This window comes from Aythya ferina, assembly GCF_964211825.1.
Source record: "Aythya ferina genome assembly, chromosome: 2".
Classification (NCBI taxonomy): domain Eukaryota; kingdom Metazoa; phylum Chordata; class Aves; order Anseriformes; family Anatidae; genus Aythya; species Aythya ferina.
In genome coordinates this window covers 161,243,677-161,509,698 of record NC_140297.1, presented here as the reverse complement: position 1 = coordinate 161,509,698, position 266,022 = coordinate 161,243,677, and the positions used below count along the sequence as shown (strand labels likewise).

The 266,022-nt window shown below is 45.9% G+C and overlaps 3 protein-coding genes and 26 long non-coding RNA genes across 42 annotated transcripts; 3 read left to right on the top strand and 26 right to left on the bottom strand.

The window, feature by feature from the left end:
* Positions 1-6,396: 6,396 nt before the first annotated feature.
* Positions 6,397-10,863, bottom strand: LOC311431712. The gene is made up of 3 exons (XR_014689596.1): positions 9,450-10,863; positions 8,945-9,418; positions 6,397-6,482 (listed from the first exon to the last, which is right to left on the bottom strand). It is a non-coding gene; the product is annotated as an uncharacterized lncRNA (long non-coding RNA).
* Positions 10,864-11,461: 598 nt separating this feature from the next.
* LOC311431721 lies at positions 11,462-11,909 on the bottom strand. Its single transcript, XR_014689605.1, has 3 exons — positions 11,843-11,909; positions 11,631-11,678; positions 11,462-11,531 (listed from the first exon to the last, which is right to left on the bottom strand). It is a non-coding gene; the product is annotated as an uncharacterized lncRNA (long non-coding RNA).
* A 1,911-nt stretch (positions 11,910-13,820) lies between these two features.
* Positions 13,821-18,594, bottom strand: LOC311431716. Its single transcript, XR_014689600.1, has 4 exons — positions 17,856-18,594; positions 14,220-14,280; positions 14,009-14,059; positions 13,821-13,877 (listed from the first exon to the last, which is right to left on the bottom strand). It is a non-coding gene; the product is annotated as an uncharacterized lncRNA (long non-coding RNA).
* A 1,426-nt stretch (positions 18,595-20,020) lies between these two features.
* Positions 20,021-23,233, bottom strand: LOC311431727. Its single transcript, XR_014689611.1, has 2 exons — positions 23,154-23,233; positions 20,021-20,070 (listed from the first exon to the last, which is right to left on the bottom strand). It is a non-coding gene; the product is annotated as an uncharacterized lncRNA (long non-coding RNA).
* LOC311431719 lies at positions 20,812-21,279 on the bottom strand. The gene is made up of 3 exons (XR_014689603.1): positions 21,193-21,279; positions 20,981-21,028; positions 20,812-20,881 (listed from the first exon to the last, which is right to left on the bottom strand). It is a non-coding gene; the product is annotated as an uncharacterized lncRNA (long non-coding RNA).
* A 942-nt stretch (positions 23,234-24,175) lies between the features above and the next one.
* On the bottom strand, positions 24,176-25,037 carry LOC311431725. Its single transcript, XR_014689609.1, has 2 exons — positions 24,915-25,037; positions 24,176-24,213 (listed from the first exon to the last, which is right to left on the bottom strand). It is a non-coding gene; the product is annotated as an uncharacterized lncRNA (long non-coding RNA).
* Positions 25,038-26,434: 1,397 nt separating this feature from the next.
* Positions 26,435-29,650, bottom strand: LOC311431726. Its single transcript, XR_014689610.1, has 2 exons — positions 29,571-29,650; positions 26,435-26,484 (listed from the first exon to the last, which is right to left on the bottom strand). It is a non-coding gene; the product is annotated as an uncharacterized lncRNA (long non-coding RNA).
* LOC311431720 lies at positions 27,226-27,693 on the bottom strand. The gene is made up of 3 exons (XR_014689604.1): positions 27,607-27,693; positions 27,395-27,442; positions 27,226-27,295 (listed from the first exon to the last, which is right to left on the bottom strand). It is a non-coding gene; the product is annotated as an uncharacterized lncRNA (long non-coding RNA).
* A 942-nt stretch (positions 29,651-30,592) lies between the features above and the next one.
* On the bottom strand, positions 30,593-31,454 carry LOC311431724. The gene is made up of 2 exons (XR_014689608.1): positions 31,332-31,454; positions 30,593-30,630 (listed from the first exon to the last, which is right to left on the bottom strand). It is a non-coding gene; the product is annotated as an uncharacterized lncRNA (long non-coding RNA).
* Positions 31,455-35,622: 4,168 nt separating this feature from the next.
* LOC311431723 lies at positions 35,623-36,511 on the bottom strand. Its single transcript, XR_014689607.1, has 3 exons — positions 36,444-36,511; positions 35,856-35,909; positions 35,623-35,755 (listed from the first exon to the last, which is right to left on the bottom strand). It is a non-coding gene; the product is annotated as an uncharacterized lncRNA (long non-coding RNA).
* Positions 36,512-40,040: 3,529 nt separating this feature from the next.
* LOC311431717 lies at positions 40,041-40,476 on the bottom strand. Its single transcript, XR_014689601.1, has 3 exons — positions 40,367-40,476; positions 40,198-40,247; positions 40,041-40,098 (listed from the first exon to the last, which is right to left on the bottom strand). It is a non-coding gene; the product is annotated as an uncharacterized lncRNA (long non-coding RNA).
* Positions 40,477-41,867: 1,391 nt separating this feature from the next.
* LOC311431722 lies at positions 41,868-43,202 on the bottom strand. The gene is made up of 3 exons (XR_014689606.1): positions 42,754-43,202; positions 42,425-42,478; positions 41,868-42,324 (listed from the first exon to the last, which is right to left on the bottom strand). It is a non-coding gene; the product is annotated as an uncharacterized lncRNA (long non-coding RNA).
* A 14,221-nt stretch (positions 43,203-57,423) lies between these two features.
* On the bottom strand, positions 57,424-66,323 carry LOC311431715. The gene is made up of 4 exons (XR_014689599.1): positions 66,205-66,323; positions 66,034-66,083; positions 65,555-65,648; positions 57,424-59,327 (listed from the first exon to the last, which is right to left on the bottom strand). It is a non-coding gene; the product is annotated as an uncharacterized lncRNA (long non-coding RNA).
* A 588-nt stretch (positions 66,324-66,911) lies between these two features.
* On the bottom strand, positions 66,912-68,958 carry LOC311431711. Of its 2 annotated transcripts, none has more exons than XR_014689594.1 (3): positions 68,511-68,958; positions 68,187-68,240; positions 66,912-68,112 (listed from the first exon to the last, which is right to left on the bottom strand). It is a non-coding gene; the product is annotated as an uncharacterized lncRNA (long non-coding RNA). The 2 variants fall into 2 exon arrangements; XR_014689595.1 differs by having other exon boundaries at positions 66,912-68,086.
* Positions 68,959-75,759: 6,801 nt separating this feature from the next.
* Positions 75,760-109,422, bottom strand: LOC311431705. The gene is made up of 6 exons (XR_014689587.1): positions 108,573-109,422; positions 108,324-108,425; positions 107,534-107,632; positions 106,745-106,818; positions 77,232-77,377; positions 75,760-76,157 (listed from the first exon to the last, which is right to left on the bottom strand). It is a non-coding gene; the product is annotated as an uncharacterized lncRNA (long non-coding RNA).
* On the bottom strand, positions 81,592-94,611 carry LOC311431708. Its single transcript, XR_014689590.1, has 8 exons — positions 93,790-94,611; positions 93,464-93,517; positions 91,482-93,363; positions 91,311-91,360; positions 90,832-90,925; positions 90,587-90,722; positions 82,003-82,132; positions 81,592-81,816 (listed from the first exon to the last, which is right to left on the bottom strand). It is a non-coding gene; the product is annotated as an uncharacterized lncRNA (long non-coding RNA).
* A 1,056-nt stretch (positions 109,423-110,478) lies between the features above and the next one.
* On the bottom strand, positions 110,479-113,455 carry LOC311431710. Its single transcript, XR_014689593.1, has 5 exons — positions 112,659-113,455; positions 112,488-112,537; positions 112,009-112,102; positions 110,919-111,048; positions 110,479-110,732 (listed from the first exon to the last, which is right to left on the bottom strand). It is a non-coding gene; the product is annotated as an uncharacterized lncRNA (long non-coding RNA).
* A 4,994-nt stretch (positions 113,456-118,449) lies between these two features.
* On the bottom strand, positions 118,450-126,555 carry LOC311432725. The gene is made up of 8 exons (XR_014690264.1): positions 125,706-126,555; positions 125,457-125,558; positions 124,672-124,770; positions 123,883-123,956; positions 123,307-123,452; positions 121,835-122,232; positions 120,242-121,040; positions 118,450-119,769 (listed from the first exon to the last, which is right to left on the bottom strand). It is a non-coding gene; the product is annotated as an uncharacterized lncRNA (long non-coding RNA).
* A 1,041-nt stretch (positions 126,556-127,596) lies between these two features.
* LOC311432726 lies at positions 127,597-130,583 on the bottom strand. 2 transcript variants are annotated; one of them, XR_014690265.1, is made up of 5 exons: positions 129,792-130,583; positions 129,621-129,670; positions 129,142-129,235; positions 128,052-128,181; positions 127,597-127,865 (listed from the first exon to the last, which is right to left on the bottom strand). It is a non-coding gene; the product is annotated as an uncharacterized lncRNA (long non-coding RNA). The 2 variants fall into 2 exon arrangements; XR_014690266.1 differs by having other exon boundaries at positions 128,052-129,032; positions 129,792-130,579.
* Positions 130,584-135,582: 4,999 nt separating this feature from the next.
* Positions 135,583-143,687, bottom strand: LOC311431704. The gene is made up of 8 exons (XR_014689586.1): positions 142,839-143,687; positions 142,590-142,691; positions 141,805-141,903; positions 141,016-141,089; positions 140,440-140,585; positions 138,968-139,365; positions 137,375-138,173; positions 135,583-136,902 (listed from the first exon to the last, which is right to left on the bottom strand). It is a non-coding gene; the product is annotated as an uncharacterized lncRNA (long non-coding RNA).
* A 1,042-nt stretch (positions 143,688-144,729) lies between these two features.
* Positions 144,730-148,778, bottom strand: LOC311431709. Of its 2 annotated transcripts, none has more exons than XR_014689591.1 (7): positions 148,662-148,778; positions 148,336-148,389; positions 146,925-147,037; positions 146,754-146,803; positions 146,275-146,368; positions 145,185-146,165; positions 144,730-144,998 (listed from the first exon to the last, which is right to left on the bottom strand). It is a non-coding gene; the product is annotated as an uncharacterized lncRNA (long non-coding RNA). The 2 variants fall into 2 exon arrangements; XR_014689592.1 differs by having other exon boundaries at positions 145,185-145,314; positions 146,935-147,037.
* Positions 148,779-152,716: 3,938 nt separating this feature from the next.
* On the bottom strand, positions 152,717-160,826 carry LOC311431578. Its single transcript, XR_014689536.1, has 8 exons — positions 159,977-160,826; positions 159,728-159,829; positions 158,938-159,036; positions 158,149-158,222; positions 157,573-157,718; positions 156,102-156,499; positions 154,509-155,307; positions 152,717-154,036 (listed from the first exon to the last, which is right to left on the bottom strand). It is a non-coding gene; the product is annotated as an uncharacterized lncRNA (long non-coding RNA).
* A 1,056-nt stretch (positions 160,827-161,882) lies between these two features.
* Positions 161,883-165,916, bottom strand: LOC311431579. Its single transcript, XR_014689537.1, has 7 exons — positions 165,800-165,916; positions 165,474-165,527; positions 164,073-164,175; positions 163,892-163,941; positions 163,413-163,506; positions 162,323-162,452; positions 161,883-162,136 (listed from the first exon to the last, which is right to left on the bottom strand). It is a non-coding gene; the product is annotated as an uncharacterized lncRNA (long non-coding RNA).
* Positions 165,917-169,854: 3,938 nt separating this feature from the next.
* On the bottom strand, positions 169,855-172,330 carry LOC311431576. The gene is made up of 2 exons (XR_014689533.1): positions 170,459-172,330; positions 169,855-170,355 (listed from the first exon to the last, which is right to left on the bottom strand). It is a non-coding gene; the product is annotated as an uncharacterized lncRNA (long non-coding RNA).
* A 21-nt stretch (positions 172,331-172,351) lies between these two features.
* Positions 172,352-174,855, bottom strand: LOC311431577. Of its 2 annotated transcripts, XR_014689534.1 has the most exons (3): positions 174,711-174,855; positions 173,240-173,637; positions 172,352-172,445 (listed from the first exon to the last, which is right to left on the bottom strand). It is a non-coding gene; the product is annotated as an uncharacterized lncRNA (long non-coding RNA). The 2 variants fall into 2 exon arrangements; XR_014689535.1 differs by lacking the exon at positions 172,352-172,445 and having other exon boundaries at positions 172,948-173,637.
* A 3,187-nt stretch (positions 174,856-178,042) lies between these two features.
* Positions 178,043-183,288, top strand: CCDC166 (coiled-coil domain containing 166). Its single transcript, XM_084507526.1, has 2 exons — positions 178,043-179,501; positions 182,038-183,288. Exon 2 carries the CDS (start codon positions 182,069-182,071, stop codon positions 182,993-182,995), a length of 927 nt encoding a protein of 308 aa, XP_084363652.1. The 5' UTR covers positions 178,043-179,501; positions 182,038-182,068; the 3' UTR covers positions 182,996-183,288.
* Positions 183,289-186,005: 2,717 nt separating this feature from the next.
* MAPK15 (mitogen-activated protein kinase 15) lies at positions 186,006-211,702 on the top strand. 6 transcript variants are annotated; one of them, XM_084509220.1, is made up of 13 exons: positions 186,011-186,162; positions 189,523-189,621; positions 190,065-190,094; positions 192,447-192,537; positions 194,036-194,166; positions 194,325-194,488; positions 197,458-197,597; positions 199,643-199,700; positions 201,593-201,730; positions 202,594-202,699; positions 205,736-206,036; positions 206,504-206,655; positions 210,807-211,702. In XM_084509220.1, the coding sequence occupies exons 1-13, from the start codon at positions 186,094-186,096 to the stop codon at positions 211,008-211,010; spliced, it is 1,683 nt and encodes a 560-aa protein (XP_084365346.1). In that variant the 5' UTR covers positions 186,011-186,093; the 3' UTR covers positions 211,011-211,702. The 6 variants fall into 6 exon arrangements, with proteins under 6 accessions (XP_084365351.1, XP_084365346.1, XP_084365348.1 ...); XM_084509221.1 differs by lacking the exon at positions 186,011-186,162 and adding an exon at positions 189,082-189,207; XM_084509225.1 differs by lacking the exon at positions 194,036-194,166 and having other exon boundaries at positions 186,006-186,162.
* Positions 211,703-215,263: 3,561 nt separating this feature from the next.
* FAM83H (family with sequence similarity 83 member H) lies at positions 215,264-245,824 on the bottom strand. Of its 3 annotated transcripts, XM_084509219.1 has the most exons (6): positions 244,983-245,824; positions 230,757-230,898; positions 222,208-222,668; positions 220,557-220,721; positions 220,084-220,208; positions 215,264-218,182 (listed from the first exon to the last, which is right to left on the bottom strand). In XM_084509219.1, exons 3-6 carry the CDS (start codon positions 222,652-222,654, stop codon positions 215,521-215,523), a joined length of 3,399 nt encoding a protein of 1,132 aa, XP_084365345.1. In that variant the 5' UTR covers positions 222,655-222,668; positions 230,757-230,898; positions 244,983-245,824; the 3' UTR covers positions 215,264-215,520. The 3 variants fall into 3 exon arrangements, with proteins under 3 accessions (XP_084365345.1, XP_084365344.1, XP_084365343.1); XM_084509218.1 differs by lacking the exon at positions 230,757-230,898 and having other exon boundaries at positions 244,983-245,823; XM_084509217.1 differs by lacking the exons at positions 230,757-230,898; positions 244,983-245,824 and adding an exon at positions 240,700-240,910.
* A 309-nt stretch (positions 245,825-246,133) lies between these two features.
* Positions 246,134-249,385, top strand: LOC311432909. Of its 3 annotated transcripts, XR_014690417.1 has the most exons (3): positions 246,146-246,912; positions 247,706-247,771; positions 247,961-249,385. It is a non-coding gene; the product is annotated as an uncharacterized lncRNA (long non-coding RNA). The 3 variants fall into 3 exon arrangements; XR_014690416.1 differs by having other exon boundaries at positions 246,134-246,912; positions 247,706-249,385; XR_014690418.1 differs by lacking the exon at positions 247,706-247,771 and having other exon boundaries at positions 246,134-246,912; positions 247,961-248,944.
* Positions 249,386-266,022: the final 16,637 nt, after the last annotated feature.

Sequence of the window (266,022 nt, the reverse complement as noted above, 5' to 3'; positions counted from 1 at the left end):
CTAACGACCCTTACCCTCACCCTAACCACTAACACTAACCCTAACCCTAGTTCCCGAGAACTTCATTTCCCGGTATGCTCTGGGCACCTAACATGGCCTCCCGGAAGTCCAGAGTCCGAGAACTACATTTCCCGGTATGCTCTGGGCACCCAACATGGCCTCCCGGAAGTCCAGAGTCCGAGAACTACATTTCCCGGTATGCTCTGGGCACCCAACATGGCCTCCCGGAAGTCCAGAGTCCGAGAACTACATTTCCCGGTATGCTCTGGGCACCCAACATGGCCTCCCGGAAGTCCAGAGTCCGAGAACTACATTTCCCGGTATGCTCTGGGCACCCAACATGGCCTCCCGGAAGTCCGGAGTCCGAGAACTTCATTTCCCGGTATGCTCTGGGACCCAAACATGGCCTCCCGGAAGTTCAGAGTCCAAAAACTACACCTCCCACCATGCTTTGGGCACTCAACATGGCCTCCCGGAAGTCCAGAGCCCGAGAACTACATCTCCCGGCATACTCTGGGCAAATAACATGGCCTCCCGGAAGCCCGGTGCCGGAAAACTACGCCTACCGGCATTCCCCAGGCAGCTGGCTTGACCAATCACAGGCCGAGTGTTCGAGAAATACATTTACCGGCACTCACTGTAACCCAAGCACTTACCGGCCTTTCAAAAAAGCCTCAACCCGTAACACTAAAAAACTTTGAAACCCCTACAGGCCTAACCCAAACTATTTACCACACTAAACCCCTGAAGTACTATGCCTAAAAGCCCTAACCCAAACACTTAAGACGCTCAAAACCCAAACCCAAAACATTAGGATTCTCAAAGCCCTAAACAACAAAATTAGAACGCTTGAAGCCTTAACCCCAAAATTAAGATGCACAAAACCCAAAGCCACCCCAAAACAGTAGGATGCTCAAAACCGTAACTCTAAACATTAGGACGCTCAAAACACAAACCAAAACCCAAAACTTTAGGACGCTCTAAGCACAAACTGAAAACATGAAGACACACAAAACTCTAACCCAAAAATTAGGATGCTTAAAACCCAAAGCCCTAACACAAAACATTAGGATGCTCAACACCATAACCCAAAAAACTAGGATGCTCAAAACCCTAACCCTGGAGAACCTAACCTGAAAAAAAAAAAAAAAAAAAAAAAAAAAGGATCTTAACACACTAACCCTAAGTAACGGACCAAAAATAAAACCCTAGGACCCTAACCCTAAAAAACATAGCAACACTCCATCCCAAGAAAAAAAAAAAAAAAACAAACACCAACAAAAAAAAACCCTCTAAAACACTAACACGCTAACCCTGAAACCATTAAAGCCCTGTTAAAACTCCAACCCAGTTATACACCAGTTACCTCCCTTAAGGGATATAGAGGAGCTCTCTCAGATATGGCAGTACTACTTCTCATGCATGCAGCCGGTGGTCGGTCTCATTCTCGTGCTGATGGTGTTGAAAGCTGGGGCAATGGTGGTACTGCTGGAGATACCACAGCCACCGGAGGTGGATTGTTAGGATATGGAGATGGTAGGTTATCCAACGGCTCCCGTTTATTATCTTTTCCTTTTTCCTGTTCTTGTTCTTCTTCAAATTTCTTATCTGCTTTTAGTGTAAATATTGAGGCTGGAAAAGGACGTGAAGTCCTCCTGATCCATAATCCTGCATAATCACTTTCTTCCCAGCAAAAAGGTTCCCTCGAATTAACATGTGTATTTAAGGCCTGACAAATACAGTCTTCAAAGGATCCAAAAGCAGGCTGAAAGATATGTGGTGTTAAAGGCTCCTTTGGCCATTCTATCACACAATACTGGACCGGTTTTTATTTACTTTTTCCTTTTCTGGGGCCCCTCTCATTCCAATTTCTAACCGTTATTCCTAATGGACTTTCTGGTGGTATGTCTGGTAATTTGCTCCCTTTCTTCTGGTCCCTGGTCTTCGATTTTGTCTGACCCATCTAGGAATGTTACTGTGCCAATTCCCACAGCCCTTGGTTACCTTAATAAGAGTGTCTTACAGAGGATTTAAGATCTATCACCCACCCACAAATCCTATAGGAATCCCTTCGTTCCTTCACTGGCCAAGTCCCTCGTGGGAGATTGGAACCGTGGTTAGAAGACCTCCGCAATCGCTTCGGAACTGAATTCCGTCTCAGTCACACTCTTACACACACAGGCAACCGAAACCCACCCAACAGAACAGTATACGCTTTAAACGCTTATGACTCCATTGTCTTCATTCAGATCTTCACACGCAGAATTACGGGCAAAATATAGTGCTGCAGCCAGCAAGGGAACTGAAAAAAAAATCAAAACCTTTGCTTACCTTTATTCAGGTTCAAGATGCCATTAGTCCCGACCTGACTCGAACAGCAGCCACCAAATGGTGGGGCGCCTCTCCTAGATAAAGTAAGAATTCAGGAACCAAAGCCCTCCCGGACAAGCCCCCAGTTGTCATACATGACTGGGTCCCAAATTGGATTGCAATTAAATTTTACAATTTATTAAATGAATAGAGGTAAACAAGCAGTTGTGCGCAAACAGATATACTGTGACAGCTGCCCTTCAGCACGTGCCCAGAGGCAGACTGGATGTCTTTGCCAAAACAGTCCGGACAATGTATTAGTACACCCATGCACTGCCACGTTAGCTGTCATTGCTAACTGCCAGGCAGGACAGCTCCAGACCAAACACATACACACACAGGCACGCCACAAACACTAAAACAAAACACACAACACAAGGCACAAGAAAAAGTGACCCCCCAGAGGGAAGCCCTATGGCAACAGCAAGTCAGAACAGGTGCTCTGCAGCAGACCCAAGGAGAGACTCAACAATCAGTCGCATCGCACCCGAAGGCTGCCGCACACTCTGAGAAACCAAACCTACCAGTCCTGAGCAGCTCCCCACCTCCTCCTGCCAACCACGCTCAGCACACACACTATTTGCCCCTCAAAAAAACAAAACCTTAGAACATACACACACAAAAAAAAAAAAAAAAAAACATCTGAGATCCATAAATGCCAAAAAGACGTGCACGCACAGCAGCCCCTGCAGAGGTAATCACAGACTTACCCTTTGCAGAGGAAAGAGCAGACTCTGATACAACCCTGCTCAGGCTCTTGGTAATGCTGCATCTAAACTGCCAAGCCACATGTAGCATGAAATGAAGCTGGTTTTAGTCCTCTGGAAAATTACACAAGTAGGCTTGTACATCTAGAGATTAAAATATAGCTCAAAAAACAGAAGCGTATCCCACCATCGCAAAGAACAGTGAGCCAGCAACCTCTACTAAATATCCCTCTGTTAAGTGAATTCCAAGCACTTAGAAATCCAGAAATCCATAGACTCCAGCCTGCCTAGAGAACCCTGCAACTGACTGAAGGAAAACAAAACACTTACCTCAAAGAGCAGCCCAGGCAGAAGGAGCTCTCTGATGTCATGCCTGGGGCTCATATACCATTTGGCCCTGCCCAGCACCCAAACCCAATCACATTGTAAAGGGGAGGGACAAAGCACAAGAAAGTAGGAGCAGAGCAGGAGCAGCAGATTTTCATTTTCTTTTTTTTTTTTTTTTTTAAATCTGCTTTACCTGAACAACATGCAGAGGACAAGAGACCTGGGGTGTTTCTAGAAGCAACAATCCCCATGCTTTTGCTGCAGCTTTTAATATTAAAAGGACAACACAACCAGTCAAGTAACTGGAACTTTTTCAAATGGAATTACGTCAAACAGGTTCATCATCACTTGCAAAAACAGAGAACCAGCATTCACTAGCATGCCAGAGCTAATACCCACCTCCTGCACAACGCTCACTACTACTAATGCAACATATCATTGTGCAATACCTCTCTGTTCCCGGTTCCTTTAACTCACCTGCTCAGTAGCTCCAACTGAGAAATGTGCCCGGGCAGCGCTGCGCTGAAATGGGCCCGAACAGACTTATTCTTCAGTGATGAAGAAGGTGACCCTGCTCAGTCTCTTGGCAGTACTGCACTTATGCGGTCAAGAAACCGTACCCCACGGTTTCCCAAAAACAACGTACCTGGCAACCCCTCATAAACATACCTCAAATATGTGAATTCCATGCACATAAAGCCTAGAAGGCTTTATGGTCTAACGACTCGACAGACAGCAAACACACAGGCAAAAGCTCCAGAAATATAACAAACCGCCCCTAACCCTGAGAAAGACCACTGCTTATATGCCCACTGCTGCCATTTTCAGATACACGCTCACACAGGGAGCTTCAATGATACATTTCTCCTAAACCCTGCTCCATCACTTTGCCACCAAGGTTGTGACTTTGATAAGATTTGACATATAGGCAAAGACTCACAAAAAGCCCTGTAATTCTGCAAAAATCATAAGGGACCCAGAAACACAAAGCAAACACACAAAATAACATCGCCATACTATCCGTAAAACTGCTGTAATAACTACTCACCTGAGGAAGAGCTGCATGCAATACAGGCACCTACTACTTAGATTGCTTTACTATGACAGATCCTACCAGTTGCCACCTCAAAAAGATATGCGTACCGGTTTCTACTTGAAAATGCATCAGTCCATACACTCTGACCCACCTAAAGAACCCTGCAACTGACTGAAGGAAAAACAAAGCACTTACCCCAAAGAGCAGCCCAGGCAGAAGAAGCTCTCTCATGGCACACCTGCAACTCAGTTACTATTAGGTCCCACCTGGAACCTGAAGCCAATCACATGGGAAAGTGCAGGGGGAAAGCACAAAAAAAGCAGAAAGAACAGGAACAGCAGCTGTGGTTTTATTACCTTATTTATATGGCTTAGCTCAACAGCATGCAGAGTGCAGACATGAGAACTGGGGTGTTTCTAGAAGTTACAATCTGTTGTCGACGGAAGGAAGACACAGACGCTCAATATGAGTGAACAGTGAACTTCAACTTTAATGGATAGCTCAGTCGCCTTTTATCTAGTTCGAACATAATCAACTCATACATATTGCAAAAACTAAGCTCAGGATTGACTAACACTTTCCTATCTTGTCAGTTAGTTCCTCCCTGTTTTAGCTACCGTCCCGCCTTAGGGACTTTCCCAACCACACAAGGGCATCGTGTCCTTGGGCCTGATTGGTTCTCAACCGGCTGCGCACGTGCCCAGGCTCATATGAGTTGAGTACGGTACCTCCCCTAGCCCATGACCTCCTAACTGCTCAACATCCACGTGTCCTACCTCACTTAACCATTCCTCCACAATTCCCCCATTTTTATTTTGTGATACAAATACCTTCTCTGTGAGTTGCTCTAGTTTCTTAGTTAGGCAGTTAAAGGTTACATATGCAGAAATTATAATCAATATAATTATAAGTAGAAAGCAAAGTCCCTCTTTAACTAACAAAACCCGTCCACCCATGTTCCCCAAAACAGATTTAAGCCAACCTTCAAACCAACTATCTTGTACTACAATTTTTTGTGTATGATCCCTTAACCATTTCAACTGGTCGTGAATTGACTGACCATGGTCGGAAAGATTAAAGCAACACATTCCTTCTACATCTTCACACCCATGTCCCTGAGCCAAGAACAAGAAATCAATAGCGGCCCTATTTTGCAGCACAGCGTGCCTTAGGCTTTCCGTGTCTTGCGACATTTCAGAAAGAACTTGGGTGGTTACATTTGACTGTTTAACAGCCCAACAAGCAAGCTTATTTATGCTAGCCAAAGCGTGTGCAGTTCCTACAGTCAGAAAAAGATCCATTAAGCAGAGTAATACGGGCAGAGTATGGTGCTAACATTTCACTCAGTTCCTTTGGATCCCCTATCGGGACCCCAAACAAGCATGTTCTGAAAGGGTACATAACATAACACAACTTAACCCTAATAACACTACAATTACTGTAAGCACTTAACGGTAACACAATTAATAGTAAGTAACACAACTTAGTAGTAACACACTTAAACCTAATCACTTGATGGTGATCAAAGGCTGTTCTTGATAGTCGTCGAGGTGTCACAGCCCACGTCATTGTCAGAATGATTATCAGGAACCTCTTCCTGGTCGTCTTCGGCGTGTGCAGATTCTAAAGCTGCTTCAGTCCACTTTGCAGTGATCCACTGGGTACCTGTTTCTGGCACCACTTCAAAATCTCTATAACATTTTATAACATTTTTGCAAGTAACTCTTTAACCACATTTATCACAATACTACATGCAATGATGATTGACACCACAGTGAACAAAATCCTTAATCCCTCTTTGATTAATCCCAGTAACTATCTATGCATTGTTTCAATTATATCAGTGAACCATTGATTGAAAGGATTGATACCATATTGACTCTTTCTCACGTGCTCTTTCAAGAAAGTAATGGATTTGTGAATTGACTCATTACGATCAAAAAGTTTTAAACAGTACGTTCCCTTAAGTTTCTCCAAGTGGCTACTTCGCACAATGACTCCATACTTGTGAAACATGATTTTGCTCGACCAGTACTAATTTCCTATTGTAGTGGGTTTACGTGGCAAGGTTTTGGTAGCAGGGAGCCATAGGGGTGGTTTCTGTGAGAAAGATCTAGAAGCTGCCCCATGTTTGGGAAGGGCCCCATTGTTTTCCAGATCCGAGCCAATAAGCGATGTTGTTTTGCGCCTCTGTGAGAGCATATTTAAGACAGGGAAAAAACGCTGCGCCACACAGCAGCCGGGAGAGTCAAGGGAGTGGGAGAACAGCCTTGCACCAAGGTCAGTGTGGAAGGAGGGGGAGAGGTGCTCCAGGCGCCGGAGCAGAAGTCCCCTGCAGCCTGTGGTGAGGACCATGGTGAAGCAGGATGTCCCCCTGCAGCCCATGGAGTACCACGGTGGAGCAGGGTTCCACGCTGCAGCCCGTGGAGGAGACCACGGTGGAGCAGGTGGCCCTGCACTGATGGAGGCTGCCGCCTGTGGAAGACCCCTGCCGGAGCAGATTCCGGGCCGGACCTGTAGCCCGTGGAGAGGAGCCCACGCAGGAGCAGGTGATCTGGCAGGAGCTGCTGCCCGTAGGGGAGCCAGGTTGGAGCAGTTTTCTCCTGAGGGATGGACCCCGTGGTACGGACCCATATCTGGAGCAGTTCTGGAAGAGCTGCTGCCTGTGGGAAGCCCACGCCGGATCAGTTCATCAAGGACTGCATCCCGTGGGTGGGACCCCACAGCACAGGGGACGAGAGTGACCGAGAAGGAGCGGCAGAGAAGAAGTGCTGTAGACTGACCATAACCCCCATTCCCCGTTCCCCTGCGCCGCTCGGGGGGAGGAGGTGGAAGAGGGTGGATGGGGGGGAAGGTGCTTTTGGTTTTTTTTTCCTTTGTTTTCTCACTTCTCTCGCTTGTTAGTTGTAGGCAATAAATCTTACTATCTCCTTATGCCGAGTCTGTTTTGCCCGTTACAATAATTATTGCGTGATTTTCTCGTCCTTATCTCAATCCTTGAGCCCTTTTCACATATTTTCTCCCCATTCCTCTTTGAGGAGGGGGAGTGAGAGAGCGGCTGTGGTGGAGCTCGGCTGCCCACTCGAGCGGAACCACGACAGTCTTTTTTGGCGCCCAACGTGGGGCTCAAGGAATTTGAGATAAGGATGATAGTTAGTAGAAGTAACGGGCAAAAATATGTGCAGGACGATTGTTAGGAATGTACAAGTTGTGAAGAATTTAAGAAAGCAGTAACTGTGAGATGTTAGTGTGGTGAAGGGACGAGGGGTGGTGTGTGTGTAAAATGTCCACCTTGTCGGTGCTGTGATGATGTTATGTTTATTTTGGTGTGGTGAATTCTTTTTCGTTTTGATTTAAGTGAATTTTGTGAAGGTTGTTGTGATAATTGTAAAGTGAGAGTATGTTGTGAGTAGTCTTAAATATGCTTTTAACAGAGGCGAGGGGTGGAATGTAGTGGGTTTACGTGGCAAGGTTTTGGTAGCAGGGAGCCATAGGGGTGGTTTCTGTGAGAAAGATCTAGAAGCTGCCCCATGTTTGGGAAGGGCCCCATTGTTTTCCAGATCCGAGCCAATAAGCGATGTTGTTTTGCGCCTCTGTGAGAGCATATTTAAGACAGGGAAAAAACGCTGCGCCACACAGCAGCCGGGAGAGTCAAGGGAGTGGGAGAACAGCCTTGCACCAAGGTCAGTGTGGAAGGAGGGGGAGAGGTGCTCCAGGCGCCGGAGCAGAAGTCCCCTGCAGCCTGTGGTGAGGACCATGGTGAAGCAGGATGTCCCCCTGCAGCCCATGGAGTACCACGGTGGAGCAGGGTTCCACGCTGCAGCCCGTGGAGGAGACCACGGTGGAGCAGGTGGCCCTGCACTGATGGAGGCTGCCGCCTGTGGAAGACCCCTGCCGGAGCAGATTCCGGGCCGGACCTGTAGCCCGTGGAGAGGAGCCCACGCAGGAGCAGGTGATCTGGCAGGAGCTGCTGCCCGTAGGGGAGCCAGGTTGGAGCAGTTTTCTCCTGAGGGATGGACCCCGTGGTACGGACCCATATCTGGAGCAGTTCTGGAAGAGCTGCTGCCTGTGGGAAGCCCACGCCGGATCAGTTCATCAAGGACTGCATCCCGTGGGTGGGACCCCACAGCACAGGGGACGAGAGTGACCGAGAAGGAGCGGCAGAGAAGAAGTGCTGTAGACTGACCATAACCCCCATTCCCCGTTCCCCTGCGCCGCTCGGGGGGAGGAGGTGGAAGAGGGTGGATGGGGGGGAAGGTGCTTTTGGTTTTTTTTTCCTTTGTTTTCTCACTTCTCTCGCTTGTTAGTTGTAGGCAATAAATCTTACTATCTCCTTATGCCGAGTCTGTTTTGCCCGTTACAATAATTATTGCGTGATTTTCTCGTCCTTATCTCAATCCTTGAGCCCTTTTCACATATTTTCTCCCCATTCCTCTTTGAGGAGGGGGAGTGAGAGAGCGGCTGTGGTGGAGCTCGGCTGCCCACTCGAGCGGAACCACGACACCTATGATTTCAGCCTGCACTATGGCAATAAATGCGCTCTCACTAACACAGTACACAGCACACTCACACACCCAGAGGCCTCTGGCACATCTCACTCTCAATCATACCACAACCTCAATCATACCACACGAATATAATTTAGAATGATAAGCAAACAAACAAGTATTGCCTCTCATTGTGTTCCTCATGAAGTGACTTGCAACACTTTGTTTTAAAACCTTACCCTTACACAAATACTTTCAACACAAAATACCTGGACATTTAAAAATAACACATACAATTAATAACACTCCAGTTAGTATCCCTTTTTCATTGCAAGGTAAACCTCTTATAAAAAGAATGCCAGAGAGAAGCAGCACAGCCGCCGCTGCTTCCATGGTTACATCAGACAGGCTGCAGGGTCCTGATGTCCGTCCCTCTGCTCTGTGCCGACTCGCCACATGGTGAGGGTCAGCTGCCGTTCGATTCCGCGGAACTCCGAGCGCAGCACTGCTCGTGGCCGTGACTGAGGGGGGGGGGAGGCTCCCACTGCCCCGTAGCCCCCTGAGGCAGCGTTATCGTTCTCACTGAAGGCAGCAGTGGGCAATCCCCAGCTCCAACACTTCCCGGCAATCCCAGTCGCTCTGTAGCGGCAGTAGCGACTCTCTGCTCAGCCTGATGTATAACTAAGGCGTTAGTGACTGCTCTCCAAGGCTTCAATAATTTTTTAGCAGCCTTATTTTCATTAATAACTTCATCAAACAATTTGTCCCCAAATTTACGCCACTCTGTTTGTTCAAAAACTGTATCAGGATTGATAAAACAACCCTGCATTACTCCATATGCTAATAATCCTGGTAAATCCTTTTTGCAGTCTATATCTGAAGTGCTCCGCTTTTCTAAAAAGCATTCGAGCAAAGCATACGCCGATGTCTCTCCATACCTTTATATACGTCGGTTGCAGCCTTTGCAAAGACCTCGGCGGCGCTTCTCCGGCGGGACCCTTTATAGGCTCATCCCGGGTGCGGGGACTCCCTTCCACCTTCCGAGCTGCGGGTGCGGGGACTCCAAGTTTTCGTCCCTTTCACCTTTCAGACCTCGGCGACGCGTGACCGGCGGGATCCTCTCCCGGGTGCGGGGACTCCACGTCCCTTTCACCTTCCCGACACGGGTGAGGGGATTCTTGTCCCTTCCACCTCCTGGGCTGCGTTGCAGGACCGGTTCCTCCCTTATTCCGTCCAACCGTGGCCCAGGATCACCGCCAGCAGTATCCAAATCCCGTTCAGATCGGTCCCTGTTCGGGCGCTATTTGTTGTCGATGGAAGGAAGACAGACACTCAATATGAGTGAACAGTGAACTTCAACTTTAATGGATAGCTCAGTCGCCTTTTATCTAGTTCGAACATAATCAACTCATACATATTGCAAAAACTAAGCTCAGGATTGGCTAACACTTTCCTATCTTGTCAGTTAGTTCCTCCCTCTTTTAGCTACTGTCCCGCCTTAAAGACTTTCCCAACCACACAAGGGCATCGTGTCCTTGGGCCTGATTGGTTCTCAACCGGCTGCGCACGTGCCCAGGCTCATATGAGTTGAGTACGGTACCTCCCTAGCCCATGACCTCCTAACTGCTCAACATCCACGTGTCCTACCTCACTTAACCATTCCTCCACAACAATCCCCATGCTTTTGCTACAGCTTTGAATATTAAAAGGACAAAATGACCAAGCAAATAGCTGATTTTTTTTTTTTTTCATCTGGAATTAGCTCAAGCTTTTATTTACATAGAAAGAAAAGTCTAGGAGCAGAACTGATTACATGCCAAAAAAGAATTCAATTCCATTCCACTCACAGGAAAAATCACTTACTTCAGTAAGCTGAGAACCAAAAGGCTATGCTGATGTGTTAAAACACATTACAGGACACTGGGTCCAGGCCCTCCGCTGCACCCACTTAAAATCCATCCCTACACTCACCAAGGTGCAACCCCAACCCAAACACAAACGCAGCATTTCAGCTTCAACACAGTTTTGGGATCTGGTAGAAAGGACACCTCATCCTCAGCAAGGTGTGCTCAGGCTACACAGTACAGGGCTTTGGGCACCTCTTTGCCTACCAAAGAAGACAGCCATCAGCACCTGCTTTGTTCCGATCCTAAAGGCTAACATCACAGCCCACGTCGCCTGGGACACCTGATAAACAGAAGAGAAAGCAGCCATACTGTTTTCAAGCCGTCCCTGCAGGTATCGCTCCTCGATGATCTGCAACCTCTTCCCAAATCCTCAACCGCTTCTGTGGAGAGCCTGCCATGGCACCTGCAAAGCAAGATGGATACCCTTCGCAGTCACCTTGTGCTACTTGGCAGTTCTGCTCCAATCCAGCTCACAAACAGCCCGCCCTTCCCGTGCTGCTCTTCAGAGTGCAGCTTGGCCCCACTCAGCCTGTGCAACACACCTGCAAAAGAAAAAGAAAAGCATAGGCTGAAGCAGCATCCAAAGACACAGCACAGCTAGGACAGTTACTCTCATCTGCTCCCTTACCTCTGCTCCCTCACCTGCCCTCGAGGCAGGTGCTTCCATCTGCTCTCTTAGGCCAGCTACAACACACCCCTGAAATATAAACAGGATTTTTACTGTACTTTGTGCAGTTAAGTAACTGCAGTGACAACTGCACCCCTAAAGTACCTGCTACATCTGTTCATCGCTCACCTTGCCGAAAGCAGCTATGCTCAAGTCCCGCGTTGTACACTGTTTCACCTTAAACAAATGAGAATAGTCACAAGATAATCATTCAGCGGCCAGCATTAGCACCCATCCCTCAACAACACAAGGAACCCCATTTACAATATTATAATTTCTAAACAGAAGCCCCTTGCCTCAGCACCTCAGAAGTAGATCAAGCCAGTCACCGAGCTGCCTACCAAGTGCTGGACAGTTCCAGAAGGAGCTCTTTTCTATGACAGGTTCCTCCTAAGTTTTACGCTGTACCGGGGGACAGGATAGAAATAAAAATAAAAATTTCAAAACCCCTTATCTGTAAGCTTTCAATATTCAACAGACCTCCTCAAGCACACCATTCAAGCACTATGCGAGCAGCTGCTCACAAGCAGATATACTCTCCCCCCACACACACATCTGCCAAACACCACAGAGATGACTTTGCCAGCTGCCCTTCAGTACGTGCCCAGAGGTAGACCGGATGCCTTTGCCAAAACACTCCCGACAATGTATTAGTACACCCATGCACTACCACGTTAGCTGTCATCACTAACTGCCAGGCAGGACAGCTCCAGACCAAACACATACACACACAGCCACGCCACAAACACTACAAACAAAACACACAACACAAGGCGCAAGAAAAAGTGACCCCCGGAGGGAAGCCCTATGGCAACAGCAAGTCAGAACAGGTGCTCTGCACCAGACCCTAGAGGAGACTCAAATGTCACGACACGCGACTGGAAGCAACTGCCAGAACTGGGATGATGGAGGCCGAAAAAGCCTGCCTTCAAGACAAGAGACCAGAAGGATGGGGACTGAAAACCCCATAAGACGACGCTTAGGAAATCAATTCCCAACAAGAGCTCCTGATGCGGCCCAGATGACTTCTGCAAGAGTGAGGATGGAAACAGATGCGATCTCAAACCGAATATGATGCACAAGACCTGAAACAGACCTGCTCTTTAAGCAGTGACTGCAAGACAAGAAGTGCTCTGATCAGAGTCATGATGACAAAACATGCATTGAGGCCCTTCAGCACCGCTACCAAGTCCCCTGTCTGGTCAGTCCAGTGTCAAAAGCTAGGAGGATATCAAGACCCGAGAAGCACAGAACAGACATCGCAGAAGCAACACAAGACAGACGAACAGAAGGAAACTGTCCTGCCTGGCGCATGCACTCACGCTACAAAATAATCCCGCTTCTTCTATTAGCCTGGTGACCCAGCCACAAGCAGCCTGAACGTGACCCAGCCTGAACCACCCTCACCGTGGAACCAAGTCTAGTCAGCCAGCTGGCTCCATGCTGCTCTGACTCCCAGCTCCCATTAGCCACCCCAGATATGCAAATACCAGGTGCCCCCCAGCTTAGCTCTCAGGTTGCTGCATGGTAAAGTCCCTCCGCTTCAAGAAACGCACAGGCACTGATTGTCATCTTAGTCAATTGCCAGGCTCATCATCAGCTGCAAAAACAGAGTACCAGCATTCACTAGGACGCCAGCCCCATTGCTCACCTTCTCCACAATGCTGACCACTACTGATGCAACATACGATTGTGCTCACGTGTTCCTCTCCGAGTCCAAGCACCAACAGTGCAGCCAGTGTCATCCACACCACCTGGGAAAACAAAGGGATTAAATGATCGTTGCGTTCACAACACGTCACCCAATGGTGGTTTTTTTTTGTTATTGTTGGTTTTTTGTGTGTGTGTGTGTGTTTCCTTTATTTATTTATTTTTTTTGGTCTGCTTTAGCTCAACAGCATGCAGAGTGCAAACAAGAAAACTGGGGTGTTTCTAGAAGCAACAATCCCCATGCTTTTGCTGTAGCTTTGAATATTAAAAGGACAATACGACCCAGCAAGTAACTGGAACTTTCTTACCTGGAATTAGCTCAAACTTTTCTTCACATTGAAAGAAAAATCTAGGAGCAGAACACATTATACACCAACAAAATTAATTCCATTTCATCCCCAGAAAAAAAAAAAATCACATACTCTCATCCCCTCCTGTACCTCAGCCGCTTGCCTACCCCACGTGGCACACGCTTCCATCTGTTCTCTTTACCCACTTATAGCACCTCTAAAAGACAAACTGGAATTTTACTCTATTGGCTGTAGGAAAATAACTGCAGTGACAACCGCGCCCCAAAAACAACAGTTACCTCTGCTCACCACGCACCAGAGTCACTGCAGAGGCAGCTCGGGTCAAGACGTCCTGCACTGCGCACTGCGTTTCAGCCTGAACAAAAGGAAAAACACAGGCAGAAGATAAACATTCAGCTGACAGCAGTAGCACCCATCCCTCAACAACAAAAGGGACCCCATCTTTAGTTTTATCCTTTCAAAACAGCAGGCCACTTGCCTCTGTACCTGCAAATTAGGTCCAAGCTTGAAAGGAGCGGCCAGCATCACCCACGCCACCTGGGAACACAAAAGGACAAAATGACCACTGTGCTTGCAAGCAACCACCTGCCACACTGCTCCTCTATCCCACACAGCCTCACCTCGGACCCTCACAGGGAAACACCTGAGCGTCTTCCCTGCGCTTCGGATAAGGGATGACCAGGCTGACAACACTCACCTTCCCTCAGTGCTTCGTGACATGAGGATTTCCCTTCCCTGTCCACGACTGCACAAAGCACCTGTAGAGGCGAGAGAAACGCACACTCTGAGGTACTTCAGAGCTACAGCATACCTGCTGCAATACCTCTCTCTTCCCAGCTCCTGTACTTCAGCTGCTCACCAGCTCTAACTCAGATTCTTCGCTCACAGTGCCACAGCAAACTCTGCCTGGGCCACACAACACACACTACACAAGCTACAATGGCTAAGACACACAAACTGGAACATTCCCACCCAATAATCAATCGCGTCGCATAGGAAGGCTGCCGCACACTCTGAGAAACCAAACCTACCGGTCCTGAGCAGCTCCCCACCTCCTCCTGCCAACCACGCTCAGCACACACACTATTTGCCCCTCAAAAAATAAAAGCTTAGAATATACACACACACAAAAAAAAACACTGAGATCCATAAATGCCAAAAAGACGTGCACGCACAGCAGCCCCTGCAGAGGTAATCACAGACTTACCCTTTGCAGAGGAAAGAGCAGACTCTGATACAACCCTGCTCAAGCTCTTGGTAATGCTGCATCTAAACTGCCAAGCCACATGTAGCATGAAATGAAGCTGGTTTTAGTCCTCTGGAAAATTACACAAGTAGGTTTATACATCTAGAGATTAAAATATAGCTCAAAAAAAGAAGAGCATCCCACCATCAAAAAAAAAAAAAAAAAAAAAAAGAGCCAGCAACCTCTACTAAATATTCCTCTGTTAAGTGAATTCCAAGCACTTAGAAATCCGGAAATCCGTAGACTCCAGCCTGCCTAGAGAACCCTGCAACTGACTGAAGGAAAACAAAACACTTACCCCAAAGAGCAGCCCAGGCAGAAGGAGCTCTCTGATGTCATGCCTGGGGCTCATATACCATTTGGCCCCGCCCAATATCCAAACCCTACCACCTGGAAAAGGGGAGGGACAAAGCACAAGGAAGTAGGAGCAGAGCAGGAGGAGCAGTAGCTGTTTTTTTTTGTTGTTTGTTTTGTTTGTTTATTTGTGTTTTTTTTTTTTTTTTTTAATCTGCTTTACCTGAACATCATGCAGAGAACAGACAAGAGACCTGGGGTGTTTCTAGAAGCAACAATCCCCATGCTTTTGCTGCAGCTTTTAATATTAAAAGGACAACACGACCAGTCAAGTAACTGGAACTTTTTCAAATGGAATTACGTCAAACACGTTCATTATCACTTGCAAAAACAGAGAACCAGCAATCACTAGCATGCCAGAGTGTTGTTGACGGAAGGAAGACAGGGACACTCAATATGAGTGATATGATCAGCAAGCTTCGATTTATTGGATAGCTCAGACGCCTTTTATTCCTTAACATATAATTAGCTCATACATATTACAAAAGTTAAGCTCATGATTGGTCCCCCTACGTCCTTATCGTATCAGCTTCTTCCTCATCCTTTCGACCGAAATAACACAGTCGGTACTTTCCCAAACCGCCAACGGATATTGCGTCCTTGTGTCTGATTGGCTCAGACAAGTTGTGTGCGATGTTTGTCCAACCCGTAAAGATTCAGCTGTTTTATGTCTACGTGACCTATCTCAGTTAACCATCCCTCTACAATTCCCCCGTTTTTATTTTGGACTACTAATACCTTTTCTGTGACTTGTTCAAGCTTCTTAGTTAAGCAACCAAAAATTATTTGCGCAGCTATTTTTATCAATATAACTATAAGCAGAAAGCGAAATCCCTCTTTGATTAGACTCACTAACCAGTTAGACAGACCCCCAAAGATGGACTGCAACCAATTGTCAAGCCAACTAGGTTGTACTGTAATTTTCTTTGTGTGCTGCATCAACCATTTCAACTGGTCATGAATCGATTGACCATGATCTGAAAGATTGAAACAACACATTCCTTCAAAATCTTCACATCCATATCCTTGCGCTAAAAGCAAAAAATCAATTGCAGCCCTATTTTGTAACACAACATGCCTAAGACTATCCATATCTTGTGCCATTTCAGTAATAATTTCAGTTGTTACATTTGATTGCTTAACAGCCCAACAAGCAAGCTTATTAATGCTAGCCAAAACATGTGCAGTTCCCACTGCTGGAACTAATGAAGCAAATATTCTCTCAGCAGCGCCCCATAATTCTACACCATCATCACAGTCAGAACCTAAAGTCTTAAGAGCTCGTTTGGATCTCTGCGACAAGCTCTGGTTCCGGAGACTGTATAAGTCCGGGGCGAACAATGTGAGTCGCCCTAGATAACATGGACCCCCAAACGCGTTGGCAGGTATTCCTTGCCATGCACGATCCCCGCAAATCAAAAACATGCCAGGTGGCAGAGCCTTTGCAGTGTCATTATTCCACATCGGATTGTTATTAGATTTTGCTTCAGCTCCCAAAGCCCCCAGTCCTTGACTCCATACTTGTGAAATATGATTTTGCTCGACCGATCGCAACTAGTCCTGCTAGTTGCTTACAATCGACTCCCCATTTTTCTAAAAAGCACTGTAATGAATCTAGGGCTACGTCGTCCTTCATTTTCCTATGATTTTTTTGCCGGCACTAATTTCCTATGATTTCAGCCTACACTATGGCAACCTGCACTATGGCAACCTGCACTATGGCAATAAGCACGCTCTCACTAACACAGTACATAGCACACTCGCACACACACAGCACAATTGCACACCCAGAGGCCTCTGGCACATCTCAATCTCAATCATACCACAACCTCAATCATACCACGAGAATATAATTTAGAATGATAAGCAAACAATACGTGCGGCCAATATAATTTAGAATCATAACCCAACAAATAAGTATTGTCTCTCATTGTGTTCCTCGTGAAGTGACTTGCAACACTTTGTTTTAAAACCTTACCCTTACACAAATACTTTCAACACAAAATACCTGGACATTTAAGAATAACACATACAATTATTAACACTTCAGTTAGTATTCCTCCAACAGCTGAAAACATACTGTTTGTCTGCAGCTTCAGGAGATCTTTGCTCCTGTGGTGAGCAGCTGAGAGTGGAGTCCCCTCCGAGCAAAAACGCTCAGGGTGCACCTAGGGGCGTCCACGCTGCAGCCGATCCCCGCAGCCGAGCAGTGTCTCCTCAAGTCTGCCGGTGGTCATTTGGCAGTGTAATCTGCATCTCTGCACTCCTGCCCCGCAATAGAGTTAAGTCGTCATTACTAATCCATAGAATGTGGCAACCCCACGGAATCTTATCCAGAAACATAGTTATAACACCGATCTGGGGACGAATAGTCTTTTTTGCATTGCAAGATAAACCTCTTATAAAATGAATGCCAGAGAGAAGCAGCACAGCCGCCGCTGCTTCCATGGTTACATCTGACAGTCTGCAGGGTCCTGATGTCCACCCCTCTGCTCTGTGCCGACTCACCACACAGTGAGGGTCAGCTGCCGTTGTCCACTGATGCCTCTGGTCTACTGTAGCAACTCGATCTCGGATATCCCGCATCGCACCGCGATTACTTCAATTTCCCGCGTCCCTCCGCAATTCCTTTTTCCGCGTCCCTCCGCAATTCCTTTTTACAGTCTATACCCTGCGTGCTCTGCTTTTCTAAAAAGCACTTGAGCAGATCATACGTCGCTTGTCTCTCCATACCTTTGTTTACGTCAGCGCTGTTGCAGCCTTTGCAAGACCTCGGCGACGCGTAGCCGGCGGGACCCTCTATAGGTGCTCCCGGGTGCGAGGATTCAGCATTTTCGTCCCTTCCACCTCCTGAGCTGCATTGCAGGACCTGTTTCCTTCCCTTATTCCGTCGATCCGTGGCTCGCAGGTTCACCGCCAGCGGGGTCCCTGTTCAGGCGCCATTTGTTGTCGACAGAAGGAAGACAGGGACACTCACTATGAGTGATCAGCAAGCTTCGATTTATTGGATAGCTCAGACGCCTTTTATTCCTTAACATATAATTAGCTCATACATATTACAAAAGTTAAGCTCATGATTGGTCCCCCTACGTCCTTATCGTATCAGCTTCTTCCTCATCCTTTCGACCGAAATAACACAGTCGGTACTTTCCCAAACCGCCGACGGATATTGTGTCCTTGTGTCTGATTGGCTCAGACAAGTTGTGTGCGATGTTTGTCCAACTCGTGAAGATTCAGCTGTTTTATGTCTACGTGACCTATCTCAGTTAACCATCCCTCTACACCAGATCTAATACCCACCTCCTGCACAACACTCGCTACTACTGATGCAACATACAGTTGTGCAATACCTCTCTGTTCCCAACTCCTTTATCTCACCTGCTCAGTAGCTCCACCTGAGAAATGGGCCCGGGCGGCGCCGCGCCGAAATGGGCCCGGGCGGCGCCGCGCCGAAATGGGCCCGGGCGGCGCCGCGCCGAAATGGGCCCGGGCGGCGCCGCGCCGAAATGGGCCCGGGCGGCGCCGCGCCGAAATGGGCCCGGGCGGCGCCGCGCCGAAATGGGCCCGGGCGGCGCCGCGCCGAAATGGGCCCGGGCGGCGCCGCGCCGAAATGGGCCCGGGCGGCGCCGCGCCGAAATGGGCCCGGGCGGCGCCGCGCCGAAATGGGCCCGGGCGGCGCCGCGCCGAAATGGGCCCGGGCGGCGCCGCGCCGAAATGGGCCCGGGCGGCGCCGCGCCGAAATGGGCCCGGGCGGCGCCGCGCCGAAATGGGCCCGGGCGGCGCCGCGCCGAAATGGGCCCGGGCGGCGCCGCGCCGAAATGGGCCCGGGCGGCGCCGCGCCGAAATGGGCCCGGGCGGCGCCGCGCCGAAATGGGCCCGGGCGGCGCCGCGCCGAAATGGGCCCGAACAGACTTATTCTTCAGTGATGAAGAAGGTGACCCTGCTCAGTCTCTTGGCAGTACTGCACTTACGCGGTCAAGAAACCGTACCCCACGGTTTCCCAAAAACAACGTACCTGGCAACCCCTCATAAACATACCTCAAATATGTGAATTCCATGCACATAAAGCCTAGAAGGCTTTATGGTCTAACGACTCGACAGACAGCAAACACACAGGCAAAAGCTCCAGAAATGTAACAAACTGTCCCTAAACCTGAAACAGAATACCCCTTACATGCCCACTGCTGCCATTTTCAGATACATGCTCACACAAGGAGCCTCCATGATACATTTCTCCTAAACCATTCTCCATCACTTTGCCACCAAGGTTGTGACTTTGATAAGATTTGACATAAAGGCAAAGACTCACAAAAAGCCCTGTAATTCTGCAAAAATCATAAGGGAACCCAGAACCACAAAGCAAACACACAAAGTAACATCGCCATACTATCCGTAACACTGCTATAACAATTACTCACCTGAGGAAGAGCTGCATGCAATACAGGCACCTACTACTAGATTGCTTTACAATGACAGATCCTGCCAGTTACCACCTCAAAAAAGATATGCGTACCGGTTTCTACTTGAAAATGCATTAATCCATAGACTCTGACCCACCTAAAGAACCCTGCAACTGACTGAAGGAAAAACAAAGCACTTACCCCAAAGAGCAGCCTAGGCAGAAGGAGCTCTCTGATGGCATACCTGCAACTCAGTTACTATTAGGTCCCACCTGGAACCTGAAGCCAATCACCTGGGAAAGTGCAGGGGGAAAGCACAAAAAAAGCAGAAAGAGGAGGAGCAGCAGCTGTGGTTTATTTACTTATTTATAAGGCTTAGCTCAACAGCATGCAGAGTGCAGACAGGAGAACTGGGGTGTTTCTAGAAGCAACAATCCCCATGCTTTCGCTGCAGCTTTGAATGTTAGAAGGACATTACCACCAAGCAAGTAACTGAAGTTTTTCCTGCTGGAATTAGCTCAAACTTTTATTTACGCAGAAAGAAAAATCTAGGAGCAGAACTGATTACACACCAAAAAAAAAGTCAATTCCATTCCACTCGCAGGAGAAATCACTTACTTCAGTAGGCTAAGAACTAAAAGGCTATGCTGATGGGTCAAAACACACTACAGGACACTGGGGCCGGGCCCTCCGCTGCACCCACTTAAAACCCATCCCTACACTCACCAAGGTGCAACCCCAACCAAAACACAGACACAGCATTTCAGCTTCAACACAGTTTTGGGATCTGGTAGAAAGGACACCTCATCCTCAGGGAGGCATGCTCAAGCTACACAGGACAGGGCTTCAGGCAACTCTTTGCCTACCGAAGAAGACCACCATCAGCACCTGCTTTGTTCAGATTCTAAAGACTAACATCACAGCCCACGTTGCCTGGGACACCTGATAAACAGAAGAGAAAGCAGCCATACTGTTTTCAAGCCGTCCCTGCAGGTATCGCTCCTCGATGATCTGCAACCTCTTCTCAAATCCTCAACCACTTCTGTGGAGAGCCTGCCATGGCACCTGCAAAGCAAGATGGATACCCTTCGCAGTCACCTTGTGCTACTTGGCAGTTCTGCTCCAATCCAGCTCACAAACAGCCCGCCCTTCTCGTGCTGCTCTTCAGAGTGCAGCTTGGCCCCACTCAGCCTGTGCAACACACCTGCAAAAGAAAAAGAAAAGCATAGGCTGAAGCAGCATCCAAAGACACAGCACAGCTAGGACAGTTACTCTCATCTGCTCCCTTACCTCTGCTCCCTCACCTGCCCTCGAGGCAGGTGCTTCCATCTGCTCTCTTAGGCCAGCTACAACACACCCCTGAAATATAAACAGGATTTTTACTGTACTTTGTGCAGTTAAGTAACTGCAGTGACAACTGCACCCCTAAAGTACCTGCTACATCTGTTCATCGCTCACCTTGCCGAAAGCAGCTATGCTCAAGTCCCGCGTTGTACACTGTTTCACCTTAAACAAATGAGAACAGTCACAAGATAATCATTCAGCGGCCAGCATTAGCACCCATCCCTCAACAACACAAGGAACCCCATTTACAATATTATAATTTCTAAACAGAAGCCCCTTGCCTCAGCACCTCAGAAGTAGATCAAGCCAGTCACCGAGCTGCCTACCAAGTGCTGGACAGTTCCAGAAGGAGCTCTTTTCTATGACAGGTTCCTCCTAAGTTTTACGCTGTACCGGGGGACAGGATAGAAATAAAAATAAAAATTTCAAAACCCCTTATCTGTAAGCTTTCAATATTCAACAGACCTCCTCAAGCACACCGTTCAAGCACTATGCGAGCAGCTGCTCACAAGCAGATATACTCTCCCCCCCCACACACATCTGCCAAACACCACAGAGGTGACTTTGCCAGCTGCCCTTCAGTACGTGCCCAGAGGTAGACCGGATGCCTTTGCCAAAACACTCCCGACAATGTATTAGCACACCCATGCACTACCACGTTAGCTGTCATCACTAACTGCCAGGCAGGACAGCTCCAGACCAAACACATACACACACAGCCACGCCACAAACACTACAAACAAAACACACAACACAAGGCGCAAGAAAAAGTGACCCCCGGAGGGAAGCCCTATGGCAACAGCAAGTCACAACAGGTGCTCTGCACCAGACCCTAGAGGAGACTCAAATGTCACGACACGCGACTGGAAGCAACTGCCAGAACTGGGATGATGGAGGCCGAAAAAGCCTGCCTTCAAGACAAGAGACCAGAAGGATGGGGACTGAAAACCCCATAAGACGATGCTTAGGAAATCAATTCCCAACAAGAGCTCCTGATGCGGCCCAGATGACTTCTGCAAGAGTGAGGATGGAAACAGACGCGATCTCAAACCGAATAGGATGCACGAGACCTGAAACAGAACTGCATTTCAAGCAGCGACTGCAAGACAAGAAGTGCTCGGATCAGAGCCACGATGACAAAACAAGCACTGAGGCCCTTCAGCACCGCTACCAAGTCCCCTGTCTGGTCAGTCCAGTGTCAAAAGCTAGGAGGATATCAAGACCCGAGAAGCACAGAACAGACGCTGCAGAAGCAACACTACAAGACAGACGAACAGAAGGAAACTGTCCTGCCTGGCGCACGCACTCACGCTACAAAATAATCCCGCTGCTTCTATTAGCCTGGTGACCCGGCCACAAGCAGCCTGAACGTGACCCAGCCTGAACCACCCTCGCAGTGGCACCAAGTATTTTCAGCCAGCTGGCTCCACGCTGCTCTGGCTCCCAGCTCTCATTAGCCACCCCAGATATGCAAATACCAGGTGCCCCCCAACTTAGCTCTCAGGTTGCTGCATGGTATAGTCCCTCCACCTCAAGAAATGCACAGGCACTGGTCATCATCTTAGTCAATTGCCAGGCTCATCATCAGCTGCAAAAACAGAGTACCAGCATTCACTAGCATGCCGGTCATGATGCCCACCTTCTCCACAATGCTGACTACTGCTGATGCAACATACAACTATGCTCACCTGTTCCTCTCCAAATCCAAGCTCCAACAGTGCAACCAGTGTCATCCACACCACCTGGGAAAACAAAGGGATTAAATGATCGTTGCGTTCACAACACGTCACCCAATGGTGGTGTTTTTTTTGTTATTGTTGGTTTTTTGTGTGTGTGTGTGTGTGTGTTTCCTTTATTTTTTTTTTTTTTTGGTCTGCTTTAGCTCAACAGCATGCAGAGTGCAAACAAGAAAACTGGGGTGTTTCTAGAAGCAACAATCCCCATGCTTTTGCTGCAGTTTTGAATATTAAAAGGACAATACGACCCAGCAAGTAACTGGAACTTTCTTACCTGGAATTAGCTCAAACTTTTCTTCACATTGAAAGAAAAATCTAGGAGCAGAACACATTATACACCAACAAAATTAATTCCATTTCATCCCCAGAAAAAAAATCACATACTCTCATCCCCTCCTGTACCTCAGCCGCTTGCCTACCCCACGTGGCACACGCTTCCATCTGTTCTCTTTACCCACTTATAGCACCTCTAAAAGACAAACTGGAATTTTACTCTATTGGCTGTAGGAAAATAACTGCAGTGACAACCGCGCCCCAAAAACAACAGTTACCTCTGCTCACCACGCACCAGAGTCACTGCAGAGGCAGCTCGGGTCAAGACGTCCTGCACTGCGCACTGCGTTTCAGCCTGAACAAAAGGAAAAACACAGGCAGAAGATAAACATTCAGCTGACAGCAGTAGCACCCATCCCTCAACAACAAAAGGGACCCCATCTTTAGTTTTATCCTTTCAAAACAGCAGGCCACTTGCCTCTGTACCTGCAAATTAGGTCCAAGCTTGCAAGGAACGGCCAGCATCACCCACGCCACCTGGGAACACAAAAGGACACAATGACCACTGTGCTTGCAAGCAACCACCTGCCACACTGCTCCTCTATCCCACACAGCCTCACCTCGGACCCTCACAGGGAAACACCTGAGCGTCTTCCCTTCGCTTCGGATAAGGGATGACCAGGCTGACAACACTCACCTTCCCTCAGTGCTTCGTGACATGAGGATTTCCCTTCCCTGTCCACAACTGCACAAAGCACCTGTAGAGGCGAGAGAAAAGCACACTCTGAGGCACCTCACAACCACAGCGTACCTGCTGCAATACCTCTCTCTTCCCAGTTCCTTTACTTCAGTTGCTCAACAGCTCTAACTCAGATTCTTCGCTCACAGCACCACAGCAAATTCTGCCCGGGCCACACAACATACGCTACACAAGCTACATTGCTTAGGACACACAAGCTGGAACGTTCCCGCCCAACAATCAGTCGCATCGCACAGGATGGATGCCGCATACTCCTAGAAACCAAACCTTCCAGTCCTGAGCAGCTCCCAACCTCCACCTGCCTACCACGTTCAGCACACTAACTGTTTACCCCTCAGAAAACCAGAAACTTAGAACATACACACACACAAACAAAAAAAAAAAAAAAAAACCACAACTCCACAAATGCCAAAAAGACATGCACACACAGCAACCCCGGCAGCAGTAATCACAGACTTACCCTTTGCAGATGAAAAAGGTGACTCTGATACAACCCTGCTCAGGCTCTTGGTAATGCTGCATCTACACTGCCAAGCCACATGTAGCATGTAATCAAGCTGGTGTAACTCTCCAGGGGACTAAAACAAGTGGTTTTAAACATGCAGAGATTAAAATACATCTCAAAAACAGGAGAATATGCGGCCATCCTAAAAAAAAGTGAGCCAGCAGCCTCTACTAAATATCCCTCTAATTCAAGCACTTAGAGATCTAGAATTCCAACCACTTAGAAATCCAGAAATCCATAGACTCCAGACTGCCTAGAGAACCCTGCAACTGACTGAAGGAAACACAAAGCACTTACCCCCAAAGAGCAGCCCAGGCAGAAGGAGCACTCTGATGCCATGCCTGGGGCTCATATACCTTTTGGCCCCGCCCAGCACCCAAACCAAATCACCTGGGAAAGGGGAGGGGCAAAGCACAAGAAAGTAGAAATAGAGCAAGAGAAGTAGCTGTTTTTCTTTTTGTTTCTTTTTTTAAATAAACTTTATCTCAAAAGCATGCAGAGAGCACACCAAATATTTGCAGTGATTCTAGAAGCAAAAACCGCCTTTGGCTTTTTCTGCAGGTTTTAATATTGAATTGACAATATCACCAAGCTAATAACTGAAACTTTTTGAACTGGAATTAGTTTAAACAGGCTCATCCCCATCTGTAAACACAGAGAACCAGCATTCACTACCGTGCAAGCCCTAATACCCATGTCCTGCACAACGCACACTACAACTAATGCAACATACCATTGTGCAATACTTCTCTGTTCCCGGTTCCTTTACCTCACCTGCTCAGTAGCTCCACCTGAGTAATGGGCCCGGGCGGCGCCGCGCCGAAATGGGCCCGGGCGGCGCCGCGCCGAAATGGGCCCGGGCGGCGCCGCGCCGAAATGGGCCCGGGCGGCGCCGCGCCGAAATGGGCCCGGGCGGCGCCGCGCCGAAATGGGCCCGGGCGGCGCCGCGCCGAAATGGGCCCGGGCGGCGCCGCGCCGAAATGGGCCCGGGCGGCGCCGCGCCGAAATGGGCCCGGGCGGCGCCGCGCCGAAATGGGCCCGGGCGGCGCCGCGCCGAAATGGGCCCGGGCGGCGCCGCGCCGAAATGGGCCCGGGCGGCGCCGCGCCGAAATGGGCCCGGGCGGCGCCGCGCCGAAATGGGCCCGGGCGGCGCCGCGCCGAAATGGGCCCGGGCGGCGCCGCGCCGAAATGGGCCCGGGCGGCGCCGCGCCGAAATGGGCCCGGGCGGCGCCGCGCCGAAATGGGCCCGGGCGGCGCCGCGCCGAAATGGGCCCGGGCGGCGCCGCGCCGAAATGGGCCCGAACAGACTTATTCTTCAGTGATGAAGAAGGTGACCCTGCTCAGTCTCTTGGCAGTACTGCACTTACGCGGTCAAGAAACCGTACCCCACGGTTTCCCAAAAACAACGTACCTGGCAACCCCTCATAAACATACCTCAAATATGTGAATTCCATGCACATAAAGCCTAGAAGGCTTTATGGTCTAACGACTCGACAGACAGCAAACACACAGGCAAAAGCTCCAGAAATGTAACAAACTGTCCCTAAACCTGAAACAGAATACCCCTTACATGCCCACTGCTGCCATTTTCAGATACATGCTCACACAAGGAGCCTCCATGATACATTTCTCCTAAACCATTCTCCATCACTTTGCCACCAAGGTTGTGACTTTGATAAGATTTGACATAAAGGCAAAGACTCACAAAAAGCCCTGTAATTCTGCAAAAATCATAAGGGAACCCAGAACCACAAAGCAAACACACAAAGTAACATCGCCATACTATCCGTAACACTGCTATAACAATTACTCACCTGAGGAAGAGCTGCATGCAATACAGGCACCTACTACTAGATTGCTTTACAATGACAGATCCTGCCAGTTACCACCTCAAAAAAGATATGCGTACCGGTTTCTACTTGAAAATGCATTAATCCATAGACTCTGACCCACCTAAAGAACCCTGCAACTGACTGAAGGAAAAACAAAGCACTTACCCCAAAGAGCAGCCTAGGCAGAAGGAGCTCTCTGATGGCATACCTGCAACTCAGTTACTATTAGGTCCCACCTGGAACCTGAAGCCAATCACCTGGGAAAGTGCAGGGGGAAAGCACAAAAAAAGCAGAAAGAGGAGGAGCAGCAGCTGTGGTTTATTTACTTATTTATAAGGCTTAGCTCAACAGCATGCAGAGTGCAGACAGGAGAACTGGGGTGTTTCTAGAAGCAACAATCCCCATGCTTTCGCTGCAGCTTTGAATGTTAGAAGGACATTACCACCAAGCAAGTAACTGAAGTTTTTCCTGCTGGAATTAGCTCAAACTTTTATTTACGCAGAAAGAAAAATCTAGGAGCAGAACTGATTACACACCAAAAAAAAAGTCAATTCCATTCCACTCGCAGGAGAAATCACTTACTTCAGTAGGCTAAGAACTAAAAGGCTATGCTGATGGGTCAAAACACACTACAGGACACTGGGGCCGGGCCCTCCGCTGCACCCACTTAAAACCCATCCCTACACTCACCAAGGTGCAACCCCAACCAAAACACAGACACAGCATTTCAGCTTCAACACAGTTTTGGGATCTGGTAGAAAGGACACCTCATCCTCAGGGAGGCATGCTCAAGCTACACAGGACAGGGCTTCAGGCAACTCTTTGCCTACCGAAGAAGACCACCATCAGCACCTGCTTTGTTCAGATTCTAAAGACTAACATCACAGCCCACGTTGCCTGGGACACCTGATAAACAGAAGAGAAAGCAGCCATACTGTTTTCAAGCCGTCCCTGCAGGTATCGCTCCTCGATGATCTGCAACCTCTTCTCAAATCCTCAACCACTTCTGTGGAGAGCCTGCCATGGCACCTGCAAAGCAAGATGGATACCCTTCGCAGTCACCTTGTGCTACTTGGCAGTTCTGCTCCAATCCAGCTCACAAACAGCCCGCCCTTCTCGTGCTGCTCTTCAGAGTGCAGCTTGGCCCCACTCAGCCTGTGCAACACACCTGCAAAAGAAAAAGAAAAGCATAGGCTGAAGCAGCATCCAAAGACACAGCACAGCTAGGACAGTTACTCTCATCTGCTCCCTTACCTCTGCTCCCTCACCTGCCCTCGAGGCAGGTGCTTCCATCTGCTCTCTTAGGCCAGCTACAACACACCCCTGAAATATAAACAGGATTTTTACTGTACTTTGTGCAGTTAAGTAACTGCAGTGACAACTGCACCCCTAAAGTACCTGCTACATCTGTTCATCGCTCACCTTGCCGAAAGCAGCTATGCTCAAGTCCCGCGTTGTACACTGTTTCACCTTAAACAAATGAGAACAGTCACAAGATAATCATTCAGCGGCCAGCATTAGCACCCATCCCTCAACAACACAAGGAACCCCATTTACAATATTATAATTTCTAAACAGAAGCCCCTTGCCTCAGCACCTCAGAAGTAGATCAAGCCAGTCACCGAGCTGCCTACCAAGTGCTGGACAGTTCCAGAAGGAGCTCTTTTCTATGACAGGTTCCTCCTAAGTTTTACGCTGTACCGGGGGACAGGATAGAAATAAAAATAAAAATTTCAAAACCCCTTATCTGTAAGCTTTCAATATTCAACAGACCTCCTCAAGCACACCGTTCAAGCACTATGCGAGCAGCTGCTCACAAGCAGATATACTCTCCCCCCCCACACACATCTGCCAAACACCACAGAGGTGACTTTGCCAGCTGCCCTTCAGTACGTGCCCAGAGGTAGACCGGATGCCTTTGCCAAAACACTCCCGACAATGTATTAGCACACCCATGCACTACCACGTTAGCTGTCATCACTAACTGCCAGGCAGGACAGCTCCAGACCAAACACATACACACACAGCCACGCCACAAACACTACAAACAAAACACACAACACAAGGCGCAAGAAAAAGTGACCCCCGGAGGGAAGCCCTATGGCAACAGCAAGTCACAACAGGTGCTCTGCACCAGACCCTAGAGGAGACTCAAATGTCACGACACGCGACTGGAAGACACTGCCAGAACTGGGGTGATGGAGGCCGAAAAAGCCTGCCTTCAAGACAAGAGACCAGAAGGATGGGGACTGAAAACCCCATAAGACGATGCTTAGGAAATCAATTCCCAACAAGAGCTCCTGATGCGGCCCAGATGACTTCTGCAAGAGTGAGGATGGAAACAGACGCGATCTCAAACCGAATAGGATGCACGAGACCTGAAACAGAACTGCATTTCAAGCAGCGACTGCAAGACAAGAAGTGCTCGGATCAGAGCCACGATGACAAAACAAGCACTGAGGCCCTTCAGCACCGCTACCAAGTCCCCTGTCTGGTCAGTCCAGTGTCAAAAGCTAGGAGGATATCAAGACCCGAGAAGCACAGAACAGACGCTGCAGAAGCAACACTACAAGACAGACGAACAGAAGGAAACTGTCCTGCCTGGCGCACGCACTCACGCTACAAAATAATCCCGCTGCTTCTATTAGCCTGGTGACCCGGCCACAAGCAGCCTGAACGTGACCCAGCCTGAACCACCCTCGCAGTGGCACCAAGTATTTTCAGCCAGCTGGCTCCACGCTGCTCTGGCTCCCAGCTCTCATTAGCCACCCCAGATATGCAAATACCAGGTGCCCCCCAACTTAGCTCTCAGGTTGCTGCATGGTATAGTCCCTCCACCTCAAGAAATGCACAGGCACTGGTCATCATCTTAGTCAATTGCCAGGCTCATCATCAGCTGCAAAAACAGAGTACCAGCATTCACTAGCATGCCGGTCATGATGCCCACCTTCTCCACAATGCTGACTACTGCTGATGCAACATACAACTATGCTCACCTGTTCCTCTCCAAATCCAAGCTCCAACAGTGCAACCAGTGTCATCCACACCACCTGGGAAAACAAAGGGATTAAATGATCGTTGCGTTCACAACACGTCACCCAATGGTGGTGTTTTTTTTGTTATTGTTGGTTTTTTGTGTGTGTGTGTGTGTGTGTTTCCTTTATTTTTTTTTTTTTTTTTTGGTCTGCTTTAGCTCAACAGCATGCAGAGTGCAAACAAGAAAACTGGGGTGTTTCTAGAAGCAACAATCCCCATGCTTTTGCTGCAGTTTTGAATATTAAAAGGACAATACGACCCAGCAAGTAACTGGAACTTTCTTACCTGGAATTAGCTCAAACTTTTCTTCACATTGAAAGAAAAATCTAGGAGCAGAACACATTATACACCAACAAAATTAATTCCATTTCATCCCCAGAAAAAAAATCACATACTCTCATCCCCTCCTGTACCTCAGCCGCTTGCCTACCCCACGTGGCACACGCTTCCATCTGTTCTCTTTACCCACTTATAGCACCTCTAAAAGACAAACTGGAATTTTACTCTATTGGCTGTAGGAAAATAACTGCAGTGACAACCGCGCCCCAAAAACAACAGTTACCTCTGCTCACCACGCACCAGAGTCACTGCAGAGGCAGCTCGGGTCAAGACGTCCTGCACTGCGCACTGCGTTTCAGCCTGAACAAAAGGAAAAACACAGGCAGAAGATAAACATTCAGCTGACAGCAGTAGCACCCATCCCTCAACAACAAAAGGGACCCCATCTTTAGTTTTATCCTTTCAAAACAGCAGGCCACTTGCCTCTGTACCTGCAAATTAGGTCCAAGCTTGCAAGGAACGGCCAGCATCACCCACGCCACCTGGGAACACAAAAGGACACAATGACCACTGTGCTTGCAAGCAACCACCTGCCACACTGCTCCTCTATCCCACACAGCCTCACCTCGGACCCTCACAGGGAAACACCTGAGCGTCTTCCCTTCGCTTCGGATAAGGGATGACCAGGCTGACAACACTCACCTTCCCTCAGTGCTTCGTGACATGAGGATTTCCCTTCCCTGTCCACAACTGCACAAAGCACCTGTAGAGGCGAGAGAAAAGCACACTCTGAGGCACCTCACAACCACAGCGTACCTGCTGCAATACCTCTCTCTTCCCAGTTCCTTTACTTCAGTTGCTCAACAGCTCTAACTCAGATTCTTCGCTCACAGCGCCACAGCAAATTCTGCCCGGGCCACGCAACATACGCTACACAAGCTACATTGCTTAGGACACACAAGCTGGAACGTTCCCGCCCAACAATCAGTCGCATCGCACAGGATGGATGCCGCATACTCCTAGAAACCAAACCTTCCAGTCCTGAGCAGCTCCCAACCTCCACCTGCCTACCACGTTCAGCACACTAACTGTTTACCCCTCAGAAAACCAGAAACTTAGAACATACACACACACAAACAAAAAAAAAAAAAAAAAAACACAACTCCACAAACGCCAAAAAGACATGCACACACAGCAACCCCGGCAGCAGTAATCACAGACTTACCCTTTGCAGATGAAAAAGGGGACTCTGATACAACCCTGCTCAGGCTCTTGGTAATGCTGCATCTACACTGCCAAGCCACATGTAGCATGTAATCAAGCTGGTGTAACTCTCCAGGGGACTAAAACAAGTGGTTTTAAACATGCAGAGATTAAAATACATCTCAAAAACAGGAGAATATGCGGCCATCCTAAAAAAAAGTGAGCCAGCAGCCTCTACTAAATATCCCTCTAATTCAAGCACTTAGAGATCTAGAATTCCAACCACTTAGAAATCCAGAAATCCATAGACTCCAGACTGCCTAGAGAACCCTGCAACTGACTGAAGGAAACACAAAGCACTTACCCCCAAAGAGCAGCCCAGGCAGAAGGAGCACTCTGATGCCATGCCTGGGGCTCATATACCTTTTGGCCCCGCCCAGCACCCAAACCAAATCACCTGGGAAAGGGGAGGGGCAAAGCACAAGAAAGTAGAAATAGAGCAAGAGAAGTAGCTGTTTTTCTTTTTGTTTCTTTTTTTAAATAAACTTTATCTCAAAAGCATGCAGAGAGCAGACCAAATATTTGCAGTGATTCTAGAAGCAAAAACCGCCTTTGGCTTTTTCTGCAGGTTTTAATATTGAATTGACAATATCACCAAGCTAATAACTGAAACTTTTTGAACTGGAATTAGTTTAAACAGGCTCATCCCCATCTGTAAACACAGAGAACCAGCATTCACTACCGTGCAAGCCCTAATACCCATGTCCTGCACAACGCACACTACAACTAATGCAACATACCATTGTGCAATACTTCTCTGTTCCCGGTTCCTTTACCTCACCTGCTCAGTAGCTCCACCTGAGTAATGGGCCCGGGCGGCGCCGCGCCGAAATGGGCCCGGGCGGCGCCGCGCCGAAATGGGCCCGGGCGGCGCCGCGCCGAAATGGGCCCGGGCGGCGCCGCGCCGAAATGGGCCCGGGCGGCGCCGCGCCGAAATGGGCCCGGGCGGCGCCGCGCCGAAATGGGCCCGGGCGGCGCCGCGCCGAAATGGGCCCGGGCGGCGCCGCGCCGAAATGGGCCCGGGCGGCGCCGCGCCGAAATGGGCCCGGGCGGCGCCGCGCCGAAATGGGCCCGGGCGGCGCCGCGCCGAAATGGGCCCGGGCGGCGCCGCGCCGAAATGGGCCCGGGCGGCGCCGCGCCGAAATGGGCCCGGGCGGCGCCGCGCCGAAATGGGCCCGGGCGGCGCCGCGCCGAAATGGGCCCGGGCGGCGCCGCGCCGAAATGGGCCCGGGCGGCGCCGCGCCGAAATGGGCCCGGGCGGCGCCGCGCCGAAATGGGCCCGGGCGGCGCCGCGCCGAAATGGGCCCGGGCGGCGCCGCGCCGAAATGGGCCCGGGCGGCGCCGCGCCGAAATGGGCCCGGGCGGCGCCGCGCCGAAATGGGCCCGGGCGGCGCCGCGCCGAAATGGGCCCGGGCGGCGCCGCGCCGAAATGGGCCCGGGCGGCGCCGCGCCGAAATGGGCCCGGGCGGCGCCGCGCCGAAATGGGCCCGGGCGGCGCCGCGCCGAAATGGGCCCGGGCGGCGCCGCGCCGAAATGGGCCCGGGCGGCGCCGCGCCGAAATGGGCCCGGGCGGCGCCGCGCCGAAATGGGCCCGGGCGGCGCCGCGCCGAAATGGGCCCGGGCGGCGCCGCGCCGAAATGGGCCCGGGCGGCGCCGCGCCGAAATGGGCCCGGGCGGCGCCGCGCCGAAATGGGCCCGGGCGGCGCCGCGCCGAAATGGGCCCGGGCGGCGCCGCGCCGAAATGGGCCCGGGCGGCGCCGCGCCGAAATGGGCCCGAACAGACTTATTCTTTAGACATGAAGCAGGTGACCCTGCTCAGTCTCTAGGCACTACTGCAATTATGCGGTCAAGAAACATTACCACACGGTTTCCCAAAAACAACGTACCTGGCAACCCCTCATAAACATACCTCAAATATGTGAATTCCATGCACATAAAGCCTAGAAGGCTTTATGGTCTAAAGACTCGACAGACAGCAAACACACAGGCAAAAGCTCCAGAAATATAACAAACTGTCCCTAAACCTGAAACAGAATACCCCTTACATGCCCAATGCTGCCATTTTCAGATACATGCTCACACAGAGAGCCTCCATGATACATTTCTCCTTAACCATGCTCCATCACTTTGCCACCAAGGTTGTGACTTTGATATGATTTGACATATAGGCAAAGTCTCACAAAAAGCCCCGTAATTCTGCAAAAATCATAAGGGACCCAGAACCACAAAACAAACACACAAAGTAACCTCACCATACTATCCATAAAACTGATATAACAACTACTCACCTGAGGAAGAGCTGCATGCAATACAGGCACCTACTACTAGATTGCTTTACAATGACAGATCCTACCAGTTGCCACCTTAAAAATATAGGAGTACTGGTTTCTACTTGAAAATGCATCAGTCCATAGACTCTGACCCACCTAAAGAACCCTCCAAACAACTGAAGGAAAACCAAAGCACTTACCCCAAAGTGCAGCCCAAGCAGAAGGAGCTCTCTGTTGGTATACCTGCAACTCAGTTACTATTAGGTCCAACCTGGAACCTGAAGCCAATCACCTGGGAAAGGGGAGGGGCAAAGCACAAAAAAAGCAGAAAGAGGAGGAGCAGCAGCTGTGGTTTTATTAACTTACTTATAAGGCTTAGCTCAACAGCATGCAGAGGGCAGACAGGAGAACTGGGGTGTTTCTAGAAGCAACAATCCCCATGCTTTCGCTGCAGCTTTGAATGTTGGAAGGACATTACCACCAAGCAAGTAACTGAAGCTTTTCCTGCTGGAATTAACTCAAACTTTTATTTATGTAGAAAGAAAAATCTAGGAGCAGAATAGATTACACGCCAAAAAAAAGTCAATTCCATTCCACTCACAGGAAAAATCACTTACATCAGCAGGCTATCTGAGAACTAAAAGGCTATGCTGATGGGTCAAAACACACTACAGGACACTGGGGCTGGGACCTCCGCTGCACCCACTTAAAACCCATCCCTACACTCACCAAGGTGCAACCCCAACCAAAACACAGACGCAGCATTTCAGCCTCAACACAGTTTTGGGAACTGATAGAAAGGACGCCTCATCCTCAGGGAGGCATGCTCAACCTACACAGGATAGGGCTTCGGGCAACTCTTTGCCTACCAAAGACGACCGCCATCAGCACCTGCTTTGTTCAGATTCTAAAGACTAACATCACAGCCCACATTGCCTGGGATACCTGATAAACAGAAGAGAAAGCGACCATACCATTTTCAAGCCATCCCTGCACATGTCACTCCTCAATGATCTGCAACTTCTCAAATCCTCAACTGCTTCTGTGGAGAGCCTGCCATGGCACCTGCAAAGCAAGATGGATACCCTTCGCAGTCACCTCGTGCTACTTGGCAGTTCTGCTCCAATCCAGCTCACAAACAGCCCGCCCTTCTCGTGCTGCTCTTCAGAGTGCAACTTGGCCCCACTCAGCCTGTGCGACACACCTGTGAAACAAAAAGAAAAGCATAGGCTGAAGCAGCATCCAAAGCCACAGCACAGCTAGGACAGTTACTCTCATCTGCTCCCTTACTGCTTCCCCCTCACCTGCCCTCGACGAAGATGCTTCCATCTGCTCTCTTAAGCCAGCTACAACACACCTCTAAAATATAAACAGGATTTTTACTGTACTTTGTGCAGTTAAGTAACTGCAGTGACAACTGCACCTGTAAAGTAACTGCTAGATCTGCTCATCGCTCACCTTGCTAAAAGAAGCTGTGGTCAAGACCCGTGTTGTACACTGTGTTTCAGCTTTAAGAACTGAAAACAGTCACAAGATAATCATTCAGCTGCCAGCATTAGCACCCATCCCTCAACAACACAAAGAACCCCATTTACAATATTATAATTTCTAAACAGCAGCCCCCTTGCCTCAGCACCTCAGAAGTAGATCAAGCCAGTCACCGAGCTGCCTACGGAGCGCTGAACAGTTCCGGAAGGAGCTCTTTCCTGCGACAGGTTCCTCCAAAGGTTTACACTCTACTGGGGACAGGAGAGAAATAAAAATAAAACTTTCAAAAACCCCATATCTGTAAGCTTTCAAGATTCGACAGACCTCCTCAAGCACACCATTCAAGCACTATGCAAACAGCTGCTCACAAGCAGATATACTCTCCCCCCCCCCAACATGTGACAAACAACACTGAGATGACTGTGCCTGCTGCCCTTCAGTACGTGCCCAGAGGCAGACCGGATGTCTTTGCCAAAACAGTCCAGACAATGTATTAGTACACCCATGCACTGCCACGTTAGCTGTCATCACTAACTGCCAGGCAGGACAGCTCCAGACCAAACACATATACACACAGCCACGCCACAAACACTACAAATAAAACACACAACACAAGGCGCAAGAAAAAGTGACCCCCGGAGGGAAGCCCTATGGCAACAGCAAGTCACAACAGGTGCTCTGCACCAGACCCTAGAGGAGACTCAAATGTCACGACACGCGACTGGAAGCAACTGCCAGAACTGGGATGATGGAGGCCTAAAAAGCCTGCCTTCAAGACAAGAGACCAGAAGGATGGGGACTGAAAACCCCATAAGATGACGCTTAGGAATTCAATTCCCAAGCAAGAGCTCCTGATGCGGCCCAGATGACTTCTGCAAGAGTGAGGATGGAAACAGACGCCATCTCAAACCGAATATGATGCACAAGACCTGAAACAGAACTGCACTTCAAGCAGTGACTGCAACACAAGAAGTGCTCTGATCAGAGTCATGATGACAAAACAAGCACTGAGGCCCTTCAGCACCGCTACCAAGTCGCCTGTCTGGTCAGTCCAGTGTCAAAAGCTAGGAGGATATCAAGACCTAAGAAGCACAGAACAGACATTGCAGAAGCAGCACTACAAGACAGACGAACAGAAGGAAACTGTCCTGCCTGGCGCACGCACTCACGCTACAAAATAATCCCACTGCTTCTATTAGCCTGGTGACCCAGCCACAAGCAGCCTGAACGTGACCCAGCCTGAACCACCCTCACCGTGGAACCAAGTCTAGTCAGCCAGCAGGCACCATGCTCCTCTGGCTCCCAGCGCCCATTAGCCACCCCAGATACGCAAATACCAGGTGACCCCCAACTTAGCTCTCAGGCTGTTGCATGGTATAGTCCCTCCACCTCAAGAAATGCACAGGCACTGATCGTCATCTTAGGCAATGGCCAGGCTCATCATCAGCTGCAAAAACAAAGTAACAGCATTCACTAGCACGCTGGCCCCATTGCTCACCTTCTCCACAATGCTGACTACTGCTGATGCAACATACGGTTCTGCTCACCTGTTCCTCTCCAAATCCAAGCTCCAACAGTGCAACCAGTATCATCCACACCACCTGGGAAAACAAAGGGATTAAATGATCGTTGCGTTCACAACACATCACGCAATTGTGTTTTTTTTTTGTTATTGTTGTTTTTTTGTGTGTGTGTGTTTCCTTTATTTATTTATTTTTTAGTCTGCTTTAGCTCAACAGCATGCAGAGTGCAGACAAGAAAACCGGGGTGTTTCTAGAAACAACAATCCCCATGCTTTTGCTGCAGCTTTGAATATTAAAAGGACAATACGACCCAGCAAGTAACTGGAACTTTCTTAACTGGAATTAGCTCAAACTTTTCTTCACATTGAAAGAAAAATCTAGGAGCAGAACACATTATACACCAACAAAATTGATTCCATTTCATCCCCAGAAAAAAATCACATACTCTCATCCCCTCCTGTACCTCAGCCACTTGCCTATCCCACGTGGCACATGCTTCCATCTGTTCTCTTTACCCACTTATAGCACCTCTAAAAGGCAAACTGGAATTTTACTCTATTGGATGTAGGAAAATAACTGCAGTGAGAACTGCGCCCCAAAAACAACAGTCACCTCTGCTCATCGCGCACCAGAGTCACTGCAGAGGCAGCTCGGGTCAAGACGTCCTGCACTGCGCACTGCGTTTCAGCCTGAACAAAGGCAAAACACAGGCAGAAGATAAACATTCAGCTGACAGCAGTAGCACCCATCCCTCAACAACAAAAGGGACCCCATCTTTAGTTTTATCCTTTCAAAACAGCAGGCCACTTGCCTCTGTACCTGCAAATTAGGTCCAAGCTTGCAAGGAACAGCCAGCATCACCCACGCCACCTGGGAACACAAAAGGACAAAATGACCACTGTGCTTGCAAGCAACCACCTGCCACACTGCTCCTCTATCCCACACAGCCTCACCTCGGACCCTCACAGGGAAACACCTGAGCGTCTTCCCTTCGCTTCGGATAAGGGATGACCAGGCTGACAACACTCACCTTCCCTCAGTGTTTCGTGACATGAGGATTTCCCTTTCCTGTCCACGACTGCACAAAGCACCTGTAGAGACAAGAAAAAAACACACTCTGAGGCACCTCGCAACCAAAGTGTACCTGCTGCAATACCTCTCTCTTCCCAGCTCCTGTAGTTCAGCTGCTCAACAGCTCTAACTCAGATTCTTCGCTCACAGCACCACAGGAAACTCTGCCCGGGCCACACAATACACGCTACACAAGCTACATTGCTTAGGACACACAAGCTGGAACGTTCCCGCCCAACAATCAGTCACATCGCACAGGATGGATGCCGCATACTCCTAGAAACCAAACCTACCAGTCCTGAGCAGCTCCCATCCTCCTCCTGCCTACCACGTTCAGGACACTGTTTACCCCTCAGAAAACCAGAAACATAGAACATACACACACACAAACAAAACAAAAAGAACAGAGCTCCACAAATGCCAAAAAGACACGCACACACAGCAACCCCGGCAGCAGTAATCACAGACTTACCCTTTGCAGATGAAAAAGGGGACTCTGAAACAACCCTGCTCAGTCTCTTGGTAATGCTGCATCTACGCTGCCAAGCCACATATTGCATGTAATCAAGCTGGTGTAACTCTCCAGGGGACTAAAACAAGTGGTTTTAAACATGTAGAGTTTAAAATATAGGTCAAAAACAGGAGAATATGCGGCCATCCCAAAAAAAAGTGAGCCAGCAGCCTCTACTAAATATCCCTCTATTTCAAGCACTTAGAGATCTAGAATTCCAACCACTTAGAAATCCAGAAATCCATAGACTCCAGACTGCCTAGAGAACCCTGCAACTGACTGAAGGAAACACAAAGCACTGACCCCAAAGAGCAGCCCAGGCAGAAGGAGCACTCTGATGCCATGCCTGGGGCTCATATACCTTTTGGCCCCGCCCAGCACCCAAACCAAATCACCTGGGAAATGGGAGGGGCAAAGCACAAGAAAGTAGAAATAGAGCAAGAGAAGTGGCTGTTTTTCTTTTTCTTTCTTTTTTAAAAACAACTTTATCTCAAAAGCATGCAGAGAGCAGACCAAATATTTGCAGTGATTTTAGAAGCAAAAATCGCCTTTGGCTTTTTCTGCAGGTTTTAATTTTGAATTGACAATATCACCAAGCTAATAACTGAAACTTTTTGAACTGGAATTACTTTAAACAGGCTCATCCCCATCTGTAAACGCAGAGAACCAGCATTCATTACCATGCAAGCCCTAAAAACCACCTCCTGCACAAAGCACACTACAACTAATGCAACATACAGTTGTGCAATACCACTCTGTTCCCAACTCCTTTATCTCACCTGCTCAGTAGCTCCACCTGAGTAATGGGCCCAGGCAGCGCCGCACCGAAACGGGCCCCAACAGACTTATTCTTTAGACATGAAGCAGGTGACCCTGCTCAGTCTCTTGGCAGTACTGCACTTACGCGGTCAAGGAACCATGCTCAACTGTTTCCTAAATACAACTACCTAGCAACACCTCATAAACATACTTCTAATATGTCAATTCAAGGACATCAAGACTAGAAGGCTGCAAGGTCTAAAGACTCAACTGACAGCAAAACCACAGGCAAAAGCTCCAGAAATACAATAAACTGTCCCTAAACCTGAAACAGAATACCCCTTACATGCCCACTGCTGCCATTTTCAGATACATGCTCACACAGGGAGCTTCAATGATACATTTCTCCTAAACCATGCTCCATCACTTTGCCACCAAGGTTGTGACTTTGATATGATTTGACATAAAGGCAAAGACTCACAGAAAACCCCGTAATTCTGCAAAAATCATAAGGGACCCAGAACCACAAAGCAAACACACAAAGTAACATCACCATACTATCCGTAACACTGCTATAACTACTACTCACCTGAGGAAGAGCTCCATGCAATACAGGCACCTACTACTAGATTGCTTTACAATGACAGATCCTGCCAGTTGCCACCTCAAAAAGATAGGAGTACTGGTTTCTACTTGAAAACGCATCAGTCCATAGACTGACCCACCTAAAGAACCCTCCAAACAACTGAAGGAAAACCAAAGCACTTACCCCAAAGTGCAGCCCAGGCAGAAGGAGCTCTCTCATGGCATACCTGCAACTCAGTTACCATTAGGTCCCACCTGGAACCTGAAGCCAATCACCTGGGAAAGTGCAGGGGGAAAGCACAAAAAAGCAGAAAGAGGAGGAGCAGCAGCTGTGGTTTTATTAACTTCTTTATATGGCTTAGCTCAACAGCATGCAGAGCGCAGACAAGAGAACTGGGGTGTTTCTAGAAACAAAAATCCCCATGCTTTTGCTGCAGCTTTGAATATTGAAAGGAAAATACAAACAAGCAAGTAACTCTTTTTTTTTTTTCCACCTGGAATTACCTCAATCTTTCATTTACAAAGAAAAATCTAGGAGCAGAACAGATTACATGCCAAAAGAAGTATTCAATTCCATTCCACTCGCAGGAGAAATCACTTACTTCAGTAGGCTATCTGAGAACCAAAAGGCTATGCTGATGTGTTAAAACACACTACAGGACACTGGGGCCAGGCCCTCCGCTGCACCCACTTAAAACCCATCCCTACACTCACCAAGGTGCAACCCCAACCCAAACACAGACACAGCATTTCAGCCTCAACACAGTTTTGAGAACTGCTGGAAAGCAAGCTTCATACTCAGCGAGGAGTACCCAGGCTACACAGGACAGGGCTTCGGGCACCTCTTTGCCTACCAAAGAAGACCGCCATCAGCACCTGCTTTGTTCAGATTCTAAAGACTAACATCACAGCCCACGTTGCCTGGGACACCTGATAAACAGAAGAGAAAGCAGCCATACCGTTTTCAAGCTGTCCCTGCACGTGTCGCTCCTCGATGATCTGCAACTTCTTCTCAAATCCTCAACCACTTCTGTGGAGAGCCTGCCATGGCACCTGCAAAGGAAGACCCTTCGCAGTCACCTCGTGCTACTTGGCAGTTCTGCTCCAATCCAGCTCACAAACAGCCCGCCCTTCCCGTGCTGATCTTCAGAGTGCAACTTGGCCCCACTCAGCCTGTGCGACACACCTGTGAAACAAAAAGAAAAGCATAGGCTGAAGCAGCATCCAAAGACACAGCACAGCTAGGACAGTTACTCTCATCTGCTCCCTTACCTCTGCCTCCTCACCTGCCCTCGAGGAAGATGCTTCCATCTGCTCTCTTAGGCCAGCTACAACACACCTCTGAAATATAAACAGGATTTTTACTGTACTTTGTGCAGTTAAGTAACTGCAGTGACAACTGCACCACTAAAGTAACTGCTAGATCTGCTCATCGCTCACCTTGCTAAAAGAAGCTGTGGTCAAGTCCTGTGTTGTACACTGTGTTTCAGCTTTAGCAAATGAAAACGGTCACAAGATAATCATTCAGCGGCCAGCATTAGCACCCATCCCTCAACAACAGAAGGGACCCCATTTACAAATTATTGTTTCAAAACAGCAGCCCCCTTACCTCAGCACCTCAGAAGTAGATCAAGCCAGTCACCGAGCTGCCTACCGAGTGCTGGACAGTTCCAGAAGGAGCTCTTTCCTGTGAGCAGTTCCTACTAAGGTACACACTCTGCTGGGGACAGGAAAGATATAAAAATAAAAGTTTCAAAACCCCGTATCTGTAAGCTTTCATGATTCAACAGTGCACTGTTCAAGCATTATGGGAGCAGCTGCTCGCAAGCAGCTCAACTCTGCCAAATCCACATCTACCAACCTCCAGAGATGACTGTGCCAGCTGCCCATCAGTACGCGCCCAGAGGCAGACCGGATGTCTTTGCCAATACAGTCCGGACAATGTATTAGTACACCCATGCACTGCCACGTTAGCTGTCATCACTAACTGCCAGGCAGGACAGCTTCAGTACTTTGTGCAGTTAAGTAACTGCAGTGACAACTGCACCTGTAAAGTAACTGCTAGATCTGCTCATCGCTCACCTTGCTAAAAGAAGCTGTGGTCAAGTCCTGTGTTGTACACTGTGTTTCAGCTTTAGCAAATGAAAACGGTCACAAGATAATCGTTCAGCTGCCAGCATTAGCACCCATCCCTCAACAACACAAAGGGACCCCATTTACAATATTACCATTTCTAAACAGAAGCCCCCATACCTCAGCACACCTCAGAAGTAGACCAAGCCAGTCACCGAGCTGCCTACAGAGCACTGAACAGTTCCGGAAGGAGCTCTTTCCTGTGACAGGTTCCTCCAAAGGTTTACACTCTACTGGGGACAGGAGAAAAATAAAAATAAAAGTTTCAAAAACCCCTTATCTGTAAGCTTTCAAGATTCCACAGACCTCCTCCTCAAGCACACCGTTCAAGCACTATGCGAGCAGCTGCTCACAAGCAGCTCAACTCTCCCCCCCACACACACATCTGACAAACACCACAGAGATGACTGTGCCTGCTGCCCTTCAGTACGTGCCCAGAGGCAGACAAGATGTCTTCGCCAACACAGTCCGGACAATGTATTAGCACACCCATGCACTGCCACGTTAGCTGTCATCACTAACTGCCAGGCAGGACAGCTCCAGACCAAACACATATACACACAGCCACGCCACAAACACTACAAATAAAACACACAACACAAGGCGCAAGAAAAAGTGACCCCCGGAGGGAAGCCCTATGGCAACAGCAAGTCACAACAGGTGCTCTGCACCAGACCCTAGAGGAGACTCAAATGTCACGACACGTGACTGGAAGACACTGCCAGAACTGGGGTGATGGAGGCCTAAAAAGCCTGCCTTCAAGACAAGAGACCAGAAGGATGGGGACTGAAAACCCCATAAGACGACGCTTAGGAAATCAATTCCCAAGCAGGAGCTCCTGATGCGGCCCAGATGACTTCTGCAAGAGTGAGGATGGAAACAGACGCCATCTCAAACCGAATATGATGCACAAGACCTGAAACAGAACTGCATTTCAAGCAGCGACTGCAACACAAGAAGTGCTCGGATCAGAGCCACGATGACAAAACAAGAACTGAGACCCTTCAGCACCGCTACCAAGTCGCCTGTCTGGTCAGTCCAGTGTCAAAAGCTAGAAGGATATCAAGACCCGAGAAGCACAGAACAGACATTGCAGAAGCAACACTACAGGACAGACGAACAGAAGGAAACTGTCATGCCTGGCGCACGCACTCACGCTACAAAATAATCCCGCTGCTTCTATTAGCCTGGTGACCCTGCCACAAGCAGCCTGAACGTGACCCAGCCTGAACCACCCTCACCGTGGAACCAAGTCTAGTCAGCCAGCTGGCTCCACGCTGCTCTGGCTCCCAGCTCCCATTAGCCACCCCAGATATGCAAATACCAGGTGACCCCCAACTTAGCTCTCAGGTTGCTGCATGGTAAATTCCCTCCGCCTCAAGAAATACACAGGCACTGATTGTCATCTTAGTCAATTGCCAGGCTCATCATCAGCTGCAAAAACAGAGTAACAGCATTCACTAGCATGCCGGTCATGATGCCCACCTTCTCCACAACGCTGACTACTGCTGATGCAACATACAACTATGCTCACCTGTTCCTCTCCAAATCCAAGCTCCAACAGTGCAACCAGTATCATCCACACCACCTGGGAAAACAAAGGGATTAAATGATCGTTGCGTTCACAACACATCACCCAATGGTGTTTTTTTTTCTGTGTGTGTGTGTGTGTGTGTGTTTTTGTTATTGTTTTTGTGTGTGTGTTTCCTGTATTTATTTTTTTAGTCTGCTTTAGCTCAACGGCATGCAGAGTGCAGACAAGAAAACTGGGGTGTTTCTAGAAGCAACAATCCCCACGCTTTTGCTGTAGCTTTGAATATTAAAAGGACAATACGACCCAGCAAGTAACTGGAACTTTCTTACCTGGAATTAGCTCAAACTTTTCTTCACATTGAAAGAAAAATCTAGGAGCAGAACACATTATACACCAACAAAATTGAGTCCATTTCATCCCCAGAAAAAAAAAATCACATACTCTCATCCCCTCCTGTACCTCAGCCGCTTGCCTACCCCACGTGGCACACGCTTCCATCTGTTCTCTTTACCCACTTATAGCACCTCTAAAAGGCAAACTGGAATTTTACTCTATTGGCTGTAGGAAAATAACTGCAGTGACAACCGCGCCCCAAACTGAGCCAGCAGCCCCTACTAAACATCCCTCTACTAAGTGAATTCCAAGCACTTAAAATCCAGAAATCCATAGACTCCAGCCTGCCTAAACAACCCTGCAACGGACAGAAGGAAGAACAAAGCACTGCCCCCAAAGAGCAGCCCAGGCAGAAGGAGCTCTCTGATGGCATGCCTGGGGCTCATATAGCATTTAGCCCCGCCCAGCACCCAAACCCGATCACCTGGGAAAGGGGAGGGGCAAAGCACATGAAAGTAGGAAGAGAGCAAAAGGAGCAGCTGTGTTTTGTTTTGTTTTGTTTTCCTTTCCTTTCCTTTGTTTTTTAAAATCTGTTTTATCTCAAAAACATTCAGAGAGCAGACAAGAGACCTGTGGTGTTTCTAGAAGCAAAAATCCCCTTTTGCTTTTGCTGCAGCTTTTAATGTTGAACTGATAACGGCACCAAGCAAGTAACTGAAACTTCTTCAACTGGAATTAGTTTAAACACGCTCACCGTCATCTGCAAACACAGAGAACCAGCATTCACTAGCCCTAACCCTAACCCCAACCCTCACCCTAAACTCTAACCCTAGCCCCAGCCCTAGTCCCTAAGCCCAACCCTGGTTCCCGAGAACTTCATTTCCAGGCATGCTCTGGGCGCTCAACATGGCCTCCCGGAGGTCCGGAGGCCCAGAACTACATTGCCCGGCATGCTCCGGGCACCCAACATGGCCTCCCGGAAGTTCGGAGTCCCAGAACTACATCTCCCGGCATGCTCCGGGCAGTCAACACGGCCTACCGGAAGCCTGGTGCCGGAAAACTACACCTACCAGAATTCCCTGGACAGCCAGCACGGCCAATCAGAGGCCGAGTTTTCGAGAACTACATTTAACAGCGCTCACTGTAACCCTAGCCCTTCCCGCCCTTACACAAAAAAGCCTCAAGCCCTATCCCTAAACATCCTCGAAACCCCTACGGACCTAACCCAAACTATTTACCACACTAAACCCCTGAAGTCCTATGCCTAAAACCCCTAACCCAATAAATTAAGACGCTCAAATCCCAAACCCGCAAAATTGAGATGCTCAAATCCCAAACCCCCTTCCAAAAAAGAAAAAGAAAAATCAAGAAAAAAAAAAATCAAACAAAACAAAAACAACAAAAGGGGTAGATCTGGTGGCATCTGCCCTGTAACCCTGCAAAAATCACGAGGGACCTAGAACAACAAAGCAAACGCACAAAATAACATTGACATCCTATCCATAAATGTGCTATAACAATTAATCACCTCCAAAGAGCTTCAAGCAATAAATGCACATACTACTAGATCGGTTTCCTCTAAAAGATCGTACCAGACCCTGACCCACCAAAAGAACCCTGCATGTAGCTAACAGAAGCATCAACAAAGCACTGACCCCAAAGAGCAGCCCGGGCAGAAGGAGCTCTCTGATGCCGTGCCTGGGGCTCCTATACCATTTGGCCCCGCCCAGCACCCAAACCCAATCACCTGGGAAAGAGGAGGGGGCAAACCACAAGAAAGAGAGCAGGAGCAGCAGCAGCTGTGTTCTTTTATTTATTTATTTATTTGGTTTTTTTTGTGCCTATCCCTAGTTTACAGCATGCAGAGTGCAGACAAAAGAACTGGGGTGTTTCTAGAAGCAAAATTTACCGTATTTATGCCTCAGCTTTGAACATAGAAAGGACAATACAACCAAGAAAGTAAATGAAATATTTTCCACGGGAATTAGCTCAAACGTTAGTGTTAGGTCAGAGGTTGGACTCAATGATCTTGAGGTCTCTTCCAACCTAGAAGATCTGTGATTCTGTGTGATTTACATATGAAGAAAAATCTAGGAGCGTAGGAAATTACACATCAAAAAAAACAACGACGTAATAAGCAACGCGCATGCACGGCCCCGCGGCCGCCTGCAGTACTCGTTTTCCACCAGCAGGAGGCGGCAGAGGGCGCCCCCGGGCCCCACCGCGCATGCGCCCCCCTCGGCCGCCTGCAGTACTCGTTTTCCACCAGCAGGAGGCGGCAGAGGGCACCCCCGGGCCTCACCGCGCATGCGCCCCGCTCGGCCGCCTGCAGTACTAGTTCTCCAACAGCAGGTGGCGGCAGAGGGCGCCCCCGGGGCCCCACCGCGCATGCGCGCCCCCCGGCCGCCTGCAATACCCGATTAAAACCAGCAGGTGGCGGCAGAGGGCGCCCGCGGGCGTCACTGCGCATGCGCGCCCCCCGGCCGCCTGCAGTACTCGCTTCCCACCAGCAGGTGGCGGTAGAGGGCGCAAGCGGGCATCACTGCGCATGCGCGCCCCCCGGCCGCCTGCAGTACCCCTTTCCCACCAGCAGGTGGCGGCAGAGGGCGCCCGCGGGTGCCAACGCACATGCGCGTCCCCCGGACGCCTGCAGTACCCGATTAAAACCAGCAGGTGGCGGCAGAGGGCGCCCGCGGGCGTCACCGCGCATGCGCGGCCCCCGGCCGCCTGCAGTACCCGATTAAAACCAGCAGGTGGCGGCAGAGGGCGCCCGCGGGCATCACCGCGCATGCGCGCCCCTCGGCCGCCTGCAGTACCCGATTAAAACCAGCAGGTGGCGGCAGAGGGCGCCCGCGGGCGTCACTGCGCATGCGCGCCCCCCGGCCGCCTGCAGTACTCGCTTCCCACCAGCAGGTGGCGGCAGAGGGCGCCCCCGGGCCCCACCGCGCATGCGCCCCCCTCGGCCGCCTGCAGTACTCGTTTTCCACCAGCAGGAGGCGGCAGAGGGCGCCCCCGGGCCTCACCGCGCATGCGCCCCCCTCGGCCGCCTGCAGTACTAGTTCTCCACCAGCAGGTGGCGGCAGAGGGCGCCCCCGGGGCCCCACCGCGCATGCGCGCCCCCCGGACGCCTGCAATACCCGATTAAAACCAGCAGGTGGCGGCAGAGGGCGCCCGCGGGCGTCACCGCGCATGCGCACCCCTCGGCCGCCTGCAGTACCCGATTAAAACCAGCAGGTGGCGGCAGAGGGCGCCCCCGGGGCCCCACCGCGCATGCGCGCCCCCCGGCCGCCTGCAATACCCGATTAAAACCAGCAGGTGGCGGCAGAGGGCGCACGCGGACGTCACTGCGCATGCGCGCCCCCCGGCCGCCTGCAGTACTCGCTTCCCACCAGCAGGTGGCGGCAGAGGGCGCGCGCGGGCGTCTCCGCACATGCGCGCCCCCCGGCCGCCTGCAGTACTCGCTTTCCACCAGCAGGTGGCGGCAGAGGGCGCCCGCGGGCGTCACCACGCATGCGCGCCCCTTGGCCGCCTGCAGTACCCGATTAAAACCAGCAGGTGGCGGCAGAGGGCGCCCGCGGGCGTAACCGCGCATGCGCGCCCCTCGGCAGCCTGCAGTACCCGATTAAAACCAGCAGGTGGCGGCAGAGGGCGCCCGCGGGAGGCCTTGTCGGGCGGATCACAGCTCGCCTACTGTGCCATTCGGAGCTTGTGGCTGTATTTTTTCCAACGTATTTGCTACCCACACCCCGCGGGGCAGCTTGTCTTACAAAGAATTCTCTCTGTTAATATTCTCTTTAAGGCGGGCACGAAGCATCCACTGCTCTTCTAAGCAAGCAACCTTCCTTCTGTGCTCCCTTCGGGATGCAGGACTATGTGCACTCAGATTTATTCCACTCATTTTTCTTCCCCTTTTCATTGGCACAGTCTCCAAGGACGCCTGGCTTTCTTCTCACAGACTCGCGTCCGTTTCAGTGTAAGGCATCTTTTCCCTCCGCTGCTCTAATCCAAATTCAAATTATCCAGATAAAACAATAGCGAGGTAAGAGAGAACTGTCTGAGTTAAAGTCACCATCTTTCTGTAACTAATTTAGCAGACAGCTGTACCACATCAGAGGAGGAGGTTTAGATGCTAACCAGGTCAGGCACATCACGGTCAAGTGAGCGCCCCCGGAATCACTAAAGAAACTTAAGGAAGAATCTACTAGAAGAAAGCTGTCTCCTCTTACCACCACCTATTTAAAAGATAGTGTAGTACAGGCAGTTCTACGTGCATAAAACCACATACACACAGTATACCTGACCCAAGTAAATTCCCTCTGAGAAGTCCACCATTAAGCAAAAGAGGTGTATTGTGGTGACATACAGCTGCCGTGTAATGATCCTGAAGGGATGAATCGCCCTATGTATTCCAAGGTACTCCTGTGGTTCGTTTGTTTTTTTTTTCAAGTACGTTCCCGCTAAGAAAAGAGTTCAGAATTGTTTATAACGAGTTCGTTCCAAGTGTCACTTTCTCACTTAACGTAGTAATAAAGATACGCTGCTGCTTTTGGATTTTATTTCCTTCTTGAATCTCACTGGTGTAATTCCAATGGTCAAACAACCTCTTCCAGAAAGACCAGCCCACTGCTTCACAGGAGAAGGAAAAGATGTCTCACACACGCTGGCTAGTACTAAAAAGAGTAATAGGAAGAGAAGTTCAGGCCATCAATGTAAGTATGTTTCCCTGCCTCTTCTGCTGGCTGGTCAAGTGGAATCCTCAGGACAGCCCCAGTACCTTGTGAAGAGCTTCTTAACGCCAGCACAACTTCAACCTGTCTTTTAAAAGAAAGCTGTTAAAGGAGCAGGAGACTGTTTTTAAATGAGAACAACCGAAAATAAAATTATCTGAAGAGCCACTTACTACTGGCATATTACCGTTTAAAAGGAAAATATTAATTACGTGCAGGTGCTCCAGTCTTCGTTGCATTTTCTGTGATTCACAACATTACCTTTGAACAAAAGAGTAAGAGGAACGGAAGGGAGGATATTAACTCGGGTAACCAAGGATTTGGTAAGCTGGAACTTGGTGTCTTTAACACTTTAGCCTTGGAGCAAAAATGTACACCCTGTACAGGCTGAGCTGACTGATGAGGCAGGTGCTCCAGGGTACGTGCTACCGGGAGGTAAGTAACAAACACATTCCGCAGCTATTACCAGAAGTGGGGTTTCAGGATATGCAGACTGGTTTCACAAAAAATATTAGCGGTCTGTTGGTGACAGACAATTTGAGGAATTCAGCGCTGCCCATTACAGACTCCTCAGATCAGCACTTAACGAGAATTAATAAAACGGTTTATTTTTTTTTTTATATATATATATATATATATATATACACACACATATACACACACACACACACACACACACACCTATGTTCAAAAAAATGCATACAGTTAAAATATCAAATTAGTGATCCGGTAACAACACTGTTCAAAACCAATCTCTTTTGTATGAACATTAAAATAAATGCACACTTTTAAAAGCATTTCTTTTTAGTGCTTCCAAAGCACAGCGTGTGCCAAGGCAAGGCCACCTGAAGAATCTCCGTCCTCCTCACGGGATGAAAGAGAACTGAAGTCAGGGACCTGGGAAGCCTCAGGTGCGCTTTCATAATGTCTGCAGATAAAAACAGAAGAGAGTCTGAGGTAGATTGTTTAGTAACCACCAAGTGGTAACAGTCACAGGGCTGTCTTTAGCTTTCATTAACACAACAGCAGTTTCTTTACTCTCGATCTATGCTGAATCTCAAGTTTAAAGGCATGGCTAGCAGTTCTCGGGAACAAGGCCCTCGTCTCTGTGCTGGCAACATGCAATATTACCAGTGCAGGTGTTTCTGGGAGTTTTGGTTGGTTGGTTGTTTTTTTATTGGGGGGGGGGGGGGGGGGAGGGGGGGACACAACAGATGGGATCTCTCCACAATGCAGACACTGTGTGCATTTGACAGTGCCCCATTTTAGTGCGATCCACTGCCTATTGCACGTAAAACGGCTAATGACAGTATTCAAGTGAGTAAATTCTCACCACCTGCAGGAGGGGCAGCAATGGTTATTTTTTTCAGCCTGTTGAGCAAAGAGCACCCTCCACAGGAAAAAAGCCACACCTTTCGTAGCACGTCCTTAAGGTTACAGCCCAGCTTCTGCCGATAGAGGTTCGTAAAGTTAAAGCTCTGCTGCTTCTTCTCGGACTCTGACAGTAAGATCACTTGACCGCCAGGATGGCGAGGGCAACAGCTACGTCCTCTTCCACTCTTCTGCGGCACAGCAAACTCATTCCCGGTCCGTATTCCTCTGGCTGGTACACTATTATCTACCGTTCACCTGATTAACTCTGTTGGGTAGGCTGTTGAACTCTAGCTCCTCTAGCGTTCTCTCTAAGTGCTGTATTAAGACACGATTTTTAAACCTAGGGAAGTAATTTCATTTCTTCTTCCAAAAACAGCAGTTAAATAACTCAGTATTATTTGGCCACGACAAACAGTATTAGCGGAGGCTCTCTGTTTCCAGCATGGAAGAGCTTCCCTCATTTCTGACATCAGAATGGCAAATTTAATTTGATACAGCCATCTTTCCCCAACCCACGCAAATTCTGGGTCTTTCTTCCATAACCACCCGTATCTTTCTATTTCACACTTCAGCTCTAGGTAACGACCATTTACTTCAGAAAATACAACGGCAGTTTGACCGCTGAAACTGTAATAATTTAAGTATGTCAAAACAAAACACTTGTTTTGGAAAAGACTGAGATTTGCTATCATGAACAACGTTAGCGTTTAACTCCGAATCATTCGTATCTATACAAACCTTGCTCCTTCCCTTATAGCAAATTCAATGAAATACTTCTGAGTTTCCATCCGTCCTTGTACGTACCTCCTCAAGAAGAGAGAAGATTTTTTTCACGATCTTAAAGAAGAGATCCAAACAGATATTAGAAACAGATCTTGTAAATGCATTTTCAGTAAATCTCAACAGCCAAAGGAAAAACAACAAAGCCTAGAGTTTCCCATTTCTGCATACAGTAATGCACGTAAGAAAAAAAAGCCAGCATACCAATAATTTGAAGTGATATCGATTAGCTGATATTCAAATGTAACGCTGAATTTTGTTCTCTTAAAAGAGCAGTATCTAGAAACACCTGCCCTTGGAAAATGCAGACTAGGTTTAATCAGCAGAGAAGCCTTGTATCTCCACGAACACGCTGCCATGATCAGCAGTTAATAGAAACAAAGGGATACCGAGCCATGTTTCAACCTAGAGCTGTCATTTTTGAAAGCAGAGGTTTAAGATAACTACTCTTTACAAGATGACCGATCTATGTGGAGCATGAGCACGATTGTCTCGTATAAAGTTTAACAAAAAAAAAAAAAAGTAGCGCAAAAGAATGAACCGGACACCTTAGATGTGAAACAACAGTATTTTTTCATTGGTTTCTGTGTTTTCTTCTCTGAAGCAACTATGAAAACACGAATGGTGCTGTGACTAAGCCTGCTTAAGAGTGCTGCAGTAAGGACGGTGAGGATATAAAGTTGGACCGCGAATACATGTACTTACTTTCTTGTTCTTCCACTACTTGTACACGAGTAATCAAAAATCATTCCAAATCTGAGGTTTTATTTTCAAAATAGATCCTCATTTCAAGAAAAAGTCTTCTGTACCCCTAGCCTATTTTTAATACACTAATAAAGAACTTACTTCTTCCACGTTTGCGAACCTCTTTCACCACTCTGATTTTAATACCAGCATCGCTTCCCTCCAACATTGTAGGTGTTATTTTAAATCAATTTGGCACAGATTCAGAAGTAGACTCCATCACTCGTTTTTGGTCATCTCCAGCCACGCTGTAATTTAGAGGCCCTCGAACAAGTGCATTGGTACCAGGTTTACGATCCAAGCCATCTTTGCATCATTTAAGCAATTGAACTCATCATGTAGAGAGTCTAAGTCACCAGGTGACATTTCATCCTCTCCCTTAACAGCTGGAACCGAAGAAGCCATTTGCACAGACAAGCCATCAATTTGCTCTTCCAGCAACTGACAGTTTTCTGCTTTCTTCTCTCCATTACCATCTTGGACAGTACTGATACCAGTGTCTGAAAATTAAGAAGGAGCTTAGTAGTGCATATAACTGCAGGATCAAAAAACACAGAAGGACATTATTCTGCATCCCTTCTTGTTGAAAGTACTGTGGAGAGAGTTACTCAGCACTGTCAGATCACTTCAGTAGTTTTATTCACCCTTTGACGCAACCACAGGAATACCTCCTTTTGGGCTGCTACCGTCTCATATGACTGTCGTGAAGTTATTTGCTGTATTCCCATTTCAGTGACTAAAGCAAACTAAAGTTTCCCCTCCTTCCCCCAGTTCCAGCAAATTTTTCTTTCGACTCTGCTGCAACAGGTGGGTAAATTACTATTTGTGAGAAATTTAAAAATTTATTTATTTTTTTTTTTTTACACACTTTCCTTCCCCACTTCTCCCTTCCCCACTATAGAATACACAAATGAGAATTAAAAGCTGAAATGAAATCCTTGCTACCGCCAAACCATCGTGGTGAAAGGTTTCAGCACTTTTTAGAAACAGTTCCAAATTATTGCTCATTCAGGACTTCGTTACCTATAGCAACAGCCTGTTTGTCTAAGCCGACCAAAGAAATTCAGTCCCAATTAACTCTAAAACTTACGTGTCCTTTTGAATTAACACGGAAAGCACGGAGACCTTTTTTTTTTTTTCCTGCACACTATGTCCATTTATGACCACACAAGTTCCTGTACTACAACAACTCCAACACACCTTTATTTGTTGGCATGCCTTTGAGGTTCAGATATGGTGACGGAGATCCAGCAGCACAGGGTGGCCCTTTCCCACCAACATGGTTTGTCACAACAGTGATTGTGGCCGTCGCAATAGCGGCGACGTGCTACGCCTTCTCTCTTTAGTGATGCTGGAGTATTGGGCTCTCCAGGACGCTTGATCTTATTCTGAGGCCCAGCAACAAATTTATCTGCTTCATCTATCATCGTACCCTGAAAAGACTTTTTTTTTTTTTTTTTTAATATAAGTAAAAAACAATTGCTTCGTCAATTCACTACCAGAGTATTTGCCTCCGTGTTACAATTCAGTTACTTTTCAAATAATGATACAGCAGATAGCAAGACTTCTCCTACCTTCTCATCCTGTTTGAACAGACTGCCAAGTGTATGAAGAAGCCTTTTTGGTTGATCTGGATCAATCTCCCGAAGGGGTGAAGGCATCATTTTCAACTACTCCTGATGATTTCCCCTTTGAGCAACAGGAACGCCGTGAAGGCAGTCTGCAGCAGAACAAGGTATCTAAATTTAGTCTACCTTAAGACTAAGGAAATACAAGCCTCGCATGCTTCCATTTCCAGTGTTAGCATTTAAGATCTAGAAATCACTATTTCCTCCCTCTACAAAACAAAGGAAAAGCAAAAGGCAAATAAAGCCCCTCTTTCCTTTCACCATCACTATAAGAACATCTACTGCATCCTGTTGCACAGGAAAGCTCACCCATGAAACTGAATTTTCAAATTCCAAGCACGCACAACGTGTTTTGTGACAGAAGGCAGAAATTTCATTCTTTTCCTTCGGAATCTAGGGAAGGACGACTGACCCAAGAAACGATGCAAAGTCTACTTCCTCTCCCACACCGAGGACAGAAACACTACTTAGGTGAATTAAATAGCTGTACCAGAATATTAATAAATAATTGTGTCCATTTACCTTCATCCTGCCCCACGATATCCCTGTGTGTTTTCAGAAGATTGGTTCTCATTCCGGTTAGCTGATCTAGAAGATTGTGACAAGACATATCATATGCATTTCTGAATGCCCGTGGCTTCAAATCCTAGTTTTATAATAAAACAAGTAACTTTCAGTTAACCCGCGAGTTCTCACGCACAAAGAAATTGCTCTGTGGGCTGTACTACCGTTAACTACTAAAAAAAAAAACAAAACAAAAAAAAATTCCAAAACAACTTCAGACATTCTGAACGTATTCTGAAACAACTTTCTTTCCATCTCTCCGGAAAGAGCTTTCCTCCTATCTGTGACAAAGGAAAAAAAAAAAAAAAAAAGTTGTGATCGCGGGAGTCGTTACACAAAGCCACACTCTGTGAATTCACTACTACAGTTAAGATCATTTTTAGTCAAAAATACCTCGGCAGCAATGCTATCACTGCAAACATAGCGTTGCCAAAAAAAAAAAAAAAAAAAAATTCAACTCAAGATATAGGAGAGGGCGAGCTAAAAGCACAAATAACATGACCGATGGAGGCTGCAACAACCACCTGGTAGATGGTTGTCCACAGCCCTCGGATTGCACGGTCGTCTTTCCTGACAAACGAATACTGGAAGAACAGAAAAGATACACCGTGTGTCCGCAAAAGCCTTCGGGGAGACTACTGAAAGGAAAACCAAACCAAAAAACTAGGAACAGCAAGTGGCGTATACGTCAGTTTTGTTAACAGAGCACCACTAATGTACCAGGAATTTCCACATTCTTCGCCCCTCCTCTACCTTGAAAATGTCACCCAATTCTGTCAGTGTCTTCACCATCAGCATTTATTTATTTATTTCGTTTTTCACGTGGACATCCGAGGAAAACATTGAGTACCCTGTCATCGAGGAAGAAGAGGAGAGGGGGGAAAAAAAAAAAAAAAAAAAGAGAGAGATGAGGGGGGAAGAAGCACTGCCATTCCTTTCCTCGGTAACGCGAGCAAAAAGCTCAGGCGCTCAGCAACAACGTGCTTTGAAAGATAAAACACAGAAGAAACTGCACGTTATTTAGTCTCAGCTACAGAGTCACGTGTATTTGTACCTGCTCATTTATTCATCTGCCAGTGTATTTTAGTACAAACGCTACAGAACATAGAAACCGCAAGGTTACTACTACCTTTTGTGACCGACGCGATCTTTGGCAGGAACAGCTATCGAAAAAGAACCAACAAAATCCCCTTCGTCGACAGCCATCCGAACCTTTATCGTCTAACAGCAGTCCTACAAACATCCCCTGGGATGCTCAACTCCTGAAACTTTCTGTTCAACTTGAGGCAGAACAAGCCCTTACCCTGGGCACCTTCACCCAGCTCTCCACTGCTAGCAGAGTAGCACCCTGATACTGTCCAGGACGCGCTGCAGCAGCCTACTCGCTTACGCGTATTTACTGCAGCCTGGTTCGAGACGCGCACAGAGGGACCCACGAAAAATCCACCCTTTCCTTCAGAGAAGTAAATACATACATACATACGGACGACACGGTAAGGAAGAAAAGCTGAACACACAGCATGCGGTCCTTTACCGTGGGGCAGATCCAGCATCAGCACAAGGAGCTTTGGGGCACGTGAGCGATCATCTACACCGGCCATCGCGACAAGCCAAACTCACGCACACGAGCCTCGACCTAAAAACACAGAACACATTAAGTTCCTTTATAGCTTATGGAAGTAACAACCAGCATCTTAGATGCAGTTGGATAGTTGGATTGCATCAGCTTAGGGACTGCCTCCTTCAAAACGCACAGGGGGGTGGGGAAACCAGTCTTGGAAACCTGTTGCCTAACAGGAAGGAGGCTGTTGTCTTCTCCTCCATAGGTGACGTTCTTCCAAGCATCGTCCTGCTCCTGGATTTTACCAGCCGCGACGGGATGGTCCTACCGGCGTGAGTCGGGAACGCTTCCCACGGGGTTTCTGTGACACTGAAGTAAGTTTTCCGCAGGTACAAGTAACGCAGCACGAGACGGCAAGGAAGCTAAGGCACCGTCTGCAGCACAGCACGTGTGCGATATTGGGCCTGAGGGGACCAGTCAAAGCCTGCAGTAATCGCTGAACAGGTGGGCAAGCAGGGAGCCCTACGGGAAACAAAGCTCACGTTCTGCAAAGCTCTTTTCCCGTCAAGAAGACGGCCTTTTCTATTCAGCGCATTTACTGAACTTTAGGCTACTTCCCATTCGCTTTGGCAAGTTAGCCTTTGCGTAAGCCAAGAGGTTTTAAACTGCCAAGCACCACTGATGGTTCTTGTTCTCCAACAACAGGGAATTTCAATCAGGGCACTCGTTAACAGGAAAGCCTGGCTCTGTTTCACACAAATCACGTACCTAAACCACGGAGACAGGAGTCTGCAGGAAGAACTCTTTAAAAGGTGAACTTAAAGAGAAGGATACTACTCATTTTTCCACAACTTCTGCAAGGACTGCGGCAAAAAAAGGCTGAACCAGGGACGTCTCTATCATCATCCCCTCTAGAATTCAGCAACTCCATACAGTTATGGGGCAAATACCACAGCTGCAGCGCAAGACAAACAAAGACCTCGAAGGTCACGTTTCTGCCTGCGTACCGAGTTCCGCTGGGAAGACCCCCCACCTCTGGAAAGACCCCCAGCCGCTCAACTCCCAAGCAACGTTGCCACGGCCAGTGCTTACGCAGAGTTTTGCTCTCTCTCGCTGCTCAGTACAGGCCCAAGGCCTCCTTTATTGCACACAGTTCAAGCAAAACTCTTGGGACATAACCAAGAGACAGACAGACAGACAGACAGACAGAAATTGCCTCTCACGTCTGTCCTCACTGACCGCAACCAGCGTCCTGGAAAGCCCCGCAAGCACCGGTCTATTCCTAGGACAACTCCGAAAGCTGAGGCGGGACAAAGTTTAGCCTCTCGTACCAAAGACTGAGCAACAGACAGAGCCTGACAGGCCAGTTCATTCTAGGTCTAAGAGGCTACTACGACTCGGCAGGCACTACGTGCCTTCCTTCCCTTTGCGCTTCCCAGCGCCGAGCAGCTCGCGCTTCCGCAAATTCAATGAAGCCTTTGAGCCGGGGCTGCAGGAAGCTTACGAGCACGCCTTGATTCCACCCCGAGGTCGCTGCGACTTACCTGGGCAGTCGGGACGGACGGGCTGCTCTCTCTCCTGAGAACCCTGCGACCGCAGCACGCCAGCTGCGGCTTTCCTCGCTTTACCCGGTGCGCCACCTTCGCTCGGCAACAAACCCCGCACGGGTCCTAGCGGCGGGGAGCTGCTTCTGCCCCGGTGAACCGCAGCACAAGGAGAGAGCCGGCTGTCAGGACGCAGGGAGAGGAAAGCCTCCGAGGCGCGGCGCGGCGCAGCCCAACGATCAAGCGCAGCGAGGACCCGCGCCCGGCCTCAACACCCCCCGCCCCTCCCGGCCCGACGCTCCGAGGAGGCACCCCCGGAGGCTCTCGCTCGCCTCACCGCCGGCAACCGCGCTCGCCGCCAGCGGCAACCTGCGCCTCCCGGCGCGCACGGCCCGGCCCCGGCCCGGCCCCGGCCCGGCCGCGCAGCCCGGAGCCCACGTGGCCGCCCGGCAGCGCAGAACTACAGCTCCCAGCATGCCTCGGGACGGAGCACTCCAGCCAATCCAGAGGGGCGTCGGCCACGCGCACGCAACGGCACCTCCTCCTGCTGCCCTCTCTGCCCCCCCCCGCCGCCGCAGCCGCCCCCCTCTCCCCTGTCACCTCTCCCCCAGCCCCCCGAAGCCGCCCCAGCTCCTCTCGTGCTCCGAGCATCTCCAGCATTTCAGGAACTGGAACCCTGGAACCGCTGACGTCTGGCACGTGTCAGAAACGTGGCAGGAGACGTACTCTGCTGTCGCAAGGCACTTGCAAAGCCGGCCCGACAGCTGAAGCAGACTCACACAGTCCACCGAGCAACTCGGGGCCCCCACTGCTGTCCACTCACCCTCATGCTTCGTTCAAGCTTCCGTGCCTACGCCCTGAGCTACAAGAAACAAAGAGAGAAGGTCACATCCACAATGGATACGCAAACAGTGCGGCACATGCAGAGGACTCAAACACAGAGACCAGAGCCAGACAAATAAAACAAACAAACAAACAAACTGAAGTCCACAAATGCCACAAGGCCATGAATGCATAGCAGCCCCGGCAGGGGTAATGGCAGACATACCCTTTGCAGATGAAAAAGGTGACCCCGCTCAGTCTCTTGGTAATACTGCACCAACACGGTCAAGCCTCTTGTAGCATGTCATCAAGCTGGTTTTAGTCCTCTGGAGAGTTACACAAGTGGGTTGATTCATCTAGAGATTAAAATACAGATCAAACACAGGAGCGTATCCCACCATCCCAAAAAAAAAGTGAGCCAGCAACCTCTGCTACATATCCCTCTATGAAGTGAATTCCAAGCCCTTAGAATTCCAGAAATCCATAGACTCCAGCCTGCCTAGAGAACCCGGCAACTGACTGAAGGAAAAACAAAGCACTTACCCCCAAAGAGCAGCCCAGGCAGAAGGAGCTCTCTGACGGCATACTTGGGGCTCATATACCTTTTGGTCCCACCCAGCACCCAAACCCAATCACCTGGGAAAGGGGAGGGGCAAAGCACATGAAAGTAGAAAGAGGAGGAGCAGCAGCTGTGGTTTATTTACTTATTTATAAGGCTTAGCTCAACAGCATGCAGAGGGCAGACAGGAGAACTGGGGTGTTTCTAGAAGCAACAATCCCCATGCTTTCGCTGCAGCTTTGAATATTGAAAGGACAACACAACCAAGCAAGTAACTGAAGCTTTTTCAGCTCGAATTAGCTCAAACTTTTATTTACGCAGTGATTCAAAGATCGAAGCCGAAATTCCTTTAAGTGGTATATTCTTTATTGCAGCGCTGGATGCACGGGGGATCTCTCCACCTATCGTGCATACCCAAAGCAAAAAGCAGTCTTGAATTTATACAATCAATCTATCAATATTCTACAAGCACCTATACATATGCATTACCTATCCCCGCCTTCCCTCGCTTCTCATGCTAATTAGCCTTTTGGCACCTTGCGCCTGCGTAGAGCCTTCCAAGAATTGTGGGCAGGGGTCTTTGGGACGTGGGCAGGGGTCTTTGGGAGGAAGACCCCGAGTCTTCCTCACAGTGTACTTTTCACCTTTGGTCAGGAATCTGCTGAATTGGCATGTTTCTTAATTGCGAGAGCTGGTTGTTGCCAATTCTTCCGTTTGTTGTATCTTTATAATGAATTCCAATGTCCAGTTTTGAGATTTATAGTCCTTACGTTTGTTTCTCTGTCCGTCTGCCGCTTCCTTATCATGAGTTTCAGTGTCTTGTTTCGAGATATACAGTCCATGTCTGGGGATTGTCCTTGCCTCCCCAATGCCTCCCCAATACCTCCTTAATCAATCCCCCCTTTTCTTTTCCCATGCAAATTCTTTTGCATCAGATACTTTCATTATTTACAGTAACACAACAAAGCAGGCATCTAAACAACATGCACACAAATATTCCTAACACTACTAATGCGATTAGAGCAATGAACACTTGTTTCAACCATTGAAAATTGGGCAACCAGGAGGTTAACTTATTCCATATTTCACTAAAACTCCACGAAAGATCATCTTTACTGATATCATGTAGGACCCTTGTCTGCTTCCATATTTCTTCCAGGTCGGTAGAGATCCTTCCACTCTGATCTACACACACACAACAACTTGTGTTTATTACTGTACAGACTCCCCCTTGAGCGGCCAGTAACAAGTCTAGGGCCATCCGATTTTGTAATACTACCTGTGATAAACTAGATATCTCTTCTTGTTGAGCCTTTATAGCATCCAGAGTTTTGTTTTCTAACTTCTCTATAATTGCAGAAATATTAACTATTGCCTTTTCCAATTCACTCACTCCTAACCATGGGATAAACCATCAAACAAAACTATGAAAAGGGGTGTGTCTCTCTATCAATGGATTGTTAATTTTTCGTCTGATTCTCCGCATATGATTTCTCAAGTAGGCTCGAGGCACTACATCATGTACTGTCATATTGGGGACTACCGCTCCAAGAGTGCAAGTTCCCTTCCAATTCTCGGGCAAGACCTTACAGGCTGTATCATTGCATAGCCAATACCACCCTTTTCCTTCTGGAACCGTCCAGCTGGTTGAATTTACCCAGCCGCTAGTCATACTAATATCAATTGTTCAATTACAAGATGTCTGATTTCCCACATAAGTAGTATCCGTATTTATACAATGCTGTTTTCCTATACCCTTAGGCGGGTTACACCTTTGTACACATACATAATAGGATTCTAACGGCATGAAGCTACTCACTTCTAGTTCCAAAACTTCTTAATATTTTCGACCCCAAGATGTGTCTTCCCACAAATTAGTCCAAGATAAGTTTGCAGGCAAGGGAATCCCGATTAACGATACACCCTTATTCCCATGCTGTGGCAGATGGGTGCATACCCAACAGTTCGTCTTATTAGTTACTTGAGAAATTGTTTGTATTAAGGTCAGGTGTAAGTTCTCATCCCAAGTTGCCCACCCCGAATCCGAGAACCGCACCCCTGCAATCATTAGGATCTGGAAAACCGTAATTTTGTTGGTCCAATTGGAGTGGTGGTCTATATCCTCGCCGGGACCTTCTTCACCCTTGAATTGTGGATCCAAGCTGCTTGCTTCTTAATCTTAATGGCGGTGTGTGTTGTCAGTAATACTTGGTATGGTCCCATCCACTTTCCTTCCATTTTTCCTGTAGGGGTTGTCCTGAAAAAGTCTATATATATATATATATATATAATTCCCGAGCTTAAAGGGGTGGATTGGTTGATCCAACCCTCTAGCCCTGGTCCCTAAAACAAATTTATGTACTTTATTTAATTGTTTAAGCATATAAATATTCTGATCCTAACTGTGTTAGGTCCTCTCCACTAAATAGAAATTGCTATGGCCTTCCATATAAGATTTTGAAGGGACTCAAATTCCCTTTTATTCTAGGTTTAACTCTAATTCCAAGTAATGCTAAAGGGAGGGATTGAGGCCATGACAAATTAGCTTCTTATCCAATTTTAGCTATTTATTGTTTAATTAAATGGTTCATTTTTTCTACCTGTCCACTTGCCTGTGGTCTATAAGGAGTATGCAGTTGCCAATCTATCTTTAGAATCTTACTTATCTGTTCTACCACTTGTGCACAAAAATGTGAAACTCTATCAGAAGACATTGCTACTAGAATCCCAAAGCATGGTATTATTTCATTTAACAAGACTTTAACCACTTCTCTTGCTTTGTTTGTTCGACAGGGAAAGGCTTCAGGCCTTCCTGAAAACGTGTCAGTCAGAACCAGTAATAATGATATCCCCCTTTTCTAGGGAGTTCTGAAAAATCAATTTGCCACTGTTGCCCCGAATAATTTCCTTTACCGATTATTCCAAATTTTATTCTATTCTTGGTATTGGGGTTATTGTGTAAGCAAATGCTACATTGTTGAGTTACTTGTTTTATCATATCGTCCCACTAATGTCTGACTCAGGCTCTTATGCAGTGTGCCAGCTCCCCAATGCGTTTTATTGTGTTCTGTAAGAACTATGGGCCATGTCAAACTAGAGGGTATTACTATGTGGTTATCTTTTAAATATACTCATCCATCTGGTTTCATTTTACCTTTCAAATCTTCAATTAATTTTAAGTCTTCTTTTGTATAATTTGGATATAGTTTGGATTTTACCGTCTGGTATCAAAGACAATGCCTTCACCTCAGTTATTTCAGCTGCCTGCTTAGCCTCTGCCAATTGATTTCCAATTTCAAAATCGGTGTTCCCCTTTTGGTGTCCCTGACAATGCATGATAGCTACCTTTTCTGGTTGTTTTACAGCCTCTAACAATTTTAAAATTTCTTCAGCATACTTTGTGTTTTCACTGAGCGGTCAGCAATCCATGTTCTTTCCAAATTGCTCCATGAGCATGTACCACGCCGAATGTATATTTAGAATCTGTCCAAATATTTACCCTTTTTCCCGCTGCCAGTTCCAATGCTCCCATGAGAGCAACTATCTCCGCCTTTTGAGCTGATGTTCCAGGGGGTAAAGGCTTAGACTCGATTACCTGCTGAGTAGTTGTTATAGCATATCCAGCTTTACGTTGTCTTTGCATAACAAAACTGCTCCCATCCGTGAACCAAGTTTCTTCCGCATCTTCCATGGGCTCCTCCTTAAGGTCTGGTCGGCTGGAATACACAGTCTCTATAGTTTCTAAACAATCGTGAATCACAGGTTGTGCTGGAGCATCACTAAGAAAAGAGGCTAGATTCACAATATTAGTTATCACAATTTCCACGTTGTCCTGTTCTACCAATATTGCTTGATATTTCAAAATCATCAATTCTTGTTTAAGTTGTTTAAAGACTTTTTGTGCTTCTCCAGTCCAGACTAACTTTGACTGGTTAATCTTTATCAATTCACATAGAGGCTTTACCAATAGTCCATAATTATAAATCCAAAGGCGACACCAACCTGTCATTCCTAAAAAGCTTTGTAGCTCCTTTACCATTTGAGGTTCTGGAGTCTGGCAAATGACTTCCTTATGTTCAGTTCCTAGTTCTCGTTGTCCTTTCGAAATTTCAAATCCCAGATAGGTCACACTTTGTTGAGCCAGCTGGACTTTCTGTCAAGAGACTTGATATCCATTTAAACCCAGAAAATTAAGACGACTTATAGTCCATTGAATACAACTCCCTTTAGTCTCAGTAGCTATTAAGAGATCATCTACATATTGTAACAAAGCACCTTCAGTGTCCGGAGGCATCCATGTTTCGAGTTCCCTTGCTAATTGGTTTCCAAAAATAGTGGGGCTATTCTTGAATCCTTGAGGTAGTAATGTCCACGTAAGCTGCGTCTTTCTGCCTGAATCGGGATTTTCCCATTCAAAGGCGAATAGGTTTTGGCTTTCTGTGGCTAAGCCTAGGCAGAAGAAGGCATCTTTTAAATCCAGTACGGTAAACCAGACTTGACTATTCTTTAACTTAGTCATCAAAGTATAAGGGTTTGCCACTACTGGATGTATTTCCTCAGTGATTTTATTTATGGCCCTCAAATCCTGAACTAGCCTATAGCTTTTTCATCTGCCTTTTTAATTGGCAATATGGGTGCATTGTATTCTGATTCGCATTCAATCAATAATCTATACTGTAAAAATTTATTAATTATCTCTTTAATTCCTTTCCTATATTCTATCCTCAAAGGATATTACTTAACCTTAATGGGTTTCTCTCCTGGCTTTAATTTAATAATTATTAAGGTCACATTTTTAGCTCTTTCAGGGGTTTCAGTAGCCCATACTCCTGGACATACTTTATCTGTGATCTCTAAAGGTATTTCACTTTTAGGGTCAGTTTGTATTAGTGCCAAGCTTAACACATTTGTTAGTTGTTCTTCTCCTATACTTAATTCCATTTTCCCTTTTTCAAAGACAATTTCTGCTCCTACTTGCTCTAATAAATCTCTACCTAAGAGTGCCCATGAGGAGCTAGGCATATATAAAAATCTGTGTATGCCCCATTGTTTCCCTAACTTGTACTTCAAAGGTTCACAAAAATAAGCCTTTTCGGTTACACCTTGTCCTGGTTTCAGTTAGAACAGAGTTAATTTTCTTCCTAGTAGCTGGTAGAATGCTATGTTTTGGCTTAGGATGAGAAGAGTGCTGATAACACCCTGATGTTTTAATTGTTGCAGAGCAGTGCTTATACCAAGCCAAGGACATCTCAGCTTCTTGCTCTGTCCTGCCAGTGGGCAGGCTGAGGGTGCAGTAAGAGCTGAGAGGGGACAGACCCAGGACAGCTGACCCAAACTAGCCAAAGGGGTATTCCATACCATCTGACGTCATGCTAAACAATATATAGGGGTGGCTAGCCGGGGGCCGGACTGCTCGGGGTTAGGCTGGGCATCGGTCAGCGGGTGGTGAGCAATTGCATTGTGCATCACTTGTTTGTACACATTATTAGTAGTAGTACTATTATCATCATCATCATCATATTATTATTATTATTATTATTATTTTGTCTTATTAAACTGTCTTTATCTCAACTCACAGGCTTCACTTTCCATTTCTCTCCCCCGTCCCAGAGAGGGAGGGGGAGGGTGAGCGAACAGCTGCGTGGTGTCCAGCTGCCGGCCGGGTTAAACCAGAACACACCTTTTACCCTAACATAATAATTCTGTGAAGGCATTAATGCTTGATTTAGAACTGAATACATTGCCCCATATCAATATGAAATTTCACTTCCATTCCTCCCCTAGCTTCATTATAACCAGTGGAGGATCCGCTAGGGTAGATTCCCCAGGTCCCCATTATTCCTGTTGAAATCAGGGGTCAATTACCCTAGGAAAAGGCTAGTCAATTTGTCCTCCGAAGCCAGGTCCAAACCGTTTTGTTTTATTTATTTATTTATTTATTTATTTTCATTACATTTCAGAGTTGGTCCAAAAATTCCATAGGGGTTTCTTTTAGACCTTGTTGGAAGCATATTCTCAATTCCCAATTCATCCAGGTTTTAGTATTTACTTAACCGTTCATAATTTTCAGGATGATTCGGGTCTTAGTGGGGGTCGGTCAGGGGAATGCAATTGTCCACAGTTCCCTGAGCGGGTCCCATCGGCAATCTGAGCTCGCACATGAACTCAGGTTGTTTTAAGAGTTAACCGCTTTTCTCTCGGACCGATCATGGTCCCTTTGCCCTAAAGGGCTAACACCCATGATTTTAAGATCTCTGCCTCGGGCAGAGGCAGAACTATTAACATTCCTACATCCTCTTTCCCTGCTCATTCAACTTCAAACACCTTTAACACTTTCAACAACCCTTTTAACACTTCCTTTATCTTTCTCCAGCCTGTACTTCTCTAATGCCAACATCAAAGGCTCAGTCAGGGGCCAACTTAATTCTGTACCTTTTCCCACCAAGATGCTGAAACATCAGTATACAACATTTCATCCTGTTCTGCTTCTCAAAAAACCAACATTAACTGTAACAAAATATTATAGTTTAAAGTTCCATTTAGGGGCCACTTTTCTCCACATTCCAGCTTATAAAGCGGCCACCACTGATTACAATATTTCATCAATGTTTTCCTGTTCACACTTCCACCGGCAGATCCTCCAATATCCTTCCAGTGACTTAAAACACATCCTAACACACTTTTCTTTAAAATTTCACTGCTTGTTTGCCCCCCCATTTTCCAGTTTACAGTTTCAGAATACACATGTTACTTGCAAAAGCGTATCACAAAACGTATCACTCACAAAAATACGGGCACGCATTATCTTTCAGTAGCGATGTCACAAAACTACTATTACCAGCAATATTGCCAACATCACAATAACAATAGTCAGAGTCAAATTCCACATGCGATAAGTCAGAAAACCGAACTGTGTAACACCGTAACGATATCTCTCTTATAACAATGCCACGAACCTACTATTACCACCAGAAAAATAGCCAAAATCACAGTAACAATAACCAAAGTTAAATACCATACTCCATGAGTCAGAAAACCGAAATAGACAACACAATTCCAGATGGACCTTAAAGCGAGCTCTTTCCTTAAGGTCCCCAAATATACTTATGGTGCTTACCACAAAGTATATACCAAACACTGCCTCGCAGAAGATCACCTTCTGACTTACAGACAGTTCCAGATACAGATGGACCCCAAGGTCCCCAGATATACTTGTGGTACTAACCACAAAGTATATACCAAATACTGTCCTGCAGAAGTCACCTTCCGACTTACTGGACAGTCCCAGATGACCGGTCTACCAGAAAACCAAACCAGAATAAAGAATATACTCACTTACAATGATGGGGTCCTTGTCTGCCTCCGCAGTGATCCGGTGAGTCGAGGAGTCCCTCCGGGAAATCCCGGGGGTACCCTAGGGAGTCCTGTCCCCAGCGGGTCCTGCGGTCCGGCAGAGAGGTCGTCCCCGTACGGGCCACCAGATTGATTCAAAGATCGAAGCCGAAATTCCTTTAAGTGGTATATTCTTTATTGCAGCGCTGGATGCACGGGGGATCTCTCCACCTATCGTGCATACCCAAAGCAAAAAGCAGTCTTGAATTTATACAATCAATCTATCAATATTCTACAAGCACCTATACATATGCATTACCTATCCCCGCCTTCCCTCGCTTCTCATGCTAATTAGCCTTTTGGCACCTTGCGCCTGCGTAGAGCCTTCCAAGAATTGTGGGCAGGGGTCTTTGGGACGTGGGCAGGGGTCTTTGGGAGGAAGACCCCGAGTCTTCCTCACAGTGTACTTTTCACCTTTGGTCAGGAATCTGCTGAATTGGCATGTTTCTTAATTGCGAGAGCTGGTTGTTGCCAATTCTTCCGTTTGTTGTATCTTTATAATGAATTCCAATGTCCAGTTTTGAGATTTATAGTCCTTACGTTTGTTTCTCTGTCCGTCTGCCGCTTCCTTATCATGAGTTTCAGTGTCTTGTTTCAAGATATACAGTCCATGTCTGGGGATTGTCCTTGCCTCCCCAATGCCTCCCCAATACCTCCTTAATCAGCAGAAAGAAAAATCTAGGAGCAGAACAGATTATACGCCAACAAAATCAATTCCGTTCCACTCGCAGCAAAAATCACTTCCTTCAGCAGGCTATCTGAGAACCAAAAGGCTATGCTGATGGGTCAAAACACACTACAGGACACTGGGGCCGGGCCCTCCGCTGCACCCACTTAAAACCCATCCCTACACTCACCAAGGTGCAACCCCAACCCGAACACAGACGCAGCATTTCAGCCTCAACACAGTTTCCAGAACTGCTGGAAAGCAAGCTTCATCCTCAGCGAGGCGTGCTCAGGCTGCACAGGAGGGGGCTTCGGGCACCTCTTTGCCTACCGAAGAAGACCGCCATCAGCACCTGCTTTGTTCCGATCCTAAAGGCTAACATCACAGCCCACGTCGCCTGGGACACCTGATAAACAGAAGAAAAAGCAGCCATACCGTTTTCAAGCCGTCCCTGCACGTGTCGCTCCTCGATGATCTGCAACCTCCTCTCAAATCCTCAACCGCTTCTGTGGAGAGCCTGCCATGGCACCTGCAAAGCAAGACCCTTCGCAGTCACCTCGTGCTACTTGGCAGTTCTGCTCCAATCCAGCTCACAAACAGCCCGCCCTTCCCGTGCTGCTCTTCAGAGTGCAGCTTGGCCCCTCTGAGCCTGTGCGACACACCTGTGAAACAAAAAGAAAAGCATAGGCTGAAGCAGCATCCAAAGCCACAGCACAGCTGGGACAGTTACTCTCATCTGCTCCCTAACCTCTGCTCCCTCACCTGCCCTCGAGGCAGATGCTTCCATCTGCTCTCTTAGGCCAGCTACAACACCCCTGAAATATCAACAGGATTTTTACTGTACTTTGTGCAGTTAAGTAACTGCAGTGACAACTGCACCCCTAAAGTACCTGCTACATCTGTTCATCGCTCACCTTGCCAAAAGCAGCTCCGGTCAAGTCCCGCGTTGTACACTGTGTTTCAGCTTTAGCAAATGAAAACGGTCACAAGATAATCATTCAGCTGCCAGCATTAGCACCCATCCCTCAACAACACAAAGGGACCCCGTTTACAATATTATCATTTCAAAACAGCAGCCCCCATACCTCAGCACACCTCAGAAGTAGACCAAGCCAGTCACCGAGCTGCCTACGGAGCGCTGAACAGTTCCGGAAGGAGCTCTTTCCTGTGACAGGTTCCTCCAAAGGTTTACGCTCTACTGGGGACAGGAGAGAAATAAAAATAAAAGTTTCAAAAACCCCTTATCTGTAAGCTTTCAAGATTCCACAGACCTCCTCCTCAAGCACACCGTTCAAGCACTATGCGAGCAGCTGCTCACAAGCAGCTCAACTCTTCCCCCCCACACGCACATCTGACAAACACCACAGAGATGACTGTGCCTGCTGCCCTTCAGTACGTGCGCAGAGGCAGACCAGATGTCTTCGCCAACACAGTCCGGACAATGTATTAGCACACCCATGCACTGCCACGTTAGCTGTCATCACTAACTGCCAGGCAGGACAGCTCCAGACCAAACACATACACACACAGCCACGCCACAAACACTACAAACAAAACACACAACACAAGGCGCAAGAAAAAGTGACCCCCGGAGGGAAGCCCTATGGCAACAGCAAGTCACAACAGGTGCTCTGCACCAGACCCAAGGAGAGACTCAAATGTCACGACACGCGACTGGAAGACACTGCCAGAACTGGGGTGATGGAGGCCTAAAAAGCCTTCCTTCAAGACAAGAGACCAGAAGGATGGGGACTGAAAACCCCATATGATTCAAAGATTGAAGCCGAAATTCCTTTAAGCGGTATATTCTTTATTGCAGCGCTGGATGCACGGGGGGATCTCTCCACCTATCGTGCATACCCAAAGCAGAAAGCAGTCTTGAATTTATACGATCAATCTATCAATATTCTACCGGCGCCTATACATATTCATTGCCTACCCCCGCCTTCCCTCGCTTCTCATGCTAATTAGCCTTTTGGCACCTTGCGCCTGAGTAGAGCCTCCCAAGAACTGTGGGCAGGGGCCTTTGGGACGTGGGCAGGGGTCTTTGGGAGGAAGACCCCGAGTCTTCCTCACAGTGTACTTTTCACCTTTGGTCAGGAATCCGCTGAGTTGGCATGTTTCTTAATCGCAAGAGCTGGCTGTTGCTAATTCTTCCCTTTGTTGTGTCTTTATAATGAATTCCAACGTCCAGTTTTGAGATTTATAGTCCTTACATTTGTTTCTCTGTCCGTCTGCCGCTTCCTTATCGTGAGTTCCGGTGTCTTGTTTCGAGATATACAGTCCTTGTCTGGGGACTGTCCTTGCCTCCCCAATACCTCCTTAATCACATAAGACGACGCTTAGGAAATCAATTCCCAAGCGAGAGCTCCTGATGCGGCCCAGATGACTTCCACAAGAGCGAGGATGGAAACAGATGCGATCTCAAACCGAATATGATGCACGAGACCTGAAACAGAACTGCACTTCAAGCAGCGACTGCAAGACAAGAAGTGCTCGGATCAGAGCCACGATGACAAAACAAGCACTGAGGCCCTTCAGCACCGCTACCAAGTCGCCTGTCTGGTCTGTCCAGTGTAAAAAGCTAGAAGGATATCAAGACCCGAGAAGCACAGAACAGACATTGCAGAAGCAACACTACAGGACAGACGAACAGAAGGAAACTGTCCTGCCTGGCGCACGCACTCACGCTACAAAATAATCCCGCTGCTTCTATTAGCCTGGTGACCCAGCCACAAGCAGCCTGAACGTGACCCAGCCTGAACCACCCTCGCAGCGGCACCAAGTATTTTCAGCCAGCTGGCTCCACGCTGCTCTGGCTCCCAGCTCCCATTAGCCACCCCAGATATGCAGATACCAGGTGCCCCCCAACTTAGCTCTCAGGTTGCTGCATGGTAAATTCCCTCCGCCTCAAGAAATACACAGGCACTGGTCGTCATCTTAGTCAATTGCCAGGCTCATCATCAGCTGCAAAAACAGAGTACCAGCATTCACTAGCATGCCGGTCATGATGCCCACCTTCTCCACAACGCTGACTACTGCTGACGCAACATACAACTATGCTCACCTGTTCCTCTCCAAATCCAAGCTCCAACAGTGCAACCAGTATCATCCACACCACCTGGGAAAACAAAGGGATTAAATGATCGTTGCGTTCACAACACATCACCCAATGGTGTGTTTTTTTTGTTGTTGTTGTTTTTGTTATTGTTGGTTTTTGTGTGTGTGTTTCCTGTATTTATTTATTTTTTAGTCTGCTTTAGCTCAACGGCATGCAGAGTGCAGACAAGAAAACTGGGGTGTTTCTAGAAGCAACAATCCCCACGCTTTTGCTGTAGCTTTGAATATTAAAAGGACAATACGACCCAGCAAGTAACTGGAACTTTCTTACCTGGAATTAGCTCAAACTTTTCTTCACATTGAAAGAAAAATCTAGGAGCAGAACAGATTATACACCAACAAAATTGAGTCCATTTCATCCCCAGAAAAAAAATCACATGCTCTCATCCCCTCCTGTACCTCAGCCGCTTGCCTACCCCACGTGGCACACGCTTCCATCTGTTCTCTTTAGCCACTTATAGCACCTCTAAAAGGCAAACTGGAATTTTACTCTATTGGCTGTAGGAAAATAACTGCAGTGACAACCGCGCCCCAAACTGAGCCAGCAGCCCCTACTAAACATCCCTCTACTAAGTGAATTCCAAGCACTTAAAATCCAGAAATCCATAGACTCCAGCCTGCCTAAACAACCCTGCAACGGACAGAAGGAAAAACAAAGCACTGTCCCCAAAAGAGCAGCCCAGGCAGAAGGAGCTCTCTGATGGCATGCCTGGGGCTCATATAGCATTTAGCCCCGCCCAGCACCCAAACCCAATCACCTGGGAAAGGGGAGGGGCAAAGCACATGAAAGTAGGAAGAGAGCAAAAGGAGCAGCTGTGTTTTGTTTTGTTTTCCTTTCCTTTCCTTTCCTTTGTTTTTTTAAAATCTGTTTTATCTCAAAAACATTCAGAGAGCAGACAAGAGACCTGTGGTGTTTCTAGAAGCAAAAATCCCCTTTTGCTTTTGCTGCAGCTTTTAATGTTGAACTGATAACGGCACCAAGCAAGTAACTGAAACTTCTTCAACTGGAATTAGTTTAAACACGCTCACCGTCATCTGCAAACACAGAGAACCAGCATTCACTAGCCCTAACCCTAACCCCAACCCTCACCCTAAACTCTAACCCTAGCCCCAGCCCTAGTCCCTAAGCCCAACCCTGGTTCCCGAGAACTTCATTTCCAGGCATGCTCTGGGCGCTCAACATGGCCTCCCGGAGGTCCGGAGGCCCAGAACTACATTGCCCGGCATGCTCCGGGCACCCAACATGGCCTCCCGGAAGTTCGGAGTCCCAGAACTACATCTCCCGGCATGCTCCGGGCAGTCAACACGGCCTACCGGAAGCCTGGTGCCGGAAAACTACACCTACCAGAATTCCCTGGACAGCCAGCACGGCCAATCAGAGGCCGAGTTTTCGAGAACTACATTTAACAGCGCTCACTGTAACCCTAGCCCTTCCCGCCCTTACACAAAAAAGCCTCAAGCCCTATCCCTAAACATCCTCGAAACCCCTACGGACCTAACCCAAACTATTTACCACACTAAACCCCTGAAGTCCTATGCCTAAAACCCCTAACCCAATAAATTAAGACGCTCAAATCCCAAACCCGCAAAATTGAGATGCTCAAATCCCAAACCCCCTTCCAAAAAAGAAAAAGAAAAATCAAGAAAAAAAAAAAATCAAACAAAACAAAAACAACAAAAGGGGTAGATCTGGTGGCATCTGCCCTGTAACCCTGCAAAAATCACGAGGGACCTAGAACAACAAAGCAAACGCACAAAATAACATTGACATCCTATCCATAAATGTGCTATAACAATTAATCACCTCCAAAGAGCTTCAAGCAATAAATGCACATACTACTAGATCGGTTTCCTCTAAAAGATCGTACCAGACCCTGACCCACCAAAAGAACCCTGCATGTAGCTAACAGAAGCATCAACAAAGCACTGACCCCAAAGAGCAGCCCGGGCAGAAGGAGCTCTCTGATGCCGTGCCTGGGGCTCCTATACCATTTGGCCCCGCCCAGCACCCAAACCCAATCACCTGGGAAAGAGGAGGGGGCAAACCACAAGAAAGAGAGCAGGAGCAGCAGCAGCTGTGTTCTTTTATTTATTTATTTATTTGGTTTTTTTTGTGCCTATCCCTAGTTTACAGCATGCAGAGTGCAGACAAAAGAACTGGGGTGTTTCTAGAAGCAAAATTTACCGTATTTATGCCTCAGCTTTGAACATAGAAAGGACAATACAACCAAGAAAGTAAATGAAATATTTTCCACGGGAATTAGCTCAAACGTTAGTGTTAGGTCAGAGGTTGGACTCAATGATCTTGAGGTCTCTTCCAACCTAGAAGATCTGTGATTCTGTGTGATTTACATATGAAGAAAAATCTAGGAGCGTAGGAAATTACACAGCAAAAAAAACGACGACGTAATAAGCAACGCGCATGCACGGCCCCACGGCCGCCTGCAGTACTCGTTTTCCACCAGCAGGAGGCGGCAGAGGGCGCCCCCGGGCCCCACCGCGCATGCGCCCCCCTCGGCCGCCTGCAGTACTCGTTTTCCACCAGCAGGAGGCGGCAGAGGGCGCCCCCGGGCCTCACCGCGCATGCGCCCCCCTCGGCCGCCTGCAGTACTAGTTCTCCACCAGCAGGTGGCGGCAGAGGGCGCCCCCGGGGCCCCACCGCGCATGCGCGCCCCCCGGCCGCCTGCAATACCCGATTAAAACCAGCAGGTGGCGGCAGAGGGCGCCCGCGGGCGTCACCGCGCATGCGCGCCCCTCGGCCGCCTGCAGTACCCGATTAAAACCAGCAGGTGGCGGCAGAGGGCGCCCCCGGGGCCCCACCGCGCATGCGCGCCCCCCGGCCGCCTGCAATACCCGATAAAAACCAGCAGGTGGCGGCAGAGGGCGCCCGCGGGCGTCACTGCGCATGCGCGCCCCCCGGCCGCCTGCAGTACTCGCTTCCCACCAGCAGGTGGCGGTACAGGGCGCACGCGGGCGTCACCGCGCATGCGCGCCCACCGGCCGCCTGCAGTACCCCTTTCCCACCAGCAGGTGGCGGCAGAGGGCGCCCGCGGGTGCCAACGCGCATGCGCGTCCCCCGGCCGCCTGCAGTATTCGTTTTGCACCAGCAGGTGGCGGCAGAGGGCGCCACCGGACCCCACGGCGCATGCGCGTCCCCCGGCCGCCTGCAGTACTTGCTTCCCACCAGCAGGTGGCGGCAGAGTGCGCCCGCGGGCGTCACCGCGCGTTGCGCGCCCCCCGGCCGCCTGCAGTACTCGTTTTCCACCAGCAGGTGGCGGCAGAGGGCGCCCGCGGGAGTCACCGCGCTATGCGCGCCCCTCGGCCGCCTGCAGTACCCGAATAACAGCAGCAGGTGGCGGCAGAGGGCGCCCGCCGGTGCCACCGCGCATGCGCGCCCCTCGGCCGCCTGCAGTACCCCTTTCCCACCAGCAGGTGGCGGCAGAGGGCGCCCGCGGGAGGCCTTGTCGGGCGGATCACAGCTCGCCTACTGTGCCATTCGGAGCTTGTGGCTGTATTTTTTCCAACGTATTTGCTACCCACACCCCGCGGGGCAGCTTGTCTTACAAAGAATTCTCTCTGTTAATATTCTCTTTAAGGCGGGCACGAAGCATCCACTGCTCTTCTAAGCAAGCAACCTTCCTTCTGTGCTCCCTTCGGGATGCAGGACTATGTGCACTCAGATTTATTCCACTCATTTTTCTTCGCCTTTTCATTGGCACAGTCTCCAAGGACGCCTGGCTTTCTTCTCACAGACTCGCGTCCGTTTCAGTGTAAGGCATCTTTTCCCTCCGCTGCTCTAATCCAAATTCAAATTATCCAGATAAAACAATAGCGAGGTAAGAGAGAACTGTCTGAGTTAAAGTCACCATCTTTCTGTAACTAATTTAGCAGACAGCTGTACCACATCAGAGGAGGAGGTTTAGATGCTAACCAGGTCAGGCACATCACGGTCAAGTGAGCGCCCCCGGAATCACTAAAGAAACTTAAGGAAGAATCTACTAGAAGAAAGCTGTCTCCTCTTACCACCACCTATTTAAAAGATAGTGTAGTACAGGCAGTTCTACGTGCATAAAACCACATACACACAGTATACCTGACCCAAGTAAATTCCCTCTGAGAAGTCCACCATTAAGCAAAAGAGGTGTATTGTGGTGACATACAGCTGCCGTGTAATGATCCTGAAGGGATGAATCGCCCTATGTATTCCAAGGTACTCCTGTGGTTCGTTTGTTTTTTTTTTCAAGTACGTTCCCGCTAAGAAAAGAGTTCAGAATTGTTTATAACGAGTTCGTTCCAAGTGTCACTTTCTCACTTAACGTAGTAATAAAGATACGCTGCTGCTTTTGGATTTTATTTCCTTCTTGAATCTCACTGGTGTAATTCCAATGGTCAAACAACCTCTTCCAGAAAGACCAGCCCACTGCTTCACAGGAGAAGGAAAAGATGTCTCACACACGCTGGCTAGTACTAAAAAGAGTAATAGGAAGAGAAGTTCAGGCCATCAATGTAAGTATGTTTCCCTGCCTCTTCTGCTGGCTGGTCAAGTGGAATCCTCAGGACAGCCCCAGTACCTTGTGAAGAGCTTCTTAACGCCAGCACAACTTCAACCTGTCTTTTAAAAGAAAGCTGTTAAAGGAGCAGGAGACTGTTTTTAAATGAGAACAACCGAAAATAAAATTATCTGAAGAGCCACTTACTACTGGCATATTACCGTTTAAAAGGAAAATATTAATTACGTGCAGGTGCTCCAGTCTTCGTTGCATTTTCTGTGATTCACAACATTACCTTTGAACAAAAGAGTAAGAGGAACGGAAGGGAGGATATTAACTCGGGTAACCAAGGATTTGGTAAGCTGGAACTTGGTGTCTTTAACACTTTAGCCTTGGAGCAAAAATGTACACCCTGTACAGGCTGAGCTGACTGATGAGGCAGGTGCTCCAGGGTACGTGCTACCGGGAGGTAAGTAACAAACACATTCCGCAGCTATTACCAGAAGTGGGGTTTCAGGATATGCAGACTGGTTTCACAAAAAATATTAGCGGTCTGTTGGTGACAGACAATTTGAGGAATTCAGCGCTGCCCATTACAGACTCCTCAGATCAGCACTTAACGAGAATTAATAAAACGGTTTATTTTTTTTATATATATATATATATATATATATATATATACACACACATATACACACACACACACCTATGTTCAAAAAAATGCATACAGTTAAAATATCAAATTAGTGATCCGGTAACAACACTGTTCAAAACCAATCTCTTTTGTATGAACATTAAAATAAATGCACACTTTTAAAAGCATTTCTTTTTAGTGCTTCCAAAGCACAGCGTGTGCCAAGGCAAGGCCACCTGAAGAATCTCCATCCTCCTCACGGGATGAAAGAGAACTGAAGTCAGGGACCTGGGAAGCCTCAGGTGCGCTTTCATAATGTCTGCAGATAAAAACAGAAGAGAGTCTGAGGTAGATTGTTTAGTAACCACCAAGTGGTAACAGTCACAGGGCTGTCTTTAGCTTTCATTAACACAACAGCAGTTTCTTTACTCTCGATCTATGCTGAATCTCAAGTTTAAAGGCATGGCTAGCAGTTCTCGGGAACAAGGCCCTCGTCTCTGTGCTGGCAACATGCAATATTACCAGTGCAGGTGTTTCTGGGAGTTTTGTTTGTTTGTTTGTTTTTTTATTGGGGGGAGGGGGGGGGGGGGGGGGGGACACAACAGATGGGATCTCTCCACAATGCAGACACTGTGTGCATTTGACAGTGCCCCATTTTAGTGCGATCCACTGCCTATTGCACGTAAAACGGCTAATGACAGTATTCAAGTGAGTAAATTCTCACCACCTGCAGGAGGGGCAGCAATGGTTATTTTTTTCAGCCTGTTGAGCAAAGAGCACCCTCCACAGGAAAAAAGCCACACCTTTCATAGCACGTCCTTAAGGTTACAGCCCAGCTTCTGCCGATAGAGGTTCGTAAAGTTAAAGCTCTGCTGCTTCTTCTCGGACTCTGACAGTAAGATCACTTGACCGCCAGGATGGCGAGGGCAACAGCTACGTCCTCTTCCACTCTTCTGCGGCACAGCAAACTCATTCCCGGTCCGTATTCCTCTGGCTGGTACACTATTATCTACCGTTCACCTGATTAACTCTGTTGGGTAGGCTGTTGAACTCTAGCTCCTCTAGCGTTCTCTCTAAGTGCTGTATTAAGACACGATTTTTAAACCTAGGGAAGTAATTTCATTTCTTCTTCCAAAAACAGCAGTTAAATAACTCAGTATTATTTGGCCACGACAAACAGTATTAGCGGAGGCTCTCTGTTTCCAGCATGGAAGAGCTTCCCTCATTTCTGACATCAGAATGGCAAATTTAATTTGATACAGCCATCTTTCCCCAACCCACGCAAATTCTGGGTCTTTCTTCCATAACCACCCGTATCTTTCTATTTCACACTTCAGCTCTAGGTAACGACCATTTACTTCAGAAAAATACAACGGCAGTTTGACCGCTGAAACTGTAATAATTTAAGTATGTCAAAACAAAACACTTGTTTTGGAAAAGACTGAGATTTGCTATCATGAACAACGTTAGCGTTTAACTCCGAATCATTCGTATCTATACAAACCTTGCTCCTTCCCTTATAGCAAATTCAATGAAATACTTCTGAGTTTCCATCCGTCCTTGTACGTACCTCCTCAAGAAGAGAGAAGATTTTTTTCACGATCTTAAAGAAGAGATCCAAACAGATATTAGAAACAGATCTTGTAAATGCATTTTCAGTAAATCTCAACAGCCAAAGGAAAAACAACAAAGCCTAGAGTTTCCCATTTCTGCATACAGTAATGCACGTAAGAAAAAAAAGCCAGCATACCAATAATTTGAAGTGATATCGATTAGCTGATATTCAAATGTAACGCTGAATTTTGTTCTCTTAAAAGAGCAGTATCTAGAAACACCTGCCCTTGGAAAATGCAGACTAGGTTTAATCAGCAGAGAAGCCTTGTATCTCCACGAACACGCTGCCATGATCAGCAGTTAATAGAAACAAAGGGATACCGAGCCATGTTTCAACCTAGAGCTGTCATTTTTGAAAGCAGAGGTTTAAGATAACTACTCTTTACAAGATGACCGATCTATGTGGAGCATGAGCACGATTGTCTCGTATAAAGTTTAACAACAACAACAAAAAAAAAGTAGCGCAAAAGAATGAACCGGACACCTTAGATGTGAAACAACAGTATTTTTTCATTGGTTTCTGTGTTTTCTTCTCTGAAGCAACTATGAAAACACGAATGGTGCTGTGACTAAGCCTGCTTAAGAGTGCTGCAGTAAGGACGGTGAGGATATAAAGTTGGACTGTGAATACATGTACTTACTTTCTTGTTCTTCCACTACTTGTACACGAGTAATCAAAAATCATTCCAAATCTGAGGTTTTATTTTCAAAATAGATCCTCATTTCAAGAAAAAGTCTTCTGTACCCCTAGCCTATTTTTAATACACTAATAAAGAACTTACTTCTTCCACGTTTGCGAACCTCTTTCACCACTCTGATTTTAATACCAGCATCGCTTCCCTCCAACATTGTAGGTGTTATTTTAAATCAATTTGGCACAGATTCAGAAGTAGACTCCATCACTCGTTTTTGGTCATCTCCAGCCACGCTGTAATTTAGAGGCCCTCGAACAAGTGCATTGGTACCAGGTTTACGATCCAAGCCATCTTTGCATCATTTAAGCAATTGAACTCATCATGTAGAGAGTCTAAGTCACCAGGTGACATTTCATCCTCTCCCTTAACAGCTGGAACCGAAGAAGCCATTTGCACAGACAAGCCATCAATTTGCTCTTCCAGCAACTGACAGTTTTCTGCTTTCTTCTCTCCATTACCATCTTGGACAGTACTGATACCAGTGTCTGAAAATTAAGAAGGAGCTTAGTAGTGCATATAACTGCAGGATCAAAAAACACAGAAGGACATTATTCTGCATCCCTTCTTGTTGAAAGTACTGTGGAGAGAGTTACTCAGCACTGTCAGATCACTTCAGTAGTTTTATTCACCCTTTGACGCAACCACAGGAATACCTCCTTTTGGGCTGCTACCGTCTCATATGACTGTCGTGAAGTTATTTGCTGTATTCCCATTTCAGTGACTAAAGCAAACTAAAGTTTCCCCTCCTTCCCCCAGTTCCAGCAAATTTTTCTTTCGACTCTGCTGCAACAGGTGGGTAAATTACTATTTGTGAGAAATTTAAAAATTTATTTTTTTTTTTTTTTTACACACTTTCCTTCCCCACTTCTCCCTTCCCCACTATAGAATACACAAATGAGAATTAAAAGCTGAAATGAAATCCTTGCTACCGCCAAACCATCGTGGTGAAAGGTTTCAGCACTTTTTAGAAACAGTTCCAAATTATTGCTCATTCAGGACTTCGTTACCTATAGCAACAGCCTGTTTGTCTAAGCCGACCAAAGAAATTCAGTCCCAATTAACTCTAAAACTTACGTGTCCTTTTGAATTAACACAGAAAGCACGGAGACCTTTTTTTTTTTTTTCCTGCACACTATGTCCATTTATGACCACACAAGTTCCTGTACTACAACAACTCCAACACACCTTTATTTGTTGGCATGCCTTTGAGGTTCAGATATGGTGACGGAGATCCAGCAGCACAGGGTGGCCCTTTCCCACCAACATGGTTTGTCACAACAGTGACTGTGGCCGTCGCAATAGCGGCGACGTGCTACGCCTTCTCTCTTTAGTGATGCTGGAGTATTGGGCTCTCCAGGACGCTTGATCTTATTCTGAGGCCCAGCAACAAATTTATCTGCTTCATCTATCATCGTACCCTGAAAAGACTTTTTTTTTTTTTTTTTTAATATAAGTAAAAAACAATTGCTTCGTCAATTCACTACCAGAGTATTTGCCTCCGTGTTACAATTCAGTTACTTTTCAAATAATGATACAGCAGATAGCAAGACTTCTCCTACCTTCTCATCCTGTTTGAACAGACTGCCAAGTGTATGAAGAAGCCTTTTTGGTTGATCTGGATCAATCTCCCGAAGGGGTGAAGGCATCATTTTCAACTACTCCTGATGATTTCCCCTTTGAGCAACAGGAACGCCGTGAAGGCAGTCTGCAGCAGAACAAGGTATCTAAATTTAGTCTACCTTAAGACTAAGGAAATACAAGCCTCGCATGCTTCCATTTCCAGTGTTAGCATTTAAGATCTAGAAATCACTATTTCCTCCCTCTACAAAACAAAGGAAAAGCAAAAGGCAAATAAAGCCCCTCTTTCCTTTCACCATCACTATAAGAACATCTACTGCATCCTGTTGCACAGGAAAGCTCACCCATGAAACTGAATTTTCAAATTCCAAGCACGCACAACGTGTTTTGTGACAGAAGGCAGAAATTTCATTCTTTTCCTTCGGAATCTAGGGAAGGACGACTGACCCAAGAAACGATGCAAAGTCTACTTCCTCTCCCACACCGAGGACAGAAACACTACTTAGGTGAATTAAATAGCTGTACCAGAATATTAATAAATAATTGTGTCCATTTACCTTCATCCTGCCCCACGATATCCCTGTGTGTTTTCAGAAGATTGGTTCTCATTCCGGTTAGCTGATCTAGAAGATTGTGACAAGACATATCATATGCATTTCTGAATGCCCGTGGCTTCAAATCCTAGTTTTATAATAAAACAAGTAACTTTCAGTTAACCCGCGAGTTCTCACGCACAAAGAAATTGCTCTGTGGGCTGTACTACCGTTAACTACTAAAAAAAAAAACAAAACAAAAAAAAATTCCAAAACAACTTCAGACATTCTGAACGTATTCTGAAACAACTTTCTTTCCATCTCTCCGGAAAGAGCTTTCCTCCTATCTGTGACAAAGGAAAAAAAAAAAAAAAAAAAAAGTTGTGATCGCGGGAGTCGTTACACAAAGCCACACTCTGTGAATTCACTACTACAGTTAAGATCATTTTTAGTCAAAAATACCTCGGCAGCAATGCTATCACTGCAAACATAGCGTTGCCAAAAAAAAAAAAAAAAAAAGAAATTCAACTCAAGATATAGGAGAGGGCGAGCTAAAAGCACAAATAACATGACCGATGGAGGCTGCAACAACCACCTGGTAGATGGTTGTCCACAGCCCTCGGATTGCACGGTCGTCTTTCCTGACAAACGAATACTGGAAGAACAGAAAAGATACACCGTGTGTCCGCAAAAGCCTTCGGGGAGACTACTGAAAGGAAAACCAAACCAAAAAACTAGGAACAGCAAGTGGCGTATACGTCAGTTTTGTTAACAGAGCACCACTAATGTACCAGGAATTTCCACATTCTTCGCCCCTCCTCTACCTTGAAAATGTCACCCAATTCTGTCAGTGTCTTCACCATCAGCATTTATTTATTTATTTCGTTTTTCACGTGGACATCCGAGGAAAACATTGAGTACCCTGTCATCGAGGAAGAAGAGGAGAGGGGGGGAAAAAAAAAAAAAAAAAAAAAGAGAGATGAGGGGGGAAGAAGCACTGCCATTCCTTTCCTCGGTAACGCGAGCAAAAAGCTCAGGCGCTCAGCAACAACGTGCTTTGAAAGATAAAACACAGAAGAAACTGCACGTTATTTAGTCTCAGCTACAGAGTCACGTGTATTTGTACCTGCTCATTTGTTCATCTGCCAGTGTATTTTAGTACAAACGCTACAGAACATAGAAACCGCAAGGTTACTACTACCTTTTGTGACCGACGCGATCTTTGGCAGGAACAGCTATCGAAAAAGAACCAACAAAATCCCCTTCGTCGACAGCCATCCGAACCTTTATCGTCTAACAGCAGTCCTACAAACATCCCCTGGGATGCTCAACTCCTGAAACTTTCTGTTCAACTTGAGGCAGAACAAGCCCTTACCCTGGGCACCTTCACCCAGCTCTCCACTGCTAGCAGAGTAGCACCCTGATACTGTCCAGGACGCGCTGCAGCAGCCTACTCGCTTACGCGTATTTACTGCAGCCTGGTTCGAGACGCGCACAGAGGGACCCACGAAAAATCCACCCTTTCCTTCAGAGAAGTAAATACATACATACATACGGACGACACGGTAAGGAAGAAAAGCTGAACACACAGCATGCGGTCCTTTACCGTGGGGCAGATCCAGCATCAGCACAAGGAGCTTTGGGGCACGTGAGCGATCATCTACACCGGCCATCGCGACAAGCCAAACTCACGCACACGAGCCTCGACCTAAAAACACAGAACACATTAAGTTCCTTTATAGCTTATGGAAGTAACAACCAGCATCTTAGATGCAGTTGGATAGTTGGATTGCATCAGCTTAGGGACTGCCTCCTTCAAAACGCACAGGGGGGTGGGGAAACCAGTCTTGGAAACCTGTTGCCTAACAGGAAGGAGGCTGTTGTCTTCTCCTCCATAGGTGACGTTCTTCCAAGCATCGTCCTGCTCCTGGATTTTACCAGCCGCGACGGGATGGTCCTACCGGCGTGAGTCGGGAACGCTTCCCACGGGGTTTCTGTGACACTGAAGTAAGTTTTCCGCAGGTACAAGTAACGCAGCACGAGACGGCAAGGAAGCTAAGGCACCGTCTGCAGCACAGCACGTGTGCGATATTGGGCCTGAGGGGACCAGTCAAAGCCTGCAGTAATCGCTGAACAGGTGGGCAAGCAGGGAGCCCTACGGGAAACAAAGCTCACGTTCTGCAAAGCTCTTTTCCCGTCAAGAAGACGGCCTTTTCTATTCAGCGCATTTACTGAACTTTAGGCTACTTCCCATTCGCTTTGGCAAGTTAGCCTTTGCGTAAGCCAAGAGGTTTTAAACTGCCAAGCACCACTGATGGTTCTTGTTCTCCAACAACAGGGAATTTCAATCAGGGCACTCGTTAACAGGAAAGCCTGGCTCTGTTTCACACAAATCACGTACCTAAACCACGGAGACAGGAGTCTGCAGGAAGAACTCTTTAAAAGGTGAACTTAAAGAGAAGGATACTACTCATTTTTCCACAACTTCTGCAAGGACTGCGGCAAAAAAAGGCTGAACCAGGGACGTCTCTATCATCATCCCCTCTAGAATTCAGCAACTCCATACAGTTATGGGGCAAATACCACAGCTGCAGCGCAAGACAAACAAAGACCTCGAAGGTCACGTTTCTGCCTGCGTACCGAGTTCCGCTGGGAAGACCCCCCACCTCTGGAAAGACCCCCAGCCGCTCAACTCCCAAGCGACGTTGCCATGGCCAGTGCTTACGCAGAGTTTTGCTCTCTCGCTGCTCAGTACAGGCCCAAGGCCTCCTTTGTTGCACACAGTTCAAGCAAAACTCTTGGGACATAACCAAGAGACAGACAGACAGACAGACAGAAATTGCCTCTCACGTCTGTCCTCACTGACCGCAACCAGCGTCCTGGAAAGCCCCGCAAGCACCGGTCTATTCCTAGGACAACTCCGAAAGCTGAGGCGGGACAAAGTTTAGCCTCTCGTACCAAAGACTGAGCAACAGACAGAGCCTGACAGGCCAGTTCATTCTAGGTCTAAGAGGCTACTACGACTCGGCAGGCACTACGTGCCTTCCTTCCCTTTGCGCTTCCCAGCGCCGAGCAGCTCGCGCTTCCGCAAATTCAATGAAGCCTTTGAGCCGGGGCTGCAGGAAGCTTACGAGCACGCCTTGATTCCACCCCGAGGTCGCTGCGACTTACCTGGGCAGTCGGGACGGACGGGCTGCTCTCTCTCCTGAGAACCCTGCGACCGCAGCACGCCAGCTGCGGCTTTCCTCGCTTTACCCGGTGCGCCACCTTCGCTCGGCAACAAACCCCGCACGGGTCCTAGCGGCGGGGAGCTGCTTCTGCCCCGGTGAACCGCAGCACAAGGAGAGAGCCGGCTGTCAGGACGCAGGGAGAGGAAAGCCTCCGAGGCGCGGCGCGGCGCAGCCCAACGATCAAGCGCAGCGAGGACCCGCGCCCGGCCTCAACACCCCCCGCCCCTCCCGGCCCGACGCTCCGAGGAGGCACCCCCGGAGGCTCTCGCTCGCCTCACCGCCGGCAACCGCGCTCGCCGCCAGCGGCAACCTGCGCCTCCCGGCGCGCACGGCCCGGCCCCGGCCCGGCCCCGGCCCGGCCGCGCAGCCCGGAGCCCACGTGGCCGCCCGGCAGCGCAGAACTACAGCTCCCAGCATGCCTCGGGACGGAGCACTCCAGCCAATCCAGAGGGGCGTCGGCCACGCGCACGCAACGGCACCTCCTCCTGCTGCCCTCTCTGCCCCCCCCCGCCGCCGCAGCCGCCCCCCTCTCCCCTGTCCCCTCTCCCCCAGCCCCCCGAAGCCGCCCCAGCTCCTCTCGTGCTCCGAGCATCTCCAGCATTTCAGGAACTGGAACCCTGGAACCGCTGACGTCTGGCACGTGTCAGAAACGTGGCAGGAGACGTACTCTGCTGTCGCAAGGCACTTGCAAAGCCGGCCCGACAGCTGAAGCAGACTCACACAGTCCACCGAGCAACTCGGGGCCCCCACTGCTGTCCACTCACCCTCATGCTTCGTTCAAGCTTCCGTGCCTACGCCCTGAGCTACAAGAAACAAAGAGAGAAGGTCACATCCACAATGGATACGCAAACAGTGCGGCACATGCAGAGGACTCAAACACAGAGACCAGAGCCAGACAAATAAAACAAACAAACAAACAAACTGAAGTCCACAAATGCCACAAGGCCATGAATGCATAGCAGCCCCGGCAGGGGTAATGGCAGACATACCCTTTGCAGATGAAAAAGGTGACCCCGCTCAGTCTCTTGGTAATACTGCACCAACACGGTCAAGCCTCTTGTAGCATGTCATCAAGCTGGTTTTAGTCCTCTGGAGAGTTACACAAGTGGGTTGATTCATCTAGAGATTAAAATACAGATCAAACACAGGAGCGTATCCCACCATCCCAAAAAAAAAGTGAGCCAGCAACCTCTGCTACATATCCCTCTATGAAGTGAATTCCAAGCCCTTAGAATTCCAGAAATCCATAGACTCCAGCCTGCCTAGAGAACCCGGCAACTGACTGAAGGAAAAACAAAGCACTTACCCCCAAAGAGCAGCCCAGGCAGAAGGAGCTCTCTGACGGCATACTTGGGGCTCATATACCTTTTGGTCCCACCCAGCACCCAAACCCAATCACCTGGGAAAGGGGAGGGGCAAAGCACATGAAAGTAGAAAGAGGAGGAGCAGCAGCTGTGGTTTATTTACTTATTTATAAGGCTTAGCTCAACAGCATGCAGAGGGCAGACAGGAGAACTGGGGTGTTTCTAGAAGCAACAATCCCCATGCTTTCGCTGCAGCTTTGAATATTGAAAGGACAACACAACCAAGCAAGTAACTGAAGCTTTTTCAGCTCGAATTAGCTCAAACTTTTATTTACGCAGTGATTCAAAGATCGAAGCCGAAATTCCTTTAAGTGGTATATTCTTTATTGCAGCGCTGGATGCACGGGGGATCTCTCCACCTATCGTGCATACCCAAAGCAAAAAGCAGTCTTGAATTTATACAATCAATCTATCAATATTCTACAAGCACCTATACATATGCATTACCTATCCCCGCCTTCCCTCGCTTCTCATGCTAATTAGCCTTTTGGCACCTTGCGCCTGCGTAGAGCCTTCCAAGAATTGTGGGCAGGGGTCTTTGGGACGTGGGCAGGGGTCTTTGGGAGGAAGACCCCGAGTCTTCCTCACAGTGTACTTTTCACCTTTGGTCAGGAATCTGCTGAATTGGCATGTTTCTTAATTGCGAGAGCTGGTTGTTGCCAATTCTTCCGTTTGTTGTATCTTTATAATGAATTCCAATGTCCAGTTTTGAGATTTATAGTCCTTACGTTTGTTTCTCTGTCCGTCTGCCGCTTCCTTATCATGAGTTTCAGTGTCTTGTTTCGAGATATACAGTCCATGTCTGGGGATTGTCCTTGCCTCCCCAATGCCTCCCCAATACCTCCTTAATCAATCCCCCCTTTTCTTTTCCCATGCAAATTCTTTTGCATCAGATACTTTCATTATTTACAGTAACACAACAAAGCAGGCATCTAAACAACATGCACACAAATATTCCTAACACTACTAATGCGATTAGAGCAATGAACACTTGTTTCAACCATTGAAAATTGGGCAACCAGGAGGTTAACTTATTCCATATTTCACTAAAACTCCACGAAAGATCATCTTTACTGATATCATGTAGGACCCTTGTCTGCTTCCATATTTCTTCCAGGTCGGTAGAGATCCTTCCACTCTGATCTACACACACACAACAACTTGTGTTTATTACTGTACAGACTCCCCCTTGAGCGGCCAGTAACAAGTCTAGGGCCATCCGATTTTGTAATACTACCTGTGATAAACTAGATATCTCTTCTTGTTGAGCCTTTATAGCATCCAGAGTTTTGTTTTCTAACTTCTCTATAATTGCAGAAATATTAACTATTGCCTTTTCCAATTCACTCACTCCTAACCATGGGATAAACCATCAAACAAAACTATGAAAAGGGGTGTGTCTCTCTATCAATGGATTGTTAATTTTTCGTCTGATTCTCCGCATATGATTTCTCAAGTAGGCTCGAGGCACTACATCATGTACTGTCATATTGGGGACTACCGCTCCAAGAGTGCAAGTTCCCTTCCAATTCTCGGGCAAGACCTTACAGGCTGTATCATTGCATAGCCAATACCACCCTTTTCCTTCTGGAACCGTCCAGCTGGTTGAATTTACCCAGCCGCTAGTCATACTAATATCAATTGTTCAATTACAAGATGTCTGATTTCCCACATAAGTAGTATCCGTATTTATACAATGCTGTTTTCCTATACCCTTAGGCGGGTTACACCTTTGTACACATACATAATAGGATTCTAACGGCATGAAGCTACTCACTTCTAGTTCCAAAACTTCTTAATATTTTCGACCCCAAGATGTGTCTTCCCACAAATTAGTCCAAGATAAGTTTGCAGGCAAGGGAATCCCGATTAACGATACACCCTTATTCCCATGCTGTGGCAGATGGGTGCATACCCAACAGTTCGTCTTATTAGTTACTTGAGAAATTGTTTGTATTAAGGTCAGGTGTAAGTTCTCATCCCAAGTTGCCCACCCCGAATCCGAGAACCGCACCCCTGCAATCATTAGGATCTGGAAAACCGTAATTTTGTTGGTCCAATTGGAGTGGTGGTCTATATCCTCGCCGGGACCTTCTTCACCCTTGAATTGTGGATCCAAGCTGCTTGCTTCTTAATCTTAATGGCGGTGTGTGTTGTCAGTAATACTTGGTATGGTCCCATCCACTTTCCTTCCATTTTTCCTGTAGGGGTTGTCCTGAAAAAGTCTATATATATATATATATATATATAATTCCCGAGCTTAAAGGGGTGGATTGGTTGATCCAACCCTCTAGCCCTGGTCCCTAAAACAAATTTATGTACTTTATTTAATTGTTTAAGCATATAAATATTCTGATCCTAACTGTGTTAGGTCCTCTCCACTAAATAGAAATTGCTATGGCCTTCCATATAAGATTTTGAAGGGACTCAAATTCCCTTTTATTCTAGGTTTAACTCTAATTCCAAGTAATGCTAAAGGGAGGGATTGAGGCCATGACAAATTAGCTTCTTATCCAATTTTAGCTATTTATTGTTTAATTAAATGGTTCATTTTTTCTACCTGTCCACTTGCCTGTGGTCTATAAGGAGTATGCAGTTGCCAATCTATCTTTAGAATCTTACTTATCTGTTCTACCACTTGTGCACAAAAATGTGAAACTCTATCAGAAGACATTGCTACTAGAATCCCAAAGCATGGTATTATTTCATTTAACAAGACTTTAACCACTTCTCTTGCTTTGTTTGTTCGACAGGGAAAGGTTTCAGGCCTTCCTGAAAACGTGTCAGTCAGAACCAGTAATAATGATATCCCCCTTTTCTAGGGAGTTCTGAAAAATCAATTTGCCACTGTTGCCCCGAATAATTTCCTTTACCGATTATTCCAAATTTTATTCTATTCTTGGTATTGGGGTTATTGTGTAAGCAAATGCTACATTGTTGAGTTACTTGTTTTATCATATCGTCCCACTAATGTCTGACTCAGGCTCTTATGCAGTGTGCCAGCTCCCCAATGCGTTTTATTGTGTTCTGTAAGAACTATGGGCCATGTCAAACTAGAGGGTATTACTATGTGGTTATCTTTTAAATATACTCATCCATCTGGTTTCATTTTACCTTTCAAATCTTCAATTAATTTTAAGTCTTCTTTTGTATAATTTGGATATAGTTTGGATTTTACCGTCTGGTATCAAAGACAATGCCTTCACCTCAGTTATTTCAGCTGCCTGCTTAGCCTCTGCCAATTGATTTCCAATTTCAAAATCGGTGTTCCCCTTTTGGTGTCCCTGACAATGCATGATAGCTACCTTTTCTGGTTGTTTTACAGCCTCTAACAATTTTAAAATTTCTTCAGCATACTTTGTGTTTTCACTGAGCGGTCAGCAATCCATGTTCTTTCCAAATTGCTCCATGAGCATGTACCACGCCGAATGTATATTTAGAATCTGTCCAAATATTTACCCTTTTTCCCGCTGCCAGTTCCAATGCTCCCATGAGAGCAACTATCTCCGCCTTTTGAGCTGATGTTCCAGGGGGTAAAGGCTTAGACTCGATTACCTGCTGAGTAGTTGTTATAGCATATCCAGCTTTACGTTGTCTTTGCATAACAAAACTGCTCCCATCCGTGAACCAAGTTTCTTCCGCATCTTCCATGGGCTCCTCCTTAAGGTCTGGTCGGCTGGAATACACAGTCTCTATAGTTTCTAAACAATCGTGAATCACAGGTTGTGCTGGAGCATCACTAAGAAAAGAGGCTAGATTCACAATATTAGTTATCACAATTTCCACGTTGTCCTGTTCTACCAATATTGCTTGATATTTCAAAATCATCAATTCTTGTTTAAGTTGTTTAAAGACTTTTTGTGCTTCTCCAGTCCAGACTAACTTTGACTGGTTAATCTTTATCAATTCACATAGAGGCTTTACCAATAGTCCATAATTATAAATCCAAAGGCGACACCAACCTGTCATTCCTAAAAAGCTTTGTAGCTCCTTTACCATTTGAGGTTCTGGAGTCTGGCAAATGACTTCCTTATGTTCAGTTCCTAGTTCTCGTTGTCCTTTCGAAATTTCAAATCCCAGATAGGTCACACTTTGTTGAGCCAGCTGGACTTTCTGTCAAGAGACTTGATATCCATTTAAACCCAGAAAATTAAGACGACTTATAGTCCATTGAATACAACTCCCTTTAGTCTCAGTAGCTATTAAGAGATCATCTACATATTGTAACAAAGCACCTTCAGTGTCCGGAGGCATCCATGTTTCGAGTTCCCTTGCTAATTGGTTTCCAAAAATAGTGGGGCTATTCTTGAATCCTTGAGGTAGTAATGTCCACGTAAGCTGCGTCTTTCTGCCTGAATCGGGATTTTCCCATTCAAAGGCGAATAGGTTTTGGCTTTCTGTGGCTAAGCCTAGGCAGAAGAAGGCATCTTTTAAATCCAGTACGGTAAACCAGACTTGACTATTCTTTAACTTAGTCATCAAAGTATAAGGGTTTGCCACTACTGGATGTATTTCCTCAGTGATTTTATTTATGGCCCTCAAATCCTGAACTAGCCTATAGCTTTTTCATCTGCCTTTTTAATTGGCAATATGGGTGCATTGTATTCTGATTCGCATTCAATCAATAATCTATACTGTAAAAATTTATTAATTATCTCTTTAATTCCTTTCCTATATTCTATCCTCAAAGGATATTACTTAACCTTAATGGGTTTCTCTCCTGGCTTTAATTTAATAATTATTAAGGTCACATTTTTAGCTCTTTCAGGGGTTTCAGTAGCCCATACTCCTGGACATACTTTATCTGTGATCTCTAAAGGTATTTCACTTTTAGGGTCAGTTTGTATTAGTGCCAAGCTTAACACATTTGTTAGTTGTTCTTCTCCTATACTTAATTCCATTTTCCCTTTTTCAAAGACAATTTCTGCTCCTACTTGCTCTAATAAATCTCTACCTAAGAGTGCCCATGAGGAGCTAGGCATATATAAAAATCTGTGTATGCCCCATTGTTTCCCTAACTTGTACTTCAAAGGTTCACAAAAATAAGCCTTTTCGGTTACACCTTGTCCTGGTTTCAGTTAGAACAGAGTTAATTTTCTTCCTAGTAGCTGGTAGAATGCTATGTTTTGGCTTAGGATGAGAAGAGTGCTGATAACACCCTGATGTTTTAATTGTTGCAGAGCAGTGCTTATACCAAGCCAAGGACATCTCAGCTTCTTGCTCTGTCCTGCCAGTGGGCAGGCTGAGGGTGCAGTAAGAGCTGAGAGGGGACAGACCCAGGACAGCTGACCCAAACTAGCCAAAGGGGTATTCCATACCATCTGACGTCATGCTAAACAATATATAGGGGTGGCTAGCCGGGGGCCGGACTGCTCGGGGTTAGGCTGGGCATCGATCAGCGGGTGGTGAGCAATTGCATTGTGCATCACTTGTTTGTACACATTATTAGTAGTAGTACTATTATCATCATCATCATCATATTATTATTATTATTATTATTATTTTGTCTTATTAAACTGTCTTTATCTCAACTCACAGGCTTCACTTTCCATTTCTCTCCCCCGTCCCAGAGAGGGAGGGGGAGGGTGAGCGAACAGCTGCGTGGTGTCCAGCTGCCGGCCGGGTTAAACCAGAACACACCTTTTACCCTAACATAATAATTCTGTGAAGGCATTAATGCTTGATTTAGAACTGAATACATTGCCCCATATCAATATGAAATTTCACTTCCATTCCTCCCCTAGCTTCATTATAACCAGTGGAGGATCCGCTAGGGTAGATTCCCCAGGTCCCCATTATTCCTGTTGAAATCAGGGGTCAATTACCCTAGGAAAAGGCTAGTCAATTTGTCCTCCGAAGCCAGGTCCAAACCGTTTTGTTTTATTTATTTATTTATTTATTTATTTTCATTACATTTCAGAGTTGGTCCAAAAATTCCATAGGGGTTTCTTTTAGACCTTGTTGGAAGCATATTCTCAATTCCCAATTCATCCAGGTTTTAGTATTTACTTAACCGTTCATAATTTTCAGGATGATTCGGGTCTTAGTGGGGGTCGGTCAGGGGAATGCAATTGTCCACAGTTCCCTGAGCGGGTCCCATCGGCAATCTGAGCTCGCACATGAACTCAGGTTGTTTTAAGAGTTAACCGCTTTTCTCTCGGACCGATCATGGTCCCTTTGCCCTAAAGGGCTAACACCCATGATTTTAAGATCTCTGCCTCGGGCAGAGGCAGAACTATTAACATTCCTACATCCTCTTTCCCTGCTCATTCAACTTCAAACACCTTTAACACTTTCAACAACCCTTTTAACACTTCCTTTATCTTTCTCCAGCCTGTACTTCTCTAATGCCAACATCAAAGGCTCAGTCAGGGGCCAACTTAATTCTGTACCTTTTCCCACCAAGATGCTGAAACATCAGTATACAACATTTCATCCTGTTCTGCTTCTCAAAAAACCAACATTAACTGTAACAAAATATTATAGTTTAAAGTTCCATTTAGGGGCCACTTTTCTCCACATTCCAGCTTATAAAGCGGCCACCACTGATTACAATATTTCATCAATGTTTTCCTGTTCACACTTCCACCGGCAGATCCTCCAATATCCTTCCAGTGACTTAAAACACATCCTAACACACTTTTCTTTAAAATTTCACTGCTTGTTTGCCCCCCCATTTTCCAGTTTACAGTTTCAGAATACACATGTTACTTGCAAAAGCGTATCACAAAACGTATCACTCACAAAAATACGGGCACGCATTATCTTTCAGTAGCGATGTCACAAAACTACTATTACCAGCAATATTGCCAACATCACAATAACAATAGTCAGAGTCAAATTCCACATGCGATAAGTCAGAAAACCGAACTGTGTAACACCGTAACGATATCTCTCTTATAACAATGCCACGAACCTACTATTACCACCAGAAAAATAGCCAAAATCACAGTAACAATAACCAAAGTTAAATACCATACTCCATGAGTCAGAAAACCGAAATAGACAACACAATTCCAGATGGACCTTAAAGCGAGCTCTTTCCTTAAGGTCCCCAAATATACTTATGGTGCTTACCACAAAGTATATACCAAACACTGCCTCGCAGAAGATCACCTTCTGACTTACAGACAGTTCCAGATACAGATGGACCCCAAGGTCCCCAGATATACTTGTGGTACTAACCACAAAGTATATACCAAATACTGTCCTGCAGAAGTCACCTTCCGACTTACTGGACAGTCCCAGATGACCGGTCTACCAGAAAACCAAACCAGAATAAAGAATATACTCACTTACAATGATGGGGTCCTTGTCTGCCTCCGCAGTGATCCGGTGAGTCGAGGAGTCCCTCCGGGAAATCCCGGGGGTACCCTAGGGAGTCCTGTCCCCAGCGGGTCCTGCGGTCCGGCAGAGAGGTCGTCCCCGTACGGGCCACCAGATTGATTCAAAGATCGAAGCCGAAATTCCTTTAAGTGGTATATTCTTTATTGCAGCGCTGGATGCACGGGGGATCTCTCCACCTATCGTGCATACCCAAAGCAAAAAGCAGTCTTGAATTTATACAATCAATCTATCAATATTCTACAAGCACCTATACATATGCATTACCTATCCCCGCCTTCCCTCGCTTCTCATGCTAATTAGCCTTTTGGCACCTTGCGCCTGCGTAGAGCCTTCCAAGAATTGTGGGCAGGGGTCTTTGGGACGTGGGCAGGGGTCTTTGGGAGGAAGACCCCGAGTCTTCCTCACAGTGTACTTTTCACCTTTGGTCAGGAATCTGCTGAATTGGCATGTTTCTTAATTGCGAGAGCTGGTTGTTGCCAATTCTTCCGTTTGTTGTATCTTTATAATGAATTCCAATGTCCAGTTTTGAGATTTATAGTCCTTACGTTTGTTTCTCTGTCCGTCTGCCGCTTCCTTATCATGAGTTTCAGTGTCTTGTTTCAAGATATACAGTCCATGTCTGGGGATTGTCCTTGCCTCCCCAATGCCTCCCCAATACCTCCTTAATCAGCAGAAAGAAAAATCTAGGAGCAGAACAGATTATACGCCAACAAAATCAATTCCGTTCCACTCGCAGCAAAAATCACTTCCTTCAGCAGGCTATCTGAGAACCAAAAGGCTATGCTGATGGGTCAAAACACACTACAGGACACTGGGGCCGGGCCCTCCGCTGCACCCACTTAAAACCCATCCCTACACTCACCAAGGTGCAACCCCAACCCGAACACAGACGCAGCATTTCAGCCTCAACACAGTTTCCAGAACTGCTGGAAAGCAAGCTTCATCCTCAGCGAGGCGTGCTCAGGCTGCACAGGAGGGGGCTTCGGGCACCTCTTTGCCTACCGAAGAAGACCGCCATCAGCACCTGCTTTGTTCCGATCCTAAAGGCTAACATCACAGCCCACGTCGCCTGGGACACCTGATAAACAGAAGAGAAAGCAGCCATACCGTTTTCAAGCCGTCCCTGCACGTGTCGCTCCTCGATGATCTGCAACCTCCTCTCAAATCCTCAACCGCTTCTGTGGAGAGCCTGCCATGGCACCTGCAAAGCAAGACCCTTCGCAGTCACCTCGTGCTACTTGGCAGTTCTGCTCCAATCCAGCTCACAAACAGCCCGCCCTTCCCGTGCTGCTCTTCAGAGTGCAGCTTGGCCCCTCTGAGCCTGTGCGACACACCTGTGAAACAAAAAGAAAAGCATAGGCTGAAGCAGCATCCAAAGCCACAGCACAGCTGGGACAGTTACTCTCATCTGCTCCCTAACCTCTGCTCCCTCACCTGCCCTCGAGGCAGATGCTTCCATCTGCTCTCTTAGGCCAGCTACAACACCCCTGAAATATCAACAGGATTTTTACTGTACTTTGTGCAGTTAAGTAACTGCAGTGACAACTGCACCCCTAAAGTACCTGCTACATCTGTTCATCGCTCACCTTGCCAAAAGCAGCTCCGGTCAAGTCCCGCGTTGTACACTGTGTTTCAGCTTTAACAAATGAAAACGGTCACAAGATAATCATTCAGCTGCCAGCATTAGCACCCATCCCTCAACAACACAAAGGGACCCCGTTTACAATATTATCATTTCAAAACAGCAGCCCCCATACCTCAGCACACCTCAGAAGTAGACCAAGCCAGTCACCGAGCTGCCTACGGAGCGCTGAACAGTTCCGGAAGGAGCTCTTTCCTGTGACAGGTTCCTCCAAAGGTTTACACTCCACTGGGGACAGGAGAGAAATAAAAATAAAAGTTTCAAAAACCCCTTATCTGTAAGCTTTCAAGATTCCACAGACCTCCTCCTCAAGCACACCGTTCAAGCACTATGCGAGCAGCTGCTCGCAAGCAGCTCAACTCTTCCCCCCCACACACACATCTGACAAACACCACAGAGATGACTGTGCCTGCTGCCCTTCAGTACGTGCGCAGAGGCAGACCAGATGTCTTCGCCAACACAGTCCGGACAATGTATTAGCACACCCATGCACTGCCACGTTAGCTGTCATCACTAACTGCCAGGCAGGACAGCTCCAGACCAAACACATACACACACAGCCACGCCACAAACACTACAAACAAAACACACAACACAAGGCGCAAGAAAAAGTGACCCCCGGAGGGAAGCCCTATGGCAACAGCAAGTCACAACAGGTGCTCTGCACCAGACCCAAGGAGAGACTCAAATGTCACGACACGCGACTGGAAGACACTGCCAGAACTGGGGTGATGGAGGCCTAAAAAGCCTTCCTTCAAGACAAGAGACCAGAAGGATGGGGACTGAAAACCCCATATGATTCAAAGATTGAAGCCGAAATTCCTTTAAGCGGTATATTCTTTATTGCAGCGCTGGATGCACGGGGGGATCTCTCCACCTATCGTGCATACCCAAAGCAGAAAGCAGTCTTGAATTTATACGATCAATCTATCAATATTCTACCGGCGCCTATACATATTCATTGCCTACCCCCGCCTTCCCTCGCTTCTCATGCTAATTAGCCTTTTGGCACCTTGCGCCTGAGTAGAGCCTCCCAAGAACTGTGGGCAGGGGCCTTTGGGACGTGGGCAGGGGTCTTTGGGAGGAAGACCCCGAGTCTTCCTCACATTGTACTTTTCACCTTTGGTCAGGAATCCGCTGAGTTGGCATGTTTCTTAATCGCAAGAGCTGGCTGTTGCTAATTCTTCCCTTTGTTGTGTCTTTATAATGAATTCCAACGTCCAGTTTTGAGATTTATAGTCCTTACATTTGTTTCTCTGTCCGTCTGCCGCTTCCTTATCGTGAGTTCCGGTGTCTTGTTTCGAGATATACAGTCCTTGTCTGGGGACTGTCCTTGCCTCCCCAATACCTCCTTAATCACATAAGACGACGCTTAGGAAATCAATTCCCAAGCAAGAGCTCCTGATGCGGCCCAGATGACTTCCACAAGAGCGAGGATGGAAACAGATGCGATCTCAAACCGAATATGATGCACGAGACCTGAAACAGAACTGCACTTCAAGCAGCGACTGCAAGACGAGAAGTGCTCGGATCAGAGCCACGATGACAGAACAAGCACTGAGGCCCTTCAGCACCGCTACCAAGTCCCCTGTCTGGTCAGTCCAGTGTCAAAAGCTAGAAGGATATCAAGACCCGAGAAGCACAGAACAGACATTGCAGAAGCAACACTACAGGACAGACGAACAGAAGGAAACTGTCCTGCCTGGCGCACGCACTCACGCTACAAAATAATCCCGCTGCTTCTATTAGCCTGGTGACCCGGCCACAAGCAGCCTGAACGTGACCCAGCCTGAACCACCCTCGCAGCGGCACCAAGTATTTTCAGCCAGCTGGCTCCACGCTGCTCTGGCTCCCAGCTCCCATTAGCCACCCCAGATATGCAAATACCAGGTGCCCCCCAACTTAGCTCTCAGGTTGCTGCATGGTAAATTCCCTCCGCCTCAAGAAATACACAGGCACTGGTCGTCATCTTAGTCAATTGCCAGGCTCATCATCAGCTGCAAAAACAGAGTACCAGCATTCACTAGCATGCCGGTCATGATGCCCACCTTCTCCACAACGCTGACTACTGCTGATGCAACATACAACTATGCTCACCTGTTCCTCTCCAAATCCAAGCTCCAACAGTGCAACCAGTATCATCCACACCACCTGGGAAAACAAAGGGATTAAATGATCGTTGCGTTCACAACACGTCACCCAATGGTGTGTTTTTTTGTTGTTGTTGTTGTTTTTGTTATTGTTGTTTTTTGTGTGTGTGTTTCCTGTATTTATTTATTTTTTAGTCTGCTTTAGCTCAACGGCATGCAGAGTGCAGACAAGAAAACTGGGGTGTTTCTAGAAGCAACAATCCCCACGCTTTTGCTGTAGCTTTGAATATTAAAAGGACAATACGACCCAGCAAGTAACTGGAACTTTCTTACCTGGAATTAGCTCAAACTTTTCTTCACGCTGAAAGAAAAATCTAGGAGCAGAACAGATTATACACCAACAAAATTGAGTCCATTTCATCCCCAGAAAAAAAAATCACATGCTCTCATCCCCTCCTGTACCTCAGCCGCTTGCCTACCCCACGTGGCACACGCTTCCATCTGTTCTCTTTACCCACTTATAGCACCTCTAAAAGGCAAACTGGAATTTTACTCTATTGGCTGTAGGAAAATAACTGCAGTGACAACCGCACCCCAAACTGAGCCAGCAGCCCCTACTAAACATCCCTCTACTAAGTGAATTCCAAGCACTTAAAATCCAGAAATCCATAGACTCCAGCCTGCCTAAACAACCCTGCAACGGACAGAAGGAAAAACAAAGCACTGTCCCCAAAAGAGCAGCCCAGGCAGAAGGAGCTCTCTGATGGCATGCCTGGGGCTCATATAGCATTTAGCCCCGCCCAGCACCCAAACCCAATCACCTGGGAAAGGGGAGGGGCAAAGCACATGAAAGTAGGAAGAGAGCAAAAGGAGCAGCTGTGTTTTGTTTTGTTTTCCTTTCCTTTGTTTTTTAAAATCTGTTTTATCTCAAAAACATTCAGAGAGCAGACAAGAGACCTGTGGTGTTTCTAGAAGCAAAAATCCCCTTTTGCTTTTGCTGCAGCTTTTAATGTTGAACTGATAACGGCACCAAGCAAGTAACTGAAACTTCTTCAACTGGAATTAGTTTAAACACGCTCACCGTCATCTGCAAACACAGAGAACCAGCATTCACTAGCCCTAACCCTAACCCCAACCCTCACCCTAAACTCTAACCCTAGCCCCAGCCCTAGTCCCTAAACCCAACCCTGGTTCCCGAGAACTTCATTTCCAGGCATGCTCTGGGCGCTCAACATGGCCTCCCGGAGGTCCGGAGTCCCAGAACTACATTTCCCGGCATGCTCCGGGCACCCAACATGGCCTCCCGGAAGTTCGGAGTCCCAGAACTACATCTCCCGGCATGCTCCGGGCAGTCAACACGGCCTACCGGAAGCCTGGTGCCGGAAAACTACACCTACCAGAATTCCCTGGACAGCCAGCACGGCCAATCAGAGGCCGAGCTTTCGAGAACTACATTTAACAGCACTCACTGTAACCCTAGCCCTTCCCGCCCTTACACAAAAAAGCCTCAAGCCCTATCCCTAAACATCCTCGAAACCCCTACGGACCTAACCCAAACTATTTACCACACTAAACCCCTGAAGTCCTATGCCTAAAACCCCTAACCCAATAAATTAAGACGCTCAAATCCCAAACCCGCAAAATTGAGATGCTCAAATCCCAAACCCAAAAAAATAGGACGCTCAAATCCCAAACCCCCTTCCAAAAAAGAAAAAGAAAAATCAAGAAAAAAAAAAAATCAAACAAAACAAAAACAACAAAAGGGGTAGATCTGGTGGCATCTGCCCTGTAACCCTGCAAAAATCACGAGGGACCTAGAACAACAAAGCAAACGCACAAAATAACATTGACGTCCTATCCATAAATGTGCTATAACAATTAATCACCTCCAAAGAGCTTCAAGCAATAAATGCACATACTACTAGATCGGTTTCCTCTAAAAGATCGTACCAGACCCTGACCCACCAAAAGAACCCTGCATGTAGCTAACAGAAGCATCAACAAAGCACTGACCCCAAAGAGCAGCCCGGGCAGAAGGAGCTCTCTGATGCCGTGCCTGGGGCTCCTATACCATTTGGCCCTGCCCAGCACCCAAACCCAATCACCTGGGAAAGAGGAGGGGGCAAACCACAAGAAAGAGAGCAGGAGCAGCAGCAGCTGTGTTCTTTTATTTATTTATTTATTTGTTTTTTTTTGTGCCTATCCCTAGTTTACAGCATGCAGAGTGCAGACAAAAGAACTGGGGTGTTTCTAGAAGCAAAATTTACCGTATTTATGCCTCAGCTTCGAACATAGAAAGGACAATACAACCAAGAAAGTAAATGAAATATTTTCCACGGGAATTAGCTCAAACTTTAGTGTTAGGTCAGAGCTTGGACTCAATGATCTTGAGGTCTCTTCCAACCTAGAAGATCTGTGATTCTGTGTGATTTACATATGAAGAAAAATCTAGGAGCGTAGGAAATTACACATCAAAAAAAACAACGACGTAATAAGCAACGCGCATGCACGGCCCCACGGCCGCCTGCAGTACTCGTTTTCCACCAGCAGGAGGCGGCAGAGGGCGCCCCCGGGCCCCACCGCGCATGCGCCCCCCTCGGCCGCCTGCAGTACTCGTTCTCCACCAGCAGGTGGCGGCAGAGGGCGCCCCCGGGCCCCACCGCGCATGCGCGCCCCCCGGACGCCTGCAGTACTCGCTTCCCACCAGCAGGTGGCGGCAGAGGGCGCACGCGGGCGACACCGCGCATGCGCGCCCCCCGGCTGCCTGCAGTACCCCTTTCCCAACAGCAGGTGGCGGCAGAGGGCGCCACCGGACCCCACCGCGCAAGCGCGTTCCCCTGCCGCCTGCAGTACCCCTTTCCCAACAGCAGGTGGCGGCAGAGGGCGCCCGCGGGTGCCAACGCGCATGCGCGTCCCCCGGCCGCCTGCAGTACCCGTTTCCCAACAGCAGGTGGCGGCAGAGGGCGCCACCGGACCCCACGGCGCATGCGCGTCCCCCGGCCGCCTGCAGTACCCGTTTCCCAACAGCAGGTGGCGGCAGAGGGCGCCACCGGACCCCACGGCGCATGCGCGTCCCCCGGCCGCCTGCAGTACCCCTTTACCACCAGCAGGTGGCGGCAGAGGGCGCCCGCGGGTGCCAACGCGCATGCACGTCCCCCGGCCGCCTGCAGTATTCGTTTTGCACCAGCAGGTGGCGGCAGAGGGCGCCACCGGACCCCACCGCCCATGCGCGTCCCCCGGCCGCCTGCAGAACTCGCTTCCCACCAGCAGGTGGCGGCAGAGGGCGCCCGCGGGCGTCACCGCGCTATGCGCGCCCCCCGACCGCCTGCAGTACTCGTTTTCCACCAGCAGATGGCGGCAGAGGGTGCCCACGGGCGTCATGGCGCATTCGTGGCGCCCGGCCGCCTGCAGTACTCGCTTCCCACCAGCAGGTGGCGGTAGAGGGCGCACGTGGGCGTCACCGCGCATGCGCGCCCTTCGGCTGCCTGCAGTACCCCTTTACCACCAGCAGGTGGCGGCAGGGGGCGCCACCGGACCCCCACCGCGCATGCGCGCCCCCCGGACGCCTGCAGTACTCGTTTTCCACCAGCAGGTGGCGGCAGAGGGCGCCCGCGGGAGTCACCGCGCTATGCGCGCCCCTCGGCCGCCTGCAGTACCCGAATAACAGCAGCAGGTGGCGGCAGAGGGCGCCCGCCGGTGCCACCGCGCATGCGCGCCCCTCGGCAGCCTGCAGTACCCGATTAAAACCAGCAGGTGGCGGCAGAGGGCGCCCGCGGGTGCCAACGCACATGCGCGTCCCCCGGACGCCTGCAGTACCCGATTAAAACCAGCAGGTGGCGGCAGAGGGCGCCCGCGGGCGTCACCGCGCATGCGCGGCCCCCGGCCGCCTGCAGTACCCGATTAAAACCAGCAGGTGGCGGCAGAGGGCGCCCGCGGGCATCACCGCGCATGCGCGCCCCTCGGCCGCCTGCAGTACCCGATTAAAACCAGCAGGTGGCGGCAGAGGGCGCCCGCGGGCGTCACTGCGCATGCGCGCCCCCCGGCCGCCTGCAGTACTCGCTTCCCACCAGCAGGTGGCGGCAGAGGGCGCCCCCGGGCCCCACCGCGCATGCGCCCCCCTCGGCCGCCTGCAGTACTCGTTTTCCACCAGCAGGAGGCGGCAGAGGGCGCCCCCGGGCCTCACCGCGCATGCGCCCCCCTCGGCCGCCTGCAGTACTAGTTCTCCACCAGCAGGTGGCGGCAGAGGGCGCCCCCGGGGCCCCACCGCGCATGCGCGCCCCCCGGACGCCTGCAATACCCGATTAAAACCAGCAGGTGGCGGCAGAGGGCGCCCGCGGGCGTCACCGCGCATGCGCACCCCTCGGCCGCCTGCAGTACCCGATTAAAACCAGCAGGTGGCGGCAGAGGGCGCCCCCGGGGCCCCACCGCGCATGCGCGCCCCCCGGCCGCCTGCAATACCCGATTAAAACCAGCAGGTGGCGGCAGAGGGCGCACGCGGACGTCACTGCGCATGCGCGCCCCCCGGCCGCCTGCAGTACTCGCTTCCCACCAGCAGGTGGCGGCAGAGGGCGCGCGCGGGCGTCTCCGCACATGCGCGCCCCCCGGCCGCCTGCAGTACTCGCTTTCCACCAGCAGGTGGCGGCAGAGGGCGCCCGCGGGCGTCACCACGCATGCGCGCCCCTTGGCCGCCTGCAGTACCCGATTAAAACCAGCAGGTGGCGGCAGAGGGCGCCCGCGGGCGTAACCGCGCATGCGCGCCCCTCGGCAGCCTGCAGTACCCGATTAAAACCAGCAGGTGGCGGCAGAGGGCGCCCGCGGGAGGCCTTGTCGGGCGGATCACAGCTCGCCTACTGTGCCATTCGGAGCTTGTGGCTGTATTTTTTCCAACGTATTTGCTACCCACACCCCGCGGGGCAGCTTGTCTTACAAAGAATTCTCTCTGTTAATATTCTCTTTAAGGCGGGCACGAAGCATCCACTGCTCTTCTAAGCAAGCAACCTTCCTTCTGTGCTCCCTTCGGGATGCAGGACTATGTGCACTCAGATTTATTCCACTCATTTTTCTTCCCCTTTTCATTGGCACAGTCTCCAAGGACGCCTGGCTTTCTTCTCACAGACTCGCGTCCGTTTCAGTGTAAGGCATCTTTTCCCTCCGCTGCTCTAATCCAAATTCAAATTATCCAGATAAAACAATAGAGAGGTAAGAGAGAACTGTCTGAGTTAAAGTCACCATCTTTCTGTAACTAATTTAGCAGACAGCTGTACCACATCAGAGGAGGAGGTTTAGATGCTAACCAGGTCAGGCACATCACGGTCAAGTGAGCGCCCCCGGAATCACTAAAGAAACTTAAGGAAGAATCTACTAGAAGAAAGCTGTCTCCTCTTACCACCACCTATTTAAAAGATAGTGTAGTACAGGCAGTTCTACGTGCATAAAACCACATACACACAGTATACCTGACCCAAGTAAATTCCCTCTGAGAAGTCCACCATTAAGCAAAAGAGGTGTATTGTGGTGACATACAGCTGCCGTGTAATGATCCTGAAGGGATGAATCGCCCTATGTATTCCAAGGTACTCCTGTGGTTCGTTTGTTTTTTTTTTCAAGTACGTTCCCGCTAAGAAAAGAGTTCAGAATTGTTTATAACGAGTTCGTTCCAAGTGTCACTTTCTCACTTAACGTAGTAATAAAGATACGCTGCTGCTTTTGGATTTTATTTCCTTCTTGAATCTCACTGGTGTAATTCCAATGGTCAAACAACCTCTTCCAGAAAGACCAGCCCACTGCTTCACAGGAGAAGGAAAAGATGTCTCACACACGCTGGCTAGTACTAAAAAGAGTAATAGGAAGAGAAGTTCAGGCCATCAATGTAAGTATGTTTCCCTGCCTCTTCTGCTGGCTGGTCAAGTGGAATCCTCAGGACAGCCCCAGTACCTTGTGAAGAGCTTGTTAACGCCAGCACAACTTCAACCTGTCTTTTAAAAGAAAGCTGTTAAAGGAGCAGGAGACTGTTTTTAAATGAGAACAACCGAAAATAAAATTATCTGAAGAGCCACTTACTACTGGCATATTACCGTTTAAAAGGAAAATATTAATTACGTGCAGGTGCTCCAGTCTTCGTTGCATTTTCTGTGATTCACAACATTACCTTTGAACAAAAGAGTAAGAGGAACGGAAGGTGTTGTCGACGGGAGGAAGACACAGACGCTCAGTATAAGTGAACAATGAACTTCAACTTTAATGGATAGCTCTGTCGCCTTTTATCTAGTTCGAACATAGTCAACTCATACATATTGCAAAAACTAAGCTCAGGATTGGCTAACATTTCCCGCTCTTTTCAGGTAGTTCCTCCTTCTTTTAGCCACTGTCCTGCCTTAGGGACTTTCCCCATCGCTCAAGGGCATCGTGTCCTTGAGCCTGATTGGCTCTCAGCCAGCTGTGTACGTGCCAGACTCATGTGAGTTGAGTACGGTACTTTACTAGCCCATTGCCTCTTAACTGCCCAACATCCACGTGTCCTATTTCACTTAACCATTCCTCCACAATTCCCCCGTTTTTATTTTGCGCTACAAATACCTTCTCTGTGAGTTGCTCTAGTTTCTTAGTTAGGCAGTTAAAGATTATACGTGCAGCAACTATAATCAATATAAGTAGAAAGCTAAGTCCCTCTTTAACTAAGAAAACCCATCCACCCATGTTCCCAAAAACAGATTTAAGCCAACCTTCAAACCAACTATCTTGTACTACAATTTTTTGTGTATGATCCCTTAACAATTTCAACTGGTCGTGAATTGACTAACCATGGTCGGAAAGATAAAAGCAACACATTCCTTCTACATCTTCACACCTATGTCCCTGAGCCAGCAATAAGAAATCAATAGCGGCCCTATTTTGCAATACAGTATGTCTTAGACTCTCCATATCTTGTGACATTTCAGAAAGAACTTGTGTTGTTACATTTGATTGTTTAACAGCCCAACAAGCAAGCTTATTAGTCAAAGCGTGTGCAGTTCCCACACCAGGCACCAAAGAAGCAAAGAATCTTTCTGCTGGACCCCACAATTCTACATCATCATTACAGTCAGAACCCAAAGTTTTTAGTTCTCTTTTAATTCTTCTGCTCCTTGTCGAGTTCTGCCATGAGTGTAAATCTGGAGCGAAAAGTGTGAGTCGCCCTAGGTAACACGGTCCTCCAAAAGCATTGGCTGGTACTCCTTGCCATGCACGGTCTCCACAGATCAAAACCATGCCAGAGAGAAGCAGCACAGCCGCCGCTGCTTCCATGGTTACGTCAGACAGGCTGCAGGGTCCTGATGTCCGTCCCTCTGCTCTGTGCCGACTCGCCACACGGTGAACTCCAAGCGCAGCGCTGCTCGTGGCGGTGACTGAGGGGGGTGGGGAGGCTCCCATTGCCCCGTAGCCCCGAGGCAGCGTTATCATTCTTTCTGAAGGCGGCAGTGGGCAATGCCCAGCTCCAGCACTTCCCGGCAATCCCAGTCGCTCTGTAGCGGCAGCAGCGACTCCCTGCTCAGCCTGATGTGTAGCTAAAGCGTTAGTGACTGTTCTCCAAGGCTTCAATAAATTTTTTAGCAGACTTAATATCATTAATAACATCAAACAATTTGTCCCCAAATTTACGCCACTCTGCTTCTTCAAAAAACTGTATCAGGATTTGTAAAACAACCCTGCGCTACTGCATATGCTAATAACCCTGGCAAATCTTTTTCTACAATCTATATCTAAAATACTCCGCTTTTCTAAAAAGCATCTGAGCAAATTATACGCCGCTTGTCTTTCATACCTTTATATATACAGTTGCAGCCTTTCCAAAGACCTCGGCGGCGCTTCTCCGGCGGGACTCTTTATAGGCTCATCCCGAGTGCGGGGACTCCCTTCCACCTTCTGAGCTGCGGGTGCGGGGACTCCTGTCCCTTTCACCTTTCAGACCTCGGCGACACGTGACCGGCGGGATCCTCTCCCGGGTGCGGGGACTCCACGTCCCTTTCACTTTCCCGACGCGTGTGCGGGGATTCTTGTCCCTTCCACCTCCTGGGCTGCGTTGCAGGACCGGATCCTCCCTTATTCCGTCGAACACGTGGCCCAGGATCACTGCCAGCAGTGTCCAAATCCCGTTCAGACCTGTCCCTGTTCGGGCGCCAATTTGTTGTCGACGGGAGGAAGACACAGACGCTCAGTATAAGTGAACAATGAACTTCAACTTTAATGGATAGCTCTGTCGCCTTTTATCTAGTTCGAACATAGTCAACTCATACATATTGCAAAAACTAAGCTCAGGATTGGCTAACATTTCCCGCTCTTTTCAGGTAGTTCCTCCTTCTTTTAGCCACTGTCCTGCCTTAGGGACTTTCCCCATCGCTCAAGGGCATCGTGTCCTTGAGCCTGATTGGCTCTCAGCCAGCTGTGTACGTGCCAGACTCATGTGAGTTGAGTACGGTACTTTACTAGCCCATTGCCTCTTAACTGCCCAACATCCACGTGTCCTATTTCACTTAACCATTCCTCCACAGGAAGGGAGGATATTAACTCGGGTAACCAAGGATTTGGTAAGCTGGAACTTGGTGTCTTTAACACTTTAGCCTTGGAGCAAAAATGTACACCCTGTACAGGCTGAGCTGACTGATGAGGCAGGTGCTCCAGGGTACGTGCTACCGGGAGGTAAGTAACAAACACATTCCGCAGCTATTACCAGAAGTGGGGTTTCAGGATATGCAGACTGGTTTCACAAAAAATATTAGCGGTCTGTTGGTGACAGACAATTTGAGGAATTCAGCGCTGCCCATTACAGACTCCTCAGATCAGCACTTAACGAGAATTAATAAAACGGTTTATTTTTTTTTTTATATATATATATATATATATATATACACACACATATACACACACACACACACACACACACACACCTATGTTCAAAAAAATGCATACAGTTAAAATATCAAATTAGTGATCCGGTAACAACACTGTTCAAAACCAATCTCTTTTGTATGAACATTAAAATAAATGCACACTTTTAAAAGCATTTCTTTTTAGTGCTTCCAAAGCACAGCGTGTGCCAAGGCAAGGCCACCTGAAGAATCTCCGTCCTCCTCACGGGATGAAAGAGAACTGAAGTCAGGGACCTGGGAAGCCTCCGGTGCGCTTTCATAATGTCTGCAGATAAAAACAGAAGAGAGTCTGAGGTAGATTGTTTAGTAACCACCAAGTGGTAACAGTCACAGGGCTGTCTTTAGCTTTCATTAACACAACAGCAGTTTCTTTACTCTCGATCTATGCTGAATCTCAAGTTTAAAGGCATGGCTAGCAGTTCTCGGGAACAAGGCCCTCGTCTCTGTGCTGGCAACATGCAATATTACCAGTGCAGGTGTTTCTGGGAGTTTTGGTTGGTTGGTTGGTTTTTTATTGGGGGGGGGGGGGGGGGGGGGGGACACAACAGATGGGATCTCTCCACAATGCAGACACTGTGTGCATTTGACAGTGCCCCATTTTAGTGCGATCCACTGCCTATTGCACGTAAAACGGCTAATGACAGTATTCAAGTGAGTAAATTCTCACCACCTGCAGGAGGGGCAGCAATGGTTATTTTTTTCAGCCTGTTGAGCAAAGAGCACCCTCCACAGGAAAAAAGCCACACCTTTCGTAGCACGTCCTTAAGGTTACAGCCCAGCTTCTGCCGATAGAGGTTCGTAAAGTTAAAGCTCTGCTGCTTCTTCTCGGACTCTGACAGTAAGATCACTTGACCGCCAGGATGGCGAGGGCAACAGCTACGTCCTCTTCCACTCTTCTGCGGCACAGCAAACTCATTCCCGGTCCGTATTCCTCTGGCTGGTACACTATTACCTACCGTTCACCTGATTAACTCTGTTGGGTAGGCTGTTGAACTCTAGCTCCTCTAGCGTTCTCTCTAAGTGCTGTATTAAGACACGATTTTTAAACCTAGGGAAGTAATTTCATTTCTTCTTCCAAAAACAGCAGTTAAATAACTCAGTATTATTTGGCCACGACAAACAGTATTAGCGGAGGCTCTCTGTTTCCAGCATGGAAGAGCTTCCCTCATTTCTGACATCAGAATGGCAAATTTAATTTGATACAGCCATCTTTCCCCAACCCACGCAAATTCTGGGTCTTTCTTCCATAACCACCCGTATCTTTCTATTTCACACTTCAGCTCTAGGTAACGACCATTTACTTCAGAAAATACAACGGCAGTTTGACCGCTGAAACTGTAATAATTTAAGCATGTCAAAACAAAACACTTGTTTTGGAAAAGACTGAGATTTGCTATCATGAACAACGTTAGCGTTTAACTCCGAATCATTCGTATCTATACAAACCTTGCTCCTTCCCTTATAGCAAATTCAATGAAATACTTCTGAGTTTCCATCGGTCCTTGTACGTACCTCCTCAAGAAGAGAGAAGATTTTTTTCACGATCTTAAAGAAGAGATCCAAACAGATATTAGAAACAGATCTTGTAAATGCATTTTCAGTAAATCTCAAGAGCCAAAGGAAAAACAACAAAGCCTAGAGTTTCCCATTTCTGCATACAGTAATGCACATAAGAAAAAAAAGCCAGCATACCAATAATTTGAAGTGATATCGATTAGCTGATATTCAAATGTAACGCTGAATTTTGTTCTCTTAAAAGAGCAGTATCTAGAAACACCTGCCCTTGGAAAATGCAGACTAGGTTTAATCAGCAGAGAAGCCTTGCATCTCCACGAACACGCTGCCATGATCAGCAGTTAATAGAAACAAAGGGATACCAAGCCACGTTTCAACCTAGAGCTGTCATTTTTGAAAGCAGAGGTTTAAGATAACTACTCTTTACAAGATGACCGATCTATGTGGAGCATGAGCACGATTGTCTCGTATAAAGTTTAACAAAAAAAAAAAAAAAGTAGCGCAAAAGAATGAACCGGACACCTTAGATGTGAAACAACAGTATTTTTTCATTGGTTTCTGTGTTTTCTTCTCTGAACCAACTATGAAAACACGAATGGCGCTGTGACTAAGCCTGCTTAAGAGTGCTGCAGTAAGGACGGTGAGGATATAAAGTTGGACTCTGAATACATGTACTTACTTTCTTGTTCTTCCACTACTTGTACACGAGTAATCAAAAATCATTCCAAATCTGAGGTTTTATTTTCAAAATAGATCCTCATTTCAAGAAAAAGTCTTCTGTACCCCTAGCCTATTTTTAATACACTAATAAAGAACTTACTTCTTCCACGTTTGCAAACCTCTTTCACCACTCTGATTTTAATACCAGCATCGCTTCCCTCCAACATTGTAGGTGTTATTTTAAATCAATTTGGCACAGATGCAGAAGTAGACTCCATCACTCGTTTTTGGTCATCTCCAGCCACGCTGTAATTTAGAGGCCCTCGAACAAGTGCACTGGTACCAGGTTTACGATCCAAGCCATCTTTGCATCATTTAAGCAATTGAACTCATCATGTAGAGAGTCTAAGTCACCAGGTGACATTTCATCCTCTCCCTTAACAGCTGGAACCGAAGAAGCCATTTGCACAGACAAGCCATCAATTTGCTTTTCCAGCAACTGACAGTTTTCTGCTTTCTTCTCTCCATTACCATCTTGGACAGTACTGATACCAGTGTCTGAAAATTAAGAAGGAGCTTAGTAGTGCATATAACTGCAGGATCAAAAAACACAGAAGGACATTATTCTGCATCCCTTCTTGTTGAAAGTACTGTGGAGAGAGTTACTCAGCACTGTCAGATCACTTCAGTAGTTTTATTCACCCTTTGACGCAACCACAGGAATACCTCCTTTTGGGCTGCTACCGTCTCATATGACTGTCGTGAAGTTATTTGCTGTATTCCCATTTCAGTGACTAAAGTAAACTAAAGTTTCCCCTCCTTCCCCCAGTTCCAGCAAATTTTTCTTTCGACTCTGCTGCAACAGGTGGGTAAATTACTATTTGTGAGAAATTTAAAATTTTTTTTTTTTTTTTTTTTTACACACTTTCCTTCCCCACTTCTCCCTTCCCCACTATAGAATACACAAATGAGAATTAAAAGCTGAAATGAAATCCTTGCTACCGCCAAACCATCGTGGTGAAAGGTTTCAGCACTTTTTAGAAACAGTTCCAAATTATTGCTCATTCAGGACTTCGTTACCTATAGCAACAGCCTGTTTGTCTAAGCCGACCAAAGAAATTCAGTCCCAATTAACTCTAAAACTTACGTGTCCTTTTGAATTAACACAGAAAGCACGGAGACCTTTTTTTTTTTTTTCCTGCACACTATGTCCATTTATGACCACACAAGTTCCTGTACTACAACAACTCCAACATACTTTTATTTGTTGGCATGCCTTTGAGGTTCAGATATGGTGACGGAGATCCAGCAGCACAGGGTGGCCCTTTCCCACCAACATGGTTTGTCACAACGGTGATTGTGGCCGCCGCAATAGCGGCGACATGCTACGCCTTCTCTCTTTAGTGATGCTGGAGTATTGGGCTCTCCAGGACGCTTGATCTTATTCTGAGGCCCAGCAACAAATTTATCTGCTTCATCTATCATCGTACCCTGAAAAGACTTTTTTTTTTTTTTTTAAATATAAGTAAAAAACAATTGCTTCGTCAATTCACTACCAGAGTATTTGCCTCCGTGTTACAATTCAGTTACTTTTCAAATAATGATACAGCAGATAGCAAGACTTCTCCTACCTTCTCATCCTGTTTGAACAGACTGCCAAGTGTATGAAGAAGCCTTTTTGGTTGATCTGGATCAATCTCCCGAAGGGGTGAAGGCATCATTTTCAACTACTCCTGATGATTTCCCCTTTGAGCAACAGGAACGCCGTGAAGGCAGTCTGCAGCAGAACAAGGTATCTAAATTTAGTCTACCTTAAGACTAAGGAAATACAAGCCTCGCATGCTTCCATTTCCAGTGTTAGCATTTAAGATCTAGAAATCACTATTTCCTCCCTCTACAAAACAAAGGAAAAGCAAAAGGCAAATAAAGCCCCTCTTTCCTTTCACCATCACTATAAGAACATCTACTGCATCCTGTTGCACAGGAAAGCTCACCCATGAAACTTAATTTTCAAATTCCAAGCACGCACAACATGTTTTGTGACAGAAGGCAGAAATTTCATTCTTTTCCTTCGGAATCTAGGGAAGGACGACTGACCCAAGAAACGATGCAAAGTCTACTTCCTCTCCCACACCGAGGACAGAAACACTACTTAGGTGAATTAAATAGCTGTACCAGAATATTAATAAATAATTGTGCCCATTTACCTTCATCCTGCCCCACAATATCCCTGCGTGTTTTCAGAAGATTGGTTCTCATTCCGGTTAGCTGATCTAGAAGACTGTGACAAGACATATCATATGCATTTCTGAATGCCCGTGGCTTCAAATCCTAGTTTTATAATAAAACAAGTAACTTTCAGTTAACCCGCGAGTTCTCACGCACAAAGAAATTGCTCTGTGGGCTGTACTACCGTTAACTACTAAACAAAACAAACAAAAAAAAATTCCAAAACAACTTCAGACATTCTGAACGTATTCTGAAACAACTTTCTTTCCATCTCTCTGGAAAGAGCTTTCCTCCTATCTGTGACAAAGGAAAAAAAAAAAAAAAAAGTTGTGATCGCAGGAGTCGTTACACAAAGCCACACTCTGTGAATTCACTACTACAGTTAAGATCATTTTTAGTCAAAAATACCTCGGCAGCAATGCTATCACTGCAAACATAGCGTTGCCAAAAAAAAAAAAAAAAAAAATTCAACTCAAGATATTGGAGAGGGCGAGCTAAAAGCACAAATAACATGACCGATGGAGGCTGCAACAACCACCTGGTAGATGGTTGTCCACAGCCCTCGGATTGCATGGTCGTCCTTCCTGACAAACGAATACTGGAAGAACAGAAAAGATACACCGTGTGTCCGCAAAAGCCTTCGGGGAGACTACTGAAAGGAAAACCAAACCAAAAAACTAGGAACAGCAAGTGGCGTATACGTCAGTTTTGTTAACAGAGCACCACTAATGTACCAGGAATTTCCACATTCTTCGCCCCTCCTCTACCTTGAAAATGTCACCCAATTCTGTCAGTGTCTTCACCATCAGCATTTATTTATTTATTTCGTTTTTCACGTGGACATCCGAGGAAAACATTTCGAGTCCCTGTCATCGAGGAAGAAGAGGAGAGGGGGGGGGGAAAAAAAAAAAAAAAAAAAAAAGAGATGAGGGGGGAAGAAGCACTGCCATTCCTTTCCTCGGTAACGCGAGCAAAAAGCTCAGGCGCTCAGCAACAACGTGCTTTGAAAGATAAAACACAGAAGAAACTGCACGTTATTTAGTCTCAGCTACATGAATACATCACGTGTATTTGTACCTGCTCATTTATTCATCTGCCAGTGTATTTTAGTACAAACGCTACAGAACATAGAAACCGCAAGGTTACTACTACCTTTTGTGACCGACGCGATCTTTGGCAGGAACAGCTATCGAAAAAGAACCAACAAAATCCCCTTCGTCGACAGCCATCCGAACCTTTATCGTCTAACAGCAGTCCTACAAACATCCCCTGGGATGCTCAACTCCTGAAACTTTCTGTTCAACTTGAGGCAGAACAAGCCCTTACCCTGGGCACCTTCACCCAGCTCTCCACTGCTAGCAGAGTAGCACCCTGATACTGTCCAGGACGCGCTGCAGCAGCCTACTCGCTTACGCGTATTTACTGCAGCCTGGTTCGAGACGCGCACAGAGGGACCCACGAAAAATCCACCCTTTCCTTCAGAGAAGTAAATACATACATACATACGGACGACACGGTAAGGAAGAAAAGCTGAACACACAGCATGCGGTCCTTTACCGTGGGGCAGATCCAGCATCAGCACAAGGAGCTTTGGGGCACGTGAGCGATCATCTACACCGGCCATCGCGACAAGCCAAACTCACGCACGCAAGCCTCGACCTAAAAACACAGAACACATTAAGCTCCTTTATAGCTTATGGAAGTAACAACCAGCATCTTAGATGCAGTTGGATAGTTGGATTGCATCAGCTTAGGGACTGCCTCCTTCAAAACGCACAGGGGGGTGGGGAAACCAGTCTTGGAAACCTGTTGCCTAACAGGAAGGAGGCTGTTGTCTTCTCCTCCATAGGTGACGTTCTTCCAAGCATCGTCCTGCTCCTGGATTTTACCAGCCGCGACGGGATGGTCCTACCGGCGTGAGTCGGGAACGCTTCCCACGGGGTTTCTGTGACACTGAAGTAAGTTTTCCGCAGGTACAAGTAACGCAGCACGAGACGGCAAGGAAGCTAAGGCACCGTCTGCAGCACAGCACGTGTGCGATATTGGGCCTGAGGGGACCAGTCAAAGCCTGCAGTAATCGCTGAACAGGTGGGCAAGCAGGGAGCCCTACGGGAAACAAAGCTCACGTTCTGCAAAGCTCTTTTCCCGTCAAGAAGACGGCCTTTTCTATTCAGCGCATTTACTGAACTTTAGGCTACTTCCCAATCGCTTTGGCAAGTTAGCCTTTGCGTAAGCCAAGAGGTTTTAAACTGCCAAGCACCACTGATGGTTCTTGTTCTCCAACAACAGGGAATTTCAATCAGGGCACTCGTTAACAGGAAAGCCTGGCTCTGTTTCACACAAATCACGTACCTAAACCACGGAGACAGGAGTCTGCAGGAAGAACTCTTTAAAAGGTGAACTTAAAGAGAAGGATACTACTCATTTTTCCAGAACTTCTGCAAGGACTGCGGCAAAAAAAAGGCTGAACCAGGGACGTCTCTATCATCATCCCCTCTAGAATTCAGCAACTCCATACAGTTATGGGGCAAATACCACAGCTGCAGCGCAAGACAAACAAAGACCTCGAAGGTCACGTTTCTGCCTGCGTACCGAGTTCCGCTGGGAAGACCCCCCACCTCTGGAAAGACCCCCAGCCGCTCAACTCCCAAGCGACGTTGCCATGGCCAGTGCTTACGCAGAGTTTTGCTCTCTCGCTGCTCAGTACAGGCCCAAGGCCTCCTTTGTTGCACACAGTTCAAGCAAAACTCTTGGGACATAACCAAGAGACAGACAGACAGACAGACAGAAATTGCCTCTCACGTCTGTCCTCACTGACCGCAACCAGCGTCCTGGAAAGCCCCGCAAGCACCGGTCTATTCCTAGGACAACTCCGAAAGCTGAGGCGGGACAAAGTTTAGCCTCTCGTACCAAAGACTGAGCAACAGACAGAGCCTGACAGGCCAGTTCATTCTAGGTCTAAGAGGCTACTACGACTCGGCAGGCACTACGTGCCTTCCTTCCCTTTGCGCTTCCCAGCGCCGAGCAGCTCGCGCTTCCGCAAATTCAATGAAGCCTTTGAGCCGGGGCTGCAGGAAGCTTACGAGCACGCCTTGATTCCACCCCGAGGTCGCTGCGACTTACCTGGGCAGTCGGGACGGACGGGCTGCTCTCTCTCCTGAGAACCCTGCGACCGCAGCACGCCAGCTGCGGCTTTCCTCGCTTTACCCGGTGCGCCACCTTCGCTCGGCAACAAACCCCGCACGGGTCCTAGCGGCGGGGAGCTGCTTCTGCCCCGGTGAACCGCAGCACAAGGAGAGAGCCGGCTGTCAGGACGCAGGGAGAGGAAAGCCTCCGAGGCGCGGCGCGGCGCAGCCCAACGATCAAGCGCAGCGAGGACCCGCGCCCGGCCTCAACACCCCCCGCCCCTCCCGGCCCGACGCTCCGAGGAGGCACCCCCGGAGGCTCTCGCTCGCCTCACCGCCGGCAACCGCGCTCGCCGCCAGCGGCAACCTGCGCCTCCCGGCGCGCACGGCCCGGCCCCGGCCCGGCCCCGGCCCGGCCGCGCAGCCCGGAGCCCACGTGGCCGCCCGGCAGCGCAGAACTACAGCTCCCAGCATGCCTCGGGACGGAGCAGTCCAGCCAATCCAGAGGGGCGTCGGCCACGCGCACGCAACGGCACCTCCTCCTGCTGCCCTCTCTGCCCCCCCCCGCCGCCGCAGCCGCCCCCCTCTCCCCTGTCCCCTCTCCCCCAGCCCCTCTCGTGCTCCGAGCATCTCCAGCATTTCAGGAACTGGAACCCTGGAACCGCTGACGTCTGGCACGTGTCAGAAACGTGGCAGGAGACGTACTCTGCTGTCGCAAGGCACTTGCAAAGCCGGCCCGACAGCTGAAGCAGACTCACACAGTCCACCGAGCAACTCGGGGCCCCCACTGCTGTCCACTCACCCTCATGCTTCGTTCAAGCTTCCGTGCCTACGCCCTGAGCTACAAGAAACAAAGAGAGAAGGTCACATCCACAATGGATACGCAAACAGTGCGGCACATGCAGAGGACTCAAACACAGAGACCAGAGCCAGACAAATAAAACAAACAAACAAACAAACTGAAGTCCACAAATGCCACAAGGCCATGAATGCATAGCAGCCCCGGCAGGGGTAATGGCAGACATACCCTTTGCAGATGAAAAAGGTGACCCCGCTCAGTCTCTTGGTAATACTGCACCAACGCGGTCAAGCCTCTTGTAGCATGTCATCAAGCTGGTTTTAGTCCTCTGGAGAGTTACACGAGTGGGTTGATTCATCTAGAGATTAAAATACAGATCAAACACAGGAGCGTATCATCCCACCATCCCAAAAAAAAAGTGAGCCAGCAACCTCTGCTAAATATCCCTCTATGAAGTGAATTCCAAGCCCTTAGAATTCCAGAAATCCATAGACTCCAGCCTGCCTAGAGAACCCGGCAACTGACTGAAGGAAAAACAAAGCACTTACCCCCAAAGAGCAGCCCAGGCAGAAGGAGCTCTCTGACGGCATACTTGGGGCTCATATACCTTTTGGTCCCACCCAGCACCCAAACCCAATCACCTGGAAAAGGGGAGGGGCAAAGCACATGAAAGTAGAAAGAGGAGGAGCAGCAGCTGTGGTTTATTTACTTATTTATAAGGCTTAGCTCAACAGCATGCAGAGGGCAGACAGGAGAACTGGGGTGTTTCTAGAAGCAACAATCCCCATGCTTTCGCTGCAGCTTTGAATGTTAGAATGACATTACCACCAAGCAAGTAACTGAAGCTTTTCCTGCTGGAATTAGCTCAAACTTTTATTTACACAGAAAGAAAAATCTAGGAGCAGAATAGATTACACACCAAAGAAAAAGTCAATTCCATTCCACTCACAGGAAAAATCACTTACTTAAGTAGGCTAAGAACTAAAAGGCTATGCTGATGGGTCAAAACACACTACAGGACACTGGGGCCGGGCCCTCCGCTGCACCCACTTAAAACCCATCCCTACACTCATCAAGGTGCAACCCCAACCCGAACACAGACGCAGCATTTCAGCCTCAACACAGTTTCCAGAACTGCTGGAAAGCAAGCTTCACCCTCAGCGAGGCGTGCTCAGGCTGCACAGGAGGGGGCTTCGGGCACCTCTTTGCCTACCGAAGAAGACCGCCATCAGCACCTGCTTTGTTCCGATCCTAAAGGCTAACATCACAGCCCACGTCGCCTGGGACACCTGATAAACAGAAGAGAAAGCAGCCATACCGTTTTCAAGCCGTCCCTGCACGTGTCGCTCCTCGATGATCTGCAACCTCTTCTCAAATCCTCAACCGCTTCTGTGGAGAGCCTGCCATGGCACCTGCAAAGCAAGACCCTTCGCAGTCACCTCGTGCTGCTTGGCAGTTCTGCTCCAATCCAGCTCACAAACAGCCCGCCCTTCCCGTGCTGCTCTTCAGAGTGCAGCTTGGCCCCTCTGAGCCTGTGCGACACACCTGTGAAACAAAAAGAAAAGCATAGGCTGAAGCAGCATCCAAAGCCACAGCACAGCTGGGACAGTTACTCTCATCTGCTCCCTAACCTCTGCTCCCTCACCTGCCCTCGAGGCAGATGCTTCCATCTGCTCTCTTAGGCCAGCTACAACACCCCTGAAATATAAACAGGATTTTTACTGTACTTTGTGCAGTTAAGTAACTGCAGTGACAACTGCACCCCTAAAGTACCTGCTACATCTGTTCATCGCTCACCTTGCCAAAAGCAGCTCCGGTCAAGTCCCGCGTTGTACACTGTGTTTCAGCTTTAACAAATGAAAACGGTCACAAGATAATCATTCAGCTGCCAGCATTAGCACCCATCCCTCAACAACACAAAGGGACCCCGTTTACAATATTATCATTTCAAAACAGCAGCCCCCATACCTCAGCACACCTCAGAAGTAGACCAAGCCAGTCACCGAGCTGCCTACGGAGCGCTGAACAGTTCCGGAAGGAGCTCTTTCCTGTGACAGGTTCCTCCAAAGGTTTACACTCCACTGGGGACAGGAGAGAAATAAAAATAAAAGTTTCAAAAACCCCTTATCTGTAAGCTTTCAAGATTCCACAGACCTCCTCCTCAAGCACACCGTTCAAGCACTATGCGAGCAGCTGCTCGCAAGCAGCTCAACTCTTCCCCCCCACACACACATCTGACAAACACCACAGAGATGACTGTGCCTGCTGCCCTTCAGTACGTGCGCAGAGGCAGACCAGATGTCTTCGCCAACACAGTCCGGACAATGTATTAGCACACCCATGCACTGCCACGTTAGCTGTCATCACTAACTGCCAGGCAGGACAGCTCCAGACCAAACACATACACACACAGGCATGCCGCAAACACTACAAACAAAACACACAACACAAGGCGCAAGAAAAAGTGACCCCCGGAGGGAAGCCCTATGGCAACAGCAAGTCACAACAGGTGCTCTGCACCAGACCCAAGGAGAGACTCAAATGTCACGACACGCGACTGGAAGACACTGCCAGAACTGGGGTGATGGAGGCCTAAAAAGCCTTCCTTCAAGACAAGAGACCAGAAGGATGGGGACTGAAAACCCCATATGATTCAAAGATTGAAGCCGAAATTCCTTTAAGCGGTATATTCTTTATTGCAGCGCTGGATGCACGGGGGGATCTCTCCACCTATCGTGCATACCCAAAGCAGAAAGCAGTCTTGAATTTATACGATCAATCTATCAATATTCTACCGGCGCCTATACATCGGATCAGAGCCACGATGACAGAACAAGCACTGAGGCCCTTCAGCACCGCTACCAAGTCCCCTGTCTGGTCAGTCCAGTGTCAAAAGCTAGAAGGATATCAAGACCCGAGAAGCACAGAACAGACATTGCAGAAGCAACACTACAGGACAGACGAACAGAAGGAAACTGTCCTGCCTGGCGCACGCACTCACGCTACAAAATAATCCCGCTGCTTCTATTAGCCTGGTGACCCGGCCACAAGCAGCCTGAACGTGACCCAGCCTGAACCACCCTCGCAGCGGCACCAAGTATTTTCAGCCAGCTGGCTCCACGCTGCTCTGGCTCCCAGCTCCCATTAGCCACCCCAGATATGCAAATACCAGGTGCCCCCCAACTTAGCTCTCAGGTTGCTGCATGGTAAATTCCCTCCGCCTCAAGAAATACACAGGCACTGGTCGTCATCTTAGTCAATTGCCAGGCTCATCATCAGCTGCAAAAACAGAGTACCAGCATTCACTAGCATGCCGGTCATGATGCCCACCTTCTCCACAACGCTGACTACTGCTGATGCAACATACAACTATGCTCACCTGTTCCTCTCCAAATCCAAGCTCCAACAGTGCAACCAGTATCATCCACACCACCTGGGAAAACAAAGGGATTAAATGATCGTTGCGTTCACAACACGTCACCCAATGGTGTGTTTTTTTGTTGTTGTTGTTGTTTTTGTTATTGTTGTTTTTTGTGTGTGTGTTTCCTGTATTTATTTATTTTTTAGTCTGCTTTAGCTCAACGGCATGCAGAGTGCAGACAAGAAAACTGGGGTGTTTCTAGAAGCAACAATCCCCACGCTTTTGCTGTAGCTTTGAATATTAAAAGGACAATACGACCCAGCAAGTAACTGGAACTTTCTTACCTGGAATTAGCTCAAACTTTTCTTCACGCTGAAAGAAAAATCTAGGAGCAGAACAGATTATACACCAACAAAATTGAGTCCATTTCATCCCCAGAAAAAAAAATCACATGCTCTCATCCCCTCCTGTACCTCAGCCGCTTGCCTACCCCACGTGGCACACGCTTCCATCTGTTCTCTTTACCCACTTATAGCACCTCTAAAAGGCAAACTGGAATTTTACTCTATTGGCTGTAGGAAAATAACTGCAGTGACAACCGCACCCCAAACTGAGCCAGCAGCCCCTACTAAACATCCCTCTACTAAGTGAATTCCAAGCACTTAAAATCCAGAAATCCATAGACTCCAGCCTGCCTAAACAACCCTGCAACGGACAGAAGGAAAAACAAAGCACTGTCCCCAAAAGAGCAGCCCAGGCAGAAGGAGCTCTCTGATGGCATGCCTGGGGCTCATATAGCATTTAGCCCCGCCCAGCACCCAAACCCAATCACCTGGGAAAGGGGAGGGGCAAAGCACATGAAAGTAGGAAGAGAGCAAAAGGAGCAGCTGTGTTTTGTTTTGTTTTCCTTTCCTTTGTTTTTTAAAATCTGTTTTATCTCAAAAACATTCAGAGAGCAGACAAGAGACCTGTGGTGTTTCTAGAAGCAAAAATCCCCTTTTGCTTTTGCTGCAGCTTTTAATGTTGAACTGATAACGGCACCAAGCAAGTAACTGAAACTTCTTCAACTGGAATTAGTTTAAACACGCTCACCGTCATCTGCAAACACAGAGAACCAGCATTCACTAGCCCTAACCCTAACCCCAACCCTCACCCTAAACTCTAACCCTAGCCCCAGCCCTAGTCCCTAAGCCCAACCCTGGTTCCCGAGAACTTCATTTCCAGGCATGCTCTGGGCGCTCAACATGGCCTCCCGGAGGTCCGGAGTCCCAGAACTACATCTCCCGGCATGCTCCGGGCAGTCAACACGGCCTACCGGAAGCCTGGTGCCGGAAAACTACACCTACCAGAATTCCCTGGACAGCCAGCACGGCCAATCAGAGGCCGAGCTTTCGAGAACTACATTTAACAGCACTCACTGTAACCCTAGCCCTTCCCGCCCTTACACAAAAAAGCCTCAAGCCCTATCCCTAAACATCCTCGAAACCCCTACGGACCTAACCCAAACTATTTACCACACTAAACCCCTGAAGTCCTATGCCTAAAACCCCTAACCCAATAAATTAAGACGCTCAAATCCCAAACCCGCAAAATTGAGATGCTCAAATCCCAAACCCAAAAAAATAGGACGCTCAAATCCCAAACCCCCTTCCAAAAAAGAAAAAGAAAAATCAAGAAAAAAAAAAAATCAAACAAAACAAAAACAACAAAAGGGGTAGATTTGGTGGCATCTGCCCTGTAACCCTGCAAAAATCACGAGGGACCTAGAACAACAAAGCAAACGCACAAAATAACATTGACGTCCTATCCATAAATGTGCTATAACAATTAATCACCTCCAAAGAGCTTCAAGCAATAAATGCACATACTACTAGATCGGTTTCCTCTAAAAGATCGTACCAGACCCTGACCCACCAAAAGAACCCTGCATGTAGCTAACAGAAGCATCAACAAAGCACTGACCCCAAAGAGCAGCCCGGGCAGAAGGAGCTCTCTGATGCCGTGCCTGGGGCTCCTATACCATTTGGCCCTGCCCAGCACCCAAACCCAATCACCTGGGAAAGAGGAGGGGGCAAACCACAAGAAAGAGAGCAGGAGCAGCAGCAGCTGTGTTCTTTTATTTATTTATTTATTTGTTTTTTTTTGTGCCTATCCCTAGTTTACAGCATGCAGAGTGCAGACAAAAGAACTGGGGTGTTTCTAGAAGCAAAATTTACCGTATTTATGCCTCAGCTTCGAACATAGAAAGGACAATACAACCAAGAAAGTAAATGAAATATTTTCCACGGGAATTAGCTCAAACTTTAGTGTTAGGTCAGAGCTTGGACTCAATGATCTTGAGGTCTCTTCCAACCTAGAAGATCTGTGATTCTGTGTGATTTACATATGAAGAAAAATCTAGGAGCGTAGGAAATTACACATCAAAAAAAACAACGACGTAATAAGCAACGCGCATGCACGGCCCCACGGCCGCCTGCAGTACTCGTTTTCCACCAGCAGGAGGCGGCAGAGGGCGCCCCCGGGCCCCACCGCGCATGCGCCCCCCTCGGCCGCCTGCAGTACTCGTTCTCCACCAGCAGGTGGCGGCAGAGGGCGCCCCCGGGCCCCACCGCGCATGCGCGCCCCCCGGACGCCTGCAGTACTCGCTTCCCACCAGCAGGTGGCGGCAGAGGGCGCACGCGGGCGACACCGCGCATGCGCGCCCCCCGGCTGCCTGCAGTACCCCTTTCCCAACAGCAGGTGGCGGCAGAGGGCGCCACCGGACCCCACCGCGCAAGCGCGCCCCCCTGCCGCCTGCAGTACCCCTTTCCCAACAGCAGGTGGCGGCAGAGGGCGCCCGCGGGTGCCAACGGGCATGCGCGTCCCCCGGCCGCCTGCAGTACCCGTTTCCCAACAGCAGGTGGCGGCAGAGGGCGCCACCGGACCCCACGGCGCATGCGCGTCCCCCGGCCGCCTGCAGTACCCGTTTCCCAACAGCAGGTGGCGGCAGAGGGCGCCACCGGACCCCACGGCGCATGCGCGTCCCCCGGCCGCCTGCAGTACCCCTTTACCACCAGCAGGTGGCGGCAGAGGGCGCCCGCGGGTGCCAACGCGCATGCGCGTCCCCCGGCCGCCTGCAGTATTCGTTTTGCACCAGCAGGTGGCGGCAGAGGGCGCCACCGGACCCCACCGCCCATGCGCGTCCCCCGGCCGCCTGCAGAACTCGCTTCCCACCAGCAGGTGGCGGCAGAGGGCGCCCGCGGGCGTCACCGCGCTATGCGCGCCCCCCGACCGCCTGCAGTACTCGTTTTCCACCAGCAGATGGCGGCAGAGGGTGCCCACGGGCGTCATGGCGCATTCGTGGCGCCCGGCCGCCTGCAGTACTCGCTTCCCACCAGCAGGTGGCGGTAGAGGGCGCACGTGGGCGTCACCGCGCATGCGCGCCCTTCGGCTGCCTGCAGTACCCCTTTACCACCAGCAGGTGGCGGCAGGGGGCGCCACCGGACCCCCACCGCGCATGCGCGCCCCCCGGACGCCTGCAGTACTCGTTTTCCACCAGCAGGTGGCGGCAGAGGGCGCCCGCGGGAGTCACCGCGCTATGCGCGCCCCTCGGCCGCCTGCAGTACCCGAATAACAGCAGCAGGTGGCGGCAGAGGGCGCCCGCCGGTGCCACCGCGCATGCGCGCCCCTCGGCCGCCTGCAGTACCCCTTTCCCACCAGCAGGTGGCGGCAGAGGGCGCCCGCGGGAGGCCTTGTCGGGCGGATCACAGCTCGCCTACTGTGCCATTCGGAGCTTGTGGCTGTATTTTTTCCAACGTATTTGCTACCCACACCCCGCGGGGCAGCTTGTCTTACAAAGAATTCTCTCTGTTAATATTCTCTTTAAGGCGGGCACGAAGCATCCACTGCTCTTCTAAGCAAGCAACCTTCCTTCTGTGCTCCCTTCGGGATGCAGGACTATGTGCACTCAGATTTATTCCACTCATTTTTCTTCGCCTTTTCATTGGCACAGTCTCCAAGGACGCCTGGCTTTCTTCTCACAGACTCGCGTCCGTTTCAGTGTAAGGCATCTTTTCCCTCCGCTGCTCTAATCCAAATTCAAATTATCCAGATAAAACAATAGCGAGGTAAGAGAGAACTGTCTGAGTTAAAGTCACCATCTTTCTGTAACTAATTTAGCAGACAGCTGTACCGCATCAGAGGAGGAGGTTTAGATGCTAACCAGGTCAGGCACATCACGGTCAAGTGAGCGCCCCCGGAATCACTAAAGAAACTTAAGTAAGAATCTACTAGAAGAAAGCTGTCTCCTCTTACCACCACCTATTTAAAAGATAGTGTAGTACAGGCAGTTCTACGTGCATAAAACCACATACACACAGTATACCTGACCCAAGTAAATTCCCTCTTAGAAGTCCACCATTAAGCAAAAGAGGTGTATTGTGGTGACATACAGCTGCCGTGTAATGATCCTGAAGGGATGAATCGCCCTATGTATTCCAAGGTACTCCTGTGGTTTGTTTGTTTTTTTTTCAAGTACGTTCAACGGTACAGATAAGTACGTTCCCGCTAAGAAAAGAGTTCAGAATTGTTTATAACGAGTTCGTTCCAAGTGTCACTTTCTCACTTAACGTAGTAATAAAGATACGCTGCTGCTTTTGGATTTTATTTCCTTCTTGAATCTCACTGGTGTAATTCCAATGGTCAAACAACCTCTTCCAGAAAGACCAGCCCACTGCTTCACAGGAGAAGGAAAAGATGTCTCACACACGCTGGCTAGTACTAAAAAGAGTAATAGGAAGAGAAGTTCAGGCCATCAATGTAAGTATGTTTCCCTGCCTCTTCTGCTGGCTGGTCAAGTGGAATCCTCAGGACAGCCCCAGTACCTTGTGAAGAGCTTGTTAACGCCAGCACAACTTCAACCTGTCTTTTAAAAGAAAGCTGTTAAAGGAGCAGGAGACTGTTTTTAAATGAGAACAACCGAAAATAAAATTATCTGAAGAGCCACTTACTACTGGCATATTACCGTTTAAAAGGAAAATATTAATTACGTGCAGGTGCTCCAGTCTTCGTTGCATTTTCTGTGATTCACAACATTACCTTTGAACAAAAGAGTAAGAGGAACGGAAGGGAGGATATTAACTCGGGTAACCAAGGATTTGGTAAGCTGGAACTTGGTGTCTTTAACACTTTAGCCTTGGAGCAAAAATGTACACCCTGTACAGGCTGAGCTGACTGATGAGGCAGGTGCTCCAGGGTACGTGCTACCGGGAGGTAAGTAACAAACACATTCCGCAGCTATTACCAGAAGTGGGGTTTCAGGATATGCAGACTGGTTTCACAAAAAATATTAGCGGTCTGTTGGTGACAGACAATTCGAGGAATTCAGCGCTGCCCATTACAGACTCCTCAGATCAGCACTTAACGAGAATTAATAAAACGGTTTATTTTTTTTATATATATACACATATACACACACACACACACACACACACCTATGTTCAAAAAAATGTATACAGTTAAAATATCAAATTAGTGATCCGGTAACAACACTGTTCAAAACCAATCTCTTTTGTATGAACATTAAAATAAATGCACACTTTTAAAAGCATTTCTTTTTAGTGCTTCCAAAGCACAGCGTGTGCCAAGGCAAGGCCACCTGAAGAATCTCCGTCCTCCTCACGGGATGAAAGAGAACTGAAGTCAGGGACCTGGGAAGCCTCAGGTGCGCTTTCATAATGTCTGCAGATAAAAACAGAAGAGAGTCTGAGGTAGATTGTTTAGTAACCACCAAGTGGTAACAGTCACAGGGCTGTCTTTAGCTTTCATTAACACAACAGCAGTTTCTTTACTCTCGATCTACGCTGAATCTCAAGTTTAAAGGCATGGCTAGCAGTTCTCGGGAACATGACCCTCGTCTCTGTGCTGGCAACATGCAATATTACCAGTGCAGGTGTTTCTGGGAGTTTTGTTTGTTTGTTTGTTTTTATTGGGGGGGGGGGGGGACACACAACAGATGGGATCTCTCCACAATGCAGACACTGTGTGCATTTGACAGTGCCCCATTTTAGTGCGATCCACTGCCTATTGCACGTAAAACGGCTAATGACAGTATTCAAGTGAGTAAATTCTCACCACCTGCAGGAGGGGCAGCAATGGTTATTTTTTTCAGCCTGTTGAGCAAAGAGCACCCTCCACAGGAAAAAAGCCACACCTTTCATAGCACGTCCTTAAGGTTACAGCCCAGCTTCTGCCGATAGAGGTTCGTAAAGTTAAAGCTCTGCTGCTTCTTCTCGGACTCTGACAGTAAGATCACTTGACTGCCAGGATGGCGAGGGCAACAGCTACGTCCTCTTCCACTCTTCTGCGGCACAGCAAACTCATTCCCGGTCCGTATTCCTCTGGCTGGTACACTATTATCTACCGTTCACCTGATTAACTCTGTTGGGTAGGCTGTTGAACTCTAGCTCCTCTAGCGTTCTCTCTAAGTGCTGTATTAAGACACGATTTTTAAACCTAGGGAAGTAATTTCATTTCTTCTTCCAAAAACAGCAGTTAAATAACTCAGTATTATTTTGCCACGACAAACAGTATTAGCAGAGGCTCTCTGTTTCCAGCATGGAAGAGCTTCCCTCATTTCTGACGCCAGAATGGCAAATTTAATTTGATACAGCCATCTTTCCCCAACCCACGCAAATTCTGGGTCTTTCTTCCATAACCACCCGTATCTTTCTATTTCACACTTCAGCTCTAGGTAACGACCATTTACTTCAGAAAATACAACGGCAGTTTGACCGCTGAAACTGTAATAATTTAAGCATGTCAAAACAAAACACTTGTTTTGGAAAAGACTGAGATTTGCTATCATGAACAACGTTAGCGTTTAACTCCGAATCATTCGTATCTATACAAACCTTGCTCCTTCCCTTATAGCAAATTCAATGAAATACTTCTGAGTTTCCATCCGTCCTTGTACGTACCTCCTCAAGAAGAGAGAAGATTTTTTTCACGATCTTAAAGAAGAGATCCAAACAGATATTAGAAACAGATCTTGTAAATGCATTTTCAGTAAATCTCAAGAGCCAAAGGAAAAACAACAAAGCCTAGAGTTTCCCATTTCTGCATACAGTAATGCACGTAAGAAAAAAAAGCCAGCATACCAATAATTTGAAGTGATATCGATTAGCTGATATTCAAATGTAACGCTGAATTTTGTTCTCTTAAAAGAGCAGTATCTAGAAACACCTGCCCTTGGAAAATGCAGACTAGGTTTAATCAGCAGAGAAGCCTTGCATCTCCACGAACACGCTGCCATGATCAGCAGTTAATAGAAACAAAGGGATACCAAGCCACGTTTCAACCTAGAGCTGTCATTTTTGAAAGCAGAGGTTTAAGATAACTACTCTTTACAAGATGACCGATCTATGTGGAGCATGAGCACGATTGTCTCGTATAAAGTTTAACAAAAAAAAAAAAAAAAAAAGTAGCGCAAAAGAATGAACCGGACACCTTAGATGTGAAACAACAGTATTTTTTCATTGGTTTCTGTGTTTTCTTCTCTGAACCAACTATGAAAACACGAATGGCGCTGTGACTAAGCCTGCTTAAGAGTGCTGCAGTAAGGACGGTGAGGATATAAAGTTGGACTCTGAATACATGTACTTACTTTCTTGTTCTTCCACTACTTGTACACGAGTAATCAAAAATCATTCCAAATCTGAGGTTTTATTTTCAAAATAGATCCTCATTTCAAGAAAAAGTCTTCTGTACCCCTAGCCTATTTTTAATACACTAATAAAGAACTTACTTCTTCCACGTTTGCAAACCTCTTTCACCACTCTGATTTTAATACCAGCATCGCTTCCCTCCAACATTGTAGGTGTTATTTTAAATCAATTTGGCACAGATGCAGAAGTAGACTCCATCACTCGTTTTTGGTCATCTCCAGCCACGCTGTAATTTAGAGGCCCTCGAACAAGTGCACTGGTACCAGGTTTACGATCCAAGCCATCTTTGCATCATTTAAGCAATTGAACTCATCATGTAGAGAGTCTAAGTCACCAGGTGACATTTCATCCTCTCCCTTAACAGCTGGAACCGAAGAAGCCATTTGCACAGACAAGCCATCAATTTGCTTTTCCAGCAACTGACAGTTTTCTGCTTTCTTCTCTCCATTACCATCTTGGACAGTACTGATACCAGTGTCTGAAAATTAAGAAGGAGCTTAGTAGTGCATATAACTGCAGGATCAAAAAACACAGAAGGACATTATTCTGCATCCCTTCTTGTTGAAAGTACTGTGGAGAGAGTTACTCAGCACTGTCAGATCACTTCAGTAGTTTTATTCACCCTTTGACGCAACCACAGGAATACCTCCTTTTGGGCTGCTACCGTCTCATATGACTGTCGTGAAGTTATTTGCTGTATTCCCATTTCAGTGACTAAAGTAAACTAAAGTTTCCCCTCCTTCCCCCAGTTCCAGAAAATTTTTCTTTCGACTCTGCTGCAACAGGTGGGTAAATTACTATTTGTGAGAAATTTAAAATTTTTTTTTTTTTTTTTTTTTTTTACACACTTTCCTTCCCCACTTCTCCCTTCCCCACTATAGAATACACAAATGAGAATTAAAAGCTGAAATGAAATCCTTGCTACCGCCAAACCATCGTGGTGAAAGGTTTCAGCACTTTTTAGAAACAGTTCCAAATTATTGCTCATTCAGGACTTCGTTACCTATAGCAACAGCCTGTTTGTCTAAGCCGACCAAAGAAATTCAGTCCCAATTAACTCTAAAACTTACGTGTCCTTTTGAATTAACACAGAAAGCACGGAGACCTTTTTTTTTTTTTTCCTGCACACTATGTCCATTTATGACCACACAAGTTCCTGTACTACAACAACTCCAACATACTTTTATTTGTTGGCATGCCTTTGAGGTTCAGATATGGTGACGGAGATCCAGCAGCACAGGGTGGCCCTTTCCCACCAACATGGTTTGTCACAACGGTGATTGTGGCCGTCGCAATAGCGGCGACATGCTACGCCTTCTCTCTTTAGTGATGCTGGAGTATTGGGCTCTCCAGGACGCTTGATCTTATTCTGAGGCCCAGCAACAAATTTATCTGCTTCATCTATCATCGTACCCTGAAAAGACTTTTTTTTTTTTTTAAATATAAGTAAAAAACAATTGCTTCGTCAATTCACTACCAGAGTATTTGCCTCCGTGTTACAATTCAGTTACTTTTCAAATAATGATACAGCAGATAGCAAGACTTCTCCTACCTTCTCATCCTGTTTGAACAGACTGCCAAGTGTATGAAGAAGCCTTTTTGGTTGATCTGGATCAATCTCCCGAAGGGGTGAAGGCATCATTTTCAACTACTCCTGATGATTTCCCCTTTGAGCAACAGGAACGCCGTGAAGGCAGTCTGCAGCAGAACAAGGTATCTAAATTTAGTCTACCTTAAGACTAAGGAAATACAAGCCTCGCATGCTTCCATTTCCAGTGTTAGCATTTAAGATCTAGAAATCACTATTTCCTCCCTCTACAAAACAAAGGAAAAGCAAAAGGCAAATAAAGCCCCTCTTTCCTTTCACCATCACTATAAGAACATCTACTGCATCCTGTTGCACAGGAAAGCTCACCCATGAAACTTAATTTTCAAATTCCAAGCACGCACAACATGTTTTGTGACAGAAGGCAGAAATTTCATTCTTTTCCTTCGGAATCTAGGGAAGGACGACTGACCCAAGAAACGATGCAAAGTCTACTTCCTCTCCCACACCGAGGACAGAAACACTACTTAGGTGAATTAAATAGCTGTACCAGAATATTAATAAATAATTGTGCCCATTTACCTTCATCCTGCCCCACAATATCCCTGCGTGTTTTCAGAAGATTGGTTCTCATTCCGGTTAGCTGATCTAGAAGACTGTGACAAGACATATCATATGCATTTCTGAATGCCCGTGGCTTCAAATCCTAGTTTTATAATAAAACAAGTAACTTTCAGTTAACCCGCGAGTTCTCACGCACAAAGAAATTGCTCTGTGGGCTGTACTACCGTTAACTACTAAACAAAACAAACAAAAAAAAATTCCAAAACAACTTCAGACATTCTGAACGTATTCTGAAACAACTTTCTTTCCATCTCTCTGGAAAGAGCTTTCCTCCTATCTGTGACAAAGGAAAAAAAAAAAAAAAAAGTTGTGATCGCAGGAGTCGTTACACAAAGCCACACTCTGTGAATTCACTACTACAGTTAAGATCATTTTTAGTCAAAAATACCTCGGCAGCAATGCTATCACTGCAAACATAGCGTTGCCAAAAAAAAAAAAAAAAAAAATTCAACTCAAGATATTGGAGAGGGCGAGCTAAAAGCACAAATAACATGACCGATGGAGGCTGCAACAACCACCTGGTAGATGGTTGTCCACAGCCCTCGGATTGCATGGTCGTCCTTCCTGACAAACGAATACTGGAAGAACAGAAAAGATACACCGTGTGTCCGCAAAAGCCTTCGGGGAGACTACTGAAAGGAAAACCAAACCAAAAAACTAGGAACAGCAAGTGGCGTATACGTCAGTTTTGTTAACAGAGCACCACTAATGTACCAGGAATTTCCACATTCTTCGCCCCTCCTCTACCTTGAAAATGTCACCCAATTCTGTCAGTGTCTTCACCATCAGCATTTATTTATTTATTTCGTTTTTCACGTGGACATCCGAGGAAAACATTTCGAGTCCCTGTCATCGAGGAAGAAGAGGAGAGGGGGGGGGGAAAAAAAAAAAAAAAAAAAAAAGAGATGAGGGGGGAAGAAGCACTGCCATTCCTTTCCTCGGTAACGCGAGCAAAAAGCTCAGGCGCTCAGCAACAATGTGCTTTGAAAGATAAAACACAGAAGAAACTGCACGTTATTTAGTCTCAGCTACAGAGTCACGTGTATTTGTACCTGCTCATTTATTCATCTGCCAGTGTATTTTAGTACAAACGCTACAGAACATAGAAACCGCAAGGTTACTACTACCTTTTGTGACCGACGCGATCTTTGGCAGGAACAGCTATCGAAAAAGAACCAACAAAATCCCCTTCGTCGACAGCCATCCGAACCTTTATCGTCTAACAGCAGTCCTACAAACATCCCCTGGGATGCTCAACTCCTGAAACTTTCTGTTCAACTTGAGGCAGAACAAGCCCTTACCCTGGGCACCTTCACCCAGCTCTCCACTGCTAGCAGAGTAGCACCCTGATACTGTCCAGGACGCGCTGCAGCAGCCTACTCGCTTACGCGTATTTACTGCAGCCTGGTTCGAGACGCGCACAGAGGGACCCACGAAAAATCCACCCTTTCCTTCAGAGAAGTAAATACATACATACATACGGACGACACGGTAAGGAAGAAAAGCTGAACACACAGCATGCGGTCCTTTACCGTGGGGCAGATCCAGCATCAGCACAAGGAGCTTTGGGGCACGTGAGCGATCATCTACACCGGCCATCGCGACAAGCCAAACTCACGCACGCAAGCCTCGACCTAAAAACACAGAACACATTAAGCTCCTTTATAGCTTATGGAAGTAACAACCAGCATCTTAGATGCAGTTGGATAGTTGGATTGCATCAGCTTAGGGACTGCCTCCTTCAAAACGCACAGGGGGGTGGGGAAACCAGTCTTGGAAACCTGTTGCCTAACAGGAAGGAGGCTGTTGTCTTCTCCTCCATAGGTGACGTTCTTCCAAGCATCGTCCTGCTCCTGGATTTTACCAGCCGCGACGGGATGGTCCTACCGGCGTGAGTCGGGAACGCTTCCCACGGGGTTTCTGTGACACTGAAGTAAGTTTTCCGCAGGTACAAGTAACGCAGCACGAGACGGCAAGGAAGCTAAGGCACCGTCTGCAGCACAGCACGTGTGCGATATTGGGCCTGAGGGGACCAGTCAAAGCCTGCAGTAATCGCTGAACAGGTGGGCAAGCAGGGAGCCCTACGGGAAACAAAGCTCACGTTCTGCAAAGCTCTTTTCCCGTCAAGAAGACGGCCTTTTCTATTCAGCGCATTTACTGAACTTTAGGCTACTTCCCAATCGCTTTGGCAAGTTAGCCTTTGCGTAAGCCAAGAGGTTTTAAACTGCCAAGCACCACTGATGGTTCTTGTTCTCCAACAACAGGGAATTTCAATCAGGGCACTCGTTAACAGGAAAGCCTGGCTCTGTTTCACACAAATCACGTACCTAAACCACGGAGACAGGAGTCTGCAGGAAGAACTCTTTAAAAGGTGAACTTAAAGAGAAGGATACTACTCATTTTTCCAGAACTTCTGCAAGGACTGCGGCAAAAAAAAGGCTGAACCAGGGACGTCTCTATCATCATCCCCTCTAGAATTCAGCAACTCCATACAGTTATGGGGCAAATACCACAGCTGCAGCGCAAGACAAACAAAGACCTCGAAGGTCACGTTTCTGCCTGCGTACCGAGTTCCGCTGGGAAGACCCCCCACCTCTGGAAAGACCCCCAGCCGCTCAACTCCCAAGCGACGTTGCCATGGCCAGTGCTTACGCAGAGTTTTGCTCTCTCGCTGCTCAGTACAGGCCCAAGGCCTCCTTTGTTGCACACAGTTCAAGCAAAACTCTTGGGACATAACCAAGAGACAGACAGACAGACAGACAGAAATTGCCTCTCACGTCTGTCCTCACTGACCGCAACCAGCGTCCTGGAAAGCCCCGCAAGCACCGGTCTATTCCTAGGACAACTCCGAAAGCTGAGGCGGGACAAAGTTTAGCCTCTCGTACCAAAGACTGAGCAACAGACAGAGCCTGACAGGCCAGTTCATTCTAGGTCTAAGAGGCTACTACGACTCGGCAGGCACTACGTGCCTTCCTTCCCTTTGCGCTTCCCAGCGCCGAGCAGCTCGCGCTTCCGCAAATTCAATGAAGCCTTTGAGCCGGGGCTGCAGGAAGCTTACGAGCACGCCTTGATTCCACCCCGAGGTCGCTGCGACTTACCTGGGCAGTCGGGACGGACGGGCTGCTCTCTCTCCTGAGAACCCTGCGACCGCAGCACGCCAGCTGCGGCTTTCCTCGCTTTACCCGGTGCGCCACCTTCGCTCGGCAACAAACCCCGCACGGGTCCTAGCGGCGGGGAGCTGCTTCTGCCCCGGTGAACCGCAGCACAAGGAGAGAGCCGGCTGTCAGGACGCAGGGAGAGGAAAGCCTCCGAGGCGCGGCGCGGCGCAGCCCAACGATCAAGCGCAGCGAGGACCCGCGCCCGGCCTCAACACCCCCCGCCCCTCCCGGCCCGACGCTCCGAGGAGGCACCCCCGGAGGCTCTCGCTCGCCTCACCGCCGGCAACCGCGCTCGCCGCCAGCGGCAACCTGCGCCTCCCGGCGCGCACGGCCCGGCCCCGGCCCGGCCCCGGCCCGGCCGCGCAGCCCGGAGCCCACGTGGCCGCCCGGCAGCGCAGAACTACAGCTCCCAGCATGCCTCGGGACGGAGCAGTCCAGCCAATCCAGAGGGGCGTCGGCCACGCGCACGCAACGGCACCTCCTCCTGCTGCCCTCTCTGCCCCCCCCCGCCGCCGCAGCCGCCCCCCTCTCCCCTGTCCCCTCTCCCCCAGCCCCTCTCGTGCTCCGAGCATCTCCAGCATTTCAGGAACTGGAACCCTGGAACCGCTGACGTCTGGCACGTGTCAGAAACGTGGCAGGAGACGTACTCTGCTGTCGCAAGGCACTTGCAAAGCCGGCCCGACAGCTGAAGCAGACTCACACAGTCCACCGAGCAACTCGGGGCCCCCACTGCTGTCCACTCACCCTCATGCTTCGTTCAAGCTTCCGTGCCTACGCCCTGAGCTACAAGAAACAAAGAGAGAAGGTCACATCCACAATGGATACGCAAACAGTGCGGCACATGCAGAGGACTCAAACACAGAGACCAGAGCCAGACAAATAAAACAAACAAACAAACAAACTGAAGTCCACAAATGCCACAAGGCCATGAATGCATAGCAGCCCCGGCAGGGGTAATGGCAGACATACCCTTTGCAGATGAAAAAGGTGACCCCGCTCAGTCTCTTGGTAATACTGCACCAACGCGGTCAAGCCTCTTGTAGCATGTCATCAAGCTGGTTTTAGTCCTCTGGAGAGTTACACGAGTGGGTTGATTCATCTAGAGATTAAAATACAGATCAAACACAGGAGCGTATCATCCCACCATCCCAAAAAAAAAGTGAGCCAGCAACCTCTGCTAAATATCCCTCTATGAAGTGAATTCCAAGCCCTTAGAATTCCAGAAATCCATAGACTCCAGCCTGCCTAGAGAACCCGGCAACTGACTGAAGGAAAAACAAAGCACTTACCCCCAAAGAGCAGCCCAGGCAGAAGGAGCTCTCTGACGGCATACTTGGGGCTCATATACCTTTTGGTCCCACCCAGCACCCAAACCCAATCACCTGGAAAAGGGGAGGGGCAAAGCACATGAAAGTAGAAAGAGGAGGAGCAGCAGCTGTGGTTTATTTACTTATTTATAAGGCTTAGCTCAACAGCATGCAGAGGGCAGACAGGAGAACTGGGGTGTTTCTAGAAGCAACAATCCCCATGCTTTCGCTGCAGCTTTGAATGTTAGAATGACATTACCACCAAGCAAGTAACTGAAGCTTTTCCTGCTGGAATTAGCTCAAACTTTTATTTACACAGAAAGAAAAATCTAGGAGCAGAATAGATTACACACCAAAGAAAAAGTCAATTCCATTCCACTCACAGGAAAAATCACTTACTTAAGTAGGCTAAGAACTAAAAGGCTATGCTGATGGGTCAAAACACACTACAGGACACTGGGGCCGGGCCCTCCGCTGCACCCACTTAAAACCCATCCCTACACTCATCAAGGTGCAACCCCAACCCGAACACAGACGCAGCATTTCAGCCTCAACACAGTTTCCAGAACTGCTGGAAAGCAAGCTTCACCCTCAGCGAGGCGTGCTCAGGCTGCACAGGAGGGGGCTTCGGGCACCTCTTTGCCTACCGAAGAAGACCGCCATCAGCACCTGCTTTGTTCCGATCCTAAAGGCTAACATCACAGCCCACGTCGCCTGGGACACCTGATAAACAGAAGAGAAAGCAGCCATACCGTTTTCAAGCCGTCCCTGCACGTGTCGCTCCTCGATGATCTGCAACCTCTTCTCAAATCCTCAACCGCTTCTGTGGAGAGCCTGCCATGGCACCTGCAAAGCAAGACCCTTCGCAGTCACCTCGTGCTGCTTGGCAGTTCTGCTCCAATCCAGCTCACAAACAGCCCGCCCTTCCCGTGCTGCTCTTCAGAGTGCAGCTTGGCCCCTCTGAGCCTGTGCGACACACCTGTGAAACAAAAAGAAAAGCATAGGCTGAAGCAGCATCCAAAGCCACAGCACAGCTGGGACAGTTACTCTCATCTGCTCCCTAACCTCTGCTCCCTCACCTGCCCTCGAGGCAGATGCTTCCATCTGCTCTCTTAGGCCAGCTACAACACCCCTGAAATATAAACAGGATTTTTACTGTACTTTGTGCAGTTAAGTAACTGCAGTGACAACTGCACCCCTAAAGTACCTGCTACATCTGTTCATCGCTCACCTTGCCAAAAGCAGCTCCGGTCAAGTCCCGCGTTGTACACTGTGTTTCAGCTTTAACAAATGAAAACGGTCACAAGATAATCATTCAGCTGCCAGCATTAGCACCCATCCCTCAACAACACAAAGGGACCCCGTTTACAATATTATCATTTCAAAACAGCAGCCCCCATACCTCAGCACACCTCAGAAGTAGACCAAGCCAGTCACCGAGCTGCCTACGGAGCGCTGAACAGTTCCGGAAGGAGCTCTTTCCTGTGACAGGTTCCTCCAAAGGTTTACACTCCACTGGGGACAGGAGAGAAATAAAAATAAAAGTTTCAAAAACCCCTTATCTGTAAGCTTTCAAGATTCCACAGACCTCCTCCTCAAGCACACCGTTCAAGCACTATGCGAGCAGCTGCTCGCAAGCAGCTCAACTCTTCCCCCCCACACACACATCTGACAAACACCACAGAGATGACTGTGCCTGCTGCCCTTCAGTACGTGCGCAGAGGCAGACCAGATGTCTTCGCCAACACAGTCCGGACAATGTATTAGCACACCCATGCACTGCCACGTTAGCTGTCATCACTAACTGCCAGGCAGGACAGCTCCAGACCAAACACATACACACACAGGCATGCCGCAAACACTACAAACAAAACACACAACACAAGGCGCAAGAAAAAGTGACCCCCGGAGGGAAGCCCTATGGCAACAGCAAGTCACAACAGGTGCTCTGCACCAGACCCAAGGAGAGACTCAAATGTCACGACACGCGACTGGAAGACACTGCCAGAACTGGGGTGATGGAGGCCTAAAAAGCCTTCCTTCAAGACAAGAGACCAGAAGGATGGGGACTGAAAACCCCATATGATTCAAAGATTGAAGCCGAAATTCCTTTAAGCGGTATATTCTTTATTGCAGCGCTGGATGCACGGGGGGATCTCTCCACCTATCGTGCATACCCAAAGCAGAAAGCAGTCTTGAATTTATACGATCAATCTATCAATATTCTACCGGCGCCTATACATCGGATCAGAGCCACGATGACAGAACAAGCACTGAGGCCCTTCAGCACCGCTACCAAGTCCCCTGTCTGGTCAGTCCAGTGTCAAAAGCTAGAAGGATATCAAGACCCGAGAAGCACAGAACAGACATTGCAGAAGCAACACTACAGGACAGACGAACAGAAGGAAACTGTCCTGCCTGGCGCACGCACTCACGCTACAAAATAATCCCGCTGCTTCTATTAGCCTGGTGACCCGGCCACAAGCAGCCTGAACGTGACCCAGCCTGAACCACCCTCGCAGCGGCACCAAGTATTTTCAGCCAGCTGGCTCCACGCTGCTCTGGCTCCCAGCTCCCATTAGCCACCCCAGATATGCAAATACCAGGTGCCCCCCAACTTAGCTCTCAGGTTGCTGCATGGTAAATTCCCTCCGCCTCAAGAAATACACAGGCACTGGTCGTCATCTTAGTCAATTGCCAGGCTCATCATCAGCTGCAAAAACAGAGTACCAGCATTCACTAGCATGCCGGTCATGATGCCCACCTTCTCCACAACGCTGACTACTGCTGATGCAACATACAACTATGCTCACCTGTTCCTCTCCAAATCCAAGCTCCAACAGTGCAACCAGTATCATCCACACCACCTGGGAAAACAAAGGGATTAAATGATCGTTGCGTTCACAACACGTCACCCAATGGTGTGTTTTTTTGTTGTTGTTGTTGTTTTTGTTATTGTTGTTTTTTGTGTGTGTGTTTCCTGTATTTATTTATTTTTTAGTCTGCTTTAGCTCAACGGCATGCAGAGTGCAGACAAGAAAACTGGGGTGTTTCTAGAAGCAACAATCCCCACGCTTTTGCTGTAGCTTTGAATATTAAAAGGACAATACGACCCAGCAAGTAACTGGAACTTTCTTACCTGGAATTAGCTCAAACTTTTCTTCACGCTGAAAGAAAAATCTAGGAGCAGAACAGATTATACACCAACAAAATTGAGTCCATTTCATCCCCAGAAAAAAAAATCACATGCTCTCATCCCCTCCTGTACCTCAGCCGCTTGCCTACCCCACGTGGCACACGCTTCCATCTGTTCTCTTTACCCACTTATAGCACCTCTAAAAGGCAAACTGGAATTTTACTCTATTGGCTGTAGGAAAATAACTGCAGTGACAACCGCACCCCAAACTGAGCCAGCAGCCCCTACTAAACATCCCTCTACTAAGTGAATTCCAAGCACTTAAAATCCAGAAATCCATAGACTCCAGCCTGCCTAAACAACCCTGCAACGGACAGAAGGAAAAACAAAGCACTGTCCCCAAAAGAGCAGCCCAGGCAGAAGGAGCTCTCTGATGGCATGCCTGGGGCTCATATAGCATTTAGCCCCGCCCAGCACCCAAACCCAATCACCTGGGAAAGGGGAGGGGCAAAGCACATGAAAGTAGGAAGAGAGCAAAAGGAGCAGCTGTGTTTTGTTTTGTTTTCCTTTCCTTTGTTTTTTAAAATCTGTTTTATCTCAAAAACATTCAGAGAGCAGACAAGAGACCTGTGGTGTTTCTAGAAGCAAAAATCCCCTTTTGCTTTTGCTGCAGCTTTTAATGTTGAACTGATAACGGCACCAAGCAAGTAACTGAAACTTCTTCAACTGGAATTAGTTTAAACACGCTCACCGTCATCTGCAAACACAGAGAACCAGCATTCACTAGCCCTAACCCTAACCCCAACCCTCACCCTAAACTCTAACCCTAGCCCCAGCCCTAGTCCCTAAGCCCAACCCTGGTTCCCGAGAACTTCATTTCCAGGCATGCTCTGGGCGCTCAACATGGCCTCCCGGAGGTCCGGAGTCCCAGAACTACATCTCCCGGCATGCTCCGGGCAGTCAACACGGCCTACCGGAAGCCTGGTGCCGGAAAACTACACCTACCAGAATTCCCTGGACAGCCAGCACGGCCAATCAGAGGCCGAGCTTTCGAGAACTACATTTAACAGCACTCACTGTAACCCTAGCCCTTCCCGCCCTTACACAAAAAAGCCTCAAGCCCTATCCCTAAACATCCTCGAAACCCCTACGGACCTAACCCAAACTATTTACCACACTAAACCCCTGAAGTCCTATGCCTAAAACCCCTAACCCAATAAATTAAGACGCTCAAATCCCAAACCCGCAAAATTGAGATGCTCAAATCCCAAACCCAAAAAAATAGGACGCTCAAATCCCAAACCCCCTTCCAAAAAAGAAAAAGAAAAATCAAGAAAAAAAAAAAATCAAACAAAACAAAAACAACAAAAGGGGTAGATTTGGTGGCATCTGCCCTGTAACCCTGCAAAAATCACGAGGGACCTAGAACAACAAAGCAAACGCACAAAATAACATTGACGTCCTATCCATAAATGTGCTATAACAATTAATCACCTCCAAAGAGCTTCAAGCAATAAATGCACATACTACTAGATCGGTTTCCTCTAAAAGATCGTACCAGACCCTGACCCACCAAAAGAACCCTGCATGTAGCTAACAGAAGCATCAACAAAGCACTGACCCCAAAGAGCAGCCCGGGCAGAAGGAGCTCTCTGATGCCGTGCCTGGGGCTCCTATACCATTTGGCCCTGCCCAGCACCCAAACCCAATCACCTGGGAAAGAGGAGGGGGCAAACCACAAGAAAGAGAGCAGGAGCAGCAGCAGCTGTGTTCTTTTATTTATTTATTTATTTGTTTTTTTTTGTGCCTATCCCTAGTTTACAGCATGCAGAGTGCAGACAAAAGAACTGGGGTGTTTCTAGAAGCAAAATTTACCGTATTTATGCCTCAGCTTCGAACATAGAAAGGACAATACAACCAAGAAAGTAAATGAAATATTTTCCACGGGAATTAGCTCAAACTTTAGTGTTAGGTCAGAGCTTGGACTCAATGATCTTGAGGTCTCTTCCAACCTAGAAGATCTGTGATTCTGTGTGATTTACATATGAAGAAAAATCTAGGAGCGTAGGAAATTACACATCAAAAAAAACAACGACGTAATAAGCAACGCGCATGCACGGCCCCACGGCCGCCTGCAGTACTCGTTTTCCACCAGCAGGAGGCGGCAGAGGGCGCCCCCGGGCCCCACCGCGCATGCGCCCCCCTCGGCCGCCTGCAGTACTCGTTCTCCACCAGCAGGTGGCGGCAGAGGGCGCCCCCGGGCCCCACCGCGCATGCGCGCCCCCCGGACGCCTGCAGTACTCGCTTCCCACCAGCAGGTGGCGGCAGAGGGCGCACGCGGGCGACACCGCGCATGCGCGCCCCCCGGCTGCCTGCAGTACCCCTTTCCCAACAGCAGGTGGCGGCAGAGGGCGCCACCGGACCCCACCGCGCAAGCGCGCCCCCCTGCCGCCTGCAGTACCCCTTTCCCAACAGCAGGTGGCGGCAGAGGGCGCCCGCGGGTGCCAACGGGCATGCGCGTCCCCCGGCCGCCTGCAGTACCCGTTTCCCAACAGCAGGTGGCGGCAGAGGGCGCCACCGGACCCCACGGCGCATGCGCGTCCCCCGGCCGCCTGCAGTACCCGTTTCCCAACAGCAGGTGGCGGCAGAGGGCGCCACCGGACCCCACGGCGCATGCGCGTCCCCCGGCCGCCTGCAGTACCCCTTTACCACCAGCAGGTGGCGGCAGAGGGCGCCCGCGGGTGCCAACGCGCATGCGCGTCCCCCGGCCGCCTGCAGTATTCGTTTTGCACCAGCAGGTGGCGGCAGAGGGCGCCACCGGACCCCACCGCCCATGCGCGTCCCCCGGCCGCCTGCAGAACTCGCTTCCCACCAGCAGGTGGCGGCAGAGGGCGCCCGCGGGCGTCACCGCGCTATGCGCGCCCCCCGACCGCCTGCAGTACTCGTTTTCCACCAGCAGATGGCGGCAGAGGGTGCCCACGGGCGTCATGGCGCATTCGTGGCGCCCGGCCGCCTGCAGTACTCGCTTCCCACCAGCAGGTGGCGGTAGAGGGCGCACGTGGGCGTCACCGCGCATGCGCGCCCTTCGGCTGCCTGCAGTACCCCTTTACCACCAGCAGGTGGCGGCAGGGGGCGCCACCGGACCCCCACCGCGCATGCGCGCCCCCCGGACGCCTGCAGTACTCGTTTTCCACCAGCAGGTGGCGGCAGAGGGCGCCCGCGGGAGTCACCGCGCTATGCGCGCCCCTCGGCCGCCTGCAGTACCCGAATAACAGCAGCAGGTGGCGGCAGAGGGCGCCCGCCGGTGCCACCGCGCATGCGCGCCCCTCGGCCGCCTGCAGTACCCCTTTCCCACCAGCAGGTGGCGGCAGAGGGCGCCCGCGGGAGGCCTTGTCGGGCGGATCACAGCTCGCCTACTGTGCCATTCGGAGCTTGTGGCTGTATTTTTTCCAACGTATTTGCTACCCACACCCCGCGGGGCAGCTTGTCTTACAAAGAATTCTCTCTGTTAATATTCTCTTTAAGGCGGGCACGAAGCATCCACTGCTCTTCTAAGCAAGCAACCTTCCTTCTGTGCTCCCTTCGGGATGCAGGACTATGTGCACTCAGATTTATTCCACTCATTTTTCTTCGCCTTTTCATTGGCACAGTCTCCAAGGACGCCTGGCTTTCTTCTCACAGACTCGCGTCCGTTTCAGTGTAAGGCATCTTTTCCCTCCGCTGCTCTAATCCAAATTCAAATTATCCAGATAAAACAATAGCGAGGTAAGAGAGAACTGTCTGAGTTAAAGTCACCATCTTTCTGTAACTAATTTAGCAGACAGCTGTACCGCATCAGAGGAGGAGGTTTAGATGCTAACCAGGTCAGGCACATCACGGTCAAGTGAGCGCCCCCGGAATCACTAAAGAAACTTAAGTAAGAATCTACTAGAAGAAAGCTGTCTCCTCTTACCACCACCTATTTAAAAGATAGTGTAGTACAGGCAGTTCTACGTGCATAAAACCACATACACACAGTATACCTGACCCAAGTAAATTCCCTCTTAGAAGTCCACCATTAAGCAAAAGAGGTGTATTGTGGTGACATACAGCTGCCGTGTAATGATCCTGAAGGGATGAATCGCCCTATGTATTCCAAGGTACTCCTGTGGTTTGTTTGTTTTTTTTTCAAGTACGTTCAACGGTACAGATAAGTACGTTCCCGCTAAGAAAAGAGTTCAGAATTGTTTATAACGAGTTCGTTCCAAGTGTCACTTTCTCACTTAACGTAGTAATAAAGATACGCTGCTGCTTTTGGATTTTATTTCCTTCTTGAATCTCACTGGTGTAATTCCAATGGTCAAACAACCTCTTCCAGAAAGACCAGCCCACTGCTTCACAGGAGAAGGAAAAGATGTCTCACACACGCTGGCTAGTACTAAAAAGAGTAATAGGAAGAGAAGTTCAGGCCATCAATGTAAGTATGTTTCCCTGCCTCTTCTGCTGGCTGGTCAAGTGGAATCCTCAGGACAGCCCCAGTACCTTGTGAAGAGCTTGTTAACGCCAGCACAACTTCAACCTGTCTTTTAAAAGAAAGCTGTTAAAGGAGCAGGAGACTGTTTTTAAATGAGAACAACCGAAAATAAAATTATCTGAAGAGCCACTTACTACTGGCATATTACCGTTTAAAAGGAAAATATTAATTACGTGCAGGTGCTCCAGTCTTCGTTGCATTTTCTGTGATTCACAACATTACCTTTGAACAAAAGAGTAAGAGGAACGGAAGGGAGGATATTAACTCGGGTAACCAAGGATTTGGTAAGCTGGAACTTGGTGTCTTTAACACTTTAGCCTTGGAGCAAAAATGTACACCCTGTACAGGCTGAGCTGACTGATGAGGCAGGTGCTCCAGGGTACGTGCTACCGGGAGGTAAGTAACAAACACATTCCGCAGCTATTACCAGAAGTGGGGTTTCAGGATATGCAGACTGGTTTCACAAAAAATATTAGCGGTCTGTTGGTGACAGACAATTCGAGGAATTCAGCGCTGCCCATTACAGACTCCTCAGATCAGCACTTAACGAGAATTAATAAAACGGTTTATTTTTTTTATATATATACACATATACACACACACACACACACACACACCTATGTTCAAAAAAATGTATACAGTTAAAATATCAAATTAGTGATCCGGTAACAACACTGTTCAAAACCAATCTCTTTTGTATGAACATTAAAATAAATGCACACTTTTAAAAGCATTTCTTTTTAGTGCTTCCAAAGCACAGCGTGTGCCAAGGCAAGGCCACCTGAAGAATCTCCGTCCTCCTCACGGGATGAAAGAGAACTGAAGTCAGGGACCTGGGAAGCCTCAGGTGCGCTTTCATAATGTCTGCAGATAAAAACAGAAGAGAGTCTGAGGTAGATTGTTTAGTAACCACCAAGTGGTAACAGTCACAGGGCTGTCTTTAGCTTTCATTAACACAACAGCAGTTTCTTTACTCTCGATCTACGCTGAATCTCAAGTTTAAAGGCATGGCTAGCAGTTCTCGGGAACATGACCCTCGTCTCTGTGCTGGCAACATGCAATATTACCAGTGCAGGTGTTTCTGGGAGTTTTGTTTGTTTGTTTGTTTTTATTGGGGGGGGGGGGGGACACACAACAGATGGGATCTCTCCACAATGCAGACACTGTGTGCATTTGACAGTGCCCCATTTTAGTGCGATCCACTGCCTATTGCACGTAAAACGGCTAATGACAGTATTCAAGTGAGTAAATTCTCACCACCTGCAGGAGGGGCAGCAATGGTTATTTTTTTCAGCCTGTTGAGCAAAGAGCACCCTCCACAGGAAAAAAGCCACACCTTTCATAGCACGTCCTTAAGGTTACAGCCCAGCTTCTGCCGATAGAGGTTCGTAAAGTTAAAGCTCTGCTGCTTCTTCTCGGACTCTGACAGTAAGATCACTTGACTGCCAGGATGGCGAGGGCAACAGCTACGTCCTCTTCCACTCTTCTGCGGCACAGCAAACTCATTCCCGGTCCGTATTCCTCTGGCTGGTACACTATTATCTACCGTTCACCTGATTAACTCTGTTGGGTAGGCTGTTGAACTCTAGCTCCTCTAGCGTTCTCTCTAAGTGCTGTATTAAGACACGATTTTTAAACCTAGGGAAGTAATTTCATTTCTTCTTCCAAAAACAGCAGTTAAATAACTCAGTATTATTTTGCCACGACAAACAGTATTAGCAGAGGCTCTCTGTTTCCAGCATGGAAGAGCTTCCCTCATTTCTGACGCCAGAATGGCAAATTTAATTTGATACAGCCATCTTTCCCCAACCCACGCAAATTCTGGGTCTTTCTTCCATAACCACCCGTATCTTTCTATTTCACACTTCAGCTCTAGGTAACGACCATTTACTTCAGAAAATACAACGGCAGTTTGACCGCTGAAACTGTAATAATTTAAGCATGTCAAAACAAAACACTTGTTTTGGAAAAGACTGAGATTTGCTATCATGAACAACGTTAGCGTTTAACTCCGAATCATTCGTATCTATACAAACCTTGCTCCTTCCCTTATAGCAAATTCAATGAAATACTTCTGAGTTTCCATCCGTCCTTGTACGTACCTCCTCAAGAAGAGAGAAGATTTTTTTCACGATCTTAAAGAAGAGATCCAAACAGATATTAGAAACAGATCTTGTAAATGCATTTTCAGTAAATCTCAAGAGCCAAAGGAAAAACAACAAAGCCTAGAGTTTCCCATTTCTGCATACAGTAATGCACGTAAGAAAAAAAAGCCAGCATACCAATAATTTGAAGTGATATCGATTAGCTGATATTCAAATGTAACGCTGAATTTTGTTCTCTTAAAAGAGCAGTATCTAGAAACACCTGCCCTTGGAAAATGCAGACTAGGTTTAATCAGCAGAGAAGCCTTGCATCTCCACGAACACGCTGCCATGATCAGCAGTTAATAGAAACAAAGGGATACCAAGCCACGTTTCAACCTAGAGCTGTCATTTTTGAAAGCAGAGGTTTAAGATAACTACTCTTTACAAGATGACCGATCTATGTGGAGCATGAGCACGATTGTCTCGTATAAAGTTTAACAAAAAAAAAAAAAAAAAAAGTAGCGCAAAAGAATGAACCGGACACCTTAGATGTGAAACAACAGTATTTTTTCATTGGTTTCTGTGTTTTCTTCTCTGAACCAACTATGAAAACACGAATGGCGCTGTGACTAAGCCTGCTTAAGAGTGCTGCAGTAAGGACGGTGAGGATATAAAGTTGGACTCTGAATACATGTACTTACTTTCTTGTTCTTCCACTACTTGTACACGAGTAATCAAAAATCATTCCAAATCTGAGGTTTTATTTTCAAAATAGATCCTCATTTCAAGAAAAAGTCTTCTGTACCCCTAGCCTATTTTTAATACACTAATAAAGAACTTACTTCTTCCACGTTTGCAAACCTCTTTCACCACTCTGATTTTAATACCAGCATCGCTTCCCTCCAACATTGTAGGTGTTATTTTAAATCAATTTGGCACAGATGCAGAAGTAGACTCCATCACTCGTTTTTGGTCATCTCCAGCCACGCTGTAATTTAGAGGCCCTCGAACAAGTGCACTGGTACCAGGTTTACGATCCAAGCCATCTTTGCATCATTTAAGCAATTGAACTCATCATGTAGAGAGTCTAAGTCACCAGGTGACATTTCATCCTCTCCCTTAACAGCTGGAACCGAAGAAGCCATTTGCACAGACAAGCCATCAATTTGCTTTTCCAGCAACTGACAGTTTTCTGCTTTCTTCTCTCCATTACCATCTTGGACAGTACTGATACCAGTGTCTGAAAATTAAGAAGGAGCTTAGTAGTGCATATAACTGCAGGATCAAAAAACACAGAAGGACATTATTCTGCATCCCTTCTTGTTGAAAGTACTGTGGAGAGAGTTACTCAGCACTGTCAGATCACTTCAGTAGTTTTATTCACCCTTTGACGCAACCACAGGAATACCTCCTTTTGGGCTGCTACCGTCTCATATGACTGTCGTGAAGTTATTTGCTGTATTCCCATTTCAGTGACTAAAGTAAACTAAAGTTTCCCCTCCTTCCCCCAGTTCCAGAAAATTTTTCTTTCGACTCTGCTGCAACAGGTGGGTAAATTACTATTTGTGAGAAATTTAAAATTTTTTTTTTTTTTTTTTTTTTTTACACACTTTCCTTCCCCACTTCTCCCTTCCCCACTATAGAATACACAAATGAGAATTAAAAGCTGAAATGAAATCCTTGCTACCGCCAAACCATCGTGGTGAAAGGTTTCAGCACTTTTTAGAAACAGTTCCAAATTATTGCTCATTCAGGACTTCGTTACCTATAGCAACAGCCTGTTTGTCTAAGCCGACCAAAGAAATTCAGTCCCAATTAACTCTAAAACTTACGTGTCCTTTTGAATTAACACAGAAAGCACGGAGACCTTTTTTTTTTTTTTCCTGCACACTATGTCCATTTATGACCACACAAGTTCCTGTACTACAACAACTCCAACATACTTTTATTTGTTGGCATGCCTTTGAGGTTCAGATATGGTGACGGAGATCCAGCAGCACAGGGTGGCCCTTTCCCACCAACATGGTTTGTCACAACGGTGATTGTGGCCGTCGCAATAGCGGCGACATGCTACGCCTTCTCTCTTTAGTGATGCTGGAGTATTGGGCTCTCCAGGACGCTTGATCTTATTCTGAGGCCCAGCAACAAATTTATCTGCTTCATCTATCATCGTACCCTGAAAAGACTTTTTTTTTTTTTTAAATATAAGTAAAAAACAATTGCTTCGTCAATTCACTACCAGAGTATTTGCCTCCGTGTTACAATTCAGTTACTTTTCAAATAATGATACAGCAGATAGCAAGACTTCTCCTACCTTCTCATCCTGTTTGAACAGACTGCCAAGTGTATGAAGAAGCCTTTTTGGTTGATCTGGATCAATCTCCCGAAGGGGTGAAGGCATCATTTTCAACTACTCCTGATGATTTCCCCTTTGAGCAACAGGAACGCCGTGAAGGCAGTCTGCAGCAGAACAAGGTATCTAAATTTAGTCTACCTTAAGACTAAGGAAATACAAGCCTCGCATGCTTCCATTTCCAGTGTTAGCATTTAAGATCTAGAAATCACTATTTCCTCCCTCTACAAAACAAAGGAAAAGCAAAAGGCAAATAAAGCCCCTCTTTCCTTTCACCATCACTATAAGAACATCTACTGCATCCTGTTGCACAGGAAAGCTCACCCATGAAACTTAATTTTCAAATTCCAAGCACGCACAACATGTTTTGTGACAGAAGGCAGAAATTTCATTCTTTTCCTTCGGAATCTAGGGAAGGACGACTGACCCAAGAAACGATGCAAAGTCTACTTCCTCTCCCACACCGAGGACAGAAACACTACTTAGGTGAATTAAATAGCTGTACCAGAATATTAATAAATAATTGTGCCCATTTACCTTCATCCTGCCCCACAATATCCCTGCGTGTTTTCAGAAGATTGGTTCTCATTCCGGTTAGCTGATCTAGAAGACTGTGACAAGACATATCATATGCATTTCTGAATGCCCGTGGCTTCAAATCCTAGTTTTATAATAAAACAAGTAACTTTCAGTTAACCCGCGAGTTCTCACGCACAAAGAAATTGCTCTGTGGGCTGTACTACCGTTAACTACTAAACAAAACAAACAAAAAAAAATTCCAAAACAACTTCAGACATTCTGAACGTATTCTGAAACAACTTTCTTTCCATCTCTCTGGAAAGAGCTTTCCTCCTATCTGTGACAAAGGAAAAAAAAAAAAAAAAAGTTGTGATCGCAGGAGTCGTTACACAAAGCCACACTCTGTGAATTCACTACTACAGTTAAGATCATTTTTAGTCAAAAATACCTCGGCAGCAATGCTATCACTGCAAACATAGCGTTGCCAAAAAAAAAAAAAAAAAAAATTCAACTCAAGATATTGGAGAGGGCGAGCTAAAAGCACAAATAACATGACCGATGGAGGCTGCAACAACCACCTGGTAGATGGTTGTCCACAGCCCTCGGATTGCATGGTCGTCCTTCCTGACAAACGAATACTGGAAGAACAGAAAAGATACACCGTGTGTCCGCAAAAGCCTTCGGGGAGACTACTGAAAGGAAAACCAAACCAAAAAACTAGGAACAGCAAGTGGCGTATACGTCAGTTTTGTTAACAGAGCACCACTAATGTACCAGGAATTTCCACATTCTTCGCCCCTCCTCTACCTTGAAAATGTCACCCAATTCTGTCAGTGTCTTCACCATCAGCATTTATTTATTTATTTCGTTTTTCACGTGGACATCCGAGGAAAACATTTCGAGTCCCTGTCATCGAGGAAGAAGAGGAGAGGGGGGGGGGAAAAAAAAAAAAAAAAAAAAAAGAGATGAGGGGGGAAGAAGCACTGCCATTCCTTTCCTCGGTAACGCGAGCAAAAAGCTCAGGCGCTCAGCAACAATGTGCTTTGAAAGATAAAACACAGAAGAAACTGCACGTTATTTAGTCTCAGCTACAGAGTCACGTGTATTTGTACCTGCTCATTTATTCATCTGCCAGTGTATTTTAGTACAAACGCTACAGAACATAGAAACCGCAAGGTTACTACTACCTTTTGTGACCGACGCGATCTTTGGCAGGAACAGCTATCGAAAAAGAACCAACAAAATCCCCTTCGTCGACAGCCATCCGAACCTTTATCGTCTAACAGCAGTCCTACAAACATCCCCTGGGATGCTCAACTCCTGAAACTTTCTGTTCAACTTGAGGCAGAACAAGCCCTTACCCTGGGCACCTTCACCCAGCTCTCCACTGCTAGCAGAGTAGCACCCTGATACTGTCCAGGACGCGCTGCAGCAGCCTACTCGCTTACGCGTATTTACTGCAGCCTGGTTCGAGACGCGCACAGAGGGACCCACGAAAAATCCACCCTTTCCTTCAGAGAAGTAAATACATACATACATACGGACGACACGGTAAGGAAGAAAAGCTGAACACACAGCATGCGGTCCTTTACCGTGGGGCAGATCCAGCATCAGCACAAGGAGCTTTGGGGCACGTGAGCGATCATCTACACCGGCCATCGCGACAAGCCAAACTCACGCACGCAAGCCTCGACCTAAAAACACAGAACACATTAAGCTCCTTTATAGCTTATGGAAGTAACAACCAGCATCTTAGATGCAGTTGGATAGTTGGATTGCATCAGCTTAGGGACTGCCTCCTTCAAAACGCACAGGGGGGTGGGGAAACCAGTCTTGGAAACCTGTTGCCTAACAGGAAGGAGGCTGTTGTCTTCTCCTCCATAGGTGACGTTCTTCCAAGCATCGTCCTGCTCCTGGATTTTACCAGCCGCGACGGGATGGTCCTACCGGCGTGAGTCGGGAACGCTTCCCACGGGGTTTCTGTGACACTGAAGTAAGTTTTCCGCAGGTACAAGTAACGCAGCACGAGACGGCAAGGAAGCTAAGGCACCGTCTGCAGCACAGCACGTGTGCGATATTGGGCCTGAGGGGACCAGTCAAAGCCTGCAGTAATCGCTGAACAGGTGGGCAAGCAGGGAGCCCTACGGGAAACAAAGCTCACGTTCTGCAAAGCTCTTTTCCCGTCAAGAAGACGGCCTTTTCTATTCAGCGCATTTACTGAACTTTAGGCTACTTCCCAATCGCTTTGGCAAGTTAGCCTTTGCGTAAGCCAAGAGGTTTTAAACTGCCAAGCACCACTGATGGTTCTTGTTCTCCAACAACAGGGAATTTCAATCAGGGCACTCGTTAACAGGAAAGCCTGGCTCTGTTTCACACAAATCACGTACCTAAACCACGGAGACAGGAGTCTGCAGGAAGAACTCTTTAAAAGGTGAACTTAAAGAGAAGGATACTACTCATTTTTCCAGAACTTCTGCAAGGACTGCGGCAAAAAAAAGGCTGAACCAGGGACGTCTCTATCATCATCCCCTCTAGAATTCAGCAACTCCATACAGTTATGGGGCAAATACCACAGCTGCAGCGCAAGACAAACAAAGACCTCGAAGGTCACGTTTCTGCCTGCGTACCGAGTTCCGCTGGGAAGACCCCCCACCTCTGGAAAGACCCCCAGCCGCTCAACTCCCAAGCGACGTTGCCATGGCCAGTGCTTACGCAGAGTTTTGCTCTCTCGCTGCTCAGTACAGGCCCAAGGCCTCCTTTGTTGCACACAGTTCAAGCAAAACTCTTGGGACATAACCAAGAGACAGACAGACAGACAGACAGAAATTGCCTCTCACGTCTGTCCTCACTGACCGCAACCAGCGTCCTGGAAAGCCCCGCAAGCACCGGTCTATTCCTAGGACAACTCCGAAAGCTGAGGCGGGACAAAGTTTAGCCTCTCGTACCAAAGACTGAGCAACAGACAGAGCCTGACAGGCCAGTTCATTCTAGGTCTAAGAGGCTACTACGACTCGGCAGGCACTACGTGCCTTCCTTCCCTTTGCGCTTCCCAGCGCCGAGCAGCTCGCGCTTCCGCAAATTCAATGAAGCCTTTGAGCCGGGGCTGCAGGAAGCTTACGAGCACGCCTTGATTCCACCCCGAGGTCGCTGCGACTTACCTGGGCAGTCGGGACGGACGGGCTGCTCTCTCTCCTGAGAACCCTGCGACCGCAGCACGCCAGCTGCGGCTTTCCTCGCTTTACCCGGTGCGCCACCTTCGCTCGGCAACAAACCCCGCACGGGTCCTAGCGGCGGGGAGCTGCTTCTGCCCCGGTGAACCGCAGCACAAGGAGAGAGCCGGCTGTCAGGACGCAGGGAGAGGAAAGCCTCCGAGGCGCGGCGCGGCGCAGCCCAACGATCAAGCGCAGCGAGGACCCGCGCCCGGCCTCAACACCCCCCGCCCCTCCCGGCCCGACGCTCCGAGGAGGCACCCCCGGAGGCTCTCGCTCGCCTCACCGCCGGCAACCGCGCTCGCCGCCAGCGGCAACCTGCGCCTCCCGGCGCGCACGGCCCGGCCCCGGCCCGGCCCCGGCCCGGCCGCGCAGCCCGGAGCCCACGTGGCCGCCCGGCAGCGCAGAACTACAGCTCCCAGCATGCCTCGGGACGGAGCAGTCCAGCCAATCCAGAGGGGCGTCGGCCACGCGCACGCAACGGCACCTCCTCCTGCTGCCCTCTCTGCCCCCCCCCGCCGCCGCAGCCGCCCCCCTCTCCCCTGTCCCCTCTCCCCCAGCCCCTCTCGTGCTCCGAGCATCTCCAGCATTTCAGGAACTGGAACCCTGGAACCGCTGACGTCTGGCACGTGTCAGAAACGTGGCAGGAGACGTACTCTGCTGTCGCAAGGCACTTGCAAAGCCGGCCCGACAGCTGAAGCAGACTCACACAGTCCACCGAGCAACTCGGGGCCCCCACTGCTGTCCACTCACCCTCATGCTTCGTTCAAGCTTCCGTGCCTACGCCCTGAGCTACAAGAAACAAAGAGAGAAGGTCACATCCACAATGGATACGCAAACAGTGCGGCACATGCAGAGGACTCAAACACAGAGACCAGAGCCAGACAAATAAAACAAACAAACAAACAAACTGAAGTCCACAAATGCCACAAGGCCATGAATGCATAGCAGCCCCGGCAGGGGTAATGGCAGACATACCCTTTGCAGATGAAAAAGGTGACCCCGCTCAGTCTCTTGGTAATACTGCACCAACGCGGTCAAGCCTCTTGTAGCATGTCATCAAGCTGGTTTTAGTCCTCTGGAGAGTTACACGAGTGGGTTGATTCATCTAGAGATTAAAATACAGATCAAACACAGGAGCGTATCATCCCACCATCCCAAAAAAAAAGTGAGCCAGCAACCTCTGCTAAATATCCCTCTATGAAGTGAATTCCAAGCCCTTAGAATTCCAGAAATCCATAGACTCCAGCCTGCCTAGAGAACCCGGCAACTGACTGAAGGAAAAACAAAGCACTTACCCCCAAAGAGCAGCCCAGGCAGAAGGAGCTCTCTGACGGCATACTTGGGGCTCATATACCTTTTGGTCCCACCCAGCACCCAAACCCAATCACCTGGAAAAGGGGAGGGGCAAAGCACATGAAAGTAGAAAGAGGAGGAGCAGCAGCTGTGGTTTATTTACTTATTTATAAGGCTTAGCTCAACAGCATGCAGAGGGCAGACAGGAGAACTGGGGTGTTTCTAGAAGCAACAATCCCCATGCTTTCGCTGCAGCTTTGAATGTTAGAATGACATTACCACCAAGCAAGTAACTGAAGCTTTTCCTGCTGGAATTAGCTCAAACTTTTATTTACACAGAAAGAAAAATCTAGGAGCAGAATAGATTACACACCAAAGAAAAAGTCAATTCCATTCCACTCACAGGAAAAATCACTTACTTAAGTAGGCTAAGAACTAAAAGGCTATGCTGATGGGTCAAAACACACTACAGGACACTGGGGCCGGGCCCTCCGCTGCACCCACTTAAAACCCATCCCTACACTCATCAAGGTGCAACCCCAACCCGAACACAGACGCAGCATTTCAGCCTCAACACAGTTTCCAGAACTGCTGGAAAGCAAGCTTCACCCTCAGCGAGGCGTGCTCAGGCTGCACAGGAGGGGGCTTCGGGCACCTCTTTGCCTACCGAAGAAGACCGCCATCAGCACCTGCTTTGTTCCGATCCTAAAGGCTAACATCACAGCCCACGTCGCCTGGGACACCTGATAAACAGAAGAGAAAGCAGCCATACCGTTTTCAAGCCGTCCCTGCACGTGTCGCTCCTCGATGATCTGCAACCTCTTCTCAAATCCTCAACCGCTTCTGTGGAGAGCCTGCCATGGCACCTGCAAAGCAAGACCCTTCGCAGTCACCTCGTGCTGCTTGGCAGTTCTGCTCCAATCCAGCTCACAAACAGCCCGCCCTTCCCGTGCTGCTCTTCAGAGTGCAGCTTGGCCCCTCTGAGCCTGTGCGACACACCTGTGAAACAAAAAGAAAAGCATAGGCTGAAGCAGCATCCAAAGCCACAGCACAGCTGGGACAGTTACTCTCATCTGCTCCCTAACCTCTGCTCCCTCACCTGCCCTCGAGGCAGATGCTTCCATCTGCTCTCTTAGGCCAGCTACAACACCCCTGAAATATAAACAGGATTTTTACTGTACTTTGTGCAGTTAAGTAACTGCAGTGACAACTGCACCCCTAAAGTACCTGCTACATCTGTTCATCGCTCACCTTGCCAAAAGCAGCTCCGGTCAAGTCCCGCGTTGTACACTGTGTTTCAGCTTTAACAAATGAAAACGGTCACAAGATAATCATTCAGCTGCCAGCATTAGCACCCATCCCTCAACAACACAAAGGGACCCCGTTTACAATATTATCATTTCAAAACAGCAGCCCCCATACCTCAGCACACCTCAGAAGTAGACCAAGCCAGTCACCGAGCTGCCTACGGAGCGCTGAACAGTTCCGGAAGGAGCTCTTTCCTGTGACAGGTTCCTCCAAAGGTTTACACTCCACTGGGGACAGGAGAGAAATAAAAATAAAAGTTTCAAAAACCCCTTATCTGTAAGCTTTCAAGATTCCACAGACCTCCTCCTCAAGCACACCGTTCAAGCACTATGCGAGCAGCTGCTCGCAAGCAGCTCAACTCTTCCCCCCCACACACACATCTGACAAACACCACAGAGATGACTGTGCCTGCTGCCCTTCAGTACGTGCGCAGAGGCAGACCAGATGTCTTCGCCAACACAGTCCGGACAATGTATTAGCACACCCATGCACTGCCACGTTAGCTGTCATCACTAACTGCCAGGCAGGACAGCTCCAGACCAAACACATACACACACAGGCATGCCGCAAACACTACAAACAAAACACACAACACAAGGCGCAAGAAAAAGTGACCCCCGGAGGGAAGCCCTATGGCAACAGCAAGTCACAACAGGTGCTCTGCACCAGACCCAAGGAGAGACTCAAATGTCACGACACGCGACTGGAAGACACTGCCAGAACTGGGGTGATGGAGGCCTAAAAAGCCTTCCTTCAAGACAAGAGACCAGAAGGATGGGGACTGAAAACCCCATATGATTCAAAGATTGAAGCCGAAATTCCTTTAAGCGGTATATTCTTTATTGCAGCGCTGGATGCACGGGGGGATCTCTCCACCTATCGTGCATACCCAAAGCAGAAAGCAGTCTTGAATTTATACGATCAATCTATCAATATTCTACCGGCGCCTATACATCGGATCAGAGCCACGATGACAGAACAAGCACTGAGGCCCTTCAGCACCGCTACCAAGTCCCCTGTCTGGTCAGTCCAGTGTCAAAAGCTAGAAGGATATCAAGACCCGAGAAGCACAGAACAGACATTGCAGAAGCAACACTACAGGACAGACGAACAGAAGGAAACTGTCCTGCCTGGCGCACGCACTCACGCTACAAAATAATCCCGCTGCTTCTATTAGCCTGGTGACCCGGCCACAAGCAGCCTGAACGTGACCCAGCCTGAACCACCCTCGCAGCGGCACCAAGTATTTTCAGCCAGCTGGCTCCACGCTGCTCTGGCTCCCAGCTCCCATTAGCCACCCCAGATATGCAAATACCAGGTGCCCCCCAACTTAGCTCTCAGGTTGCTGCATGGTAAATTCCCTCCGCCTCAAGAAATACACAGGCACTGGTCGTCATCTTAGTCAATTGCCAGGCTCATCATCAGCTGCAAAAACAGAGTACCAGCATTCACTAGCATGCCGGTCATGATGCCCACCTTCTCCACAACGCTGACTACTGCTGATGCAACATACAACTATGCTCACCTGTTCCTCTCCAAATCCAAGCTCCAACAGTGCAACCAGTATCATCCACACCACCTGGGAAAACAAAGGGATTAAATGATCGTTGCGTTCACAACACGTCACCCAATGGTGTGTTTTTTTGTTGTTGTTGTTGTTTTTGTTATTGTTGTTTTTTGTGTGTGTGTTTCCTGTATTTATTTATTTTTTAGTCTGCTTTAGCTCAACGGCATGCAGAGTGCAGACAAGAAAACTGGGGTGTTTCTAGAAGCAACAATCCCCACGCTTTTGCTGTAGCTTTGAATATTAAAAGGACAATACGACCCAGCAAGTAACTGGAACTTTCTTACCTGGAATTAGCTCAAACTTTTCTTCACGTTGAAAGAAAAATCTAGGAGCAGAACAGATTATACACCAACAAAATTGAGTCCATTTCATCCCCAGAAAAAAAAATCACATGCTCTCATCCCCTCCTGTACCTCAGCCGCTTGCCTACCCCACGTGGCACACGCTTCCATCTGTTCTCTTTACCCACTTATAGCACCTCTAAAAGGCAAACTGGAATTTTACTCTATTGGCTGTAGGAAAATAACTGCAGTGACAACCGCACCCCAAACTGAGCCAGCAGCCCCTACTAAACATCCCTCTACTAAGTGAATTCCAAGCACTTAAAATCCAGAAATCCATAGACTCCAGCCTGCCTAAACAACCCTGCAACGGACAGAAGGAAAAACAAAGCACTGTCCCCAAAAGAGCAGCCCAGGCAGAAGGAGCTCTCTGATGGCATGCCTGGGGCTCATATAGCATTTAGCCCCGCCCAGCACCCAAACCCAATCACCTGGGAAAGGGGAGGGGCAAAGCACATGAAAGTAGGAAGAGAGCAAAAGGAGCAGCTGTGTTTTGTTTTGTTTTCCTTTCCTTTGTTTTTTAAAATCTGTTTTATCTCAAAAACATTCAGAGAGCAGACAAGAGACCTGTGGTGTTTCTAGAAGCAAAAATCCCCTTTTGCTTTTGCTGCAGCTTTTAATGTTGAACTGATAACGGCACCAAGCAAGTAACTGAAACTTCTTCAACTGGAATTAGTTTAAACACGCTCACCGTCATCTGCAAACACAGAGAACCAGCATTCACTAGCCCTAACCCTAACCCCAACCCTCACCCTAAACTCTAACCCTAGCCCCAGCCCTAGTCCCTAAGCCCAACCCTGGTTCCCGAGAACTTCATTTCCAGGCATGCTCTGGGCGCTCAACATGGCCTCCCGGAGGTCCGGAGTCCCAGAACTACATCTCCCGGCATGCTCCGGGCAGTCAACACGGCCTACCGGAAGCCTGGTGCCGGAAAACTACACCTACCAGAATTCCCTGGACAGCCAGCACGGCCAATCAGAGGCCGAGCTTTCGAGAACTACATTTAACAGCACTCACTGTAACCCTAGCCCTTCCCGCCCTTACACAAAAAAGCCTCAAGCCCTATCCCTAAACATCCTCGAAACCCCTACGGACCTAACCCAAACTATTTACCACACTAAACCCCTGAAGTCCTATGCCTAAAACCCCTAACCCAATAAATTAAGACGCTCAAATCCCAAACCCGCAAAATTGAGATGCTCAAATCCCAAACCCAAAAAAATAGGACGCTCAAATCCCAAACCCCCTTCCAAAAAAGAAAAAGAAAAATCAAGAAAAAAAAAAAAATCAAACAAAACAAAAACAACAAAAGGGGTAGATTTGGTGGCATCTGCCCTGTAACCCTGCAAAAATCACGAGGGACCTAGAACAACAAAGCAAACGCACAAAATAACATTGACGTCCTATCCATAAATGTGCTATAACAATTAATCACCTCCAAAGAGCTTCAAGCAATAAATGCACATACTACTAGATCGGTTTCCTCTAAAAGATCGTACCAGACCCTGACCCACCAAAAGAACCCTGCATGTAGCTAACAGAAGCATCAACAAAGCACTGACCCCAAAGAGCAGCCCGGGCAGAAGGAGCTCTCTGATGCCGTGCCTGGGGCTCCTATACCATTTGGCCCTGCCCAGCACCCAAACCCAATCACCTGGGAAAGAGGAGGGGGCAAACCACAAGAAAGAGAGCAGGAGCAGCAGCAGCTGTGTTCTTTTATTTATTTATTTATTTGTTTTTTTTTGTGCCTATCCCTAGTTTACAGCATGCAGAGTGCAGACAAAAGAACTGGGGTGTTTCTAGAAGCAAAATTTACCGTATTTATGCCTCAGCTTCGAACATAGAAAGGACAATACAACCAAGAAAGTAAATGAAATATTTTCCACGGGAATTAGCTCAAACTTTAGTGTTAGGTCAGAGCTTGGACTCAATGATCTTGAGGTCTCTTCCAACCTAGAAGATCTGTGATTCTGTGTGATTTACATATGAAGAAAAATCTAGGAGCGTAGGAAATTACACATCAAAAAAAACAACGACGTAATAAGCAACGCGCATGCACGGCCCCACGGCCGCCTGCAGTACTCGTTTTCCACCAGCAGGAGGCGGCAGAGGGCGCCCCCGGGCCCCACCGCGCATGCGCCCCCCTCGGCCGCCTGCAGTACTCGTTCTCCACCAGCAGGTGGCGGCAGAGGGCGCCCCCGGGCCCCACCGCGCATGCGCGCCCCCCGGACGCCTGCAGTACTCGCTTCCCACCAGCAGGTGGCGGCAGAGGGCGCACGCGGGCGACACCGCGCATGCGCGCCCCCCGGCTGCCTGCAGTACCCCTTTCCCAACAGCAGGTGGCGGCAGAGGGCGCCACCGGACCCCACCGCGCAAGCGCGCCCCCCTGCCGCCTGCAGTACCCCTTTCCCAACAGCAGGTGGCGGCAGAGGGCGCCCGCGGGTGCCAACGCGCATGCGCGTCCCCCGGCCGCCTGCAGTACCCGTTTCCCAACAGCAGGTGGCGGCAGAGGGCGCCACCGGACCCCACGGCGCATGCGCGTCCCCCGGCCGCCTGCAGTACCCGTTTCCCAACAGCAGGTGGCGGCAGAGGGCGCCACCGGACCCCACGGCGCATGCGCGTCCCCCGGCCGCCTGCAGTACCCCTTTACCACCAGCAGGTGGCGGCAGAGGGCGCCCGCGGGTGCCAACGCGCATGCGCGTCCCCCGGCCGCCTGCAGTATTCGTTTTGCACCAGCAGGTGGCGGCAGAGGGCGCCACCGGACCCCACCGCCCATGCGCGTCCCCCGGCCGCCTGCAGAACTCGCTTCCCACCAGCAGGTGGCGGCAGAGGGCGCCCGCGGGCGTCACCGCGCTATGCGCGCCCCCCGACCGCCTGCAGTACTCGTTTTCCACCAGCAGATGGCGGCAGAGGGTGCCCACGGGCGTCATGGCACATTCGTGGCGCCCGGCCGCCTGCAGTACTCGCTTCCCACCAGCAGGTGGCGGTAGAGGGCGCACGTGGGCGTCACCGCGCATGCGCGCCCTTCGGCTGCCTGCAGTACCCCTTTACCACCAGCAGGTGGCGGCAGGGGGCGCCACCGGACCCCCACCGCGCATGCGCGCCCCCCGGACGCCTGCAGTACTCGTTTTCCACCAGCAGGTGGCGGCAGAGGGCGCCCGCGGGAGTCACCGCGCTATGCGCGCCCCTCGGCCGCCTGCAGTACCCGAATAACAGCAGCAGGTGGCGGCAGAGGGCGCCCGCCGGTGCCACCGCGCATGCGCGCCCCTCGGCCGCCTGCAGTACCCCTTTCCCACCAGCAGGTGGCGGCAGAGGGCGCCCGCGGGAGGCCTTGTCGGGCGGATCACAGCTCGCCTACTGTGCCATTCGGAGCTTGTGGCTGTATTTTTTCCAACGTATTTGCTACCCACACCCCGCGGGGCAGCTTGTCTTACAAAGAATTCTCTCTGTTAATATTCTCTTTAAGGCGGGCACGAAGCATCCACTGCTCTTCTAAGCAAGCAACCTTCCTTCTGTGCTCCCTTCGGGATGCAGGACTATGTGCACTCAGATTTATTCCACTCATTTTTCTTCGCCTTTTCATTGGCACAGTCTCCAAGGACGCCTGGCTTTCTTCTCACAGACTCGCGTCCGTTTCAGTGTAAGGCATCTTTTCCCTCCGCTGCTCTAATCCAAATTCAAATTATCCAGATAAAACAATAGCGAGGTAAGAGAGAACTGTCTGAGTTAAAGTCACCATCTTTCTGTAACTAATTTAGCAGACAGCTGTACCGCATCAGAGGAGGAGGTTTAGATGCTAACCAGGTCAGGCACATCACGGTCAAGTGAGCGCCCCCGGAATCACTAAAGAAACTTAAGTAAGAATCTACTAGAAGAAAGCTGTCTCCTCTTACCACCACCTATTTAAAAGATAGTGTAGTACAGGCAGTTCTACGTGCATAAAACCACATACACACAGTATACCTGACCCAAGTAAATTCCCTCTTAGAAGTCCACCATTAAGCAAAAGAGGTGTATTGTGGTGACATACAGCTGCCGTGTAATGATCCTGAAGGGATGAATCGCCCTATGTATTCCAAGGTACTCCTGTGGTTTGTTTGTTTTTTTTTCAAGTACGTTCAACGGTACAGATAAGTACGTTCCCGCTAAGAAAAGAGTTCAGAATTGTTTATAACGAGTTCGTTCCAAGTGTCACTTTCTCACTTAACGTAGTAATAAAGATACGCTGCTGCTTTTGGATTTTATTTCCTTCTTGAATCTCACTGGTGTAATTCCAATGGTCAAACAACCTCTTCCAGAAAGACCAGCCCACTGCTTCACAGGAGAAGGAAAAGATGTCTCACACACGCTGGCTAGTACTAAAAAGAGTAATAGGAAGAGAAGTTCAGGCCATCAATGTAAGTATGTTTCCCTGCCTCTTCTGCTGGCTGGTCAAGTGGAATCCTCAGGACAGCCCCAGTACCTTGTGAAGAGCTTGTTAACGCCAGCACAACTTCAACCTGTCTTTTAAAAGAAAGCTGTTAAAGGAGCAGGAGACTGTTTTTAAATGAGAACAACCGAAAATAAAATTATCTGAAGAGCCACTTACTACTGGCATATTACCGTTTAAAAGGAAAATATTAATTACGTGCAGGTGCTCCAGTCTTCGTTGCATTTTCTGTGATTCACAACATTACCTTTGAACAAAAGAGTAAGAGGAACGGAAGGGAGGATATTAACTCGGGTAACCAAGGATTTGGTAAGCTGGAACTTGGTGTCTTTAACACTTTAGCCTTGGAGCAAAAATGTACACCCTGTACAGGCTGAGCTGACTGATGAGGCAGGTGCTCCAGGGTACGTGCTACCGGGAGGTAAGTAACAAACACATTCCGCAGCTATTACCAGAAGTGGGGTTTCAGGATATGCAGACTGGTTTCACAAAAAATATTAGCGGTCTGTTGGTGACAGACAATTCGAGGAATTCAGCGCTGCCCATTACAGACTCCTCAGATCAGCACTTAACGAGAATTAATAAAACGGTTTATTTTTTTTATATATATACACATATACACACACACACACACACACACACCTATGTTCAAAAAAATGTATACAGTTAAAATATCAAATTAGTGATCCGGTAACAACACTGTTCAAAACCAATCTCTTTTGTATGAACATTAAAATAAATGCACACTTTTAAAAGCATTTCTTTTTAGTGCTTCCAAAGCACAGCGTGTGCCAAGGCAAGGCCACCTGAAGAATCTCCGTCCTCCTCACGGGATGAAAGAGAACTGAAGTCAGGGACCTGGGAAGCCTCAGGTGCGCTTTCATAATGTCTGCAGATAAAAACAGAAGAGAGTCTGAGGTAGATTGTTTAGTAACCACCAAGTGGTAACAGTCACAGGGCTGTCTTTAGCTTTCATTAACACAACAGCAGTTTCTTTACTCTCGATCTACGCTGAATCTCAAGTTTAAAGGCATGGCTAGCAGTTCTCGGGAACATGACCCTCGTCTCTGTGCTGGCAACATGCAATATTACCAGTGCAGGTGTTTCTGGGAGTTTTGTTTGTTTGTTTGTTTTTATTGGGGGGGGGGGGGGACACACAACAGATGGGATCTCTCCACAATGCAGACACTGTGTGCATTTGACAGTGCCCCATTTTAGTGCGATCCACTGCCTATTGCACGTAAAACGGCTAATGACAGTATTCAAGTGAGTAAATTCTCACCACCTGCAGGAGGGGCAGCAATGGTTATTTTTTTCAGCCTGTTGAGCAAAGAGCACCCTCCACAGGAAAAAAGCCACACCTTTCATAGCACGTCCTTAAGGTTACAGCCCAGCTTCTGCCGATAGAGGTTCGTAAAGTTAAAGCTCTGCTGCTTCTTCTCGGACTCTGACAGTAAGATCACTTGACTGCCAGGATGGCGAGGGCAACAGCTACGTCCTCTTCCACTCTTCTGCGGCACAGCAAACTCATTCCCGGTCCGTATTCCTCTGGCTGGTACACTATTATCTACCGTTCACCTGATTAACTCTGTTGGGTAGGCTGTTGAACTCTAGCTCCTCTAGCGTTCTCTCTAAGTGCTGTATTAAGACACGATTTTTAAACCTAGGGAAGTAATTTCATTTCTTCTTCCAAAAACAGCAGTTAAATAACTCAGTATTATTTTGCCACGACAAACAGTATTAGCAGAGGCTCTCTGTTTCCAGCATGGAAGAGCTTCCCTCATTTCTGACGCCAGAATGGCAAATTTAATTTGATACAGCCATCTTTCCCCAACCCACGCAAATTCTGGGTCTTTCTTCCATAACCACCCGTATCTTTCTATTTCACACTTCAGCTCTAGGTAACGACCATTTACTTCAGAAAATACAACGGCAGTTTGACCGCTGAAACTGTAATAATTTAAGCATGTCAAAACAAAACACTTGTTTTGGAAAAGACTGAGATTTGCTATCATGAACAACGTTAGCGTTTAACTCCGAATCATTCGTATCTATACAAACCTTGCTCCTTCCCTTATAGCAAATTCAATGAAATACTTCTGAGTTTCCATCCGTCCTTGTACGTACCTCCTCAAGAAGAGAGAAGATTTTTTTCACGATCTTAAAGAAGAGATCCAAACAGATATTAGAAACAGATCTTGTAAATGCATTTTCAGTAAATCTCAAGAGCCAAAGGAAAAACAACAAAGCCTAGAGTTTCCCATTTCTGCATACAGTAATGCACGTAAGAAAAAAAAGCCAGCATACCAATAATTTGAAGTGATATCGATTAGCTGATATTCAAATGTAACGCTGAATTTTGTTCTCTTAAAAGAGCAGTATCTAGAAACACCTGCCCTTGGAAAATGCAGACTAGGTTTAATCAGCAGAGAAGCCTTGCATCTCCACGAACACGCTGCCATGATCAGCAGTTAATAGAAACAAAGGGATACCAAGCCACGTTTCAACCTAGAGCTGTCATTTTTGAAAGCAGAGGTTTAAGATAACTACTCTTTACAAGATGACCGATCTATGTGGAGCATGAGCACGATTGTCTCGTATAAAGTTTAACAAAAAAAAAAAAAAAAAAAGTAGCGCAAAAGAATGAACCGGACACCTTAGATGTGAAACAACAGTATTTTTTCATTGGTTTCTGTGTTTTCTTCTCTGAACCAACTATGAAAACACGAATGGCGCTGTGACTAAGCCTGCTTAAGAGTGCTGCAGTAAGGACGGTGAGGATATAAAGTTGGACTCTGAATACATGTACTTACTTTCTTGTTCTTCCACTACTTGTACACGAGTAATCAAAAATCATTCCAAATCTGAGGTTTTATTTTCAAAATAGATCCTCATTTCAAGAAAAAGTCTTCTGTACCCCTAGCCTATTTTTAATACACTAATAAAGAACTTACTTCTTCCACGTTTGCAAACCTCTTTCACCACTCTGATTTTAATACCAGCATCGCTTCCCTCCAACATTGTAGGTGTTATTTTAAATCAATTTGGCACAGATGCAGAAGTAGACTCCATCACTCGTTTTTGGTCATCTCCAGCCACGCTGTAATTTAGAGGCCCTCGAACAAGTGCACTGGTACCAGGTTTACGATCCAAGCCATCTTTGCATCATTTAAGCAATTGAACTCATCATGTAGAGAGTCTAAGTCACCAGGTGACATTTCATCCTCTCCCTTAACAGCTGGAACCGAAGAAGCCATTTGCACAGACAAGCCATCAATTTGCTTTTCCAGCAACTGACAGTTTTCTGCTTTCTTCTCTCCATTACCATCTTGGACAGTACTGATACCAGTGTCTGAAAATTAAGAAGGAGCTTAGTAGTGCATATAACTGCAGGATCAAAAAACACAGAAGGACATTATTCTGCATCCCTTCTTGTTGAAAGTACTGTGGAGAGAGTTACTCAGCACTGTCAGATCACTTCAGTAGTTTTATTCACCCTTTGACGCAACCACAGGAATACCTCCTTTTGGGCTGCTACCGTCTCATATGACTGTCGTGAAGTTATTTGCTGTATTCCCATTTCAGTGACTAAAGTAAACTAAAGTTTCCCCTCCTTCCCCCAGTTCCAGAAAATTTTTCTTTCGACTCTGCTGCAACAGGTGGGTAAATTACTATTTGTGAGAAATTTAAAATTTTTTTTTTTTTTTTTTTTTTTACACACTTTCCTTCCCCACTTCTCCCTTCCCCACTATAGAATACACAAATGAGAATTAAAAGCTGAAATGAAATCCTTGCTACCGCCAAACCATCGTGGTGAAAGGTTTCAGCACTTTTTAGAAACAGTTCCAAATTATTGCTCATTCAGGACTTCGTTACCTATAGCAACAGCCTGTTTGTCTAAGCCGACCAAAGAAATTCAGTCCCAATTAACTCTAAAACTTACGTGTCCTTTTGAATTAACACAGAAAGCACGGAGACCTTTTTTTTTTTTTTCCTGCACACTATGTCCATTTATGACCACACAAGTTCCTGTACTACAACAACTCCAACATACTTTTATTTGTTGGCATGCCTTTGAGGTTCAGATATGGTGACGGAGATCCAGCAGCACAGGGTGGCCCTTTCCCACCAACATGGTTTGTCACAACGGTGATTGTGGCCGTCGCAATAGCGGCGACATGCTACGCCTTCTCTCTTTAGTGATGCTGGAGTATTGGGCTCTCCAGGACGCTTGATCTTATTCTGAGGCCCAGCAACAAATTTATCTGCTTCATCTATCATCGTACCCTGAAAAGACTTTTTTTTTTTTTTAAATATAAGTAAAAAACAATTGCTTCGTCAATTCACTACCAGAGTATTTGCCTCCGTGTTACAATTCAGTTACTTTTCAAATAATGATACAGCAGATAGCAAGACTTCTCCTACCTTCTCATCCTGTTTGAACAGACTGCCAAGTGTATGAAGAAGCCTTTTTGGTTGATCTGGATCAATCTCCCGAAGGGGTGAAGGCATCATTTTCAACTACTCCTGATGATTTCCCCTTTGAGCAACAGGAACGCCGTGAAGGCAGTCTGCAGCAGAACAAGGTATCTAAATTTAGTCTACCTTAAGACTAAGGAAATACAAGCCTCGCATGCTTCCATTTCCAGTGTTAGCATTTAAGATCTAGAAATCACTATTTCCTCCCTCTACAAAACAAAGGAAAAGCAAAAGGCAAATAAAGCCCCTCTTTCCTTTCACCATCACTATAAGAACATCTACTGCATCCTGTTGCACAGGAAAGCTCACCCATGAAACTTAATTTTCAAATTCCAAGCACGCACAACATGTTTTGTGACAGAAGGCAGAAATTTCATTCTTTTCCTTCGGAATCTAGGGAAGGACGACTGACCCAAGAAACGATGCAAAGTCTACTTCCTCTCCCACACCGAGGACAGAAACACTACTTAGGTGAATTAAATAGCTGTACCAGAATATTAATAAATAATTGTGCCCATTTACCTTCATCCTGCCCCACAATATCCCTGCGTGTTTTCAGAAGATTGGTTCTCATTCCGGTTAGCTGATCTAGAAGACTGTGACAAGACATATCATATGCATTTCTGAATGCCCGTGGCTTCAAATCCTAGTTTTATAATAAAACAAGTAACTTTCAGTTAACCCGCGAGTTCTCACGCACAAAGAAATTGCTCTGTGGGCTGTACTACCGTTAACTACTAAACAAAACAAACAAAAAAAAATTCCAAAACAACTTCAGACATTCTGAACGTATTCTGAAACAACTTTCTTTCCATCTCTCTGGAAAGAGCTTTCCTCCTATCTGTGACAAAGGAAAAAAAAAAAAAAAAAGTTGTGATCGCAGGAGTCGTTACACAAAGCCACACTCTGTGAATTCACTACTACAGTTAAGATCATTTTTAGTCAAAAATACCTCGGCAGCAATGCTATCACTGCAAACATAGCGTTGCCAAAAAAAAAAAAAAAAAAAATTCAACTCAAGATATTGGAGAGGGCGAGCTAAAAGCACAAATAACATGACCGATGGAGGCTGCAACAACCACCTGGTAGATGGTTGTCCACAGCCCTCGGATTGCATGGTCGTCCTTCCTGACAAACGAATACTGGAAGAACAGAAAAGATACACCGTGTGTCCGCAAAAGCCTTCGGGGAGACTACTGAAAGGAAAACCAAACCAAAAAACTAGGAACAGCAAGTGGCGTATACGTCAGTTTTGTTAACAGAGCACCACTAATGTACCAGGAATTTCCACATTCTTCGCCCCTCCTCTACCTTGAAAATGTCACCCAATTCTGTCAGTGTCTTCACCATCAGCATTTATTTATTTATTTCGTTTTTCACGTGGACATCCGAGGAAAACATTTCGAGTCCCTGTCATCGAGGAAGAAGAGGAGAGGGGGGGGGGAAAAAAAAAAAAAAAAAAAAAAGAGATGAGGGGGGAAGAAGCACTGCCATTCCTTTCCTCGGTAACGCGAGCAAAAAGCTCAGGCGCTCAGCAACAACGTGCTTTGAAAGATAAAACACAGAAGAAACTGCACGTTATTTAGTCTCAGCTACATGAATACATCACGTGTATTTGTACCTGCTCATTTATTCATCTGCCAGTGTATTTTAGTACAAACGCTACAGAACATAGAAACCGCAAGGTTACTACTACCTTTTGTGACCGACGCGATCTTTGGCAGGAACAGCTATCGAAAAAGAACCAACAAAATCCCCTTCGTCGACAGCCATCCGAACCTTTATCGTCTAACAGCAGTCCTACAAACATCCCCTGGGATGCTCAACTCCTGAAACTTTCTGTTCAACTTGAGGCAGAACAAGCCCTTACCCTGGGCACCTTCACCCAGCTCTCCACTGCTAGCAGAGTAGCACCCTGATACTGTCCAGGACGCGCTGCAGCAGCCTACTCGCTTACGCGTATTTACTGCAGCCTGGTTCGAGACGCGCACAGAGGGACCCACGAAAAATCCACCCTTTCCTTCAGAGAAGTAAATACATACATACATACGGACGACACGGTAAGGAAGAAAAGCTGAACACACAGCATGCGGTCCTTTACCGTGGGGCAGATCCAGCATCAGCACAAGGAGCTTTGGGGCACGTGAGCGATCATCTACACCGGCCATCGCGACAAGCCAAACTCACGCACGCAAGCCTCGACCTAAAAACACAGAACACATTAAGCTCCTTTATAGCTTATGGAAGTAACAACCAGCATCTTAGATGCAGTTGGATAGTTGGATTGCATCAGCTTAGGGACTGCCTCCTTCAAAACGCACAGGGGGGTGGGGAAACCAGTCTTGGAAACCTGTTGCCTAACAGGAAGGAGGCTGTTGTCTTCTCCTCCATAGGTGACGTTCTTCCAAGCATCGTCCTGCTCCTGGATTTTACCAGCCGCGACGGGATGGTCCTACCGGCGTGAGTCGGGAACGCTTCCCACGGGGTTTCTGTGACACTGAAGTAAGTTTTCCGCAGGTACAAGTAACGCAGCACGAGACGGCAAGGAAGCTAAGGCACCGTCTGCAGCACAGCACGTGTGCGATATTGGGCCTGAGGGGACCAGTCAAAGCCTGCAGTAATCGCTGAACAGGTGGGCAAGCAGGGAGCCCTACGGGAAACAAAGCTCACGTTCTGCAAAGCTCTTTTCCCGTCAAGAAGACGGCCTTTTCTATTCAGCGCATTTACTGAACTTTAGGCTACTTCCCAATCGCTTTGGCAAGTTAGCCTTTGCGTAAGCCAAGAGGTTTTAAACTGCCAAGCACCACTGATGGTTCTTGTTCTCCAACAACAGGGAATTTCAATCAGGGCACTCGTTAACAGGAAAGCCTGGCTCTGTTTCACACAAATCACGTACCTAAACCACGGAGACAGGAGTCTGCAGGAAGAACTCTTTAAAAGGTGAACTTAAAGAGAAGGATACTACTCATTTTTCCAGAACTTCTGCAAGGACTGCGGCAAAAAAAAGGCTGAACCAGGGACGTCTCTATCATCATCCCCTCTAGAATTCAGCAACTCCATACAGTTATGGGGCAAATACCACAGCTGCAGCGCAAGACAAACAAAGACCTCGAAGGTCACGTTTCTGCCTGCGTACCGAGTTCCGCTGGGAAGACCCCCCACCTCTGGAAAGACCCCCAGCCGCTCAACTCCCAAGCGACGTTGCCATGGCCAGTGCTTACGCAGAGTTTTGCTCTCTCGCTGCTCAGTACAGGCCCAAGGCCTCCTTTGTTGCACACAGTTCAAGCAAAACTCTTGGGACATAACCAAGAGACAGACAGACAGACAGACAGAAATTGCCTCTCACGTCTGTCCTCACTGACCGCAACCAGCGTCCTGGAAAGCCCCGCAAGCACCGGTCTATTCCTAGGACAACTCCGAAAGCTGAGGCGGGACAAAGTTTAGCCTCTCGTACCAAAGACTGAGCAACAGACAGAGCCTGACAGGCCAGTTCATTCTAGGTCTAAGAGGCTACTACGACTCGGCAGGCACTACGTGCCTTCCTTCCCTTTGCGCTTCCCAGCGCCGAGCAGCTCGCGCTTCCGCAAATTCAATGAAGCCTTTGAGCCGGGGCTGCAGGAAGCTTACGAGCACGCCTTGATTCCACCCCGAGGTCGCTGCGACTTACCTGGGCAGTCGGGACGGACGGGCTGCTCTCTCTCCTGAGAACCCTGCGACCGCAGCACGCCAGCTGCGGCTTTCCTCGCTTTACCCGGTGCGCCACCTTCGCTCGGCAACAAACCCCGCACGGGTCCTAGCGGCGGGGAGCTGCTTCTGCCCCGGTGAACCGCAGCACAAGGAGAGAGCCGGCTGTCAGGACGCAGGGAGAGGAAAGCCTCCGAGGCGCGGCGCGGCGCAGCCCAACGATCAAGCGCAGCGAGGACCCGCGCCCGGCCTCAACACCCCCCGCCCCTCCCGGCCCGACGCTCCGAGGAGGCACCCCCGGAGGCTCTCGCTCGCCTCACCGCCGGCAACCGCGCTCGCCGCCAGCGGCAACCTGCGCCTCCCGGCGCGCACGGCCCGGCCCCGGCCCGGCCCCGGCCCGGCCGCGCAGCCCGGAGCCCACGTGGCCGCCCGGCAGCGCAGAACTACAGCTCCCAGCATGCCTCGGGACGGAGCAGTCCAGCCAATCCAGAGGGGCGTCGGCCACGCGCACGCAACGGCACCTCCTCCTGCTGCCCTCTCTGCCCCCCCCCGCCGCCGCAGCCGCCCCCCTCTCCCCTGTCCCCTCTCCCCCAGCCCCTCTCGTGCTCCGAGCATCTCCAGCATTTCAGGAACTGGAACCCTGGAACCGCTGACGTCTGGCACGTGTCAGAAACGTGGCAGGAGACGTACTCTGCTGTCGCAAGGCACTTGCAAAGCCGGCCCGACAGCTGAAGCAGACTCACACAGTCCACCGAGCAACTCGGGGCCCCCACTGCTGTCCACTCACCCTCATGCTTCGTTCAAGCTTCCGTGCCTACGCCCTGAGCTACAAGAAACAAAGAGAGAAGGTCACATCCACAATGGATACGCAAACAGTGCGGCACATGCAGAGGACTCAAACACAGAGACCAGAGCCAGACAAATAAAACAAACAAACAAACAAACTGAAGTCCACAAATGCCACAAGGCCATGAATGCATAGCAGCCCCGGCAGGGGTAATGGCAGACATACCCTTTGCAGATGAAAAAGGTGACCCCGCTCAGTCTCTTGGTAATACTGCACCAACGCGGTCAAGCCTCTTGTAGCATGTCATCAAGCTGGTTTTAGTCCTCTGGAGAGTTACACGAGTGGGTTGATTCATCTAGAGATTAAAATACAGATCAAACACAGGAGCGTATCATCCCACCATCCCAAAAAAAAAGTGAGCCAGCAACCTCTGCTAAATATCCCTCTATGAAGTGAATTCCAAGCCCTTAGAATTCCAGAAATCCATAGACTCCAGCCTGCCTAGAGAACCCGGCAACTGACTGAAGGAAAAACAAAGCACTTACCCCCAAAGAGCAGCCCAGGCAGAAGGAGCTCTCTGACGGCATACTTGGGGCTCATATACCTTTTGGTCCCACCCAGCACCCAAACCCAATCACCTGGAAAAGGGGAGGGGCAAAGCACATGAAAGTAGAAAGAGGAGGAGCAGCAGCTGTGGTTTATTTACTTATTTATAAGGCTTAGCTCAACAGCATGCAGAGGGCAGACAGGAGAACTGGGGTGTTTCTAGAAGCAACAATCCCCATGCTTTCGCTGCAGCTTTGAATGTTAGAATGACATTACCACCAAGCAAGTAACTGAAGCTTTTCCTGCTGGAATTAGCTCAAACTTTTATTTACACAGAAAGAAAAATCTAGGAGCAGAATAGATTACACACCAAAGAAAAAGTCAATTCCATTCCACTCACAGGAAAAATCACTTACTTAAGTAGGCTAAGAACTAAAAGGCTATGCTGATGGGTCAAAACACACTACAGGACACTGGGGCCGGGCCCTCCGCTGCACCCACTTAAAACCCATCCCTACACTCATCAAGGTGCAACCCCAACCCGAACACAGACGCAGCATTTCAGCCTCAACACAGTTTCCAGAACTGCTGGAAAGCAAGCTTCACCCTCAGCGAGGCGTGCTCAGGCTGCACAGGAGGGGGCTTCGGGCACCTCTTTGCCTACCGAAGAAGACCGCCATCAGCACCTGCTTTGTTCCGATCCTAAAGGCTAACATCACAGCCCACGTCGCCTGGGACACCTGATAAACAGAAGAGAAAGCAGCCATACCGTTTTCAAGCCGTCCCTGCACGTGTCGCTCCTCGATGATCTGCAACCTCTTCTCAAATCCTCAACCGCTTCTGTGGAGAGCCTGCCATGGCACCTGCAAAGCAAGACCCTTCGCAGTCACCTCGTGCTGCTTGGCAGTTCTGCTCCAATCCAGCTCACAAACAGCCCGCCCTTCCCGTGCTGCTCTTCAGAGTGCAGCTTGGCCCCTCTGAGCCTGTGCGACACACCTGTGAAACAAAAAGAAAAGCATAGGCTGAAGCAGCATCCAAAGCCACAGCACAGCTGGGACAGTTACTCTCATCTGCTCCCTAACCTCTGCTCCCTCACCTGCCCTCGAGGCAGATGCTTCCATCTGCTCTCTTAGGCCAGCTACAACACCCCTGAAATATAAACAGGATTTTTACTGTACTTTGTGCAGTTAAGTAACTGCAGTGACAACTGCACCCCTAAAGTACCTGCTACATCTGTTCATCGCTCACCTTGCCAAAAGCAGCTCCGGTCAAGTCCCGCGTTGTACACTGTGTTTCAGCTTTAACAAATGAAAACGGTCACAAGATAATCATTCAGCTGCCAGCATTAGCACCCATCCCTCAACAACACAAAGGGACCCCGTTTACAATATTATCATTTCAAAACAGCAGCCCCCATACCTCAGCACACCTCAGAAGTAGACCAAGCCAGTCACCGAGCTGCCTACGGAGCGCTGAACAGTTCCGGAAGGAGCTCTTTCCTGTGACAGGTTCCTCCAAAGGTTTACACTCCACTGGGGACAGGAGAGAAATAAAAATAAAAGTTTCAAAAACCCCTTATCTGTAAGCTTTCAAGATTCCACAGACCTCCTCCTCAAGCACACCGTTCAAGCACTATGCGAGCAGCTGCTCGCAAGCAGCTCAACTCTTCCCCCCCACACACACATCTGACAAACACCACAGAGATGACTGTGCCTGCTGCCCTTCAGTACGTGCGCAGAGGCAGACCAGATGTCTTCGCCAACACAGTCCGGACAATGTATTAGCACACCCATGCACTGCCACGTTAGCTGTCATCACTAACTGCCAGGCAGGACAGCTCCAGACCAAACACATACACACACAGGCATGCCGCAAACACTACAAACAAAACACACAACACAAGGCGCAAGAAAAAGTGACCCCCGGAGGGAAGCCCTATGGCAACAGCAAGTCACAACAGGTGCTCTGCACCAGACCCAAGGAGAGACTCAAATGTCACGACACGCGACTGGAAGACACTGCCAGAACTGGGGTGATGGAGGCCTAAAAAGCCTTCCTTCAAGACAAGAGACCAGAAGGATGGGGACTGAAAACCCCATATGATTCAAAGATTGAAGCCGAAATTCCTTTAAGCGGTATATTCTTTATTGCAGCGCTGGATGCACGGGGGGATCTCTCCACCTATCGTGCATACCCAAAGCAGAAAGCAGTCTTGAATTTATACGATCAATCTATCAATATTCTACCGGCGCCTATACATCGGATCAGAGCCACGATGACAGAACAAGCACTGAGGCCCTTCAGCACCGCTACCAAGTCCCCTGTCTGGTCAGTCCAGTGTCAAAAGCTAGAAGGATATCAAGACCCGAGAAGCACAGAACAGACATTGCAGAAGCAACACTACAGGACAGACGAACAGAAGGAAACTGTCCTGCCTGGCGCACGCACTCACGCTACAAAATAATCCCGCTGCTTCTATTAGCCTGGTGACCCGGCCACAAGCAGCCTGAACGTGACCCAGCCTGAACCACCCTCGCAGCGGCACCAAGTATTTTCAGCCAGCTGGCTCCACGCTGCTCTGGCTCCCAGCTCCCATTAGCCACCCCAGATATGCAAATACCAGGTGCCCCCCAACTTAGCTCTCAGGTTGCTGCATGGTAAATTCCCTCCGCCTCAAGAAATACACAGGCACTGGTCGTCATCTTAGTCAATTGCCAGGCTCATCATCAGCTGCAAAAACAGAGTACCAGCATTCACTAGCATGCCGGTCATGATGCCCACCTTCTCCACAACGCTGACTACTGCTGATGCAACATACAACTATGCTCACCTGTTCCTCTCCAAATCCAAGCTCCAACAGTGCAACCAGTATCATCCACACCACCTGGGAAAACAAAGGGATTAAATGATCGTTGCGTTCACAACACGTCACCCAATGGTGTGTTTTTTTGTTGTTGTTGTTGTTTTTGTTATTGTTGTTTTTTGTGTGTGTGTTTCCTGTATTTATTTATTTTTTAGTCTGCTTTAGCTCAACGGCATGCAGAGTGCAGACAAGAAAACTGGGGTGTTTCTAGAAGCAACAATCCCCACGCTTTTGCTGTAGCTTTGAATATTAAAAGGACAATACGACCCAGCAAGTAACTGGAACTTTCTTACCTGGAATTAGCTCAAACTTTTCTTCACGTTGAAAGAAAAATCTAGGAGCAGAACAGATTATACACCAACAAAATTGAGTCCATTTCATCCCCAGAAAAAAAAATCACATGCTCTCATCCCCTCCTGTACCTCAGCCGCTTGCCTACCCCACGTGGCACACGCTTCCATCTGTTCTCTTTACCCACTTATAGCACCTCTAAAAGGCAAACTGGAATTTTACTCTATTGGCTGTAGGAAAATAACTGCAGTGACAACCGCACCCCAAACTGAGCCAGCAGCCCCTACTAAACATCCCTCTACTAAGTGAATTCCAAGCACTTAAAATCCAGAAATCCATAGACTCCAGCCTGCCTAAACAACCCTGCAACGGACAGAAGGAAAAACAAAGCACTGTCCCCAAAAGAGCAGCCCAGGCAGAAGGAGCTCTCTGATGGCATGCCTGGGGCTCATATAGCATTTAGCCCCGCCCAGCACCCAAACCCAATCACCTGGGAAAGGGGAGGGGCAAAGCACATGAAAGTAGGAAGAGAGCAAAAGGAGCAGCTGTGTTTTGTTTTGTTTTCCTTTCCTTTGTTTTTTAAAATCTGTTTTATCTCAAAAACATTCAGAGAGCAGACAAGAGACCTGTGGTGTTTCTAGAAGCAAAAATCCCCTTTTGCTTTTGCTGCAGCTTTTAATGTTGAACTGATAACGGCACCAAGCAAGTAACTGAAACTTCTTCAACTGGAATTAGTTTAAACACGCTCACCGTCATCTGCAAACACAGAGAACCAGCATTCACTAGCCCTAACCCTAACCCCAACCCTCACCCTAAACTCTAACCCTAGCCCCAGCCCTAGTCCCTAAGCCCAACCCTGGTTCCCGAGAACTTCATTTCCAGGCATGCTCTGGGCGCTCAACATGGCCTCCCGGAGGTCCGGAGTCCCAGAACTACATCTCCCGGCATGCTCCGGGCAGTCAACACGGCCTACCGGAAGCCTGGTGCCGGAAAACTACACCTACCAGAATTCCCTGGACAGCCAGCACGGCCAATCAGAGGCCGAGCTTTCGAGAACTACATTTAACAGCACTCACTGTAACCCTAGCCCTTCCCGCCCTTACACAAAAAAGCCTCAAGCCCTATCCCTAAACATCCTCGAAACCCCTACGGACCTAACCCAAACTATTTACCACACTAAACCCCTGAAGTCCTATGCCTAAAACCCCTAACCCAATAAATTAAGACGCTCAAATCCCAAACCCGCAAAATTGAGATGCTCAAATCCCAAACCCAAAAAAATAGGACGCTCAAATCCCAAACCCCCTTCCAAAAAAGAAAAAGAAAAATCAAGAAAAAAAAAAAAATCAAACAAAACAAAAACAACAAAAGGGGTAGATTTGGTGGCATCTGCCCTGTAACCCTGCAAAAATCACGAGGGACCTAGAACAACAAAGCAAACGCACAAAATAACATTGACGTCCTATCCATAAATGTGCTATAACAATTAATCACCTCCAAAGAGCTTCAAGCAATAAATGCACATACTACTAGATCGGTTTCCTCTAAAAGATCGTACCAGACCCTGACCCACCAAAAGAACCCTGCATGTAGCTAACAGAAGCATCAACAAAGCACTGACCCCAAAGAGCAGCCCGGGCAGAAGGAGCTCTCTGATGCCGTGCCTGGGGCTCCTATACCATTTGGCCCTGCCCAGCACCCAAACCCAATCACCTGGGAAAGAGGAGGGGGCAAACCACAAGAAAGAGAGCAGGAGCAGCAGCAGCTGTGTTCTTTTATTTATTTATTTATTTGTTTTTTTTTGTGCCTATCCCTAGTTTACAGCATGCAGAGTGCAGACAAAAGAACTGGGGTGTTTCTAGAAGCAAAATTTACCGTATTTATGCCTCAGCTTCGAACATAGAAAGGACAATACAACCAAGAAAGTAAATGAAATATTTTCCACGGGAATTAGCTCAAACTTTAGTGTTAGGTCAGAGCTTGGACTCAATGATCTTGAGGTCTCTTCCAACCTAGAAGATCTGTGATTCTGTGTGATTTACATATGAAGAAAAATCTAGGAGCGTAGGAAATTACACATCAAAAAAAACAACGACGTAATAAGCAACGCGCATGCACGGCCCCACGGCCGCCTGCAGTACTCGTTTTCCACCAGCAGGAGGCGGCAGAGGGCGCCCCCGGGCCCCACCGCGCATGCGCCCCCCTCGGCCGCCTGCAGTACTCGTTCTCCACCAGCAGGTGGCGGCAGAGGGCGCCCCCGGGCCCCACCGCGCATGCGCGCCCCCCGGACGCCTGCAGTACTCGCTTCCCACCAGCAGGTGGCGGCAGAGGGCGCACGCGGGCGACACCGCGCATGCGCGCCCCCCGGCTGCCTGCAGTACCCCTTTCCCAACAGCAGGTGGCGGCAGAGGGCGCCACCGGACCCCACCGCGCAAGCGCGCCCCCCTGCCGCCTGCAGTACCCCTTTCCCAACAGCAGGTGGCGGCAGAGGGCGCCCGCGGGTGCCAACGCGCATGCGCGTCCCCCGGCCGCCTGCAGTACCCGTTTCCCAACAGCAGGTGGCGGCAGAGGGCGCCACCGGACCCCACGGCGCATGCGCGTCCCCCGGCCGCCTGCAGTACCCGTTTCCCAACAGCAGGTGGCGGCAGAGGGCGCCACCGGACCCCACGGCGCATGCGCGTCCCCCGGCCGCCTGCAGTACCCCTTTACCACCAGCAGGTGGCGGCAGAGGGCGCCCGCGGGTGCCAACGCGCATGCGCGTCCCCCGGCCGCCTGCAGTATTCGTTTTGCACCAGCAGGTGGCGGCAGAGGGCGCCACCGGACCCCACCGCCCATGCGCGTCCCCCGGCCGCCTGCAGAACTCGCTTCCCACCAGCAGGTGGCGGCAGAGGGCGCCCGCGGGCGTCACCGCGCTATGCGCGCCCCCCGACCGCCTGCAGTACTCGTTTTCCACCAGCAGATGGCGGCAGAGGGTGCCCACGGGCGTCATGGCGCATTCGTGGCGCCCGGCCGCCTGCAGTACTCGCTTCCCACCAGCAGGTGGCGGTAGAGGGCGCACGTGGGCGTCACCGCGCATGCGCGCCCTTCGGCTGCCTGCAGTACCCCTTTACCACCAGCAGGTGGCGGCAGGGGGCGCCACCGGACCCCCACCGCGCATGCGCGCCCCCCGGACGCCTGCAGTACTCGTTTTCCACCAGCAGGTGGCGGCAGAGGGCGCCCGCGGGAGTCACCGCGCTATGCGCGCCCCTCGGCCGCCTGCAGTACCCGAATAACAGCAGCAGGTGGCGGCAGAGGGCGCCCGCCGGTGCCACCGCGCATGCGCGCCCCTCGGCCGCCTGCAGTACCCCTTTCCCACCAGCAGGTGGCGGCAGAGGGCGCCCGCGGGAGGCCTTGTCGGGCGGATCACAGCTCGCCTACTGTGCCATTCGGAGCTTGTGGCTGTATTTTTTCCAACGTATTTGCTACCCACACCCCGCGGGGCAGCTTGTCTTACAAAGAATTCTCTCTGTTAATATTCTCTTTAAGGCGGGCACGAAGCATCCACTGCTCTTCTAAGCAAGCAACCTTCCTTCTGTGCTCCCTTCGGGATGCAGGACTATGTGCACTCAGATTTATTCCACTCATTTTTCTTCGCCTTTTCATTGGCACAGTCTCCAAGGACGCCTGGCTTTCTTCTCACAGACTCGCGTCCGTTTCAGTGTAAGGCATCTTTTCCCTCCGCTGCTCTAATCCAAATTCAAATTATCCAGATAAAACAATAGCGAGGTAAGAGAGAACTGTCTGAGTTAAAGTCACCATCTTTCTGTAACTAATTTAGCAGACAGCTGTACCGCATCAGAGGAGGAGGTTTAGATGCTAACCAGGTCAGGCACATCACGGTCAAGTGAGCGCCCCCGGAATCACTAAAGAAACTTAAGTAAGAATCTACTAGAAGAAAGCTGTCTCCTCTTACCACCACCTATTTAAAAGATAGTGTAGTACAGGCAGTTCTACGTGCATAAAACCACATACACACAGTATACCTGACCCAAGTAAATTCCCTCTTAGAAGTCCACCATTAAGCAAAAGAGGTGTATTGTGGTGACATACAGCTGCCGTGTAATGATCCTGAAGGGATGAATCGCCCTATGTATTCCAAGGTACTCCTGTGGTTTGTTTGTTTTTTTTTCAAGTACGTTCAACGGTACAGATAAGTACGTTCCCGCTAAGAAAAGAGTTCAGAATTGTTTATAACGAGTTCGTTCCAAGTGTCACTTTCTCACTTAACGTAGTAATAAAGATACGCTGCTGCTTTTGGATTTTATTTCCTTCTTGAATCTCACTGGTGTAATTCCAATGGTCAAACAACCTCTTCCAGAAAGACCAGCCCACTGCTTCACAGGAGAAGGAAAAGATGTCTCACACACGCTGGCTAGTACTAAAAAGAGTAATAGGAAGAGAAGTTCAGGCCATCAATGTAAGTATGTTTCCCTGCCTCTTCTGCTGGCTGGTCAAGTGGAATCCTCAGGACAGCCCCAGTACCTTGTGAAGAGCTTGTTAACGCCAGCACAACTTCAACCTGTCTTTTAAAAGAAAGCTGTTAAAGGAGCAGGAGACTGTTTTTAAATGAGAACAACCGAAAATAAAATTATCTGAAGAGCCACTTACTACTGGCATATTACCGTTTAAAAGGAAAATATTAATTACGTGCAGGTGCTCCAGTCTTCGTTGCATTTTCTGTGATTCACAACATTACCTTTGAACAAAAGAGTAAGAGGAACGGAAGGGAGGATATTAACTCGGGTAACCAAGGATTTGGTAAGCTGGAACTTGGTGTCTTTAACACTTTAGCCTTGGAGCAAAAATGTACACCCTGTACAGGCTGAGCTGACTGATGAGGCAGGTGCTCCAGGGTACGTGCTACCGGGAGGTAAGTAACAAACACATTCCGCAGCTATTACCAGAAGTGGGGTTTCAGGATATGCAGACTGGTTTCACAAAAAATATTAGCGGTCTGTTGGTGACAGACAATTCGAGGAATTCAGCGCTGCCCATTACAGACTCCTCAGATCAGCACTTAACGAGAATTAATAAAACGGTTTATTTTTTTTATATATATACACATATACACACACACACACACACACACACCTATGTTCAAAAAAATGTATACAGTTAAAATATCAAATTAGTGATCCGGTAACAACACTGTTCAAAACCAATCTCTTTTGTATGAACATTAAAATAAATGCACACTTTTAAAAGCATTTCTTTTTAGTGCTTCCAAAGCACAGCGTGTGCCAAGGCAAGGCCACCTGAAGAATCTCCGTCCTCCTCACGGGATGAAAGAGAACTGAAGTCAGGGACCTGGGAAGCCTCAGGTGCGCTTTCATAATGTCTGCAGATAAAAACAGAAGAGAGTCTGAGGTAGATTGTTTAGTAACCACCAAGTGGTAACAGTCACAGGGCTGTCTTTAGCTTTCATTAACACAACAGCAGTTTCTTTACTCTCGATCTACGCTGAATCTCAAGTTTAAAGGCATGGCTAGCAGTTCTCGGGAACATGACCCTCGTCTCTGTGCTGGCAACATGCAATATTACCAGTGCAGGTGTTTCTGGGAGTTTTGTTTGTTTGTTTGTTTTTATTGGGGGGGGGGGGGGACACACAACAGATGGGATCTCTCCACAATGCAGACACTGTGTGCATTTGACAGTGCCCCATTTTAGTGCGATCCACTGCCTATTGCACGTAAAACGGCTAATGACAGTATTCAAGTGAGTAAATTCTCACCACCTGCAGGAGGGGCAGCAATGGTTATTTTTTTCAGCCTGTTGAGCAAAGAGCACCCTCCACAGGAAAAAAGCCACACCTTTCATAGCACGTCCTTAAGGTTACAGCCCAGCTTCTGCCGATAGAGGTTCGTAAAGTTAAAGCTCTGCTGCTTCTTCTCGGACTCTGACAGTAAGATCACTTGACTGCCAGGATGGCGAGGGCAACAGCTACGTCCTCTTCCACTCTTCTGCGGCACAGCAAACTCATTCCCGGTCCGTATTCCTCTGGCTGGTACACTATTATCTACCGTTCACCTGATTAACTCTGTTGGGTAGGCTGTTGAACTCTAGCTCCTCTAGCGTTCTCTCTAAGTGCTGTATTAAGACACGATTTTTAAACCTAGGGAAGTAATTTCATTTCTTCTTCCAAAAACAGCAGTTAAATAACTCAGTATTATTTTGCCACGACAAACAGTATTAGCAGAGGCTCTCTGTTTCCAGCATGGAAGAGCTTCCCTCATTTCTGACGCCAGAATGGCAAATTTAATTTGATACAGCCATCTTTCCCCAACCCACGCAAATTCTGGGTCTTTCTTCCATAACCACCCGTATCTTTCTATTTCACACTTCAGCTCTAGGTAACGACCATTTACTTCAGAAAATACAACGGCAGTTTGACCGCTGAAACTGTAATAATTTAAGCATGTCAAAACAAAACACTTGTTTTGGAAAAGACTGAGATTTGCTATCATGAACAACGTTAGCGTTTAACTCCGAATCATTCGTATCTATACAAACCTTGCTCCTTCCCTTATAGCAAATTCAATGAAATACTTCTGAGTTTCCATCGGTCCTTGTACGTACCTCCTCAAGAAGAGAGAAGATTTTTTTCACGATCTTAAAGAAGAGATCCAAACGGATATTAGAAACAGATCTTGTAAATGCATTTTCAGTAAATCTCAAGAGCCAAAGGAAAAACAACAAAGCCTAGAGTTTCCCATTTCTGCATACAGTAATGCACGTAAGAAAAAAAAGCCAGCATACCAATAATTTGAAGTGATATCGATTAGCTGATATTCAAATGTAACGCTGAATTTTGTTCTCTTAAAAGAGCAGTATCTAGAAACACCTGCCCTTGGAAAATGCAGACTAGGTTTAATCAGCAGAGAAGCCTTGCATCTCCACGAACACGCTGCCATGATCAGCAGTTAATAGAAACAAAGGGATACCAAGCCACGTTTCAACCTAGAGCTGTCATTTTTGAAAGCAGAGGTTTAAGATAACTACTCTTTACAAGATGACCGATCTATGTGGAGCATGAGCACGATTGTCTCGTATAAAGTTTAACAAAAAAAAAAAAAAAAAAAGTAGCGCAAAAGAATGAACCGGACACCTTAGATGTGAAACAACAGTATTTTTTCATTGGTTTCTGTGTTTTCTTCTCTGAACCAACTATGAAAACACGAATGGCGCTGTGACTAAGCCTGCTTAAGAGTGCTGCAGTAAGGACGGTGAGGATATAAAGTTGGACTCTGAATACATGTACTTACTTTCTTGTTCTTCCACTACTTGTACACGAGTAATCAAAAATCATTCCAAATCTGAGGTTTTATTTTCAAAATAGATCCTCATTTCAAGAAAAAGTCTTCTGTACCCCTAGCCTATTTTTAATACACTAATAAAGAACTTACTTCTTCCACGTTTGCAAACCTCTTTCACCACTCTGATTTTAATACCAGCATCGCTTCCCTCCAACATTGTAGGTGTTATTTTAAATCAATTTGGCACAGATGCAGAAGTAGACTCCATCACTCGTTTTTGGTCATCTCCAGCCACGCTGTAATTTAGAGGCCCTCGAACAAGTGCACTGGTACCAGGTTTACGATCCAAGCCATCTTTGCATCATTTAAGCAATTGAACTCATCATGTAGAGAGTCTAAGTCACCAGGTGACATTTCATCCTCTCCCTTAACAGCTGGAACCGAAGAAGCCATTTGCACAGACAAGCCATCAATTTGCTTTTCCAGCAACTGACAGTTTTCTGCTTTCTTCTCTCCATTACCATCTTGGACAGTACTGATACCAGTGTCTGAAAATTAAGAAGGAGCTTAGTAGTGCATATAACTGCAGGATCAAAAAACACAGAAGGACATTATTCTGCATCCCTTCTTGTTGAAAGTACTGTGGAGAGAGTTACTCAGCACTGTCAGATCACTTCAGTAGTTTTATTCACCCTTTGACGCAACCACAGGAATACCTCCTTTTGGGCTGCTACCGTCTCATATGACTGTCGTGAAGTTATTTGCTGTATTCCCATTTCAGTGACTAAAGTAAACTAAAGTTTCCCCTCCTTCCCCCAGTTCCAGAAAATTTTTCTTTCGACTCTGCTGCAACAGGTGGGTAAATTACTATTTGTGAGAAATTTAAAATTTTTTTTTTTTTTTTTTTTTTTACACACTTTCCTTCCCCACTTCTCCCTTCCCCACTATAGAATACACAAATGAGAATTAAAAGCTGAAATGAAATCCTTGCTACCGCCAAACCATCGTGGTGAAAGGTTTCAGCACTTTTTAGAAACAGTTCCAAATTATTGCTCATTCAGGACTTCGTTACCTATAGCAACAGCCTGTTTGTCTAAGCCGACCAAAGAAATTCAGTCCCAATTAACTCTAAAACTTACGTGTCCTTTTGAATTAACACAGAAAGCACGGAGACCTTTTTTTTTTTTTTCCTGCACACTATGTCCATTTATGACCACACAAGTTCCTGTACTACAACAACTCCAACATACTTTTATTTGTTGGCATGCCTTTGAGGTTCAGATATGGTGACGGAGATCCAGCAGCACAGGGTGGCCCTTTCCCACCAACATGGTTTGTCACAACGGTGATTGTGGCCGTCGCAATAGCGGCGACATGCTACGCCTTCTCTCTTTAGTGATGCTGGAGTATTGGGCTCTCCAGGACGCTTGATCTTATTCTGAGGCCCAGCAACAAATTTATCTGCTTCATCTATCATCGTACCCTGAAAAGACTTTTTTTTTTTTTTAAATATAAGTAAAAAACAATTGCTTCGTCAATTCACTACCAGAGTATTTGCCTCCGTGTTACAATTCAGTTACTTTTCAAATAATGATACAGCAGATAGCAAGACTTCTCCTACCTTCTCATCCTGTTTGAACAGACTGCCAAGTGTATGAAGAAGCCTTTTTGGTTGATCTGGATCAATCTCCCGAAGGGGTGAAGGCATCATTTTCAACTACTCCTGATGATTTCCCCTTTGAGCAACAGGAACGCCGTGAAGGCAGTCTGCAGCAGAACAAGGTATCTAAATTTAGTCTACCTTAAGACTAAGGAAATACAAGCCTCGCATGCTTCCATTTCCAGTGTTAGCATTTAAGATCTAGAAATCACTATTTCCTCCCTCTACAAAACAAAGGAAAAGCAAAAGGCAAATAAAGCCCCTCTTTCCTTTCACCATCACTATAAGAACATCTACTGCATCCTGTTGCACAGGAAAGCTCACCCATGAAACTTAATTTTCAAATTCCAAGCACGCACAACATGTTTTGTGACAGAAGGCAGAAATTTCATTCTTTTCCTTCGGAATCTAGGGAAGGACGACTGACCCAAGAAACGATGCAAAGTCTACTTCCTCTCCCACACCGAGGACAGAAACAGTACTTAGGTGAATTAAATAGCTGTACCAGAATATTAATAAATAATTGTGCCCATTTACCTTCATCCTGCCCCACAATATCCCTGCGTGTTTTCAGAAGATTGGTTCTCATTCCGGTTAGCTGATCTAGAAGACTGTGACAAGACATATCATATGCATTTCTGAATGCCCGTGGCTTCAAATCCTAGTTTTATAATAAAACAAGTAACTTTCAGTTAACCCGCGAGTTCTCACGCACAAAGAAATTGCTCTGTGGGCTGTACTACCGTTAACTACTAAACAAAACAAACAAAAAAAAATTCCAAAACAACTTCAGACATTCTGAACGTATTCTGAAACAACTTTCTTTCCATCTCTCTGGAAAGAGCTTTCCTCCTATCTGTGACAAAGGAAAAAAAAAAAAAAAGTTGTGATCGCAGGAGTCGTTACACAAAGCCACACTCTGTGAATTCACTACTACAGTTAAGATCATTTTTAGTCAAAAATACCTCGGCAGCAATGCTATCACTGCAAACATAGCGTTGCCAAAAAAAAAAAAAAAAAAAATTCAACTCAAGATATTGGAGAGGGCGAGCTAAAAGCACAAATAACATGACCGATGGAGGCTGCAACAACCACCTGGTAGATGGTTGTCCACAGCCCTCGGATTGCATGGTCGTCTTTCCTGACAAACGAATACTGGAAGAACAGAAAAGATACACCGTGTGTCCGCAAAAGCCTTCGGGGAGACTACTGAAAGGAAAACCAAACCAAAAAACTAGGAACAGCAAGTGGCGTATACGTCAGTTTTGTTAACAGAGCACCACTAATGTACCAGGAATTTCCACATTCTTCGCCCCTCCTCTACCTTGAAAATGTCACCCAATTCTGTCAGTGTCTTCACCATCAGCATTTATTTATTTATTTCGTTTTTCACGTGGACATCCGAGGAAAACATTTCGAGTCCCTGTCATCGAGGAAGAAGAGGAGAGGGGGGGGGGAAAAAAAAAAAAAAAAAAAAAAGAGATGAGGGGGGAAGAAGCACTGCCATTCCTTTCCTCGGTAACGCGAGCAAAAAGCTCAGGCGCTCAGCAACAATGTGCTTTGAAAGATAAAACACAGAAGAAACTGCACGTTATTTAGTCTCAGCTACAGAGTCACGTGTATTTGTACCTGCTCATTTATTCATCTGCCAGTGTATTTTAGTACAAACGCTACAGAACATAGAAACCGCAAGGTTACTACTACCTTTTGTGACCGACGCGATCTTTGGCAGGAACAGCTATCGAAAAAGAACCAACAAAATCCCCTTCGTCGACAGCCATCCGAACCTTTATCGTCTAACAGCAGTCCTACAAACATCCCCTGGGATGCTCAACTCCTGAAACTTTCCATTCAACTTGAGGCAGAACAAGCCTTTACCCTGGACACCTTCACCCAGCTCTCCACTGCTAGCAGAGTAGCACTCTGATACTGTCCAGGACGCGCTGCAGCCTACTCGCTTACGTGTATTTACTGCAGCCTGGTTCGAGACACGCAAAGAGAGACCCATGAAAAATCCACCCTTTCCTTCAGAGAAGTAAATAAATACTGTAGTAGGTTTACGTGGCAAGGTTTTGGTAGCAGGGAGCCAGAGGGGTGGTTTCTGTGAGAAGGATCTAGAAGCTGCCCCACATTTGGTAAGGCCCCCATTGTTTTCCAGAGCTGAGGCAATAAGCAATGTTGTTTTGCGCCTCCGTGAGAGCATATTTAAGACAGGGAAAAAAACGCTGCACCACACAGCAGCTGGGAGAGTGAGGAATGGCCTTGAAGGCACCAGGGTCAGTGCAGAAGGAGGGGGAGAGGTGCTCCAGGCGCCGGAGCAGAAGTCCCCTGCGGCCTGTGGTGAGGACCATGGTGAAGCAGGCTGTCCCCCTGCAGCCCATGGAGTACCACGGTGGAGCAGGGTTCCATACTGCAGCCCGTGGAGGAGACCACGGTGGAGCAGGTGGCCCTGCACCCACGGAGGCTGCCGCCTGTGGAAGACCCCTGCCGGAGCAGATTCCGGGCCGGACCTGTGGCCCGTGGAGAGGAGCCCACGCAGGAGCAGGTGACCTGGCAGGAGCTGCTGCCCGTAGGGGAGCCAGGTTGGAGCAGTTTGCTCCTGAGGGATGGACCCTGTGGTACGGACCCATATCTGGAGCAGTTCTGGAAGAGCTGCTGCCTGTGGGAAGCCCACGCTGGATCAGTTCATCAAGGACTGCATCCCGTGGGTGGGACCCCACAGCACAGGGGACGAGAGTGACCGAGAAGGAGCGGCAGAGAAGAAGCGCTGTAGACTGACCATAACCCCCATTCCCCCGTTCCCCTGCGCCGCTCGGGGGGAGGAGGTGGAAGAGGGTGGATGGGGGGGAAGGTGCTTTTGGTTTCTTTCCTTTGTTCCTCACTTCTCTAGCTTGTTAGTAATGAGCAATAAATCTTACTATCTCCTTATGCTGAATCTGTTTTGCCTGTTACAATAATTACTGAGTGATTTTCTCGTCCTTATCTCAACCCTTGAGCCCTTTTCACATATTTTCTCCCCATTCCTCTTTGAGGAGGGGGAGTGAGAGAGTGGCTGTGGTGGAGCTCGGCTGCCCACTCGAGCGGAACCACAACAAATACATACATACAGATGACACAGTAAGGAAGAAAAGCTGAACACATGGCATGCGGTCCTTTACCGAGGGGCAAATCCAGCATCAGCACGAGGAGCTTTGGGGCATGTGAGCGATCATATACACCAGCCATCGGGACAAGCCAACTGCACACACACGAGCCTCGATTTAAAACAAAACAAAACAAAACAAAACAAAACAAAACAAAACAAAACAAAACAAAACAAAACACATTACGTGTTTTGTTGCCACAAAAGTAGCTTGCCACAAAAGTAGCTAAGTGTATTCAGAACTGCATTATGTAAAGCATTGCCAGCAAGTTGAGGGAGGTGATCCTTCCCCTCTGCTCAGCGCTGGTGAGGCCACACCTGGAGTGCTGGGTCCAGTTCTGGGCTCCCCAGTACAAGATATGGATGTACTGGAAATAATCCAACAAAGATCTACCAAGATGATCAAGAGCCTGAAGCACCTCTCCTGTGAGGAGAGCCTGAGAGAGCTGGGACTTTTCAGCCTGGAGAAGAGGAGGCTCAGGGGGGATCTTGCAACATCAGAAACAACTGAAGGGAAGGTGAAAAGAAGATGGAGCCAGGTTGTTTTCAGTGGTGCCCAGTGACAGTACAAGAGACAACAGGCACAAACTGGAAGACAAGAGAAGCCATCTGAAAGTCAGGAAGCATTTTCTTATTGTGAAGGATGACCAAGCACTGGTACAGGTTTCCCAGAGAAGTTGTGGAGTTTCCTTCTTTGGAGACCTTCAAAAGCTCTCTGGACATGGTCCTGGGCAACCTGCTCTAGGTGGCGTCTGCTTGAATAGGTGGGGGTGGACCAGGTTACCTCCAGAGGTCCCTTCCAACCTCAATGATTCTATGATTCTGTGATACTGCCAGTTGCTGGACCACTCTCAAGTATATTAGCTTGCATCCTTCTTGCAGTGATCAACCAGCCCACAGACACCATAATTCTCTGGGCAAATCCAGAATTAGCATTACCATATTCTCTAATTTTCCCTACAAAAATCAGAAAATGCATCCCAAGCTATCAATTTTCTTTTAAAAATGAGGAACCCCTCCATAAATAAGAAGTTCATTTGCAAAAATCCCTTCTTTAATCTACTTTTGAAATGTCACAAATACTCCTTCCCCACATCCATCCCTTCCTATCTTTGTGAAATATAGAAATGTTTGCCAACCTGTTGGAAAGAAAAACCAAATATATGGACCAGAAATGCTTGAGTAGATACTGGCATCTAATCCTCAAGGACGATCATGGCTTAAGACATACCTTTTCCTTCAGCATACATGTGTATTAGTAGGTAGCTGAGACTGTTTCCCTCTTTATATAGTGGCCACTAAAAATCACACTTTTATAAGCCAAAGTGCCCTCATGTGTCTGCTAAATTAACTCCAATTTAATTAAACAAAGAGCTTCACAGTCAGGCTTCACAACCAAGCCAGGAACTGAAAAGGCTCTGAGAATCTCACTACTGAACTTCTCTTGTGACTTCGCGGTATTTCATCACCATGGACACACACAGCTTACTAACACCACCATTGCTCAGCGATCACAGTTTAGCTATCTGCAAATGCCATCTAGTAAGCCAGAATCAGCAAGCCAGAAGGAGCTATCTGGAAACTCTGTGAAGACCACAAAAGCAGGAAAGGTCAGTATTGTTGTTGTTGTTTTGTTTTTAAACACTTTTTGTATAATAATTTTATCAAGGCCTGTTTTTTTTTCATGCAGATTTAGTCATTTCTCTAATATTTATACAGCTCTGCTATTTTCTTTCCCATAAAACCACATTAACTAGCATTAACTCAGTTCTACTACTTTCCATTGTGACACCCTTTTAACTCTTTGGAAACTCTGTTCCCCAAAACACTACACTGATTTCTGTACACATTCTTATGTTTCCCTATGACTACCCTACTTCTGATGCAGCTGCCACATTCCTAGCTTGGACACTGTTCTGCTGTTACTATGACAATAGATTAATACATTTTTTCTATTTTGTTCACCTATCCACTCAAATTTTGCATATTTTCTTTAAAAGGGACTACCAGTTCTAGTAGGATACAGTAAGTTTTAGTTTAAAATGTTCATTAAAACTTTAGACTTCTTAGACTTCTCTCCAGTTCTAAATACTTGATTGCACTGTTCCTCTTTTGAATAAGTATTTTAGAAATTCTGTATGCAAAGTACAATTCACTCCTTTATTTTCTGATTATATTTGTAAGGACCATTAATACTGGTGCTTTTTCCTTCCTTCAGTACCTGTTGTGGACTTAACTGACCCTCTTATATTGCAGGTATCTCAGCAGTTTTAAAACTTAATGTTGTATGTTAAAAAATGAAACCTCTGATAAAACGACTGCTGAAAAATTAGCAAATTCTTGAAGTAGAATTGTAGCATAGTGCTCAAGCTGTCTGAATATATATTCAAATAACTATATTACCAATTACTGTTATTTCAACAGTTCTCTTCCTCACTGGTATCACAAAAATTACGCATAATTTCTAGATATCTATTTCCTATGATGTATTCTCTTTTAATCATTGGATACATACAGAAGATGAATTTTTAAGAGCAATATAGGGCATTGACCAATATCCCATCATCTTCACTTGTTATCTCCCAAACATGACAAAACATGTCTTCTAACTTATTTCTCAGCTTCAGCATGTGCTCAGCTATACTTACTGGCGTGAACTTGTGCCACACAGACAAGATCAACAAAAAAAATTATTCTGAAATTAAAGGAAAAAGCGTAGATTTCAGACACATTTAGCTTCTATACTTCTATTGTGCCTCAACACTGTTATTCATGTTTGTCTCTTCTGGAGAAATATCCTCTGTTCCAAAAGTGCATATTACTCTGGTCAATTTTATCAACTTGATAAGTCTTATCTTTATTAGCACCGCACATTTCCTCGCACTGGGCTCTGACCTTGGATGTTGTTCTCTTTCCATGAAAACCTGGGTTTGTATCTAAGAATAAGAAGCACAGAGGTCCTATGCTCACATTTCTAGTACCCATTCCAGAACTGGCTCTTCCTCTCACCTGCAGCCCCAACCTGCCTGATTGGTCAAAGTAATCTCACTGTCTTTTGCACTGCATTACGTTACCCTCCTAATTTCACAGAATTCCAGAATGGTTGAGGTTGGAAGGGACATCTGGGGGTTCATCTGGTTCAATCCGCCTGCTCAAGCAGGGCCACGTAGAGCAGGTTGCCCGGAAGGGAGAGTGCAAAGATGAAGGAGCCACACTTTTTTTATTAGTGCACAACGACAGGACCAGAAGCCACAGGCACAGACTGGAAGACAGCAGGTTCTCTCTGAATGTCAGGAAACACTTGCTTACTGTGCAGGTGCAGCAGCAAAAGTGTGATTTGGTCTCTATCCTGTAAGAGTGCAGGTTTGGCTGAAACTTCTGTGTGTCTTGATTACCCCGGTAGGGCTGCAAACCCCACAGGAACTGGAAAGGAAACTATCAGCCACAGTGCCTATGCATGCTCTAATAGTCACTGAGGACACACCTCATGGGGACAAGAGTGTTGGCCTGTACTTTATGTAGGGTGCCAGGATTCTGGAAAACTCAGGTGTTGTGCTTCAGTAGTACACAAGATGCTTTTTTTCCTTCCTTATGAAAGAATAAGGCTTAATCTGTATTTCTCTCCTTAATGTTTTCTATAGACTAATATAGACAGCTTCTAGTCTAGCATGATGACCTAGCAGTCACATTTTAGAATTTATCAACATTCATGTTTGTAAGCTTCAGGCATCTCTTTAGTGCTTACTTGCTGGCTGAAGTTCTATACAGGAGATCTTCCGCCTACAGAGAATGTACTCATGTAATAATTCCTCAGTGGACTTTGACTTTGTTCTCCAAAGTACAGAAATAACACAACATTATAAAACAACAACAATTTTAAAAAGATATGTATTTTTCAATTAGTAGAACTACTTCTCGTCAGTTACTTACTAATGTAAAAATGCACATGCACATTACGTGCCTGTGTTCTTCAACTCAACACATGGATGAGATAAGAGAAATTTTAGGTCAAACATTTTGGCTGCTGTAATGAACAACTGAAAACAAAAGGATGTAAGATGGCATGATTGGGGAGAAAAAACAAGGTTAATCATACATGTGACACAAATGCTCACTAAAAATTCATAATTTCCCTTTCCATTACAGTTTGCCAGAATTTGATACCCCATTGTGGAATATGGCATCCGTTACAAAGCGGATTAAACAAGACACCACTGGTGGTGGGAAAAATAAGCAAGGAGTAAGAACCAAGAATGGAGATATATCCAAAGGAATAAGTGACATGGAGACACTTGTCAAAGAGAGGAAGTCATACTTGCAGAAGGAATACAAAATACTTACTGAACATATGAACACATACATGGGAAAAGTGGAGTATTTCCTGCAGGAGAATAAATTCCTGGAAGAGGAAGCCCGACGGAATCGGGAAGAGAGTAACATTTACCTCTCCTACATAACAAAACACAGCCAGAAGTGCCAGAATCTAATAATAACACTAAATGACCAGAACCAAATTGATTTGTCTCAGGTCTGGATGCAGAAAGAGAAGCTAATCTCGCAGTATACAGAAAAAGAAAAGGAGGTAAAAACCAATCTGATGAATATGGAGGAAAAGTATTCTCTTATGAACAAGGAAGTTGAAGACTTGCAGCCTTTCAAAGATCTGCAGTTAGAACACATGAAAAAGATTAAAGAGCTGGAGAAGGAATTGTTGGTCACAAAGATCCAGCATTCAGAACAAATGCACAAAATCAAGAGCAGATTTTTGCAGGCCAAAGCTGACTGTGAGGTGGACTCTCATCAGAAGATCCAGGTTCTCACCAAGAGAGCAGAAGAAGCAGCAATACAATCTCTAATTCAGCATATCAAACAAGTAAAAGCTGAGAATCGGCAACTGCGCCAGGAGTTGCTCAGACTCATCCAATACTCAAAAGTCCTTAAAGAAATCAGAGTTCAACTGAGAGAGCAGCAGCAGCAGCTTCTTCGGGAGAACCAATGCACTCAGGATATGGCATGCATGCGCCACAGGTTACACCGGCATGAGGCACACAATGCAAACTGGAAAACCCACAGCTCTGACAGCCCCTCCAGATGTGGCCATTAGCCTAAAGAAACATTTCTCTATTGCTCACTCATGACTCTGTATCACTAAACCTAGCTGGACCATCAACTGTTATTACAACTAGTTAAGTAACAGAGTATACATAAGTAACCTGAATAACTGACATGTTCTGTGGGTTGATGAAAGGATTCATTTACATAACTCATGCTCAGCATGCAATCTAGATGAGATCTTGAAAGCAACCTCACCTTTTAACTTCCACGACATTTATACCAAGACAACTGGAACTGCACTCCTTTCATTCCCCAAAATAAACAATGACATTTTCTCTTTGAGATCAGACATCAATTAATAATTTTCCACACACAAATTATACTCTTACACATAGTGAGACAAACTCTATGTCAACCTTCACTGCAATCTACATCTATTGTTACCATAAAATGAATTGATGTAGGCCAGCTCCTTCCAGCACTTTTTTTTCCAAACATTCAACACAGCAAAGACTTTATTAATTTTATCTTTTGTTAGTCTCCAAAAAAAAGAGAAAATAAATAAGCAAGTAACCAAATACTTTAAACAATAGATGCAGTTAAGGTATTTGACCTTTCATCATAACTATCAATAAAATATATTCATACTATTTATAAATACCTGGAGACAGAGGGATTTGGGCAACCTCTTTTCAGTGCTTTGTGGGGATAGGACAAGGGTTAATGGCCACAAAATTTAGCCCGGGAAGTTCCGCACCAACATGTGAAAGAACTCCTTCATGGTGAAGGTGATGGAGCACTGGAACAGGCTGCCCAGGGTGGCTGTGGGATCTCCTTCTCTGGAAATATTCAAGGCCCATCTGGATGCCTACCTGGGCAGCCTGCTCTAAGGAACCTGCCTTGGCAGGGAGGTTGGACCCGATGATCTTTTGAGGTCCCTTCCAACCCCTACAATTCTGTCATTCTGTGATTCAATATAAATTTTTGCTTTTTTCTCATTCTTTTGTTGCTTCAGTGTTTCACTGGAGAAGCAAAATTCTAGTAGCCTGCTGTTACATTCACATTTCAAGCTGAACACTTCTGGATTGTGATTATCTCATCAGCAATGATATTAGAGGTCACCCTTACTCTAAATTTGAGTAGGCACAAATGGATATTTTATAAATAATCAAAATATAGTTGAGGATGCAATCTCACAGGAGTGTCAGAGCAGGGACACCTTCAGCAGCTTTTGAACGTGTGCAAGGATGGAGACTCCACAGCCTCTTTGTGCAAACTGTTCCACTGCTTGACCATGGTCACAGAAGAAAAAAAAAATCTTTCTTATGTTTAAATAGAATTTCTTAAATTTCAGTTTCAGAAGAGTATGGCTCTGCCTCCCATCACCCTCTCCACCATTTAAACACATTGGTAAGATTCCCTGGAGCCTTCTACAGGCTAAACAATCACACTCTCCAATTATCACAGATGTTCTAAGGCTTTATCTCTGTGGCCCCTTGCTGGGCACACAGTACTCAACAAGCAGTCTCACCAGTGGTGAGTAAAAGTGAAGAATCACTTGCCTCAACCAACTGGCAAGTCTCTTCTTAGCGCAGCCCAGGATCACAGAATCACAGAATCATCTAGGTTGGAAGAGACTCCAAGATCACCTAGTCCAACCTCTGACCTAACACTAACCAGTTCTCCACTAAAACATATCACTAAGCTCTACATCTAAGCGTCTTTTAAAGACCTCCAGGGATGGTGACTCCACCACTTCCCTGGGCAGCCCATTCCAATGCCTAACAACCCTTTCGGTAAAGAAGTTCTTCCTAATATCCAGCCTAAACCTTCCCTGGCACAACTTTAGCCCATTCGCCAGGCACATGGGAGAATCGGCCAACCCCCACCTCGCTACAGCCTCCTTTAAGGTACCTGTAGAGAGCGAGAAGGTCGCCCCTGAGCCTCCTCTTCTCCAGGCTGAACAACCCCAGCTTCCTCTGCCGCTCCTCGTAGGACTTGTTCTCCAGACCCCTCACCAGCTTCGTTGCCCTTCTCTGGACTCACTCAACCACCTCGATGTCCTATGGATGTTCTTGGCCTTCTTTACTGGAAGGCCACATTACTGGCTCATGGTCATCTTACTATCCGCAAGGACCTCCAGGTCCTTTCCTGCCACGCAGTTTTCGAGACCATCTGTTTCCAGCTTGTACTGGTGGAAACAATTACTCCTCCTCTAGTGCAGAACTAGGCATTTTTCAGTGCAGAACTTCATGTGATTCCTCTTGGCCTGGTTCTCCAGCCTGTCAGGGTCCCTCTGAATAGTAGCACAACTATCTGCTGTAATAACCTCTCCTCCTTGTCTCATATAATCTGCAAATTTGCTGAGACTGCGCTCTAGCCCATTATCCAGATGATTAATGACGAAGCCAAACAGTACTGGCCCCTGTATTTACCCCTACTTTAAAGCACTACAGTGACTGACCTCCAGCTGGTCTTCGTGTCACTGATGACAACTGTCTGATTCCAGCAGTTGAATTTTCACTCCATCAAACCATCCACTTAGCTAATCCATACTTAGATCAGTTTGTCAGCATCGATATTATGGGAAACAGTATCTGCCAGAGCATACTGGTAGGAAGGAACGACTTGCATTGTAGGCATTTACACTAATAACTGATAGATTTAAAAAAAAAAAAAAGAGAGAGTGAGAGAGAAACGTTACTGTGCATTGGAACAGGTGCTGCGAGCAAGTCGGATAGCTGACACCGGCACGCTCATTACAAGTTTGTAAGACGAAGGCGCAGGGTAGGATATGCTGAAGACGTTTTACACTCCCCCACCGCACCCCTGGGAGCCGCGAGCGGCACCACGGCCGCAACCCGCCGCTGCCTGAGGGGAGCCCTCCGCCGGCGGCCGCGCTGCGCTCCCCCTCAACCAGCAGCCACGGCGCAGCCACGGCCCGGCCCGCGGCAGCTCCTCACGGCCACACCGCCGAGGGGCAGCGCGGAGGAACGGAACCAGCCGCACCGCCACAGCAGCCGCTGCCCGCCGGCCGGCCGGGGTCGCACTCTGCGCCTGCGCCGTCCGGCGCGGCTGTTTCCATAGCAGCGGAAACCAACAGGGCGGGCGCGGCGCGGCGCCGTTTGCTGCTTCGGCTGCCCCGCCATGAGCGTGCCGGAGGTGGAGGCGCTCGTCTCCCAGAAGTACGAGATCAAGAGGCGCCTGGGCAAGGGGGTGAGCGCCTCGGGGGCCCTCGGGAGCCTGGGGAGCTGCGCGGCGGGGTCCTGCGCTGCAGCGCGGGCACGCCCCCCCAGGCCGGTGCCCAGGCCGGTGCCGGCTTTGTCTTCGGTCTCGCTTCCGGCCCCGGTCCGTGCCTCTGAGCGGAACCGCGCGTGGTGTTGGATGTCTCAGAGTGTACCAGTTGGAAAAAAAAAGGGCTTTGTAATGCTTATTAAACCTTAAAAATCACAAATCGTATTACAAATAACAAATCGAGAACTTTCTGGGACTTATTTTTTCTCTATTTGTTCTTAAAAAAAAATCAATTAAAATGTTATGATTGTAGCATATGAAACTGAAAATAGGTGTAAATTTCCCACCAGATTTTTTGTTTTGTACTTAGTGAGAACCATTCCCATGTTTTATGCTATACTTCTGTGTTTCCACACAAAGCAATGCTAGTACACTTAGTACACCTTAGTACACCTAGTTTATTAGTGAAATGAGTCTGAGCCTCAAAAAGATTTTCTGTTTGTGTCTGTCAAATTCTTTCACATTTACTGTAAATCGACTATTTAAGGTACAATGCCACATCAAGTAATTTTTTTTTCCACATAAAATTACATATTTTTATGTGAGCCAAAGCTCATTTGTAGGATCTTTCTCCTCAGTCTCTAAGCCTTTCTTGATTTAGCTGTTTTTCTCTATTCTAGCAACTCTTTGCCGTTGTTTAGCTGTGTCGATACCAGTAGTTACAGATTTCATGTGCAATTACATGGGGGCACTCGAGAGAGGCACATTGTCATCCTTATCCACTAAGACAATGCTTTGTCTGTTCTCATTTTGAAATCAAGCTCTTTCCTGTGGTTGTATTTCATTCCAGGTTTGCCTGACTTGAGGTTTGCTGCCATACTTTCAGTGCTTATCAGCTTTCTCCCTCTGACCGAATGTAATATATCTTTTAACGTGTTATGTTCTTTGAACAAAATTGGCATTATTCTTTCATCTGAAAAATTAAATTGAGGATTCCATTTGGAAACTGTTTCACAAGCATACAGTGGCATCCTTAAAGGACCTTAGTGGCTTCAGGCCACCACTGACATTATGAAAACTGCTTGTTAAGCTCTTAACTCAGGTAGTGCCAGTCTCCTAAATGCTTGCATTTCCCGCCTCTCATATGCAGAAAGCTCTATATGTATTGGCAAAATTCCACAGCTGATGAACTTATGTGAGTGCTTATGTGACTGTCAAAAGGCCCTGAAACAGGTGAGCACTACCCAGAAAAATAAAGCAGAGAAGTGCAGCAGCAAGGGGGATAAGCTTCACAGTAAGGGAATTCAAACTGTTCATAATATTTTCAAGTTAAAGGCTGTGTTGTCTGCTGAGGGAACAGGAAATTTAACTTGAGTTTTCCTTATTCTGGATGACTGTTTTAACTAGTATGATACTTGCAAATGGTGACTACTCAGTTTACCTTGTGGTACAGATCCATTTCCATCATAGAACATCCCAAGTTCGAAGGGACCCATAAGGATCATCAAGTCCAACTCCTGCCACCACACAGGTCTACCCAAAATTTCAGACCATGTGATTAAGTGCACAGTCCAAACACTTCTTAAACTCCGACAGGTTTGGTGCAGTAACTTTGGTGCAGGCTTCCCTGAGGAGCCTGTACCAGTGTGCGACCACCCTCTCAGTGAAGAACCTCTTCCTGATGTCTAGCCTAAACCTCCCCTGCCTTAGCTTGACACCATTCCCTCAGGTCCTACCACTGGTGACTGAAGAGAATAGATTGGTGCCTTCCCCTCCACTCCTCCTCATGAGGAAGCTGTAGACTGCGATGAGGTCTCCCCTCAGCCTCCTCTTTTCCAGGCTGAACAGGCCAAGAGATCTCAGCCGCTCCTCACACGTCTTCCCCTTTACGCCCTTCACCATCTTTTATTTATTTATTTATTTATTTGGGGGTCATAGATTTAAATCTTAAGTTTCCACATTCTAGGGAATGCCTTATGTCTTCATATCAGGGTCATTTGTCACTCAGTTGCCCAGTTAATGTTTAAATATTTTTACAACGTAAAACAGCTCCAATATACGATAGTGAGTGATTTTTGTACTTAAATACTCAGTTAGTGACATCAAGGCAGACTTCCAAGAATATTTGTGGTTCTGCAGTATGGGTTCAGGTCCTTGGCTACACATCATGAAGTGCAAGCCATTGGAGTATATGTACATCAAATAAGTGTTTTAGTACTAGGTTGTTGGTGATTGTATCTTTTTTTTTTTCTCTTTTTTTTTCCATTTTATTTTCAGGAGAGGATGTGTTTGTTCAGGATCTTAAGCAGACAAACCTATTTGTATGCATGACAGATGTTTATTTCTGGTCACATCAGCTATGTAATTGGAAATATCCTTTCTGTTTTCTTACATTATTTTAACTTCATTTTACTATGCTCTAGATTTCTCTCCTTTTGCCTGGTTTCTGCAAATAGGAAGTTCAACTGTTTTAGGAAAGACATTCTTAATATGGCAAGCCTGTGTCTTGCAGCAGAAGTTCCATTAGTTGATAGGGCAGTTTAGGATTAGCCATGGCAGTGCTGAAACAGAACAGCGATAAGTACTTCTGAAAATACAGTGCATGGACATCTGTTTAATACAATACAGCTAATGAGATGTATTGCTATTGTTGTGTGTGTTTGCTGTATGTCATGGGTCTGATGGTTGAAGATGATTTCTTAACCAGCAGACACTAAGAAGATATTTCCCATACAATGAAGTTATTCCACAAGTTTTTACCTTGTGGTTGTTTTATAGTCACTAGAATCATCTTTTTATGTCTTTATTTAAAATCATAACCCAGAAATAGGAAGAACATTCTATTGTGATCTGATCTAGTGATTCCTATGTCACAACAAGGTTTCTTTCTTAAAGGTGAAAACATTCTCCTTGGAACAGCATGTTGTTGTTGATATTTCAGCATGGGGTGAAGAGGAAGTTGTCATGTTAATGGAAGACACATCTATGGAGACTTTGTCAAATACACTGAAACCATCTCTGGCTCAGGTAGAGCCTCAGCCAAAAATAACTAGAAGCCAGGAAGCTGTAAAGGGGGATCATTGTTATATATTTACTCATATACATCTGCTATTGGCTGCTTTGGGGGCCAGGATGCTGGACCTTGTGGTCGTTTGGTCAGACACAATATGGATATTCGTAGTTCTCAAATCAACCAAGTAGTACTTACTGGCCTAGTTTCTCTTTCTTCTAGGTAGCTGGTGATTTGAAGCTCTGTTGAGTTCATTCTGCTTCTGTGCTGAAGGTTTGAACTCAGTGTAAGATGTTGTAGTACACTGTTAATCTGTCCTTCTTCCTCCCTAGGCTTATGGCATTGTATGGAAAGCAATTGATCGCAGGACAGGAGAAATAGTTGCTGTTAAAAAGATTTTTGATGCCTTCAGGAACAGAACAGATGCTCAGGTGAGGTATCATTCTTATAACATGTCCTGAGGGGATATGGAATTCATCAATACTTTCAGGATTTATGTCTCCAAAAGATACTAATTATTTGACAATTATGTAGTAGTATAGTCTACAGCTGCAATAGGATAAAAAGGAGCAATAAATGTCAGGCTTTGTATATCTTAATAGCTACAGACTACTTTTTGATGTCACTGAGGAAAAACTGTCTTTATAGGCATGCACAATTTGATTCTCCCTTATAATGATGTTCTGTAGTGTCTAGACTTCCATAGCCCACTTGTGACTCTATCGGGAGCAAACAGTTTTTTCCAAGCCTGTCTACCACATGGAGCTTCCATTTACCGTAGAAATGAGAATGGGTTTATCTCTGTCATTGGAAGTCCATACTCTCTTTTGTCATTCTGTTGATGTTATAATAAATGTTTTTTGTTTATTTCTAGAGAACATTTCGTGAGATTATGTTCCTACGGGTAAGGTCCATTTTTCCCTCCTACTCTTTGATTTTTAATTATCTCTGTTCACGTATTTTCTTCCCATCCTTTTTCAAAATGGTCATCGTTGACATTTCTTTTCCCTTCTTTTCTGCAATGTCTTGACAAGCAGTCTTTCCATGACTGGGCAAAAGCACTGGAATGAAATGGAGAGATGGTCTTGTTTTTCTCTTGAGACATGCCCTGCTTTTTCACCTTTTTTAGCAATATACCTTCTCTGTGATCGGCATATAGACTAGCACTTTCTGTCACTTCTTCCTTCCTTGTTGATGGAAAGTATTTTTCTTAAATTTTAAATGCCACTACTCAGAGATGGGGCTGGGGCATTTAAGAAGATTACATGACAAAATGTTTTTCCTCTATCACATGAAAAGAATACATCACATTGCCTGAAGCATCTTCCCAATGAGGAAAGGCTGAGAGACCTAGGTCTGTTCAGCCTTGAGAAGAGAAGACTGAGAGGGGATCTTATCAATGTTTACAAATATCATAAGTGTGTAAGACAGTGGGATTTAGCCAACCTCTTTTCAGTGGTTTGTGGGGATAGGACAAGGGGCAATGGTTAAAAAATGGAGCACAGGAAGTTCTGCACCAACATGTGAAAGAACTTCTTCACGGTGAGGGTGATAGAGCACTGAGACAGGCTGCCCAGGGAGGTTGTTGAGTCTCCTTCTCTGGAGATATTCAAGGCCCATCTGGACGCCTACCTGGGCAACCTGCTCTAAGGAACCTGCTTTGGCAGGGGGGTTGGACCCAGTGATCTCTTAAGGTCCATTCAAACCCCTACAATTCTGTCATTCTGTGATTCTGGGATTCTGTGTGAAAGAAACTTGACCACTTGAAGTAATGAAAGCAAAACTAAAAATGTAAGTTCTGTATGAAATTACTTACAGCTGCTCATGTTTGAATATAGTTAACCACACGCTGGGCCTAATTACCTTAGCAGTGGCATTAAAATTACTTGTCCATTCCTCCATAGACTTACCATGCAGAAACATCAATATTTTGGAATAGTGATAATGTTGTTAAAATATGATTAGCTAAAGACACAAGCAAGGCAGGGCTCACAGGCTGTTTCCTGTGATTGTCAAGTTTAAGTACAGAAGATATGAGATTTTTAAGTTTCCTATTATTCTTTAAGCCTGAAGTAAAAGCAACAGTCTTAAGAGCAAAGTGAGAAAGTGTTCTCACAAACGTGAGAACAGTTCCTAAGAGGTTGATTCTGAGTTAGATCATCTCTGAAAGTGTAGCACTTCTGGAGTAGATGGGTGGAGGAAGAGCTGTGAAAAGAAAGAGAAGGTTATCTCTCCTGAATGAAAGACCAAGATGTTTTGTGAGAAGGTGGTTAATGTACCATTAAGCCCTGACTTTCATGGCTTTTGGTTCTCAATAGTCTTAAGAATTTGAGTTTACACCTTCTCTTTTTGAAGGTTTTTTAAGCTCTAATTTAAAATTCAGGACTGAGAGAGCACAGGGTGAAAGTTGTAAAAAATATTCTTTCATTGGTAACTGGATGTTTTTCTTATATTGTTTGCCTCTGCAAATTCCTTCCTGTATGTCATGATTCCTTAGTTTCATCTGTATGTTTATCATAAAGACAGTTAATGCACTTGATGAAGTTCATTATATTTGAGAAATGTTGATTCACAATCTGGGCATTTTGGTGATTCTTTTCTGAGTGATAAGTACTATTTTCTACAATGGGTAGCTCATGAAAATATTGGCATATTGTGAAGTGCTCACAGTGTCTCTGGCTGTGAAGAGGTGTTAGCTATAGGAAATAAAAGCTGTAAGGTTGAGGACAAAGTAAATGGTCTTGACAGTATTGTCAATCTGCAAGTGTGAATTCATTCCCAGTTTAAAATACTTGTATTTCTGTATCTCTGAGTATGGTAGCTGCCTGATCTCCCATTACAATCAGTTCAATCACTGCAGTCTATATAGTGCTTCAGCCTGCCTTCAAATAAACCCTTTCTGGTTGGTTGGGATTTTTAATTATGAATGGTGATGGCACCTCTGTTAAATTTGCACTACCACAATAATTCTTTACCTTCAGTAGGAAATATAAGATGCATAATGTTGACTGGATTTTATCCATACATGCTGTAGAGGGATTTGTAGTACTAATGTATACATCATACAGAGTTTTAGACTGATTGGTTTCATACTGGAGCAAGCTTAAATACATTTTCAGTATTACAGTAGAAGCTTAATGAAGGAAATAACATGTTAATGTTTGTGTTAGAGAATATTACAAAATGAATTACAGTACTTCTGGTGATTCACAAGAAAAACACTTGATTTTGACAGTTGGGTCTCTTCCCCCTGCAGGAATTTGGAGAACATCCAAATATCATCAAGCTGCTTGATGTTATCCGTGCTCAGAATGACAAAGACATCTACCTCATCTTTGAGTCCATGGGTGAGACTTAGTGTTGTGTCAGCCATTTAAATGCATCCTGTCTTATGAGTTATCTTTGTTCCTGCCTGTGGTAGTAATGTGTTAATGATTAACATGAATATTCATGTAAATAGACTTGTAAGTTGAAGCAATACAGGTTTTTTGTGTATACCTGTTGTGATTAGGTGGGAATAGCAGTGAACCTTTGAAGGGAATAATAATGAGAGAACTAGCTAGTTGAGATGGAAGAAGGAAGGCAGCAAGCAACTGATTAGAAGACTTACAGAGACAGAAGGGATAATAGAATAGAATATAGAAGAGATTACATGCAGTTTTACTGTAAGAAAAATATGCAATAATGGAACAATTACTGTAGCATAAGCGGCAAGTTGAACTGACAATGCAGAGAGACTGCAGTCACTGACTCATACTGATTCCAGTCCCTAGTGAGGTTCCTCAGGGCTCCTTTTTAGGGCCAGTTCTCTTTAATGTTTTCATAAATGACTTGGGTGCTGGACTCAAAGGTGTACTAAGTTTGTGGACAACGCTAAATTAGGAGGAGCTGTTAACTCCATTGAGGGTAAAGAGGCCTTGCAGAGAGATCTCGACAAATTAAAGGTCTGGGCAATCACCAACTGCATGAAGTTCGACAAGAGTAAGTGTCAGATTCTGCACCTGGATATATGTACAGACCGAGGAATGATAAGCCTGGAGAGCAATCCCGTGGAAAGCAATCTGGGCATTCTGGTTGACAGCGAGTTGAATATGAGTCAACAGCGTGCTCTGGCAGCCAAAGGGGCAATTGTATCCTGAGGTGCATCAGGCACAGCATTACTACACACCCAGTCAAAGGAAATGATTGTCCCACTCTACTCAGTGCTGGTGCAGCCTCACCTTGAGTACTGTGTGCAGTTTTGGAAGAAGGACATAAAGATACAAGAAGGACATAAAACTATTAGAGAGTGTCTAAAGGAGGGCTGCAAAGATGGCGAAGCATCTGGAGGGCAAAATATACGAGGGGCGGCTGAGGTCATTTGGTTTGTTCAGCCTACAGAAGAGGAGACTGGGGAGCAACCTCATCGTGGTCTACAGTTTCATCATGAGGGGGAGTGGAGGGGAGTGACCAGCTGATAAGGACTGAAAGGAACAGCATGAGGCTGCATCAGGGGAGGTTTAGATTGTGTATTAGGAAAAGTTTCTTCACTGAGAGGGTGTTTGAGCACTGGAACAGGCTCTGCAGGGACATCTAGTGTTAGAACATTTAGACAATGCTCTGAAAGATGTGGTTTGAATTTTGGCTGGTCCCATGCGGAACCAGGAGTTGGACTTAATGATCCTTGTGGGTCCCTTCCAACTCAGGAGAGTCTATGATTCTGTGGTTCTGTTGGGGTACTATCAGTCAGGTTAACTTCCACTGAGAATGCACTTGGAAGGTTACAGTTTGTACAATGGTCTATTCTGGCCTTGTTTTGAGGTACATATTCATAACTTTATAATCCTTTACTGATGTGTATTACAGAGACAGATTTACATGCTGTGATTAAGAAGGGAAATTTACTGAAAGACATCCACAAGTGTTACATTATCTACCAACTTCTGAAAGCAACTAAATTCATCCACTCAGGAAATGTTATTCACAGAGATCAGAAGGTATATTTCAGTCACTAGTCTTTATCCTTCACTCAAGTTTTGTGTTAAACACTAAATGGAAAAGTATGAAAAGAATGAGACTAGTATAAGAACCTTGATAATAACCTTCTGCAATTCAGAGAGTAAAGAGCTTATTAGTTTTCCTTTGTTCAATTCAGCCTTCCAATATCTTGCTGGATGCAGACTGCTTTGTAAAACTTTGTGATTTTGGACTGGCCCGTTCTCTGTGTCACATGAATGAAGATCAAGGCAACCCTGCCTTAACAGAGTATGTGGCAACACGCTGGTACCGAGCCCCTGAGATCTTACTTTCCTCTCGGAGGTAACTGCTTGTTATGAGTAAAGGGATGGGACTGTATAATTTCTTCACTGCTGGGAAAAGTAATTGACTGGGAAGTCTTAAATCTGTTAATTTCAAATGTTCTCAGATGCAATGTCTTATCACAGGTTCAGTTTCTCAGCATGCATTTAAACTTCTGTTTTGCAACAGAAAAATCTCTCATTTCATGTACATTTCCCCTCTGGCCTCTTAGATTGCCAATTTACCTACATTATCAGCTCATCTGTTTGTTGTCCTTTCTCCCACCACACTTATTCTTTATCCCCTTTAAATCTGCATCTTTACAAAATTTTTAATACTTCAGTCCTCTTTTTCCAAATTTTTCTTTAAGGACTCCAGGAAGCAGGTTTTTCCTCTTCATTTTGTTGCTTGTTTTCAAGCACTACTTTTCTTTTCCCTGCCAACGGAGTTGCAAGTTTTAGCCTATTCTACTTTTCCCTAAAGAGGATTTTCCCTAGAGTATTGCTGATACTTCTGTATTGTTGTAGGTTTTTGTTTGTTTGTTTTTGAGGGGGAGTGTGGGTGGTTGGGAAGGTTTTTTTTTTTTGCTTTTGAGTTTTTGCTTGTTCATACTGTCTTTTATGTTTGGTTGTTCACTTGCTTAAAGAACTCTGCAGTTTCTGCTCTCCTTCTAGGACTAGGGAAAGAAACATGAAGTGAAAAGAAGTTTGTGTCAGCTGTAACAGCTGATATGGCAAGAAGACTGCAGATACAATTTCTATCAATTTCAAATGAGGGTGATGCATAGCTAGCTGAGGGAAATTGGAATTATTAATCTTTTGCTTTTGTTGTAGATGCTTCATTTGCGATGATACCACTCCTTCTCTGCTGGCTGCAGCAACAACAGAAAGCAGAATAAGCGTTACGGGATGTTCCCATTCTGTTATGTGATGCATGGGCACACAGCATAACTGTCTTTTTCTTTACAACTCACTGAAGCATATTTAGCCATCAAGCTATGAGAACAGACCTACTACTAACACTTCAGAGTTTCTCATCCCATTTCTAGAAGTGGTATTTAGTCTTCCAGAACTCTTCATATATATTTTGGCTTTGTTGGATGACTGCATAGTCATCCGCAGTCCAAATGTCTTTTTGAGTTGGCTGATGTAAGCTAGCTTCTCTTTAGCAAATTCTCATTTGAAAAAACTTTTGCCAGGTTATGTTTCAGGACATTTGAAGGTTCTTACTTTCTAGGAAAGAAGTGAGCTGCCTGCCTTAAAGGTAGGTAAGATGTGAGATATGAATCTATACATGGACAGTTACTGCAGACCAGTTACTGTGTAGTACCTAATTGTCTGTGTTATTAGTTTGTGGCTCACTAGCCTGGTCCATCATATGATCTGTAGCATCTAAATCAGTATCAGGTCTCATCTTTCCAGATGAGCATATGTAGTCCAGCATGTAGCAGAAAAAAGGAAAAACACACACACACACACAAAAAAAAAAAAGCGAGAGGGTGAGCACAGAACAGAGAATCTAAAGTATGTAGGAGAGTGTGGGAGAAAATGGTCATCAATTCTGAGTCTTCACTTGGAGAGATGGAGAGTTCGAGAACAGAAAGTATATAATGAGATGGCATTCAAAAAAGAAGAGCAGACTGCATGGAGCTGAAATTGTGTGTGTGTGCAGCTTGGTACAAATACTGCTAGGACATATGAATCTATCTAGTAGGCAAAGAGGTAGGATCATTGCCTTATATAAGGTAGCTTTCACCTTTCATTTTCTTAATGATTTCTGTTTCAGAAATTTCCTCCTTCGGGAGCAGATCTAGGTTTCAGATTCTATCTCTGTATAGCTTTTGAGCATGATACAGCCTTTAGACTATTACCCAGTTCTCCTCTTTCATGTGGGTGCCAACGATGTAGCCTGACGGGATCCACTTCTGTCAATGGGCGAAATGTTTCTTGGCCTGTAACCTGGCAAGACTGATTGAGAAGGCTTTAAACTAGGATTGATGTGGGAGTACCATTAGGAATATTGTGGTTAAGCCAAGTAATGGTACAGCACTGTTTTAGGGTGGCAAGGTTAATAGGAGCATCTATGCCACTCCAGGGAGCACTGCAAGTTCAGGAACTTGAATGAAATGCTTGTATAAGAGTGCACACAGTAACAAGAAAAAATGGGATGAACTGGAAGCTTTGGACCTTTCGTAGAGTTATGATATCGTTGGTATTAGTGAGACTTGGTGGGATGAGCTCCATGACTGGAGTACTGGGATGGAGGGCTATTGACTGTTCAGGAGGGATAGGCAGGGCAGGCAAGGTGGAGTTCAAAATTTTGGGGGTAAGGAGAAGAAAGGTCAGCAGAGTTGCCACTCTGGACTTTAAGAGAACAGACATTAAGCTTCTTAGAGAGCTAGTTAGCAGTGTTCCCTGGGAATCGGATTTAGAGAGTCCAGGGGCCCATGAGAGCTTCTTCCACAGTCACCTTTTAAAATCCCATTGTGCCACAAGTCAAGTAAATGGGGCAGAAGACCGGCCTGGCTGAACAGGGAATTCCTTCAGGAACTAGGGCAGAAAAAGAAAATACATGAGCTGTGGAAGCAAGGTCGGCTTTACAGAGAGAGTGCAGAGCTGCAGTCTGCATCTGCAGGGAGAAACCAAGCAAAGCCAAACCTTTCTATGATTCCTACCAGTTGTTTTTAAACAGCAGCTTATATCTTCACTATTGATCATGTGAAATGTATATATTCCCTTATCCTAGTATTCACCTTTAATGTAGTTCCTTTTCTGGTTTTATAGAGTATACTTTTAATGGGATAAGCCTTTTTTTTCTGTTTTGCTCTTGCCACTTTCATAATTCACCAGTGTCATTCACTTTATAATCAAAACCTGTTCATACTAAAGGAGTAATCAAGCTTATTTTTCTAGCAAAATAAGGTAATGTAGACGATATGAATACCAAGTACTGGAAAAATAAACCTAACTCTGTTCTTCTTTTATTTGTAGCTACACTAAAGGGGTAGATATGTGGAGCATTGGCTGTATTCTGGGGGAACTGCTACTTGGAAAGCCTCTTTTTCCTGGAACATCAACAGTGAATCAAATAGAGCAGATCCTGAGGGTCATTCCTGCCCCATCCCGAGAAGGTAAGACTCTTCTATGGAGAAAGGTATGTAGAGAAGAGATAAAAAGAGTGAAAGCAAGCAGCCTGGCTGGATCAGGAAGAATATATCTGTTGTAGGTTATTCTACTATCTTCCCAATGAACCTGAAGATTATCTGTGAAATGTTAGTGTTGGAGGAACATAGGCCTGTGCTTGATTAGATGAGAAACAAGAACCAGGGCTTGAAAACATTTTTGAGATTTGTAAGATGGTAACAGTTTAAAACAGAGTATCATACTGCAGAGGGACTTCTGTAGTAACAGTAAATTGGGCTTTTTGGTCTGGAAGTCTAAATACAGAATTGAAAGCTGGAGAAAGTATATTTTAAATCCAAAATTGATTATTATTATGATTGTCTTCTATAGCTTCTAGTCTAACAGTCCATACAGTTTCCTAACTTTTGCAACATAACATGTTCTGACTGAGCTAACAAACAGTTTTTAGAAAGATAGCTAACTTTATTTTAAGAACATACTTTTGATAATTCTATTCTAGTTTAAATGTATGTATGTTTTTTCTTGGAGATTTCATTGCTGTGAATAAAATATGGATGAAAATGTATATGAAAATACCAAAACTAAAGTTAGAAGAATAGCCTGCACTAATAACAAAAATGTGAATAGCATTTTAGGACCATTCTCAGCAATATAATTGAAAAGTGTGTTGCTAATGTTATGACCGGAAGGCTTGCACTCTAAGACCACAGGGCAAGTGACTCACTATCAGAAAGTCCTGTATCCTAAACACAGCAAGAAGGTTGCGAGACACATTTCTTTTTTTGCTAGACAAACAAGTACAAAATAGACATATGTTCAGAGTATTCCAAATGTGGAAAATCAAACTAATAACAGCAACTTAACCTAAAATCCCCTTGCAACTGTTCATTGTAACCCCAATGGTGCAATGAAGAAATTGATAGCTGGTATCCCTCGTAGTCTGTTTAAAACACAAGTGATTCAGGCCACATCATTTTGCCTCAGATATCCTAGTGTTTCTAAGTATGTAGGTATAAGAGTACATGCTTCTGAAATCTACAGAGAAGTAAATAGGAACCATGAAAGAGCATTTTTAAGTCAATGTTCCACCCCCCTTCCATAGGATTTCCTACTGAGCTTTCTTAGGCTAATTTCTTCTTTCAACGTGTACATGGGCAGAGGCCAGTGGGATGAGGTTCAACATGGCTAAGTGCTGATTCCTGCACTTTGGTCACAACAATCCCATGCAATGCTACAGGCATGGGGCAGAGCGGCTGGAAAGCTGTGCAAAGGAAAAGGACCTGGAGGTGTTGGTTGATGCTCACCTGAACATGAGCCTGCAGTGTGCCCAGGTGGTCAAGGAGGCCAACGGCATCCTGGCTTGTATCAGGAACAGTGCAGCCAGCAGGACCAGGGAGGTGATCGGTCCCCTGTGCTCAGCTCTGATGAGGCCACACCTCGAGTGCTGCGTTCAGCTTTGGGCCCCTCAGTACCAGAAGGACATCGAGGCCCTGGAACGTGTCCAGAGAAGGGCTATGAAGCTGGTGAAGGGCCTGGAACACAAGTCCTGTGAGGAGCAGCTCAGGAAACTGAGGTTGTTTACCCCGGAGGGTCAGGGGAGACCTTATTGCTCTCTACAACTGCCTGAAAGGAAGGTGTGGGGAGCTGGGGGTCGGCCTCTTCTTGCAGATAACCAGCGATGGGCCTAGAGGGAATGGCCTCAAATTGTGCCAGGGGAGGTTTAGGTTGGAAATTAGGAGACATTTCTTCTCAGAAAGAGCAGTCAGGCATTGGGACGGGTTGCCCAGGGAGGTGGTGGGGTCACTGTCGCTGGGGGTGTTTAGGGAAAGGTTGGACGTGGTGCTTGGGGACATGGTCTAGTGGGTGATATCAGTGGTGGGAATATGGTTGAACCAGATGATCTTGGAGGTCTTTTCCAACCTTAATGATTGTATGATTCTTATGTTAATGTCAAACACTTGCTTTCCTTCATAAACTGTATAGCTCTAGTAACACTAATCTTGGCATTAATGGTATCTTTTCATTATTCCAGATATTTTGGCTATGCAATCAGATTACAGGGCCTCAGTTATTAGCCGCATGAGTTCCTGGTAAGCTGGGTATATTAAATATGTCTCAGAAGTCAACAATCTACTGTATAATGTGGACAAAAAAATCACCTGTTGTTCACCTTCCAGAGTTCACCAGTAGAAATGCTTTCTGCTCTCTGCACATTCACCTGACTCTAGGGAGGGGATGTAAAGTTTAAAAAGAAAAGAGTGATGAGACGAGCGATGACATTGTAATCTGGGAGTAACAAAGCAAAAATTAGTTTGGACCTACATTCCAAGCTATTGTCATGGGTACTTTCTCAAAATTATAAATTTTCCTATCCTGACTTTTTTAGGTATCTAATGTCATTGGTTCACACATGGAAAGCCTGATAATTCTGCTTAAGTAAATTAGTCAGTTATTACATACCTGATTAGTAAAAATTAGGAAACTTAACACTCTTAAAGCCATAGCAAGTTAGTCACTATTCTCTGAGTACTCTGTACTCATATGTGACATGGGCATCTCTCCCCATCAGGGAGTCAGCATTACCAATAGCCCAGCTATGCGTGGTATGAGTTCTTTGACTGCTTACCAATATATATATTTTTGGGAATATAAGGCTCTGGTGGATACCATTACACAGTGTACCCTAATACTATCTGGGTATAAAAGCACAGAACCCATCTGGATTACTGAAGTGACAGTGGGTTCCTAAAAGTTGTCTGTGTTAGAGAAAGTGAGTCTAGCAAGCAAGGAGTGGCCAAATTATGCTATTGTGGCCAGCCTAGAGGCTCTGTACATTGTTGGTATAGACTGCCGCAGGAGAGGCTACTTCAAAGATCCAAAAGGGTACCAGTGTGCTTTTGGTGTAGCTGCTATGGTTACAGAGATTAAACAACTGTCTACAACTGCCTAGCCTCTCAGTGAATCCTGTAATGGGGCTGCTGCATGTCAATAAGCAGGAAGTGTAGAGGTGGGGATGTGAGTAAGCAAGCAAGGGACTTAGCTGCCAACTAGGGTCAACCCAACGCAGTACCTCTGAGCTGTCTTGTTTCTATAACCCTTCTCCACAGTGGAATAAAACTACTGGAAAACTCCATTCATTCCTAGCTGAAATGCACTTTTTTTTTGACAGTCCTGCTCCTGGATTTTATGCTCCTTTTTTTTTCACCTGAAAATATGGAATGCAAATGGCTAGGTTCTGATAGACAGCTCCAGCTAGGTAAAAGAACAAGTGAAATCTCGTTTTTTCTGAGCCATTCAATCCAAATCCAAATTCCATGTTGGATCATTTTTCTAAACTAAAAATAATGTTGTCATGGAGTAATAAAATGTTTTAAAATATGAGTAAAAATAATGTTTTAAAACTGTTTTTTCAAATGATTCTATGATTCTATGAAATGCATTAAATATTTTCATGTTTATTATGTTAATAATAAATCTTCAGGATTTAAGAAATGCAAAACCAGATTTTTAAACTTCATCTTTTCATTGCAAATGATATAGAAATATATTTATGTGGTCTTAGGGTTGGATTCATGGAATCAGCATTTAAACTGAAACATGCAAGTTAGGAGTTTGGGCATCCTGCATTGTCAAAAGAAGAACAGAAGTACTTCCACAACACTGATCATTACTCTTTGTTCTGGCATACTGCCCTATATCTCTCTTTCCACTGAAACAAGAGAAAGACTAGTCTTAAAAGTTAGGCAGGCACTTCACATAGGTTCATAGCACTGAGAGGAAGGAATCCAAATCTAATCAAAGAGGTAAAAGTCTTTGTCGTACTCACAGACCTGTGCCTTTGAGTGTTCCAGAATTATGACACACTATTTGTGAGTGAACTCTGGAGACAGGTGTCACCTTGATGAGATTCCCAGAACTATAATTCATGACTTACCTGTGAGTTAGACATTGGGTTCTTATATCATTGTTTCCTGACTTCTAGGCAACGAGTAACTTTTGAGGAGATTTTACCATCCTCTACTCCTTTGCCTGCCTTGGATCTTCTGAAGAAACTTTTAGTGTTTAACCCTGATAAACGGCTGACAGCAGAGGAGGCCCTTCAGCATCCTTACGTGAAAAGGTGAGACTAATATCATAGAATAATAGGATAGTTTGAGTTGGAAGGAACCTTAAAGATCATCTAGATCCAACCTCCCTGCCATGAACAGGGACATCTCCCACTAGACCAGGTTGCTCAAAGCCCCACCCAACCTGGCCTTGAACACCTCCAGGGATGGGGCATCCACAGCTTATCTGGGCAACCTGTTCCACTGCCTCACCACCCTCAGAGTAAAGAATTTCTTCCTTACATCTATTATAAATCCACCCTTCTCTAGTTTACTCCTTGTCCTGTCACTCCACTCCCTGACAAAGAGTTCCTCCCCAGCTTTCCTGTAGACCTCCTTTAGGTATTGGAAAGTTGTTATAAGGTCTCCCTGGCACTTTCTCTTCTCCAGGCTGAACTATCCCAACTCTCTCAGCCTGTCTTCCAAGGAGAGGTGCTCCAGACCCTGATCATCTTTGTGGCCCTGCTCTGGACTCGTTCTAATACTTCTGTGCCCTGGTGCTGGGGGCCCTAATGCTGAAAGCAGTACTCCAGATGGGGTCTCAAGAGAATAGAGCAGAGGGGAAGAACCACCTCCCTTGATCTGCTGGCCCTGCTTCCTTTGATGCAGCCCAGGATATGGTTGACTTTCTGGGCTGTAAGCGCACATGTATCAATACGCAGTTTCTTCTGCTGTCTGCTGAAACGGTATAGAGCTGCTTTTGGCACAACTTTCCTTTATATCCATGGTAGAAAAAAAGACAAAGCTAAATCCTAACTCTCTCTAACCCTATTTAGACTAGAGAGAACACTAGGTGATCTGACAATCCTTTGTAATACCGTATTAAACTGTAGAGCTGTTTTTAGCCTTAGTGACTTATGTTGTGTTGTCATCTTAGGTTTCATTGTCCTGCCAGGGAGCCCGCTTTGGATTATGATGTGATTCTTCCTTTAGGTGATGATATCCAGCTATCTGTGGCAGAATATCGAAATAAATTGTATGAGGTACATTCTTCTATTTTCTGAAATCTCAGTCCTCCAGGTAACCTGTAATTCTTGACACACTTAACTGATTTCTGTCATTTTCTTCCATTTCCATTCCCCTTCCATGCTTACTTACAGGTACAGCTTGGTTCTTCTTATCATACTGTCATAATTTTTTAGAGAAGTGTTTAAATCTAGATTCCCACTGGGAAAAGTCTGTAAAGCCTGGTGTCTGAGAAAGACTGTGTTAGAATTAAATATATCAGGCTGGATCCAACAGCCTAAGAAATGAGGCTGTTGCCACTTGGTGTCCCCAGGTCCAGACAGCAGAAACCCTGAAAGTGTTCCCTGTAGGCTCAGGCATACAGAGAATGTAGGCACACTACATATATACATACATAAATGGACAGCCACACAGGTCACAGACAGACAGACAGAACACTCACACAAACATAGCACCAATAGCCTCATCCTGCTCACTTCTCTGGCTGAGCAACTGGTCTCAAACACTGTCTGACCAGTAGCTGTCCCCTGGATCCCAGGCCCCCCAGTTACTGCACTTGAACATATGAGCCCCCGAGACTGCAGCCCTACACGGATTGCTGGTATAGACCATGCAAGCATACATATACAGCTGCCCTGGATTTTCTAGGCCCTTTAGCTGATGTTCCTTGTGCTCTCACACCTAGAGATACAGAGGTGCTCTCATCCCCTTAGAGACCCACTCACCTCTGTGCTCCCAGACTATTTGAGCCATTCACTGACTAGACTAGACTGGCTTGATCTGCTAGCCATTACATCACCATTAAAGGCTGATGGCTTTGCTGAGACAGCTCTTGGAGGGGTCCAGTCAAGGTGTTTGCTTCCCTGGAGTCCTTAATTTGAGTTCCCATTTGCCATTGTGCACTTGTGTTCCTCTCAGTTTGTGCAGATGTGTCTTTCACTGGCTGGTGGTTCCTGTGAATTGGCTTGAGAGCAGCTTGGCATGGTATTATTTGGGGTCCCCATCCTGGTTCTGTTTCTGAGTTCCTTTATGGATTTACATGTAAGCTTTTATGACATATTTATGTTTATTGCTCAAGAGTAGTCAAGTGCCATTGCATGATGCACCACATACACAGAACAGTCAGATTTCAGAATTACAGAATCACAGAATATCCCATGATGGAAATGACCTACAGTGAACATTAAGTCCCTGGCTCCACACAAGACCACCCAGAAGTCAAACCATGTGTCTCAGAGTGTTGTCCTAATGCTTTTTAAACTCTGGCAGGCTTGGTGCCACAATGACTTCACTAGGGAGCCTGTTCCAGTGCCCAAAAACTCTCTCAGTGATGAACCTTTTTCTAATATCTAACCTGAACGTTCCCTGATGCAGCTTCAAGCCATTCTCTTGGGTACTGTTGCTGGTCACCAGAGAGAAGAAATCAGTGCCTCCCCATTCCCCCAGTGAAGGATAAGCATAGATGAAGTGCTAATAATAAAAGACAGTGATATGTTAGTAGCCATATTGTGAATGCATTAATGTGGGAAAATAGTAGTACTTGAAAAATCAGAAAATAGTGTAATAATCAAGGAAGAAAAAAAATGCTGATACTGGACTTTTAGCTGTACGGGGGAGAAAGGAAAGGTAGTATTTTGATGCTATTTGGTAGACATGTTAAGATCAAAAGGAAAATAAAAAGCTGACAGGAATTTGGCAGTGGAGCTGACAGTAATTTGGCATCTTCAGTGAAATAATATGAGTAGATGAGATCTGCTTTAAAAAAACAGAGCAAGAGAGAAAAGATGAGAAAGACTTAGAGAAACTTCTGCAGAGAACAGAAGTAACTAAAGTAACTGTTTAAATGTAATGTTTAAAGGAATGAAAGAAGAACAAAATTAAGATAAATCAGATCTAATTGTAGGACACAATGGACTGAACTGAATGGTGGTGTGAGGCAGTAGGAGGAGGATAGCAACAGTGAATGCTCTAACAATGAAATAAAACGAGCAGCAAAAGTGGAAGTAAGTCAAGACTTCAGGATATTAAATTGTTTTGGGCTTTTTTCCTTATTTTTTTTCAGTGAATATTTTGTAAATATTATGAGGCAAAGTATCTGGAAGATGGTGAGAAAAGCAGGAGCTGGAAAGTGAATGTAGTAAAACAGGCATTGGAAAGAATGTCAGTGGGAAGAAAAGGTTGAGAAGGAAGCTTAGAGATCAGAAAATCTCAGAATGAGAAAGATTGATAAGGGTGACCAGCTTCCCAGGGAGAGAGAAAAAGTGTTATTGCTTCTATGAACAGCAATTAAAATTTTTAAAAAGGAAAAAGAAAGTTGTTTTTTTTAAAAAAGGTGAACATACTGAACATTTCTTTTAAGGTCTTTAAAGGAAAAAAAAATACTGTGAAAAAGTGTTAGGAGTCATGAGCAGATGACTGAGTAAAATGAATACTGAGCATAGGTAGGAAAGGTATTACAAATATCAGTAGATCATTCACAGATAATCTAGGTACAAGGTTAAGAAACACATTTTGACTAATCCTAATGATAGTGTGCCAAGTTCGGCATGACTGTGATCAGAGGAGGGTGAGAGCAGGTTGTCTGTACCAAGACTCCAAACCTCGGCAAGGATTCTAATGCTAGATAATAGCCATGTAGAGGTAGGTGAGATTATGAACTATCTGCAATGTATGTTCCTCTGACAATTTAGAAATGGACTTGGCAAAATTCTAGAAAGAGATGGTAAGAAACAGCATTGTGTTAACCATTTTTTGCCATATAGATTCTGCCTTTCCTGTAGCTAATGGCAACTTTATGTAGTGGTATTCTCCCTAAAAATTCATTGAAGTTGCCTGTTGACCCAATCCTTTTTCTTAAGGCTTCAGCCCATTCTTTCTTTCCACTAAGAATATTATTTCTATCTTCTTTCCAACCCTAAATTACTTTTAAAATTATAATTTTTACATATTCCATGAAATAAATTCTTTGCATGTTTCTCTCTTTTTTTTTTTATTTTTATTCCTCTGCTTTGCTGTGTAGAGTGTTAAGTCTAACTGACTTTTCCTTTCTGTAGATGATCCTTGAAACGAAAGTAAATAGCCATCCAAAGGAGCAAATGCAGAGAGAAAACATTCAACTAAGTCAATCTCAATCCAGACCATTTCTTCCATATTCCAATTCTGTGACTTTACCCACCAGGAAGAGCCAGAAAGAACCAACACCACCTCTTCTAAAAAATCCACAAATGCATAGTGGAACTACAACTAGTGTCCAGCCAGAAGTATCCATCCAGAGTGAAGATTTAGCAAGATCTTTATGTCAGAGATCAAGGATCAATGTGATATACAATCCCATAACACATATTGCTATTCAAAGTAGGTACTACGATCCTGCAATTGGATGCAATGCACCATAATGAGGCATTATTATGGAGAAGAAAGAGGAAAATAGATTGAATGAGGAAAAAGAAACTGAAAGAATTAACAGGGCAAAATGAGAGTGAAACTGTGGGAGGAAAATGACATAAGAGCAAAACACTGTTGAATGACTTTTGAGTGTGTAATGTTCTTTTTAGCTCTTGGCTGCCTCAGTCTTGACCCTTTTCCTTTTCTGTTTTCTCTTCAGTTACTTCTCTGGTGCTGTTTTCTTTTCCCCTGCTCTTTTGAACTGGTTTTGTTTGCAACTTCTTTCTAATTTTATTCTGAATATTTTTGTCCCGTTAGTGAGATTAAGTGTTGTGGCTGAGGCTGACTCACTGTTTATGCTCTGTCCCTGCTTCAGTTAGTGTGTTCTGTGTCCTCATGATTTTCCTACTTTCTCTCATGTTTTTTTTCTCCTGCAGGTAATGCAAATTCTGGTGCTGTGATCAGGAACCATTCTGCACCACATCATCAACAGGCAAAAACTTCTAACAACGGAAAACCGGGGAGACAAATCACATGGACAAATGCAAATGCTCAGCTACTTCCTAGAAGTGTACAGAACCTCTGTAATGTAAGTAGCTGTCTTGCACAGAAAACAGATAACTTTCAGGGACCGAAATGATGTAGACAAAAAATATCTTGATTTGCAGCTTCGTAAAGATACTTACATGAGAGGCAAGTCATATTGCTCTGATAGTTACTAAATTACTGTCCATCAGTTAAAATTACTTATGATAAAGATACACACTGCAATTTCATTACCTGTATCTAGTGTCAGTCAAATGGTACAGGTCTTGTACTGAATATGTTCCCTTTACTAGAGCACTGAGGAGTGTGCTAACTGATGTTTCTGGAAATAACTGGTCATAACTTACCTCTAATATGCAGTGGATTGAGACAGAAGCTTGAATATTCTAGTCGTCTGTGTTGCAATACCTACATTTCCAGTGTTATGTCTACTAATGAAGTTTACAACCCTCAGTTAAGTTCTGTACAAAAGGCAGCATGTTGAGAGGAAGACCATGTAATGACCAGGAAACACCAAAGACAGAGATATGTCTTAAACCTTACATCTCCAGCATACGTAATGCTGATCTTCAGCTACTCTGGGTTTATAAACACAAACTTTCTCCTGGAATTTTAAGTCTAACCACACTCTTTCAAATGAAGCCATTGTCATCTCTGAATTGAGTAAGAGCATTTCAGTGCTTATAGGTTCATGCAGGAGTTCTGTGAATGACCGTTGAACTTAAATAAAGGAATTAGGCACTTTAGAGAACATAAAGTAATGCAGCCTTTTGTAATACTAGGTTTCTGCTTCATAATCAGGACTTTTTTTATAATCAGCAATGTGTACTGGCAGCCAAGAGGGCAAACTGCATTTTTGGGGTGCATTAAACGTAGCATAGCCAGCCAGCCAGAAGAGGCATTTCTCCCACTATACTTGGCATTGATGCAGCCTCACCTTGAATATTGTGTACAGTTCTATGCTCCACGATATACAAAATCTATTAAGATACTTGAAAGCATCTGGAGAAAGGCAAGAAAGCCACTAAAAGGGCTGGAAGGCATGTCCTGTGAGGACACTTGGGTTGTCTAGTTTGGAGAAAAGAAGGCTAAGAGGTGACTTCATTGCTCTCTACAACTTCCTGAGCAGGAGAAATGGAAAGGGAGGTATAGGTTTCTTCTCCCTGGTAACCAGTGATAGAATGCAAGGGAACAGCACAAAAGTTCACCAGTGGACGTTCAGACTGGATATTAAGAAAAATTAACCACCATGAGGGTGGCCAAACACTGGAGCAGACTTTCTGGAAAGGTGCTTAACATGCCAGTTTGTGTTCAAGAGGCATTTGGATAATGCCCTCTCTCATTATAGGATCATAGAACACCTTGGGTTGGAAGGAACCTTAAGATCATCTAGTTCCAACCCCCCTGCCATGGGCAGGGATGCCACAGGAGGTGGCAGATCAGATTACCCAGGGCCTCATCCAGCCTGGTCTTGAACACCTACAGGGTTGGGGCATCCACAGCTTCTCTGGGCAACCTGTTCCAGTTCCTCACCACCCTCTGAATGAAAAATTTCCTCTGAACATCCAATCTAAATGTCCTCTCTTTTAATTTAAAACCATTCCCTCTTGCTCTGTCATTGTCTGACCGAGCAAAAAGTTGCTCTCCATCCTTTTTATAAGCCCCCTCTAAGTATTGAAAAGCTGCAAATAAGGTCATCTGGGAGCCTTTTCCAGGCTGAACATCCCCAGATCTCTCAGCCTTTTTTCATAGGGGAGTAATATGCTTTAACTTCTGGTTATCCCTGAAGTGGTCAGGTGGTTGAACTTGATGATCTTTGAAGGTCCCTTCCAAGTGAACTATTCTATTCCATTCTAAATATTAATCACAATGGATCATAACTATCAGATAATTGTAATAAAAAAGGTAGAAATTTCTCTGCGAATTCTCTTCCTGTTTCTTTTTCCCATCTTGAATTTTTAATGCAACTTCTTTTGAGATGTGCTGAGATCTATGACCATACTTTCCTTTGCCCTTTTTCTAGAGGACAGGCTAATTTGGACTCCATTCTGCTTTCAATTTTATCACTTCAGACAAGTGGGAATTTGAATACCATTTCAAATCATTGCATTGTTCAGGTTATCATCAGCTCCCTTTGACTTCAAGAATCACAGATCAGTTGCTTTTAAATTCTCTTCAATAATGGTGTGTGAAGTCCAGAGCATGTAGATAGCATACTCCTTTTTTAACCTGATTGACACAGTTGGATATTCCAAATTTAGCTGGAGAATTTGTACTACCTTTATTGTCAACCTAATGGACTGCTGTTGCTTAACAATGAAGGTTTCAGTCCTGTCCCCTGCTTCTTCCTCTTCTCTCTTCATTGCCTTGCTTCCTTGTGCAAATTCTCATGTTCATTGGGTTCTTAAATGACTCTGTGCCCCTGCTTTTTCTTTTTCCTTGAGCTAGTTGTCTGCTGACAAACTCAAGGAGAGCCTAGCCAACACAAGGCGATCATGGCAAAAGAAGATGGAATAAGGCACCACAAATTACCCTTTTTGTGACAGTAAAGATTGGATTATTTATTGTGAGACTTTCTCCCATCCCCACAAAAGAATACTTCAATATCTACATGCTGGAGCTCCAAACCATTCAAAATGTATGCTGAGTGCAGTTCAGTTGGATGAAGAGACTTCTGACAGAAATTCTGACAGATGCCACTGTCAAAGAAGAGTCAGGTGTGATCAGCTGCTTTGTATCAGCATGCAGTATCATACCGTAAAAGAGACTATTTCCCTGAGCACAGCTCTGAAAGATTAGAACTATTTCAACCTAGAAACAAGCTGAGGACAATGTTAAGCATCAAGCTTGTTCTTATTAATAGCATCGATAGGTGATTACTCCCAGGCCTATGGAACTGTATGTAATTCTGCAGTGCAGAGTCTTCCAATTTCAAATTCCTCCCAACAATATGAGTAGCAAATATGAAAGAGTTCTAACCAAGTGAAATACAGCTTGTCTCATCAGTCCCCTAACCTAGCCAGTAACAGCAATCTGTTGTGATTGATACAAAAATATATACGAGTAGGTGCTCAAAGGAGACATGATTTCTACAAAGTTCAATGTAAGTCCACATGTGCACACTAACAACCCACCTTTCAGCCTTTCTGCCTTGGAATCCCATTCAAAGCTTTTTGAGATTAGTAGGGAACTATTTATTCCACATGTGAGGAACAAGTGTGGAACCATTAATGCCACAATGTGAGATTGTGGAGATTATTGCATGTGCAAATATGTATATAAACAATGCGTTTTGAAGATTCTCTAGGCACTTGTGACTAACTTCATGCTACTGGAAGCACATAAGAGGGAGAAGATCATGCTACACGTGCTTTGTATTTGTTCCCTGAGAGGCTAACACTGACCATTGGCAGAGACAAGATATTGTGGTGGGTGCTCATCAGCATTGTGGCTAATCATGTGTTAAGTGAATTTTGACTTTTCCATCTTTCTTGGTCAGCCTCAGCAGGAGCTGAAAAGTTCTGACATTCCAGCTTGCTCTGCATTCATTTTGCATTCATTCCTAGTATCAAGTCAGGCTCATGAAACTCTTGTTCTCTGCCATTTGACTCCTATAATGGCTGGGATGACAGCAGTCAGTGCCACACTTAGTGTCTTCCAGTTAACTGAAGCGGTTCACTAAGCATAAGCTGCACTGAGACAGCTGTCCTTTAAAGCTGCAGTAATATATACAGTAATGTATTATGCATTTTAAAGCATTAATACTTGATTAACTTTCCCCCACATGGGCTAATGTCCATAAACAATTTCCAACTCAGACACTTACCAAGCCATTTGACTGGCAGAAGCCAGGAGGATGTACTGGGAAATGATGAGGATGACCTGTCTTTTGTACATTTATTTAAACCATTCACTACCACTGAAAACAAAATACTAGCCAGACCTTTGAACTTTTGCTCCAGTGCTCCAATGCTGCTAACTCATTCCTGATACACCCATTTAAAAACCCTTCTCCCTCACATCATTCTTGCCACCCTGTTCCTAATATTATGAAACACTCTATTTTGTTTGTTAGTCAATTAACATTCAAGATCTGTTCTACTCCACAGCCGAAGCAAATTCTTTGTTCCTTTCTTGTATTTTAGAATGCCGATTACAGATTTCTAACTGTCTTTGTTTTTCTTTCTCACACAGAATCCAAGAAATACTCAGTTTCACAGCAAAGATGTCCGTCCCCTTCTGAAATCCAGTAAAAAGATGTTCAAGGTTACTGCAAATATGGGAGCTGCTGGTGATCCAAAAGCATCAATGGGCAGTTACTCCCAGGCCTATGGAACTATATGTAAATCTGCACTGCAGAGTCTTCCAATATCAAATTCTGCACAACAACATGAATAGTGAATATGAAGAGTCCTAAACAGGAGAAATACAGCTCATCTCATCAATCCCCTAACTCAGCCAGTAACAACAAGTAAGAGCCAAATATAACAGGCATTTGACAGTTACCCCAGCTGAAGAGAAATGCTTTATTCATTGCATGGAACAATGTACCACTTTCCTTTGGACAAACCAACAGGGAAAAGAATCTAATCCCTTTGCCTTACAGTCTTCCCAGACAAGGACACAGAACTATTTGCTCCCCTAATCTGAGACCATTGAATACTGTCAGTTCGTATTCCTCATTTTAATTATTGCAAAAAAATTACAGAAGGTTGCAATGTTTTGATGCTTGACTGTCTTTAGACATATTCAGGTTTCTTTAGCAGCTTCGGGTGCACTGCCTAAGTCCAGACTTTTTTTGAGCAGAATAAGTAACTAACTGTTCGCTGAAGGCCAAGAAGACTGAACAAACCCTTCACAGGTAACATTAAAGCCCTTCATACACTAATTTCTATAGGACTCTTTCATGGTAAATGAATGAACCTGAATAAACAAAGTTAATGGTGGCCTACTTCAACAAAATCAAGTAGAGAAGTATTTTAAATATATGTGGATTCTGTTAGAATATGGAATACCCTACCTACCATGCATTAATGTATTTTTTAAGTGTTGCAATAATAAATTCTTTATATTGCACTACAGAAAAAAAACTGTCTTTTAATTGATGTTTGCAGTCTGCTGAAGGGGGAGAAATACAAGGGTAATTTTGTTCTGTGAATAAGATTATGGTAATTTTTTTTCTTACAGAAAGCAATGTTCCAAGGGATGTTATTGCTGCAACATCGTTAAGCTGTCATCAGGCAGCAGTAGGAATACAGTAAACTTTAAAACTGTTTTCGTGGTTTAATGCTGATTTTTAATATATTCTTTTTATTTAACTCCTAAATTCTTATAAGAAGTCTCTGTCCCTGAAACTTCACTTCACCTTTGGTAAGTGATTGCTATTCCAGAACTTTGGAACAGGGGTTACAGTGGGGATTCAGGCACTAAACTTCAAGATATGAGTATTATTGCCATTGATAGCATATCCATTTTATCTTTTAGTACATAAACACCAAAGTCTAATTAAATGAAAAAAAAAAAAAAGTAACGGGTTCACTTCTGCTATGTAGTGTGCATATTTAAATCTGGTAATACTAGGGAGCTGGGACTGCAACTCACTGGGAAGCCCTGGTTTATATTCATAAAATAGGCATTTCCTGTCTATCTCAGGTACAGACAGAAATAGTAAATGTCAATGACGGGGTTGTATAGGCAGCACCTTGCACAATGTGTTGGCTCTTGTGAGTTTAAGATGACAGTTCTCATTCACTGAAAAGTCAGCCTAATGCTTATTTCAGGGTTGTGAGTTCCAATGAAAGCCTAGCACCTATCAGTTTGATGGTACAATGAAACATGTAAGACCCTCTGTGAACCAAGTCTTAGACTGACAAGTGATGGGCTGTAACACTAACTTTTTATCCTTAAAATAGCTTTTGTTATTACCAAGTGAATTAGTTATTCTGCAACATTTGTATATACACCACAACAGCTGGTAATCAATTTACCACTAAAAGAGATGAGTCATTCTAGTTCTAGTCAGGAACATACTGTTACACTGAAAACACTATGCTGAGCAAGATAAAATTCTAAAAGTCTAAACAAATGAAGAAAAATTCTAAAATGTTCATGTAATTTGTCATTACAGAAATAACTACATTTCCAACATATCTATTACAGAATGATACTAGAGCAGGTAGGTTTGTGAAAGGCTGGCGAAGCGAGAGATTATATGAATTACACAAAATAGGGCTTGCATATATTACATATAGGATATATAACTATGAAGAGGGTAGAGTAGGATTAATATCTGAATCACTGGAGAGAGAACAGTTGTCTTGATAACTTCAGTAAGAACCTATGTGTGACTGGATCTGATTCAATACGAAAATGAAATAAGCATACAAACAGTATCAATTTATGAATTTGTGCCTGTGTAACTGATTATAGTTTGTATCTGAAATAGTATACATATATGGAATGTGGAATAAGATCCACTTCAGCTTTTTTTCCAGATTTGGTTGGTTCTCCCCTCCTTATTTTTTTACAGGGAAGTTTATTTTTAGGTTTAATTTCTCATGTTAAAATGATAAATTCTTTTGTTTCTTGCAAATTTATCCATACCATCTATAATAGTATGGAAATTGGCTTATTTTCTTTCAGATCAGCATCTTCATTTCCCAAGATTTTCAACAAACCATAAAACTATCATTAATTGTTAAAGATATGCAAATTATATAAAGCCTGCTACCATGGGAGCTGGCATCCTAAAAAAAAATCTCTAAGTTTTAAATACCCTACTGATTTACCTTCAGGAACTGTTGCAGCCTTCTGCTTCCATCTGTCAGCTACATACCTGAAGAGGTTTGCTGAGCTTGCAGCCAACACCACAAGTGGATAGTCATGAAACCAAAGCTTATGGAAAGAAGAAATTCAGAAGTCTAGTTCCATAGAATCATAGAATCGTTAAGGTTGGAAAAGACCTCCAAGATCATCTGGTTCAACCATATTCCCACCACTGATATCACCCACTAGGCCATGTCCCCAAGCACCACGTCCAACCTTTCCCTAAACACCCCCAGCGACGGTGACCCCACCACCTCCCTGGGCAACCCGTCCCAATACCTGACTACTCTTTCTGAGAAGAAATGTCTCCTAATTTCCAACCTAAACCTCCCCTGGCACAATTTGAGGCCATTCCCTCTAGGCCTATCGCTGGTTATCTGCAAGAAGAGGCTGACCCCCAGCTCCCCACACCTTCCTTTCAGGCAGTTGTAGAGAGCAATAAGGTCTCCCCTGACCCTCCGGGGTAAACAACCTCTGTTTCCTGAGCTGCTCCTCACAGGACTTGTGTTCCAGGCCCTTCACCAGCTTCGTAGTCCTTCTCTGGACATGTTTCAGGGCCTTGATGTCTTTCCTGAAGTGAGGCACCCAAAACTGAACGCAGCACTCGAGGTGTGGCCTCATCAGAGCTGAGCACAGGGGACCGATCACCTCCCTGGTCCTGCTGGCTGCACTGTTCCTGATACAAGCCAGGATGCCGTTGGCCTCCTTGGCCACCTGGGCACACTGCAGGCTCGTGTTCAGGTGAGCGTCAACCAACACCTCCAGGTCCTTTTCCTCTGCACAGCTTTCCAGCCGCGCTGCCCCATGCCTGTAGCATTGCATGGGGTTGTTGTGACCAAAGTGCAGGAATTGGCACTGGCCATGTTGCACATGTTGAATCTAATCCCATTGGCCTCTGCCCATCGATCCAACCTGTCCAGGTCCCTCTGCAGGTCCTTTCTACCATCTGGCAGATCCTTCTCATTCATCTCTTTAGATCGAAAAACAAACAAACAAACAAGCAGTTTGGCAATCCTGAGTAATGCCAAGCAGAGGCAGTCCAAGTTAAGGAAAAAAAAAAAACAGAACTTTATGTTCAATGGTTTCTTGGCCTCTGACTCTACCTTCGATCTTGTGAGACAGTTTAACACATCAGCATGAACCTACAGATTAATCTGGACTTTGTCTAATACCACGTGCTTAAGCTTGCTACCAAAGCCATACAAGAAAGTTGGGCGATAACACACTTCTGAGTTCGAACATTCGATCAGGATTGCCAAACTGGGAAGGTGTGCTAACAAATGACCCTCCCCCTCCTTTAAGGAATTGGAGTTACATAGTCAAGTAAGTTACTGCTTGACTAAAGCAGCGTTTTACAGGCTATAACACCCAACTCAGCTGAAAAGTAGTTCTAAAACCATCTCTCTCTCCATTAATAAATTGTCAGTTTCTTCTTTTATGGCCTTCCAGCTTCTTCTCTCAGCTCAACTTCTGATGCAATGGTTCCATTATACATAAGGATACAAACCAATAACAGCACAACCAATAGGCTTGTAAAATGGTAAATATAAAAACTGGGCATGTTCTGCCAGACAAGATCATTAAGGAAAGAAGTTGCTTATGATTTTTTTTTTTTGTCCTGTAAATCTTCAAAAAGGTGCCTCCTGTATTAGATTAGGCATTAGATTCAAAGAACCTGAACAACACCTGTTTTTTTAAATGCATGTATATGTATATTTTTCTTTCTTTGATTGAATTCAAGTATTGATTTTCCTATTTTTTGAATTTTTCTTTACTGAAGGAGGAATTCTTTTTTCATCTACTGAAAACATTCCCTGAGCCTGATATAAAGAGACTCTACTTTATTTCCATGGTTTAAGCATGTTGGCAATTTAATAACTTTATTTTAAACATACTGCAATAAAGTTGACTGTTACCACATGACTTTACTGGGCAAATTGTGCCATAGGAGTCATAGGAACGTATTTCCACTCACTACCCCCAAAGAGCATTGCCTATGGTATTATAGCCATCATAAATGTGTTACCTCCTCATTTGGTTTTGACAGTCAGTGATTATATGGTGTTAAATAGTATTTCTATGATCATTTTTTGGTCTTGAAGGTCCCCAGGATTTTGGGCATGAATTTTCCCATCTTCTTATCTTTGGCATCTGTGTCATACTCCTCTTCGCTCTGACTTGTATGTTCATCCTTTTTGCAGAAAACCTCAAATCTGCTGTAGACTCTCTTCTCCTTCCGCATGTTCTCCATTTTTTTCAGAAGGGTATCTCTATCTTCTGATGGTTGCCGCTGAAGATTTCGTTTTTGGCTTCCAAAACTCTCTGACCTATGGATGTTACAGCTTTTCTCCTTCTCACCTTTCCTTTCCAAGCTCGTAGTTGACTTAGAAAGATCAGGATTACTAGTGGATGGTAGTTGCTTGGCGAGTTCAGCTCTGTTCTTCTGACTGTTTGCAGAGATTTGTTCCAAAATTACCTTTGTATCATCACGGAGATTGCTGCTGTACAGGATATTAGCTGTGGATGAAGGAAATCTCCCCTGTGTTGGTTGGCTGCTTTTGGGAGGAAGTGGTGTTGCAAATTTATGGTTTTTTTCTTCCTCCATCATTTCCTGACAGTCCCCTATGGAAGATCTTTTGAGCCCCACAGGCTGTTTGTCAGATTTTCCATTCTCAGAAGTGGGTTCTTCCTCCAATTTCTTATCACCTTTTGGGTTCAAAAGCTGCTTCAACCGTAGTGATCCTTTTCTTAAAAACTCAATTGGATTTTGTTCCTGTTTTGAACAGTCTTCCTCAGATTTATTGAGAGAGCTGTCAGATCCTTGACTTTTAGATAAGTTTTCAAGAGCTGATGCAGTACTTGTCCTAATCTGTGGTTTCTTCAGTTCTGTACTGACTAATTTTTGAGTGTCTTCTTTGAATGTCACTCTTTCCTTCTTTTCTGGAAGAGTCAATTTCTGAGTGTCTCCTACAAATATAAGACTCTCCTTCTCTGGAAGCGTGGGTTTATTCTCTATTGGGTAAAACCGAGATGATAATTTGTCCACCTTACTGCTAATATGTGCTAGGGGATCTTTATTCAATGTGTCAACGAGTTGGGGGGTTGATGAAGCCATTCCAAATGATCTGTCAGCCTCTCCATGCACTTTGTAAGTACTGCAGGAGTCTTTGGAGTCTAGTACCCTACTCTCCAGAATCTTATATTGCACAGATTTGGTACATTTCTTCTCTGTGTTCTGTGATTCTTCCTGGAGAAAACTGGAAACAGCTTTGGTGTGAGTGACTGTAGCTCGCTCTGTGTCTTTGCCCACAGCTTTGTACTTCTCTAAAAGTTCTGCCACTTTAGATGAGGTGGCTGTCTTTATAGTTTCATTATCTTTTGTCAGTTCACTAGACATTTGTTCTTTTTGGATCATCTGAACCTTTTCTATTGTTGTGTTAGGCTGATCTAACTTGGCAGCACTAAAAATCAGAGAGGACCTGAGTCTTGAGCTCCTCTGGATCAAAGGATTTATTCTGGACCTAAAGGCATCTTGTTTCATTATAGGGGTTTCTTCACCTACTCTATCAGGATCTGAAAATTCTTTGGCACTGTCAACTCCCAGTGACTTGCTATTAAAAGACATAGGGGATTTGAATGCTGAGATAAGGTCAGTGGAGTGCTTTGTGAGGTTATCCCCCAGAACATCATTATATGCTTCTGATTCCATAGGCATTGGGAGACCTTCTTCTGGTTCTGACTGATATGCACTAAGGTATGACGAAATCCTCCAGTTACGTAAACCTGTTCTATTTTCCTGGGTGTTCTTGTCCTGATCTTGGTCTTCATCTTTGTCTTGTAGGAACAGGCGCTGTTCCAGGCTTTGTTTCTGTGTAGGAGAAGTTTGGCAAATAAATTTCTGTCCTATATTCTGCCTTCTTAACATCATTCCCATTGGACCATTGCCTGCAGGGTTCAGCTGATCAGAGCCATGTCTCACTTCCCTGGAAGAATTTGAAGGTACATAATCCAGCCTTAAGGGGAAACCCTCCTGTGGAAAACTGGATTCAAGTTCAGGGTATCTGGGTCCCTCTCCATAGGAAAGAGGTCCTCCCTCTTCCAGTTCATTGAATCCTGGCCTACCACCTCGGATTCTCTCAAAGAGTCCCTGAGGTCTGCCAGAAAGATGGGGATGGTCAAACTGATACTGGTAGAACTGATCCTTCTGAAAATGGCTAGACTGAATTTTAAATTCATCCATATTGTTCATGAACATCTGCCTGGCATACTGTTTAGAAGAAGCAAAATTTTCGTATGTTCCTTCTGCAAAACTGTGTCTCTTAAAAGCATCTAACTCTAACTGCTTGGAACGGAGAAAACCCCTGACAGGATCCATTTGGGCATTCTCCATTTCTACCTTTTTATACATTCGCATGGCTGACCCCTCCACAGTATGGCGCAACATGTCATCCCGCCTGAAATTTGACAGGAAGTACCTGTCTGGATCAACTCTGTCCATAAAGGAGGGAAAAAGATTGTCATCCCTCTGGAACATCAGGGGTGCTTTTTTGGGAAAGAAGGGCATGTTATTGCCAAAGGGAGTCATGGCAAATGGGTTCTCTGCCTTTGCCAAGACATTGGCTGGAGGAACAAGAGGTTCTGACTGTGCAAACAAAATTCGGAATTCTTCATCAAAGCTGGCCACTAGCTCTCCCTGGAAGATGTGTGCAATGCTTCTGTGAATCTTCTCAAAAGACCACATAAAACTACAAAGAGAAACAGAAGTAAAAATAGTGTTAGCATCAAGTAACTCATCTGTACTAGTTCACATTAAATAATAAACTTGTCTGAAAAAAATTCTCCCGATACTATGTACTGCTCAGGCAGCCATTCATTACACACTATTGTTCCCAACCTCTGTAGTTATAAATTTATTGGGCATCACAGCTTGGAAGAGTATTTTATCAGGCAATAAGTGACTTCTGTTCTAAAAAAACAAAAACAAAACAAAACAAACAAAAAACAATTATCACTAACAACAGCAAGGTATCTGATGATAATCCATATCAGTGATGTGAAGTAGATGTTCTTGCAAATACTTTTATTTTTTTTTAACATCTAAAATGTTGTGCCCATCTTTAAAAAGGGCAACGGGATGAACTATGGAACTATATCCAGTCACCCTTACCCCAGTCAGAGGGAAGATTGTTGTCATGGTTTTGGCTGGGATAAAGCTTATTTTCCTCATAGAGGCTTCAATGATGCTGTGTTTTGGGTTTTTGATGAAAATAGTGGTGATAACACATTGATGTTTTTAGTTGATGCAAAATACTGCTTTCACTTAGTCAAGGATTTTTCTATTTATGCTGCCCTGCCAGTGAGGAGGCTGGGGGTGCACAGGAAGCTGGGAGAGGACACAGACAGGACAGCTGACCCGGACTAACCAAAGATACCATATCGTATGGTGTCATGCTCAACAATAAAAGCTGGGAGAAAGAAGGAGGTAAGGGGAGACATCTTGAGTGATGGCATTTGTGATGAGCCCCACTTTCACTGAAGTGACTGAACATCTGCCTGCCTATAGGAAGTAGTGAATTAAGTAGTGATCAGGTTGCTCAAAGCTCCATCGAACCTGGCCTTGAGCACTTCCAGGGATGAGGCACCCACAGCTTCTCTAGGCAACCTCTCCCAGTGTCTCAATATCCTTATCATGAAAAATTTCTTCCTTAAATCCAATTGAAGTCTATCATCACTCATTTTAAAACCATTGCCCCTTGTAATGTCATTACAGGCCCTGGCAAAAAGTCTTTCTCCAACTTTTTATGAGCCCCGCCTTTAGTTCATCAGCCAATAACCCCAGTTCCTTCTCCTCACGACTGCTCTCATTCCAGCCACGGCCCAGCCTGTATTTGTGTTTGGGATTGCCCTGACCCAGTTGCAGGACCTTGCACTTGGCCTTGTAGAATTCCAAGAGGTTCACACAAGCCCAACTCTCAAGCCTGTCAAGGTCCTCAATAGTGGCCTCAACAATATGGTTTAATTTTTGGTTAGCCCTGAAGTGGTCAGGCAGTTGGACCAGATGACCTTCTTTGAAGGTCTCTTCCAACTCAACTCAACTCAACTCTTCTATTCTATTCTGTTCTGTTCTGTTCTAATTTACTCTGAGACTGAATTACAAATGGTTTCTAATTTCAGCATAATAAAGGTTTACAACTGCCTTGCTATATGACGCTATTTGAGGAGGTTTTTGAGGCTGTGGTAGGGTAATATTAACAGACTAAAGTAAATTTTGGTTATGAGCAAAGATGTAACATAGGTTTCCCTCTAAGAACAGGAAATGGGATACAGTAACATACAACCCTTGATTGATATACTTGGATATAACATGATTATAGTCAAGTCATTAATAAAGAAGACATGGGTAATTCCATTAAAGTAACTTGCTCTTGAAATGCAAAGGCATACTCCTTAGTCTCTTTAACTTTTCTGCTTTGGAATGAGTTATTGGGTTAGGATTGGTTTGTTGGTTCGGATGGCTTTTTTTGTTGACACTTTTTTTTTGAGGCAGGTTTAAAAATTCCTCATTTGGAAGTCTAAAACACTGCTTTACTCACCAAACAGCCTATTACTCACTGAGATTGAGATATAACATTGCAGGGATTCTCACCTGTAGTTGCCGCTCAGCACCACCATGCAGTCCACCAAGAGGAATTTCTCTTTCACATGACCTTTGAAAGACATCCCTGTGCGGCAGTAGTAGGTTGGGCCAGAAACTGTCCTCACCCTTAGGAACTGGAAACCAGACAAGGCACTGACTCAGTTGCAGGCTGTTACTTCACTCCCCCTGTCCCTCTTTCTTCCCCTTGCTCTTACAATGTCCCTCCTACCACCATGGTTGTACTTCAGCACTATCAATTCTGTCTGCATACACAGTGGATAAACAACCCTCGTTATCACTGTGTCCCCAGCCTTCAGTCCTGTATTGTTGTGCCATCTCTCCTGGCTCCTCTTATATTTCTCTAGCCTCTGGCCCAGCTTTCCCCCTTCTCAGGTCTTTACTGTATTGACAGCACAGTGTCCCAGGACATACCCTCCTCAGGATGGGAATTGGCGGGTGGGAGGGGTCTTTGGTTTTCTCACCTCTATGTAGTTAAGATTGACTCTGCATTTAGCAGCTGTATCAAGGAAAAGCTGAGAATTCATTTCATCAAGCAAGATGTACACGGGCACTCTGCGGGCAGCAGCATCCAACACCTCAAACAGCAGATCCACATCAGTGAAAATGTCCATCACTATGGCTACCACCTAGGAAAAGAATGCAAGAAAGTCTTCAGAGATCTGTGCCTGTCTATGGCCTGCCTATTCATGTCCCACAGCCCTCACATTCCAAAGCTGCACTGCTGCAATGGCTCCACTTCAACTTCCTATTTAGACACTGTGGGCTCCAGAATTGGAAACAGAATTGTTATCTGATGTACATATTGTGTATATAAAGGTGCGAGGTGACGGTAAAACCTCACTGCAACTGATCATTCCCTTACTTGTTAATCCCATGATCACAGCAGGCATTTTCTGGCACCAGAACCACATTGGAAGGATCTATTGAGCTGCTTGGCCACTACCTCCTCATTCCCTCAAACACATAAGTCATTTTTAAATAACTACCTCACCAATGTTTATTCAGTCACTTTATAGCTACCTCTAAATGCTGTTAGATGGGAAGTAGCTTCAAAAACCAAATAGCTTTAGAAAGCTACTAGTAGCTTTTCTAGCAGTTTTTAATAGCTGCTTTTCTATAAGCTTTAGAAAACAAGACATATGAGGAGTGGCTGAGGGAGCTGGTGCTATTTAGTCTTGAGAAAAGGATGCTGAAGGGAGACTTCATCGCTCTATACTACTACACTTGAAAGGAAGTTGCAGCAAGGAGGGTGTTGGTTTCTTTTTCTGAGATGACAAGTGATATGAAGCGAGGCAATGGCCTCAAGCTGTGCCACGGGAGGTTTAGACTGGATACAGGAAGTATTTCCTCATGGAAAGAGTGGTTGGGCATTGGAACAGGCTGCCCAGGCAGGTGGTGGAGTCCCCATCCCTGGAGGTATTTAAGAGACATGCAGATATGGTTTCGCAGTGGACTTAGTATTAGGTGGATCGCTGGACTTGATGATCTTATGGGTCTTTTCCCATAAATGAATAAATGACTCTGTGACTCTAAGATTCAAAGCTCTGTAGGATCTCCCTGTACTTCCCAACTCTTATCAATGGATATAAATACCTGATGGGAAGGAGTAAGGAAGAGAGTCAAACTCTTCTCAGTGATACCCAGTGACATATCCAGATACAAGACACATTGGACACCACTGAAGTATAGGAAATTCCAGTTATAGATAAGAAAAAACTCTTTCACTGTAAGTGTGATTGAAGACTGCAACAGGTTACCCAGACAGATAGTGGAGTCTCTACCCTTGGAGATACTCAAGGACACATCCTAAGTAACTTTCTCTAATTCACCCTTCTTTGAGCAGAGGAGATGGACTAGATGATATCCAGAGGTCACTTTCCAGCCTCAGCTACTGTGATTCTGTGAACTCTTATTATGCTTTATGTATGTCCTTACACACTTTTCCATGAATCCAGAGAGCAAAGACTCAAAGACTAGCTTTGATGCAGTAAATGGTAGTTTTAGAATCATCATTCCCCTCTGTCAGGTCCTCCGAGCAAAGTTAAGGAAATTAGCAGTGTATCTGATGCATCCTTTTGCACATAGCTCTAGTTGGACTGTTTCATGTCTCACCTGTTGAGCTGCTCGAATCATTCTGCGAGCTTCCTCCTTAATGCTGGGATTGTCTGGGGGTGGTGGTTGCACAAGGGTTGTCACTTCTGTTCCCCTGAACCCAAAGACCATTGGCCAGCCTAGGTCAAGTTCAGGAACAGCAAGGTCCGAGTTCATAGGCCAGTATGTCCCAGACGATCCATCCATGTCATTGTCACCTGTGGTGTCTGTGCTACCTTCCTGATTGGCATACTGGGGTTTCTGGAGATTCTGTATGATGTGATCCACCTCTGAGTTGCAAAGAAAATCAGGGGCTGCTTCTTCTGCCAGGAAGCGTTCGTAACTTTCTTTGCCCTCTTCAGTAAGGACATCCAGAGCTAAGCGGTAATACTCCTTGTAATGTGGGGGAAGATAGTTAGGGTCAAGGGGATTGTCCCCCTGTGAGGAGCTTTGAGATCGACGAGCCATGAGGGGAGGGAGAGCTGTAAGGAAAAAAAGCCAACAATGAGAACAGCAGTCAGGCCAGGAGTTTCAGTCCAGTGACACACCCGTCCTCATAAATGGTGAAGATTGAGGGGTCATGATGGCAAAATCAAAAGAGAAGAGAATCAAAGTGCAGAGTAATGTTGGAGATGATAGTTCATTTATAATCAATGAACGCTTTAAATTAGGTAAAGGTGGTAATCACTTAAAGAATTACTTTAACATGGTTAAACGTAACATGGGCAAAGTAAGGAACAAATCAATTAGGACATCACAGCAATGAACAAAGATGATAAATATAACAGAATGCCCAGCTTTCTCTTTCAGGCTGCTGATAGCTAAGCTTAATTTTTTGTTTGTTTGTTTTAAACATACCTTTTTTTTTCTCTGAAGAGCAATGTTATTGATTATTATCTGAACTCCACTGAAACTCATTTCCAAATGCTATTAAAAATGTTATTGTGTGCAATATGGTAGTAAATGCAAATGCACATGCATGCCTACAAATGCACCCATTGGACCCTTGGTAATTGTGTGTTACAATCACCTCAGTATATGAATAGAAGCAAGATTTTAAGGGGAATGCAGGCAGGTATAAGGATTTCTTACTGTTGTAGCATGGTCAGAAGTCAGACAAGTCCTCAAGATATCCATGAAGAAATGAAAACAAGTGATATGATTGCTTCTTCAATCTCCTGATGTTTATGTTGGGAAAATCTGAGGTGAAGGGGCTTATATCCAACATTTGACAAATACTTGCCTGTAGGAAACCCATTACTTGAGACTCAAGACAAACCAGTGATTTTAACCAGTTTTTGGAAGAAAAGTTTGTCATGGCACAAATATAACTCTCATAATAACAACCAACTGATCTGCAAAAAGCTCCAAAGCTCTTTGGCTTTTGATGCTCAATTAATGCCAATATTCAGACACGCTTTTTCTGCACCATCACTGACACACGAACAGAAGCTTCCTCAAAGTCAAAAAAAAAAAAAAAAAAAAAAAAAAAAAAGACAGTCCTACACCTAGACAAAGTTGCTTTAATAGGAACTGTGAGTACAGAGGGTGAAAGTGGCTCCTATTGCCATTCCCATTCAACAGAGATGACACTTCCCAAAACAGAAAGGATTGCCATTGATGTGGGAAGAAGGAAAATCATACTATCACTATCATTAATCACTTTAACAGAAAACCTACAATAGTTTTGAGATAAAGCCTGGGAGGACTTTCCCGTCCAAGTACCTGCAGAACACAGATCAGTGAATATCACAAGTTACTCCTGCCTTAGACTGTAATTCTTGGTAGAGCTGCATGATAAAACAGGAAAGAATATGGTCTTACTATAACAGACTGGATCTAGAAGGTACCTGTGTAAACTACTCCAACAGATAATCGTCTTTACAGTCCACACTAGCTATTTGTAATCTGAAATACCCAGCTTTATCTTCCCAGTCTAATTCTCATTTTGTCTTTTTTTCTCTTAGAATAAAAAGCAGACTACTATATACCTCCATTTTGGTGTGCTCATGTCAGTTATATACTAGCTCTTAACTATTTTAAAAGTGCCTTTAGCTCTTCATTTTAAGGAAATGTTCCCAGAGTTAAATTCATTCTTAGACTTTCCCTTGTTTAACATTCTTCCTGAAACAGGCCACAACACTGAAGCAATGAAATAATTAATACTTCAAATAGCAGCATCCTCATTTTTCTTCTCTTAGCTGACATAATCCACTTTTGTAGTACAAAATTCTTAGTCACAGCATTACAGTGGAATTTAATGCTTAGACTCCATGCCCCATGGAGTTCCACAGCTCCACAGGGGTCCCAAGGGCTATGCTGGAGTCCATGCTGTTCAACATATTCAGAAACAATCCATAAAGGGCATGAATAGGCATGCAGATGACAAACTCCTAATAATGCTAGCTTGCCCAGAACAGTGACAGCCAACTGCAAAAACTAAAAGAAAGATGAAACAGAAGAACCTCATCATACTGAATGGACAATAAAAATGGCAAAAGGGAATATAATGCTGATAAATGCAAAGTGACAAAACAAACAATTTTATATTTTATCGATTAATATATGAATACTGTTATAAATCAAAGATGACAAAGATAAACCTTTAAATGAAAAGTGTCAGCTAATACTAAGCATTGTTTAATAAAGAATACAGATTCAGAGGAACTTGCAACCTGAACATGTTGCTAATAATAATCTCATTCTTCCCATCTCAAAAAGGCTATTATAAATGTGAACTATGATTCTTTAGCCTAGAGAAGAGGTCTACAAAATATGAGCAGGGACAGCTGTCTATTTCCTCCTCCACTACAAGAACTGAAAGGGCTTCAACTGAAACTAGCAGGGAGTGGGTTCAAATTGAACACCAGGAAAGCTTTTGCTCAATTGTTCTTACTCTGCAGAACTCCTTCCCACAGGATGTTTTAGATACCAAAATTTTGCCAGTGTTCAAAAAACAATTAACATCTCAATGGAAAAGAAGAAAACCCTTTGAAGACCATTAACTATAAAGATATCACTATGGATCTACTCTGACTGACTACTCTGGAGTACTGCTACTCTTGCCTATGCATCTGTGCTTGCCATGCTTGGCAAGAAAAATACTAGATGTACACGTGACAGTGTTTCCCCTCTTATTTTGACTCTTTTGTTGTTGCCATCATCACTGCACTCAAGGATGTAGAATTCTGTTTTCACTTCAACACAGCATCCAGCCGTATTGAAATGCACACAGACCATATGAGTCTACTTAAACATGTGATTCATATTCTTTAGCAACAAACATTTCACCATGTTGTTCAGTTTCTGATTGCTGACAAAGACCAAGTATCTCTGAGTCAAGAACTAATCACTGAAAAGCTGTCTTAGAAAGGCCTTTTCCCAACTGCATGAAAAAATACCCACTTAGGACTAAACAACAGAATTAAAAAAAAACAGTTGGACTCATCCCCATGCAAATCACAAGCCACTGGTATTATCTCCTATGTCTCTCATAAACTGTGGGTGTGTAAGTTGTCATTTCCCACCAGCAAAGTAAGCCTTATTGGTGAGGCGTATGTGTACCACCGAGTCTCTGTGTGAAGCTCAAGTGGGTAAGTGTTGCTGAACCTGGACTGACTTAATGCAGAGACTGCCTGGATACATATGTGCATCATTTCTGCAGCAGGAAGCACAGGGCACATTGTGCAGGGTAACAAACAACCAGGTTGGGATGGACTTATGCAGGTACAGTTGGGCTTGTAAGCATGGCTTCAGCACCACTGCTGCAGTAGGTGAGCTCGTAGTGATGGGGCTGAGGAGATGGTGATGGCAGCAGGAGATGGTGATGGTGCCTGTGGTAAGGGGAATTCAGCAGAGCAGCTGTGGCTGTGGCCTGGGCAGGAGAGAATTAGTGCAGGAAGTTGGATACAAAAAGATGAGGAAAATTACCACTTTTCTTGAAGTGGACATACTTGTCAGCTCCAAAGTTTGCTTGTCCCTTGTACCTCTGACAGCGGGCAACACTATGTGCCCAAGGAAGCATAGATGGGCACGACAGACATACGATACTTTGCCAGAACACTTTTCCACTATCCAACAATTTGTGGCTGAAAAGGTAGGTCAGGAAACAAAGGGAAGGGTAAGTAGGGTCGTTTTTACAATAGGGGAAGTCACATTCCCCAAGGATTTGTGGTAGTCAAATGTACTCAGGAACAAGCAAGAACGCACCAGTGAAAAAATACTTTTGATGAAAAAGAAAAACCATCCTCATGCTTTTCTTTAAGCCATTGGCCACAGGGAGAAAACAGAGCTGGAGGAACTCCTGGTATGACCGAATACAGTGATCACAGGTGAGGTGGGAGAGCCAGTCCCAGGAGGGTCAGTGGTCTGTCAGAGGCATTCAGAAGGGGACTCGTGTTTCTCATGTAACAGGGAAAGACATCTGCACTCGGCTGTGCTGGCACGCTAAAAACAGCCTCTTACGAGGGCGTTGCCTCCGCCCATCTGTGTCGGAGGCTATCATTTCGCTGCGTGTGCATTAAGGAGTGTCGGCCTCGGCTGCGAACGCACAGGGTGTCTGCTAAGCCAGGCTCTGCGCAGGCTGGGCAGAGGGTGTGGTGTGGCCGGAGGGCAGGCACGGAGCAGGTTTGTCAGCACCCAGCCGCGGACACGTGTTGGGCCATCAGCTTTCCTGCTGCCAGCCCTGACTATCTCCCACCCAGCGCCAGGCTGAGGAGCCGCCAGCCCCCGGAGGATCGCCACAGAGACCGGCGCTGGCCGCAGCGCGCCGAGGCCGGGCCCGCCAGGCCCAACCCGAGCACCCCGGGCACAGCTCGGGGGGGCGGGGCCAGGGCGGTTTCCGACGTCACCTTTACCTGAGAAAACAGACCCCGAAGGCCGCAGCAAACACCTGAACTGGATTAGACCAAACACCGGAGCGTGAACAGTCCTGTGGCTGAGTAACAAGGCTGGAAAATCTGCACCGTCACCCTCTTTGGCTAGCAAGGCGAGAACTGAGGGCGATGCTGTGTCTTATTTCAGCCAGCTCCTTCTGCTTACAAGTTAATGCTGAGAAAGCACCGCTAAATTCCACTTGGAGAGAACTTGCAGCCCGCTGAGTGTGCCATTCCTGTCTTTGCCCGGGCAAAGCTCTAATCATTCACCCTCCTCACTTCCTACAGGTACTTTTAATCTCTTCCCAAATACACGCACAAATCTGAGAATTGTGAAATAAAACCCAGAAATTATGTCTGCCACTATAAACATAAGTACCTCTGAGCTGCAAGGATAGAAGAACAAGTCCCTCACAAGTGGGAACAATAAATTTAAGCATAGCTACGGTGTTTGACCATTATGCTGTTCCCAAGGAAAGGCAGAAAAGCTGTAAAGCAGTATCTTCCTCCCCCCCCCCAAGGATTCCCTAGGTTATGCAGAGCCTGAGTGTGAGGAAATTTTAGATTTGGCTCACTTTTAAGTATGGCTACCGTGTACTCTGATTTCCCTGAAGAGATTTTGTTTCCTCCTCTTTTTCCTTTTCCTTTCCTTTTTCTTTTTTTCTCCCTTCCCTTCCCTTCCCTTCCCTTCCCTTCCCTTCCCTTCCCTTCCCTTCCCTTCCCTTCCCTTCCCTTCCCTTCCCTTCCCTTCCCTTCCCTTCCCTTCCCTTCCCTTCCCTTCCCTTCCCTTCCCTTCCCTTCCCTTCCCTTCCCTTCCCTTCCCTTCCCTTCCCTTCCCTTCCCTTCCCTTCCCTTCCCTCCCCTCCCCTCCCCTCCCCTCCCCTCCCCTCCCCTCCCCTCCCCTCCCCTCCCCTCCCCTCCCCTCCCCTCCCCTCCCCTCCCCTCCCCTCCCCTCCCCTCCAGATATGAAGTTCAGGAAGGTTCTGAAGATTTCATATTTCTGTCTGGATTGTCTGACAAGTGGTTTGCAGCAGCAGCTGTAACTGGGCAGCCTGCTATATAGAGGGAGGATTCATAGATAAATGCTACATTACTTCACAGAAGCCCAGTGCCCCCAGGTAGTGCCAGACTAATAGCGCAAGGGCTGCACAGAAAGTTGAGCACATGCAATGTGGCTGATACACTCGGGACACTTTCACAGCTGCATGGGTAATACATGTAAGCAGAGCAGCAATTTCAACTACCTGTACACACTTTGCTTGCTGTGCATGCAATAAAGTATTTCTCTTCACAGAATCATAGACAAATCTGTTTTGAAACAGCTTACACAATACCTAAGCAGGAGTTTATTTAAAAAGTCTCTTAAATATTCTGCAACACTTAAAAATAACTTACTAAATAGGATTCTGGAGCATGAAAGCAGTAGGGCAGTTCCTGGGAAGGCATTCAAAAAGATATGATTCTGTTCCATGAGTGATGCAATTGCTGGTATATCAGAAGTGGAACAAGTCTCTGCACCTAATGTTTGTGCAAGATGGAAGACTGACAGTCTAATGATACAGATTTAGTTTCTGGGGAATATATACAGTCTCAAGAGCAACTGGTTGTATATACATCTGTAAAGATTACTGCAGCTTTTGGATCCAGCCAAAAATTGAAGAGGTTGAAATTTCTGCATACAAGGAGAAGAAGCTTCAACAAATCAAGATCTCTGAATCTGTTGCATCAAAAACATAGGTAGCTGATTTCCTGGCCCAAAAGGATACTACACAGGCATTTCTGTTCATGTGAGAAGAGAGGTGTGTGATAATATACAGTTATATTCTATATGGCATTTTTCCTTAAGGCTGCTAATCTAGAGTGCTTTCTAGTTAATAGCTGTAAGCATTTATATTGCTATAAGAATGTTTAAAGGGGTAAGGTGATGTGCTGTGCTTTGTATGTTTTTTGAATGTTGTAGAATTGGCTGCCATTCTTCAATTCCCTGTTCTGTGGCAACAATATAATATGTTGATGAATTCTCAGCTTGCATGAATAATGCTTTTTCTCCACCTGTATCATTGATATGGTGTATTTGCACTACACCATTTATAAGCCCCCAAAAGTATGTGTAGTTTCAGTGAAGAAATATCCCAGGAACACTCAGCAATGGCATCATCCCAATAATCTCCCTTTGGCATTTCACATGATGCTATCTACAATCAACATATCCCATGCTGTATACGGCAAAAGATGCACAAAATGACTGTTACTCTTTCAGTAGTCTTTAAAACTACTTTCCTGTCTGGGTAAGCAGGAGGAAAGAAGTTAGCTGCAACTTCAAATGTCATTATCTTCTGTCATATGGTAAACATGACCTGATCTCAAATCAGTGAATAAGTTAAAGTTTGCAAAAGTCATTTAGGTAGCTCCTGGGCAGAAACTCTGCTAGGAATGGTAATTCAATACAGTACAGCACAGTCACCAGAGGTTTTGGATTCCGTGCAATTGCAATCTTAGCAAGCATACTCCTTTACAGTCCATCTTGCAGAATTTCTCTCGGCCCTTATAGAATTTTAGTTAATGTATTAGTGATTTTTTTTTCTTAAAGTTACAACTCCTGGGAATAGCTATCCAAAACTTGCAGAACTCTGAGATACTGTTTCAAATTTGGTGTGGTTAAGCTGCCATCTCCAGCATTCAATGAGCAATTCCCCTACAAATTAGTGGAAATGATTACATACCATTTATGGCTAATGCTGGTTTCCCACAGTACGGTTTCCTATCTATATCATCTATATCTATATCTATATCTACATCTACTGTCTCTTAGAAAATAAAAGGATACTAAGATACTTGAAAGCATCCAGAGGAAGGCAACAAAGCTGGTAAAAGGGCTGGAATGCATGTCCTCTGAGGACACCTGGGTTGTCTAGTCTGGAGAAAAGAATGCTAAGAGACAGCCTCATTGCTTCCTGCAGCTTCCTGAGGAGCTGAAATGGAGAGGGAGGTGTTGGTTCTTCTCCCTAGTAACCAATGATAAAATGTGAGGGAATGGCACAATGTTATGTCAAGGGAAGTTGAGACTGGACATAAGGAAAAATTTCTTTACTGTGAGGGATGTAGAACACTAGAACAGGCTTTCACGCAAAGTGAATGATGCCCCATGCGTGTCTGTATTCAGGAGGCATTTAGACAATGCCCTCAGAAATATGCTCTAACTTTGGTTAGCCCTGAAGTGGTCAGGCAGTTGGACTAGATGATCTCTGTAGGTCCTTTGCAATTGTTCCTAATGATATGTTTTAACTTTGGATTGGCCCTGAAGTAGTCTGAAATGGACTTGATCTTTGCAGGTCCCTTGCAACTATTCTATTCATTCTATTCTATTCTATTCTATTCTATTCTATTCTATTCTATTCTATTCTATTCTATTCTATTCTATTCTATTCTATTCTATTCTATTCTATTCTACTCTATTCTACTCTATTCTATTCTTCTCTACTCTACTCTACTCTATGCTATCCTATCCTATCTCCATTCCATTCCGTTCCATTCCGTTCCATTCCGTTCCATTCCGTTCCTCTTCTGTTCTGTTAATTAGTTTTGATCCATTCAAAATGTTAGCTATCACAGTGTAATGCTGTGCAGTAATGTTGTTCAGCATCAATTCACATGCCACAGAGACGATTAGAGATATTACTAAATATGAAGTATTACCTCGTTATTGTTTGACTCCAGAACTGGGTATTTTGTTACTTATTTTGTAGGGCATTCAGCACCTAGAATGCCAGGAGGGGCAGCTAAGAACAAGCAGTTCCTCATTCTATCTTAAATCTGTGGCAGTTATCATGTAGGAGTTCTGGAAAGAAAAAAATAAAGGAAGTATTTAGCAGAAGAAGCAAAATCAGGGAGAGAGCTCTATGAAATGGACAGCCCATCTGGGTCCTTACTTCCTTAGAACTCATTGTCAAAGGCTCTCATTAAAGTTAGATGGCTACTCTTTGCTTTTATGCCTTTGTTCCTTTAATGGGAATTCACCGGATACCTTGTGAGATTTCCTGAATCCATAGTAATGGAAGATTAGGGCACACGTTATTTATTAGTATTCTTGCATGATGGCTGGATTTTCCCAGAAGATTATGGTAACATCCAAAACAAAAGAGGAACACCAAGAAGTGGATTGTCCTGTTGCTTGATCTTCAGTTGCAAATCTCTTTTTGGCAGCTTCTTTTACCCCAGGAAAAAAAAAAAAAAAAAAAAAAAAAGAAAGACACCATATATTTGGAAATCTGAACTACTGTAACTGCCGAAGAAACCGAGTCACAAACTCAAAATATACCAAATGTATATGGAAACCTGTAACTACTGTTATTAGAGAACTTTACTTATTTATATGTTTATTTATTCAATTACATTAGGAATTTCACTTTATTAAATTTGCTAGTTGCTGTTTAAAAAATTTAATGACACAAGTTGTGGGGAATCTAGTGAAAAATTAAGATGCTGAGAAAAACAATGTGGCACCACCATGATGTTCTTGAGGGTATTTATAGAGGGTAATGTGATGTTCTGTACTGGAGTTATAGTTCAGGAACTGAATTGTATATGTTTACTGTAGAAGAGCTCATATAAATCAGTTACTCCAGCTTTCAGAGTTGTGAGCAGCCATGTGACAAACAATCAGTTCGAGAAGAGCCACTGAAAGCATCCTTTCTTCCATTCATAGGACAAGTACTGAAAAAAGTCAAGAACCTTAGTACCGAAGCCACAAAGCCATAAAACCTGCAATGTACTATCAGAAGGGAACTGGAAAGATCAAGCACACCACGAAAGTCCTTCACACCTTCAGCAGCTGCAACTTTATCTGGAAAAAATATCTCAGGAAGCATACTGACCCTACATTGTACAAGAAAGTAAAGGACCCCTCTTATATCCTGCCAGTATGACCTGGCAGAAAATTTCAGCAAATGTTTCAAACTTGATTTTATGAGCAGAACATACCAGTATGGGACGTGAGAAGTTCTTTCAAGCCATTAAACATGCTGGCATATGCCACCAATTAATTTCCTGTGTAATCCCTGTTGTCTTAGAAAATCCCAAGCCATATTAGGTAGCAAGAGGAAAAGTTCAAACTTCTTCCCCGTATGCAGTCCTTAAGTATTGGGTAAACTGAACATAAATAAAGTACAAACTATAACCAGGGGAGCAATTCAGGGGTCTACATACAGCTGTTGAATGTCACTCTGGATGCCCTAAGGTACCTTGCCTGGCTTCCATCTGCTGGTCAAGAAGGGTGCAAGTCTCTCACAGGTCTTGTGCTACATCTGCCATGTTTCAGATACCTTAAAGCACCTAAGAAGACACTAACCATCCAAGTTTAGGAAAAAGGATTGCTCCCCAACAGTCAGATTTTTTAACTAAATGCCAGTGTATAAAATGTCCACATGCAAAATAATTGCTTTGTAATCCCCTCAATAAAATGGATAAAATTGAATGAGTATGGGATAAGATTCATTTCTTAATACAGACACATTTGGTCAAGTCTTCTCTTAATCTTTCTCCTAGACACATTAAAAATCGGTCTTCCAAAATTTCACTTCTTAGTCTTCAGTTTTTATCTCCAAGATTACCTTTATCCTGTCATATACAAAGGGTTGTTGTGAATGGAGTTAAATACAGTTCATGGCCAGTCACAAGTGGCGTTCCCTGCAGCTCAGTACTTGGTTTTGTTTAATATTTTTATCCATTATATTGATAAGAGAATTGAGTGCACCCTCAGTACATTAGCAGACGACACCAAGTTGAGTGGGATTGTTGATTTGCTTGAGAATAAGAAGGTTCTGAAGAGGGATCTGGACAAGCTAGATCGATGGGCCGCATCTGCGTGTATGGCATTCAACAAGGCTAAATGCTGAGAGCTGCACTTGGGTCATAACAACCCCATGCAGCGGTACAGGCTTGGGGAAAAGTGTCTGGAAAAGGCCCTGGGGGTGCTGTTCGACAGCCGACCGAATGGGAGCTGGCAGTGTGCGCAGGTGGCCAAAAGGCCAATTGCCATCCTGGCCTGCATCACAACTAGTGTGGCCAGCAGGACGAGGGAAGTGATGGCCCTCTGTGCTCAGCTCTGGTGAGACAGCACCTCGAGTATTGTGTTTGGTTTTGGGCCCCCCTCAGTACTTTAAGGACATTGAGTTGCTCAAGAGTGTGCAGAAAAGAGCAACGAAGCTGGTGAAGGGACTGGAAAAAAAGAGGTGAGGGGCAGCTGAGGGGCTGTTCGGTCTGGAGGAGGCTGAGGGGAGACCTCATCGCTCTCCACAATTGCCTGAAAGGATGCTGCAGTGAGGAGGATGTCGGTCTCTTTTCTCAGGTGGCAAGTGAAAGCATACAAGGGTAGGTTTAAATTAGTTTTCAGGAAGATTTTCTTCATGGAAGGGGTGGTTAGGCTTTGGAACAAACTGCCCAAGAAGGTGGTAGAGCCCCCATTCTTGGAGGTACTTAAGACATGTGGATATGACATTAGGGGTATGGTTTAGTGGTGACTTGTAGTTTTAGGTGGATGGTTGGACTTGATGATCTTAAAGGTCTTTTCCAACCTGCTTCTGTGATTCTTTACAATCCACTGTCAAGATTCAGCTTGAACCCTTCAATACATTATACCAGAACCTGCTGAGCATGTGGTTTCAGCATTTTCAGACTTTAAACAACTGATAAAGAAATTAGAGCAAGTTTTTCACTTTTTCAGTTATATTTTCACACATCTACAGTAGGGCAGAATGCTCCCACCTAACTTCAGGCCTCTCTACTGTAGGCATCTCCATAAATGACTGGTGTCCATACTCCTATTACCAACCACCAAAATCTGTCAATACAGTGAAGTGAGGAATTGTCTCACATGAAAGTAGACTACCACATCAAAGCTGATGAATCCTACAATCACTGTATGACATTTTGCGAGCCCCCAAACTGTACTAATAGCTCTCCTGCACTTTGTTCATGGTCCGTTATAAAATGCACCCAGGACGGCTGAACACAGTATTTTGATTGTTCTCTTACCAATGCTGTATTTAGGATAAAACTGCCTCCCTACTCCTGTTTGTACATCTGTGGATATTGCCATGGCATTACACTTGACCTCACTGGTTATTCTGATATTCATGAGGTTTTGAAATGGTTGTTGGGATACAATCTCCTTTTTCTAAACAATAAATGGATTCTTAGTATGTGTAAAAACTAACCGTGATCCATCTGTTTATCAAGTGACCCAAGGTGTTCTGTATACATGCCCTATTATTTTTATTGACCTCCCCAGTAATCAAGTATCTAAAGGCTTTATCACAAGTGCTTTTATTTTATTGGTCAAAATACTAAATAGAGAAAAACCCTAACATTGAAATTTTTGAAAATCTGCTAAAAACAAACCTATCCAATGATGACTATTTTTTGAAACAATACTTTAAAGTGTGCATTTTAATTTTCAAAAGTCTATTGTCTAGTCAATATCATAACTGCTTTTTAATAAATTAAGAGTACATGAAGGGGGTTAGCTTAGCACTGAACATTGCCAGCCATCAAAAATCTGCCTTGAATTTTGCAACTCATCATTCCACTGTCTCATTCTACCTGTAGCTGTGGTCAGCTGTATCAAAGGAACATGAAAAGCTCTAAACACATTTATCTAGTTGCACCATGAGGAAAACTACTTGCTGATTCCTTCAGACAAGTCCTGCAATATCAGAAGTGATTATCATTTTTATTTTAATATATGCATGGAAGAGCAGTAACCATGCAGCACACAATACTATACAGAAATTCTGACTGGTAGAATCCAGCAGAGCAGAGTGGGTAGAGTAGAGAAGTACAAACACAAAGGGCGGAAAAAGAGCAAAACTATCAGCTTGCACAATGCAGGCTTTTTCACACAGGTGAATACATTCCTCTCAGTAACTGTACTTAAATATATATTAGATAGATTTTATTTTAAATATACCAGATATCTCTGAGTCAACCATTTTCTTAGCAAGGTACTTCAGCGATCATTTACTTTTCCTTCTGTGACAATGCATCTCTTTTCAAAGTCAAATTAATCTTTATCTTCAGATTTTAACTGTTATAATGTCTCCATGAGCAAAACTGAAAAATTACCTATTACCAGATCTTCTGTGTCTTCAAGTAAATCACTTCTCAGCTTTCTCCATGATAAGCTGAACTTTCTATCTTGTTAGGGCCTGTTTACTGCCCCTGGACAATGTTTGGGGCTTTTCCTTATGAATTATCTGAACTTTGGAAATGTAATCCATCTTTGTATCACAATACCAAAACAAGGAACAGTGTACTCCTAGTGACTTTCATCTTACACTACATTTCATGGTAAAATGACTAAATCTTCAATTCTAACCTTTATTCTGGTTTATGTGTATTGTTTTACATCTTACTATTAAAAACACTTAACAGAATCACAGAATGGTGAGGTTGGAAAGGACCTCTGGAGATCATCTAGTCCAACCTCCCTGTTCAAGCAGGGTCACCTAAAGCACATTGTACAGGATCACGTCAAAGCAGGTTTTGAATACCTCCAGAGAAGGAGACTCTACAACTTCTGGGTAACCTGTTCCAGTGCTCCGTCACTCTCACAGTAAAGAATTTTTTCCTCATATTCAGACGGAACTTCCTGTGTTTCAGATTGTGCCCACTGTTTCCTGTCCTATTGCTGGGCACCACTGAAAAGAGTCTGGCCCCAATGTCTTGTCACCCTCCCTTAAGATACTTAAATACATTTATAAGATCCCCTTTCAACTTTGTCTTATCCAGGCTAAATGGGCCCAGCTCCCTCAGCCTTTCCTCCTATGAGATGCTCCAGCCCCCTATGCATCTTCATAGCCCTTTGCTGGACTGTCTTCAGGAACTCCAGTAATCAGATTGTGATGTTGTACTTAATATATATATGATATTTACTGTTTCAACTTAATATATAATGATATTTACTGTTTTGACCAATTTTACATTAACCTTGAATGTTACCAGGTTATTTACTGATTACCTAAACTCCTTATCAAACTCCTGAGAAGCACTGGACAAAGACTCAATTGCTGGGAAGTCTGATAACAATGAACATTGTTAATACCTTCTCTTTAATGATCAATAGTAATAAATTACTATTTCATTATCTACCTAACACACAAAACCTGTTAACATAATGTAGGATTTTTAATCATATTTCAGAAAGTAGTCATTTAGATTATTTGAAGAAATTTGGGCTCATTATAATAAACATACTCACACCATCACCAACCCAAACTGCATATTCACTTGAATGCCAGAGGGCATATAATTATATCATTTTTTTCCTTTGTATAAATTACCTTGCACCAGCAACACGAGGTTTCATTTGCATTATGCTGGTTAATATGCATCATGCTGGTGCTCTTTCACCTAGGTTTGTTAGTTTCTTTTCCAAAGTTACCTGCATTTCTCCCTGGATTTAATAATTTCAGTGTTTATTTATTTTCAGTAAATTTTGTGAGAGATCTTATCAATGGCCTTTTGAAAGTAATGTACTTTTATCCACTGAATGATTTTAGCATATTCATCCAACTAACAACTGGCCATTAGGGTACAGACTCAAGATACAATTACTGTGAAGTAAACTGTTTTTGTGGAAACCTAATGACCCACTGTACCTATCATGCACTTTTATTGTCATGAGTGAAAGGCAATTACTTCTTCAACACAAGTGAACTGTAATACCTTGCATTTACGACAGAGAACTTTACAGTAGGGGTACATGCATATAGGTAGCTGCTATGAAATAGTTACTCTGTGATGACGTGTTATAGTACAAAGCATTTTTGTGTGCAGCCATGTCCTTAATCTGAAACTGTGTTCAAAACAACATATTTCAAGCAATTTTCTCTCTGTAAATTACTGAGATGACTTTTCCTCATCTAAATGATGCTGATTTAGATCATAATCCTCCAGAAAGGTTATACTTTTTCCCAATCCCATTCCATACAGTGTACTGTACTATACTCCTATGTATTGTGTTCTTTAGCACTAAACATCTCTACTATAAAAGCCCCTCTACACATCTCTGCACTTCACCTGCCCTTTCCTCATCTCTATTTATTTATTTACTTTCTGGCTTCTCTAGATAAAGTATCCCAAAATTCTCAGTCTCTCCAGAATTCATTCTCACTATGTCTGAACCCTCTCTTTAATATATATTTCTGAAATTGAATGACTAAGGGAGAACAGAGCATAAAAACAGCTGTACAGGTTCAGGTTAAATGTCTTGGTAGCCTAGAATCTAATCTCCAGTGGGGTCTGACAGCAGATGACAGGAAAAATATATAGGGACAGGCCAAGCATTTATAATGCTTCACCAGCTTCTCTAATTCAACGTTAGCTTCTTGAGATTCAAGAACTTCCTGAGCCAGATATGCTTTAATGACTGTAGACAGCTTCAAAGGATTTTACTGTCATAAACTCACATAGAGTTTTCCCAAACCCATATATAATTTCAGCATCTACAACAGCCAGAGGCAAGGAGTTCTACAGCTCAGCTATAAAGAACAGTCTCCTTTATTTTAGAATCTGCTTCTCACTCTTTGTCTTTTTCTTTTGATTAAAAAAACAGTATCTACTGAACTTCATCATGCCCCTCTGATTTTATATGTTAACTCCTGCCTCAGTCATCACTTTTCTAAATGGAGAACTCTAACTTATTGAACTGTTTATTACATGTTTGCAGTTCTATGTCTCTAGTCTACTCTCTTCTCTGAATTTTTCAGTACTACTGTGTAATTTTTTGAGATGATGGGAATGGAGCTGCAAGATTAAAGTGAAATACGGCTTTGTATACAGTGGTGTAATCATATAATATCCCAAGTTGGAAGGGACCCACAAGGATCATCAAGTCCAACTCCTGGTTCCACACAGGACCATCCAAAAATCAAACCACCTGTCTCAGCATTGTTCAAATGCTTCTTGAACTCCAGCAGGCTTGGGGCCATGATGACTTCCCTGGGAAGCCTGTTCCACTGCCCAAAAACCCTCTCAGTGAAGAACCATTTCCTAATATCCACCCTGACCCTCCCCTGTCACAGCTCCATGCTGTTCCCTTGGCTCCCGTTGCTGTTACCAGAGATAAGAGATCAGTGCCTGTCCCTCTGCTCCCCAAGTGAGGAAACTGCAGCAATGAGGTTGCCCCCGAGTTTCCTCTTTTCTAGGCTGAACAAACCAAGTGAACAAACCTCAGCTAATCCTCATACATCTTCCTTCACCATCTTTGTTGTCCTCCTTTGGACACTCTCTAATTGTTTTGTATCCTTCTTATATTGTGGCATCCAAAACCATACACAGTACTCAAGGTGAGGCTGCACCAGCACAGAGTAATGTTTTACATTGTGTTCCTTTCATAATATTCTATTTTATTTTGGACCACTAAGAAGCAATGACTATCCTGCTGATTTATAGGACAGGATTACTATGGTTTGTTTCTTTCTTTCAGTCCTGCTGTTGCTGAATGGTCCTAGCGGCAAGAAACTAATTTTCCTGAATCCCAAGTGGATACAGGCAAGTATACTTGCTGGTTTCAATCATTTTTCAGCCATAATAAAAGATTCTGATTGGGAGTCAGAATCCCGTTGTTGCTAGATGCAATTATTAAATTGGTGCTTGCTTAAGAAGATTTCATAATCTAGACCCCATTAGACATGATAAACAGATGGAAAACAAGTGAAGGGTGCAAAGGAACAACAGGGAGATGTGCAAATTTAGCATTGTACATATCAATAGTTTTGGAATTATGTGGTTTATAGGCAGCGTACTACAGCTAGCTTCTACAGGGAGACAGGAAAAACATTTTTTGATGGAGTTTTTTAATGTAAGAACCATCACAACGCCTAAAGAAAAGGCAAAGTAATACTTTTGCATGCATGAGACAGATAAAGTCTTATAAAGAATATCACGGTCCATGATAAAGAGTAAATGAATAAAGAGAAAGCAAGTTGTGAATTTACTTTTACAGAGATTCCAGACTAGTTTTCATTTATCATTTGACAAGTCACCACACTGGATCCCATTTTCCCCATACAAAGCTGCAATGTCACATAGAATTGGCATTTCATTAAGTCTGTAAAAAAATAGTGTTGATTCACAGTGTCCTCTATTTTTTTGTTCTAGAAGGCAGTTGTTATTACTTGGAATTTCATGCAGTTCTCTGTTTTCCTAAATTGTTTATTATTCATTGAGCCTGAGGAAATGGCTTGAAGCTACAACAGGTGCAGTTCATGCTGGGTATCAGGAAAAGGTTCTTCACTGAGAGGGTGGTCGGGCATTGGAACTGACTCCCCTGGGAAGTGGCCACTGCACTGAGCCTGCTGGAATTCAAGAAGAGTTTGGACAACGCTCCCTGACACATAGTCTGATTTTTTGGGTGGTCCTTTGGAGACCCAGGAGTTGGATTCAATGATCCTTGTGGCTCCCTTCCAACTCAGGATATTCTATGATTTCATAAAATCATGCTCACCAAATTTGTAAGTATCAAGAGCATCAGTCATGAATGAGACCTTTACTATATTAGGTACAGAATGAACCCAAACTACAGAAGTCCCTTCCCAAGAAATTCTTTCACTAAGTATAGTAGAACACAGACAGGTACAAAGAGGCAGTATAAAGAAACAAGTATTCAGTACACTGGCTCTTCAGAAGTTACTTTTTAGCATGGTAATATGGGACTCTTGTTTTTCTTCAGGAGGAAGCTGAAGGAGAAAAGGAAGGCAGACTTTGTAGCTGTTTATGAGTAACTCCTCCCATGCTTAGGGGCAGCGGATAAAGGAAAGCACGAAGGAGCGTTTTGAAAACTTAACAAGTAGGAGATGAAGGCAGATAAAATGGACTGATGAGAGACGGGATTCAGTCTCTCAACAGCAAAGATTTCCCCCACCCATCTGCTTAGGCTTTCCCAAAGACACTGCATTGGTTGCTCCTGTGCCAGTGCACCTCTGTACATGTAGTTACCAATGTAATTGCTCCCCTCCCCAGCCAAAACACACTGGCAGAGGAGAAACAGGAGGAGAGAAAGGAGCATGCAGCTATCCCTTTGCAGTTATCAGGACCTGATGATTTGAGGAGAGTCTCCTTGGGAAATTTCCTTCTGGCTTGGCCTGAGGTCTGGTTCTGTTCACACTGGTGTAATTGGGAGTGACTTTGTTTGATACTTAACACTAGCAATCAGTTTTGTGATCCAGTAAAGCTATCAGATCAGAGAATGTCACCCACTTAATACTGAAAACAGTATGAGATGATGTGATCACAGTCTACAAGTACCCCTGCACAGAAAAAGGTTGTCATAAGGAAATCTTTAATCAAGGCAGAGCAGGGAAAAGTGACAGATAAAGCTAGTTATGTAAAAAAACTCCCTTCAGACTAAAACTAAGATCAGAAAATGGAAAAAATATAGACCTTGTTGGTTTGTGCATCATTGAATGCCTTTTGACATTGTTCCATTTCACTGGACTTTATTTTTTTTTTTCTAGAAGAGTACCATGAAATTCTAGTCTCAACAATGCTGTCTGAATGATCACTGTAAGACCACAAAGCCCTACAATTAAAAAAAAAAAAAAGAAAGAAAGAAAAAAGAAAAAGAAAAAGAAAAACAGACCTGCATTTTTCTTCATTCTCCTCTGTGCCAGGTGTGAATCAAAAGTGGTGGATTGTATTTCTCCAGTCTAAGCAAAAGTAAACTGGCTCAGTGTTTCCTTTCCCTCTCATCTGCTGCTGCCTGATGTCAGCCCCCGGTGATGCCTCAGCACCTCAAGCTGTCTCTATCTTCCTTTCCAGTGCTGACTCCAGTGCTTGTTGTTACGTGTTTTGCCTGCATGGCAAGTTCTTAGTCTGCCTCTCTCAAATGATGACTTCCCTGGCTGGACCTGCTTCTCTGCTTTAAGACACTCCCAAAAGCTGAGGTCTTTACAGTGTTCTATACACCAGCATAGGAAACTGCCTGAGAGGAAGCAAAGGCTGTCTCATACTGGTTGGAAAGGGGTAGTAAGATATGATCTCTGCCCAAGACCCCACATTTATATGCAAGTATATGCACAATTTGCTGAGCTTTTGAACACCTTGTCTTTTCATTGCCCCGGATAACAGCAAGAAAAGAAGGGCAACTTAAAAGAATTTACGTTAGCCTGCTAGTCTCCAAACACAGACACAAAACCTCTCTCAACAATCAGTATTTGCCAAACTCGGGTGAAGAAATGAATCAGTGATTTTGAGCGTCATCAAAATTATATCCTGTAGAAAAATGTGAAGCAGTGATTTTCAAACTGTGATCCAGAAGGCAAGAATGAGCAGGCCACAGCTGGCCCATACAGTCATGTTAAATGACATCACATATTTCCTTATGGTGGGCTGTGAAAAATTTTCAGATTTCCAAGATATTCTGAACCCCCAAAGTCTACAAACAAACTATTTAAAAATTATATTTGGCTTGATAAAAAAGAAGATAGGAAAACAGGTTGCTAATATTCTGGGAGGGTCAGCTTTAGGAGAGAACAGTATTGCCTATGGTAAAACTACTTGGGCTGGCATTGTGGTAACAAGACATGGAAAATGTTGGTTTGCTCTCAAGAAAATGCTGTAGTAAGTAACCGACTGGGGGGTGGACCTGTCTCCTGGAATACTGTTTGAGGTGTTTCTGTTTTTTTGTTTGTTTGTTTTTAATTCTGCATTGTGTAATGGAGGGATGGCTAGTGCTTTGTAATCCTGCTGCAGCAGTCAATTAATAGTGACAGCTATGCTCATCCTTTCCAAGAGCTACTCCTACATGTGCTAGCTTTCTATACTAAGTATTAAACTTCTTCTGAGAAAGGGTTTCTCAATTTAAGGCCTCTTACTTGCCAATCTCATTGTGATGTTCTTGTAGATTAGAAACTTGATGTAGAGATCTTTCAGTTTTCAAGGATACTCCAGAATTTCCTGGTTTAGAAATAATGTATTGCCATGGAAATTTTACAAGAGCTGTGGCTGGAAAAACACTGGATTCTGGGCCACACTGGAGACTTAATTACCTTCCTATTAACTTCTCTTCTCATCAAGTAAGGCTTAGATATGTTCCGCAGAACAGTCTCGTGAAATGTGGGCAGTACTCTGAATTAGGCACTTTCTCAGCCACAGCTGCATCTGCTAAATCCTCACAGCAATTATCCTTCCTCTTTCGATCTTCCTTTCTGCATTTTCTGCTGAAGTCTCTGTGTTCACATTCTAAAGTTCTCTTGGTTGTAGGCTGTAGGCTCAAAGCCTGGGTTACTGTCAAACTTTCTGTTTAGAACATAAAAATATGAAATTTGTTATTCCTATTACAATGCCATATGTATAACTATAGGCTTTCTCTTCTGGTTATCTGAGCAGCCCCTACTATCACCCTATGTCAAAGCATCTGAGTGAATGTGATCAACTTCTTTACTCTAGATGGTTTTATATGAATCACAGTCCTCGTTTTAAAAAACACTGTATTAGCCTGCTGTGGTCTAGGAGTTTAATTTCATCTGAAGTCACAGTCACTAGATAAAACACTGCTTCGACTCATTTAATCAGTTTGTTCACTGAGCTTCCAGAGATTACAACTTTATCTTCCATATTACATACGTTTGCTAGCTCACCCTATGAACTGATATAATGACCGAGGTGAGTAGTAAACATACTGTGTGCTACCAGCATGTGGCAGAGCAGAACTGGGAACCTGGTCAGCACTTCAGACCACCTGCTGGACTCCCATTCCCCTCTGCTTGCTACTCTGTGCAAGGGATCCCACAAAATATTCTTTGCTGTAGCCATACATTTGGAATGTCCATGGGATCTTCCTACAGCACAGTGGAAAGGAAAAGTAAAAGAAAAATTACATGTCATAATTTTCCTTGTGAAGTGGTTATTGAGACAGCATGTCAATCTTAACTGTCTTATGCAATAAAGAGCATGAAGTGGTATGTGTAAATCCAGCCTGCAGAAAGATACTAGGCCAAAATTCAATGTTTACAGCTACTTACGTATGCTAACACAAACCGAAAACTGAAGTGTGATTCTGCATGCAAAAGGGGCCTCTACAGAGAGATTACCTGAAGCACTGGCAACACTTATGCCGAATTTACTCTTGTTCGGTCAATCCTTTTGCTTCTTTATGTACTAGTGAACGTGTATAACTTCAAGAAAAAGGCCAAATAATGTAACACATAATTTGGAGAACTGCATGCAACCCTTGGCCTTTACTCTACCCCATACCATGACTTAGATTTTAGAAATCTATTCACAAAACTGTTCTTCCTCATTAAGACCTGCCAAATGAGGCATGATAAGCAGTCCAAAAGTGTTCCACTTATAAAATAGAAAAAAGTCCAATACTACAAGGTTTGGGGCTAAATTTTTGTTGCTCAGAAAATTCAGATTGCCTGAACAATGAGAAAGAAAAGACAGGTATCTTTTTTCTGTTCCACGATCCTACTCTGTCACAATCAAACCAGACTCTGGTATGACATTTTTGTTTTTTCTTTTGGCATGCAATTTTCCCTGCAGCCACACAATAAGCATAACTTTTTTCTTCCTCAATATACTCCTATTTGCACTGCCATGTGACAAGCAAATACAGCTCTCAGTAATTCATACACAGCTCTGAAGCCCATCAGATCAATGGGAGTTAGGCTAAAATTAAAGTAACTTTGCCTCACCAATCTGCAACCCTGTGCCCCTGCAAAGGGGTGAAGAATTGCTATCTTTTTTCTGACTGCTTGTCTCTTTCTTTACTCACTGTTCAATGAAAACACATGCTATTGTAAGCTGTGCAAAGGGATACCGACCCCCTGTGTTCTGCAGTGTGTCACTGCTCTGCTTGGGGGCTGGTTTGTTGCCTAGCGTTGTTACTCCTGTATTTACAGCTGAGCTTATTGCAACTTTCATGCATTAATTTCTTTCAGCAGAATAAGGTTTTTAAAGGCTTCTGTCCCTCTCCAAGTGCCTCCTTCCCCTCTAACTGTTTTAGAAGATAGAGAACGTTGGTCCTCAGGCCAGACAAAAGCCATAATTGAATTCTATTGACCTCAGTCATTTTAGTGCCACGAATACAAGACCTTCCCCTTCCACACACAAAACCAGAAGGCTCACATCTGTGGAAAAAATGAGCTATATGCGTGTGTGCCTGTGCATGCATGTGTCCACACGCATCTGTCTGTGCTTTTGCATGTACGTGCATGAACGTCTGTGTCGCTGCTTGCAAGCCATGTCAGCAGACAGCTACACACCCATGCATGCGGAGTGAGGTCAAAGCAAGTATGGGTGCAGTGGGCCTCAACAGATGTCTCATGGCTCTTTGCCTGCTTCAGACCTTGGCTCTTCCAGCCATACAACCAGCAAAGTCCTCATCCCAGTCATCTGAGCACACATGCCTACAGGGTTTTCTGTCCAAGGAGATGGCCAGCTCAGACTCTGTCGTGGGAAGCTGAGTCAAGTTGTGAGATCTCTTCCTGAGGACAGGGCTAAGTCTGGAAATGTACCCTCCCTGGGGCTTTCTCAAAGGAGATGGGCCACAGGCTCAGCGAAGCATTCACTGATAAGTTTTGATCAGGCTACCGAAGAAACAACAGGTCTCTTCCCTCACTAGCCACAGTGCTGTGTCCGACTGTGCTGGAGCACTCTCCCTCCCCACTCACCTCTTCTGTCTCCTGCTGGGTTTCTCCTCCTACTGCAGTCATGGCACAGATGGCAGCTCCTGCCACTAGAACCTTTCGGCCCCACAAAGTAGCCATCTCCTGCCCACAAACAACCTGCAGAAAGTCCCTGCCCCAAATCCTGAGCACTGAGTCCTGCGCAGAAGAGCAGGAGAGGACCTCCCCAGCCCCTGCCCACCACTTCATGAAGCCATTCAGGTACCCCAGGAGGTGCCTGAACTTCTCCTACCTTCCCAGGTGAGCCAGGGCAGGTGGTGGGTCGTGCTCTCCAGCTCTCCGCTCCCCTGGACGTGCCTGCAGCCTGATTCACAGGCACCTCCAATCCAGCGAGAATCAAGCTCCACCCAGGGCAGAGGGTGAGTAAGAGCGAGAGAAAGGCAAACTCCGGAGAGTTATTCCCTCCCCAGGATTGCAGGGGAGCCAGAGATAAGGGCTGCACATTCCTGAGCCGCAGGCGGCCTCTCCCTTCCGTCTGCCCGGAGCCTGTCAGACCAGCTCAGGCCTGGGCCTTGGAGCAGGCCTGGGAAGCAGGCTCAGTACTGACAGCCGTGCAGGGACCCTGGCTGCCAGTCCCAGGTTTGGCCCATGCACACCGTAGTCCAGTAGCTGCCCTGGAATTGAGGGTTTGGGCTCAGGAGGGACTGGCCATGCTCAGGGGTCCATGCTGGGGAGACTGTTGTGTTGTGCACTGTGCACCCATGGGGCCTGAGCCATGGCACCATCACAACAGGAGTGACTGGAGTGCTGGACCCTCGGCCTCCCTCTTCCACAGCAGGGCACTGGCATGCCTCTGAAAGGTACCCGAGGCCATGCCCACACACCCCCATCTTCCTGGGAGTGCCCCTAAAGAGTACCTGAGGCTGTACCCGCGGCCCCTCCTGTCTCCCTGGGGGTGCTGTGCGAAAGTGTATCTGAGGCCATAGCCGTGCCTCCCCCGTCTCCCTGCACGGCCCCCCCGCCCCGTACACTGTCATTTGCACCCCGGCCTCGCTGGCAGAGGGGCTGTCCTGCTGGCACTGCAGCCGCGCGTGGAGTTGGGGCCAGCTTCAAGCGCAGGCTGAGAAGGGTTAAGCGAGATTCCCCGCAGCCCCGGGCGTGGCAGCTCCTGTTATTTCGCCTTTCATGTTCTATCTTATTCAGCCTGGCAACCGCCGCGGCTGCTGTGTGCCGGGCGGTGCCCGGGCGGCTGGGAGGGCGCGGCGGGAGGCGGCTCCGCGGGAGGCGGCGGTGACTCAGGCCTGGCAGCCCGGTTCTGGCGGGCCCGGGCACCGCGGCGGGCGGGGGCGGGGGCGGGGGCGGGGCCGGGGCCGGGGCCGGGGCCGGGGCCGGGGCGACGCGGGCGCCATGTTCCAGAGGCGGGGAACGCGGCCTCGGCGCTCGTTGAGCTTGTCCTGCTGGCGGCGCCTGGGTGCCCGCGCAGCGCTAGGACGGCGGGACGGGGCCCTGCAGCGAGAGGGCGCGGGGGGCGGCCGGGCGCTGTGGCCGAGGGCGAGCGGCACAGGAAGGCCGGGCGCGGCCGGGTGAGCCGTGATGCGTGGTGCATGTGCACGCACAGCGCAGTCAGGGCGTGCCCGCGCATCCCGTACCGTCCATTCCTGGGTCTTGCTTCCTTCTGTATGGTCATGTATTGTATGATAATTTCGTGTAAGCATTAGAAAGCGTAATTTAATATTAAGGAGCCAAGACAGGAGGGGATGTCTTCAGAACTTGGAAATGTGCACGATTGTACAGACATCAGTAGCATCCTTGTGGGAAATTTTTCAGAAGGAGCTTATTTCACTCAATGCAAAAGGACGGAGAGAGTTCCAACTGAGGAGGTAACCAGTAAATACAGCTTTTAATCATCCTTCACTGTGTTGCCCAGGGCATTATTCACCACACGCCACTTAAGCACCAGACTGAATGGAGTTATTAACTTCCATGTAGGTGTTGCCGTGCTATTCATCAGTATACTGCTGGAATGCTCAACAAACATCAATTAATTTCTAAGTACTCAATTGGGCTGTGATGGTGTGATTATCTCTATTTTGGAGGAAAGGAACTGGAGCAGGAATATTCTATTTACAATGCCCCACTTACTTTGAGTGCTTAGTTGAAGACTTCAAGAATTACACCTTTTAGGGATACAAAGAATGCAGGATGGATGGCCATCTATGGAGGTAAAACAATCTGAACTCTGCAGTTTCTTATCTGTCAGTGATTTCAGCTGCAAGTAGATGTTTCCAGCAGCAATCATCCATCCATCACGTGACTTATCTCTGCTTTGTCTTGCTGTTTTCCTCTTCTCTTTGGTATAATTGTGTATGTCTTGGAATATTTTCCTTTGATAAAGTTTTTATGTTGTTCTTGTTTTCAACGTGTAGGTTGCTATCTTTGTTAGAAAAGGCAAGATCAAATAAATGTTTTAAAATACAAGTAAGCCTAAGCAAATTTGCTTTCTGATGGAAAGTTCTGTTGTGCCATTGGGATGGTTATGACAATCTCCATCAAAATTTAGAACTTCAGATGATCTTTGTATTTTCCATGTGCACACCCTGGAGGTAAGAAGCACAACTTAGAATTTATCCAAAGGTGTTTATCCAAAGAAGCCAGTGTAAGGAGTACTTGGTCAGTTTGATGCTCTTGTGGTTAACACATTGCTGAGGAGATACTCTGCTGTATTATGTAAAGTTGAAGCATGGTTGGTTAATGCAGTTGTTCAAAAGCATGAATAACTGTGATCATCATCTACTGGGATAAGATTGAATCTTATAGATAATAAAAGACAGCTGAATGTATTAGTTGTTACTGTTATCTGAGTATAGAAAGACTGTTATGTGAGTATAGAAAGAAATCATAGAATAATTTTGGTTTGAAAAGTCTCCATGGAGACAAATAGTCCAGCATCCCCATTCAATTCAGAATCCATTAGATCATGTTATTCAGTAGTATTTTCTGTGTTTTTTTTTTCAGTATCTCCAAAGACAGTGATCCGACAGCTTCATTCAGTTCCTGTTCCTAAGCTTGACCACCCTCATGGTGATTTGCTTTTTCTAACTTGTAATTGATTTTTTTATTGCCGCTGATGCCTGTGAGTCTGATAATATGTCTAATCTACACTCTGACTGCTCCAATTGTGTGTACCTTCAGCCAAAGAAAGGTATATGTGATAGAAGGCTTTCCAAAATACTTTCATTTATCTAACATTATGACCATTTTCTTACTCAGGTTCTGCTTTGACCAGCTGGTTTTCATCCATGAGGTGATCTGAACCTTCCGTGCTGTCTTGATGATGTACACAGGTTGTGCCAAGAGATGCACAGGGCTGTGTGGTATTTGTAAGCTGTTTGGCTTCGAGTCCGGGTCATCTGGCATTTTCGCTAATGGCAAAGAAAACTGACACTGTAAGTGAAGGGTCTGTTGCAAAGATGAAGTTGATTCCTTCCCTGACTGAAGTTATCAGCAGTTCAGTCATAACTCACTCCAGTTATAATACGGCATCTTTCAGAAGGGAAGGTTGTTTGTGAGATTCACAGACAGGGGTACAGCCTAGAGTGTGCTTCCTGAAATACCTAATACTCTGTCGACAGTGTTAAAGAAGCAGTTTTAGCACATTTGTTGTAAAGAAATTTCAAAGCTCTTTCGTATCTATTTGTTAGTCTAAGAAATTACATTGTCTCCTTTTTTTAAGTGAATAGTTTAAGATACAGTTCTGTCTTTATTTGTCCTTCCATTTAATTTTAACTGAAACAACATTCCAAAGGAGGCCCAAAAAAGTGATGATACTGCCAATAGCATCCTGGTAATGATATATATATGTAAGGCAGAATTTATTTGACTCAACATTGTTGATTACAATGTAGGTGTCCACAACACAGCAAGTTACCCATGATCATTTTATAGTCTTTGGAGGGCTTGTTACTATGTCAATGGAGTCTAGGATGCTATTCAGACCTTCGAAAACAGAGGTGAACTACAGCTAAACCCCACTGAGTACAGAGGGAGATGAATCAGCTATCTTATATAGAAACACCTAAATTTAGATGGGATAAATAGCACTTCTAATCTGAAGATGACATTTAGGTTGAGTTGAACCAAAGATGACTGTAAGGAAAGCAAGTTTCATTTAGTTTAGGTCTTTTTCATGTATCATACTGAAACATGAATTTTCAAATCCCCCTAAAGGTCAAATAAAAATTGTTTTGCAAATTATTTTCTTTGTGATTGTTTCACAAAAATTTTCAACAAGGTTTCAGTGTGTGGCCTTACAAACCTTTTATTCCTTAAATAATAATTATTTGTAATAAAGTTTAAAATTATCTGTCAAGGAATGTAAAATCCACATACTCTCTGGCTCTAATTTCTACCAGCAAGCAAGATCCCTTTTGAAATATTCTTCCTGGATACCGTATTTGAGGTGAATGTCAGTGTAGTGGCACTTGCCTTCATAAAGCTTATGGCCAGAAAAAACTATCGCTCTTCTGCTACAGTCTCCTATGTTATAATGTACATAGAATTTAGTCTTCTGCATTGAGTCTAATAACCTATATTTGACTTAAATATTTGTCAATAATTCAACTAACATAAACACATCACCTTTCAGTCTTCTCTTCAGTAAATTAAATAAACAACATTTTAAAATCTCTTCTCCCATCCTTTAAACTGTATTTATTGACTTTTTTTTCTTCTAGCTTAAAAATCTATCAAACCGTACAGATACTTTTATTGTCAGGCTCACTACTGCTGTATACACAAATGAATCAGCAACATTACGTTACCATTATCAGCTCTTCCACGTTTTCTGAACTTTAAATAGGATTGATGTTTCCTGAGCCAGTGTCTGTTTTACTCTAGAGTGAAAATTATCTAGAATGCCTGATTTTAGGAAGGGAGTTCATGACAGAGGTGATCTCATTGCTAATGGTTTAAAAAATACTTCTTCATCACACTTACAGAATTAGGATATTACCTGCATCTTTCCAATCAATAACTAGAATCATAGAATATCCTGAGTTGGAAGGGACCCATAAGGATCATCAAGTCCAACTCCTGGCACCACACAAGTCTACCCAAAAATTCAGTCCATGTGACTAAGTGCACAGTCCAAACCCTTCTTAAACTCCGACAGGCTTGGTGCAGTGACTGCTTCCCTGAGGAACCTGTACCAGTGTGCGACCACCCTCTCAGTGAAGAACCTCTTCCTGATGTCTAGCCTAAACCTTCCCTGTCTCAGCTTGACACCATTCCCTCAGGTCCTATTACTGGTGACTAAAGAGAATAGATTGGTGCCTTCCCCTCCACTCCCCCTCATGAGGAAGCTGTAGACTGTGATGAGATCTCCCCTCAGCCTCCTCTTTCCCAGGCTGAATAAGCCAAGTGACCTCAGCTGCTTATCATGCACCTTCCCCTCTAGGCCCTTCACCATCTTTGTAGCCCTTCTCTGGATACTCTCTGACATTTTATGTCCTTTTTATACTGCGGTGCCCAGAACTGCACACAGTACTCGAGGTGAGGCCACACCAGCACAGAGTAGAGCAGGACAATCCCTTCCCTTGACCGACTAGAAATGCCATGCTTGATGCACCCCAGGATGCGGTTGGCTCTCCTGGCTGCCAGGGCACACTGCTGGCTCATATTCAACTTGCTATCAACCAAAACCACCGGATCCCTCTCTGTGGGGCTGCTCTCCAGCATCTCATTGACCAGTCTGTACGTATAGCCAGAGTCGCCCCGTCTCAGGTGCAGGACTCAGCACCTGCTCTTGTTAACCTTCATGCGGTTGGTGATCACTCAGCTCTCCAATCTGTCCAGATCCCTCTGCAAGGCCTTTCCACCCTCAACAGAGTCCACAACTCCTCCAAGTTTAGTGTTACTGGCAAATTTGCTCTAAACACCTTCTAGTCCTACATCCAAATCATTTATAAAAACATTGAAGAGGACTGGCCCTAAAATGGAGCCTTGGGGGATCCCACTGGTGACCGTCCACCAGCCAGATGTGGCCCCATTTACCACAACCCTTTGAGCCCTGCCCGTCAGCCAATTGCTTGCCCATCGTATGATGTTTTTGTTTAGCTGTATGCTGGACATTTTGTCCAGTAGGATCCTATGGGAAACTGTGTCAAAAGCTTTACTGAAATACAAAAAGATCACATAAGCTGGTTTCCCTTGATTGACTAGATGGGTGATCTTACCATAAAAGGAAATCAGATTTGTTAAACAGGACCTGCCCCTCATGAACCCATGTTGGCTGGGACCAATGACTGCATTGTCCCTCAGGTACGCTTCAGTAACTTCAAGGATAATCTTCTCCATAATTTTACCAGGCACTGATGTGAGACTGACAGGCCTATAATTGCCAGGGTCTTCTTTCTTGCCCTTCTTGAAAATTGGTATATTTGCAAGCTTCCAGTCTACTGGGACCACTCCAAATTCCCAAGACCATTGAAAAATAATTGAGAGAGGTTCCGTGATGATGTCAGCCAGCTCTCTAAGCACCCTGGGATGAATCCCATCTGGACCCATGGACCTGTACTGATCCAAGTGGAGCAGCAAATCCCACACATGTTCAGGGGCAGTTGGGAGTTTATCATTCCCACTGTCATGGTTCTCTAGCTCAGGGCACCCTGGGTCCTGAAGCCCATCATCAGCGTTGAAGACAGAGGCAAAGAAGGCATTAAACATCTCTGCTTTGCCCGTGTCCTTGTCTGTGAGGTGACCTTCCCTATCAAGCAGCGGACCTATGTTTTCTTTGGCCCTCTTTTTTTCTGTCACATATCTAAAAAAAACCCTTTTTATTGTCTCCCACTGACCTGGCCAGCTTCAACTCTAATTGGGCTTTGGCCACATGAATTTTCTCCATACAAACGCGAACAGTGTCCTTGTATTCCTTCCACATCGCCTGACCCTCCTTCCAGCAGCCGTACATTTTCTTTTTCTGCCTAAGCTCCAGAAGAGGATCCCTGGTCAGCTAGGCCAGCCTTCTGCCCCACCTTCTTGACTTCCGATATTTTGGAATTGCCTGATCCTGTGCTTTTAGGAGGCAGTGCTTAAAAGACTGACCAGCACTGCTCGACGCCAATGCCTTCAGAAGCAGTTTCCCAGGGGACCTTGCTGACTAGTTCCCTGAGCAGCCTGAAGTCTGCTTTCCCCATATCCAGTGATGAAGTTTTGGTGGCAGTTTTCCTTCTGTCTCCATAAATTCTAAACTCAACCACTTCATGGTCACTATGACTGAGACGGCTGCCAATCGCCATGTCTCCCACAAGACTCTCTCTGTTTTCCAGCAACAGATCAAGGAGGGCATCTTTCCTAGTTGGCTCCCTTAGCACCTGCACCAAGAAGTTATCATCTAGGTGCTTTATGAACCTCCTGGACTTGCTACTGTCAGCCGTGTGGTAATCCCAGTTGACGTCTGGCAAGTTGAAGTCACCCATAAGTACAAGGGGAGTTGATCTCAAGGTATCTCTTAGTTCCACAAAGAATAATTCATTGGTGTTGTCATCCTGGCCGGATGGTCTGTAATAGACTCCCACAACATCCTTTTTATTTGTTCGTCCCTTAATCCTTACCCAGAGGCTCTCTACTTTGCTATCGCTAACTTTAAGTTCCACACAGTCCAGCCCCTGCTCCACGTACATCACCACCCCCCAACTATTAATAATGTTTTGTTGCTTTTTTATTCAGAAGGTTGGTTATGTTTATTTTTCCTTATTATTTCCAATATAATACTAGTTATTTTTAAGGAATTGTCAGCCAATGCATTTGTTAATTTTTTATTTTTTTTTTTAAATAATTTTATTGTCATACTGGATTAATTTAGTAATACCCTTAGATAATTATGATTTGTGACTAATGTCTTCACCAGGGCTCTTTTATGCTGACTACCTTTAAACAAAGAGCCAATAGGAAAGAGACATTTGCTGCCCCAGATTGCTTATAATATGGGTTAATGACATGATGCTACAGTGGGATAAAACAAAGTAATCAGAAGTAAGTGTACCTAATTTCAGATTGCAGCAGTTGTTACAGCTGTTAGACTTCAACACCCAGAGAGAAAGCAGCAAACAAAGTAACAGTGAACCTGCTTGAAAAGATGAGCAGGCTATTCTGCATTCCGCTTACACAGAATGCACACAGCATTCTGTCCACAGCAGCTTTCTATTCCCTATCCTAGGAAATTTTGTCTGTAGCTGTATTTCAACTAGGTGATACAGTAGGCTGAACCAACGCATAGCACAAAGGTCTGTGTGATCAGTAATGGATATGGCTGATTGCTGCTCACTGAGACGCAGAGTGAATTAAGATAAAACAGGGATACGAACTTTGTGATTGTAGTGGCTTTTGGCTTGAAACAATGATATTCCCACATGCAGGGCTCAGTAATCTCTTTTCTACTCTTAAGGCAGGACTTTGATGATACTTGACTATTGATTAGGTATCATTTTTTTCCTCCAGTTAGATCTTGTGAATACATGTTGTATCAGTTTTATCGGTTCAGATCAATGGTTCTGCAGCCTATTTAATCTCTGAATGAGTTTCTCACCACTTGTATGAGTAAACATATGAACAAATGGCTGCAAAACGTTACATAATAGATCATATTTTTCTACACATATAATTGCATACACCATGTTTTGGTCCAACTGTCCTGTTTTTCTTCCTGTCCGAGGAGGTTAATATTAAGGAATGTTCTAAATAGCTGTGTCCTTCAGCTATCTGGGGCCTTGGGGTTCCTTATGCCTTCCTGCAGGAACCAAACTTGGTGCCTTCAGCTGGGGTTGCTATCAACAGCAGTCATATTTAACACTACAAGAAGTAACCTCAATACAGGCAGTCAAGTCTTGTTTTTCCTATTTGGCTGATCAGTATTTAAGTTCTCAAGGGAAAGCAATTACACTCCCGCTCTCAAGACTTACAAACACACGCATGCTTTCATGGAACCCTTGAGTATCAGCATGTCTCCAATGTCTGTCCAATACCCCAGCCAGATCTGGAGCCCATATACCCACCCTACCTGTTTCCCACCTACTGGCTAGTCCAGCTTGTTCACTAGTGAACAAATGCATGCAGTCACACTCTTGTCTCAGGTACATGGTAACCTGTGGTCCCATTCCTGCATATTTATTTATTTATTTATTTATTTATTTATTTATTTATTTATTTATTTATTTATTTAGATGTGACACATGGTGGACACTTGGTTCTTAGAAATTTGTACCCATTTGGGAAAGTGACTCTGCTTTTCCTTATTGCTTAAGGACAGGCACTCTTTTGCAGGCTTCTGACCTGCAAAAGAGTGCATGTCATAAATTACACATATATTCACCAGTATGAATTTAAATAGCAGCAGTGGCAGATGCATGAACAGAAGTGATGCTATGGCATCAAGTCATTTTGATGAAATTATATGAAGTTATTTCCCTTATAAAACTAATGTATATAAAAACACTATCTCATGCAAGGGAGATATACAACTAAAGTATCCATGAAGCCACAAAAGTTCCATTTCTGGCTGCAGACCTGCAGCACATAGGCTTACCAGGGATGAGGAGGATACTGAAAACAAAGAAGTTAAAGAGCTGAGATGACAAGATTATGCATATGCTGAGAATTAATGCAGGAAACCCAGACTAGAATAATTGGTGGAAGAGACAATAACTTACCCAGAACTTGAGGGAGCTGCTTAAAGTATGATTATTCCATGAAAAATGTTATTGGCTTTCCTTGGGTAGTCCACAGTAATGAAGATGCTCTGCATTATCGTGTACTTGTTTGCATCTTGTATTTTAACTGTTGTGTTTTTTTTTTTTTTCCTTTTTATTTCTGACATTTGTACCTATACCTTTGCCACTTCACCATAAACTGAGAAAGATAACATTTTCTCTTTAAACTTATTAAATTTTTGAATTGTTTCTGGATCCATTTCATATAGTGGCTCAGCAAATTAGTGCATTGACACAATTGGCAGGAAAGGGCAGAAGTATACTGTAATATGGAAAGGCAAGTCCAAGGCTGTATTGTCCTCAGCCCAATTCTAGGATTTTGTTGGCATAGCACGTAGACAAATCTTGCCAAAATACACAAGAAGGACATAAATACCTGCCTCCTGTATATCAGTGTTCATCCTTCTCCTCTGGAAATCACAAAGGACTGGAAGAAAGTTACAGCCTGTGCTTGGAAGGACTTCTGCCTCTAGCTGATCAATGTGAAATCTATGGTCAGGATGCCAGCTGTTGAGAACCATTCTCATCTGTGATTTATTCAGGCTGGATTATAACTTGAAAACATGGCCTAACAGAATCTTATCTTTCATTATGTCCTCACTCCCTACGTACACCTCACATGCTTCAGGGACTGAAGCTTTATTTTGTCTGCCTGTCCTGGTCAAAACTGTTAGCAAGTTAAAAGGGAAGTAAAAACTGAAAAGGCATTAGTTTTATTCGTAGCATTATTGACATTACTTATCCAACCATTTTATTTCTCTTATAATTTGATTATCTTTGTTCTTCTTTGAAGGTATTATCTGTGCCATTGCTCACACTAGCAAAGACGTTAGTGTTTGTTCTTAGGAAAGACAGTTGCTGCTTTCATTCTACAACAGTATGCTGGCTAGTAGCTTGTTTATAACTGTGGGGAAATAAGATTTAATAAAAGCAAGTGTAGAGTCCTGCACCTGGGAAGGAACAACCGGAGGTATCAGTACAGGCTGGGGGACAACCTGCTGGAGTGGAGCTCTGAGAAGGACCTGGGGGTCCTGGTGGACGACAGGTTGACCATGAGTCAGCAGTGTGCCCTTGTGGCCAAGAGGGCTAATGGGATCCTGGCGTGCATTAAAAGGAGCGTGGCCAGCAAGTCAAGGGAGGTGATCCTCCCCCTCTATTCTGCCCTGGTCAGGCCTCACCTGGAGTACTGTGTCCAGTTCTGGGCTCCCCCGTACAAGAAAGACAGGGATCTCCTGGAAGGAGTCCAGCGGAGGGCCACAAAGATGATACAGGGCCTGGAGCATTTTCCCTTAGAAGAAAGGCAGAGAGACCTGGGTCTGTTCAGCCTGGAGAAGAGAAGACTGAGAGAGGTTGCCTCAATGTATATAAATATCTGAGGGATAGGGGACAGAAGGATGTAGCCAACCTCTTCTCAGTGGTTTGTGGGGACAGGACAAGGGGCAATGGCTGCAAGTTACAGCACAGGAAGTTCCGCACTGACATGCGAAAGAACTTCTTCACAGTGAGGGTGATAGAGCATTGGAACAGGCTGCCCAGGGAGGTTGTGGAGTCTCCTTCTCTGGAGATATTCAAGGCCCGTCTGGACGCCTACCTGGGCAGCGTGCTCTGAGGAACCTGCTTTGGCATGGGGGTTGGACCCGATGATCTCTTGAGGTCCCTTCCAACCCCTAATGTTCTAAAATATATTTCCCAGAAGAGAAATTGGAGAGAAGTAAAGTTTGGAGATTGTCAGTGTTATTAGAAGATAGGATGGAACAAGCTCAACTGTTTTCTTATTTGTACTGTCTGAGAATATTTATTTCTAAAGCACTGACTAAGGTGACCTGCAGAAAGGGCTTGTTTTGTCCTGACAAAGGGCAAAAACACTCCCTAGTTTGTATTTCTAGCTGGTGTATGATCCCACTCTACAAGTTGCGTCATTCAAGTCAAATTAGGAAGGAACAAGATTCTTAGTAATCAGCGGTGACAAGGGCAGTCCAGAAGAATTCTACGATTCTGTGCTTGGTTGTCTCTCCAAATCTTTTTAATTTCTCTAAAATTATTTAGCCATATCAGTAACTGTTAGAATCTGAATCAGTAACTGTTAGAATCATCATTTTATAAATGGCTAGCAGTGACAATGGAATAAATCTCAGATGAATGACAAATGTAATAGAGTTTTCAGAGGAGAAACGCAGGAAGAGACGGGACTAAACATGATCATCCAGTGTAAATATCAGGGCCCTAAGTGCACTAGCAGGCTATAATGGCCCTCACTAGCCTTCAGTCCATGGGCCTCAGGATCTCCATTTCACCTTCAGCCGATGCCTTCTGTCCTGCTTGAGCTACATCAGAGGAATATTGCTTTCCATCCCAGCTACAGCCATGCCCATGCCTGCTTATCTGGGCCCTGAACCATGACTGACTACCCATCTTCATCTCAGACCTGTTTTGTCATTATGGACCTGCCCAGCAATCAGCTGTGTCTGAACCTGGTCACCATCACTGGACCTGACCCTGACCAGTGGTCAGACTTCCTAATTTGACCTCAGATCTACCTTGCCACCACAAGCTTGTCTGGTTGTCTGGACTCTCAGCTGACCCTGTCTCCATCACTGTTCAGTCATTATGGGACTGAGTTCTGGTTGGTGACACTCCTAACCTGGCTTAGGAGATCTTACTGTTATGCTTTGCCCCGGCTCTCCATCCTGTAAAGAGCAGTTGGCCTTCTATGATCACTATCAGTATACCAGGGACAGAGACACAGCATCTCCACCGAAGAAGATGAACTGACATGACCCAGGACCTGGAGGAGAATAGTAACACATCTTTCTTGATCTCTTGAGTTGCTTACTTTAGCATTTCAGATCCCCTGGACTACTGTAATGGAAGAGAAGACAGTGAAGGCTCCTTTTGACTTAACATCTGTGACTAACCCTTTCTGCCCCTTCCATTTTTGATCTCTTCCAGACACTTCATTTGTATACATTACCTTATCTGTGTTAAGTGTAACTTTGCTTTCTCCTATCTTTCTAGTCTGAAGCTGTTTAACAAGATCTTCCTGTTCTTATTCCAGCTCAGTATCACGAAGTAATAGCTACCAGCAGGCACTCAGCATAGAACTTATTTTTTATGCAGTGAACACATGCTTGTGTATCATTGAAGAATTCATTGTACTCCAGTCTTTGACTTCTCAGCCTTGCTTTGCTCACAGATACTGGAGGAGTCTCTTCAGAAACTTGCCTCCTTCATTCCCCTCCCAGTTCTTCATGGTAATTATTTATTGTAAAGATTATTTATTTCAAGTGTGGCTATGGAGAAATCTGACATTATTATAACAGGACTGACATCTGAAAAGAAGTATGGAAGTGGGAACATGAATATAAATTTAGTCCTGCCTAATTTCACTATTATGCTTATAGTGTTGTTTTTTTGTTTGTTTGTTTGTTTTCTGTTTTGAGTGAAAAAAAAAAATGCCTTAAATTAACAGTCTAAAATGGGGAATAAGAGGAAGAATCATTACAGTCAATATCGTTGGTATAGCAGCATTCTTTGGGTACCAGCATGTTTTTGTTGTTTTCTTAGCAGAATATTCAGCTAATACTGCCATCCTTTTCTCCTGGGGAAAGATGTAGGAGACGATATAAGGAATGAAGGTTCCTGTGATGAGATAATGACACTTTGACATGTGACTAGATTGGTAATCCCCAGTCAGCATAGGGTGGCATTCAAATTCAGTGTGGCTGAACTTTCAGTATGATCTGACATGCATATGCTTGGCCTGGCCAGTTAAAGTCTCCCCACAGAAAAAAGGCTGGAGAAACAGATCCCCTATGATCTGAGCTCATCACACCATTTGCCAGGGTCTCTAGCTTCAGTAGTAAAAGTTGCATTTTAATTTCTAATATAGATTCTATTTACATAAATCAGTATTGTAGCACGTAGAGAAGACGCAGACTGTAGTCAGTTTAAATGCAGTTGACTTGCATGAGAAGACCAGAAAAACTAATCATCATTTTGCTGTGAAAACATATTAGAAGAATGTTGGCTTCAATTGATTGACTGAGAATTCAGCAAAACTGCAGGTAAGTAGTTTCTGTAGTTGAAGAACTGCACCTTTTTATTGTCTGAAGTTGTCGAACTTCGGCTTCCAAACATGTAGCTCAGTCTCTGTTGCAGACGTTGCTAGGCGCTTTTGCACATCTAAGCACCCACTGTTACATCCCGTGATCTTATTAACTTAGGCTGACTTGTTTTCTGTGAGTGCTGCCCCCAGATTTTTCAATAAACTTTAAAGAATACTGTACATTCATTGCAGACGTGTCTTTACTCTTCACAGGTACGTACCTTGCATTTAAGTTTCTTAAAGCACTTTTGTTCAAACATGCTCCCACTGACAGGATTCGGGCGGCTGAGCACGAACGTGCCACTCTCGCAGTGCCTCCTCCCCCCTCGGTTCTGCTCCATTCAGAGCCGCTGGAATAAATCTGTGTTCGCTGGAAGGAACGCCCCCGCCGGACAGCGACCCAGCGCCCCGCGGGTCGGCGCCTGCCCGCTGAGCGGTTCGCGGCTGAGGGCGCGGGCGGAGCTGGGCGCTGAGGCGGTGTCACCGGGCGGCGTCACCGGGCGGCCTCGCGCTGCCGCCGGGTCCAGTCGACTGCGGGTCCAGTCGACTGCCGCCGGGTCCAGTCGGCCGCGGCTCCCGTCGACTCGAGGTGGCCGAACGGCTCCGTGCCTCGCTGTTGGGGCCGCTCGTCGTCGAGCTCTTGCGTCGTCTTCACGCTCCTGGCTCCTGTGGCCCGGCCCGTCTCCTGCGGCCGGGAGCGAGTTTGCGCTGCGGAGCCGGTGACCCGCGAAGGAACCGCGGTGCCCGGCCACGACGGGTGACACCGCCGCTGCAGCCCGGCCGCCCCCCCTGCCGGCAGCACTAAGCAGCTCTTTGCCCCGCGCGGCGGCAGCGGTCAGCTGTCGGGACTGTCGGGACATAGTGACTCAGCCTGCGAGTTGCTTCGTGTCCTTCAACTACCACTGACTTGAGGATGTTCTGACGGAGTTGGATCGGTGGTGATACAGTATGCACTGTATCAGGAGAACAGAGCCAGTTTAATGTGTATTCCTTAGTGTGTGTACCCGTACAGCTTAGTACCTGATTTTCTTCTTACATTTTGATTTAGTTGTGACATTTTACCTATGTTTCTTTCCTTTTTGTGGTGTGCCTTTAAATCGTTCTAATGTTCATTCTCAGGCTTAGTTCTAGGTACTTAAATCTTGCTTGAATTGCTTGTTTAAGGCTTTAACCAGAAGTGAACTTAGAAGTTAGCTAGTCTTTTCACGCATTTGCAGAGCTGTGCCATTGGATCTTGGGGTTGTAAAAGCAGGTGTTATATGGGAATGGAATGGAATGGAATGGAATGGAATGGAATGGAATGGAATGGAATGAACAATTGCAAGGGACCTATAGAGATCATGAAGTCCAACTGCTTGACCCCTTCAGGGCTAACCAAAGTTAAAGCGTATTATTGAGGGCATTGTCTAAATGCCTCTTGAACACAGAGGAATCAACCACTTCACTTGAAAGCTTGTTCCATTAAAGATTTTTTTTCCTAATGTACAGTCTGAACCTCCCCTAGCACAGCTTTGTGCCATTCCCTCATGTTCTATCATTGGTTACCAGGGAGAAGAACTGATACCTCCCTTTCCATTTCAGCTCCCCAAGAAGCTGCAGAGAGCAATAAGGTTTCTGCTTAGCCTTTTTTCCAGACTAAACCCAAGTGTCCTCAGAGGACATGCATTCCAGCCCTTTTACCAGCTTTGCTGCCCTCCTCTGGACACTTTCAAGTATCTTGATATCCTTTGTATATTGTGGAGCACAGAACGGTAAACAATAGTCAACGTGAGGCTGCAACAACACTGTCTTTCCATTCAGGTGTACCAGGTAGATTATATATGATTTCCTACCTGATTTATTTAGATTATTTATTTGAAGTGTGGGAAGTTTCTGATTTATTTTTATTTTTCCCTTATGCCTCCTGATGAGATAGATATTTCCTTTGGTTGTTGTTTTGCTTTTCAATTTCCATTCATTAAAGATTGGTCATATATGAATATAGGACATGACCTCTGAAGTGCTATAGAGAAGTCTTGTTCTCAGATGCTTGGATAGTAAATTTCACTAAAATGCTCACACTTAAACCGATCACTAGAGTTGGGACTGGAAAGGAGTTTTTCTTAGGGTGCAGATCTTGGCAGCTTTTTACTTTCCTCTCTAGGCTAGAGCATGGCTTTACCTTTAGGATTCTGTAACAGAATTTCACCAAAGTAATTCTCTGCTATTGACAACACATGGATCTTGTTCTCATCTTGAGGCAGCTGGAGAATACAAAAGCTTGTAGGTCATTTGGTTCTAAACAGTCAACAAGGCGAAGTAAAATCTGTGTGAAATAACACCATGCAGGACTAAATTTTCATCATTTCATAGACTGTCTGGATTCTGTGTCCAACACAAGATTGACTTGGATTATAATCTGTGAGATACAGAATGCATCAGAAGTAGAATAGAAATCCTCAAATACTACAAGAATCCTATGTTTATATACTTTTTCACTTTGGAGATGATCCTGGTTCGTCCTGCAGGCTGCTGAAGTGTTACTCAGGGAAACTTCTAGAAGATGCATTGTGTTTTGGATAGGAAAAGTATTTCATTTTTGTTTCTAGTGCACAATTAAAACTCAGTATTTTTACTGTGGAGAATAAGAATGGATTTTATACATTTAAATGATGGAAGAATAGCTATGGAAACGCATACGGAATTTTAGGAATTCTGTTACTACTTTGGCATGCTCCATCACCTTGTTTTTTGCAACACAGTTGTTCTTTTCTGTAAACACATCAGATGGTTTTGTTTAGCATCTTTCCTGAAAGCAATAACAGTCAAAACAAACTCTGTTTAACTAGCAAAGGAAGCTTTGATTATCTTTTAGTTAGAGGAGGAAAGGTAGGGGAAGATGCCTTATCTCTCTCTTAATTTTGCTACTTTATTTTTTTCACGTTAACTGAACTTTGTATGCAAGTGGAAATCAAAGGGTAAAATGAGACCAGTGATTAAATGTTGCAGTGTCTGCTTCAGATAAAATTGTAGAATAAATAGCTGAAAAGGAGAAATTAATGGTTGGTCAAATAAAATTGTACATATATGGTATAGAAGTGTATTGAGTAGGTTGTGAACCTGTAGTACTCAGCCAATGAGGAAACGGGAGAAATCTGGTGTCGAGTAATAGGGAATATAAGGTTATGATAAACTTTTACTGTGTGTTCCTGTTTGCAGGATGCCCGCCATTGCAATCGCATATAAAATAGTTTCACAGAAGGTCTGAAGAAAATTATTAAGATTTTTCTTACATATTTGGAAGAGGGCTAGGGGTGAAAAAGTAGCTTTAAGTAACTCATGCTGCAACACCACACTGGAAAGATTTCCTTAAGTATTTTTTTATCTTTGTGATTTAGTGCGCCATCCCTTACAAATTCTGGAAAAGAAATTATGCAGGATTTTCTTGAGGATAATAGTATTCTTGAATTTTTCTATACTCCAGCAAGGCAATTCCACTTTCTAATCCTCATTCCTATTAACTATATATATATTATTTTTTTCCCATCTTCAACATCATAGTCCTTTTGAAAGCAGAGGCAAAGTGTGTATTTTCTAAGCTACACTTTGAAATGTAAAGTAAGTTTGATTTGGGGGGAGTTTTCACTTTGTGTTTTTTCTTTCTGACCTATGCACATAGCTTTCTTTGAGCAGTTTCTTTTTCATTTTTTGTAAGTTCTGCTCTTTACTAATATTTTTTGAGAAATATTCATACAGTTAGATTTAGAAATTAACTTTTTACTTTTTTCTTGTTCACTCAGGGTACAGATTTGTGGTAGTTTTAGCATTTCCATTTTGAAGAAGAGATTCTTTAGTATTCAAATCAGCCAGACTGAAGAACTTGGAAATAAAGAACCTAGCTAATTTCCCTAGTGGCTTATTTATAAATGGCTTTTATTTAATCTTTTTTTTTAATTTATACTGAAACATGGATGGATGTCCCATCCCTTGAAGTTTTTAAGGCCATGTTGGATGGGGCTTTGAAGAACCTGGTCTAGTGGAAGGTGTCACTGTCCGTTTTGTGTGGGGTGAGGGTGGGTGGGAGTTGGAATTGGATGATATTTAAGGTCCCTTCCAAAATGGCCTTAAACACTTCCAGGGATGGGGCATCCACAACCACTGGACAACTTGTTCCATGATTCATTTTCTTGCTACTTATGAAGTCTCATGAAGGAAGAACGTTTTTCAAGGAATGTTGGAACTCAGACATTCACATGCTAATGATTTGATTTGTCACTTTTAACTTATGTGCTTGTCGTAAAAAAAAGAAACATGAAAACATTGAAGTTAGCACTCTTTAGTGCAGTGGTTATAGAAATGAGGCAGAGTTTAGTGGCAAACACAGCTGAAACGCTCAGATTCAAATCACACAGGTGAGATGTCTGTCAGCCTTGTGATTAACACTTGCCTTTTCCTCTCTACCCTCCTTTTTAAAGAGATTTTATTTTTTATTTTATTTTATTTTATTTTATTTTATTTTATTTTATTTTATTTTATTTTATTGGTGGTGGTTGTTGTTTGTTTTAATTTTTATAGGCATTCTTTATTGGTTTGAAAAATCCTTTACAGTTGAATATTCACCTTATTCTTGAAGTAGATACTTTTACATTTTTCCCCCAGGTAGATATTATTGGCTAATATCAAAACATAGATTTTTTTGTGCTGTGAGCATTTTTTCAGTCAAACAGTCCCTTTGGCAATAAAGTGGCCAGTTATCTTCACGGATAAGCTACTTGAGTTTTACACTGATTTATTTATTTATTTATTTTTAAATGAGTTGTTGTTATGGAATACTGAATTTATGTTACATTCACATTAGACATGACCAAGGGCTGTTGCCATTTCTGGTGATTGTTCACTGGTCTATGCACTGTTTCCAAGTTTCTTTCACATGGGATTATCTCTCTTTGTTTGTTTGTTTGTTTGTTTGTTTGTTTGCTTTTTTAGTATTATCTGTTGGGATTAATACATTCTTTTGTGATGCTAGTGCTATTTTTAGGGACATTGTACGCTGACAGTACTGCAAAGACCAATCTCCTGACACAAAACTGGGCCCAATAGGGAAGAAATAATTAGTGGTTGTTCTTTTTCTGGGAGGAGACCAAAGCGAAGAAAAGGTGGCATGGGCAGAGAAAGGAATGGTCAAGAAACAGAAAAAAAGATAAGATATGCAAATAATATAATCAAGGCTATTCAGGAGTATCCATCAAGCAGACTTGTAGGCTCACAGAGCCTTCAGCAGGACAGTAAACCAAGCCTGTTTTTCTGACCACAATGTGTATCAAGCTTCTGCAATCAGGAAGACTATCAGTGCATATGTTGGCTAGCAAGCAATCACCTGGGATGGCTGGATCCAGCATTCTGTTGTCCATTCCTGGTCTGTTGACACTGACGTTTTCTTAACTTCCTTACAAAACCCTAGTAGGTTGAAATTTCATAGAAGCAGTACCCCCCAAATAACCTCAGATTCTGTCACTGTAGTGCTTATTGAAATACCAGTGATATCTAATTATGCCAGACTTTAACATATGTATTCATTGAGCATACTGATTCCCACTGCTTTTTGTTTGTTTGTTTTGTCTTTTTCCAGAATAAATCCACAGAGAAATTACTTCTTCCAGTGGGCATTATCTTATGTTTATATATTTGTAAAATTCTGTCTGCTGGTGTGCTGTTTCATAATTATGTTGGGTTACAAACCATAGCTGTCCAAGACACCCCCTTCCCCCCCCCCCCCCCATATAGATAAATGTGTTGTGATTACAGCCTCTGTTAGAGTACCTTGTATCTGTTGAAAATCCTTGAAGAGAATCCTGCAGGTGTTCAGATGTGCCTACCATTCATCCAATATAAAAGGAAATACAGGGGGGGACATGAACTACATCCCTCACTTGTTCACCAGTGACAGGACTTAAACCTGGAGCCACAGAAACTTCCATATAGGGCCTGAGGGCTTTGTAGCAAGAGTGGACATAAAATATAGCCTTAGTGCTTGCTTAGCACTAAGGTTCCTTCCCATCTGCTTGATTTATTTCTTCTGTAGAGTTTGTTCTTTCTTCCCCATAACCTTAGAGGTGAGGATTCAGGATATGTAGTTACCCCAAAGTCCAAGTGGCTTTTGGATTGCAAATTATTCTTCTCCATTGCTAATCACATATATTTCTTTGGAAGTTAAATTTTTAGATCTAGGCTCTTGATAGCTGAAATTTTGTTAATATGCCTTGCATATTTGTAGGGTTTTGGTGTTTTGTTTTTGTTTTGTTTTTCATGCATTTCTGGGGAAAATTAAGTTTGAATACATGGACTGAACTTTTGGGTACATGGTCTGAACTTTTGGGTAGACCTGTGCGGTGTCAAGAGTTGGACTTGATGATCCTTAAGGGTCCCTTCCAACTCAGGAGAGTCTATGATTCTATGACTATGTAAATGCCATAAATTACTCTTGCTGGGACTGCCCTTTGTAGAAGGGCTTTGTCATCTCTACTGCTGTTCAACTTAGTGAGTCTTTGCCAGCTTTCTACAGAAGGTATATATAACATGCTAAGCAATCAAGTAATAGTGTAGAGTTTATCAATTCAGTCCACAGTAATGCTGCTCTGCTTTGTTGACAAGGACTGGTCAGTAGTTCCCAGGATCCTCTTTATTACTCTTTTTTATAATGGATGTGAGAATTCTTTCTCTCCAGTCATTGGAGACTTTCCTGGGCTGCCATGATTTGTCAAAGATGGTGGAAAGTTTTGCATCAGCCAATTCCCTCAGGGCCTTAAAATGCAGCTTGTCCAGTCCCATGGACTTGTGTATGTTCAGGTTCACCAGGTGGCCTCAAAACTGATCTCTTGTAATGGGAGCGACTTTGTTACACCAGTTCCTGCCTTGAGGTTCAGGGACTTGAGAGATGTGGGAAGAGTAATTACCAGTGAAAACTGAGACAAAAAAAAAAAAAAAAAAGTTTTTCACATTGGTTGTCACTTGTTCTCCTCTTATTTATCAGGTGCGTATATTTTCCATATTCCTCCTTTTCTGGGCAACATACCTGTAGAAGCCCTTCTTATTGTTCTTCACATTCCTTGCCAAATTCAGCCTCTAGCTTTTCTGATCCAATCCCTACACATCCAGGCAGCATCCTTACATTATCCTCAGGATGTATGTCCCTGGTTCCGCTGCATTTCCTTCTCACTTTTTAGTTTGACCAGGAAGGTCTTACTCAACCATGCAGGTCTCATGCCTTTCTTGCCTTATTTCTTAAACATGTCAACTGAGAGATCTTGTGCACCAAGAAAAAAAAAAAAAAAAAAGTCCTTGAAAAGCTGTCAGCTCTGTTCTGCTCTTTTAAGCCTTTAACCCTTCTGCTCAGAGGCAGTTTTCTAGGGGGTCCCATCCAATAATTCTTTAAGCAACTGGAAGTTTGCGCTCCTAAAATTCAAGATCTTACCTCAGGATTGTGA

What these genes read in the sequence shown, in the direction of transcription:
- MAPK15 (XM_084509220.1), top strand. Translation starts at nt 186,094, where the DNA reads ATGAGCGTGCCGGAGGTGGAGGCGCTCGTCTCCCAGAAGTACGAGATC. An exon ending in AGAGGCGCCTGGGCAAGGGG is followed by an intron (nt 186,163 to 189,522) that starts GTGAGCGCCTCG and finishes CTTCCTCCCTAG; the next exon opens with GCTTATGGCATTGTATGGAA. An exon ending in TTATTCACAGAGATCAGAAG is followed by an intron (nt 194,167 to 194,324) that starts GTATATTTCAGT and finishes TGTTCAATTCAG; the next exon opens with CCTTCCAATATCTTGCTGGA.
- CCDC166 (XM_084507526.1), top strand. Translation starts at nt 182,069, where the DNA reads ATGGCATCCGTTACAAAGCGGATTAAACAAGACACCACTGGTGGTGGG.
- FAM83H (XM_084509217.1), bottom strand. An exon ending in TGATTCGAGCAGCTCAACAG is followed by an intron (nt 220,722 to 222,207) that starts GTGAGACATGAA and finishes TTCTTTTCCTAG; the next exon opens with GTGGTAGCCATAGTGATGGA. An exon ending in GTGCTGAGCGGCAACTACAG is followed by an intron (nt 218,183 to 220,083) that starts GTGAGAATCCCT and finishes TTCTCTTTGTAG; the next exon opens with TTTTATGTGGTCTTTTGAGA.